This window comes from Meles meles, chromosome 9, assembly GCF_922984935.1.
Source record: "Meles meles chromosome 9, mMelMel3.1 paternal haplotype, whole genome shotgun sequence".
NCBI lineage: Eukaryota > Metazoa > Chordata > Mammalia > Carnivora > Mustelidae > Meles > Meles meles.
This window is the reverse complement of record NC_060074.1, coordinates 62,617,569-62,845,133: the sequence shown is the minus strand read 5'-3', so window position 1 is coordinate 62,845,133 and position 227,565 is coordinate 62,617,569. Positions and strand designations below refer to the sequence as shown.

The 227,565-nt window shown below is 36.2% G+C and overlaps 1 protein-coding gene across 4 annotated transcripts; it reads right to left on the bottom strand.

Moving 5' to 3' along the window:
• Positions 1 to 40,580: 40,580 nt before the first annotated feature.
• LOC123950930 (sodium channel protein type 2 subunit alpha) lies at positions 40,581 to 188,155 on the bottom strand. 4 transcript variants are annotated; one of them, XM_046019434.1, is made up of 27 exons: positions 187,939 to 188,155; positions 126,763 to 127,080; positions 125,785 to 125,903; positions 114,706 to 114,795; positions 113,630 to 113,758; positions 113,156 to 113,247; positions 111,821 to 112,093; positions 108,966 to 109,029; positions 107,291 to 107,432; positions 106,946 to 107,152; positions 105,325 to 105,612; positions 99,900 to 100,247; positions 95,630 to 95,762; positions 90,757 to 90,995; positions 88,249 to 88,422; positions 85,195 to 85,551; positions 80,286 to 80,765; positions 69,903 to 70,023; positions 65,438 to 65,592; positions 63,695 to 63,868; positions 58,549 to 58,671; positions 55,075 to 55,356; positions 53,746 to 53,799; positions 50,687 to 50,824; positions 50,219 to 50,323; positions 45,864 to 46,134; positions 40,581 to 44,272 (listed from the first exon to the last, which is right to left on the bottom strand). In XM_046019434.1, exons 2-27 carry the CDS (start codon positions 127,027 to 127,029, stop codon positions 43,077 to 43,079), a joined length of 6,021 nt encoding a protein of 2,006 aa, XP_045875390.1. In that variant the 5' UTR covers positions 127,030 to 127,080; positions 187,939 to 188,155; the 3' UTR covers positions 40,581 to 43,076. The 4 variants fall into 4 exon arrangements, with proteins under 4 accessions (XP_045875390.1, XP_045875387.1, XP_045875388.1 ...); XM_046019431.1 differs by lacking the exon at positions 113,156 to 113,247 and adding an exon at positions 112,970 to 113,061; XM_046019432.1 differs by lacking the exons at positions 113,156 to 113,247; positions 187,939 to 188,155 and adding exons at positions 112,970 to 113,061; positions 128,659 to 128,731.
• Positions 188,156 to 227,565: the final 39,410 nt, after the last annotated feature.

The following is a 227,565-nucleotide window of genomic DNA, read 5'->3' as shown; positions in this document are numbered from 1 at the left end:
ATAATACTATAGTCTGAACGAAAACTCTATCTTTCTGGAAATGACAGTAAACACAACAGGAAGAATTTAATAAAAGAATTGAACACTGAACAACACAGGTAGTAACTGGTGCCTATTAAGCATTCCATGAATACCCACCAAGAGAAGGCACAGGCTGTGTTTGACTTCTCTTTTAAATGTTTAGGTCTCAATGTTACAGCAGTAGTGAACAGTAAAACAGCTGGAGCAAGGACAACCCTAACTAGTAAAACAGCTGGGGCCCCATAATCTGCACATGATTCAAGGTCACAGCAGACATGTTTAGCACAGAAAGCATAGATAAAAGTCGCCATCTACCAACTTCTTCTGGAAACATTCAGACAAGCCCACCTTGGGAAGGAGGGAAGGAAGGAAGGAAAAAAGAGAAAATGGTATTAGAAGAACAAGGCTTGCAAATAGGGATTAACAAATTCCCACTTCGCTGGAGGTTTTTTCTCATTATTTTCATAAAGTGGAGAAATTTTGAGGAACAAAGAACTCGATTTTCTGTATGTAAAATCATGTACATGGACATACCTACACCAGACACACACATTTGTTTCTATGCCAAGCCAAGGCATTTAGGAATATGCCTGAGAAAGAAACCATTTCTGATAAAGGTAGTACAAGGGTCAATAGAGTATTCCTTGAACACAATATCCTTTTGGGGGGAAACTGTTTAAAAGAAATGTGGGTAGTAGGGAGAAAGGATAGAATCTTCCTTGCTTTATTTCTTCAGTTTCTTGGTAGGTGCAAACAAAGGTATGAAGCTTGATCAGGCTAGACAATATAAAGCTTTGTCAAATAAAAGCAACCTCTTTCCTATTGTTATTCAAGTTATTATGGAAAAGATGTGGAGGGTAGGTTGTCAAGAATATCACCTCATCATTTTCTCTCAAAATCCAAGCTTTGTCAAATAAAAGCAACCTCTTTCCTATTGTTATTCAAGTTATTATGGAAAAGATGTGGAGGGTAGGTTGTCAAGAATATCACCTCATCATTTTCTCTCAAAATCCAAGAAACTGGGCCATAGCAGGCTTCCTCAGAATGAATACGCACATCAAGCAAGCCATCATTTACTTTCTCAGAATTGAAAACTTGGGGGGGAGGGATTTAACCTTAAAAAAAACAAAAACAAAAACAAAAAAACCCCAGTCATTTTACCAGTGAAAATGGATTTATTTGGGAATAGCCGAGAACTGCAATATTGGACAACCAACCTACAGTAAACACCATAGACAAGTCTGCTGAACAAAGGAAAGGAGTACTCTTTTACAGAGGGAAGTGGGAAGTTGGGAGGATTGTTATAAGCAAAAATTCCATTGGAGTAAACTGGCTTTTGGAGTAAAGTGGCTTTTCATTGGCTGAGTTTTGACTGTCTTTCTCTGGCTGGGCTGTTGCAGGGTGGGGGGATTGGAGATGGAGGGGTGGGGGTGAGTTAAGGGAGTGGGGTAAGGGGGTGGACGGATGGTAGTAAAGTAGTATCCAAGCGCAACGTAAGGTCCGTCTCTTCCTGTCGGATTTGCCATTCGTGAGGAGTTGTAGGGCCTGAGAGCTTCCCTGCTGTACCTCCTGACTTCGTTCTAGTGAGGTTTCCCTTTATTATTTTTCACAGTGGTAACACAGATTTTTATATTGAGCACTTGGATAAAGGTGGCTTACTCTCTGATTTTTTAAAGTCTAAACAATTTCTTTGGAGACAGATCTTAAAATGGTTTAAGTAAGATTTGGTGATGTCATAAATATTAATATAAAACATTAGAAAAGTACATTGAGACTCACATCTTTTTTTTCAACATATTAGGTTGTCAAGCATATAGTGTCAATATTTAATTATATAGAACTGACCAATAAATAATAAAATGTTATTATGCCATTTAAGTAATATTGTATATTCACAGTAAAAAATGCACTTATTGACATGGAAAAAATTCATAATGTGTACTTTATGAAGCAACTATTTAGTGTGTGTGTGTATAGAAAGAATTCTAGAAGAATGTATCAAAATGTTTACAATTTTTTTTCTGGAGATGAGGTCATGTCATGTAGGCTTTTTTCTTTTGCTTATTTGCATTTTCAAATTACTATGTAATAAATATGCACCATATAAAATTACATAATAGGTTAGCATAGTAAATCCCTGTTCAAATGTCAAGACTTCATGGACATCAAAAACTCTTTGGTTAAAGCCAAAAATCACTCTTGTGACTTCAAATAATTTTCGACACAAAGATATTCCACCAAATTAGGTTAGGGAGAAACAAAGAGTTCTTTTGCAGGAAATAGAAGGCCCCTTTCCTGCTCGCGAGTTCTGTTAGGAAAACATTAATCCTGACTCAAGTGTGGGGTGACATCTAGTGAACCGTTTCTGTAGATGATTTCTGGGTTATCTCCTCTATGGCTCCCTCTCCTGCCTCTTTGCTTTAGTACATAGTCCTTCAGATCTGTCCTTTTCCAAAGCATGTGTGTGTCTCCAATATAGAGAAGGCAGTATCTGAGTCATGTGTAGGCATAAATGAGATTTCTCATTTTGTGCACCTTGGCAAGAGAGAGCTGTTCAGTTTGCCGTGTAAATAACACATGCTCTTTTCTCTGAAAAACAAAGACTTTGGATTTTAGGACTTGGATTATGATTCACCTAGCTTTTCATCTGTTCATAGTTAATAAGATGACTCCATATTTGCTAAAGTGTCGGAAAAGCAGAAAGTATCTATAGTCAGTCAACAAGTAACAGACCAACTCTTCCTTCACCAATAAGCTTGCATTTTGGGGAACAGACTCCCATCCCTAGGGGGTGCCACGGGAGGCAAGCGTAATCCTTGGGTTCAAGACAGATAAGTTCGTTATCAGTACTGAAGTTCATGACCAAGGCTGTACTAGCAGGACCTGTAACTTAATGCTAAATTATATATTACTGAGATGGAAAATACTTTCTAAAGTCAGGATTGATCCTGAAAAATAGGCTTGACAGTAGCCAAGTGGCCTTGGCAATAGGGAAAAATACTGTAGGCAGAGTTTGACACATGAAGTGGACAATCCTTTGTAATAATTTTATATAATAGAGTTTAGTCACTCTCCATATTATTTTAAAAGTGATCAGGATTCCATTTAAAGGTTGTCCATGAGTATAAATCATGGATATACGAGTATAAATCATTGATATAAGTTTGAGATCATGGCTCTTCTGAGTTTTAAGAGGAATTTTGACCTTACAAACACTTTTGGCCAACCATAAGCAGAGATTTAAGCGAACACTGGATATTTTATAGTATCATTCCTGTAGTAAAAAAATGTGGAGATCCATTAAGTTCAAGTTCAGAGGGTAGGGTGGGGGAAGGGGAGTGGTGGGAGAAGAAAGGATTGGAGTCACATTACAAAACTTGTTAGTCATCCTATGGAAGTACTTATTATATATTACCCATATTTTCCCTAAAACATGAGGCTGACTGGAGATCCTATATCCTGAAAATCAGATTTTAGTCAATAAACATCAAAGGAGTAGAATAAACAGCTTGCACACTTACACAAAAATAAAGATTGTAAAGTGGCATATTCAAAAATCCACCGCATTATGGATATTAAATAAAGTTGGGTTAAGGCAAAGTTAAGTTACCAGTATATACCCATTAAACTAGCAAAAGCACTAAAATTCCATTGGTGACAGGTTAAGGTATAAAGGTACACTTATATATTTTAAGTGACATTGTAAATTGGTTCAAATTTTCTGCGGAGCTATTTGTGACAAAAACTATATAATGGTTTCTTTCCTTTGACCTAGTAATTTCACTTTGGGGAATATACGTCTAGAAAATAATCTAAAAGCAAACAAGTAATTTGTTCCAAGCTTTTCATACAAAGCTGTTAGGAAAGGGGAAATTTAAAAATAACCCAAATGTCCAGCAATAAATGATTATCAAAGGAAACTAGTGTTTAATACCCTGAAATACAAGCTGGCCTGTTAAGTTGTGTGGACTAGTTAATACAGATCCGTGTTTATAGTAAATAACTGAGTGAAGTAAAAAAAAAAAAAAAAAGATCCATCTGTGAAATCTAATTAGTCATCTATAGGCCTATGGGTGAGCTGGCCATCGGGAAAGACGGAAGTGAAGAAAGGGAGTGAATTCAGGTTATTGAGATATTGAGGACTTCTGTGTCCTGGTATCTTTACATAACTTAACTCTTTTAATCTCAGAGCAGTATTGTGAGACAGATACTATTTATCCAATTTCTAGTCAAGAAACCCAATACTTGCCCATGGTCACGTGACTGGGCAAGGGACAGAGCTAGAATTTGAACCCTGTCTGGAATTCCAAATCCCTAACTTTTTCTAATTCATCATATTGGATGTTTTCTGAAGTTCTTTTTAAAAACCACTAGTCTCATTACAAGTGCCTGCAAAACAGATTGATTGGTTGAATAATTTTGAAAATGTATTAAACTACATCTTTCTAATGTTAACTGGCAAAAACTTTGGAAATCTTAAAATAAATAAGTCCATTTACATTTGTTTAAGCCAACACTTCCCAATCCAGTAAATCCTGTTGGGGGTTGTGTGTTTACAACTGTATGTAAGTATATATGGCAACTGTTAACAAGCCATAAAACTCAAGATCTCCAGAACATAGTTTGGGAAATACCAATTTAAAGTTTCGTGCTCACTAGGCATATTCTTTTGAGGTTAGGTATTAAAACCTCAAGTTTTTAAAATTAAAACTAAAAGGATTGAGCTTAAAGTGTTGAAATTTATAGAAATTATCTCTACTGCATAAACCTCTATCGGAAGGCACTCAGAGAATTAAACGTAAATTAGGGAATTGCTCAGAGCTTTAATGTAAATACATACGTATGGCCAAAATAAATATATATAAAATATATACATATATAAAATACATATATGAAATATGAATAAATATTTTTCCATATTTCCTTTCTTCCTTAAAATAAGTGGCAACTCTTTAAACCTTGGCACAAAAAATCACCATGGGATGCCTGAGGTTCATCTCCCCTGGAGGAACAATTATATGGCAGCTTGTCCTAGTTATTCTATAGATAAAGAATAATAAGAATTTTGATTTTCTTGGATCAAAAATTTAGCTACCAGAGTGCCACTGAAGAGGAGGTAGAAGACGAGGATTCTGAGTCCATGAAGGAACACATCCCGGTAATGACACGGACCCCAGCCCTCTGAGGGACAATTGACTGTGTTGGTGAGCTAAAATAAATGAACACTAGGAGCTGTGACCCTGTGGGGTCTTGGCTAGTGGGGAATGAAGGTGTGGTTTAGAGGACTAATGTTTTCCCCAAAGCATTTTCACTTCAAGAATGTGGCACTGGCCATACTAGAGAAGTTGGCCTCCCTTCTCTGACCTAACCTTTGGGTTCAAGAATTGCTTTGACAATCGGCCAGTTCTTAGACCATCATAAGCATTATAAATAGGTGGCTGGAATATGTAGCTTAGTTCATAACCTTCACCAACTTCTCGTAACTCTGTAACTCCTTGAATTTCAAATACAATAGGAGACCAACACAGATTTGTCACTCCTCTTTAGATACTGATGCTGGATTTCCTGGGATACATGACAGGGATTGGTGTAAGGATTTAGAGGAGAATTTATTGGACTCCTGGACCCATTACTGTTTCTACAATGTGCTAGTCCCAATACATGGAGATGAACTGGCATAGATATGTATGCCCAGCTTCCAGGTCAATGAAGTCAGAATCCATGGTTGGGCACTGGTATTTTTTAAGTTTCCTGGGTGATCTGAAGAATCTGGTCTGAGAACCACTGATGTAGAAAGCCATCTTTATTACAGATTTGTGGTGTACCTTATAATGTATTTTGTGATTTAAACTGTCCTTAATCTTTGCAGTCATATTGTCAGCTTCAGATTTCAGCCATTTCTGGTCTAGTTGATCTTGTATAGCTTGTGGAACAAAGAGCAATGCATACTGGGCCCCATTTGAATATAAAATCTCATCAGTACCTAAAATTTTATCTAAGGAAATAGAATAGGAGGTTTCTTGAGTATTTAGGAAAGAACACTTTAAGCAAAAAAAAAAAAAAAAAAAAAAAAGGCAATGTAATAATATAAATTCAGGGAAAGAGATCATTCTTGCAACTTTAGGAAATAATTTTCTCTTTTTCTAAATTACAAGTAATCCCTAAATAGAAATAATAATCTAGTAGAAGTAATATAGAATACACCAAGTTCCTTCCATTAGCAAACCTCTAACTGAAATTCAGAGATTATTAGGTTTTATTGAACAAAAAAGAGTTTGGAGTTACTAAAAAAATGCAATGAATACAAAGTAAACAATATTACCCTTTCTTCCTCTCAGATGTTGGACCACGTCACCTATTCAAACAAAGCCTTGTTTCTACTTTCTGATCCACAAGACAAATGCCTTCTTGTTTTCATGATCAAAGATATAAAATGGTTTCCAGACACTCAATTCCCACAGAGGATATGCTCACAAACTTCCTTCCTGACTTAAGGAAATATCTATTCAAATCACCAACATGTATAGTTGAGAAGCGCTGGAGATTTTTGTCTAAGATCCAGGATGGTCTTAGACAACTTTTTACATCAGTCTGAACTTAAGTTTCCTCATCTATGAAACACGTTTAAACTGGCAGCTCATGGCCTCATTTTCACCTGAAGATATGTTTTATTTGACAAACAGAACTTTTTTTTTTTTTTTGGCATGTATCAGCTGCCAATATTTAAAAATTGGGATGTTTACATACAAATCCATTATTTATTTATTTTTTTTTTAATTTGGTAGAGTTGGCCTATATTCTCACTTAGCAATAATTAGCTGTAGCTGTGTCTTCACTCCCCTCTTTAAATGGGACTTGTTCTCTGAGACATCACAGTCCAAAGCAGACCTGTTCCATACACTGTGGTACTGTCTGGCTCCAAGAGCATTAGAGATTGCAATCTGTGACCTAAGAATCTCTTAGATCCCTTCCAGGTCTGAAATCCTAGGATCCTCCTTTTCCTTAAACACAAAACACATAGAGTGGGACAGGATGAGAGGTGGATGGGAAGGGTTAGAACAGCATGGGGAGAGAGGGGAATTCTCAGCTTCCTTTGAGTGTAGATGTGTAATTTCTCTTAGATAGACAGAACTACTCCCTTCAAAAATTCAATTCACAATTTCAGAGGGGGTAAAGGGTGAGAGATACATACAAACACCACAGTCATATTTACCACGTGATATGGAGAGAATGTCAAGATAGAAAAGTACCTAGTGAATTTCCTTTCTGTTATTTCAAAACATAGTTTAGCTTTTTGTTTGTTTGTTTATTTGTTTAGAGCGGGAGCGGGGAGGAGCAGAGGCAGTAGGGGAGGAGCAGAGGCAGTAGGAGAGGAGGAGAGAGAATTCCATGCTCAGCACAGAGTCCAACACAGGGCTTGATCCCACAACCCTGAGCTCATGACCCTGGCCTAATCAAGAGCTAGATGCCCAACCAACTGAGCCACCCAGGTACCCTGAAAGTTAGATTAGTTGTTTTGTTTTGTTTTGTTTATTTTCAGATTATAAAATCAATTACATCCATCTCAGAACATTTGGAAAATTAAAAATGTATAAAGCAGTTCCAGATTAATATCCACTGAGGTCAAATTTACAGAGAGATAAAATATTTTATACCAATTGGTTATAACAAGGTGCTACTGAGCACCTTTATGTGTGTTAGGTACCATAAGGGATGCAAAAACAAAGACAAACTAAAGAAATAATATTGAACTTCAGGAAGCATTTAATCTATGAGGAGGAAATAATAAAAGTAACATATCCTTGATATAAGGAAAAAAGACCAAAAATACAATCCTTTCAAGGTCTGTAATTCAGAGAAACTTGCCAGTAAAAGAATATGAAGAATTTTATATCATCCAAAACAAAGAATACATCTTCAAATTTTGATTTACAACAAATAACACAATTCAAAAAATAAGGAATTGACTAAAACGAAAAACTTGCTTATCAATGTGATGCATATACTTGATTATACTTAATCAAAATTATTCCAAAACAAAAAAATTAAACTATGGGTTGGGCCGCTGCCTTCGGCTCGGGTCGTGATCTCAGGGTCCTGGGATCGAGTCCCGCATCGGGCTCTCTGCTCAGCATCGAGCCTGCTTCCTCTCTCTCTCTCTGCCTGCCTCTCTGTCTACTTGTGATCTCTGTCTGTCAAAAAAAAAAAAAAAAAAAAAAAAAAAATCTTAAAAAAAAAAAAATCAAAGTAGAATATGAAGCCTGTCCCCAGTCACTGTGGTAGTATAAGAAATAGAGTTCAATTTCACAGTTACTGGATGAACATTACACTTTGACCCAGACTTCATGGGACCTAGCACTGAAAGTAATTACCATAACTTAAAATACCTCTGTTTGAAAGATTTTCATTCTCATATAGGTCATAAACCAAGCAGAACATGATTTCAGTATGTTATGAATAATACTTGAGAGAAAAATTACCATGTCCAGACATATACTGGTAGAGAAGAAAAAAAAAACCTTTCTCTTGATTTCATTTGAAAATGATAATTGGTTCATTTTTCAAAAGGCCTTAATTCTGAAAATGTTTTGCCATAGCCTTTTTGTGTATGTAAAACCCAATGATACCCTAGATAACAAGCTCCCAGATGAAATTACAAACAATTAGATGCTACATATGTCATTTTCAAGTCTACAATGTTATTAAATTATCATTGTTTTGCAAATTAATACTTGCTCTCATTTTTATAGTAAGTGACCAAGGGCAAAATAGGCTCAAAAATGAATGTAAAACAGAAAACAGGAATCACTAAAATTTGTGGCTATTTCGTTATACAATCATTTCCTCCTACATGTAAAATATGGTTTATAATAATAACAAAACGTTTCCCCTAGCTTTTCATCGTCTCAGAAACTGGTATGCTTACCACAGGATCTTTATTAGTCTAGGAAATTTAGTGGAAACAGCATACTATCCACTGGATAAGCCATGTACAATAAATGTGATCCTTCAAATTTACTGCTGATTTATCAGATGTACAGTTGTCAACTAATCCATTTCTTTGATGGATCAACATTTCCATTACTAAGAGAAAACGTACACCTCTGAGCTGTATACTATTCTCTGCAGACCAAAAAATGTGGTTGTCATGGCAACTGCACACCGTGGCAAGTCTGTCATGACCCAGTAGATGTATAATGGAAAACATCTGCTGGGAAATCACAGCCTGGCACAAGGTCTTCGGGAGGAAGTATTTGTGAGAATTTAACCTTAAAAGATTTCCCCAACCCTGATCTCAGCCTTGCCCAGTGCAAATATATAAAATGGTGCTATTCTTGCCAGCGTCCCCAGAGCACAACATAAAGAGAAACACAGAGAGAAAACACAATGTTTCATTAGTTGCCAGTAATACAACTTTTAATTACGTTATTTCTGCACCATCAAATTGTTTCTTATAAAGCTCCCCCCGACATACACACACACACACACAAAGAAAAGGACAAATAATTTTCATTACTTGGCATCAACCACCAACCTCGAATTTAAATGTGTATTAGAATGGCACACATGGCTGAGCCCCCATACCCTAAGTTTCTGATTCAGTAGGATGGGGTAGAGTCCGAGAATTTGTATTTCTTTTCTTTTTTTTTTTTTAAGATTTTATTTATTTATTTGACAGACAGAGATCACAAGTAGGCAGAGAGGCAGGCAGAGAGAGGAAGGGAAGCAGGTTCCCTGCCAAGCAGAGAGCCCGATGCGGAGCTCGATCCCAGGACCCCGAGACCATGACCCAAGCCGAAGGCAGCGGCCTAACCCACTGTGCCACCCAGGCGCCCTGAGAATTTGTATTTCTAAAGTTCCCAGGTGATGCTGTTACTTCTGATCCTGGATCTGCGTTTTGAGAACCACAGAACCTCAGAGAACTCTAAAAGCTTGCTAGTAAGAGAATTTTGAGAGGAAAAAGAACAACGTCAGTTCTTACTGCAAATATAAACTGAATCTTCAACAATATAAACTGCAGTGGTTTCTACACCTGGCCCTGCATGAGAAATGATTGAAAAAATATAAAATTCCGGGTCTTACCCCTCGAGATTTGGTTTTAGTTTGTCTTGGATAGAAGCCAGCATCTAGATATATTTAACAAGCCTCCCAAGTTGATTCTGATATAAGCTTGTTTCTCTACTCTGCTTGGTTTACTAATTGGAGGCAAGTTGTCACTTTGTGGTACATCCCAATCACCTGGAAGCTTGTTTTGAAACTTTAATCATTGCCCCCAGCTCCTCAGGCTCAGTAGTTCTGGAGGGAACTCAGGAACTGAAATTCTGTCAACCATCACTAGGACTTGGTGAAGTGACCACAAAAGTCATTCTTCAAAATGGCTTATTCAAGACATCTATTGAAGATGGGGGGGGGGGGGGATACTAGAACTCTTTTTTTTTTTTTTTTTAAGATATTTTTATCTGGGGCACCTGGGTGGCTCAGATGGTTAAGTGTCTGCCTTTGGCTCAGGTCATGATCTCAGGGTCCTGCAATGGAGCCCCTCTTCGTCCTCACTGCTCAGCTGGGAATCTGCTTCTTTCTCCCCATTCCTGCTCTCTTTCTCTCTCATTCTTTCTCAAATAAATAAATATAAATAAAATCTTTAAAAGATTTTTATCTGAAAATTAAGAAAGACATTAAGCTTTATTCAGAAGTCTGGCTCTCACAGTGAGTCCTGGACAGTCATGAGTCACCTACTATAGGAGGCAAGATGGACCTTTATCATGGAGTTGGGGGAGAGGGGAGCACAGGGCGTTGATAGCAATACTCTGGTACCTGTATTATTACAACAGAGAGCAGTTCCTTGGGACTTATTTAGGTAGAACTTATGGATTTATTTTCCCTAGTTTTCACTGACCTAAGCCTTCAGAAAATGGGCTAGTGGCTTAAAAAGAATTGCCATTGATTGCAAACATTACAACTAATGCAACCACAAGTAAGCCACCTGAAATGGCACAACTCACACCATTTCCTGCTCTTAGTGCAAGCTGTTTCCCAACCTAATTAAGAAGAATAATCTAAGATCCAAGAAGTTGATCAATGAAAAGAAAGTAACTCTTTTCTGCAAGAAATGCAGGCTGTGGACAGAGCATATTTAAAATAAATATTTCCATTATTACATAAACTCGTTGTTAAAATTTGCACACTTAAAAACATGGAATTCAAATGTTTTACTTTGATTAAAAATCTTCAGAGAGGAAGAGCTACTGGCTGGCTCAGTTAGTAGAACATGTAATTCTAGATCTTGGGGTTATAAATTCAAGTCCCACATAAGGTGTAGAGATTACTTAAAAAAATATTTAAAAAAAAAAAGAGCTTACTTTTAAAAAAATCTTCAAACGGATTTCAGTAGGATTTGAACCACTGTTTAAAGATATAATAAACAAAAATATTAAGATACGATTTACACTCGATTAGTTTAAAAAACTGATAGAATGTTGGGAAGATAAAAATTTGCTTGAATTTCAATAAAAAATCTTTATGGACAACATGGAGAAATGAACAGAATGATTTGGTAAGCAAAAATCAAAAAAATAGACATGATTCTTCCATTTGGATCTCCATTTTTTTTTTTTTTTGTCAGCTAAGATGGACTTCTAAACCCAAATATCCAAATAAACGGAGGTTAAACCCAGACCTACAAATTTCTGTATTATAAAGTGTGAGGCCAGGATGTTTTTGTAAATAAATGAGGCAGGAAAAATATTTTGTTCTTTTTTAAATTAAAATGGTTGTTAAAATGCTTGTTATCCTCAGTTTGTTTTTTAAAAAATTCTATTGTATTCTCTTCCAAAAGATTTATTTATTTAATTTAGAGAGAGAGAGAGAGAATAAGAGAGAAGGTAAGTGGTGGAAGGTAACAAAGGGAGAGAGACAAGCAGACTCCCCACTGAGCGGGGAGCCAGATGCAGGGCTCCAAGCCCGGACTGTGAGATCATGACCGGAGCCAAAATCAAGAGCTGGACATTTAACCAACTGAGTCACCCAGGAGCTCCTAAAAAATTCTACTGTATTCTTCGTAATGTAAGGATTATGGGAATGCATTTCTTTATAACATATAAATAAATAAATATACATGTATTGGGGATATGTACTGAAAATATCTTAGTGATTTGTGCATACAAATTCAAAAGTTCGGAAATCCAGCTTTTTAAAAACTGGATTAGAGAAAATAGTTTTCCTTAGAGACCTAGTCAATAAGTTAGAAATCCTTTTCTTATCTATGAATTAGAGATATGCACCAACTGAGGATAATGATGTAGATATTAATTATGTGTGTATTAAAAGCATTGTGTTAATGCTACCTGCTGTAGATGTTAAAACTTGTGTAATTACTAAATAATTATTGAGCTAAAAGTAACTGAGACTTATCATTCCTTTTGTGAGTAAATTGTGTCAGAAAAGGCTATGGCATTATAGTTGACTACATGTTAAACAGCATCTTGAAATTGAAAGTCACAAAATAAATATTTTAGCTTAATTACATTAACCATCTTCGGGAAATCAGTGAACGATTCCCCCATTTAAAAAATATAATTTGCTTTGCTATCACACCCTGTATAGACTTTGAGCAACATACAGTATAAGTGCATTTTTTAAAAGATTTTATTTATTTATTTATTTATTTATTTGAGAGAAAGCATGAGAGAGAGAGAGTGTGAGATAGAGAGAGCATGCATGAGCTAGTGGGAGAGGTAGATGTAGAATCCCCGCTGAGCAGGGAGGCTGATGTGGGGTGTGGGGCTCGATCCCAGGACCCGGAAATCATGACCTGAGCTGAAGGCAGACGCTTAGCCCACTGAGCCACTCAGTGCCCCAGTACTTTTTAAATGGTCACAAAAGATATAAAACACATGCTCCCCTTGCATGGAATGAACAATCTAGTTGGAGAGGTAACACCTATATATCTTTTTATGTGACGGGGAGGAATGCCACACCACTCGGTTACTCAGTTTTTGACCTTTTCCCCTCCAGATGATGGTGCTTACTATGTGTAGTGAGGGAATTTCTCACCACTACAAACATACCACTAGCACTGGCGGTAACAAAACGTTTTGTTGAGAGTCGATATAACAATTAGCAGAATGGAACTTCAGCACCTCCGTCATATGGACTTATTGGTTTTTCATTGCCATCTAACAAATTACCACAGATTAGCAGCTTAAATCAATAACTGTTTATTATCTCAGTTTTTGTAGGTCTCAAGCTCATGACTGTACTCTCTGGTCAAGGCCTGCAAAGCTGCATTCAAGGTGTCAGCCAGGGCTGGAGTCTTATCTCAGCCTCATGAATCCAATCTCCTCTTCCAAACTTCTGTGGGTTTTGGTGGAAGATATTTCCTTGCTCTTGTAGAACTCAGGGTGGCTCATCCTTTATGTCCAGTAGGAAAACGGTTTTCTTAGATGCTACCTACTTTTTCTTTTTTCTTTTAGAGATTTATTTATTGGAGAGAAAGAGAAAGAACACGAGCAGGAGGGGCAGAGGGAGAAGAAGAGAGAGAATCTCAAGCAGACTCCACACTGAGCGCAGAGCCCAATGCGGGGCTCGAAATCAGGATCCTGAGATCATGACCTGAGCCGAGACCAAGAGTCTGGTGTTTAACAGACTGCGCCACCCAGGCGCCCCAGACTTCATCTCATTTGAAAGGCCTCTCCTTGCTTAGATCAGATCCAGACATGATCACCTTATTTTTATAACTCAGTGTCAGCTGAAGAGGGCCCTAAAGGTTAGAGTGATATCCCATCAGATTCATTGGTCTTGTGCTTAAAACACTGCAGTGTATTATCAGTTTTGCATTAAACAGTTGAGTATCTTTTAAAAAACTTAAAAATGAGAAAGTACATTTTTATATTTTCCCAGGTATTTAGCATTTCTGGTGCTCCTCATTTTTTTGTGAGAATTTATATTTCTCTCAGATGTAATTTTCCTCCTGCTTAGTGAACTTTCCCTCAACATTCCTTGTAGTGAAGGTTGACTGGGGATGAATTCTCTAAGCATTTTTGTGTCTAAGAAAGTTTTTATTTCACTTTTATTTTTGAAAAAGACAGTTTTCTGGATAAACATTCTGGAACAAAGGGTTTTCTTCCTTTTTTAAAAGTATTTAAAGATACTGCTCTATTGTGCTTCTGACCAGTCTGACATTTTTTTTTTCTTTCTTTCCTTTTCATTTTTTCCTGGCTGTTTTCATGATTGTCTTTCTATGATTTGATTTTCAACAACTTGATTGTGATATGCCTTGACATAGATGTCTTTAACTCTGCTTGGGGTTAGTAAGCTTTTTTGAGCTATTAATTTATAAATTTTATTAAACTTGGAAATTTTCAGCCATTATCTCCTCAAATACTTTCTCTGTTCCTCCCACCTTCCTTCCAGGACACCAATTACACATAAATGTGGCCAGTTCATGTGGTCCTACAGGTCACTGATTCTCTTCTTTTTTTTCCCCCCAGTCTCTACACTCTCTTTATCTGTGATCAGAGCTCCAGTCAGCCAGTTGTTGGCACCGTGTAAACAATGGTAGCTTCGAATGGGCTGCTTCTCCCAACCATGTTGACAGAGGAGCAGGTAAAACTTCTCTGCAGAAAAAATAATAATAAAATCTGTCCACAGAGAGAAATAGGATTGAGAGACAGAGAAAGCAATGTGCACTGAACTCTTTTTTTATTGTTGTTGTTGTTTTGTTTTTTTTTCCACATCCTGGATTCAGTTCTGTCTGAGGCTTTACAAATTCTTGTCTTTGGAGTAACAGGCTCAATTCTTCCCCACATTTTTGTTCTTGGTTTCTGAGAAATGCCCTGTTTCTTTATAATCGTCTTTATTTTCTTTCAGCTAGCTTAAGTTCATTTTCAACATCAATTCTAAGACATTTTTCGCCATTTGTTTCTGTGTGGAAAACTTTGTTCAAAGTGACTATCAATGGAACCCCAGCATGTAAAGAAACAAACATGGAAGTGCTCCAGGTCTGCAAGTGTTAAAGGGGTCTGTGGGGGTCCAAGTACTTGCATCCCTTCGCATCTACCATGGCACCTACTTCATTCCGCACAACTCTAGGGCTTCCTGGAACACAGTTTGACAACCACTGTCCTACAGGATTAGTCTAGCTACTCACATTTTGTGTGCCTAATTTTTGTCTTCTCATATCTATGTTTTAGCCCATGCTGTTCCTTGGCTCTGGAATGTTCTTTTCCTTAACCTTTTCTTTATCTATGTTTTGCCTATTCCTTGGGGTCTATGTCGTTTAAATGGCCAATTATTCTGAAAGCTTTCCTTAATTGTTCTTCTAAAGAGAGAAGTGAGGACAAGCCAAGATTTGGTGCCACTTAAGTATATAGTCCCTTCTTTTGTTTCTTTTTTTCCCCCTCCTTTTATTTCTTTAAAAAAAATGTTTGGGGGCACCTGGGTGGCTCAGTGGGTTAAAGCCTCTGCCTTCGGCTCAGGTCATGATCCCAGAGTCCTGCGATCGAGCCCCACATCGGGCTCTCTGCCCTGCAGGAAGCCTGCTTCCTCCTCTCTCTCTGCCTGTCTCTCTGCCTAGTTGTGATTTCTGTCTGTTAAATAAATAAAATATTTAAAAAAAAAATGTTTGAAAAACACTTACCTAGTTCCTCAGACAGAAAAGAACCAAAATTAGCCAACATAGATGAAACCTAATCTTTGTCATACTTTGTGAACAAAAGGAAACAATCACATGTTTATTTAAATATTTGGAGGAAAAACTTAACAGAGAGCAATGTTATTTTGTATATTTACAAACAACCTATTGTTCTAAGACACTGTTTGACTTTAATGCTCTGAAAATTTTGCCTGAAGTCCTTATGCCATCACATCGATAAGGGAAGAAGGATGGAACCAATACTGAGTAAACGCTGTATACCAGCCAATTCATTAGGTTTAATTTTCCAAACTCTTTATGATGGTCAACTTTTCAAATAGTTTCAGTTGGGACATTGCGAAGTCAGGATTCAATTGATAGTACTTATTAAATGAGACAAACAATGAGTAAGAATAATCAGTATTTTAGAATGTTTATGTTAATTTTTTCTTAGAATTCAAGGATTTTTTTATATGTACCAAATCTGTTATTTTTTTTTTTAAGAACAAAGATGCCTCGTGCTAGTGTTTATAGTAAGAAGGAATGAAAGAAAGTCTTGATTTATGGTAAGAACTTCTTCCTAAAGGATGTTTAATAAATCACACACATCTAGTATAAATCATTTCATATCAACACAGCTCTTTAGGTAAGAATATCTTGATGTGAGGACAACTTTGTGGCTGTTAGGTCATATGCACGTAACTTTCTATTGTAGCCATTTGCTTACTTGTGTCAATCAGCTCTCAGACATACTAACATTTATAGCCCAGTTTCCTGCACGACAATGGTTAGAGAGGTGGTCTTTTGCAGTCATGTACAAATGTACATGATAAGATAAAATACAATATCTATAGACTTAGCATAATACAGCATAACCATGTATTCAAATAGTCATAATACATTAATATAACTGTCTCATCTTTTGTAAAAAATATATTTAATAATAACCTTCATATTTTGCTACCACCAACAACAAACTCTAAAGCATTCCAAATCCCATCACACACCAACTTTCCAACATAGATGCAACTTTCAGATGCACTTGTCAAATCTTAAAGATTAAGAATGCAGGAGTAGTAGTAAGAGTACCAGGTACAGAATTGTGCTTTGCACTGGGAGAGAACTATAATGGATATAATCCTTTCTCCAAGAATTTATAACATAAAGCATTTGATTTGAGAAGACAAAAAAGTGAGAGAAGTGCTGAGAATCCAAGATAATTACACCATCACTCTAACACAGACTTAAGATACTAGTTTATTCAAAAGCTCAGTTTTTAAATGTGAATTGTTTAGTTTTTACCATATTAAGTACTTAGGAAAAAGAAATGTAAAAATGGGCTTTCGGAAACCTAAAATAACTTGTGATTCCTTGCAAAATATTTTGGGGGAGGGAGAAGTGTGTACATTTTGCTGGAGAGAAAGCATATGGCTTTCATCAGACCCTTCACTAGTCTAAAATCCCCAAAAGTTTTAGAGCTATTAGTCTAAAAGTTCAACTGGATTATTATTTTATTGTTAATGGGAATTATTGCTGTTTTTATATAATGTTGACACAACAATAGTCTGCCGAAATCAAATTGGATTTAGATGTAGGTCTCTGTTTAGGATAATATTATTCAGAATTTAGCAGGTATCTCACAGTTAGCTTCACCAATCTGATTAAAATCAGGAGACACTTGCCCAATGGTCTGACTTAGGAGGCCAGAAAGATGTAAAAAATATGTCGAATGACATAAACATGTAGGACACTACAGAGTAGTAGGAATGATGTAAAACCAGAGTATTAGGCTCTCCTAAAGGTATTCAAATTCAGTGTGTTTCTTTTAATATGGGGCTGAAGAAAACAACAGTTGTGACCCCTGTATAGTTGAAGAATCACTACTGATGATAAATGGAATCGCACCGTTGGTGCCCTTGACACCACTACCGGCTTCACATGGTTTTGCTGAGTAGGCAGAGTGAATTCATCTCACATTTGCCAAACTTTTATTGGGTAAATAAGCATACAATGGTCAAATCATTCTAATTCTGGTCTGGGTGTGTCCTCCATTTTAAACTAATTTAGACTGCTTCAAATTTGATAGAAGTCAATTGTCAGCAAGCCAAAACACTTTATCCTGTTATGTTTAGTGGTTAAAAGCTTATTACACTGACAAATGACAGATTAGCAAGAAAAAATACATATTAAATTATATATGTACTTGGGAGTACACAAAGGTGAGTCAGGGAGGTGGCTGAATTTGGGGCTTATAGCCCATCTTCATTGGGAATGGGGAAGGGCACAATGATATTTTTGGTGGAGCAAATGACTTGTTAGAGGGGGATGAAGGGGCATTTATGGAAAAACAAATAACTTTTGGAATGGGGCTTTAGGAAAATAGATGAAAAATATAATAGTTTTGTGGCAATGTCTGCTTGGGTGATAGATTTCTGGTCTCCAAGAAGAGTTGATTAGAGTTACCCCTGGATGGGGATGGGGAGGGGACTTAGGACAGTTGGGTTCTCTTGGGAGGCTTTGCTTTTAGGCAGATAAGGGATTTCAGGAATTCAAATGTCTTTGGCTCAAACTAATTTTTATGCACACTGGTTTATTCTGGACCCCTTCAATATGAAACAACATGTTATGAGTACATGAAAAAAAAAAAAAGAAAAAAAAGACTGCTTCCATTGTGAAAAGTCAATATCTGAGGTATCTTAGGTCATTTGTACTAGACTCATTGAAGTTCATATTTTTGCTAAGTGTAGTGAGTTAAATCCACAAAGTTCACCAGCCTAAGAAGCTTTGGGAAATAAACAAACAGAAAAAAACCATTAAAAAAAAAACATACCTGACTTGCTAAGTGACAGACCACAAACAAGTGAGCTGAAACAAAACAATTTTGGTAAAACCAATGATTTATCCTTTTATTCTTTAAAGATCAGAGACTTTATTTATTTATTTTATTAAAGATTTTATTTATTTATTTGGCAGACAGAGATCACAAGTAGGCAGAGAGGCAGGCAGAAAGAGAGGAGGAAGCAGACTCCCCGCAGAGCAGAGAGCCAGATGCGGGGCTTGATCCCAGAACACTGGGATCATGACCTGAGCCGAAGGCAGAGGCTTTAACCCACTTAGCCACCCAGGTGCCCCAAGATCAGAGACTTTAAAATATTTTTCTGAACTCACATGACTTTCTTACCACCAACAACTTACTAGTTTCATTTTAATTAATATTACCACTAAAAAGCTGAATCTGAGCAAAGTAATCTGGATGCCTAATAGGTTAGGTAATTTTCTTTAAGAGTATACACTTAAAAAAATGAAATCTGTTCTACTTCACAATACAACAAAGTTCCCGAAGTTCTAGAGCAACCCCTCACACCTTCTAGTTGCATCTTCCCGCTGGGACTTTCATTCTTCCACATCCTTCCCAGGACCCCATCCTCTTAACTGCCCTTCCTTTGTTTTCTCTCCCAGGGATTGTTTTCCTTTTCAGAAATATCTGTGACCCAGTGGCAGAAGCTCAGAGTTACAAAGCACTCCCAGGTCAGGGATCCAGGGGCAGCAGCTCTGAAGAGTCCCAAGATGAGAGAAGTGAATGGATGTGATTTTTAAGACATGAGAGCACTGCTTCTCAATCTTAATGAACAGGTTTACAAACCTCCTGGAGACTTTGTAAAATGTCTATTTTGGGGATGAGACCTGAGACTTTTGAATTTCTGACAGCTTTCAGTGATGCTAATGTTGCTGGCCCATGGGTGACAAGGAGTCAGACTGTTCTCTATGAAAGCACTCCTTCCTCAAATGTTCTGAAAAACACTCTAGAATTAAACTGCTTTTTGTTATTGTTGCTACTTTATTATTCTTTGCATTTACTCAAGGTCACCAGCATTGATGATTGATTGACTGATTCATTGATTTTTAAGTAGGCTTCTTGCCGAGTGTGGAGCCTAGCATGGGGCTTGAACTCATGACCCTGAGATCAAGACCTGAGCCAAGATTAAGAGTCATATGCTTAACTGACTGAGCCACCCAGGCAGCCCAAGGTTGCCAGGATTTACACAGCATTTGTGAAATCTACCGTGTCTCTTACGTGACAATGTTGTACTAGGGCATGCCTCATGATGTATCTGTATGATAATCAAAGATAAAACAGCTTTGCCTAATTCTTGAAACAGTATAACAACATTGCATTTTTAAAAACAACAACAATCCCAAAGACTATTTGTTAAATATCTACTCTGTTCCAGGCATTCTATCAGATCCTGGGGATTCAAAGTTACATCATCCCTACTGGTAAAGATCTAAAATTAATCGTGCTAAGTGCTATAGTTGGGTATACATTAATGACAGGGAAACAGATGGGGAAATAACCTGCATATGGGGGAGAGTGAAAGGCCATTGAAAGGAGGCAAAACTTGAGTTAAGGACTGAATGATAGGTAAAGCTTACCTGTCAGGAAAGGGGCAGAGGACGTTCTCTGCCGAGAAAATGGCAGACTCAAAGGTGTAGAGGCACTTGTCCTCCCAGGAGACTTATGATGGTGGGTGTTAAGCTCTTTATCTGACAAGTTCATGACCCAACAAATAAAATTAGCATTGCAGTGAGAAATAGTATTATGTTAGTTACAGTGACAAATAATTGAAATGAGAGGCAGGTATTTGTTTTTCAAAAAGTACTTGCATAAGAAGTGGATATGGAATTTTCTGTAATTACTCTCTGCACTGCCTTTTAAATGAAGCTTTGTAAAAGAAAAGGACGTGTTTTGCATCTGTGCACAGCTGCCTGATGAGGAAGCTACTAGAGCACAGGTCAGAAACAGCTTCTGGCTTTCAGCACAAGACTAGTTTCCCTATGGAATTAAAGACAGTCATTTTGACTAGGATTTTAGGATATCTCCACATGCAGGGTATGCCTTTTAAGAAACTAGTTTAGGAAGGACTAGCTAGTCCTTCTTTTTGCTTTGGTTTTTCCTATCAGCCAAAGTAACTGATAGACGCTTATAAGGGGAACACTGTAAGCAAAACAGTGTAGTGCAAGGTTCAATTATAGCTAACATTAAATTCCTTTGTTTTTTTATGCCCATATTTATTTTGCAGTATTTTATGCTGAGCACTTCTCTAGGTTTTGAAAGTAAAATGACAAAGCAGGCAGAGGTTATCCCTAATCCCAAGAAGCCTACATTCTATTGGAAACACCACCAAGCAACGGGGAACTCTATTTCAGCGGTTCTCAAAGTGCGGTCCATTGAAATTTGGGGTTCCCCAAGACCCTTGCAGCAGGCTTATGCAGTCAAAAAGCTTTTCATAGTAACACCAAACCATTTGTTTCCCCTTCTCCCCCACCTTGTTGACATTTGCATAGATGGTACAGAAGCGACAAAGGGTGAAACTGTGGGCACCTTGGCACAAATACCACAGTGGTACCAATTGTCCTGCATTTCTAGTCATCGTATTCTTAGGGCCACACATATGCAGGAGAAAAATGGAAAAAAACCAGTTGCATTTAAGAACATACTTAATGAAGTAGTAAAAATTAATTTTATTAAATCTTGACCCTCGAGTAAACGTCTTCTGACTATTGGATTGTACCATTTCAGCAAGATGGCAAAGCTTTCTTTTACCTTCCCATTGAAAAAAAGAAAAGAAAAAGAAAATACAATGAGCTATCCACGAATGAAAATAGCCCTAGCAGGATTGATTCAAGATTTAAATTCACCTTACAGAAACACAGAGGGGAAAAAAAAGAAAAAAAAAATGGAGAGTAACCACACCGAAAAGATAGCTGGGGGATGATGGCAGAGTCAAGACGTCTGAGCAGGCTGGAAAGAAGGCTATCAGTGCCGGGGTCAGTATCCCAATCGCCCCATGGCTGGTTTTGTCCAGGTCCCCAGGGGCATCATTATCGCTGAGGACCCCGGGGAGGGAGACGCTGCTGTGCGCCTCCCAGGGAAAGAGCTACTGTTGTGTGGCCCTGGGACCACGGAGGTCTTGGACCCCAAACCTCCAGCCACGGAGCATATACCTGCCCTCTAAGGATGTTCCACACGCACCCACAAGCCAGATCCTAACCCCTCAGCCGCTAGGTGTGCACACGCAAGCATCCCAAGTAGCCAAGCCACGGCCACGGAGGCCTAGCCAGCCCCTGACCGCCAGAGCTGCACTTTCCTGTGCACCAGCGCTCCACGCCGGCTCTCTGGCCGCTCCCTGGTTTCCAGCACATCAGACACCAGCGCTAAGGTGACCGCAGGGACCTGCAAACCACACTTGGGGCTAAGGAGGGATCTTGTGAGCCACAATACCCTCCATGGGATAAAGGACTGGGGAGGTCTCCAGCAGCCTTTGCCACCAGAGAATCTGAGAACTTTCACCACTGCTGCAGACACAGACATCCTGGGCCCTTGAGAATCGGTGAAATCTTCCCCAACACTGGCTGGGGGAGCCACAGGGAAACTGCATGGCTGAGCCTTTCCTGCAGCGGGAACCACCAGATTCCCTACAGCTGGGACTCTCTACTCACCCGTGGGCCAGTCTCTTTCCCAAACAAAACCAGCCGGTAAAGTCTGGAACAGGTGAGTGCTGCATGAAATGTGCAGATTGTTAGTGGGAAATTACAAGAAATACGTCAAGAAACAAAGCATTGTTAGCCATTGTATCAGTAATCAAAAATCTCTCAACAAAGAAAAGCCCAGGACCAGGAGACTTCACTGATGAATTCTACTAAATAAAGACTCAGTAGCAATCCTTCTCAAACTCTTCCAAAAAACTGAAGAGAGGAAATACTCTCCAACCCATTTTAGGAGACCAGGGTTATGCTGACACCCGATATGGACACTACAAGAAGACAAAACTATAGGTCAATATCCCTGATGAACAAAGATGCAAAAATCCTCCACAAAATGTGAGCAAGACAAATTCAACAGCTTATTGAGACGATTACATACCAGGGGCGCCTGGGTGACTCAGTGGGCTAAGCCTCTGTCTTCAGCTCAGGTCATGATCTCAGCGTCCTTGGATGGAGCCCAGCATTGGGCTCTCTGCTCATCGTGGAGCCTGCTCCCTGCCCCCCGCCCCCACGCCTGCCTCTCTGCCTACTTCTGATCTCTGTCAAATAAATAAATAAAATCTTAAAAAAAAGAAGACTACATACCAGTATCAAGTGGGGGCCAGCCCTGGGATTCAAGGATGTCTCAACATGCACAAAGCAATAAAGATGATAAACCACATTAACATGCAAATGGTAAGTATCATACGATCATCTCAATAGATGCAGAAAAAACATTTGACTCAATTTCAACATTCGTGGTAGAAACTCTCAACAAATGAAGAAATGAACCTGAAATGAAATGAAATGAATGCAGTAACTGGGTGAGGGGCATTAAGGAGGGCTACCTGTAGTAGGCAGGCACAGTCAAGGGCACAGTCTTCCACCTGGCTGCCCTCACTTCAGATCCAGCTGTAAGGTAGAAAGTCTCCAGGCCATCTGCATTTCTGACCAGCTGGCTACAATTCTGGGAAGTTCTCACTACCATTTCAAGTTTAACTATTCATTAGAATAACTTAGAACCCAGGAAAGTTCTATATTTATGCTTATAATTTTCTCATAGCAAAAGGATGCAGATAGAACTAGCCAAAGAGACACATAAGTAAGGTCTGGGAGGGTCCCAAATTCAAAGTTTCCACCCCCTTCACAATCCTCGGAATCAGGCTGTCCCTTTCTCAGCATATTGATGTGTGACAGTATGCAGAGTATGACTAACCAGGCAGCTTTCTTTCTTTTTTTATTTTTTTATTTTTTATAAACATATAATGTATTTTTATCCCCAGGGGTAAAGGTCTGTGAATTGCCAGGTTTACACACTTCACAGCACTCACCATAGCACATACCTTCCCCAATGTCCATAACCCCCCCCAACCCCCCTCCCCCTAGCAACCCTCAGTTTGTTTTGTGAGATTAAGAGTCACTTATGGTTTGTCTCTCCCAATCCCATCTTGTTTCATTTATTCTTCTCCTACCCCCTTAACCCCACCATGTTGCATCTCTACTTCCTCATATCAGGGAGATCATATGATAGTTGTCTTTCTCCAATTGACTTATTTCGCTAACCAGGCAGCTTTCTTAAGCTTCAGTGCCTGGAACTTTCATTGGGGTTTCATTACATAGGTATGGTTGAGTAAATCACTGGCCACACAGTTGAACTAAGCCTCCAGTTCCCCTCTCCCTGGATACTGGGCTGCTATTACATGGCTTAAACCCCAACCCTCTAATCATATGGTTGGTCCTGAGTCATCTCAGCAGAAAGATCTAGAGCCCCACCATGAGTCGCCTCCTTAGTATAAACATCCGTCAGAGACCACTGTGAATGACAAAAACATTGCTATCACTTGGGACATTCCAAGGATTTAGAGGCTGGTTCCCAGAGACCGAGGACGAAGCCCACCTAAATTTTTTAGCTTACCGACAGAGACCATAGAGACTGAAATGTGGAGACCTGAATACACATGTCTTCCATGACTAAAGACTAAACACTAGATTGATTTTGCTTTAAGATATTTTGAAGTATAAAATGAATGACAAACCAGAGAAAAGGAGTTTAGGGACATTTTATGAGGAATCTTTGACAGTAGCCCAAGGATCTTATCTTTTGAATAATAGAAAATCTCTTCCTATTTCTGTATGTGTTTGTTTCATCTGTGATCCTGACCTGAATGACTTCTGTTTGGTGAGATGATGGAATTTCAAAAGATTTTAACAAAGAGAATTGGCCTCAGGCCCCTGGGTAGCTCAGTCATTAAACAAGTGCCTTCTGCTTAGGTCATGACTCCAGGATCCTGGGATCATGCTCTAAATAGGGCTCCCTGGTCAGTGGGAGCCCGCTTCTCCATCTCACACTCCCCCTGCTTGGGTTCCCTCTCTCGCTCTCATTCTCTCTGTCAAATAAATAAATACATCTTTAAAAAAGAGAGAGAGAAAGAGAGAGAATGAGCCTCGATCATGTTTCTAAAAAATCTACTTCATACTTACAAATTGTTTCCAGTGAGGCCAAGAAAAATGTACTGAGACCCCAGCAGTTTAGCAAAAATAAGAGCTGTCCTGATGCTTTCCTACAAGTCACTATTTGGCTTGCCAGATCCGATTGCTTATTTAGCTTCCTCCCTTGACACTAGATCTGCTGTTGGTCTCCCCCGGTTCCCATTTTGTTTCCTGATTCAGTACGTTTTTCCTCTAGGATTCCAGATGTCTGGCTCCTACCTGAAATATTTTTTTGTGTCCTAACTTACCAATGTCCGTGTTAACCCTTAGCTTGTCTACATGTTACCTCCCACAATGCCATCATAGCCAGACGCCTAATTCTGTGTCGCTGTTATCCATGTGGCCATGCCCGGGCCAGAGACTGCCAGCTCTTTAGCTTGTGTCTTTCCTGTGATGCTTGCACTCTTTTTGTATGAGTGCCCTTTCCATTCCACTCCAGCTCTCGGCTCTCAGTCCCACGGTGGGATTTCTGGCCTTGCACACTCCTCCGCCATGGCACAGAGCACTGTACAACACGGGCACCTGATTCTGCACAGTATCTCCACTACTTCTGCTGAAATAATTGACTATTATAAATGATTTATCCCCTTCCAAAAACCATGGATCTTTGAGATGGTGGCACACAATAAAAAAAAATTGTATCTTGTCTGACTTACAAAAGATTCTCAACACGATGAAATGTTCTGTGCTAAGCGAGAGATGTGAACAAATGAAAGGACCTCTAATCTCATAAAGCTAATAGTCAAGTGGGTAGGTTTTAACTTTTTGGAATATAAACACTATTAGTTAATTTTTAAACGTGTCCTTCATTATATATATATATATTTATACATATATATATCCTAAATATAATAAATAAGTAAATATATATATCCTTAATAATTATAAATTTATTAATGTAATAAGTATATTGTACATGTTATAAAATATAGATAAATCAGAAAATCAGAAGGATATATTACATAATATTTTTGCAGACTTCTTGATAATGTTTAATATCTTTGGCCAGCTTCTTATTAGATACAATTTTCTTAACAGCTACATTTTTCATTGCTTTTGCCTGATTACATGGCTGAAGGAGAGGTCTAACTACTAATAGTGGAAATGCCATTTTCTGTTTTTATGTCCATTTCATAGTTCCTGACCGGGATCTTTTTAAGCTACTTAGGCATAGAATCCAGAATATTTCTCTCATTTTAACTTAAAATGCCTTTAAGTTATTTAAACTTAAGGCCCCCACCTATGGTTAGTAAGTCCTATATTCCTCATTCCTTTATGTACACAGGTGGGTACCTATCTCCAGACAGCCAGCTGAAGTGGGCTGCCATGATTCCTTCCAAGCACAGGTATGCAGCCAGGCCATCCAGATTCCCTCCTGGAATTTAAGGTAGGAAACAGAGAGAATCTGCAGGAGCCAAATATGTGGAAACAGAAGCTGAGAAGCTAGCCAGGATGCCATATTGTGGCAAAGGCCATGAGAGCCGCGAGTGAGGTGAAGGGAAGCTACAAATGAGATAAAGGAGCTGGTTGGCTGCTGGCAGGAACAGAGATAAGCGTCTGTGTTGCCCTCAAATAATGTTCTCAGTAAATGAACCCTAATACAGTGTAGATAACGCTACCTGTGTTCCATTCCACGAAGCCTCAACCATTCAGCTGTTCGCGAGTCCCTATGGGGTTCTCGCTTCCCTTATCGCCACAAGCATCCTTCTACTAAACTCCTGCAGTGTGAGGCAGTCTAAGTGAGTTTCGGTTCCTGACCAGCCACCATCGCTACTCCTACGGGCAGTGTGTCTCCTCCGCATTACCCCTGCAGGACCCACCAGCTCTGTCACTGCTCCCCCGGGTATGCTCCACAACGGGGCACCAGAGATGTTCTCCTCGAACCAAAGTCAGGCGAGAGTGAAGCGACGGAATGTCTGGGAAGGCATCTGTGCAGTGCAGACGTGGTAAATTAGAGGAGTCCTAAAGCGCTATTTCTTGTACTGGTATTTCACAGAAGTTAGAGAATTTCCATTTTAATTTACAATCTGCTCCTCCCTAGAACACAAATGGATTCACAGGCTTCCACCCAACATACACTTGAGGAGAGCCACTATGATGCAGACAAAATCACTATCTCCTTTGAGGCTTTATTGTTGGGTCTGAGGCTTATTTCTGGGTCCAGTTAATCCTACCAGCCCTCTTATTCCATTGCTGCCTTTAAGGAGCTGTCTCACACTCCTTGCATGGGACTAGATTACATGGGACTAGATCAGTTCACGTGCAGTCAGGGACAGGAACACCCAGCCTCCTGCAGAGAAATGGCTTCAATTCCATCACTTACACAAATAGACTTCGCTTGGACGGCTGGCATCATGACATGTTGATGCCATTTTGTACCCTTTCCACTGGCTGCCTATACGCATCAGATATTCTTTTCCTCTTGGTGTTCTGTACTACTTAAATATTTTCAATCCCATAGCTTGTAAAACATTTCTTGTGTTTAGGTTCTTATGTGGCTTGTATGTCTTGGACTTAACACAAAAATCATTTTTAAGAATCAGTCTACAGGAAGCATGCTGGATTTAGGGCAGACAGACCCAAATAAAGAGGCAGCTCCTTCACTGGTGATCCTCAGTCCCTAGGATACAAAACAAAGTGCTCATTCAAACATTTGTTAAACGAATCAATGAATTCAAAAGCCAACCTCTGTTGTTTCATTACTTCAACCCTTCTTATTCCCAACTACTCAAAAGTTCAAACAGTTAAAAAGACACTTGATACAACAATTTCCCCCCACCCCGGGATAGTTAATCCTGAAGGAGGATGTTGGTTATTAATATTGCTGGACATGGGAGAGCTTTACAAGTACTTTGACCTGTCTGGTTGAATGGTGCCACTGAGTGAGTTAAGCTGTTTGGATGTAGAGGAGGGTTGAGTCAAGCTCATATATGCACCATATCTCAGTGAGTAAGAGCTTAGGTCACACTGCATAGGTTCAAATGCTGGCTTTACGACTCAGCTCTGTGATATTAGGCAAGTTACCCAATCTCACTGGGTCTCAGTTTCTCCATTGATAATGGGGAGAACATTATACACACACACACTTGATGGGAGAAGTCAATGAGAAAATTCATATAAATTACTTGGAAGAATGCTACATAGTGAGGTTCAATTAAGATGAATAATCATAGTAAATATAACAAAAGTATTACTATTATTATTGTAGATAATAATTATATTATTATCACTATAATTCTTGGTAGGTAAGGAGCAAATAGATTATGAAAGAAAAATCTCAAGGAATATGGTAGAGATGACTCACGGGAAAATTTTCTGGGGCAGTTAACTGTAGTGACTCGAAATTATCCTCAGGAAGATAAAAGATGATAAACCAATATTCAAGCTTCTTCGCCTTTGATGATAAAGTCACTTTATATTTCTCTCTTTCTTCTAATATTTTGTCTCTCACCAGCTTTGAGCCACTGCCCATCACAAGCCTCAGTCTCTTTCTCTTTTACTGTTTTTAAGCTACAGATGTGTGGGGTCTACGGAATCTCCCCTGCTCCTCTCAGTGGAAGGCATATGCATAGGGAGATCATGGGGGCTCAAAATCCTGGACATCAGGAGGACTGACTCGTGGAGAAGCATAACGCGAGATGGTCAAGAAGTGGACGCCTGATGGGTGTTTTAGGAAATCAGACACCAGGAAGAACTCCAGAGGACATGACATCAGACCTGGAGTGTTTGGAGAGTGGTTTATTTCCCATCATGTTTTGCATTACCTGATCGGAAGAGCTGCCCTCACCTATTCACAGCAGGAAGTCAAGCTTCCCCCATGGAACTCCGCCTATTCAGCCTTCGGCTGCCCAGTGAGCATGGCTGGTATGGGTATATCCTGACGGTTCCCCAGTGGTGGTAAGATCTGACTCTGAAGTTTGGGCTCTTGCTCACTGATATGTGTAAATGTCCATCCTGCCACCCTTTCACTACTGAGTGTGGTCTGAGAGACGATGACAACAGGAGGTTTGAATCAAGCCTCCGTGGTGAGCTAAAGTGTGGTCAGAGAAAGAGCTGTAAAGTGAGACTGGGCCAGAGCCACAGGGAGTGCTGGTACCAGTGAGAGTGGAGCAGGGGCTGAGGTGGACCGATCCATGTAGCCCAGGGCAATGTGGCAGGCTGGGGAGCCATGCATTTCTGTGATGTTAGTAACTGCTATTCCAGGGACTACCAACTACAGTAATACCTTCAAAATACATGCATATATATATATATATATATATATATATATACACATATATATATAATTTTTAGTTTTTAATCATTCTCTGTAACCTATTTGAACTTACATTCCTTATCAAGGAAGAGTAAGAACCAGCAGTATATTATTAATCAAGTTGTATATACTCTAAAGCAGATGAGTTTAATCAGAGGGTGTATTTTAAATATATGAATCCTATAAAATATCTTAAGCATATTGAAAACTGTAGTAAAAATAACCAAGAGAAAAGAAGTAAAGCAGCCTCAGATTTTAAAAAAAGTTTAATAATTTATTTAAAAATAATACTATTCATTAAGAAGTTTTATACATAATATTTTGTCATTTGGTCTTCATGGTTCTCAGGAAAATCCACATAAGACATGAACTTACTTATATATTATTAAACTATGTATATATTCATGTAATACTATATGTATTTTGAAACAAACTAGAGTCAGGCAATTTATAAACTTCAGCTCATAAATAGAAAACCTCTACCAAATGCTCAACAAACATGTTCAACGCTACTGAATCTCTTCATTTTCTTTAAAATGCATCTGTCACTTTCTTTATGTTAAACTATTTCTACTGAGAATTATAAATTTATATTCCTCTCTCTCTCCCTCCTCCCTGTTAAGCTGGGGAGCTGTTGTTGATACAAAAACATTTTCCAGAAAAGAAATTTAACAGAGTTTAAAGTTGCTACATCCCTACGAGTTTGTAATGTGAGAATGGAGAGAAAAGCTATTACATACTCCCAAGAGTTTTAAGTTTAGTAAGTTTCATGCTTGAAGTGAGAAAAAATGAGGAAATAAAGTAATTCACCCACAGATGCCTTGTGTTCTTTCTTTGGCCTCTGGCACATTTCAAAACCCACAGATAATCTTACCTAAAACATCATAGGTCGAAAGTAATATAATCTTCAAAATAAACAAAAATAAATGAATAAAAAGGGGATTTATTGAAAAGACATTTCACAGCATCCAAAGAAATGATAAAAAAAAAAAAATCCTTAGAAAGACAGAATCTTCCTAGCTGCACCATTAAATAGTTCAACTTTCAAATACCAGTTGCCATGTCTTCAGTTCAGATTTGTAAAAGAGAATCTGATTGGTCCAGCTGGATCTTCATCCTTCATCCCCTGTGACCAGAAAGGTAAGGCAGCAGAGCTGGAAAAATGCTTGACAAAATGCCTGGTGTGTGGGGACACGGGGTATGATTTGGGGACAGTTCTCATGGGAAAGACTGCTGCAAGATCCAAGTTGTCCCGAACCCTTCAGAAAGGCTATATAATAGATTGTCATTCATTCAATTTCACAACAATATTTAATAAACACCTGCTATTTTCCTGTCTACATGGGGGTGGTAGCACCCTGGCACTTTCCCCCATTTTGACACAAATGACTGATTAATCTTGAGCAACTGACATCAAAGCCTTTCAAAGGCACCCAGATGCGTTGATGTCTTTATGGGTGGTAACTATCCTGAAAGTAGCCACCTGGATTCTTAGACATTTGCTCACTTGTAGAAAGACAAAAACACAAGTATTCATCTGCAACAGGCCATTCTGTGACAAGTCATTATATCATGGGGATACCTAAATGATAGCCAGCTTTGTTTGGTGACAAGACTTCCTCAATATCCTGATTCATATCAAACTCAAGTCTGGCACAAAGCCTAGTCCTGCACTGGGCATGTGACAGGCCTTAAGCACACACTTACTTATTGATTGACTTGATTGTCTTAATATTTCTAGTGATTAATTTAATCAGGACTTGCAAATGGTCCTTGGGTAAGAATTAGATTTTTGGTTTCAGATAATTATTCCAAATGTTATAGATCTCACTCCCAGCACTAACAAATTATTCATGATCATGCAGACAGGACTGCGAGGATTGTTACCCCTACAAACTCTCTCCAAACTCTCTCCGATGTCTATTTCTCCAAGGTCTTTACGGCCTTCACAGAAGACTCTTTAAGCGTAGCATTTTTTACTTAGTGTTCTTTTACTTGTTGCTTTTCCCCTGTTTCTTTGTAGCTGCGATTTAAGAGACCTCTTTTGTTTTTTCTACCTGAGATTCTGATTTTTCAGGCAAGAAGTTGGGTAGACTAACCACTTCTTTTGATTAGTGCAGTAACCAGTATCTGGATGCCAGATCATTTCAGTACCATCTGGAAACAGTTAAGTAAATAGTTAAGTAAAGTTAAGTGATGTGAGAATAAATCATTGTGCTTTTAAAAAAATAGGACAAAAGTCACTAAATGCCCCAGGGATTCTTTACATACGAAGTTAAAAATTATGACTGGATAAATTCTAGCAGATAAAGCCTATTCGATTTTCCTTCTGAGGGATTGCTAGAGATTTAATTACAATTAAAAAAATTCAGACCTCATGCTTCTAAAGGAAATTTCCTCTGGACAAGGGAAAACAAATGCCAGTGCTTAAGTCACTTTCTGATAGAGAAAGATAGTTTATTTTTGGAGTGCAAATAAATGAATATACTGGTGTGGAGGATGAAGAGTGATGTCTGGTTGTAACTATTGCTTGTGTGATATAGGTAGCCACCCAGAGAGAAATTAGCCTCGTTATTCTCCAGTGATAAGAGGCTTGCAGAAGAGGGTGTTTTCTTACTGGCTTGTCTTCTCTGAGCAATATAATTTTGGTTAGGATAGTCAGGTTTCATTTAGTTCCACTATCTTTATATGTGGCAGACACACCTAGGGTGACCCCCTTCCCTTAGCTATGCCACCTGATGTAATTCCGTTTACCTGAATTCCAGCAGAACCTGTCACTTGTTTTTAACCATTGACACATGGCAAAGATGAAGGAATTTTGCATATGTAATAAAGATACCTAACTGATTTAATTGCATTTAAAAATTTTGTTCGTTTGTTTTTATTTTATTTTTTTTTTAGAGATTTTATTTATTTATTTGACAGAGAGATCACAAGTAGGCAGAGACGCAGGCAGAGAGAGGGGGGAAGCAGGCTCCCTGCTGAGCAGAGAGCCCAATGCAGGACTCGATCCCAGGACCCTGAGATCATGACCTGAGCCAAAGGCAGCAGCTTAACCCACTGAGCCACCCAGGCGCCCCTGTTCGTTTGTTTTTAAAGCAGTTCTAAGTTCACAGCAAAACTGAGAGGAAGGTACAGGGATTTTCCATACGCCCCTGGCCCCTACACATGCGTCACCTCTCCCATCATCAACATCCCCTACCAGAGTGGTACATGGTACATTTGCTACAACTGATGAACCTATACTGACACATCATAATCACATTACAGTTCACTCTTGGTGTTTGGCATTCCATGGGTTTGGACCAATATATAATGATGTGTATCTGCCATTAAAGTGAATCTGGAGACTCAAAGCAACAAAGACTCCTGCTGGCCTTGAAGAAGCAAGCAACCATGGGTTCTATAGCTGTAAGGAACTGAAATCTACAAACAACCACATGAGTGTTGAAGGGGCCCCCAAGCATCAGATGAGACCCCAGGATGGGCCAATAGCTTGACCAGAGTCTCATGAGACCCTGAGCAGAGGACCCAGGTAAACCATGCCCAGATTCCCTACCCACGGAAACTGTGGGATAACAAGCATACGTTGTTTGAGTTACCACATTTGCGGTTATTTGTTACTCGGCAGCTGGAAACCAGTGCCCTATAACAATATCTAAAAGTTATTCCATGGAAAGGACAAAAAGATATTTCATTTGTTGGACTTTAGAATGACTGAATTGAAGCACCTTAAGAAAATCTATGCATGCCTTATATGTTGACTATAGAGTAGGTTCTGACATATTTCCATTATTTCTAAGTAAATGTCTGTGATTAAGCTCATGTTTCTGAATTTTTAGATGCTCTTGCCAAGCCCCACACTGAGTTTTTTCCCAAACCGTCTGTCCTGGAATGCCTGTTTCTCGTTTCACATAGGACTTAGTAGAAAGACCATTCTGGTTTTGCTCAGAGTGTGGTCTTTATAGTTTTTATCAGGTGATTCTGAGGAAGGCTTTGCTTCCTGTTAGTATGCCTTGGAAAATGCTGACTGCTGACTTTATAAATTAACCCAAGAATGGTGGTACAATGCTATAATTATATGGTACTAATTAGAATGCTTTGAATCAGATTTGCTTTGGGGACTATGTTTTCTTGGGCTAATTTTTCTCTGCTGCAATTGGGATCTGTTATTTACAATAGCAGGAGGACATTCTTTTTGTAGGAAGGGTAACTTATTTTGTGGGTTGAAGCTAAAAATAAATATTCCACACATGTGAAAGCATGACCCTTCCTCTGTGACTTTGTTAGAACTCCTGGCCACAGTAGCTCAGGGAGATTATGGTCTAATTATTTTATTCCCAATACTACAACAAATATAGCTTTATTAATGAATAAATGATGAGTCATCTTATGAATTAGGGAAGGAATTTAATACATGAGCTGAGTTGGGCAGCCAGATTTTATTGTGCTCATGAAAATATGGATAAACACTTCAAGAACATCTCAAGTACTTACAGTAATAATGAAAAGTTATTTGAAACTATGTACTTGGACATTTTGTTCATCCAGTTTTATGTGACTCTCTGAAATGTTTTCCATTCACTTCTTTGGCTTCATAATTTATTTGTGTTGGTTTGGATTTTCAACTATGAGGTCTTCAGCATTCAAGGAAAGAAATCTTTTCTTAATAAAGATGCTTCACAAACTGTTTTTCCCAAAAGAGATACATTCAAATGTAAAACATTGTTTTCCGATGTTTCCAAATGGTACAGTTGCTTCTATTTTTTCACATCTAAAATAGATGCAAAATAAGCACAAAATATATTTGCAAAGGTAACTCTCCTACACCACCAAAAAAAAAGCTTGTCATGTTTTGTAATGGAAGTAGCGCCCCCTAGTGGGGTAGCGTTGCGATAATATTAACGAATTTTTTCATATACATTTTTATTGAAATGAAATTCACGTAATTATATTAAAATGTACAATGCAGTGGCATTTAGTGTACCCAATGTGTTGTGTAACCATAATCTATCTTTAGTTTCAAAACTTTTAAATCGCCTCAGAAAACATCCCATGACTAGTAAGCAATCACTCCCTATTCTGCCCTCAGCATCCTCTAGTAAGTTCTAACCTGCTTTCTGTCTGTATGGATTTGCTTATTCTGAATATGTCACATAAAAGAAATCATGCAGTATCTTTTATTCTGGACTCTTTCATTTAGCATGATGCTATTGAGGTCAATTCAAGTAGTATCAGTACCTCATTCCTTTTTATTGTTGAATATTATTTCATTGTATGTATACTCTACAGTTTATCTCTTCATCCAATGACGGGCATTTAGGGTGTCTCAACCTTTTTGCTGAGTAATGTTATAAACATTTGTGTACAAATTTCTGTGTGTGTATGTTTTGTCATTTCTCTTGGGTGTATACCTATGAGTGGAATTGCTGCGTTGTATGGTAATTCTGTGTTTAGCTTTTTGAGGAACCATTAAAAAAGGCCAACCAAGACACATAAGAATATGGTTTCCTAAAATATTGGTTGGTATTACAAGAGAATGCTTTTTAGTTTTGGAAAATAATGGCAATAGTTATAATCCCACTCATAGTTCCTTTTAATAATGCAATCTTTTATAGGAAGCCTTTCTAGAATTGAGTATGGGGTGATAATTCCTTTTGCCCCCTGAAGATTGACTTCAATAATATACAATAAGATTTGTCAGTTAAAAATATGTGATGTATTTATGTAGAGAAAACAGACAAAAAAATCAATAAAGATGAATTTTGAATGACATAATCAATAAACTTGATCTATTAAGCATACATAAAACATTGCAATAACAACTGAATAATACACTTTATTTTCAACTACATGTGAAACTTACATTTGCTAGCTGCAGAACTACAAAGTAGCCCCCTCCCAAAGTTAAATTATTAAAATTATGCAGAGAATATTATCCGAACAAAGTGAAAATAAATTAGAAGTCAAAACAAACCTATCTAGAAAATTCCTCGAATATTTGGAAATTAAGCAGTACTCTTCTGAATTTCTTATAAAATAAAAAGAAATCACAATAGAAATGCAAAAACATTTTTAACTGAATGGTAACAAAATAAAATGTAACAGAATTTGTGGAATGTTACTAATGTCATGCTTAGAGAGAAATTTAGAGCCTAGCCTAAGGCATTTACTAAGAAAGGAATAAAGGCTGAAATTTTTTGTTAATAATTTACAAAACAACAGCAAATTAGAAGCAATGGAATAGAAGTAGGAAAAGATAAATATAAAAGCAACCAAAATTAATAATGAAATAGAAAAGGAAAAAGAAGATTAAAAAAGCCAAAAGTTGGTTCTTAATATATAATAATTAATATAATACAATGTAATATAATATTAATATAATCAATATTGGGGAAAGGGTTTTTACTATGGATCCTACAGAGTTTCAAAAGATAATATTAAGTTACAAGTAACTTTATAAAGTGAATAAAATTGAAATCTTACTTGAAAAGTTAAATCATTAGAAAAAAATAGTTTTGTGGCAACTGAAACCAGAAGAAGCAGGAAAGTTAAATGGTCCTCTATCTATTAAAGAAAATAAATACATGATTAACAAATTGCAAATCAGGCTTGAAAGACTTCATACGTCATCCAAATATTAAGACAAATTAACACCTATTTAAGATTTTTTATTTATTTAGTTGACAGAGAGATCACAAGTAGGCAGAGAGGCCAGAGAGGCCAGCAGAGGGAGGGGGAAGCAGGCTCCCTGCTGAGCAGAGAGCCCGATGCGGGGCTCAATCCCAGGACCCTGAGACCATGATCTGAGATGAAGGCAGGACCTTAACCCACTGCGCCACCCAGGAGCCCCAATTAACACCTATTTTATTTAATCTGTAGCAGAGGACCAAAAGGAGAAACCTTTCCCAACTTGTTTTAAGAGCATACCATAACCTTATGACCTAAATTTAACAGGCACATTAAAAGAAGGAAATATTGGGAGCCAAGATGTTTCACAGATGTAGATGTGAGAATCTGAAACAAAATATTAAAGAATTAAATATTGCAATATATGAAATTGATAATGTAAATGACAAAATTGGAATCAATTCCAAGAGAATAATTAGGATTAACATTCTAAAAGCAATCAATACCATTTACCATAACACCAAAGTAAAGAATAACAGTAATATGATTATCTAAATAAGGTACAATAAAAATTTAATAAAGTTCAGTGTGCACTCATGATTTTGAAAACTCTTAGAAGATTAGGTATCACAGTGATTCTCTTCAAGTTGATAATGTTTATCTATTTTAAAAACTTATACCAAACAACATACTTAATAGGATTGAAAAGAGCAGAAATCAATGAATAGAAAACTGAAAAAATGTAGAGAAAATCAATAAACCAAAAGTTGGCATTTTGAATACATTAATAAAATTGAAGAACCCTTAGATAAGCTAATCAAGAAAAAGATAAATTACAGATTTTCAGTACCAGGAAGCAAAAGAGGGACGTAACTAGTGATGCCACAGATATTGAAAGCATAATAATGGAATGACATGAACCATTTATGCAGTAAATTGGATGAACAAATTTCTTAGAAAAATGCAATTTACCAAAACAAAGAAAAGGGGAGGGGAATCATAAAAGCCCTATATCCATTAAAGGAAAAAATATCTTTAATTAAAAAGTTCCCCACAAAGAAGACTCAAGTCCCGGGGCACCTGGGTGGCTCAGTGGGTTAAAGCCTCTGCCTTCGGCTCAGGTCATGATCCCAGAGTCCTGGGATCGAGCCCCGCATCGGGCTCTCTGCTCAGCAGGGAGCCTGCTTCCTCCTCTCTCTCTCTGCCTGCCTCTCCGCCTACTTGTAATTTCTGTCTTTCAAATAAATAAATAAAGTCCTTAAAAGAAAACAACAAAAAAAAAAGACTCAAGTCCCATGTGACTTTACTAATGAATTCTATCAATATATAAGGGAGAAATAATTCCACTCTTACAGAAATTCTTTCAGGAATGGACAATTTCTAACTTGTTTTATGAATCCAGCATTATCCTGATACCAAAAGCTGACAAATTACCCAGAAAAAAACACTAAAAATAAAAAAGGGACAGTAAAAAACATGGGAGAAAGATTTAGAAATTTCAATATATAACCCTCAGGAGTTCCAGTTGGAGAAAACAGAAGAATATAGGATGAGGAAATATTTGTTTCCTGAAAGCTAAGAATTTTTGTGAAATTTTCTGAATTATAGATATGAATGTGTCAATCCTCAAATTACATTAGCATAAATTCTGTAGCATAGTAATAAAAACAATTTCACAATTAGACTAAAAAATTTTTAAAACACGAGAATAATTATAATCTAAACTATCCCATTAAAAATATGACTGGGCTCCTTGGTGGCTGAAATCGTTAAGGGTCTGACTCACGATTTTGGCTCAGGTCATGATCTCATGGGTTGTGAATTTAAGCCCCACATTGGGCTCTGCACTCAGTGAGGACTCTGCTTGGGAGTCCCCCCTAATTCCCTCCCCCAACTCATGTTCTCTCTCTCTTTCTGTATAATAAATAAACTTAAAAAAAAACACCAAAACTGCTGAAATAAAGCCATTTTCAGAAAAAAAGAAAAAAAGAGTCAGTTTACTACCCACAGATATTACTAAAAGAATTCCTTATGTATTTCAAGAAGGAAATTGGAGGGGTGGGGGCGCCCAGGTGGCACAGTCAGTCAAGCTACCAACTCTTGATTTCAGGTCGGGTCATGATCTCAGGGTTATGAGATTAAGTCCCACATCCGGCTCCAAGCTCAGGTGCTCAGGGTGTGGAGTCTTTTGGATTCTGCCTCTCCCTGTGCCACACCCCTTAAACAAATAAATCTTAAAAATGAAAAAAAAAAAAAGAAGGAAATAGAACACAAAATGTAGTAGACTGAAGAAACATATTTTAGGAAAGACTAATTAACAAGTAAGTCTAACTGAGCACTGACTACACAAATTCACCATAATACTGTTCAATTTGTTCGGTGTCAGACCAAGTAGAATTAAAATAGTTGATAAAAATCACATCAAAAGTGGGCAATAATATGCACTGAGTCTAGAGAACTTCCTTGCTCCAGATAAGGGTACAAATGCTGGTTTTATTTCACTAGTTAAGTATGCATGTTCAAATTTAAGGGCAGGGGTGCCTGGTGGCTGTTAAGCATCTGCTTTTGGCTCATGTCATGGTCCCAGGTCCTGGGCTCCAGCCCCGTATCAGCCTCCCTGCTTAGCGGGAAGCCTGCTTCTCTCTCTCCCACTCCCCTTGCTTATATTCTCTGTCAAATAAATAAATAAAATCTTTTTAAAAAATTTAAGAGCAAGTCACTTATTCGAAAAAAAAAAAGAGAGAGAGAAAAGGGAGGAAGGGAAGAAGGGAGAGAGAGAGGAAGATGTGTAGCTTCCGGGCCAGTACGGATGTGGGAGAGAGCATAAACCTAACAAAATTAATCTAAAAGAGGACAAAACGGGAAGGAAGACAAAAAAGAAAACACTTGACAAATAAGCACAGAATAAGGTAATAAAAAATAAAACCAAATATACCTGTGTATAAAATAAATACAAGTAGATTAAGATAGGCTATTAACAGAAAATGTTAGGTTTCTTTAAATCTATGTATATTCTTTTAAAAATATATACCAAAAGATAAGAACACAGAGATCTTTAAAAATAAAGAGATGGGAAAATGAGATCTCTGTGAAATATTAGCAAAAACAATGGTCAGTGTAGTCCTCTTACTATCAAATTAAATAGGTACAGATACATCTAATTTCACTGCCAATGTACTGCTCAGGAGTAATCAATCATTCCTCATTGCCAACAGAGTAAATCTCAGGGTCTTTAGCTTGACATCCAAGGTTCTTCACCTCTGGCTATACCTTTCTTTTGGACAGTTAATTTCATCTTTGATCTCACAGCTCCTATCACAAAGTTAATATGTAGTAGACACTCAAATATTTATTTAGTTCAGATGACAGGAAAAAAAATTACCAATGCAATCATTCTAACATTTACTTGTGTAATGTCCTCTTCAACTTTTTCATAAGTATTTTTTCTTTAAAAAAAGAAGAGAGGAGAAACATGTTTGCATTGCACATCTAACATATTGACAACTAAGCAAAATTTCTTTTCCTATGCCTTTTCCTTCCCCCTTCCTTCACTATTGTTGTAGATATTAACAGCAAGACCTTTTCCCAGAGGATAATTTATAAAGCATCCCCTCCCATTTTTGTACTCTCCTCCCTCCCTCTACTTACCCCTCTTGTTCTTCCCTCTTTCCTTCTCCTCCGCCTTTCCATCCCTCCTCTTTTCTCTCCTCCTCTCATTGTAAACTGATCCGTGTTACACAGAATTCGGGAGAACATGTGCTTGTGAGAGATGCCCCAGAATAGAGAAGTAGAGACTGGAAGTCTTTCCTGTTTAGATTTGTGACTTGATAATGGCAAATTGAATGTATGTTTTATGTGGACTATTTCCTCTTGGTCCAGATTAACGGTTTTTACCCGACAGGGCAGGTAGGATTCACCTGAAAGAGTATTTTATGAATCCATAGTTTCCTAAACCACCCGTGTATTCATCTCACCCAATATGCACTAGGAATAATTGGGGAGCAGGTTGTGGGGTATATAATTTGAAAAAGCTCTCAAAAACAATACTGATAGAATTCCCTTTCACCAACTACAATGTTAGAATAGAATCCCTGATATATAAATAGGTCAATGTCAGTTCCTTGCACTATAAGATAAACACCTCAAAAGCCACTATATTGGAAGCCTCGCTTTATATGCAATGAATTATATAATGAAACTCCGAAATGGGAAAGGGGCATTTTCTGTAGAATATTTTTTTCCTATTGGGCATAGAGGCCCTCATTCACTGGCTTTCAACCCTTAGTATGAATGAACATCAATGGCAATCCTTAAAAAAAAATTAGATGTTTAAGTCTCAACCCCAGAAACATGAGTTCTGTTCGTCTGGTCTTGGTCCATACACTGGTATTTTTAAAAAAGCTTCTCAAGTATTTCTAATATGCAATCAAAATTGAGAAACATTTCCCAAACTGCTCATAATTAAGTAGAAAAATCAAATCACATTTGTGGTTTTAATTATGATGTATGAAGACTTGAGATCTAAGCTCACCTAGAATTTTTGCCAAGGAAATTATAGAAATGAATATAGTGATACACTATAGATTTTTTTTATGGTGACAACACATTATCAGGGGTTTAAGTTGTCTATAGAATGTAATTAATGAGAAATTGAGTGAAAAGAAAAGAAACAAGAAAAGAATCCTGAATGAAAAACAAGAGCCAAAGGAAGGAATGTAAAATACAGGGGAAAGTAGATCAAGAATACATAGGGAAGGGCTCCTGGGTGGCTCAGTCGGTTAAGGGTCTGTCTTTGGCTCAGGTCATAATCTCGGGGCCCTGGGATCAAGCTCTGCATTGAGCTCCCTGCTCAGCAGGAATCCTGCTTCCCCTCTCCCTGCCGCTCTCCTGCTCTCCCTCTGGCAAATAAATAAATAAAATCTTAAATTAAAAAAAAAAAAGGAATACACAGGGAAGAAACCGAAGTGAAAAGGAGAACAAAACAAAACAGTAGGTAGACGGGAAGGAGAAAGGACACACAGCTTAAAATATTAGTCAATTTTTTTATTAAGTTTTGTAACTTTCCAGTACTCTACCCAATACCATATCTAGATTTTTGGCCAATATTAAAACTAGATATCCAATACACTCTTCTTAATTGATTTCCATTCCATGAAAAAATTCAAAGATGAATTATTATATTTAATGTGTATTCTTTACATTTATATTTTTTCTGATAGATCATTTTTACATGATAGAAATTTACCTTTAAATGGCATTTCAAAGATAGAAACAAAGACAACAATAAAATACAAAACAAAAGCAAAACCTTTATTCTTTTGGCTTGATTGTAATGTGGCTTACCGTTCTGTATGGTAATAGCATTTTCCTGCATGCATTTCACCAACACACTACAAGTCAATAGCTTTAGTATAAAGAATCTACATTTAATGTTGCTTGTGAAAGAAAAACAAAATGTTTTGCTGTAACTGGTAATATGATTTCACTACCTGGCTTTGTGAGGGAAAAAACATAACCAAAACTTGGGTCCCATTATCATAACTGATACAGTTCTAGTGCCATACGGGTCAATAAGAGTAAGATCTATCTGGGCAAACGAACATTGGAAAAGACCAACGATTTACTGAATAAAAAGACTAGATGGAAACATCTGATCCAAGCAATGCCAAGAATATCAACTGATCTTTCCTTAAGCCTCTTTCGATGATAAGGCGTTACTCTTTGAAAGCAAATACACGCTGGACTCAGTCTGAGATTTGTTTCACATTGAAATGTGTGCAAAGTTTACAGTACTAATAAAAAAGCGGAAACCTACACTGCGTCTTAGTCTTTGTTTCTTATTTTGTGAAGTGCTGCAATTTAAAAGTGCTAGGAACAGAAACTAACAATAGGGACTGTGACATCAACCTGAAGATACTTTTAATTTCTCATTTTATGTACAAAAGGCTGAAAAATAAAATAAAATGAACTTTGTACAGTATTTATATTTTCTTAGAAAACTCTAACCATATAGTTTCAACAGATTTAAGCAGCTTGCAACATGTTCGTACAGTCGGGCTTTTTACCATAGAGTGTTCAATTAAGACCGGAAGAATAAAAAGCAAGAAGCTCTTCATTGTTTGCTGCAACCTATTGCTTAATGACATGAAGAATGAGGTCTTGGTCGAACAATTTGCTTCACTTTACCACTGACATATGGCTTCCCATATTAGACTTCGGGACAGTGGAAGGAATAAGATACAGCAGCATAGGCAAGATAAACATGCAGCAGTGACAGCTTCAAACTATAATGGAACCAATCACATCATATTACCTGTTGAAAGCTTGCAAACTATACTTACTGTGGTACATATTTGATGCAATAAATACTGTGCTTAAGTCGTCATTTTTGTTTGCTCAAACATGCACCACTGGGTAAAATGACTATTTACAAAGCGGACTTTTCTTGTTTAAATTGACATATACTCTGTCAACCTCACCAAGAGCAGAAGATGGCTAAACAATACTGCAGGAAAAAAGCAGAGTCAACTTTATAAAGTGGTGGGAGCTGCTTTTTGGTCAATTCAGGTTCTTAAAAGGATCGAAAGGATATTTTTAGTTTATGCCAAAGGACACTTATCAAAAACGGTATAGTCATGCTGCCGGGACTCGGAATGACTACGTAATGGTGTGTGGTGTTTCTCTGTGTGTATACATATATATGTATATACACGCACATATACATATATACATATATACATGTACATATAATGGATCATGTAAAAATAAAACAATTCTTCAACACTTGTGAATTCTATGGAACATTTACAGGCACATTAAAATTTTTCTGGATGAGAAACCTTAAAAACATGAATAGCTATTTAAGCACCTCAAAAATCTAAAAACATCCTGAAACAAGAAGTAAACTCTTTCCTTTTGTGATGTGGGTTTTTTTTTTTTTTCATGTGTGAATGAGAAGTGCAGCATGCCTTCATTTAAGATATATCCAGTTATACAACAGAGAAATGCAGAATTACCTATCTTTAATCACTCTCCCCAAACATAAACCCATTTACAAAAATAGTCACATATAATAGTAAACAACCTGGGAATTAAAAGAAAAAAGGTGATAAATTCACAGCATACATCTTGTAAAAATATGGCAGGTGTGGCAGTTAAATCATAAACAGTGGTGACGATTACTATCATCAAGTGTCACGTGTTGAATTTACATAAAAATTTAACTTCCCTCCCCCCTTCAAAGTGGTTCCTATAGTCCGAGTAGCCATTAACATCTCTGCTCTTCAGCAGTGTCAGCTGGTTGTGAAAACAGAGACCTCCCGTCAATGCTGTTTTTCTGGTTTATTGAGTCCCAGTTTGCTGACCAGAGGTCTCTGTCTTGTTATAGGCACTGACCTTAAGTATACATTTGTAAAAACAGTCAGTTTGGCATAGACTTCCTGTGGGAGTCTTGTTGACACCAATACATCACCATCACAGGCTGTAAACAATTGATCACAAAATGGAATTATTCTTTGTTTCTTTTTACTTTTTACTTTCCCTGATATCTTTCCCTTTGTCTTCCTTTTCTGATTTGTCTTTTTCAAATTTTTCTTTTTCCGGCTTGGTCACACTATCATAGGAAGGTGGAGAAGTGGTAGAAGGCGTCACATCGGTTTTCTCTGGAGTTGAATTCTCATTTAGTTTGTCAATAAGGATATCTTCTTTGATAGGGGTTCCCTCACCTTCTTTGCCTTTGTCTTTCTTGTAGATACACGAAACCTTTTTAACTTTTTGCTTCAAGAGGTAGCGTCTATAAGCCCTCTGGATAACGATAGCGGACACCTCCTCTTGTTTGCGTTTCAAAGTGGTTGTGATGGGCTCGTAGGAGACTTTGGAGGGGTTCGATGCCATGAATCGCTCCTCCATCTGTATTCGAAGGGCATCCATCTCTCCACTCTCACCCAAAACACGCTTTGTAAAGGCAAATAAAATGTCGAGGCAATGGATCCGGTCCCCACTGACCATGGGCAGGTCCATGGCGATGAGCTGGACTTTGTTTGGTTTGGCTATGAGAAGAGGAGGATCCAGGGCAGCTGCAAAATCAGAGAGCTTGGCGAACTCTATAAACTGGGTGGCATCAGGATCAAACTTCTCCCAGACCTCATAGAACATCTCGAAGTCATCCTCACTCAGGGGCTCTGCACTTTCTTCCGTAGCAACACTGAAGTTCTCCAGGATGACAGCGATGTACATGTTCACCACAACCAGAAATGATATGATGATGTAACTCACAAAAAAGAAAATCCCCACAGAGGGATTCCCACAGTCTCCCTTAACTGAGCTTCCAGGGTGATCTTTTTCAGGGTCACAGTCTGGAGGTCCGCTATTAAGAATAGGTGCCAGCAGTCCGTCCCAGCCAGCAGAGGTGGTAATTTGGAACAGGCAGATCATGCTGTTGCCAAAGGTCTCGAAGTTGAACATGTCATCAATTCCAACTTCCCTCTTAACATAGGCAAAGTTGGACATTCCAAAGATGGCGTAGATGAACATGACCAGGAAGAGCAGGAGGCCGATGTTAAACAAGGCAGGAAGGGACATCATCAGAGCAAAGAGCAGCGTGCGGATTCCCTTGGCCCCTTTGATCAGACGCAAGATCCGACCAATCCTGGCAAGCCGGATCACTCGGAACAGGGTAGGGGACACAAAGTATTTTTCTATCAGCTCAGCCAGAAACATGCCTGTGGAAAAATACAGAAATACAAACTAGTGTTATATTTAATATAAGATTTATTATGTTACATTAAATTAGTATTTAATATATTAAGTTAATATTATATTAATATTTAGCAGTGAATGAAAATTTACATGGATCAGATAATCATTAATTTTACAAAATGTGGACATAAGGATAATGTAAACACACACACGTACATGCACAATCTGTGGTATTTGTTTAGCAAAAGGAAACTGGTAAGTTTAGTGTTAAAACATTAACCCCTTTATGCTAACTGAGGTTTCAATGGTCATTTTTCCTAGTTCAAGAAAAGCATCTATTGAAAGATTCAACCACTGAAGGCCTAAAGACATCACAAAGTATGGGGAAGCCAAGCAAAGGAGTGGACTTGCTGTTCTAAAATACCGGTTCTAGTATTGGCGTAAGAACAAGACAAGGTTTGTGATTTTTCGATCGGAATACGGGAGTTCTTACCCCGACACCACTGTGATCCATTTTATTTGAAAGGTGGCAAGAATGATGGATAGGAGAGAATCCAGGCTTTGGAGACAGACATACCTGTGACTGAATTCTATCCCTTTTTTTGGCATCACTAAATGGTGATAGTATCTACTTTTGTTGCTTTTGTTAAATTTAGCATTACTGAGCCTTTTCTCTGTTCTAGACATGCTACTAAGTGCATCTACTTACATAATCTCATTTAATTCTCACAATAACACTTTACAGAAATATTCCCTGGAAAGCCAAGGTTTGGAGGTAACTTGCCGTAGGTTACAGAGCTGATTAAGTAGTGGAAATAGGAAAGCTCCAGGCCAGATCTGTATGATTCCCAAGTCTCATCTCTTAATCACTAATATGACCACCTCATAGCACTTTTGTGAAGATCAAACAGAATGGCATATTGTTTCAAGTGTTTTAGTCCACCAGAGAAAGCAATTTAAATAGTGGAATACTGTTTTTTCCCCTATGTGTATGTTTTCTTTTCTCACATAGGCAGAAGCTTGTCTTAAATCTCTTATATTTACTGCCAGCACCTCATTTAATGCTCTATACCTAATCACTTAATATGTATTAATGATAATGAGTCTGTTTTGTTTTGAACAAAATGTCTACTTCTGGAGAAAGAATATTACAAGCCATAGAAACTATTTGAATCCAAAGATAAGATGCGGCTTATGTGTATGAATATATGTGAGCAAGCATGCAAACTCTTCAAACTATCAATAGCTTATTTGTGGACTATTTGATTCCTTCTATTCATTTTTGGGTGCATGTGTGTGTGAATTATTTATTCAAAGCAGTACTTGTCTATAACACAGGAGTGTGAGTGACTATAGCAGTGTTATGACAAATTGCAGTTATTGTCTTCTGAAATGAGGCAAGATGATAAATGAAAGCTGAAAAATATAAAATCATTTTTTTTACACATCATTTCATGCACCGCATGCAACAAGAGAAATGACAAACTGAAGAAAGGACTATTAGACTTTTATCTGAAATTTTGGGATGAATGAGAAAGATTAGTAAGAAACACTTTCAAAGTTTTAAACAAATTTTCGTTGCTAACGTCCCTGAGTAAAATCATCTCTTCTTACCTACAATAGAGAGAATGACCACCACAAAATCAAAAATATTCCATCCGATGGTGAAATAGTAGTAACGAAGAGAGATTAGTTTCAGCACACACTCTCCAGTGAACAGAACAATAAACACCAGATTAATCCAGTACAGAATGTTTGTCATCTCCTGACTCTGGTCATCAGTTTCCACCATCATGGTGACCATGTTGAGGCAGATGAGGATCATGATGCTGATATCAAAGACTTGTTTGGTTACAAAATCAAAGACCATTCCTTGGAATTTGTTCTGGAACAAGGAATATGCAAAATTCAGTTAGAAACATAAAGAAAATCAAATTTGACTTATCTGCTTTTACCATAGCAATAAGAAAATGTAGCTTTTATAAGAACACACCATATTTATCTAATACTTGGAAGAATAGTTTGTATACAGGCATATGCAACTTTTTTCAAATGTATTTTATTTATACTGTTCATATCAGATTTTATAAACTGACCTTAAGAACCATTTATCATGTTCTCAGCACCCATAACATCATCAGGGGTATGGTAGACAGTCAGCCAATATTTGCCACTATAACAGATCTTTGTTATCCCATGTATTGGAGGTGGGTATCAAAGCAAACTTCAATGAACTAATAAATACTTTCCCAGCTTTTCCCGTCATATTTATTTTTTTCTAGTTTCTGTTTTTATTGTCTTTCCCCAAAGCCAGAGCACCTTAAATTTCACCTGTGAAGATGTTCTAAAAAATTGTAGCTCAAGAAAAAGGACATATGTGGAACATCTGGTGAACTCCAATTAAATTCTGTATTCTATTTAAATGGTATTGCACCACGGTTGATTTCTTAGGTTTGATTACTGATCTATAGCTATGCCAGACTTTACAATAACGAAAAGCTTGTTGAAATTATACGGGGATAACTCTTCTGTAAGAATATATAATAATCTTTTAAAAAGTTATAGCCCACAAGTTTTTCCTTACGCAGTTTGGACCTTATTTCCAAGGACTAATTGGCTTTTCGTCTTGTTTATGAAATTAAGTCCTCACCTTACCAGTTCTGCTCATTTGGACCTTGTTTTGTACCATTTTGCCTATACCTGCTTGGTATTTCAGCCTTGACTTAACTTGCACTAGGCTGTCCTCTACTCTCTTAACTAGAAACACTGATTATCTGTTCCTATACACTTCATAGGCTGCTTTCCCAGATCTTGACATGTTTATCCATCTGGATTCACTGTACTAGTGTTCTGACCTCTCCCTGTTGAGAGACATCTGTTACCCCCAATGGAAGTTCTTGGACTTCAAACACCACCTGTTTGTTGATTTTTCTCTTTTCTTCTTAGCAGATAACCTGGTTTGCTGGACTGGACTTCTATTGCTTCAGCTGAGCCTGTCCTTCAAGAGCCTTCTTCAACTTGATAAATGTGTCTAATTCCAGTTCCAAGCCCTTCCTTCTTAGTTCTTAATTAATGTAGCTTACCTTTCCAAGTCTTCTATGTTTCTTTTATTTCTACCCTTCTCATATTTCCTATCCCTCTTAATAAAGTTTTCAGATTATACTGTGTCATTTTCTCCTGTCTCCTTGTACTGAAACAGACTTCCCTCACTCCTTCTCTGGTGACTGTAAATTCAATTTGAAGTTTTAAGCACTCTGTGTCCTCAGAAGACTTTATGTTTACATTTGTCATAAAATTGATGCCACTGTATTGCAGATGGCTTGCTCTTGTTTATTTGATTTTAGTTTTTTTCTTCTAGTTGTTTGAAGGCTCTGCAAACACAGAGAAATGTCATTTTTCTCATAGATACAGCACGTACAGTGTAGTGTGTTCAAAACTCCTTAAAATCAGAAGCTTTTTTTTTTTTTAATCAAGGAAAAGCTCCTTAGATTTTCTGCTCATGTAATTTTCCGGTGGGTCACTTTGATGTATAACTCCAATCCCCAGTCACTAGTCACTATCTTCCATTTAAACCCCAAGGTGTAGTATATGCTGAAGGAAGCTACATAACCCTGGCAGCCTTGTTCACCAAAGATTTATGATCTCCCACTTCACCTTGGCCCTTGACGATGATGAAAAATCTTTTATCCCTCACTTGTTCCAGGATAGTTCCAAATTTCTCAAAAATACTCTACTCTTTGCCTTCTTTTCTTTTTGAGAGCATCAAAATCAGTGTAAAGAAATCTTCTACTTCTTTTTGCATTCATATTATCTTGACTTTTCACACATATCTTCATATATTACTCCATATTCATTAGAGGACTCAGTCCCTCTCACCTTTAAATCTAACCTAGACCATTCTATTCTTGACCCATATATTATGTGTGATTTTACTCTATATTCCCTCTCTTCACATTCTTCTTCTCCAGAACTCTTGCTTTGCTTAAAACCTAAAGCTCTCTCCAAACAAGTCTTAAGACTTGTTTCTTAAGAAATAAGTTCTTTTTTTTTTAAATATTTTATTTATTTATTTGACAGAGAGAGATCACAAGTAGATAGAGAGGCAGGCAGAGAGAGAGAGAGAGGGAAGCAGGCTCCCTGCTGAGCAGAGAGCCCGATGCGGGACTCGATCCCAGGACCCCGAGATCATGACCCGAGCCGAAGGCAGCGGCTTAACCCACTGAGCCACCCAGGCGCCCCCTTAAGAAATAAGTTCTTAAGAAACTTTATTTTAGGGGCGCCTGGGTGGCTCAGCTGAAGCCTCTGCCTTCAGCTCAGGTCATGATCCTGGGGTCCTGGGATCAAGCCCCGTATTGGGCTCTCTGCTCTGCAGGGAGCCTGCTTCCTCCTCTCTCTCTGCTTGCCTTTCTGCCTACTTGTGATCTCTGTCAAATAAATAAATAAAATCTTTAAAAAAAAAAGAAACTTTATTTTACTACTTCTAGATATTCATTCTTCCCCCATCTCCTTTTGATTGCCAGATTCAGCAAGCTAGCATCTCTAATTTTTTTCTCCATGCTGTCCCTTCTTCATATCCTGCATGACACTGGTCATCCAGCGTGTATGGCAGAAACTTTTAAGTTCTCTTTGTTGGGTCCTTCTTTGTCTCCCATATTCAATTAATAAAAAACCTTTTAATTTCACTCCAGTGACAGCTCACAAATCCATTCACTCTAATTCATCTCCACACTACTCTGGTTTGGGCTACCTCTCAGCTACCTCTGAAACACCTACAAATAAGGCTACAAAGCATACACATTGTCCCTATCAATACTGGTTGAGTAATCTTTACAAAACAGAGAATGACCAGGTCATCTTCATCTCTTAGAGCATCCCAATGCTCTAAGGATAGAGACAATTTTTAAACATGGCTTACAAAGTTCAAAAACATCTGGCCCATCCTAACCTCTTCATTCTCAGCACATCCCAGTGAACCCTCACTCTGTACTCCAGCATCTCTGGCCTTCCTACCGCAGGACTTTCACACAAGCTCTGCCCTTCTCCTAAAGGGCTCTTCTCCTGACAACAATTTCCTGTGGCAACCAAGCAACTATTGGCAAATATGCAATTGGAATAGCCATAAAAATTCATGAAGAGAATGATATTATCAGATTTAGAAGCAAGATGCTAGGGGAAAATATGAAATATTTTTAAAACCAGAAAAAAACAAAACCTGTGACTTGTTTCATTAATGATTCCATGTAATCACCAGAGTGGGATAGAAAATGGGGCATATCTGAGATGTACTGGTTATTTCAACTGGTCCCCACTGCACTCTGTGAACATTCACTATTTCCACACAATGTACGTATGCATATGTTTTCTTCTCTAAGTTACTAGAAGCTCCTCATTGACAGCAATCCTAGGTCATGCTATTGACATATAAGTGTGAATTTTTTATTTACATATATTTTATATGCATATATATTATATCTATATTATATATTTTGTGCATATGACATATATATCACATATACTTAGGCTAAGATAAAAATTTTGTTTTGCAAATTCATAAAAATACTAGTATCTGGCAATTTGGACTGTGTAAGTGATAAATAGATCTTTCTGGGAATTAAAGCATATTATTTTATTAACATATAAAGTATTATTTGTTTCAGGGGTACAGGTCTGTGATTCATCAGTCTTACACAATTCATAGCTCACCATAGCACACACCTTTATCCCAATGTCCATCACCCAACCACCCTATCCCTTTCCTGACCCTACTGCCCCGCAACCCTTAGTTTGTTTCGTGAAATTCAGAGTCTCTTACGGTTTGTCTCCCTCCCGGGTCCCATCTTGTTTCATTTTTTTCCCCTCCCTAGTCCCCACGACCCCCCACCCTGCCTCTCAAATTCCTCCTGTCAGAGAGATCATATGATAATTTTCTTTCTCTGATAGACTTATTTCAGAAAGCATGTTATTCTTACAGCCGGTCGAGGTATGGGTTTTTGTGGTTTCTTTGAACCCAGTTTCTTCATTGCATTGTAGTATTTCTTCTGTTCTTCTGTCATAAAAATGTCCTGACCTCCAAAGTAAAGAAATAAAAATAAAACTTGTTAAAATCATGTTCTTTGCTAGAAAATCCACTTCAGTCGTTGTGTGAAAATTGGCTTCCACATGCTGTTCTAGTGTTGCCAATCTTTGTATTTACAGAGACAGATGCATGTATTCTATCTATAAATTATTCTGTATTAATCAGTCATATTTCTATACTAAAAATATCAATACATGCTATCTGAATTAGCAATTACTTAAATACTGGAGTTGATAAAATAGTTCAAAAAAATTTCAGAATTTTATATTCCTTCTTTTAGCTGATTGCATTTTAGAGCCAAAAAGAACCAGTATGAGATGTTTAACATTTTAGAATAAAGATAAAGTTTTAGTATACTTATCTTCTTTTTCTGTTGGTTGAAGTTATCTATGATGACACCAATGAAAAGATTCAGGGTAAAGAATGAACCAAAAATAATAAAGATGACAAAATAAAGGTACATATACAGATTGTCTTCATATTTGGGTTGTAATTCTACCTACAAAATATTAAGGAATGATAACTATTAGGACTACTACTTGTTTTATAAAAAAGACATCAGCTAATTTTCAATTCTCAAAGCATGTCTCAATTGTTGGAAATGGAAAAAAAATCAAGCATTAAACAGATTTTATGAAACATCAATATTATTGTGCTTATTGAAGAGTCCTGCAAGACCATTCACTGACTTGACAAAGTGAAACTACTCACACAAAAGTCTAGATAATTAAAATTAATTTCACCCAATAAATTTCTAGATTATGACTGCACTTTCTCTTACAGGCAAAGACTTCCAACAGGGTATGCAAAGTCAGGTTTCCCCTTCCTGCAGAAGAGATGTTTGAGTCACACTATATTATGTTAAAACCTTTAAAATTTATTCTCTCTGATTTGGGTTTTTCATTTATAAAATGGAAATAACAGAACCTTAACCTCAGAGGGTAGTTTGGAAGATTAAGCATATTAATATATAAAAAGAGCTTAAAGAAACAGTGCCTGGCCTATAGCAAGTGTAAAGGTTTGCTTTCTATTACACTTTCTTTTCATAGGCTAGAATTCTTACTGTATGTGTGGAACTGGGTACATCTGTAGGATTATTCCCTTCCACAAATGAGTCTAAGATTCATCCTATTTAGTAGGCTTTAGGTCCAGTTTCTGTAACAATGATGCCTTGTCTTATCCAGCACACTTGTGGTCAAAAAAAGAGTGACAACTGGTGTGAGCTTTGGTTGTGATCTATATCTCAGGTCTCACAGAATATTGTTCTAACCAATTCAGTTAACCAGTCACAGGTGGTAATAGATACAGGTAATGACCCATTGTGTCAGGAAATCAGTTTAGAGGGTAATGGCCAATATGATATGTTTTTCTAATGGAATAGAGTAAAATGGAAAATATTAGAAATATTGTAAAAGTACCTATTCTTTGATGAGACTTTTATTTCATTTATATGTGTATACAGTGAACAGTGATAGAAAATGATATTTTTAAACATTTCAAAATTAAATACAATACATTCAGAAAAGTGCACAGCACATTAAGTGTAAAATATGGTAATAAATTTTTATAAAGTGAGTCTCATGGTACAGGACATTGTCAGGAACTCAGAAACCCTTGCTGTATCCTTCCCAAACATAAACGCTATAATCCCTGCTAGAGACAATCATTATCCTGAATTTTATGGTAATTCCTTCCTTGCTTTTTCTTTATTAGAGTTAACAGGTAAGTAAGCATTCTTAGGCAGTTAGATTAGTTTTGTCTATATTTTGTCTAGTGGATACATTTGTTGTAACTGTTATATTTCAGATTCATCTATATTGCTATGTATGATGTACTCACTGTATAACATTCAATTATTTGTCCATTTCTACTACTTTTGAGTTGTTTCCAGTTTTTTGCTAGTTCAGAAAGTTGTGTTCATTCTTGTGCATGGACTCTGCTATGCGTGTGAACAAGTTTCTGTAGGATATATTGCTAAAAATGAAATTGCAGGGTTAAAGAATATCTTGAATTTTATTGAATAATGTAATAATGCCCAACTTCTAAGAAGAAATATTTATCCATTTTGTCCTGTCAGTATTGCATAAGAGTTCTTATTGCCCTTTGTCCTTGACAATACTTGGTATTGCCATAATTTTTAATATTGACAATGAGGTAAATGTATAACTAATGTCACGTTGTGGTTTAAACTTGCATTTCTCAGATAACTACTGAGAGTGAGAGTGAACAACTTTTCACATTTTTGGCGTCCACTTGGATTTCATCTTTTGTAAGTGCTTGAGTTATGTAGCAGATACTGTCTGCTAAGTTACTAAGGAAGGAACAAAAGAAAGCTGCATATCAGGCTGCTGCTAAGGAAGGTAGAGAGAACTGTAAATGAATTAGTCAAAAGAGGTAGGAAACTACCATAGAACAAAGTGATTATGAGCCCATTGTTTGTGGTCAGAGTTAAAAAACATGTACTACCACTTACCACATTGAGCCCATTTGCTTCAATAGTAAATGAAGTTAATGTCAACCACAGTATAAACATTGTTATTTAAGATGAACTGGGATCGTGTAAGAAAGCCCTTGGTAGAGTGAGTAGTAATAAGTAGTAAATTATTAGTATTATTCAAGAAAAACCCATGACTGGGATTCCTGATAGCACTCACAAAGATACAATACAGGGCACTTAGTTCTCATGCTTGCTCTCTCTCTCTTTTTAAAAATAAGGTAAAAAATTAAAAAAATTTTTTTAAAAAGCCAACAACTCAGAAATTCTTTCTTAGCTACCACCTGGTTATTGGTGCTAGGAAAATAACATTTCGAATTTAACTAACTATGTTCTGGCAATATACCAGAAGCCAATCTCTTTTTTTTTTTCAAAATGTGATTTCCTTCCCCATTGTTGAATAGTGAAAAATTAATGAAAATTGTACAAAATATTCAAAAGTGCTGAGGTGTCTAAGGCAGACTGGGAAGGCCCCTTCCATCTATAACAAATCTCACTTCCCAGAAACACTGTAAAGCTTTTGTTGTTTGCTGTTTTTTTCCACCAGTAGCCAGATTCATCCTATTATAGGGAAGATAAAAAGATGGAAGAAATCTGTGACAGATGAAGAATGTTGAGGGTTTCTAATGCACAAATGGCCACAATTCAGAGCCAGAAATAAAATGTCTCATTTTGCAAAATCAACAAAATTTTAAGTACAGGGTACCATGCTAGATACTAGAAAAGGTGTGTTAGAAGATGTACAGTAAGTAGAGAAAAACATTCAAAACAAATTTTGGAAAAAATAATGTGAAGTTGAGTATTTTGTTTTTGTAATATAGACATTTTCTGTACATTGATCCATTGTTTTATTTATTAATAAATTACAACACTGTGGAAATATTCACTGGATCAAATTAGACAAGCTTCTCTCTAAACAGACTTACATTTCGTGAATCAACAGCTGCATACATGATATCCATCCATCCCTTAAATGTGGCCTGTAAAAAAGTCATACCATTTAATTTTTTCCCCACAAATTATAATTTTAGAAAAGAAGTTAAGTATCAGATTGATCAATTCAATCATTCAAAAACAGGTACATAAAAGTTTGAGGTTAGTATTTGAAATCTGGGCAAAGTTTTATAATAGATGTATGGAAAATACTTCAACTTTACATTCTTCCATAAATCTATAACTATATCATGGTAGATTATAACAATATGCTACCATAAAAGCAATTATCAACAATCTTTGACTCTGACATATCTATAAGAACATAACATGAAATTTGATAAAATCACATCAGACAAGTTGGAAAATATGCTGCATTGTTTGATTTTAATGCTTTCCATTCTTATTCTTTTCTAAATGGTATTACCACCAATCAATAATCATGATGATTTGTTCTTGAAAAATCTCCATATTGTTGATTATACTTTTTGAGGTTTTGATTATATATATTTTGAGGCAATTATTCCATAAGATGAAGTAGTTGTCTAATCTGAAACCAAACATATTCAACTGCAATTTACTCTTTTAAATATTTGTGGTTTTTGTGCAGACACGTGCACCTAAAAACAAGTTTTACACATTTTTTTTCAGTTCCTTAGAACCACGGGATCTGTCCTTCCCCCTAATATTCATATAGCACTGGGTATCATGGAGGTGGATCATCTCAGGGGGTGGTCGGTTGAGAAGCTGAATGGATTTTTATGAATTTCTAACAGACATCATAGACTTGATAGAAGATTTTTACTTGCAGGATAACAATCACCGTATCTGAAGGAGTGCAAGCAAGAGGCAGGAAAGGGGGGAATCAGAGTAGATGTCTGTGCGACGGATGTAAGGTGGGGAGTTTGGTTACAGCCGTCATCAAGATTGGGTGGACGAAGGCCTGATGAGGGTTTGGTACTGTCTGGTAGCTGAGGAGTACAGAAATCGATCACTCCCCCACCTCCACACTTCTCCAACCCCACACTAGGGCCGGTGCCTGTACTTTGCTCAGAGTAGGGGTAGGGTAAAAGCCTGGGGACCTTCATAGAAATCTCAGTAACAAAGGACTGGTGCTGGGGTAGCTAATGCCTAGTCTGAAAGACCATAAACTTTGCAGAGCAGTCCAGTTTCCTGCATGATGCAGAAAAGATAGTTCAGCAATGATTAGAAAGAATCTAGGCAGATGGGCTTGAGGAAGTATGCATTTGGAAATATTGAGAAAGGAGATTTCAGACTCACTTTAATAATACATCACAGAGAACAATAAAGTGGTTACTTACTACTTGAAGCAGAGAAAGATATCCAAGTCCTACATTATCAAAGTTTACTTTCACATTTTTCCACCTGGCGGTTTGATTGCTCTCTATGAGTGCTTTACATTCGCTGTAGTTGTTGACCACACTTACATCAAACATTTCTCCAGTGGTGTAGTTAATACAATGATAAAACTTGCCAGCAAAGAGATTTACTCCCATGATACTGAATATTAGCCAAAAGATCAGACAAACCAGAAGTACATTCATTATGGATGGAATGGCTCCTAAAAGAGCATTGACAACAACCTGGCACAGAAATGAGAAGGCAAAATAAGTGAAAACTCAGCAATCATGTTGGAACACTATTAAAAGAACAGCAGCCAAATGACAGAAAATATATCTGTTTCTAAAGTTAAATATTGAGCAGAAACTAGCAGCTTGTAGCTCCAAGAAAAGAATTTTACAATTACAGTTCAGAATGATATAAAATATATTTTATATCGTAGAATGTTTTCTCAAGAGGTACGAAGATACACAGAGCAAATTTTCATCAAAGAATGTAACTAATTATAAACACAAATAGTGACAGGACAATAGAAACAGTGTCAGCTCAGAATATCACAATTTCTAAAAATTTGTAAACCACAAAATTTACTATCCAAATTTCAAAGTAAAAGAGAACAACACTTCAGGGTCAATTTCCAGGGCAAAAGGGAACGCTAATGATAGTTATTCTGAGAAAGCAAGTATAAGCCAGTGTAGTCTAGGGTCAACCTACAGCTAAAACTTCAGAGTGAAGAATTTAGAGCATAGAAATCGAACATGTGACAAAGAGAAAAGGGTTTGGAAGTCAGGAGCTCTGTGGTCCAGTATACATCACAAATTAGCTGTGCGCCTTTGGGCGAGTTGTTTCATTTTTCTGATCCTCCTTTGGGAAATCCCTTTCAGAAGAAAATTCTCATAAAGCATTGCAATTTGAGCCTAGGGTTTTCACTTAATGGCTTTGTTACTTGTAGCTTTCTCAGTTAACCAGGGCTTTCAGGAAACATTTTTCAGCACTTTTTAAAATTATCCCTCAAGGAAATATTCAGCTAAGAATGTTGTTTGGTGCAAGTGCACCTAACCTACATCAGCAATAAACTTTATCAATGAGCAGGCATGTAAAATATAATAAATACATGTATTTATCTTCCTCAATTCCTTTATGGGATAAAAAGTACATACAAACACATACATACATACATACATACACACATAAATACACATGAGTAACAATATCTTACAACAACCATACCAAATGGGTATTTGGCAAAAGGCACAACTCATCTACAAATTAGCACCTGGAGCCTATTCAGTAACGGATAATATTTTGAAGTATTTTGAATGAAAGTAACCTCTAAAGAATGTATTATAGTGTTGTTTCTTTTTTTCTCCTGTAGAGTGTACTTTTATTAGGAAAAAATTTAAAAAGCTACATAATGCCATTTATGCCTTGTATCAGACACATTCTCTTAAGCATTCAGACTATGTCTTAGGACTTAAGGGGCTGAAGTTGTCCATTTATAAAAACCAGATTCTTATCCCTGACCACAGTGTTTCCAATAAAGCAATGGATCAGATTCCGTCTCCCTGGAATGTTTTGGCACTTGGAGCCACAAACTGGAAAATTATTCACATTGATTTGGCTCTGACACTGTTGGTGGGAATGCAAGTTGGTGCAGCCACTTTGGAGAACAGTGTGGAGATTCCTAAAGAAATTAAAAATAGAGCTTCCCTTGACCCTGCAATTGCACTACTGGGTATTTACCCCAAAGATACAGATGCAGTGAAAAGAAGGGCCATCTGTACCCCAATGTTTATAGCAGCAATGGCCACAGTCGCCAAACTGTGGAAAGAGCCAAGATGCCCTTCAGCAGACGTATGGATAAAGAATATATGGTCCATATACACTATGGAGTATTATGCCTCCTTCAGAAAGGATGAATACCCAACTTTTATATCAACATGGACAGGACTGGAGGAGATTATGCTGAGTGAAATAAGTCAAGCAGTCAACTATCATACGGTTTCACTTACTTGTGGAGCATAAGGAATAACAAAGAGGACACTGGGAGATGGAGAGGAGATGTGAGTTAGGGGAAATCGGAGGGGGAGACAAACCATGAGAGACTGTGGACTCTGAGGGTTTTGGAGGGGAGAGGGGTGGGACGATGGGTGAGCCAGGTGATGGGTATTAAGGAGGGCACATATTGCATGGAGCGCTGGGTGTGGTGCATAAACAATGAATCTTGGAACACTGAAAAAAGAATAAAACAAAATTACAAAAAAAAAAAAAAGAAGAAGAAGAAGAACCACGACTTGGGTTTGGTTCGGTTACAGTGTTGTTTCTACAAGAACTTCAACTCTCTGATAATTCAGAGGTACTTGTAGACCTAACAGTTCATTTTTAAATTCACTACAACGAATGCTCTGCAAATACGAGGAGACTCTGGTAGCAAGAGTTAAAAAAACAAAACAAAACTGGAGAACAAAGAAATAATACATGTGTTTTCCAAGATAGTCAGATGTATGGAACAACTGGGAATTTAGGTCCTTATCCATGCAAATTTGGTACTGAAAATATGAAAGTTATTCCAGTACTGAACGTTTGATTGCCATTTTAAAATTAAAACTACTACTGCAAAAACAGTGATTTTAAATTGGTAAAGTGAAAAGAATTTAACAGCTAACAATTTCTATGCAACCCTCAGCACAACACAAACACACACATCTACATACATCATTCACTTCTGTTTAGGTTTGCAACATTCAGAAAAAGCCCCAGTAACTACTTTCAAATTATAAAAAAAAATCATTTTCTAAAAGTTTCTTTTAGAATAGCGAAATCCAGAGACAGGATGTCATCATTTCCTCTGTGCTGAGGGTGTGTGGTCTCAGGTTTTGTGCCTCGGACGGGTGACAAATGGCAGTACAAATTCCTCCTTCTTCCTTTGTACCACCTTTCTAAATGAGTATTAGATTTCCACAGATGACCTACTTTTTAGCTACCTCAGCCTGTGTTTGAAAGCTAAAGGGCCAGATTCGGATTTTAAAAGGCTCAAACACATCATATGAAGCAATGAAGAAACGATGAGGAATTCTTTGGGGTTTTAAATTATAGTCGGTGGAATTTCCCGCACATTTACAAATGGAACGAACATAACTAATCTTGACTCATATCGGAAGTCTACACGACATGATAGAGATTTCCCACAGAGTGAAAAATCTACTCAGAAGCAATCTAATTGTTTCTAATTAGAAGCAATCACTTAGGCATTCTATTCTGCGAGTGTCTCCAGCAGTGTCAAGTTCACGGATGTCTGACACATATTGATTGGTAGGTTATGTCAGTATGGATGCATAAGATATAAATCTCCATGGATTTGTCATTTCTGAGGCACAAAATGTCAGTCTGTTCTCAGTTATAATTCCAGCAAATTCTAAGGCATGCAATCTTACCCTCATTCCTTCAAACCGGGATAAGGCTCTCAGTGGCCTCAGAGCTCTTAGTGTTCTGAGGGATTTGATGGCACCAAGTTCTGAGTAACCCAAGGCATTTGCAGTCAAGCTAACCAATGAGACCTATACAGAGAAAGCAACGCAGTTTTCTCATTTACAGGCAAAAATGCTTACCCGGTTCAAACGTGCTCTGCAATAAATCAGTAGTTCTCAACCTTTAGTGAGTGTCAAAATCAACTGGAAGTCTTGTTGAAAACACAGATTACTGGCAGGGTCTGATTCGGCAGTTTTGGGGTGGGGCCTGAGAATCTTCAAGTTTCCAAGTAAGATTAAAGATACTGGTCTGTGAGCCATACTTTGAGAACCACTGTCATTAACTTATGAGAAAGAAGCTATACATGTTCTCTTTTCAAGATTCTTGATAAGAACAGATTTTTTAAAATTAAATGTAAAACAAGAAAAAGAATGCCATTGAAATGCAATCTTCATCTACAGATCTGTAAATTCTTATCATCTCTCATATTATTTTGCTGACCTGAAAGGAAGATGACTAAAGCTTAGTGTAAGTACACAGGTGAACTAAGGAAACCACTGGCTAATCTGAACACAAACACAGTCAGAAAGATGTAGGCCTCTGAAATAGTGGTTTTGTCTTCCTGTCAACTTAGGTCTGAGGGCATCAAACCATGAAGTAGGTCAAATTAAAATAATTAACTCCCCCAAAAAAGAAAAATTGAGATTTTAGTATGACTAATTAGAAATTGCCAGACAATGGTTTTAGTCATTTATACAGACTGACTAATATAGGTTGATAGAAATTCTAAAAATGTCAACTAAAAAGGAAAAGAACAACTGTCATAGGTAGCACAGAAATGTCTGATTTCCTTTGAAAATACATAGAAAACTCATTAAAACTATATAATCAAAGAAAAGGTATTTTGTCCGAAAGGACACTTGAATTTCAAAAGCAAATAAATAAAAATAGATATGTAATAGAGCTTCTAAGAATATGGTGTTAATGGACATTTGAAAAAAATACTTTTTAAGAAGAATAAAGCACAAAAAATTTTTACAAAACTTATTCAAATGAATTTTGCACATATAATGTGAAAAAGAAAAAACCTCTAACTTTGGCAAAAAATGAGCTACAAAATTTATCTTAAGTGGTTTATATATTTTTTTAAAATCTAAATTTTTAAATAAAGATTTTAATTATTTATTTGAGAGAGAGTGAGAGATGGTGAGAGAGAGAGAGAGATCACAAGAAGGAGGGAAGGGTGGAGGGAGAAGCAGGCTCTCCTATGGAGCATGGAGCCCGGTGTGGGGCTCGATTCCAGGACCCTGGGAACATAACCTGAGCCAAAGGCAGATGCTTAACTGACTGAGTCACCCAGGCACCCCTGAAATCTAAACTTTTAATTTTAGGGCTTCTGAGCCCTCTCTTCTCTAATAATTGGAAAATAAAGTTACTGGATTATCATTTGTTGTGAAGATTTTCTGTATATAAAATATGAGGACACTTGTGGAGATGCAACATGGGGAGTTAGGGGGATAGGAGAAGAATAAATGAAACAAGATGGGAATGGGAGGGAGACAAACCATAAATGACTCTTAATCTCACAAAACAAACTGGGGGTTGCTGGGGGGAGGTGGGGTTTGGAGAGGGGGAGGGGGTTATGGACATTGGGGAGGGTATGTGCTATCGTGAGTGCTGTGAAGTGTGTGAACCTGGTGATTCACAGACCTGTACCCCTGGAGATAAAAATACATTATATGTTTATTAAAAAAAAAAAAGAAAGAAAGAAAGGATGAATACCCAATTTTTGTAGCAACATGGATGGTACTGGAAGTGATTATGCTGAGTGAAATAAGTCAAGCAGAGAGAGTCAAGTAGCATATGGTTTCACTTATTTGTGGAGCATCACAAATGACATGGAGGACATGGGGAGATGGAGAGGAGAAGGAAGTTGAGGGAAATTGGAAGGGGAGGCGAACCATAAGAGACTGTGGACTCTGAAAAACCACCTGAGGGTTTTGAAGGGGCAGGGCTGGGAGGTTGGGAGAACCAGGTGGTGGATAATAGGGAGGGCACGTATTGCATGGAGCACTGGGTGTTGTGCAAAAACAATGAATACTGTTACGCTGAAAAAAATAATTAATTAAAAAAAAGAGTATGTAAAAAAAAAAAATATGAGGACCTGGACTACTTCACCTTTCCTGAAGACAGAATCAATAAGAAGTAGGCATAAAATTAAAGGATGAAAGATAAATGTAGGACATAAGAAAAAAAATTCTGAACAGAGGCAGTATTTACTTGCTAACTAAAAGAAGTGGTAAAATACCCAATTTTATGTGACATGTGTAGCTAAATGTGAGGAGATACAATTATGCTTTCTCTTCTTCCTGGAATGATCTCCTAATTGGTCTTTTGGTCTCTAAAAAATCCTCTTTCTATTCCGTCATTCACAACTGCACCAAATTTCTCTCCCTAAAAGGGCAAGCTTTCATGTCACTTTCCAGAGATAATGCTTCAGTGGCTTCTTCTTGAACTAGATCTGAGGCCTACATCTCTTTGGATGGCATCACAGGTTCTTTAAACTCTTCTCCAACTTACCTTGCTTACCTTGTCATCCAATTCGAAAACACTTTCCCTCACCCCGTGGCACTGTTCTCACTCTCTAGGATTATTTGTTGCTTGAACAGGTCCTGATTGGCATGCACTGTCTTAACACTTTGGTGTCCTTCCCCTTATCTCTATCTGTTGATGTCTTCAGGCCTTAAACTCCAGCTCACAAGGGCACTACCTCACAAAGCCTTGCCTCCTTCCTTAGCGAAGTGAATGGCACTTCTAATACAGATGTCATCCTCTCATTATATAGGTAACTATCTTCACTAGTCCACTCGAAGTTCCCACAAGCTAGAAAAATGACTTTCATATTTGTATCTTCCTTAACAAAACAGATGATCAGAATGTATGTGACATAAAGCAGAGTATTGGTGCATTTAGCATATTGTCATAATTTTCTTAAATCTAAGAAGGTAAATATCAAGATAGGCTCAGTAATATGAGCATCAGCTGCAGGGAACTGGACTTCTCCTAAGAATTTTTTTATATTCAGGTCATATTGATTTAATGCCTTTAATGTTATAAGGATACATTACATATCAGATATTTTTATTATAAACTTTGCAATGTAACATAACCACACTGAGAAAATAAGGAAAAAGTATCATGCATAATCCAATTATACAAATAAAAAAAAGGGTTATAGTCTTGGTATATTTTTCCTTTGTATAATATTCAATCATATGTGGTTTTAAGTATTTATTTATTGTCTTCCTTTATGGCCAGGAAATTTTTCATGTAATTCTACATGTAGCCTTATATATTACATTTACTAGTACATTTGCTGTAGGGATGCCTGGATGGCTCAGTCGTTAAGCGCCTGCCTTTGGCTCAGGTCATGGTCCTGGGATTGAGCCCCACGTCGGTCTCCCTGATGGCAGGGAGCCTGCTTCTCCCTCTCTCACTCTCTCTGCTTATGTTTCCTCTCTCGCTGTCTCTCTGTCAAATAATAAATAAATAAAAATCTTAAAAAAAAGTACATTTGCTGTAGACGGATTAGGAAAAAACACAAAAAAGATACTCTTCTCTTTTAAATTCAAAGAACTCTTTTTTCCTATAATTTTTTTCTTCTGTTTGATGTTTAGAAAACTCAAATTGGATTAAAAGTTGATACTTTTTCATCTGAAACTGTAAAAAATACCTTTCTCCATGAAAGGGTCCTTTTTAAAATTTTGCTAGCATGATATGTAAATTTAATATATCAAAATATTTCAAATTAAATGTATGTCTTTTATTTCCAAGGAATTACAATCAACAGAATATTATCTTTAAATGCACTAGTTAGGGGTGCTTGGGTGGCTCAGTTGGTTAAGCGACTGCCTTTGGCTCAGGTCATGATCTGGAGTCCCGGGATTGAGTTGGGCTCCCTGCTTGGTGGGGAGCCTCCTTCTTCCTCTGACCCTTTCTCTTTTCATGCACTCTCTCTCTTTCTCAAATAAATAAGTAAAGTCTTTAAAAAAAATCACTAGTTAGCACTTGTGCTTTTTTTTGCAAATTCCGGTATCCTCCTCTTCCTTGATTGGCTGCGTACATCATCCTATCATGTCCTCTGTGTGCCAGTCCCCTGTCCCCCACTGGCTTGCCTAGTCTTTTCTAGACAAAGGCTTCTAAGATTCTTTTCAGCCATTATGAATGGACTACTAATTTAAAAGGTATTTAAGAAGTAAATCTCCAAGGTGCCTGGGAGGCTCAGTCGGTTAAGCATCTGCCTGGAGCTCAGGTCATGATCCCAGGGTCCTGCGATCAAGTTTTGCATAGCCTGTGCTTCTTTCTCTCCCTGTCTCTCATGAATAAATAAATAAAATCTTTTTTAAAAAAAAAAGGAAGTAAATCTCCAGAACTAAATGAATGATTTTTAATTCTTTTTTTCAATTAAGATTTTATATTTGTGAATAAAAGGTGAGATCTTTAAAATTCTCCCTCAGAAATCACAAAGTAACCTTGTATTCAATTTTTTAAAAGACTTTTATATTCTGGTACTCCATCTCACTTTAGGTTCAACACCAGTGCAGATTAATAAAACTTTTAAATAACTGACCCCCAGCTAATCTGTTTCAACCATCATACAAATCAAGTGTGTCTCCTGCTCTTTTGACTTTCAAGTTTCTCTGTAATTAGTAACCCATCTGTGGGACAAACGCTTCTCAACAGGCTCTGGTGATGACAAAAATACTAATGTCAAAGATAACTGTGAGGCATTTAAATATGGTTATTGTGTCAAACGTAAGAGTGAAAAAAGCAAAACTTCTACATTAATATATTATTCTGTATAATTTGGACTTTAAATATTAATTTGAAACGAAATCAGTAAGTACAGTAAGGCAGCATTTGACTGTTTCAACTGTCAAAGTATATGAATTTAAATTAAAAATTGGGGGCTATCTTCTCAGTGCGAAAATTGGAATTGTCATTTATATTTACATCAAGTATTTACTGAGTGCCCACTGTGTGCCAGGCACCATTGCTAGAACGATCATCACACGGCAATGGAATGAAACACGGGAAGTGCAGAACACTCACGTCAACAATCAGGAAATCCAGCCAGCACCATGCATTGGTGAAATACATCTGAAAACCGTATGCGACCCACTTGAGAAGCATTTCCAGGATGAATATGTAAGTGAAAACTTTGTCGGCATATTCTAACATGGTCTTAATGGTTTTTCGCTGCTCAATATATATATCTTCAAAGGCCTGTAAGTGAGAAAATTCCATGGAATTTCATTGTCATAAACTGTCTCTAATTGATGTCTTAATAGAGCAAACCTGCTTCAAGCCTCGTCTCAGGTGCCTGCGACCGGAAGGCTTCGTGTTCCCCATGGTGGCACTGGCTTTGGGGTCTACCTGCAGGCAACTTCAGTCAACCAATGAATTCAAATCATTTTTCAATGTGGGTATCGGAACATCCCAAAGAGCTTTAAAAACCCTGAGAGACTGTCAGGTGCTTCTCTCTACAGCAGGAGGCAGAAAGTGTTGTGTGAGTAGATCTGCGTTGTTCATTACATTAGAATGTTTTCTCTCAGTAATGCAAATGTAGGGCCAGGAGGCAAGGGCCCCTACTCCCATGGTAGCCCTGATAGCCGAGGAAAGAGGAATAGAAGATTATTCCTTCCTCCTCTCTATTTCTCTCGCTCAGCATGGGCACCTATGTGGGAACGTGGGGAAGCTCCCTCTGCTTTGCTCTGCTCTGTGACATTTTGCAGAGCTCTTGGGACACCACGGCGAATTCATTTTCAGGAGCCTCTGGGTGTTCTAGAATGAAAAGATCATTTATCCAACTCAATCCCCTTATAGGAAAAACTATCACAATACCTTGGCCTGGCTTAAGGACAAAAGATAATTTTCTTTTTTAGAGAAAAGGGGAATCTGGGCTTGTGATAAGGGCACAAAGGCCTAAAGTCCTTGCAGCTCAATTTATAGTTGAAGCTGGAAGCCCCTCAGAAGACAGCCATCGTGCCAGCACTTTGGTGAGATTTGACCGAATATAATTGAGAACCAAGAGCTAAGAGAGCAAAGGCACTAGTTACTGGTGAGACCTCAGAGTTCCTTCGCCACTGGCATTTAAATACAGAGCTGACCCTCTTTGCTTAAGTACACCGCAAGACGCAGGATTCGTATCAGAGACGGGCTTAGAGGCCTCAGATACAAGACTATAATCCTAACGAAATCAACTCACCAAACCCTGTAGTGACTAATTGGAAAAATAAAAGAAATGCAGCCATATATATATATCGCCAAATGGGAAAACGGGTGACACTATTTTCATACATTAATTAATATTTTGACTAAACTGACCCTTCCATTGAATGAAATCGAACGTAAATTAAGTTTTAATGCTTTCACTTTGCTACTACTAGTCAGTAATTAAGTCAATCTACTATTTGCTATTTACTGTGAATCAGCATGAACAAGACAAGTGAATTCCCTGCAAAATGGAGCTTATGTTAAGCAGTTTGATATTTAGGTGATAATCCCGTATCATGTCTGCATAATCACACTTAATAAGAACTGCCTCTGATGACACAAAGTCAGAAATATCTTTCTTTAACTATTGCAAGAAACCATAATCTGAGTTTGATTCAATCTGAGACCTACTCCACAAAAATAAAAATTGCTATTTAGTGAGCCTTGCACTGTGTTAAGAATATCACACAATGTCTCTTACTTCACAATCACCATATTTTAAAAAAATGTAACAAGAGTTTCCCTGAGGGGGAACCTGAAGAGCTTCAGTAAAGGAAAAGGAGCAGATATGTCACCTACCAGTGCCCCACTGCTGAGTAGAATCATGAAGACAATGAAGGTTTCAAACCAGTTGTGCTCCACTATCTTATAGCAAGTTTTTCTCAAGTTCCACCAGAGTTTCCCTTTGCCTTCTTCTATGCTTATCTGACAACACTTGAACTTCCGCACACAGTCTACAATAAGTCAAAGTAAATGAAGAAAAAATAGTTACTCTTTGATTGTGTACATTTGTATTGGCGGAAGACTCATCTACGTTATTACCTAATACATTGTAAATAAATAATTACTTTTTAAGATGGCTTCCACTTACACAAATGGAAATCATCTGTGCAGTTTTTAAATCATTCATTCAACAAATACTTTTATGTATATATTACTATGATGGATTATATTACAGATAAAACATTACTATGTTGGATTACTATGGAAACATTACTATGATGGATTATATTACAGATAAAAACATATAGAAAAACTGAAAGAAAAATAAAATCAACAAAAGTTGGTATTTTCATCTTATCCTTATCATTCCATTCATACATGGACATTTGAATTCTAAGTAGTTCACTTAATGGTGTAATATACACATTTCCCTTTTATTGTAAGTAAATAGAATGTGAAAGGTTTCACTTCTCTAAATAAAATTACCAGACTTAACCAGAATCTGTAGAATTTTTCCACTATTATTGAATATGTTGTTTTAATTCTGGCTATTATCAGCAACAATAGTATAAACATCTTTGTGTAATTTATGGATCACTAGATCAAAGGCTTATCAACAAATATTTATTGAATATCTGTTACGTTCAAGGAATTGTACTGGACAAAGCAGACTAGTAGAATGTGTAAACATAGACTTTCTCTTTAAACAGTGTGTATTTTAGGGCCACCTGGGTGGCTCAGTTTCTTAAGTGTCTTGCCTTCAACTCAGATCACGATTCTAGGGTCCTGGGTTCGAGCCCTGGGGTCAGCTCGTGGCTCAGTGGAAAGTCCCTCCCCCTCTGCCCCTTACCACTACCACCCCCACTCATGCTCTGGCTCTCTCAAATAAATAAATAAAATCTTTTTTTTAAGTGTGCATTTTAGATGTGGGACTTTTGCTCACAAATTCTATAGTTATAGATAGCAAAAAAAAAATCACAAATTAAATAAGATATTGTGAGATTTGATTGGTATAGACTAATTTCTGATATTGAGCTTTATAGAGGAGATGAATTTCAGCTTAGACTCTGAGGGATATGTAAGAACAGGTCTAGTACAGGAGTTATAAAAGAATAGAGAAACAATAATATCAATAAAACTTAACGATAGATCTAGAAGTTGCATGAAAGAATTAGGAGTCGAGATAGAAAAAATACTTGGAGCCAATCTGAGAAAAGGAACTGAGTGAGTCAGCTGGAGAATTTAGATTTTATATACTGCCCAATGAGTAAAACACTGAAGGATTTATTTGGGAGTTGTGAAGATTTACCTAATAAGAATACTGATTTAGAATGATCTCTGCCTATAAAAGGCATTGGATGGATAGAAGAAAGAAGATGAAAAAGGAGTTAAGAGTGCATGAGATTCAAACAAGGGTAACAGTGGTAATAGTGGTTAGAAATCAGAAGATACCATTGAGCTGACACACAGAATAGGGGGATGCTGGGGTGTGGGAGATGAGTCACAAGATAAGGCTTTAACCATGAAGAGGGCCCTTGTTCAATGAATAGAAAAATGGAAACCTCATCTTGAAAAGAGCATAATATTTTACTGTATAGATATTTATCAGATACTACTTTATAATGTCAGTCAGCCAGATCATATCCTTTGTTTCATGAAAATTTGGTGATATGCTATAAAAGGTTAATAGCTTCTCAACTAAGAAATAAATAGCATTGTAGTTGTTGTTTCTTTGAGGCAAGATATTTTTCATATTTTTGTTTCCCAAAAGATCAAGATTTACATGCCCTGAAAATATTCATTGTATTAAATTAAATGGAACTAAATTTAGGGGTTGTTTGTTTTTTCCCTAAAGAAGATATGAGATAAAAAAAACAGTTTAACAGAAAAAGACCAATTTTAGCAGGGATGACGAATGCCAAACTTGAAACACTGTTTATTTCTGAGAGGAAAGGCAGAAAGTGGGATAAGGAAGGGGAACAAAATGGGTCTAATCTGTATCTGTTTTATTTATAAATAAAAAGTCTGAAGTGAATATGACCAAAGTATTCAAATTGTTAAAGTGGACTGGTGGGCATCTATGTGTCACTCATTATTATTTTCTATAATGTTAAGTTATTCTATATTCTATACAGAATATATTCTAAAATATTTCATACTTAAGTGTTTTCTTAAACTTTACAAAAGACAAATGTTGATAGTACCATAATTATTATTGCATAATTACTTAATATTTCCTTATTATTGTGGTATAAATGAACATATTGTGACCTAAAAATAAGCTAATTGTCTGATAAAGAGTAAAAACTAACACCACAGAAATTATTTTTGTGATATACCACTTGAATGTTTTGGGAAGTCATATTTTTTTTATAATCAAGTAACTGCACTGGAACATACACAGACTTTTTGAAGAAAATAGCAAAGAGTGACTTCCCTCATAACTTATGCTGAATAAATAGTTCTCCCTCTGAAATTATTTAAAAATTGGTAATTAATATTTAAGTATTTATTTTCACCAATGCATTAAAGTGATCAATAAATATATGCAACATAATCTTCTGTAACAACCTTAAATCCATTGACATCAGTTGTGATTTCTACCATCTGCGTAATTAAATATTCTAAAATTTGCCTAAAGTTTAAATTAAAACAGCTTTAGTGTTCTTAATGTAAACTTGGATAACCCAAATGAAATACTTTTAAAATTAGTTGTAATAAAATTGTATTACTAGTAACAATTTGAGGCAGTAACTATTTTACTTTTTTATTTTTTTTTAGGATTTATTTATTCATGTTAGAGAGAGGGGCAGGGGCAGAGGGAGTTCGAAACAGAATCCCAAGCAGACTGTCCGCTGAGTTACAGAGCTTGATCTCACAACCCTGAGATCGTGACCTAAGCCAAAATTAAGAGTCAGATACTTAACCGACTGTGCCACTCAGACAGTAACTGTTTTTAAAATAAACTTTTGTTTAAGCAATGGTATTGATGATATGGTATTGATTTGAGATCGACATAATAAGCATTATTAAATAGCTGTTAACTAAAAGAATGAGTTGAAGCATCTGGGTGGCTCAGTCAGTTAAGTATCTGCCTATGGCTCAGGTCATGATCTCAGGTCCTTGGATCGAGCCCCACATCGGGCTCTCTGCTCAGCTGGGAGTCTGCTTCTCCCTCTGTGCACTCTTTCTCTCTCTCTTTCTAAAATAAATGAAAAATCTTTTTAAAAAAATTTTTTAAATGAGTTAAATGAGAAGTGATATCCAGGGTTTTAGAGAAATGTTCCTGTTCCTACAACAGGGATTTATGTAAGAAATTAAAAGAATTTCATATCTTGTGATATTGTACTAAATTTTCCTGCCTCTTTGATCATTAGTGGTGCATTCCCACACAGTCTGGACTGGCCGGGTGACTTTGCTTTGGTGAAAAGGTCATGAGAAAACCTGGCAGAAGCAGACGCTTGGCTGATAGGCTTCCTCTCTTGCTCCTGTGCCTTCACCCCAAGAATATGCCCAACCACTGTGCGGAGGATGAGATGAAAGCGGACTGCACTGAGTCAGTCCAACAGTCCATCCAAAACCTTAGGCTTGGAAGAGGGCCTTTCCAAGATCAGCAAAACCATCTAGCTGGCCTCGGACTTGTGAGCACAAACACAAGGTTATTTTGGCTACATGCTAAGAAATTCTGGGTTGTTGGACATATAGCATTATTGTTCAACAAATAACTGATCCATACCTCAAATTACATAATTTTAGCTTTCTTCAGAAAATCTTTTTGGTATTATTGGCCCGATGGCATGGTGCTCCATATTATAAAACTCATAGTTTATTTTGGCATTTCATTATCTACTATGGTTTAAAACCAGTAAAAAATTAATCTTGACAGATAGATATAGGTAACCATTACTCATGGACAGTTTTAAATGTACACTTATCATTTACTCCTCATTGTAAACTGATAAAACAGTAAACAATAAATTACCTCTCTGACCTTAATTTCTTTCTTTCTTTCTTTCTTTTTTTTTTTTTAAAGCTGAAGAGATATGTTTGATTTGGCATTCTCTCTGATTTGATATTCTAGAAGGCCACCAAAACACCAGTATAGTTAGAGGCGTTTCTTAGTTAAACAGTACACACAAAAATAGGAATGTCTGATTACATAAATCATAAATCTTACCTTTCAAAAAATTATCTTTGTTTGAATATAGAAAAAACAAAAACCAAACAAATAAATGAATAGTCACTAAAGACAGATATGATTAGATGGTAGGGAAAGAGGTAAGAGGGGTCCAGTGAGCTCATATGCCTTGTTCCCACTTACCTTCGGTGAAACAGGCTTCAGGTTCAAGGGATTCTTCAGGTTCTACCTCAGGTTGCTCTCCCTCAGCAGGAGCTCCTATATCAACTGTGCTGCCTTCAGATGAACTAGTTGCATTTAGCTTCTGAAAATCAATTTCACAGAAAAGCTTTTAAAATATTTTCTTTAATCTATAATATAAAAATTCAAAAGGCGTGCCCTCAAGTCTTCTGTATGCATTTCCTTGATCTGTAATTCAAGAGTATCTTAAACATAATGCCAGTCCGCTTTAGTAGAGGTGGGGGGTCACAAGATTAGATGCAGTGCCACAGCATTTTTTTTTTAAATATGGTACTAACAAATTAAATAATTTTTTATTAAGCTCATGTATAGAGATTCTGGAATAAAATCCTAAAGAGAGCTCATGTAAGCTGCCAGAGTCATATGGTCATCCGTGATCTTGCTTTTGTAAATTAGCTTGCGAATGGTACAGTTTGTTTTATTCTAAAATTGTGACCCAACCAACGAAAGCTGCACAAGTGTATTTTCATGTCAAATGCAGAAAAGATTGATCCAATGCACATAAACAGCAACAATCTAAATTTATCCACTTTTCATTGACATGAAAACATAGACCACTAGTTGTTATTAAATGTATCTATATTTTTCTAATTCAGAAAAGAGCAGCACATTGTTAGCTTTAGAGCAAGAGCTGGTATTTTGCATTCTCTTTGGCCAATGCACTCCTGTGTTTCATTGTGCATTTGGAAACTACTTGTTACTCTGGCACTCTTACCTGTCCTGTTAATACAGGGAGAAGTGACTCTTTGGCAGTTGTTTTGGTTTCCTTTAGGCTACATCAAAACCACCAAAAGAAAAATATAATAGAAAGAAGTTGTTTTAGACCGTGACATACAACAAACTTTAGCCAGGTCAAGGTGTTAAAGGGACAGGATAAATGAAGGGATACCAGTCTTTATTAGCCTGGTCTTAAAATGCTGCAGGAATGACACAGGGCCAGGTATGAGTGCCACGTGGAATCAGAGTAGTTTGGGCCACAGCATTCTCAGACCTGTTACAATGTTATTACCGTTAGTGCATAACATTAGGAAATGGCTGAGCTGATAAGAGCTACTTTATAAAGGGGATGAGGTAAGCACATGATAAAATGCACACTGAAGTATGTTGAACTACTACAAAGTGGATATTATAGTTGGTACTAGAAACACTCTGCTCATATTTGAGCTAAGGATTATATGGATCTGCTCTGGAAAGATGGTTCCTTTATTTTATGAAAATCATTTTCCTTATTTAAAATATTTTCTTGGCATAGTGATGCTGATGAAGTGAAACTATTTATATATGATAAAGATGAAATTGAAATGCTTTTATCTTGTTTAATTTAACAATACAGTGACAGAAGCATAAATATTAGATATGCCAATCTTCATAGAGCCAGTTTCAGGGCATTTTCTTTAATTTGGCTGAAACAGTTAAATCAAGGATTATATATTATAAAATGCTTGAAGTTCGTTGAATTCTTCTCCTGCTCACCAGGTGTATTTACAATACTAGGTAGATAATCATGGTGTCTTTGTCCTTATAATTTGAATATATTTTGTTTGAAGATGAAATGTCAAAGTGGGACAGTTTATTTCACATATTTTAATTTTTTAGACTTCTAATTTCCTATCCTTTGTCTTTTGGTTAGACTCTTTGATAATATACGGTGTTTACATACACATAATTGACTAAGATATGACCAAACTATCCTCTCATTCCAATCCATCTGACTCACATGAAATAGTTACATATTAGGGAGCTGATGATACTGATTTTTTCACTTGCAGGATGTTGAAACATGGTAATCAGAAGAATTGAAGCTTTGTCATACCTAATCTAGCTGCAAACAGCCCACAAAAAGAGACGGAAAACGTTCCTTTTAAGAAAAAAGGATAACACTGTAAATAGAGATTGAGGGAAGGCCTGGGCGTGAACCCAGGGTGAAAACAAGGATCCATATTTAGAGTACTCCATATGCTCAGGCTGGCATTAGTGAAGGACTGTATTCCAGCCAACGTCAGTGCTGGGCAGGTCACAGGTACTCAATAAATATTGTTTAAAAAATGAATAAATGAATAATAGACTTCTCTATAACAAAATGAAGGTTAGCTCTTGACAGTGATTGGGAGAAGTCATCAGATAACAAATTCCAGTGAATCTTGGTTTGAAATGATCCAGAGGAGCCCTGTAATGTTAACTATCACACCTTTCATTTAGTGCAGCTCCTTAATACTAATACAGAAGTAATGTCTTTTTACTGAAGCCAGGTATTTGTGTATTTAAAGGTCAGGTTACTACTTTTTTATAATAGCAATATGAAACTGTTGGGTCTCTAGAAGACATATAGCACAAGACTTAATCTTCTGAAACAAAGATACTACTTTTGCCATCTCTGTGTCCCTAGTACCTATCACCAATATTTGTGTTTAATAGGCATTTGTTGAATAAATGAATAAATGACCTGTGCATGGAGTCTTTTATTCTTCCAGTAACTACATCCAACACCTCCTTAGGTGCAGAATAATACAAATCCTTTAAGATTCTGAATTGTATAAATAATGGCCAAATAACTTTTAGAATAAGGAGTGCTGCCTGAACATCAAGCTCTCAATTATTCAGACCTAATACGAATCTACAAAGAAAACTGTAGTTGAACTCTGGAGTTCATAAACTTATACTGAATCATTCTGACAGTGTTTTCTTTCTTTTCACTCTTTATAGGTACATCTGCAGTCCCATTGGCGAATGCAATCTTTTTAAGGAGAGGCAATCTCCTCCTTCTCCATCTTCCCTCTGATATGGAACAGCAACCAATCTGGTATCTATTTAGAGAAGGAAATGTGGCTTTAAATATCTTGTCATAAGTTATAATGAGTCAGTAGCTGGACTCTAGATCTTCTATTTTACCAGAATTTCCTAGAAAAATTTCTCATGATTCAAGTAAGACCAATCTTTATCAGTACAAAATATTTAGTAGATGTGATGTGTGGTTAAATGTTGAAGTTTCAAGATAGTGCTCATGATATTATGGATTCCCATGTTTTGTAACAATGAACTTAGTATTAGTTCAATTTATATTCATATTTTTATATGTATTAATGTAGAATAGAACTAAATATTCATTGGAATATTAAATGAACAAAAAGTTTGAACAATAATACTGAGAGGTAGGCAAGAAACTGATTTATAAAATCTTGATAACATCAATCCAGTGACTTCCTTAAAATCACATAAGAGGCAAATATCATAATATAAAATATGTTGACTAAAAGTTAAAATGTGTAAAGAATCCATAAAAATCAAAGGAATCAAATTAAGACTATAAAACTCCAGCTTCAGATATGGTCATAATTATAATAAATCCTAACTATGGTACAAATTCACCAAATAGAACTGTCAAATATACATCATTATATGGAACTTTTAGAACTCAGGTACTTGAAGAATTTTCAAATAAAGGTTGCTTGCAAATGCTGCAAACTAGGCAACATCCACTGTAAAATGCCACGTGTAAGAGACCAAAATATAAATTGCCTAGAAATAGAACCAGTTTTATACTTTTAAGTTCTACACTTGGCAAGTTTTATATTTCCCTTTGGTAAAAGTTAGATGTTTATGTTCCCTTTTCATTTTTTGTGCTTATTTATTAGGAAATAAATGAACTACATGATATTGTTAGAGTGCTCTTGCCTAGTTAAATTTTAATAAAATATGATGTATTCTAATATCAGGATAGTAAAAAAGATCAAACAGGAATAGCCAATTGCTACTTGCTGTGAACAGCATTGGCAATAATTAACTTTCAGGTGGAAATATTACTTGAACATTTGTTTTAATGAAAGTCTCATAATACAGGGCTCTTCATATTGAAAATCTGCGGGATTATTAGAGGAGTTAAGCCAGACAGAATTGTATTTTGGTAAATGATCTAATAAATAAATACTAAGGCACATAATATTTCATTTTGTATTTTTAAACATTCTATCTCTTTTACTTTTCCTATTATTTATATATTATGATTAAACATCAACATGCCAAACTACAGTCTTTCTTTCAGAAAATAAAAGTATTTTTTAAAACAATCACAGCAGAAAAAAGGAGAGAAAATATAACTTGCCATTTTTTTCACAGGCACATTTGTTTCTCATTAAAAATTGAGATACATTTTTAAGGAAATATAATTATTTATAAAGATTGTACATAATATTATAAAGATTGCATATAATTTAGAAAAGAGGTGCATTTTACTCTGATTCAATAAAGGAATTGGGTTTAAAGAACAAAAACTTCAAATATAAAGTAAATCAAATAGTGCGTATCTGAAAAGTTTGACCCACAAAAATGGCAGTCCTTTGTTCCACATGGATCCTATTTCAGATTTACATTTGAAGAGCTCTGGGTTATTTTCCATGAAAAATCTTAACAATAGAACAATGAAAGTTATAATCTTGCTGGCTTTGGGATAAACTAAGGGCAAAGTGGCACATTAATACCAGAAAGGGACTGTTGGTGTTACGGTCTTGATAAGGAAGATGGCAAAACAAAGTATGTGACAAAAGTATCATTATCATTATACTACATTACCCAGAAACCATTTCTGTCTTTATAATGGATACATTACACAATTTTCAAACCATACAGTGTATTTGAAGTATCCTTCTTGGTCCAGCAAAAGTAACCCTTATATCATGTTGGTTTACCCCTCAGCAGAGAGTGCCCCAAAGACACACTTTTAGTTCATTTTGTTCCTACATGAAGGATATTGAGTCTTTTTCTTCCTTAATCACTATGATACTGGAAAACTGTCCCTTGAGGACTAAACATTTCTCAGGATAAAATCATAATGGGTTCTTATTGAATCCTTCTCAAAAAAACATTCGCTCACATCTTTTTCCCTCCTCTACCACTTGTGTTGGAATTTAGTATACACTTTTATATACAGACAGTGTTTCCTGAGGGAGGATAAGAGACATATTCAAAGAAATCGGAAACTGTAATAATGTAAGAGTTAAGAATAAATGAGGTCAATTTAAACCAGTTTGGGCTCAGTTTGTGTTTCACAATATATACTCCAACTAAATCTCCTAAATAAACTGGTATATAATACATCTGATAATCACTTTCTTGGTATACCTGTGTATACAAGAACTTGGAATATGGGATACTCAGAAAATAAGGAAACGAACCTTCCCTTTTTCCAAGAAACTGGGGGAAAAAAGCTATTATCCTAAGGAGTCAAATCCCACACTTTTCTGAAGAATTAATCCATTCTAGGAAAAAAAATTCTCTCTAGTCCCTCTGTATATGTATATCTGTGTTTCATTGTGAATAATTATGTATCTTAGGTCTCATTTGATGTCATTCTTCCAATATACAAGACATCATCATTCAAAGGTCTTAGAGTGCCAGAGACTGAATATTTTGTCCCAAAGTATAAAAGAATACTATGAAAATGACATAATCATTGCTACTTTCCAGAGAGCCAAATATGCTTATATTAGGGTTGTTCTATAGTTTTAATGGCAGAAGAGGAAACTGCACCTAAGAGAAAAGTATTTAATTAATATTTCCTTTTTTTTTTTTTTTACTAGTTTTATCCTGGAACTCTCCTTTGGATATACTGGTGATTCCTCAAACATAACATATACCCAAATAATCATATATTCAGATATTCAAAGAATATATTCTTCACATGCCTGTCTCTAGACCTTTTGTCATAAGTAGTCTGGGCTTACAATAAGCCATATCTATTTTTAAGATAAACTTTTAACTTGAGAACAGTTTTTGGCTTTTAGAATTATTCTAAAAGTAGTTCAAAGATTTCTTGAATGCCCTAAACTCAGTTTCTCCTGTTTTAATTAATATTTCTTAAGAAAATAATTAAATCACATTGAGTAATTTGGTTAACATATTTGAATACAAAACTATGATTTCAACATTAGGAAATGCAAAGGTTCAGCAAATGGACTCCAAACTGGGCTACCCTCATTGCCATGGTCATGACAAGGGAGGTCCTTTCATTTAAAAACACTAAAGGAGCGCACAAGGATTCTCTGTCTATATAGGAGTCTGTAGTGCACTATATATTTACATAACGTTCTTCGGGAGAAATTTCTCTGCAGGTCTGGATGAAATGAGGAAAAACAAAACCACAAAGGACAGAGGAACAATTGAGAAAAGAAGGTGGATTCCAGATCTATTTTCAGAATGAACATACTACCTATAAGACCATAATCTTATTTTTTTGGTGTACAAAAGGCATTTTTTCCCTTTTCTTTCAGTCTTAGGAGTTTTAGGGGTAAATATCAACAGAATTTCCAAGGGAATCATGTTCTAAATGTAAAATACTTTTGGTCAATTGCTAAAAAAGGCAATGCCATTTTCTCTGTAATGAAGCAGACAAAAACTGTACCCATGCTGCTAGCAGCCAAAATGTAAACATTCCAATTCATTTACATTATTACCACATTAAAATACCCTTTCAGCAGTTTGCACATGAATAAGGAATTGCTTTGGTTTGCATATTGCCCTTCAGAAAAACTTAGTATGACACTGAACAAAAATTACCTACAAAGTACACCCATTGGGGCTATATTAAAAAAGAAAAAGAAAAACAAAACAAAACAAAAAAACAGGGCAGAGAAAGCTTTTCTGCAAGTTTTTAAAGAGCACCTACATTTCTCCTCTAAGCCCTTAGCATGTTCAAATCTCTGTAGCATTAAATGGAAATTAAATAAACCATAAAGGCATGCACTTTTATTTTTCAGTGAATATAATTTCTATTAAAAATCTATGTAAGAAGATTAGCAACTAAATCACTGTTTTAAAAAGTTAGGGTTGCCAGACTTGCCTGACCATGCTTTATATGACTCAGCATAAGAGCAGCTGTGCATATTTTTATTTTACTGCCAATGGATGGGCAAGGAATGTAGCTGAGTAACATGCAGGCCAGTCAAAATTCATTTAGAAACTGATTATATTTATATATGTACCACTTGCTTGGGTAACCTGGGTAAAAGTGGTGGCCCGAGCCTTTGGCTGGTTAAAAAACACCAGAGCTGCACTCTTGATGGCTCCAGCTTGATTTTACCCCTGTGAGAAGTAAGAACGGTAAGTGGTGAAGCTTTCCATATTGTACTAGTAAATTTCACTTTGAAAAAAATCATTTAAGCATGGCTTCAACATTAAAACCCTAAAAGAGAAATCAATCATTCAAAATCACAAACTATGAAAGGAATTACATTAAATATAGTCAAATAATGTTGAGTTAAAGCATACATGAGTGCAAATGATAAACTCTAGAGAACTTACAGAAAGTATCAAAGAATCACACAACTTTGTCAAAGACATAGAGGATTTAGTTCAAACACCCAAACAACCTCTGAGTCCACCTGGTTAGTTTGTTCTATAAAAAGGAAATTTTAGGCATTCTAAAATGTTTTAAGTGCCCTATTTTTTCCTTTAATTAAAAAAAAATTAGAAAGGAATATAAATAAGCTTTATACCATTTCTTACTATTCTATATGTGACATTTTACAACACAACCCCATCCCACCAGTTAAAAAAATGAACAACCTGAGGGTTTTGAAGGGTCAGGGGTGGGAGGTTGGGGGAACAGGTGGTGGGTAATGGGGAGGGCACGTTTTGCATGGAGCACTGGGTGTTGTGCAAAAAGAATGACTACTGTTACGCTGAAAAAATAAATAAAATGGAAAAAAAAATGAACAGACAAAAATAACTAGAAGACAGAACACTATAAACAGATTTTCACGTAGGAATATTTGGAATTCTTGGATAATTCTCTCCAATCTCTTTTGTTTTCTAGTATAGAGCTACTAGGTAAGATACAGTATGATTAAAACCTGCACATTTCTCTTTCTAGACTAGTGCCCTAATCTCTTATTGGTTTATGAGTTTATATTTCGGAAGTTGATATAAAGACATACTTGAAAATTTCGGCAAATAATAAGTTTTAACAACCAGGTAACAATCTCTATGGTGGGAATGAATCAAAAGGACTCCACAACCAAAGCAATAAAATAATTCTATTTCCAACAGGCAGCTCAGTTCTCTGCCTCCAATTCCAAAGTATATTATCACATATATTATTTTGTCATACTTAACTGAAACAGAAAAAAATTTAAAAACTTAATGGTAACGGAGAGAGAGAGTCTGGACTTTCCTACCATAAGCCCCCCATGACTGGACATTCCTCCTGTGTCAAACATAATGGTTTGAGGTGAAGTAAATATATATGCAATTTTGGAGAAGCCTAAGGCTTTAAAGTTCCTGAAAATTAAAAAGACTGGATGTCATGTTAACTACACCTCGAAAGATACTCAAACTAAGTCAAAAGTTTAAACTAACTGAGGGCTTTAACATTTGATTCTTCATAATTTATTCTTAGTTTATAGGAAATACTCTAAAATTAAACATACAAAAATAGAAAAAATTGAAAAAAAAAGAAAACTGACTTCCCTTTCGGTAAAGGAAATATTTACTATTTGGTATAATGTCAAGATAATGAGAGGGGGAATATATAGTAAAATTTAATGACCCAGTTCTCTTTTCTAAGGCTGGCTTCAATTTCTTGTAATATATAGTAGGAACAATTAGGATCCACCCTCTTCTTCAGCAGATCCCAACAAACTTATGCTTATCCAAAATTCTGTTTAACCATATATTAAGATATTATTAAATTTAAAAATAATGGCCTTATTAGTAAAGATTTGAGTTCAACTAGTTACAGCAATTCGTTGCCTCAGGCTGTAATGTTTTATAATTTTCCCCATCATTTATTTTGTGAAACTAGTAACTATGGCCTTGTTACTTACCTGTTAATTTTAGCACCTAATGTTTTATAATTTTCCCCATCATTTATTTTGTGAAACTAGTAACTATGGCCTTGTTACTTACCTGTTAATTTTAGCACCTCTATTTAAACTTTCTTTGGGGTGCCTGAGTGGCTCAGTTGGTTAAGCGACTGCCTTTGGCTCAGGTCATGAGCGCAGGGTCCTGGGATAGGGTCCCATGTGGGCAGGCTCTCTGCTCAGCAGGGAGTCTGCTTCTCCCTCTCCCCCGGCTCATGTTCTCTCTCACTCACTCTCTTTCAAATAAATAAGTAAAATCTTAAAAAAATAAATAAATAAACTTTCTCTGGATTTCACATTTAACATCTACTTAATCACAGAATTAGCAATACTTATACTAAAATAAGAAAGAATGAAAAATAGCCTATTCTTCAGTAATTTTAGGTTATTAACATGGGAATACTGACAAACAGCTAAGGTTTCCTTCATAGAAATATATTTTAGTTCATAATTTTATTAACTAATGTCCAATTTTTGTGACTGTTACACTACTTAAATTTTATCCTTCATTGTCTCAAGCTCCCCAGTCATCTATCTTTCTTAGAATGAAAATAGTATTGGAGGACTTTCTCTTCCTGTCAATCAATTCAAATGACAAGAAAAGATGAATCTTTGTTTTTGGCTTTTATTTTTATTTGCTGATGCAAGCTTTAATCACTGGGAATTCTGTTTTCATTTCTGTAAAGTTAAACAATTAAACACTAAGGGTTTAAATTCTTTCTTCTCTTTATTCCCAGCTCTGTGCTTATTAACCTAGAAACAAACTAAAAGCATACTCTGGTACTCATACTTTTCTAGTAAATCAAAGAATACTTTAAACTGCCAAGACTGGTACTGTAGTTGATAAACTGAGAATTTTACATTCTCTAACATACCATGACTTCTTGTTAGTGTAGACAGCGTGCACTAGGCTCAGCAGAGTTAAACATTTTCAGCATGATTCATTACTACCTTCATTTCCTTAAAAAAATTACTTACTTCAGAAACATGAAACCATATGTAAATATCAATCCAAGATCCCAATCATTTTCTGTGAATAAAAATGCCTGTGCAAACTACGTAAGATCACATTTTAGGAAGTATTTCACTAAAGCCAAGTAGGAATTGGAACTGCCTTCTCACCAAGTATTTATCTAGTACATACAAAAAACTACCATTGTGGGAGAATTCCAAGAAAGTGAACAAACTGAAGCATTTTCACAAATCTCAAATGATTTTCAAATAATTAGAGAAATTCACATTAATCTGAATATTAATATTATCAATAATTCAAGATGGAAAATATTTTTAAAAAATGAGTCAGAATATCATTTGTCTGGCTTTATTTTAATCTATCATCAATTTAGGTATCACCAATTTGCCATAGAAAGTGTATCAATATCCTATTTTCTTACAGAGATAAAACATAACTTTAAAGTAGACTCCTAGTTTAAAGCATACATTATGCCAAAATATCTTATTTAGAAATTCCTACCTCTTTGCTTTCCTCCATATCTGACTCGCTGCTAAATTCTTCAGTATTTAAATTTTCAAAGTCAGATTCTCCGACAGCAATTGGTACAGTCACAGTGAGGCTGGGATTGTTTATGAATGACATGTAATCACTTTCATCCACAACATATTTTTCCACACTACTGCCTATGCCACTGGTTGTTCCATTTCCATCTTTGAGATAATTGAGATCTTTGCCTATTTCTATAGTGGTATGGTTGGAAATACAGCTGTCTTTTTTGTTATTTAGATCTTCGAGTGGTTTAATTTCATCTAGGGCTTTCTGCTTTCTTACAAAGGCTTTCTGAATAAATTCACGTAGTTTTCTTTTAACATAATCAATTCCTTTCTGCATCCTTCCCACAGCAATCTGAAGATTGTTCATTTCATTATCATCATCAGTGGCAGCAAGGTTGTCAGAACTGAACGAACTCAAGAGCAAGGCCAGGAAGAGGTTCAGAACCTAAGCACGATAGGAAAATAGGTGATGAAAACATTGTGTTATTTCAGTTGCTCTTAAGTGTAAGTTTTCCAAAATTGCTCCTACACCACATTTTTTACTAATAGGTATTCCTTTTAGTTTGTGATAAACTATCCTGAAAAAAAGGTGAATGAAATAAATACCTGTCCAATATCAAGTGATACTATTAAGAGTATTTCCTTTTTAGTCATTACGAAATTACCGAAACCACTATTATGTGAAACTTCTAAATTAAGTTCAGTTCCAAAAGAGAAATCTTAGTTATCAAGTTAACTGTAACAGTGAACAAAGAAAAAAAGTTTTATTTGGGATGCTAAGTATTTTCCCATGTAAACTGGATTTTCCAGGACACTGATAATTTATCATAACTTTATTCCTAAAATGATAATTCTAATACATTTAAACATGACTTTGTTTTCATGTATTTGTACCAATTTTTGCACTAGATAACTTGCCAAATTAGAAAAAAATATACCTATTGCTAGATCAAAAGTCACAGTTTTTGGTTCAGAAAATCATGGCCACTAGATCTATACAATAGCTGGACATACTATAAAAATGGTTTTTATACAATAACCATCATGTTAATATTGACTTAAAAGATTGTGGAATCAAGATATTGCCATGGACAAAAATCACTAATTAGTCTGTAACTTGAGTCTTCAAAAATAGGCCCCACTGGTAGGAGTGAGTGAAAAGATTAGTGACTATAAACCCACTCTATATGTACTCAAAAGATGTAATTTACTAATGAATCAGGTACTCATATGGGTACAAGATCAAGCTGTATAATTTTTTTCAGGATTGACTGATAATTTTATGAGTTTGTGATTATTGAAGCATATAGAATAACAGAAGGATTTAGTAGTAAAGTAAGTCAAAGACAAAATGTAAAAATAATACAGAAGAATCCTAGAAAATACTTTAAGTAAAACTCCAATGAAAAGGATGCTGCATTCTTGCTACATTCCTATCTTTCCAATAAGCTAAATAAAGCCTATAGCTCCTTTGTTTAACCAGTTACAAGTTAGTCTACCAATGGTAAAAGGAAATGTAAAAATGTGTAAGATCCAGTAAGGTATTCACATAATCTGTAAGTCTATTTTGACATTTCTCAATTACTATATCACGGTTGCTGGTATTCATATGAAGGCCTACTCCTTTACCAATAAAATTATATTTTATTGTTATTTGCCTTTGAATTTGTTATTTGGATGAAAAATAGGTGAAAGAAAAAAGTTAAATGTTACATTTTGGTATTTATCCATAATGAAAATGAATTTTGGTGGCATTATTTTCTAGATTTGATTTCTGAAGATTTATTAATGAACTATCTTTGTCTATTAGGAAATTTTTCTTGATATGTATCAATAGACCCTGCCAGAGTGAGATCCAACTTATATTTCCTCTTCAAAGCACGGAGGCAAGTACTCTATTTGTAACTCCAACTGTGTCATTTACTGTTCTAGCTGTATGGCCTGCTGCCCTTTCTTGTTAGAATGAGTGTGGGCCAGTCTTTGGCCCCACCTATGTCTTGTCTGTGGACCAGTCATGACAGTGACCACTGACACTTCTTGTGGTGGAGCACCATAAGAAGTTTATGTGAGTTCAAAGGGGTTATGTCAGCTTGCCTTTGGGGGACCTTTCTCTCTTTCAGTGAGTATGAAAAAGAAAAATTATAGGAGGCATTTCTTGAAGTTCATTCCATCTTGTTTAATCAAATGCAATATGAACACATTTCCTTACTGGTGGTAAAAATGACATATTATCACTACCTTAGCTTACTCTGAAATATATCCAGGATCTCATGAAAGGGGGAACTTTTTCAGCTGATAGTCAAAAAAGAAAGGAGAGCCTTTAATTTTCTCCTTAAAATACAGAGTTTCAGTGTATGCATGTAGATGGAAATGATTATTTTATAGACTATTTCTCTTTAATCATTTATAGTGACCTAAATTTTTAAAAAAGATTTTATCTATCTATATATCTATCTGAGAGAAAGAAAGTACACATGAGAAGGGGTATAGGCAGAAAGAGAGGGAGTAGCTGACTCCCCACTGAGCAGGGAGCCAGGCGTGGGGCCTGGGATCATGACTTGAGCTGAAGGCAGACACTTAACAGACTGAGCCACACAGATACCCCTACAGTAATCCAAATTTATATTAAATGTAATCCATAGGTATAGATGCTTCTGAAATTCTCCTTTCAATCTGAATCTTCTTTACAATTACGTGTCAGATTTGTCTTATTTCTATAAATTAATAGATTATATGGTATATGTTGAATTTCTTTCTCTTTAAATCCAGTGTCCATTTTCCAATTGCTCATTGTTAGATTCCTAATAAAAAGCCATCTGTAGCTTCAAACTGCCTACAAAAAATCCAATTTTTTTATGTATAATCAGTCTTTTCATAAATTAAACTCTACACAGTCTAACCCTGCAGTTAACTTTCTACTACTCCTACTATGGATTCCCTGCTACAGTTTGATCTGTTCATTCATTGTTGTCATAAAGGATTCTGTTCTTTGCCTTTTCTCTCTTCTTCCAATATATGCCAAATACATATATGAAATCAAACCAAATCTATAATATAAGCCTATGACTTTTTGTTTCTGTTCTGTGTAAGCCCAGGACTCTCTCTTCCTGTTCTATGCAATCCTGTACTTCTCTGAAAAAAAGCAAATTGCATTAGGAATTGTGGTGGCTATAAAATATATCTACAAATTATTTGTTACTCCTCCATTCAAAAGTTAAAGCCTAATTCCTTCTTAAGTGTGAGTTTTTCTTAATGACTAGCTCTGATGAATACAACATGGCAGAAGGGACAGTGTAGGACCTCAAGATTAGAACACAAAGTCTTCTCCTTGCCTTCTCTCGCATGTCATCTGCTCTGGGAGAAGCCAGCTGCATGTCCTGGAGACAGTCAACAGTCCCATGGAGAGGTCCACATGGAGAGGAACTGAGTCCTTGTGTCAAAAGCCAACAGATAATTGGGACTTTCTGTCAAAAGCTATGAGAGGGATGCTTCTTGGAATCTGATCTTCCAGCTTCAGTCAAGATAACTGGGGCTCTAGCCAACATCTTGACAATAACCTTATGACAGACCCCGAGCTGGAACCACCCAGCTAAGCTACTTCCAAATTTATGACCCACAGAAACTAGAGATAATAAATATTTGTTGTTTTAAGTCACCATTCATATTTCTGGATTGCACAATGTTCATGTTTCTTATTACTTCAAGAATAGGTCTGCATTATCTAAGCTAATATTGAGGAGGCGGAAATCTGCAAATGAATGGAAATAAATGATAACCTCTTACCTTTTTTCCTCTCCCTTTTTTCTTCCTTTGAGGGAAGTGGAGGTTACTTTTATGTGAAATGAAATTAAATCCATAAATTGTACATTTTAAAAATATGGTTATGTCAATCCTTGCTCTAGTCCACTGGATTGGAACTTAATCAAGCAACGCAGAATAATTCATATGTGAAGTATAGGAACCTGATCCCCATCACTGAGTTTATTGTCTTCTCTTCCCCATCCACTGGGTCTACTACTGCTTGGTTTGCGACAGTCTACTTTTCTTCCTACCACGCTAAATCTTGCATCTTAATTAAAGATAATTTGGGTTCAACCCCCTTGACAAAGCCTGTCTAAAGCAATGTCTCTACTTTGTGAACTTGACATACAGCACTTTGTTTTTACATTTTTGACATGTATTAAGATATTTCCATCTTTACTCCTGTTCGAGTATAAGTCATATCATGGTGTATATCTATCTTCTTATCACCTTTTCCATGCGTCCAGGACTCAGTAAAGATGTACTGGGAATGGTTCATTTGACACAGACATGATAATATGTGATTCTTGAGTCAGTGTTATTTGCTGATACTGTAGTTTCTAGGCACCAAATAATGCATGCCCTTTTAATGCATTTGAAGTGATCATCAATTTTTTTGAACTCCAATTTGCAGGACACCAAAATATGAAAACATCTTTAAGTGATACAATTGTTGATACTTAAAAAAAGTGAGCGATTATTCTTAGTACCACATCCATGCTTTAATATAAGAACTAAAAGATAAAAGCTAGAAATGGCCCTTTCCATGGAATAGTAAGAAGTGTAGGTATGAACCTCTGGTTCAAATAGTATTTTAACAGTTATGCTATATGGTATATGCTATATGTCAATCATGTAAAACTGGAAAAAATAAAAATAAACAATGAACAAATATTTTTTGAAAAGTTAATGTGGGTCTCAATAGTCCAAACTCTACCTGGCTCCTGCAATAATGAATAATTGAGTATTGCTTTTAAAAAGCCAAAAACATATAAAACATTCCTCAGTTGAACATACTTTTTAGTGGTTACATTTCTTTTACTAAAAATAAGGAAAATATTTTTACTACATACCACCAGGTTTCCAATCACCATGACCATCATGAAGACAGTAAGGCACATGGTTTGGCCAGCGACCTCCATACAGTCCCACATGGTTTCTATCCACTCTCCACACAGCACGCGGAACACAATCAGGAAGGAGTGGAAGAAGTCATGCATGTGCCAGCGTGGGAGTTCACAATCATTGGAAATCTTGCAGACACATTCTTTGTAGCTCTTACCAAAGAGCTGCATGCCGACCACGGCAAAAATGAAGACGATGATGGCCAACACCAAAGTGAGGTTACCCAGAGCCCCCACTGAGTTGCCAATGATCTTTATCAGCATATTCAGGGTGGGCCAGGATTTTGCCAATTTGAACACTCGGAGCTGGAAACAAAAGTGAGAAGGCTATTACTGCCCTGCCTTCTAAAGGATCTACAAATTTATTTACAAGGAAAATCTATGGCATAATTGTCTCAATTATAGGGTGATGACTTATTTGCATGTCAAATTTTACCTAGCAAAATGTATGTTATTTAATACCATGGGTATTTTTCATTCTCAAACAGTCCATTTTATGAGTAAAACAAATATATTATACAGTTTTGATTGGCATTTTAATGATAAGATACACCAAAACTTCCAGAATCTTACATAAGCATATGTAAGATTTTTTTGTTTTGTTTTCCGTAGGGACCCGACATAGCTAAGATTAATGATGATTAATTGGCAGAGACTGTTTCACAGAAGTAGAGGCTGTTATTACTTGGGTATGAAGAGGACGCGTATTGCATGGGGCACTGGCTGTGGCGCATAAACAATGAATGCTGGAACACTGAAAAGAAATAAAATAAAATGGAAAAAAAAATCCCAAAGTGAATACATTTTTTTAGTGTACTTGAGACACATAAGTACAGATAAAGTTAACATAAATTATGTAAGGTGCAAGAGAAAAAAAAACAACTAATTTCCTTAAATCTTTAGATTGCTTTAATCTTGCTATATCGTAAGTTTGCTGTAACAGCAAACTGTATTTTAAAAGAGATTTATTACTCCATGGTCCACCTGTCCTTGTTTGCATTTTCACTTTCTGTGAACCATGGTCAACTGCAGTCTGGAAGTAAATGATGCTCCTTCCTCCTTCTTAATAGTGGCCTAACGCTATGTCACAATGCCTACGTCATTTACATCACTTCATCTCAACACATACGCATTTTATCATCTCAAGTCATCACTAGAAGAAGGGTGAGTACAATACAATATTTTGAGAAAGAGACCACATTCAGATAACTTTTATTAAGAATATATTATTGTAATTATTCTATTTTATTATTACTTATTATTGTTAATCTCTTACCATGCCTAATTCATAAATTACATTTTATCACAGGTGTGTGTGTATAGGAAAAAACCAGTATATACAGGGTTTGGTACTATCCACGGTTTTAGGCATCCACTAGGGGTCTTAAAACATATTCCCGCGGATAAGGGGGAGGAGACTACTGGGACTTACTGTATTCAAATAAGAAATATTTGGACGTAAGTAAAAAGCTGTATTTTGTCAACTCTTATGTCTTCAGTGACTTAATCAATTCATTATAGTATATAAATGGCTTGCCACCACTACTTAACATGTCAGTTGTATGAGCTCATGGAGTTCTCTAAGGTACCATTTACAGTTCAGCAGCATTTTTATTTCTGATGCTTCAGTAAATGTCAGGCTAAGAGTAGTGCATTATTTAACGGCATCTAAGTTACTCAAAGGAGTGGATATAAGTACCAAAATGTTTAATTTATTCCCAGAGAATAACTAATGCAAAAGAGCTACACACTAAGCAAAACACTAATGATAATATGTTTCCCATTTCCCCAAACTGCATCACATTATCCAAAGATTTACTAAACATTTTTAAGTAGTTGCCCATATTATTTGTTATATAATCATTTCTAATTTTTGCTCTGTTTTCTGCATCCTTCTAGCTTCAAATTAGATTCACAGCTATCCATGACAACTAGGGAAGGACACCATAGCTCTAAGGATCTCAACTGAAATTTCATCTTTGAAGGTGGTACAGGAAATTCTAAATAGACTTCAGAGCAAAGTCTTGAATCTAATCACCACTAATACATTACTGATAGGAACCTGTCTTTAGTAACTATCTACATCCCTGTTAATTGAAAATAAATCATAAAAAAAGCCAACTCAAAGTAACAACATGATAAAACATATCACACTTTAAATGGAAATGTGTCAAGTGATATTTTGTCTCTTAATTTTAAAAGATTCATGAACTGATGAATATAAAGATCAAATAAAAGACTCTTTCTTTAAAATTAACAAAACATAATATAGCAAGTCTTGGGGCGCCTGGGTGGCTCAGTGGATTAAGCCGCTGCCTTCGGCTCAGGTCATGATCTCAGGGTCCTGGGATCGAGCCCCGCAGGGAGCCTGCTTTCTCCTCTCTCTCTGCCTGCCTCTCTGCCTACTTGTGATCTCTCTCTGTCAAATAAATAAATAAAAAAAAAATCTTTAAAAAAAAAATAGCAAGTCTTCTCAGGACTACATCTGGTGACTTCCTGCCTGGCAGAAGGGGCAAATGTGTGGGGCGCTCTACTTTCTTCCCTTGCACACTCTACCCACTCTCAAGTCTTGACTTCTGTGGGGGCAAGGTGGGCAAATCCATAATTCTGAGCCTCTGAGAGAAAGGTGAGCTCATCCTCTAAGTCTCAATCAAGCCTTATGCACAGTTAAGCAAACTTCACATAACTGAAAGATGAATAATATGTTGTTTAATTGTCTTTGGATTTATATATGAATCCTTTTTTCTCCCTCCCTATTAGCCCTGCCATTCAATTACTAAAACAGAACTGTTGGTTGTTCGTTTGAATAAACATCATTTACCTGTTAAAGCTATGATGAAGAACAAATTACCAGCTGGTTGTAAAGGAATCTGGTTTGTTTTTAAATATACTCAAACAATATTTTAACTACAGAAAAAATTATAATTCTTGTTCCTACTTGGTAAGAGAGAATTCTGATTAAATTATTTATAAAAACATTATGGATACTCTCAATTAACTTACCAGCCGAAATGATCGGAGAACTGACAATCCTTCCACGTTTGCCAAACCAAGTTCCATTAAACTAAGGCTCACAATTAAACCGTCAAAAATATTCCAGCCTTCTTGAAAGTAATAATATGGATCCATGGCTATTATCTTGAGAAACATTTCTGCTGTGAAGATCCCAGTGAAGACCTAAACAAGAAATGTTATTACACAAGTGAACACTCTTGAAATCATAAATAATTACTGAGCAATTTAACTTACTCCCAATAAACCTCAATTAAATTATAAATTTTAAAAATTGGCTTAGATCCAGTAATCTCAAATGGTGTGTACTCAAATCAATATCTAAACTGTTTATTATATTTAAGGTTTATTAAGTTGTGAGGAGTATATGAATTAGGACCATAAAATTAATATTGTCATTTTTATTTTCATGAAGGGTTCAGCTAAAACATTGTGGGCAACTGCACTTCATAAATTTCAATTTGATGATTTTTCATTTTCATTCATTTTGAAGTATTTCTAGTCACTCTTGTGATTTCTTCTTTAACCCACTGTCATTTAGGAGAAGTTTTTTTAATTTCCACATATTTGTAAATTTTCCTAATTTATTATTATTTCTAATTTCATTCCATTTTTGTCAGAAAAGTACTTTGTATGATTTCAATCTTCTTAAGTTTATTGAGGTGTGTTTTATAACCTCATATACAGCTTATCTTGGGGAATATTTCATATATACTTGAAAAGAATGTATATATCCTGTCCATACATTTTCTACCATTCCATGATTCACCTCAAATGCAAATCTTGTCTTCCTTAACATGTAAGACAAGTCCCACTTTGAATTGTTCATTTGTTGTTTTTGTCTTTCCAGCATCTACTCTCCCTTCCTCTAGAAATGGCAGACTTGATTTTTTTTCTTTATAATTCCACTCATTTACTTTGTCTCTAGTGGTAAGAAATGGTTCTGGTTTGGTCAAATAGGGCATTCTAATTCTAGAACCAGAGGAACTGACTGGCTTAGAAATGGTTCTGTAACTCCAGTCAGGCCAAGAATCATCAACTCTCAGACCTTTGTTAAGGAACTAGTTAGGAAGCACAATCCTTCTGCTTAGGAATCTATGCTGGTAAGATAAAAGTTGGTAGGCTGTTGCCACCAATACAATACTCAGCCAGAGACAAAGGAAACATACTGGGAAGAAGTAGGGTCAGAAAATGACTTCCAGTGACATTCCTTGAGAAACAGAATCTGTACAGGTTAAAACCTGGAGTTGTGCCCAAATGGGTGTTAGCTACTTGAGGTAATGAAATTCTCTTTATTTTTGCTTATGCCCATTTGGGTTGTTTCCTAATACCCACCTTCATTAAGCTTTCTTCCAACCCTTGCTCGATTTTTAGAGATAATATTGAAGTGGTTCCCATATAGGTTAAAATTTGGACTAGGTAATGTTATTATTACTTCCTACCCCATAGTTCTATGATTTCTGACTACAGTTTATGATATTCTCTGAAACAGCTTTCAGAGTTTCTGATACAGTGTTCAGACATCCCATTGCTCTGTCAATTTCTTCTGGGTACAGTTTCCCCAGTTGTAAAATACAAACATAGAATCTGCCTTAGGACTAAATTTATGGGAACCTAGAGAGAGGGAACTCATGTAAATTTCATTTCTCAAGTTGGGAGGTGCATGAGAACCTAAGCCTCTTTCATTGATATATATATATATATATATATATATAAAATTTAATTTTTTCAATGTTCCAAAGTTCATTGTTTATGCAACACATCCAGTGCTCCATGCAATACATACCCTCCATAATACCCACCACTAGGCTCACCCCCCCACCCCCTGTTCCAGTAAACCTTCAGTTTGTTTCTCATAGTCCAGTCTCCCAAGGTTTGTCTCCCACTCCAATTTCCCCAACTCACATTTGTATCAATATATTTTTGTTGCCTGAGTTAAGATCACTTTCCTTTCCTTTCTGTCACTCTACCATATATCCAGTGAATGTTAATACAAATTTTTAAGTGAAAATGTATGCAAAAATTTATCATTATAAATTCCTAAATGTACAGGAGAAATCCAAACAGAAATAATAATCTCTATATGATTATTTCCTCCTGAAAGATTCCATCTTCAGTGTTTATATATGATGTTTCAAATTTTTCTGATTTGGTATATTTTATAATTTAACAAATGTGGTCATGACATTAAGAATCTATTCTAACTACCTGATGAGAAACACATCACAATCTTGTTAACATAGACCAATATCCTCTATAATTAATATGCAACTTTCTAGTAAAATTTAATTCTAAATCAAATTGTACATAAAATCTTTCAATCTTCTGCATTATTTAACTGTAACAATCAATATATTTTTGTTATAAAAAAAGATGTTAAACTTTTGCTGTCCAGGTATACATGGCCAATTAATACACATTTAACTTGAAGGTGATATATGAAATTCATTAAGGCAGTCATGAACTCTTTCAAGGGGAAGAACCCTCAGTGACTCTTACCAGGTTCCCGACTGACAGCACACTGCTGAACTGCTCTGTCATAGGGTAGTGCTCCATGGCCATAAAGAGTGTATTTAAGACAATGCAGATGGTGATGGCCAGATCAACAAATGGGTCCATCACAACCAGGTTGACGAGATGTTTCACCTTTAACCAGGGTTTACAGCAGTCCCAAATCAAACACATGTTAGCAAATTTGTACCAGCAGGGTGGGCATTTCTGTCTGGATTCTTCAAGTTCTGGGAAAAAAAGTTAGAATACTTATGGAAACTGCTTGATTTCTATTAGGCAGCATTTGCTTTAAATTGAAAGTGATTTTTTAGAAATCTAAAGTTGTCAAAAGGCATTAATAGGTTAATCTGATGGTGGAATAGGAAAAGACCTATTATAGGTTAGTTGTCATAAAAACATGGGCACAGAAAGGCTAGTAAATTTTCCAAATCTATTTTGGCTAAACATAGTTTCACAGATTCTATCTGCAATATTAAACTGTCCAAAAATTATCTTCAAGGATATTTGAAACTAGTGGGGAGGACTTGGGTTAAGCTCATCCATGCTCCAGATAGAGCCAGATGCATATCTATCTATCTATCTATCTATGCATATGTATATTACACATATCAAAGAACCCCTTCTCAGAAGATGTCCTAAAATTTTTATCAGTCATGCTGAATCTCAGTTTCTTGGATTAGATGTATGTTTTGAGTCTTTTAATGAAACAGTTTGGTCAGTGTCATCAGTCTTAGTCAAAAAGTTTCCAGTTAAGCTTTTTAAAATATAGGCTTGCATATTAAACTCAACAGGATTCATTTTCTTTAAATTTCTTTATTTAACTAGAGGGCACAAAAGAAGAGAAAATATGCATGTTAAGAAACTGGGATACTGGGGCGCTTGGGTGGCTCAGTGGGTTAAAGCCTCCGCCTTTCGCTCAGGTCATGATCCCAGGGTCCTGGAATCGAGCCCCGCATCAGGCTCTCTGCTTGGCAGGGAGCCTGCTTCCTCCTCTCTCTCTGCCTGCCTCTCTCCCTAGTTGTGATCTCTATCTGTCAAATAAATAAATAAAATCTTTAAAAAAAAAAGAAACTGGGATACTCACTGTTAGCATAAACTATTGTTTCAATTGAGAATTATGTACTACTGATAAAATATAAGAGGATTTTAGGTGGAACGTATGTAGAATTCATAAATTATCATGTTGTGAATTTATTTTAAGGTATTAAAGTGTATAACCATCATACCAAGCCTATGATATAAGATTTCATAGCATAATACACTTATTTAAGAAAAAAGTACAGTGATTTCAAGAGGCATTTCAATTGAATAACAGGAGAAAGAAGACAAACTTGCATAGCTCTTTAAGGTGATACTCAAAATATTGAACCTTGGTAAATACTGGCAAAGAATTGTAGAAAATTAGGAAGTGGGAAATTACTATCTTCTTTGGTACGATGATCTTTTAATCAATTCTTGAGTGGGAAAATAATGCAGAACTTCTTTTCTGCCCATATCATTACTTCACACCTGATTATCTGCTCTGCCAAATATGAGACCACTTCTTAGCACTAAAATAAAGGAAAAAGATTCTTTTTTAATTCATGGTATATTTGACTCTGGTCAGTTATTACTACTGTTGCAACTGGAATATTTCTTCAAACCTGATATAATTCACTAGAAGCTAAACTTTGTGGGGGAGAAAACAACATATGGAATGGATAAACATAACCATAGCTGATTTTTTATTTCACTGATAAACATTCACTATTAACTAATACTGTAAGTTCACCACTTCTCTATAATAAATTAATTTCCTGATTATTTTTAGCAGAAATCCATTAGAGGTAGATTCTTCAGTTGTCTCTTTAGATACTAAAATTCTTCAGGTGCACAGTTCATTTCTCTTTTTCTTAATATGTAATCTTGTAAACAATAAAGAATAGTTGAGGTATAAATCAGAGGAAAAATATAATATCAATAACCAGTTATTGCTAGATGCTTTTAAGACTCCAAAACAATGTCATGTTTATATTGAAGATAAAAAGATATCATTTATAGTAATTAACAAAAGAGAAATTAAATAATAACTCTTGGCCTGTGTATAGTCGGGACAAGTATTTTAAATGCTACTTGTCATTTAGCAGGTAAAAAGAAGCAAGTGGGAATTGTGTAGAAAACAAACAAACAAACCAGAGAAAAGTTCAAAAGGGAAAATTCAGCCAGTGTTGCTCATCTTGACACCAGGAAAAAGTGAATCGAAGTTGTTTTAGTTCTAAAATAAAATCATTCCATTATTCATGCCAGAGAGAGAGAGAATGAGAGACAGACAAGACAGAGAGAGAGAGAGAGAGAGAGAGAATCTTACATTTTAAAACAAAACATAGCACTCAGGAAAGAACGACAGCCATCTCTCCATTATTCCTATGTGGATTATCTTCACTGAGATTCCCTTACATCCTAGTTTGCATATTTTGCTGGTTCTCCTCAATTCCTCGGGTGTTTGTAACTTACCCTCCCTCTATCCTTCCCAAGGATGTGACCAGGAAACATTTCTGTACAGTTTTTGCATTTAAAACTTGAAAAGCAAACAATTCGTTTTTGCTCACCTCCTACAGTTTCATTAAGTAGGAGGCTATTCATTACACGGGACAATGGAGACTTGACTGTAGTTCAAAAGAAGGAAAACAAAAGATGCCAGCCAGCCGGATCAACAAGCCTGGTTCAAAGAGAGAGAGAGAGAGAAAGAGAGAGATAGGGTGGTGGGGGGGGGGGGGAGTAAACTAAACCATGATTAGACTTAGAAGAAAGGACCCCAAATAAACGAATTATGTCAAGCTAAGAAACCTTCTACTGTTAGCAGGACCAAAAAAAGGAAGGACTATGCAAGAGAGCTCTAATATGCATGTGTATGTGAAGTATTGCTATCAACCAACCTAGATCAATGTCACATTCAAAAGTTTTAGATACCATTGAATAAAGAAAAGAAAGGTTTATATTCCATAAAACCAATGAAAAACAATGAAAATGTTGCCATGGTCCCTCACAAAAGTATAGTCAAGAAGCTCTTCAGGTATTAAACCAAACTCTGTCTTCTGTCTTCTGCTTCCTAAGTTATACATATTTCTAGGACATCCTAGGCAACTCCATTGAGATACATTTCAGTGGAGAGCCATGTGGATACACTCATTTTGAACTCTGTATCTTAATTCGTGGACAAGTTCAATCTTGTGGTGGATTGATGTTTTTCAAGTAATTGCTTACGTTAGCTCAAATTTAATGGTATCAGAAGTGCAAAGTAGGACTGTTGATTTAGACTTACCCTGTCTCCTTCTCTACTTCTTGCTTTAGGGAGCAGACATGCTGCTGACATCGGTAGCAGAACCACTGGCAGCTTCCTCTCAGTGGTTTTGCTATGGCAAGGAGCAGAAGACCAGAGAATCTTCAAAAGATTTACCTGGAGGGACAGGGAGGAGCAAGCTACTGGCAGCTGGGGGAGAAGAGGGAGTGCAAGCTAACGCAGGCGAGGTTGGGGAAGAACGTACTGAGTTTAATATTCCATAGAAATCAGTGAGAAGATTTCTGATACTGCATTAAGATATTATGAAAATTGGGTCTTGTAATACTGACGTGGCTGTGATATATATCCAGGCATCTACACTGTGGGTTTTTTCTGGCTGTGACTTTTAGGCTTTTGGTACTGGTATTAGTACCAAAAAATCTTTGCATTCAGACTGGAAAAAGAATTATTCCATGAATACATCCAATGCCAAGAGAAACTATAACTAACAATAAGAAATGCATGTGCCTGTGCATTCTCTCTCATTCGCCATCTTTCTTTTTCCTTTGACACGTCTACAGAAACACACACACACACGCATGCACACACACAAAACCTAGGAAGGGGCAGAAAGAGGGGGGCTATAAAAGAGAAAGGGAGAGAAGGGAGATGGAGGGTAAGGGAGAAGGATAGAATATATTTTATATGAAAGTATTTTCCAAGTAGTTGAAGTTGATAGTGCACATTTAAATTCACTTACAGTGTGGAAAGACACAAACATGAATTAATAAAAACAATGAAAGTAAAATGACAATGATTATATTTACTGACTGCCTTCTACAATCCAGATACATAGGTGTTTTATATATGACGTCTAAATTCTTACAACAACCTGATGCCTAGATCTCATTATCTGCATTTTACTGATGAAAAAACCCTGAAGTTTAGAGTCATATTAAAACATTTAACATGGAGGAGAACCAAGAATCGATCATAGATCAAGCTGTCCCCAAAGTCTTTATTTTGGCATTGTAAGATCCAGACTGCTAAACAATATGTTAACTACTCAGATATACAATCTGCAGCTAAAGAAAGAGCTGATATACTGTAAAATTCTGGTCAAAGAGAGGCAAAAGTAGGTCTACAAAATTTTGAAAAATTTGCTTCAAACTGATCAATATCAAACCTTAATCCACATTTTCATTTATATTTCTGGTTAAATCAAAGGACTTTATAACTTTTGTCTCAAGTAGTTAATACAATTCAAATGGGTTAGCATGATCATGAAAATAAACGTTTATCATTACACTCCTTTCATTGTCATGCACACAATAAGTTTCAACAGTTTAGAAGTGAATCTACAAAAGCAGTATTCCAAGTATATCTTGAATTTGCAGTAGCTTTCTGGAGGCTAAATGTAAAAATCTGTATGAGATAGTAGAATCTATGTGTTGTATGTGGATTTTATTTTATCTGGTAAAAGAAATAATGCTGATGTGATATAAAAGTGAGGAAGAATTTTCTTGGAATTTATGGAATTATTATTTTTTCATCATTACTAATGCACCACCAAGTAGCTCTGCTATAAGACTTCTGACATACCTTCCATGGTGTTGGTCAAAATACTGGCTAGACTCATTGCTCTTTGCCTTGCTGTAGGATCTTCCAGCAAATCCATGGAAACATGATAAGAACTGGACCTTCTCTTTCTTAGTTCTGTTTCAGTAGTTGTGCCCTGAAAATAAAACTTCAGGTAAAATAACTGTTATTCTTAAGCATAGCAACACCCAGAGTGTTGGGATGCCTGCATGGCTCAGTTGGTTAGGCAACTGCCTTCTGCTCAGGTCATGATCCTGAGTCCCAGGATTGGGCCCCGTGCTGGGCTCTCTGTTCAGCAGGGCATCTGCTTCTCCCTCTGACCCTCCCCACTTCTCATGTTCTCTACTTCTCTCTCTCTCTCAAATAAGTAAATAAAAAATCTTAAAAAAAAAAAAAACCAAAGTGTTCCTATAGTAGGTACTACTTAACTAAATGTCTACCAGTTGAGAACAGCTCATTGAGATTTTGCTGGAATCAGCATTCCCGGGAAGTGCTGGAAAGCCCATCAGATTCTCAGCCTTCAATGACACCTGGGTTTGCAATCAAGATGGACTATAATTCCTCCATGGTGGAGCTTTTGGCTGGAGAGATCATGCCTACCATTGCAAAGATAATCTTTTAGCATTTCAACCATTCCTACCTAGAACTTCAGACTGAAACTCAGTGTTCCTTGATTTACTTTCAGGTTGAGTTATTAGATCTTTATAAATACATATTCACAATTTAACATATGGGAAGAATTTTTAAGGTTTCCCTAATATGTGTTAGTAACAGTTCCCTTAAAAGATGAATTCAACTTATAAAATGCTTTTGTTCATTATAAATAGGTAACAACTCCTAACATCCTTAATAATAAAAGCAAATATTAGAACTAATTTTTAACATTTACATTTACAAAACAGCTCCACAAAGCATCCACAAAACAACACATCCTTGGTGCTAAAACTCTAATTTAAGTCAATAACATCAAGTTGGGGAAATTTGATTTTTCACTATGACAAAATGAATCGATACTTTCCTATTCTAAAATAAACTCACCAAGATTTCAACATGGGCAGAAATTTATTCCTACCTTAGGAGATCAAACAATGAAGTTAATTATCCAGGAAGAAAGGGCAAAACTCACGTATTTCATATGCTGATCTGAGTGCTAATAATAAATAAGAAGTCATAAGTTCATAATCCTCCCTATTTCTAAAAGAGCAACATGAGTCCTGTTCATCTACTTTGACTTTACTGTGGAATGAGTAATTAACATTATTTTATTAACCTGCATACTTCCAATGCAGACATATTCAAAAGCAAAGTTTCCACTCAGTTGAAATGATTGCCACTAGTGGTGATAAACATCCATCTAGGTCACCCTAAAATTAATTTTATGGTAGAAGAGAAGCAAGATTAATGAGAAAAAAAAATACCACCACCACCACCCCACCCCCACCACCACCACACCCCGTTTTAACGAAAGCCCCTCAAATCAAAAGGTTGCTTCTCAGAAATTAAAATATTTGGCCTGGTCAGAGAGGCAAGGTTTTAAGGAAAAAATAGGGTCACTTAAAGGTCACCTAATCTCTTCTGCTCTATACAGAACTATATGTGAAATCCTAGATCTGTCTAATTTTAAATGATAGATTTCTGATACTCTAGTGATATTACCGAGGAAATTCTTTCTTAAGTTAAATTGCTTCTATTGAATTTACAATTTGAGGATACTGTGTACTTTGGGGGATATCATTTGCCTTCAGTGGTTCATTTTCTATTCTCCTTTCCCCCTCTGCAGTCTCTCAAAGCCTACTCCTTTGCCTGCATTTTTGGCTCAGTGCCCTGTCTCTGAGTGCCTGGCTGCGTGATTGCAGAATGGACACGATGGAAAATAAAAGGACCTCACTAAGCTTGGCTTCAAACGGGCTCCCATTTGCCTTCAGAGAGGTGTCCTATCCTTTCTGAAGGGCAGGAGTTTTATGGTAATTACTGATAAATTCTATTTTCTGAGATACTCCTTGTATTTATGTAAAGAAACTGAGGATTTGTTTTATTTGTTACCATATATCAAGATCAGTGATGCTCATACTTTATCCTGTGTAAGAATCATCAAGGAAGGAGTTTCCCAGACTTTGTTCTTTTCAGTCTTGTGGTGTAAGTAAGTCTTGATTGGCCCAGGAATCTCTATCTTTTTTCTTTAAATCACTTTATTGAGGAATTACTGACATGCAAAAAGCTGTATATATTTAATATGCACAATTCAGTGAGTATACACTTGTGAACTATCACCACTATCAAGGTCACAAACATCTCCATCACCTTCCAAAGTTTCCTCTCATCCCCTTTTTTACTGTTGTTGTTGCTGTTATGGTTTGTGATGAGAACACTTACCACAAAATCTACCATCTTAGCAAATTTTAAGAATACAATGCAGTATCGTTAGCTGTGAGAATTATGTTATATAAATCTCCAGAACTTATTTATCTTGCTTAACAGAAATTTTTCATCCTTTGGCCATCAAACTCACAGAAGCAGAGAGCAGAATGGTGACTGCCAGGGTTTGGGGGAAGAGGGAAATGAGGAATTTCCATTTTTAAGAAGCATCCCAGGAAATTCTGATATAAGTAGTCTGAGGATGAAGTATATTTTAGAAACACTGGGTTAAAAACGAAAATGTTTGCTTCCTTAGCCATTTTCTTACTTTCCATTTAAGAAAATTAAAACAAAATTTAATGGAAGACAATATTGCAGTTTGGGTAGAATATAGGTATGGTAGCTAGCACATGGGGGGTAAAATCTTAGTTCCACCATGCGCAGACCTCAGCTTCCTCCTCTTTAAAATAGGGATAATATTAGTACCTATCATACTTAATGGACTAAATGGACTTAATGAACTAAAACACATATAAAGTGTTCTGGGCAGTGTCTGGTACATAGTCAGGCATGATTATTTTAACAGAGAAGTTGATATTCCTTCTGCATTCTTCCTGGTTCCTTCACTACAAAGTTCTGCTTTTTTCACTATTTATCTGACTCCAGGTACTTGAACATTTCTTTGAGAGAAAGTGGTGGGGAGAGACCATGGGAAAAAAGTAATCAATGGCTATTTCTATAACCTTTAAGGGGTAAGAAATTTCTCTCTTAGGTGATTGAAAGCTGACTATATATGATTTTAATGTGGCTGAAAGAGCTTCTCCAGCTATAATAAATGGGCTTGTTTTAGAAAAATCATACAAAGAAGATTACAATATGATTTGGAAAGCTATAAAATACAACCCAATGACATTGCTGGAATATTTTTATGTCGGGCAATAAAATCTTATTTAATACCAAAGTTAAAAAGCACCTCATGTTTTACAAAGGAAAATGTCAATAATATATCCCTATAGATGTCTGCTATTTAGTTGAAATTCTTTTTTTTTCCCTTTTTATTAATTTTTTCAGCGTAACAGTATTCATTCTTTTTGCACAACACCCAGTGCTCCATGCAAAACGTGCCCTCCCCATCACCCACCACCTGTTCCCCCAACCTCCCACCCCTGACCCTTCAAAACCCTCAGGTTGTTTTTCAGAGTCCATAGTCTCTTATGGTTCGCCTCCCCTCCCCAATGTCCATAGCCCGCTCCCCCTGAAATTCTTTTTTATATGCTTGATTTACAGCCTCTTTGTGTACAAAAAGAAATCATGATAGTAATATAAAAATTGAAATCTTCTCTAAAAATTGCAATACATGACCCTACCAGGTACTTTGAGTGACTTCTTTACCACACAAAGGTACAATGGCTGACTAAAAATGAGTGGGTGCTGAAAATGTTACAGTACTCCCACCTGCAAAGAAAAAGAACAGTGCATGGCAGGATTTAGATGTCTTCAGTAATAGTATCTACTTCAAGCGGAAGTATCAAATTCTCCTTTCAATGGAACAGCGGTAATAAGAATATTTTTTTATCATTTCTTGCATTTCATTCGATGATACTAATTAAATACTATGTTTGATAAATTGTTGCTGTGCTTTTTGGCAAGTTTCATGCCCCTAGGCCTTTAAGGATATCCTTTTCTTCTTCCCATATCATGATGAATATTTCTAATAAGATTCTGTGAGATCCAACCTATATTTTTAATTAATTTGTAGAAACATCTAAATAGAACAATTTGACAAACTGAGTTCACAGCTGGACTCAACTAACCCCAACAAAAAACCTCACAAAATTCCTGGATATGGAAATCAAAAAATACTGCCTGCAGCAGCCACAGGTCCCTTCCCAACAGTGGCAGTTTTCATTGGCCTCACCTCAGGAAGGAGCTGTCCAGCCGGAGACGTGAGGGCAGAAGGGCCCCCGACCAGCGAGACCACTCCATTGCAATCCACCGCACTGTGCATCTTTCCGTTCACCGGCAGAATGGGGAGTACCCTGGAGGCACGGCTGGCCTGGCTGACATTGCTGTGACGCCGCTCTCCATGTCTGTGTGGCACAAACAGAGAGTCTCTCCGGCTGTCATTGTCTTCAAAGGTGCTGTGCTCATCATCGGCAAAGTCATTCTCAGAGCCAATATCCTTTGTTCGGCCTCTGAAACTGAAAAGGCTCGCCCTACTGTTGCGTCTTGGAGAGAAAAGGGAGCCACGGATGCTCAATAAAGACTATGAATAATAAGAAAGCAAACAAAACATGGATGAACAGAATTAAGAGCAGTCATCCCCAAATACGTGAGACCTGACTCGTGTCAGATTTGTTGACTTATCTGAGAGTAAGTTGCAGGACAAGTTGGAACCATGGGCTCCTGTGGTAACTGTTGATGTTGTTCTGGCACACTCTACCAGGTTCACTCCATTGGTTTTGCTTTACCTTTTTCTCCCTTCATTTTTTATTTTCTATCAGATTCTCTATTTTACACATGCCTTAAGATAGTTGCAAGTACCCCTCAACATTATTTTATCCCATTACTGGCACATAGAACAGAATTTTTTGCTAGACTCTATTCTAGAAGTTAATCTCATTTAACACGCCAATGATAAGCAACTACACAAACACCTACATTCAGATCCTTTGAAGCCAAAAATACAGCCAGTAAGAGCCCACTAGTGACCACACCCTGATGCAGATCTCACCACAGAGGAAAATAAAATCAATCTTGCTAGTAGGTCTGTTTAATTATAGCACAAGGAGCAGCTTCTCCCCTTCCCTTTGCATATTTTACAATGTGTTCATGAATAAATTAAATAAATCAAGCTGAGAGAACTGTATGATTCATTCCCTGATTTTCACTCTTCTGTCTCTCAAGAAATTTGAAAAGACCATATTCACAAAAACCTGGTTTTCACCAAGTATTTGGTCACAATCATTACACAGATTACTAACCGGCTACATTGTCACTGCTATCGTGCAGTTTTCCTTGATTCTTAAGCATTGTAGCATTGAACACAATCACTTCCCGATTATTGCTAGTCTACTTCTATAACTTCACTATAGTAATAAACACTTTATTGCTTGTCCAATATCCATTCCTCCTCCTCCTTTCAACTTTACCCTGATTATCCTTGACAAATGATCCTCAGTCAAGACTGTCACCAGGCCCAGGCAATGAGTGCATTCCATACCTCAGGCCATTGAGAACAGTTGAAAGCTGGGCAGGGGACCCTGATTGGTCTATTGGCAGCCACTTTTTGCTTTCACAATTGTTGAGAAAGAGGTGCATTTTCAATTGGGGTTGCTAAGAATATTGAATATAAGTTTGAAGTTGCAGTAGTATCTTGCCACTGTATTGGAGGAACTAAGGCTTAAAATATGGAGAAATGTTTGGCCATAAAAACCTGTTTGAGCCTTTGAATCCAGCCATACCTAAAGCTACTGACAGATATTATTTATCCGATCTAATCAGTTCTCTTTATTTAAGCTGGCTAGAGTTGGATTTCTAGGATTATTAATGGAAAGAATACTAATTTAATCATTTAAATGTTGTTAGTTTGATCTTTTTCTCTCCAAAGTATTTAAAGCTAACTAAAATTATTTTGTACCTATATATTTTTTATATTTCCTGACCAAAAAGTATGCTTTTAATTTCCTTTTTGGCTAAAAAATAACTTTTCTCAAAAATGTCTATAAACATCTGTAAAACATTTATAAGCTTTAAACACTATCTTGTGTTATGGAATCTTATTCATTAATTACAGAAAGAAGGACATTTAAAGAGACTGATCTGCTCCCTCAAAAGACATCCTTTCTTCCTTTCCTATTTCCGTTTTTTTTTTCATCTTATTACCAACTTCACTAGTAAGATTCCTTCTTTTCCTTTACTGTTTTCCACATAAGTAATTTTTTTATGTCTCTCTTAGACTACTACCCAATTTCCTTCACCTCTTTTCTCTCTTTTCACAAGGGACTTTGAATAAGCTATAAAAACATGAGAGTTACAGGATTTGTGACATACTGGCTATCACCAGCTCAAAAAGTCAGGCAAGAAATGCTTGGCAATAAGAAATAAGGTAGAAACTATACATATCACTCTTAGTAGGAGTTTATATTTTAACTACAAGTACTGTACTTAATTAGAGCCAATATAAGGGTTTGGAGGGAAATAGGTTATAAAATTGCACACAAGGTTTCTCTCTGAGTTCAAAGGTGAATTATGCCATACAAGAGCACAGCTTACATGAGACAGCTGTATGAAAAACGATAGTGCCCCATCTGTTAACATTAGCTTCTGTTGTTTTCATTAATTATCTAATCCATAACAATCAAATGCTGCACCACAAATAAAGGATGGTCAATATGAAAAATCTGCCATAACGAATGAAACCCTAAAATAAAAGCGAAACTCCTGCTTTATTATAAACAGGAAGTGAAATAATAACCTAAAAATGTTGACTGTATCTAATGACTTAAGAAGGTTGACTATAACTTCAGAATAAAATACCCAGGGACACCTAGGTAGCTCAATAGATTGAATGTCCAATTCTTGGTTTTGGCTCAGGTCATGATCTCATGGTCCTGGGATTAAGCCCTGCATCAAGTTCTGCACCCAGCACAGAGTCTCCTTGTGATTCTCTCTTTCCTTCTCCCTCTGCCCCTCTCCCCACTTGCACATGCTCTCTCTCTAAAATAAATCTTAAAAATAAAATAAAATAAACATCCAGATTGTCTTGAGATTTGATTAGAGATTGTACTCTTGACTTCCTTCTTTCCCATCTCCCACATGAACAAGTCAAACTGAAGTCTAAGAAGTATTTCATACAATCCACCTCCTTTAATGAGAAAATTATAATCTTGCAGTTGAAGCCTACACTGTATATATATTTTTTCAATGTGTAAATAGAAATGGTTATCAACACAATTACCTTTCCATCATGTCACCACAAAATGATAGTCTTTAATACTTTGGGGTCTTAGACTCTCAAAAAAATCTATCATTGGGTCTTTTATCACCTAAGAACCTCTACCTTCCTCAATATTTTCTGTATTACTTCCAGGGACTTGGAAAGTGGGATTAGTGTAAATTCAGGATTCTCTCTTTCTCTCTCCCATCTCCCTCCCACTCTCCGTCTCTCCCCATACTCTTTCTTTCTTCCTCTCCATCTTCTTAGCTATTCATCTATTTATCAGATAAAAGGAAAGTTTTCACTCTTTTAAAATATGGATACCACTTAAGAAACAAATATCAATCAGAGCTAGATGTAGCATGTTGTGTATGTCAGTAATCATTTATCATGTCCAACTAGCTAGGAAATAGAGTTACAAAGAAGACGGTATTGGGAAAATGTTATTTGTCAGCAAAATTTGCAGAAAGAAGTAGGTCAGAACTTAACCTTTCCAGGCTTCACTATTTCACCTAGACTTAGTTCTGCTGGATTTGAATTTGAAGCAAATTGAAGACACCTGGTGATCTGCAGTTTCAAATTTAGGCCTTTTTATCTCTCTAGTAACTTACCTTCCTTCTCCGCTCCCTCCCTCCCTTCTTCTTTTCCTTCCTTTTCAACATGACCAGTGTTGTAAAAAGGGGATCTGATTTTTAAGAAACTCACATTTATTAAGATTGATGTCTCCACTAATTAAATCAAAATGATTATGACAATAACATGAATGAGAATGGGTATAAAATGTAGAATTAAAACCAAATTCTGTTCTGGGGCGCCTGGGTGGCTCAGTGGGTTAAGGCCTCTGCCTTCGGCTCAGGTCATGATCCCAGGGTCCTGGGATCGAGCCCCGCATTGGGCTCTCTGCTTGGCAGGGAGCCTGCTTCCTCCTCTCTCTCTCTCTGCCTGCCTCTCTCCCTACTTGTGATCTCTATCTGTCAAATAAATAAATAAAATCTTTAAAAAAAAAAAAACAAATTCTGTTCTAAATGTAAATCCAACACCACTAATCTTTTAATCTATTCTATCTCATAATGTTATTTGGACTTAGAATGAATTGAATTGACCACAAAAATTTTACACATGTTTAATATGAGATTGTGAGACTGTATATACTGCAAAGTTTATGAAGAGCAAGTATAACCCTAAATATATGTACATTTTTAGGGAATTCAAAACGTAAGTTTCTTTATCTTTTTTTTAAAATACTCTTTCTAGTCAGCCTGCTAAAGTGGAAAGTTTCAGTGTCACATCAAATTTGAATACCACCTCAGCCTTAATAACTATATGGCATTGGGCAATTATTCAACTTCACTGGGCCTAATAAATAATGAATACAATACTAATGTAAGCATTAATGATGATAGTGTAACAAGAATACCAAGGATAAAACAAGCACTTGACAAAGAATACAGCCCTCCTGTTCTCACATCCGTAGACTGGGAATGATAATTATAGTACCCACTCGGGGCTGTAGGCTGAGTTTATACTGGAAGATGCAAAGGACTACGTAAGTGTTAGCCATTATCATTGCTATCAGTGTTGTTCTCATTGTTATGATTACTGAATCATACTAAGGTTTCACTACTAGTGACACTGTCATCCGAGAAACTATTTCTGGTAATTCTCTTGGTAATTGCAAAATGTAAGCATCCTAAATTTCAAAGTCTCAACAGCTTGTGTTGGTACATAAGCCAACAGGCTTCCAGTGAACATTTACTATACCATATAATCAGGGTATCTTTTCAGCACAAATCCCACATTAAACATGAGAGAGAGAATCAAGTGCAATTAAACACCACTATTTATTTAGTGTCATAAATAATCCTTAGCGCATTTCCACCTAAGAATTTTGGCTACACTTCCAGAAAAATTTTGCGTCAGTCTCCTCTAAAACAAGCGTCTGAAGAATGATTCTTCCAATGAAGTTTGTACGTGAATGGGAACAACTACACAGATGGTCTGGAAGAATACATGGTTCACTTCTAGGAACCTGCCACTCAGAAAACCCATAGCCACTGGGTCCCGGCACAGTAATGTAGCTAAAAAGGGATGGGAACCATCTGCTGATAATTTCTCATGTGGAAAATTGCCCCGAGATGTTTGAGTCTTCCACAAAAACTCAAAACCATAAACTTTCCCAAGCTCAGTGGGGTCTAGGCTCTAAAAACACTTCCTTGGGATTTCAAAAAGTTGCAAAACTCACAAATTCTCTGAGGTGATAAACACAACATTTGATGATCATTACAGTTCTGAAAGTACTGTGCCATCCATGTATAAGGTTGTTTTATTTCTACCAAATTCTGGCATACCTTAAAAAATGGTCTGTTGTGAAAATGCAACTTATGTAAGCTAAGACTATCTTTACCTGATGTGGAGAAGAGAACCTCTTTTCATATGTCAACCTGCTTCCTTCTAGGGAAAAACGGAAACCTTTTCTTCTTATGCTGTCTTCGGATTCAGATTTGCGGACCCCATCTTCCTTCTCTTCTTCTCCAGACTGCTCTTTCTGCTTCTTTTTCTTCCTTCTGTTTTTCAGCTCTTTTTCACTCTTGGAGCTCAACTTTGATGCTACTGAAGAACTCTCTGAGAAAACTCCTATCCCGCCGGCACCACTGAACTCTCTTGATTCTGCAGATGCGGCTGCAGCCGCGGCCTGGAAGTGCACAGGGAAACCTTGAAAAACTCTCTCCCTGTTTACTAGTTAATCGTCTTCAGTATCTTGAGAAGCAATTCTTCATTCTGGTCCATATTTTGGAAAACCATGCATTGTCATTAAACCAATTAAAGAGTTACATTCAAAAGACATAGGGAAGATGATACATGTGACTTTGATGGAAACTTTAAAGCTCTGGCTTCTCACTATGCTCTCTAATTATTCAACAATATGAGCAAGACATTCAAATATCATAACAAATTTTTCTATGACTTAATCACTGTATGATGAAGGAAAGAATTTAAGAATTAAAGTTTCCTATTTTAACCTGATCCATCACACATCTACTCAATAATAATTTTTAGTGCCAGTCTAAATTATTGAATTTTATTCAATTAAGTATTTTAGTTTGATAAACTTCTGTCTATGACTTAAGTGGGGTAGTTCACTAAGAAATATACAACAAAAACATATTACAGATTATATATACATATATGGATCCCAGATCATGGCATCTGAATAAATTTCTAAATTATTAAAGTACAGTTTTGGGAAAGGTATTGTATTCTATCTTGTTGCTGTTACCCCAGTATATCTTATCTATCTGACCTTTATTAAATATTTAGGATACTCAGTATTAAAAGGGAACTGTAGTCAAGATCCAAGAGAAGCAAAAAATAGGCACTTGGATTAGTTAATGCCATTAAATCGAGCAAATACAATTAGAGCAATTCTTGTATTATTTTGAAGTCTTATCAAATCCAAATTTAATTATTTTGATAGGATAGGAAGCAGAGTAGTGATTTCCTACATTTACATACCAGGGTTTTTCTTAAGCAACCCGTAAACTTGTATTTAAATACCCTTCAAATAAAAAATAAATATTAAGTAGGTCCTCACTTTTCCAGGTTCCAGGAAATAATCTCAGTTTGAATCTGGTTTTCTGACCTTTCCCACCTCTACTGACACTAATGAAGAAGCAACTATAACAAATTCCTCTTTCTCAGAGCATTAAGAAAATACTTCAATTGAGGGCATATAGGTCTAAATACTTTGTGAGCCTGAATAAATGAGGAGTCACAAGGGAGGAAAAAAAAGTCAATAAAGCAATTCTAATTCTCGATGTTTTGATGCCATCAGCATTGACAGTAACCATCAACATAAAATAATAACCTAAAAATCTAACATGCTCTTAACACCAAACACATATGACATGTTTCAAATGTTACTTTTATCCACTGCTGATTTTGTGTGGTAAATGCCCTGACCTCACCAGTGTGGTCAGAGGATTGAGATAACAAACACAAGAGCTCTATGCTCTTGCTAACAATACCTGAGCTTCTTCTTGTTGCTTTTTTAACTGTTCAAGCATCTGTTGAAATTCAGCTTCTTTCTGTTCGGCTTCCTCAAGAGTTGCCTGATTCTGTTCCTCATAGGCCATGGCCACCACAGCCAGGATTAAATTTATAAGGTAGAAGGAGCCCAAGAAAATTACCAGTACAAAAAATATCATATATGTTTTCCCAGCAGCACGTAGTGTCTGTAAAAATACGAGATATTTTATTAAATTTTATATAGATGCTAAAAGCTCACACTCCAAATAATACAGTATTTTACAGCAATTCCCTTGATCTCAGTACTTCATGCTTCCCAGAAGAATCTTTTAATCTGTTCTCACCAGTTGGTAAAGGTTTTCCCAGAAGTCTTGAGTCATGAGACGAAATAAGGACAAGAAGGCCCAACTAAAGGTGTCAAAGCTTGTATAGCCATAGTTGGGGTTTCTACCAGCCTTAACACAGATGTATCCTTCTGGACATTGGCTGTAATTAGATTAAAAGAAAAAGTCAGTACTGCAAGTCTGCTGGGTGACTTCCCTGTTTCTACAGATTCCAATGTCTACTTTATATGACAGTAGGGAAAACAGGTTTCTCTCACCATACCCATCACTTAACCCAACACTATGTGGACTGATTAACATAATAACAGAATATATTAGGTCTATTTGTGGATTTCTCTGTGATTCATAATTGTCATTATATTTATCATGTTTTCATAGAAAAGTAATCTACCATGATTAATATCTTTGGAGACTTGTAAAATGAATAGAAGAATTAGTCAACAGGGAAAAACTTGATTTTCACTGAAGATATCTAGATGCAGAGTGTGTGTGTGTGTGGCAGTAGAGAAGAGGTGTGATGGAAGGATGGATGGGAGCACATGGAGAGGAGGGAATGTCTCTGCATAGTGAAGATTCCATAGCCATGACTTTAATGATCAAGTCAAACCTGGCCCCAATATTGTGCCTGACACTTCTGGGATGCATGATCTTGAGTTAAGTTTCCTGACTTCGCTAATCTTCAGGCATCTCATATGTAAGAAAGGGCTAATAACAGAACCTGCCTTACAAATATACAGGCGTTGAATAAGATATCCTATGTAAAGCATTTAGTATGATACAGACAAGGAATTAAAATTAGCCTGTTCAACTTAATCACTGGGATTTGGAGAAAAAGGTAGCACAATATTTATCAGATGAACTAAATGGAAAGTCTGTTACCACTGGAAATTCTGCTATAGGGATTAGTTATTAAAGTCCATAACACCATCTTCCACTGAAGAACATTAAACTTCTATGGTTCTAAATTCTTGCCAAACAGGGAAAGGTAATTAATTATTTCTCTGAATTTTCCTAGGCTTTAGCTCCTAGCGCCAATACTTCTTCATAACAAAGTTCACATGTCAATCATAATAATCAAAAGCATTATTGAATGCTGTTATAGCTACATATCTGCTAATCCATTTAATCCTCACAGCAACTCTATTATTATACCCATTTGTCACTGGAGAAAACTAAGGCAAGGGGAGGGAGTGTTATTTTGTAGAGTCAGGATTGAATCCATGCAAACTTTGCAGCCTGTGCTCTTAACCACTTTGCTAAAATATGCTCGACATACACTCACCATGACTCAGATACTGACATTATCTTCAGAGATCTTACATTTGAAGCCATGGAGACCACATTAGCATATATAAAATATCACACTTACAAAAGTACATGCTTATGAATTCCATTAACTTAATTTTCTAATACATATGTACTGCTTTTCTATTTTCCATTGAACTAATTTGGAAGATTAGCTGTGACCTAGTACGGAAAAACAATTGCCACATATGAGTGTGTGAAGGAGGTGAGAATCCACACTTATTTCAGCTATTTTGAGAATCAGAGTGAAGTGGAATTTATGGAGGGCTCTGAATGAGGAGTGAGGGAGGGGTTGGGTGGGTGGGATGTGGCAAGTTTTGGGGGCCAATGGAGCAGTGTGGCCTGAAACTCAATATGAAACATCACTTACCCTGCATCTGAGCTGTTGCCACAAAGCAGAGCATCATTTTGCCCTTCCAAAAAATAAAAGTGACCTATTTAAAGAGTGAAGAATAGAATCATTAAAAAGGTGCTCAAAACACTTCAGCCATTGTGTTCAAGTAATAAACCTCATAATTTTTTCAACCATAATGAAATGGATAAAATAATAAATATGCATATGGCTAAATGAAAATATGTTAATAACTGAACACTAAACAAATATCAAAATATAAAATTTTTATTTAAACAAATGCTTAGAAAATCTGTTTTAAAAAGAATATTTTGGGGGAAGGAATAACTGTTATAGCATTCTCTTATCCGCATTTATTGCAAATATAAACTCAAATTGCTTGGGATAGTTCAAAAAAAGAATTGCCAAATTAAGGCTGTTTGGCACAAAAAGTGAGAGAAAGGGAAGGCTTGTTGCTTCAAATTGCTTCCATGCAAGTAAAATTTTACTTTATAAGTACTTTTTTGCATGGACTCAAAATAGATTCAGACTTTTTTCCCTACCAATTTTACCTAATTTCCTGTAAAAAGTGGGGTTAAGTCTTTCTCTTCTATGATGCTCTAAATAAGTATTGTTTGGGATTTGGCTTGACTACTGTCTTTCAAAGGAACAGGCTAAACTTATTTCTTTGAAGATATATAATTTTCTAAGTATTTCTAATTTCTATTCTTAGGGAAATCTTATATATAACTTCAATAAGTTGCAAAGATGATCTCAAAAAACATACACATTCATAAACATACAATTCACATACAAAAACACAGAAACATTAAAACACATACATATACCACACAAAAAATTATTAAATTGGTTTTAAGACTGCTTAAAGACTATATTGAAGGAATTCCCTAATATATTATGCAGGGAAATCTGGGCTGGAGTTTTGCAAAAAGTTTTAGATCCTTACATAACAATATATGCCAAAAAAATATTTCTAGATTTTTAAAGAGTGAAAATTTAAACACAAGTCTATTAATATAATACAAAGAATATATAAGTGTTTTTATGTAGGATATATAGTGGTTCCTTTATACGTACACTATCTAAGGGACTATCTTTATGATCTCTAAATTAAGAAGCATTTTCTAAATTTAAATAGAGAAAAATGAAAATAAATTTGATGACTATATTGCCTAAATATGAAAATCACTTAAGCATTAAAAAAAGGCAGTAAGATGAAAAACAAGTTAAATATATTTGCCAGAAAAAGACAAAATGTTAACATGCTTGATAAATTAAAGTATTCATATGAATTCTCCAAAATTTAATATCACTTCTTGAAATAATGGGTAAAAAAATCAACAGGTAATTCACATTATATGAAATATGTAACTTGTTAATGATACTAATAAGCAGAAGTTTAAAAATTCTACTGCAATAATAATTAAGGAACAGTACACTTTACTTTCTACCAAAAGATTTTAAAATACAATAATAGTCAATATTAAGGAGAGTTCAGTAAGATGACCAGTTCTGGAGGGAGTATATAGTGGTATGATCTTTCTTGAGAGCAATCTGACACTCTTATCTCCATAGCTTTAACCTGGTTATACCCTTTGACACCCCCCTCCCCACCAAATTCTATTAATAGAAATTTATCTGAAGGAAATAATCAGAAATAGAGAAAAGATTTATGTGGAAATACTGTCACTGTGCTGTCATTATAATATTAATAAGTAGGAAACCCTATAAATAACAAATTAAAAAAAGCTATTCATTCAATGAATCTTAATCCCTGTTATAGAAATCTTCATAGGAATATTAACTCTTAAAACATGATATAATTTGAGAAGGGATAAAATTTCATATGGTTCCAAAAACCATGAAGGATACCTGAGAGTAAGTATTCCAGTAGAATACTGATAATCAAAAGACCAATGGGAGTTGGCTAGCTAAAGCACATGAAGAGGGAAAGACTTGGACATCCAAATGACAGTGAGGCTGGCTTCAGTGTTAAGAAATTATACTGAAGTATATGGCATCATAAATTTATTCTGATGTCCATTCCTAAATAAAATCAAACTATACTAATAAACAACTCTAAAACAATGACTGACACCAAAAGGATAAATAACAATAAAAGAGGTTGGGTTTGAGTTTACACTTTCTCATCATCAATAAGTGAATGGCTGGACTGTGGTTGCTTAACTTCCTGATGAGTACGCAAACGTAGATTTCTATCTTGGTGAGTGATTTCTCTATTTCCAGATATATCATATGCACTCAATACATATCATGAGTCAACAAATAAGGCCAATTTATTTTCCCAGTCTTCTTAAAAATGCATTTCAGCATAATACACTGAATAGTTCAAACTACTGATTTATTTACTACATGACTGAAAACTCCTTCCTGATCAATGCTTGCCAAATACCAAATAAAATGGTCTTGCTTCCAACACTGGTTTAGGAAAAGATAACACATTTTTAAATGATAATTTTTATTATACTGATTGACAGGCAAGGAAAAAGGAGTAAAATATCACTATCATATCATAAATATCATTTGATTTCTATATCACATGTGTTATCTTAAATTGGTTAAGTCATTTTGTTTACATTAAAATTGAGACAATCTCCACTATATGTATTTCTTTAACTAAAGGACTAAACAACTTAATGGTTAAAAGAGGAGGGGCACCTGGGTGGCTCAGTGGGTTAAACCTCTGCCTTCGGCTCAGGTCATGATCTCAGGGTCGAGCCCCGCATCAGGCTCTCTGCTCAGCAGGGAGCTTCTTGCCCCTCTCTCTCTCTGCCTGCCTCTGTGCCTACTTGTGATCTCTCTGTGTCAAATAAATAAATAAAATCTTTAAAAAAAAAAAGAGTATATCTTACTTTTATCCTCAATATAGTCATCCCAGTTAAACATGCTCACTGTCCTATTGAAAGTGGTACCGTTCCCATCCAATGAGTTATTAAAGAAGGAAGTGATGTTTATTTCAAAGGAAGAATTATCTGGGGGCCATTGCAAACATTTATTCCGCAGGTTGCCCATAAACAGCTGTAGTCCTATTAGTGCAAACACGCTCAGACAGAACACAGTCAGAATCATTACATCAGAGAGCTTCTTCACCGACTGGATCAGGGCCCCCACAATGGTCTTCAGGCCTACGAATAAAATCAGAGGGAGGGATGTCGATATACTATTCAACAGCTACGTTATCGACAAAAACATCATGAGCTTGTCCTGGAAAATAAAGATGTCATGCAGAATGCCAAAAATATTAGTTTAATGTTTGTGACTGAATAACATTTTCATGAAAAGCCTGTAGCTGGTGAAAATGAATGAAAGCAGAACTTGAATGTTTGTTAGAAAACTGTGAATAGCAATGAACCAACAGTGTATTTCCAAATACCCCTTAGAGCAAAAGAAATGATTCTGTTATTCATGCTTAAACATCAACCTTGTGTAAATATTTTGCTTTTATTTGCAGATGTCTTACTCCTTAACCTCTTATTGATTTTAGAAAAATCTATATGAATAGAATAGTAAGAAATCTTAAAGTCAATGGATTATGAAGTTATATATCTGTGATTTCTGCAAGCTTGAATATGGGTTAAAAAAGGAAGACATCTGAAAACTGAGCCCCATGCAGCACTCATGCTATCTCTTGCTCTTTCATTTATCTGCAGATAAGAACATCACCAGTTTTCGACCTAAACGGCCAAATTTGCATCAGTCTGAACGCCTCATTCTTTAGCTTCTATGCGGAAAGCTTGATGTTACAGGATGCAAACCATGTAGCCTGTTACTGCAAATGCCTCATGCAAAGACCTGTTAAACTCAAAGGCTGATTTAGAACAGTTTTAAAGAAAGCAAGAAGTAAAAGCAAAGAATCAAACCCATCCAAAATATGATGTCTTGATTCTTGCTTTTTTACATATTTCTCTGCGAAGTGTGACAAGCAAAAGGCTTATGCACAAAAGCTGTGATTGTAACACCAATGCAGTAAAGTCAGCCTCGGTGTTTAACCTAGCTCTCACCTGGAATGACTGAAATTGTTTTCAGTGCTCGGAGAACTCTGAATGTTCTCAACGCTGAGACATTGCCCAGGTCCACAAACTCTGTCACATATCTGTAATAGGGAGTTCACACACAACACAATAACAAAACACAAGAAACAGTTGGAGATATAAGGGGCCTACCACCTTATACCAGTTTCTTCTTACCTGGAATTACAGAAATAGTTTTCAAAGCTCTCAAGACTCTGAAAGTTCGAAGAGCTGAAACATTGCCTAGGTTTACAAATTCTGTTACATACCTGTAGAATTAAATCAGAGTTATTCAGAATTTAGGGAAATCTATGTTGGTCCTTCATCAAGACCTTTTCAAGTTCAATGAACATTGCCATCAGATTTCCCAATTAAGAGAAAAATGGCATTGTCTTCAATCTTAGTCTACATTACTTGGGAAACTTTATTTTACTACTTTACAGTGCTAATTGAATCCAAATTATACAATTTACTACTAGATCCTTAATCTCTCCAAACTGCATCATTTGATTAGAAGAAAAACATTCTACATTCACATGATAACTAAGAAAAATGCTTGATCTGTCAAGGGAGGCCACTGAGGAGAAATACAGCATAGGCTCCCACCAGTGACTTATTATTCCAGGATGGAAAATGTATGAAGATACTTACGCAAAAGTAATGACTGTGAAATCCAACCAATTCCATGGATCTCGCAGAAATGTGAAATCTTCTAAACAAAAGCCCCTTGCGAGTATTTTTATAAGTGATTCAAAAGTATAAATTCCTGTAAAGGTGTACCTGAGAGGAAATTGCCAAGTCCACATTAAAGAACTAGTAGGTAATTGACATGTACCTGTCTTAAAGGAAACTTAACAAACAAAAATCAGAATCTTCAATGTGGGTCTGTACTAGTCTCCCTATGATGTAAGCTTAGGAAGAGTTTAAGGCAAAAGAAATATTACATTCTGAAAGACATTCTCATTGACTCTAAGTAAGTAAGTATTGTATTTGCTACATTAACTAATTTGAAGGCCCAAATAATATGGTTCCATATGATGATATTACCTGAAATACACTGGCTTTCAGTCTGATTTAAGTAAATCGGTATTAACCTCCAACTTAATGTAGCATTGTGTTTAATAAAACATGTATCATTAAGAGCCATGAAATATAGACTAATAACACAGAAAGATGATAGCCAGGGCGCTTGGGTGGCTCAACTGGTTAACCTCTGGATTTCAGCTTAGGTCATGATCTCAGGGTTATGAAATCGATCCCCTTGTCAGGCTCACTGGGGAGTATGCTTAAGGATTCTCTCTCCCTCTGCCCCTCCCCCACTTCCACTCTCTAAAATATATAAGTAAATCTTAAACGAAAAAAAAAAAAGAAAAAAAAAGAAAAGAAAGGTTATAGCCATGAGAAAAAGAACATACAAATTAGGTATAACTTTTATCACTGGATATTAGTAATTACTGATAATATTCAAAAGTCTATGAGACTCACAAAGAAGATAAAGGGTTACAAACATTGGCAAACAGGTGCAGTAATTTCAGCTAATGAGTGAGCCACTGCAAGCTTCGCCCTATGGGAAATTAGTGGTTGAAATGATCCTGAATCACTGTTTAAACTTGTCTGGCTTAGAGTAGCTAGTATGATTTGCTAAAGAAAGTGACAGCGTCTCAAGATAGTAAATTTGAAATGTAAGGGATGACAATATTGAAAAACATTTTTCATTTTCTACTTACTCCACATTCTTTGTCCAGTCTGGAGGGTTACTCATGGTCATAAATACACAGTTGGTGAGAATAGTGCACATAATGAGCACATTGAATAAAGTAGAAGAGTATTGTCAAGGAAGACAAAATACAGTGGAAAAAATCTCACTTTTATGCCCCACCATGCCTTTTACACCATGAAGCTTAGAATTTTTATGCCCTTATGATTTTATTCTTGAGTCCACCTTTTCCATTTCTGTAATTCAACAGCCACATATTTAGGCCATGTCAGGCCAAGCCCTCAAATATTCTGAGGCCATTTAGGTATTTCTTAATAATTGAATACAAAGAGATAGGCTCACTGGTAAATAATTTATCAATTTAAGTTTTTTTTTCAAAGATTTTATTTATTTATTTGACAGAGAGAGAGATCACAAGTAGGCAGAGAGGCAGGCAGAGAGAGAGGAGGAAGCAGGCTCCCTGCGGAGCAGAGAACCCGATGCGGGGCTCGATCCCAGGACCCCGAGATCATGACCCAAGCCGAAGGCAGCGGCTTAATCCACTGAGCCACCCAGGTGCCCCTATCAATTTAAGTTTTTTAAAGGACAGATTTACCTCAACAACCGAACTGCGAGTTCAGCATGTCTGTAAACTATGACAAAAACTCTACAAAAGAATTTAAGTGATTACTTAAATGCATTATAATTCCATTCTAAGGATCATTCTGGCAAAATGTTTTTAATATGGTCCTTTCTATATGGAGTGTATAATATACAGTAATTGCTCATAAAATTTTGAATAGTATGAAAAGATGGCGGTATTAGTGATGGCATTTCTTGGGTTTATAACTGTGGCAAAATTATTTACTAATGTACTTAAAACTTGGTTCAATTCACTATAAAAGTGAGAAAAAAATAACCATTTCACAAGATTGCTGTGAAGATCGAATTAGTTAAAATAAACAAAAGCTCCTGCACTTCATGTGCCTGGCAAAGAAAAGATGCTCAATAAATTGCCTTCCTAATTTCCTGAATCATAGAGAACATTCCTTATAACAAACATCTGGTTGTGTCACTGTTTCTTACTTTGGCTTTATAGACACAGCCAATGCCCTTCACTTTCCTTTATACTGAAAAACAACAAAAACGGAGAAAATATTTGGTAGTCAGATAATGAAAAATGGCTTTCATAGTTAAGAAAAAGCACAAGAAAGATTCAGTTGCAATTATGTAAAATGACAATCTTTATCAATGTAAACTTAGACACAATGATAAAAATCCCAGAAATTGAGTAGGTGCTGTTCAAAGCCCTTCTTACTCTTAATTTTTGTTATAAATTTTCACATTACTTGCACAAAACAAAATAGTAACATGATTTTAAGTACCGTCAACTAGGACAGTGAGTAGCCAGTGTTGCATTAATCTATACTGGAAGTTTCTTTGCACCTGCAACTGCCGTTAGTCAAAGCCACAATTCATTTTTCATTTTTGCTAACAAATGGCATATTTGTTATTGATATAAGGTACATGCTTAATTCTCAACTTGTTCAAATGCATCCACATTAAAAATGGTCCTAAGTGAATGACATAGATCAGCCATGTGAGGGCACTAGAACCTAGAGAACACTTTAGAAAAACAGAATTTCAAAGAAGAAACACCTACTTTTCCTCAATTGTTAGAAATAAATAAAAAGATAAAATGTAAAATGGTTTGCTATTAGTATATAAAACTACATCTTCCATGTCTGCTAGCTTGCTAGGTCCCACTCGAGAAAACAACACCTTTCAGCAGACTGGCACGATTCTAAATTCATAGTTCTGAACTTGGCCAATCCTCTACACTGAAGAGTCCTGTAATCCTTAGCACCATCTCTGCCCTCTGTAAAGGCAATTCCATTCTCCAGTCTCCTCTGACCTCCAAACCTCTTCCTCTTTCCCTCCTCACCTGAAGCTGATGTCCTATTACCTACTTCACTCAGAGAACAGTATTGGATCTCTATTTCCAACTCCCAAGCTGATAAACTTCTCTCTTCTCTCTTTTTTCTTTTATCTTTATTATCTCCCACCCTAGTGGGAGTCAGATTATTAAAATGGCTTTCATAGTTAAGAAAAAGCACAAGAAAGATTCAGTTGCAATTATGTAAAATGACAATCTTTATCAATGTAAACTTAGACACAATGATAAAAATCCCAGAAATTGAGTAGGTGCTGTTCATAGCCCTTCTTACTCTTAATTTTTTGTTAAAATTAAGAGTTATATTGAAGTTCCCACCAGGAACTTCAATATAAACTGGCTTAAGCCTCTCTTGTCTTCGGGGAGGGCACACTTTCTTGTAATCCCGAATTCTCTTAAAGTATTTACAGTCCTAACTTTTCTCCATTTCACAGCCAAACTTCTTGAAAGAGCCATTTATCTCTTTTCTTCTTCATGTATCCAGCACATCCTCAGGTTACTAGATTTTTTTCCTAAAGATGGCATACACTTCATGTTTTGTCACTAAACGAAAGGGCAATTTTGTTCTTACTTGACTTGCTCTCTCAGCAGAATTCTGCAAGGAAAATTCTTCCCTCTTTCCTTAAGTTTTCTTCTCTTCCCTTTATTGAAATCACAATTCTCTGGTTTCCTCTTGCCTTATGGGCAACAATTTTTTGCATCCTTGGAAATGTTGCAATTGCCTTTTGAAAAGGAGATGGGTTTTTTCAGCCACTTCTCCCCTCTCTTGCTATATTCATCCTAGCAGAGTTCATCAACAAACATAGGTTCAAGTGTCATTTATGTACCCACCATCTCAACTACTTCTCTCTAGGTCAGATGCCTCTTCTGAACTCTACACAGTCAAGTGTTCAAATGGCATCTGTACTATGTGTCTCACTGATACTTCAAAATCATTTAAAAGATTCTGAGTTCTCTTTTTAAAGATTTTATTTACTTACTTAACAGAGAGAGAGAGACAGCAAGAGAGGGAACACAAGCAGGGGGAAGTGAGAGAGGTAGAAGTAGGCTTCCCACTGAGCAGGGAGCCTGATGTGGGCCTGATCCCAGGACCCTGGGATCATAACCTGAGCCAAAGGCAGCCAGCCGCTTAATGGCTGAGCCACCCAGGTGCCCCAAGACTGAGTTCTAAAACTGAAGTAAAATCTTTTCATCCCACCCTTCCCATCTCCCCCATTCCTTCTCTTCACGCTGCCCCCATACTGCTCCTTTGACATTATAGAATGTCCCAGGATCTAGCCAGGAACCTAGAAGCAATCCTGGGTTTTTCTCTCTCCCTAAACCTCTAAACCCAATTTAGCACCAAATACTGTTAATTCTATCTGCTGTCACTGGATTCGGTGTACTTTTGCATCCCCACATCACTACATAGTCCCTGCCACCAAGTATAACTGAGATTATTGCAGTTTCCTCCAAACTGGTCTTTCCGAATCCATGCTAAGTTCTTTACAATACATTCTGCATACTGTACTAAAATGACTTGCATAAATGTAATTCAGATGATTTCAATAATTGTCCACTATTCTTAAGATGATGATCAAATGTCTTAACACAGTCTAGATTCCAGAAAGTCTGAACCCTGTCTACTCCCCTAGTTTTGCACACTTTACTTTTTTTTTTGTATTGCTCACTCTTAATTGCACTCTCCCATGATGCCAAAATTGTTTTAGATCATCTAATGAAATATTCTCTTTCTCAGATAAGGGTCTTTGCAAATGCCACCTCTTCTCCCTGGAAATGCTCTATACCACACTATAGCCAACTCATACTTGTTCTTTAGTACTTATTTTGAAAAAGATTTCTGGTAGAAAGTTACTTGCCATAATACCTCACCTGCTTAGGTCTACCAGTTATATAACCCCATAGCATCTTATATTATTCTTCCAATGACTAATTTTAATGCTGATCTTTTCTTCTACTAGACTGTCAACTTCGTGGGGACAGACACCACGTCTATAATGTTCATCACTAAATCCTGGCCATTTTGCACAGTCAGTTGACAACTGAATGAAATAAATTTTGCAACCCATTTGTTACTAAATGGAATAAAATTTTTCCTTTTTAATGATTTCTGATGAGGTATTGATATGATATGGGATAAAAATACAGCATGAAATTTGTCTTCATGTATACTGAGTACACAAGTTTCTATACTTTGTTTTTCGTAAGGGAGTACCAAGGCAAACATAGGTGGAAATTAATAGCCTCATGGGATTTATGTCACATGATGATCTGAGTCATGGTTTTATGGCCCTTAAGAAGTATTTATTCTTTATAATGGTAGAATGTAATTATATATAATGAAGTAAAATAAAAATTTCAGTATTATTAAACAACAGAAAGAATGATTATTGTCCCATAAGTCACAATTAATAAAGCAATTGTGCTCATACAGGAGTTTTCCACATTGCATGACTATCCTTTCAATAATTTAAAAATACACATAAGGGCGCCTTGGTGCCTCAGTGGGTTAAACCCCTGCCTTCGGCTCAGGTCATGATCCCAGGGTCCTGGGATCAAGCCCCACATCGGACTCTCTGCTCATCAGGGAGCCTCCTCTCTCTGTGCCTGCCTCTCTGCCTACTTGTGATCTCTGTCAAATAAGTAAATAAAATCTTAAAAAAAATACACTTAAGTTAAAGATCCTGACAGGCACTCAGGAAAGGAAAGCAAAATTAGTTTGCTTTTAAAACAAAAAAGATAACTAGAGGTAGGTTTTCTGCTTTTGATTTAATAGGTATCTCCAAATAGGGTGTGTATTAGAATTCATCAACTTTTAGAGATCACTGTGGATTAATTTTATCAGTCACATACTTCTAAAATTCCTGGAATTTAGTGAGTAACTTTTTATAGGATTTCAGATAATCATGATAAATATACAGATATTAAAAAAAATGTAGGAATGAATTTTGTTTTGATGATAACACACGTTAAAAAAGTATAGAAACTCCACGTCAAGGCAGATTTCAAGGGGGCAAGAACCAGTAATAAAATGTGTAAATCCTACATTATTTTCTGAATATAAGGGCCAAGACATCAACAAAGTATATTTTTCAAAAGAATAATGTATCCCAGAACAATATTTCCTTAAGAGTCTTTGTATATAAAATATAATAGAGGCAGACTAACCTTAAATAATTTCAGGGGAAAAATGATCCTTTTAATCTATTAATTTGTTTATACCAGGTAAAATATGTTAACCTTTGATTGATACTGCTGGTTGGCAAACCTAAAATATTTTCGGTGTGTATATGGTGAAAAGAAATTCAAGTTTATACTGAATATGGTTCATGTACCCTTTGACATGAAATCTGAATATTTAAAATACTACCCCTAGGTCTGTGAAGATAAGATGGAGCAACAGGAGCTGTATCACACTGAAGGACAGACCAGATGAATCCTTTACCAACCACAGGGGTTTGAGCAAGTTGCTTAATTCTTGGATGTTCAATTTTCTTACGTAAATACAGTACTAATGCTTTCCTTAGAGAATACAGTGATTTTTATTACTATTAATCACATGCTTATTGAATATAAAATGTAGGGCATTTCTTTATTATTCTTAAAGAAGGGGAGGTCATTGTTTATGAATCTGTTCAGGGACTTTGTAATGTTATATAATATCCAGAGATGTTTCAGGGGAATTTTTAACTCTAAACTAGAGGGAGAAAACAGTTTAATGTTAGAGTTTTGTTTTGTTTTCTTAACATAAAAATAGAAAATTCAAAGCAGAGTAGGACAGGCCTCTTTCTACATATCAGTGCATATTTCTAAGCTAGCAGAAATATTAACTAAATGTCACATATATACTTTTAACTCTTGAGTTGTTTCATTCTATGATTAACCATCTTTCTTAACCATGTGATAATGCATGATAACTTTTGAGCATTAAAAGCAGGGGAGGGCGCCTGGGTGGCTCAGTTGGTTAAGCAACTGCCTTCGGCTCAGGTCATGATCCCAGAGTCCCAGGATCAAGTCCTGCATGGGGCTTGCAGCTCCATGGGGAGTCTGCTTCTCCCTCTGACCTTCTCTCCTCTCATGCTCTCTCTCAAATAAATAAATAAAATATTTTTAAACTAAAAGCAGGGGAAATGGAAATCGTAAGTTGTTCCCCTCCTCTCCTACAGGCCTATATAGTTCTTTGCAGGAAAAACTGTAACTTTTTTAAAATTATTATTTCTATGTGGATACTGGATAATTTTGGAATGAGCTAAAAAGCTTACTTCTTATTTAATGAATTAGTAAGTTGAAGCCACTGAAAATAACCTTTGGAATTCATATAGCCAGCAATATTGGCAATACACCTAGTACATTATATCTGAGAGTTTTCTTCTCTCGGGAGGAAAATGCAAAGAGCACTAGGCTGAGAATGAGAAGACCTGGTCTGAAGTTTTAACTCTGTCACTGATACAAAATGTAGCCTTAGAAAGGGAGTAAATACTTCTGGGACCTAAATAAATCATCTGCAAAATGAGAAGGTTGCACAATCACATTATGTTTTAGTCACTTAAAGCATCAAACTCTGGTGGCATATAAACATTTTCTTGGGATAGTGAAGCCAGGAGAAAATGGTGATTTATACAGAATTCTTTGTGGAATTCCTTAACAGTATGAGAGCTTTCCTTTACTAATTTTGTAGCAGTTGCTGCTAGAATTGTACCTACTACAACCAAAAACAGCTATCATAGCAACCATTTATCAAGTACCTACTAGGTGTTAGTCATGATGCCAGGTACTTCGCATACATTTTATTATTATTAATGTATAAATTTTGACTCCAGTTTCATAGGTGGAGAAACTGAGATTCAAAACAGTTTTAATAACCTGGCCCAATGTCATAGAGCAATAGGTAAATCTCAGAGGTGGGTCTGAATCCAGGTTTTCTGATACCAAAAGCTGTTTTTCATTTTTCTATTCTGTGTGAATGACAGGCAGTCTGAACTAGTTGTGTTACTTGGGGTGTCACAGATCTTTGTTATAAATACCATTTAAATACCATTTAATAAATACCATTTAAATACCATTTAATAAATACCATTTAAATACTGATGTCTTCTGAAATTTTATCCCCAGCCCTACCTACGCTTTCCTGAACTCCAGACTTCTATTTCCATCCAAGTACTCAGCTCCTCCCCTGAATGTCTAACAGCCATCTCAAAAACACATCCAAATCTAATAATTGCTCAGAAAATCCCGTTGGCTCTTCTGCAAAACACATATAAATTTGATGCTCTTTTGCCACCCTCACTGTTTCTACCATAGTCCAAGCCACCAGCATCTGTTGTCTTCAAAATGGAAGGAGGCTCCCAGTCAATCTTCTCCCAAACTCTCCCTCCATGCAGTCTATTCTCCACCCAGCACCCAGAGTGGTATTTATAAAATATGAGTCAGGTTATGATATTCTTCTGCAGGAAATCCTTCAATCATCACTCCGCATCTCATTCAGCCCGACTTTGGTGTCCTTATCGTGGCCTACAACTGCAGCCCTGCCTTCTGCTCTCACTGACCTCATATCCCACTACACCCTGCCTTCCCCACTCCACCCCATCTCTCTGGACTCCTTGCTGATTCTCCTTGCTGACCACACCAGTTGTACATCTATCTTTATACTTTGCCTTCACATTTGCTATTCTCCTTACACTTAACTTTTCCCTAGATTTCCATGTCTCACTCCCTTCCGATCTCTACTCAGATGGTATCTTTTTAGAGAGGACTTCTCTGATCGAAAATAGTACCTTGCCATTCTTCTCTTTTTACACAGTTTTATTTTTCTTAATAGCTCTTATCATGGGTTGGCATATGATTTTTCTCATCTTTCTCCTCTCAAACACACACATATACTGACCATAACTGCATGAAAGCAGGAACTCTGTTATGCTCAGTGTTGCTTCGCAATGTCTAGAACATCTGCCATATATTAGGAACTTCATAAATATTTGCAAACAAAAGCAAAATAAGGTAGAATATGCATATTAATCTAAAATAATAAAAACTGACATGAAACACATTTAAAACTCTGATAAGAAATTTTAGGAATATGGATCATTTTTAAGTTGTTTACAATCTAGAAAATATAACCATATTTTATTTAACTAGCAAAACAAGATATTAGGCATATCAAAAGCATTTTCAGCTTTCAAAATACATGCTGGCACAAATATAGTAAGCAGAAGTATAAGTTCTCATTCTGCCAAAGTCAAGAAACAAAGCTAATTTGATATTCAACAGCTCCTAATGAAGATAACAGCTCTTTAAGAGATGAGACAGGATTTTTTTTTAGAAATAGAGATATTAGTCTAGGCCTAAAATACAAATTTCTTTATTGTGAATGGGCATTTTCTGGTTTATAAATTAATGATAATAAATATACAATGACCTCTTAACTGTGTCCCAACCCACCATCATCATCTCCAAGCATTTTAACTTTAGAGCAAAAGGCATGTGCTTGAAGTCAGAAAACCAAGATTTGAGCATAGGGTTTATGCTGGGAAGAATAAAAGACAAAATCACTAGCAGAATCACTTACAAACCCTACAGTATTACACCCATCCAAGTTTACTATGCTCTTCCATCAAATATGCCACTATTCAAAAGACAAAGAATTTATTTATATCAGACTTTTGGTTCATTTGCTTTTTCTTTTATCTTTACTCCAAGACGAAATATCTGAAATATAATATTTTAATTAAGGAAATTAGAGATTTTTTTAAATCTACTTTTTTTCTGCACCGGAAGAAATTTGTGGCTTATCAGCCATTTGTAAGCATCTGTTCACTTTAGCAAATCTTAATAGATTTACCTGACTGCCTTCATATAACTCACATTACAGCAGGTCTCCAAACAATTCTGCCCCTTGAAGATTTTCTTTCTTCTGGGAAGCAAGTGAAAACTCTCAAATTCAAGTCGTCTAATTCCCAGAGAGCACCATAAACTATGTCTTTAATGCCTGGATGTTATGATCAAAACTTCTAAAACTGTCCTTGTCCTCTACCAGTAGGAGTCTCTTTTCACACAGGGTCTTAAATTAGGACTCATAGGTCCCCTAACTTCCTAGGATTTTCTGGAGTAAGATCATGGCTTTCATGACACTTTCGAAAAAATACATGATCTCCACACAAAAGGTTTAAAATAAAAGCTGTTTTTTTCTTTAATATTAGGCTTTCTTAATTCCATCCCATCACTCAGATTCAGGACAAAATAGTTTTTTTTCTGACCTATTCAGCCCTCCCACTTTGTTACTCGTTTCACATCTGATTTTCTAACCTCTGACTCAGTAGTCACTTATTTTTCAATGCATACTCTCCTAGTTATCTACTCTTAATAGAGCACTGGACATAAGTCTGAGTTTTTACAGAATTTCATATAAAAATAAAGTTTACATAAAGGGTGTATAGTTATCTGATAATAAAATAAATAATTTATGGAAAGATTTATTTAGTGCAAAGATTACAAATACCCAAAACACAGTAATAGACCAAATTTATAATCCAGGAGACCCAAATCTAAATCTCAACTTTATTATTCATTTCTAATGCCAACTTAAAAACCTTTATGCCCCAAACCATTGGGCTCTCTTTCTTGAAAAATAGAAATAATGAAATGTTATTCCTTTAGATAATTCAAAAAATTATTAAACTTAAAGCATAAAAGAAATAACAAATTAAAATACGCTGATGTCTATGCAAAGAACACAGGGAGGAAAAGAAACAAATTAGATGTTGAAGGGAGACTGAATTCTAAAATGTCATGTCTCTGAAAACATCATTTACACTGCCTGGCAAGTCTGGGGAAGTGATTTACAGCCCCTCCACCCAGAACTGAAATGAGTTCCCTATACCAAGCTTATCCCATATCCTGAATTCCTCACTTTATCTAATTCAAATATTTTCTTGGACTACTGCAGAAAGTAGGCTTTTACACCAAAAGTCTCACCATGTCATGGAATCCCTGGCCTGATCATGTCATGGAATCCCAGGCAATGACCCTTTCTAAAGAAGAAACAACATTAAAAGTTGCCTTGAGACTCTGCTTAGATTACAGTTCCCCCTTCAGGAACCTTACCTCTGGTTCCTGATGCATAACAATCTTCATCCCAAGATTTAAGTGTTCTTCCTGTAAATGCCCCTGCCTGGCAAGACCCCAGTCTTCCAAACCTTGGCTTCCTTGGTTTTCCCAGGGCTGGCTGTCAGTCAGACCACTGTCTTTTACCTAAAATAAAATCTCTCATTCACAACTACTCTATTTAACTTCTAGGAGTAAATCAGATTACCATCTCCCACCAAGGTGTCATCAATCTCACTTCCAGGATGTTGCTACTTCAATAAGGAGAATGAAGAATAAAATGAGGATGTATAAGGTTGACAGACAATAAGCCTTTGGAGAAAGCCAGTTGTAGCAGAATCTTTGACTTGAATAAAACACAGGAACAACTGAGAAAGAGAGAGAGAGAAAGAAAGAAAGGGAGGGCGAAGAAATGAAAAGAAAAGAAAAGAAAAAAGAAGAAGGAAGGAAGGCAGGAAAGAAGGAAAGAAGGAAGGGAAAGAGAAGAGAAAATAGAAAATCAGTGCGATGCTGGTGGGGAAAAAAATTAGAGAGATATCTGAAAGGCTAGAATGTATACAATCACAACTGTAAGCATTTACTAACTCAAAGCTTTCAAATAAAAAACAGAAGGTAGTACAACTCAGATCAAAAAGATATAAAATTGTGCAATTCAGATCATTTACATATTTTCCAAATGTGAAAGCAGTAAGGAAAATTAGCTCATGGAGTTCACCCATTGCAAAACATTGTAAAATATGAAGATGCGTAAAAGGAGGACTTGGCAACATAGTCAATATTAATGAAGTCTTAGATGTAGCAGCAATTTAGAAGGAAGCAGAAGAGGACAGAAGAAAGGAAGAAGCAGTGAGTCAGGAAGAGAGGAACAACTACAAGATGAGGAAAAGAGGTTCACTTACCTATGATCCCATTTGCAATATGCGAACAGTTGAGTAAGAGGAATGAAAAAAAGGAGCATGTAACATTGCCAAGCACATAATTTTTTTAAAAATTTCCAGATCAATGATTCAGTCAAAGAACAAAATCTTAACAAGCAACTATTTGAAAAAAGGATATGAATGTACCAAAATCTTAATAGCTAATTTTCTAATAGGGTTGAAGGGAGTTAAAATGTACAGGGCAGGGGTGGCACTGAATCGAGAGATTGCTTTCCCTTTATTCAATACTATAAATGTCTGAAAAAGAAAACACAACACATGAAACAGAATTTAGGATCTTAATATTAAAATTAAGAACATTTTAAGAGAAAGGTAAGATCATCATTTAAAATTTTGCCTTACAAAATACTATAGTAATACACTAATTACCAACACACAACATGATGATAGGTGTTTTTTCTTTCTGTGCACCATTAACTTTCCTAAATTTGGTTAAGTGACATGAGGATTTAAAGGAGAAAAAAAAAAAACTTGTAGTAATTGCTGTAGGAATTCTTAGCACCTTTTATCAAGCTTTGAAATCAGTATTTTAAAACTATATTTGTAATACACAAAAGCATAAAAATGAGGTTTTGATTACTTCTTCATTTTGACAAAAAATTTTCATGAGAACTTCAGAGTTTTCCACGTGTGTTTTTGGATGAGCTGCTTTTGGGAGGGAGTACTTAAGTCACCTATTATTATTTCTTCTGCAGAGAGCTGTGGAAAGGGCAAAGTGTATGGCAGGAAGGCATAATCCTGCGGCCAATTAAAGGAACTTATACAAAGGATTTTAAATATTACTTCTGGAAATATAACTCTTGTTTTCACTTTCTGCTTCATCACACTGTAAGGTGAATGGACTTTTGCCCTTCCCCAGTTACCCAACTGCATCATGCCTCCTCAGCTCTGTTCATTTTGGGAATGTAGGCTCAAATGAGTACTTCCAAGTACTTGTAGGATAATGGATCCATTATATGCTCAAGCCAACCCAGCATCCTAGTGATGCTTCAGACAAAGGGGAGGAGGCACACCATTCTTCACCAGACAACTGTGGGACTAGTCCAGAACCAATTAGGAAGTAGGGCAAGTAAAGACAACTTCACTAAAAACTCACTTTCTTATTGATATAGTATGGGTCCAGGTCCTCCAAAGGCTCTGACACCATCTCTGGAGGAATGTCTCCATAAATAAATGGAAGAGATTTCCCTGCTTCCAAGTCACTATTTGGCTTTGGGCCATTTTCATCATCCTCATCCTTACGCTCTTGTTTGGGTCTCTTAGCTTTCTCTTCTGCAATGCGTTGTTCAATAGCAGCAAGGGATTCCCTGGTAAAGAAGCGGAAGCTGTCAGGTCCTGGTGGTACCAGCACTGACTGTGCCATCTTTTCATCCTGCTCCTTTAATCACTGTTTAGCTCCTTGTATAAAAAAGTGCTATGGAAACAAGAGAGAGAGAGAAGGAGAGAGAGAGAGAAGCAATGGTCATTAGGATAAAAGGTAACTGTGGCAATTGCATGATACTGAGATAAAATATATAAACCAAGCTATCTGCAATATTTTATTAAGGAAGCTGTATTCAGGGGATTCTCGGGCATGCATTCATTTGCTTGCATGGAGATCTGTCTTTCACATTCAGTAGATGTCTATGAGGTAATCTAGTCTCCCACTCCCAAAATGTTTTAAGTGAAAATATCCAAATTCGGAGCACAGAAATGGAGGATACTGGTTTGTGCTTGCTGTTTCACTTGTGTGACTATTTTGGCAGCCATCTTTTTCAGCATCCTTTCTGAAAAAAATATCAGAGATCCAAAACAAGAGATGAACAATCACCCAAAATTATAGAACCTGGGCTATGCAAGGATCTTGCATGTACCTCTACATTTTGTTCCATGTTCCTTTTGGCCTACTTTTCCCCCTTTAATAGCTTATTCAAAATCAACGCACCTGGTAAAGAGCTCTGGAAATCCTGAAATGCCAGGCTATGGAAACATAGGTAGATACTGCTTGAAAGCAAGGGAGCAGGAAGGAGCGGGGGATGCCCGATTGCATTTGGAACTGCTCGGAAGCTGCACAGGAAGGGATCCAGCTCCTGCCAAACTGGGCAGGAAGTCATCCACGTCAGAGGTCTGGATCTTGGACCCCCCTGGCTTAGCAACCTGCTGCTACCTAGTATAATTGCTTCTTAAATTAACAAATTTGCAGTACTTAGTAAACACTGTAGAATTAGTTCATTTTCTCAAATAGTGTCCATTTCATAAACATCTAAATAGCAAATTTAGACTTGAAAAAATAACAAGTTTAAGATAGTTTATCTTTTAAACAAACTCCTATTTTGTTGGTCTTTGCCATGACATAGAGGCTTACTGTATTCTAATTATATTTCACCGGACTAACAAATATAACTTCACAGAGCACACCAATCATTCCAAATGTTACCTCTGAACCAGCTGCAAGAGTTTCTATGATTTTTGAAACCATACAACCAAAACATTAACTCCTGAATGCCATCTGTATATAATTCTTCTTTTTAAAATATCAATCCATTTTAACTCCCATCCTACAGGAATGAGAATTGCCATTTAATTATACAAAGTGCATTTTCAAAGAGTAAATGCATCATTTCTGTAGCATATGCTAGATCAAACAGGGAAATTTAAAATAACATAAGCTACTCTACCGTTTCTACATTTTTTCTGAAGTAGACTAGGACCTTTCAGCCACTAGCTAGCAGGCTGCCCTCTCAGTATCACACTGCCTCCAAAACATCCCTCATTTACCTCACCCATCCCGAGAGACCCTCATGCCTCGACAGAAATAGGCATGAAGAAGGTCCATGCATACTCCATGGAGGAAACTGCCATGCCTGGATGCTCTAATAAAAGAGACATGCTAAAACATGCAGCCAGCAGCTTCAAAATGAAAGTGGTCCTCTGCAGATTCCCCCAAGGATTCTACTGTATAGGTAGAGAAGCATCACAGAGAATAAGCATAATAAGAATATTAAAACATTACCCCTGCGGAATCTTTTACACCCAGAGTTTGGGATTGATAAGCTGGCACCAAGAAGACTGCAGCTAAAATTCCATCATTCTTTTTTTCTTTTTTTCATTTTTTTTTTTTTTTTTTTAAATTCTCCTTCAAAGACCACACCTAACTTCCTGTAAAAGGATTCTGGTAACTGAAGTAAGAACAGGCATTTCCTGTTTGGGGACTACAAAATGGCGTTATTATAACTACCACTAGAGGGCGGGGGAACTGTGAAGAGAAGCCGCTCACAGTGTACGTACACAGAGCCCTGTGTTTGAAGCCGCCCAAAGCTTTCACTAATGGAGCTCTGATTTTTTCACAGGCTTTTCTTAGAACAAAACACTAAGACTTTGCTGATTTCAATCATTAATTCTGCTAACAGATTAAGCTTCTGATCACGCTTTTTATTTGCTAAGCCAGAAGTCAAATAATTCAAAGTGAAAAAGGAAAATAAATACTGACTGTTAAAAATAAAAACATAAAAAAGCAATTATACTAGTGAAAGTCTTACATACAGAGGAATTTAACATTAGCCTCAGCCCCAAAGTATCTGAAATCCAATAAAGTGCTCTGCTAATTCAACAGAGATGGTCTTTGTGCTACACAAATAAACTTTCTCTAGAAATAAAATAACCCTGATGAGACACCAATCTTATTTTAACTCTGATTTTAGTGGCTGAAAAGCAGCCAGAAGAAAACTGAAAATCCAGTGAAATCCTAAGTGCCAGTCTTTCAATTGATGATAAAGTGATGATTGGAGGACTTATGTGCCAGTCACTGAGTGGGCTAGCATGACTGTATGCGCCATATCATTTCATCCTCCCCACAATTTAATCAAATAAACACTTTCATGATCCTGATTTAAAAACTGAAGAAAGGACATACGTATTACGATCTTAGTCATCTAAAATCATACACGTAGGATTCAAACTGAAAGTCTGACACCAAAAATCTGTGAACTTTATTCAGTCATAAACACTTGCTCATGCAACTAAAGCCTGAAATAAAGATTAAATAAATACCAGGCAGTGGTACCAATTATGATCAATATATTTTGCATACTTTCTAGCTTCATCATTTTCATAGAAAATGTATTTGTTGGAACTGAGCATACAGAAGATCCAGTAAAAAAAAAATTTAATCACTCTAGCAGGCCTCTTTTGGTTATAAGAGACAAAAGAATGACTCACACTGGCTTGAGAAAGAAGAAAGAAAGAAAAAAGAGAGAGGGAAGGAGGGAGGAAAGGAGGGAAGAAATAAGAAAAGAAAAGAAGGAAGAAAAGAGGGAGAGAGGGAGGAAGGAAAGAAGGGAAGAAAGAGAAAGTGGGAGGGAGGGAGAGAAGGAAGAAAGGAGAGGAAGGAAGGATGGAAGGAAAAGGAAGTTCATTAGTTCAAGGTTTATTTTTTCTAGGGCTAGGTTTAGGCATGGGATGATTCTGGAACACAGATGACATTACCAGCATCTAGTTATGCTTTGACTTCAGTGGTGTTAACTTTTCTAGAGATTCATTCCTTATTGTAATAAGGTGCTGTATAGCAGCTCCCAACCTCCCAGACTTAAATCCAATAGGAATAAACACTCAGAAAAACTCTCATTGCATTTCACTGGCTCCAGCTGGGTTACATACCCATCCCTTAAGTAATCACTCAGTCCTAGGTAATGCCGTCCTTTGTGCTTTGATTGACCTCCCCGAAAGCAAATGCCTCACCCTTGAAACTAGAAGGAAACCTTCCTTGAAACCTATGAACAGTCAGGATTGTGGCAGTGGTCTAGGAATATCCCTCAAAAGCAAAGTTGGAATACTATCACTGGACAAGAGGTGGATAGATGCTTGTCAACAAAAATGGGGGGAGGGCACGTTTTGCATGGAGCACTGGGTGTTGTGCAAAAAGAATGAATACTGTTACGCTGAAAAAATAAATAAAATGGAAAAAAAAACAAAAAAAAAACAAAAACGGTAAAGTGTGTACTCTGGTCACATACTGGTCATATTTGTGGTGTCTCAATACTTGGTAATATTATTAATGTCAGAAGATCTATCTATACAATATATATACACACATATAAATACATATATATACACATATGTATAAATAGATTTCTGATGAAAATGATAAAGCTAGAAAATATGCTATATATGTATGCTAGAAAATATGCTGTATACATTTATATAGCGTATTTTCTGGTTTTACCATTTTCATTAGAAAAAAATATATCTTCTATGTATACCATCCTAAAGACTTAGAAACCAGACAAGATAGTTAGAAGATTCTTTCCCCAAAATAAGTTGTCCTACTGTAATCGTATATTCCACAAATCTCTATGATGAGCATTAGCTTCATTTATCAAATGAATACATGAATATTTTGGTCTCACTTTACAAATGTGCTTAATAATAGGCTTTTGTATAATAAGATTCTAATTCAAAAAAATAAATTAAGGAGTAAAACAATTACAAAGTGATTTGGCAAATGTATCTTTTGGGGGAGGTTAACCATAATAACACATACTGCACTATTTTTGTCAGGCACTATTTTGAGAACTATTTAAAAGCACATAACTCATAACAACCTGATGAAATAGATGTTGTGATTATCCCCATTTAAAACACGAGGAAACTGAGGCACCAAAAGATTAAATAGTTTGCAACATGCATCAAGTTTTCAAAGCTGGAAATAGTAGAGTCAGAATCTGAACCATGCTTTTTGGTCACAGAATCCATGTGCCTAACCATTATGCAATGTTTCTTCAGTCTTTTCCAGGAGCCACTTGCTCTCAGGAATGCCAAGGGAATGTGTAGTTTCTTTGACATCATATTAGTTGTAGGGTTGTAGGGTCACCCATTTTTGTCCCAGTGATCCTAGCTAGTGACTGTGTCCCAGGATATTTAAAAGGGTGAACAGAAAATGTTTTACCAAAACACCCAAGATATATGAAGCGCAACATGTGAATATTTTTTCCATTTCAAAAATACTTTTATGCAATATAGATTTGAAATAAGAATCATAGTCTCTTATCTCTGATTTCCCAGGATGAAGTTTTCAGAAGGCTTGCACATTAGCTTTTCTTCTATTTGTTCTTGTTAACACCAAACTGACATTTTAGGAGATTGCTAAACGGCACGTTACATGAAGCTTTTAAACTTCATTCAGTTGCATTACTTTACAGAAAGGTGATTTTATGTTACAACTTTTAAAGCCAGACATTATATTTGGAAGACTCATAAGTAATTGGAAAGGCACACAATATTATCTTAAGTAGTCAGAAAGGAATGAATATTATGAACTAATTTCTAAATTCTGATAACATTTTTTGCCTTTCAATCCCATCATTTAAAAATTTTTCTCACTTATAAAAGAGGAACATTAATTTTCTAAATTAAAATATAAAAGAAGCCATGTTATTATATATGATGACATCTACAAATATAAAAGTTATCATGAAAGATAGAGGAATTATAAAATAAAGATATATAGTAAAAATAGCATATGACTCTAATTTCTTTCCACAAAGATTCACTTTATAATAATTACTGTAAGGTTCAACTTATACTGAAAAAAAATTGGCTTACTTAATCTCACAGACAAGGAAATAATTATATAATAGTTTATGTTATAATTAATGATTGTGGATAAGTGCTCAAAAACTTGAGGATTTTTACTCAAGAAAGCTGAGAGAGACTAAGAAATGTCTTTCTGAAAGTTATCTTTTAATCCTATTTTATAACTAATTTTTAGTTTTCTTCATTACATTAGAATAATGCTGGAAACATAAATTAAGAAAAGACTTGCTAAATGTTATCTGAGGATTTATTTTTGGATTTTCTAGTTTACTTAATCCATAGATTTCAATTTATTTTTTCAGAAACTTTCTTATTGTCACTTACTGTGTTTTTACATCTTTCTCTCTTTAACTTGATCCACTCACTGATTTCTGTAACTAACAATTTCCATAAAAGGGAGAAAGTTCTGAACAAATAGATTTACATGTTTTCCCATTATAGATTGGGAACAGAACATAATGGAAAATGAAAGGCATAGGCTTAGTAGATACTATTTGGATAAATCATCATTTTTCTTTCAATTCTAGGGTTAGTTCCAATATATAGTTCCAAAAACTCATTTTCTGTATTTTCTGTTCATACTATAATTGTTGAACAATATCCTTCATTTCTTTAAAGACTGTTATATTTTTTAAATTTATTTATTTATTTGAGAGAGAGAGAGTGAGAGTGACAGAGCATGAGAAGTCAGCGGGAGAAGTAGACTACTTGCTCAGCAGGGAGCCTGATGTGGGACGCAGACCCAGGACTCCAGATCATGACCTGAGCTGAAGGCAGTCGCTTAACCAACTGAGCCACCCAGGCGCCCTGTTGTATTTTTAAACATTATTTTTTTCTTTAACAGATATGCACACCAATATTTTCATAATCATGATGATCCCTGGGAAATACTATTCAGTGTAGTAAATAATCATTTTACATCCAACTTTTCTGGGGAAAAATAAGTTATGTATAATGACATATGCCTATATCTTTATGCAGGTATTTTTATTCTACTGCAGATAGTCTGGCAACATTGCTGTACATCCTATTTTAATCTTAAGATATATTAAGTGCATGTTAGTAGACTATCCATGAACTACCTCAACCCTTCCTAAGTGATTTGTCAGTTGGAAGGCCACCTCTACTCTGATTACATATTCATTTATTTTGATGGCTAAATTATGTTAGAATCACAGAATTCCAATTCTGAATTTAATAGGCAAGGAAGAAAATTTCCCAAGTCATGGTCCTCTCCAAAAAGTGAAAAATTTTTCCAAATGCTAGAATATTTCCAGCTCAGTTTTCTTCATTCCTTCCATTTCATTGAGGACCTCTACCTGTAACTTGGGCCCTCAGCTCTAACCCTCTTCAGTGGGGGAGAAAAAAGGGCAGTCTCTAAACTCCTCAGTGGGGTAGTGGATCTAATGTCCAGGCATCATCCCAGGAGAGAACAAGTAGGCAAAGCCAGGAGCAGAAGGTCTTTGAAATGAAAAACAATGCTCAAAAAATAGCTACATTCCAAAATATCCTTGATACAAAATTTGTGCATGCGTGTATGTATGTATATGTGTGTTCCTCAGAGAGACAGAGAGAGAACTAGATATGAGAGAAGATGAGACCATAAGAGACCACAGATTTGTGTCTTCATTTCATGTTCACGTGATTTAAATTCTGACGCTCTACTTGATTCTTGATATTAGTTATCTCATTTAATCCTTGTGATATTTTGTAAGGGAAGTAATGCTGTTGACATTTTTCTAATGTGGTGGTGATCTGGGCATATGGAGGCTGTAATGAGGCACTGCCAACAGAGGCAGCATTTAAACTCACATGTGTCTGATTTCAAATTCTAAATATGCTTCATCATTCCATTTTTGGAGAAATGTACCATTGATACACCAACTGAGAAGGGTAACGTGAAATATGCCTGATTTTTTAAGTCACCGGATCCCTTTCTATACCTGAGATATTGTCACGATACCATAAGCTCGCTGCTATTAAACTGGTGACCTAAAATATAACTGGGTTCCCCTTATAATCATGTTATTGTGGGGTTATCTTGACTTCTGCTAGAATAAGACTAAAGTTCTCTGAACCTTAATATTCTCATCTGTAGGAATCAAGGCTCATTTTAAGTTTTATGAAATAAATTTATAAGAAAAAACTAAGCACTATGCCTAGGACATAGTAGATGCTAATTAAATGCTGATTTCTTTTTTCAGAGACACCTTAGTGATGTTTGTCAGTTCTACTTTTTATTAAAGTTATCCATGTAAAACTTATCTCCCCTATTATCTCATATTTCTTATCTTAACCCATCTCTTTTTGTGGTTTTTCCACAATGTCCAGCATACCTCATTATCTGAGATAAATCATCCAGTAAATCATTGGTGAATTAACAGTTGTACTCCTATATTATTCAGAAGCTTTCTTGTCTTTTCACTCAGTACACTCTCACCAGTATATATGTATGTGTCATGACACCTGCCTAATTCCAGGTCTCCAGTTTTGTTTCTTTCAGTTACACAGGGCCGTGTTAAGTGACTCTATAAATTTACGGCCACTCTACTGTTTGAGCTTACTTTACCTTTCTTAAAGTCAGACTACTTAACAAAAGTCAGACTACTCTCCCTGCCGCCTCTCCTCTCCTCTCCACTACACACACACACACACACACACACACACACACACACACTATATCCATACACCTGTGCACACAGGCACATATATACACACATATGCTTGTTTCTGCCTTGGTAGCTTATTTCACCAGGCCAGACAGTTCAACAATCATTTATTTGCCAGTCTTTCCGTTTTTCAGGTGAAATTGTTCGGAAAAATTCTCTTTAAGAGATCTCTCTTTTTTTTTTCTGAATTTCCTTTATATGTAAGTAGGGAGTGCCATTTTTTCTTAATGCATTCCTATACATACATTTTTCTTTGCTTTAGTTCACTCCCCAAACTACTACTAAGTCAATTTAATGAAAGTATAACCTTGTATTTGTCACCCTCATCCAAGAATCTTCAAATATTCTCCATTACCATTCATAGAAAGTACAAATTCCTCTCCCCGACGTTTAAAGAACGCACCAAATTTCCTTCCCAGTCTTATTACCTGTCAACCTCTACTAGCACTTTATGGTAAAGAAGAACTAATTTGCTCAAGTTTTCCTAAACTTGCACCCTGATCTCTGTGTTTTTACTTCCAAGTTGCTGCTTATGTTGTTTTCACTACCTAAAATTCACAATTCAACCTGACAAGACAATATCAGTTTTAAATCTCAAATGTTACATTTCCCATGAATATTTCTACATCCTTTCAGCTGGGTATGGCCTTTCACTTTTTCAAACTCAACAGCACTTGCTTCTCACACACTATTTGTCATATTTATGTAACTACCTTGAGGTAAGGCTATGATATACTCCCTTTGTGACCCTTTAAGTACATAAAGCAATACCGTGCACAAAGCAGATACTCAATAAAAGAACTAGATAACAGAAAATTTCAAAGAGACACAGTTTTAAACAAGCTGTCATGTTGCAGGGGGCCTAGATGTGCAAAAGGCTCTTCTGACTCTAGAGGACAGATTGAAGACAAATAGGAATGTTATAGGAGAAAAAAACTTATTTAATAAAAATAATAATGTTCAAATTCTTAGACTTGCCTTAAACAAAGTGACTATTTTTTAACAAGAAATAATTCTCAATTACCAGAAATAGTCAAGCAAATGCTATAGAAAGCATGCCTGTCTGGGCTAATAATTGAAATGTAGAATAGCAAAATACTTCCAACCTCCAGATTATATGATTACCTAAAAAAGAGAGAGAGACAGAGAGACAGAGAGAGCACATCAAATTATCTCTCACTAAGGGAAGAAAAATGAAGACAGAATTTAATTAATTATTAAGGGTTTTTTTTAAACCTAAATTCTGGATTAGAGATAATTCAACATCCAGATGTTCACGGAACATGTTATCTCCCTTAGCAGTGGCTGCTCCTGCTTGGCTCTGGGCCCCACGAGGGCAGGGAGCCTGTCTGGGCTTGCTAACCCTCCTCCAGTCTCCTGTGCCCATTGCATCATGTGGTTTCTCTATACATACATATATGGTACTAAATTAAAAATGAGACCTAACTTGCATTTGTTTTACTAGATCAAAAGAGGTCAAAGAGAGGACATAGTAAAAAAAGATCATACGGATAAAATCTGTTGTTTTAAAAATATGATTAATTACTGTTTCTTAGACCACAGTAAGAAGACACTGAAGAGCAGTTCTTCCTGCCTTTTCAGAATCAAGAAAGAATCTATTTGTCTTTGTTACTTTCACATTGCAAACAATATATTTTCAGCAGATATGTCAAAACATGTGTCCAGAAACATGTCTTCCTTTTTAAGTTAGTTACCTTGGACGTGCAGGCACTTAAGCCAAAGGTGCTATGGCTTTAAATAGTTTTGGATTTCCTTCTTTTGGCATTTGACACTATCTTTTTCAGAAGCTAATTTACAGTTCTTTTTTCTTAGCCAATCAGCTACACCTGATTTATGGTGTAGAAATTTTGAGGGGCTCTTGTTGACTTACTAGTATTTGGTGGGCACCGTGCTTTGAAGAAAAGGCAGTAACTTTGGAGCCAGATGAAACTAGTGTGCATACTTACTCTGCTACTTTCTCGCTGTGCTTCTTTAGGCAAAGGACTTGGGTTATAGTGAGGATTAAATAAATAAAAAACCCAGTACACAGACCTATGCCCTTTTTTTCTTCCGTGTTCCAAGATTCATTGTTTATGCACCACACCCAGTGCTCCATGCAATATGTGCCCTCCTTAATACCCACCACCAGGCTCACCCATCGTCCCACCCCTCTCCCCTCCAAAACCCTCAGTTTATTTCTCAGAGTCCACAGTCTCTCATGCTTCGCCTCCCCCTCCAATTTACCCAATTCACCTTTCCTTTCCTTCTCCCAGTGTCCTCCATGTTACTCCTTATACTCCACAAGTAAGTGAAACATACCCTTAAAGCTCTTACACATAGCACTGTACTAAGCTGAATAAGACCAAATATAAAGCTAGAAGCCCAGTACTTTAGAATTTGCAATGCAATGTATCATTTAACAATAAGAGACAACTTTTTTAAAGTGCTAAGAGCCAGTGTTCTTCCAGATGCTTAGAATACAGTAAGTAACCAAATGGATCTGCCCTCATAAAGCTTTTATTTTATATATCATAATGATACAGATCATGTACAAGTACATCAACATGGACTAGAGCCTGTGCTCTATTGCTATGGAAAAAGATACTGCACGGAAGGAAGAGAAAAAATATCAGGGTCGGGGAAAGTGGTGTGTTGAAAATTTAAATAGGGTGCTTAGGGAAAGTCTTGCTGAGGAAGTGACATTTAAGGGAAAGCTCCTGAAGGACCCAAGGAAGGCAGCCAAGTCATGAGCCCTCCTGGATAATGGGGTTCCAAGCAGAGAAAATGCATGAAAAGAGCTACAGAAAGGAATTCACATTTGGAAAGGCCTATAGAAGGGTAAATAGCATTGAACAAATGAAACTGCAACACAGGACAATAACATCAACAGGAAGAAGAAAGTAGAGCAGGTAGCAGGGACAATGAGTACAACAGCAGATGCTGCCAACCTCAGTTAGGCCTGCCATCTGGTTTCCCAGCAGTTTCACCGGTGACACCTGTGACATAAATGTCAAGATCAGAGCCCAAGCCAGACCCTGAGAAGCAACAATCATACCAGAAATAAAGGAAAGTTCACTGCCACTAAATGGCCTGAGCCTGAGCACAGAACAGAATGGGGGCGTTGAAAGCGGGATAGCCATGCCTGGCTGCTCAGAGAAGTCTAAGCCTGGACGGTTATTTGCAGGGTGGACCCAGGAACAGCCTTGCAGATATGAAAAGTGCAGTAGCCATATTTAGCATCCAGAAACAGCTCGATGTCAGAGAAGCAGACAAGGCAAAATGTTGCCTATCCTTAATGCCTAGAAATATTTGTTGAAATTTTAAAAGATTAGAAAAGAGATAGTCTTTCTGACAAGGATGCAGTTTTTTAAACAGACCAACATAACAGCATAACCAATTAAGACATACAATACAGGGGCGCCTGGGTGGCTCAGTGGATTAAGCCGCTGCCTTCGGCTCAGGTCATGATCTCGGGGTCCTGGGATCAAGCCCCGCATCGGGCTCTCTGCTCTGCAGGGAGCCTGCTTCCTCCTCTCTGCCTGCCTCTGCCTACTTGTGATCTCTCTCTGTCAAATAAATAAATAAAATCTTTTAAAAAAAAAAGACATACAATACAAAAAGTTTTGTTTGTTTGCTTTCACGTGGGAAAGTGTTTTGATAATGTATTTGTCTGTTCAATATGTTGGCAACACATCCCTTATTCCTAATCACTCCTACATTTTAGAGAGAAAACACAGAGAATTAGCCATTCTGTTCCTCAGTTCACTTAATCTCTTGACCTGTAGGACTTTTCTCTCTCTTTTTTTCTTTCTTGTTTCTTCTCTCTTCAGAATAAAGATAATTCCTGTTGTGATCAAATCAACAATGTTGCTGCTGGGATGAATTCAGATCATTTGAAGTAAAATGTTTTTTGAACAGCAAAGCATTATGCATTGCTCATTCATTTTCTTCTCTTTTTTAATATTATTAATATACCAATTTTTGCCTGTAAGAATGAATGAAGAAATGATCTCTTGCATTCTATATTTTTTAAAGTTGCTCTATATAACTTCATGCATGTGAATTATAAAAGTAAGGTTAAACTTGTAAGATGTTTAGATTTTGAATAGCCTTCTATCCATGCACATAGATGTGATTGCCATCCCACCACATTGCTGCACTGTTTTCACCTGTAAATGAAAACAGGAGAAACTATATGCTTGAGAAGAGAAAAGGGCAAAAGGCTTAGGAAAACATACTGCGTTCCTCAGATAAAGTAATAATCATTCGCCTTCCACGTATTCATTTGCAAGCTCATACTCATGAATGACATTTCCCATTTATTTTTCTCACTCCCAATGAAACAAAATAGACGGAAATCATTAAAAGTAGGGACTGATCTGTAAAAGCAGCTTCGTCACTTGGAAATTATCAAAGGGCAAGACATGACTCACACATTTTTTGAAAAGCTCAAGTCATGATCACAAATTTCAAACTGAATATTCCTTGATTTCTCATAAAAGATACACAGTGAGAGAGAGAGAGCGAGAAGGAGAGTGCAAAGAAGCAAAAGGAGGAGAAGGAGGAGGAGGAGGAGGGGGAGGAGGAATGTTTGTGGAGTTCTATAAATAAAATATTCTTCCAAATAAAAGAATTTATCAATTAGAAGATATAACTTAGATTTAGAATTAAACCCCTACCACTATTTATGGCAGTGAGCAAAATTTTCCCCTTGTGTTGGCACTATAACTAACGCTAATTAAAATCATAGGTTTTTTGTTTGGAAGGGGGCCTCCCAATAGATCATTTAGTCAGACTGGTTACACTCATTAAGGATTGAACCAAAATCAGAGACAGATGGTTTTGTCTCAGATCTCAGAACAAAGATTTCACAACTTTTCTTGGTTATCTATTCAACTTTTTAATCACTGATTAACTTATTCTTTAGTTATAATCTTTGTCAATATTTAAGTATCCAGACTATTTCTGCTACTGTTTCATTGGATGAAACGAAAGCTTCATACATACCCCTATATGGGTTTTATCAGGGAAAAATTGCCAAAATATTTATTTAGCATTGTTTATTGACACTGAAAGGATATTTGTCTATTAGGTTAACCAATATCCAGTGACTTCACTATAATTGTAACAGAATAAAAACATTGGCTGATAGTAGATATGATCTCTTTCAGTCGCTTTTTTGCCTATCCCCTTTCATGTTATTTTGATTATTAATGTTAATTTGATCAATCAGTCCTAAGACAACAGATTGATTAAAAGGCATGAACACACAGACTTTTAACATGTTGTATTCTAATTGTCATTCAATGTAGAACACTTTCTAATTTTCTTTATGATTTCTTCTTTGACCCATGTATTGATTATTTAGAAATGTGTTGCTATTTTCCAATTTTTATAGATACCTATTATTACTGGTTTCTAATTTAATTCTACTGTTGTCAAATATTCTTTTTTTTAAGATTTTATTTTATTTATTTGACAGATAGAGATCACAAGCAGGCAGAGAGGTAGGCAGAGAGAGGGTTGGGGGAAGCAGGCTCCCTGATGAGCAAAGAGCCCAACACAGGGCTCGATCCGAGGACCCTGAGATCATGACCTGAGCCGAAGGCAGAGGCTTTAACCCACTGAGCCACCCAGGCACCCCTGTTGTCAAAATATTCTCAGATAAATTAAGGCTTATATCATGGCCTAGCATATGGTCTTTGATGAATGTTTCATGTATGCTTGAAAAGAATGTATATTCTGCAGTTGGATGTGTTATCCTATAAATGTCAATTAGGTCTTCATGTTTGATAATTGATAGTATTATTCAAGTCTACTATTTTTTTTTCTATTTGTTCTATCAACTACTGAAAGAAGATTGTTAAAATCTCTAACAACAACTGTGTATATATTTCTCACTTATTTTTTCTCTTTTATTTTGGAACTCTATGATTTTGTCATTCACATTTAAAATTATGTCTTGTTACAATTCAGCCCTTTTATTCCTATGAAATGACATTTTTTTTTAAATAGGCTCCTTGTCCAGTATAGAGGTTGAACTCATAACCCTAAGATCAAGAGTGACATGCTCTACTGACTTAGCCAACCACGAGTCCCAGAAATGACCACTTTTTAAAAATCTTGTTAATATTCCTTGTCTTGAAGCCTACCTTCGATGATATTAATATAGTCATATCAGCTTTCTTTTGCTTAGTGTTTACACACTATACCTTTTGCTATTCTTTTATTTTCAACCTATCTGTATTAGTATACTTAAAATATGTCTCTTGAAAACAGCATATCTTAGGATCTTGCTTTTTATTCAGTCTGCTGACAATCTCAAGAGTAGTGAAAATATGTACCCACTAAAGATCTATGCCAGCTTGTTCATAGCAACATTTTTCACATCGCTAAAGCCCAGAAACAATCCAAATGGCCATTATTAGGTGAGTGAAAAATAAATTAAGATATATTTATCCAATGAAGTAATACTTAATAACAAACTGTTATAACTAGTTATATATGCAACAAAATGGTTGAATCCCAAAAAGGGTGCTGAGTGAAAGAACCTAAAAAAAAATAGTACGTATTTTATGGTCTATGTGACTTTTGTGAGCAAAACTAAGCTATGGTGATAGAAATCAGAAAAGTGGTTGTCTCTGGGAGCAGGAGGGATTGACTGAGAAAGGTCACTGGGGAGGTAGAGATGTTCTCCATCTTGATTGGGGTAGTGGTAACAGTAGACTACATTTTTCAAAACTCAAATGAATATGCATTTTATTTTATGCAAATTATCCTTCAAATAAAGAAAATGGCATGAGCCCAAGCCATACTGCCTTCTACTTCTTGTTTCCCAGGAAGTCTTGTGACTACACCAAGCCAAACCTGGACAAGCTGAGACAAACCAACTCTTTGTTCACTTCCTTGCTGATCCTCTTTCAGTTGGAGAGTATTCCTATCAGGTATCTTCAATTCACTGTCTCCGTGTGACTAGGATGAGAATATAAGTTTCTCTGGTATGCATTTATACTTTAGTAGGAGATACAAGCCCAGTTATGTCTCGAAGATAATTAGTTCTAAGATAATTGGGAGTTTGGCTCTTTGATCTTAATTCCATCAATATTCACTGCCCCCAGAGAATTAAAAAACCTAATTAGGTAGTCACATGTAGACATTTAAATAATAGTACCAAGCCCAATAACAGAATAAGAGAATATGCTGTTACTGGGCTGAGTAACAGCATATTTAGTACTGAGAATATGTACTAAAATGATACAAGGCAAATAACAAGGCCGTATATGATTTGTTTGTGATAACAATGATCAACTTGAATAGATATTTTAAAAATTTTACAAAATGCTTTTACACACGTTATTTTATTTTTATTAAATTTTTAAATAGAAGTATAGTTAATACAAAATATTATATTAGTTTCAGGTTTACAACATAGTGTCTTGACAATTCTGTATGTTATGCAATGCTCACTAGGATAAATGTATTACCATCTGTCATGATACAATATCATTATAATAGTATTGATTGTATTCCCTAGGCTATACTTTTGTCCATGCAACTTATTTTATTTAAATGAATAAGTTATAACAAGACAGATCAGAGAGGTGTAAATAATGTCATCTTAAAAGAAACTAAAGTTTAATCAGTCTATGTGTTTAATCAGCCTATGGTCATAGCAAATAAACAACAGATGCAAGGCTGCAACATGTTTTTCAGCTTTCCTCCAAAAAGATTTATTCTATATCTTTTGTTGGTTATAAAAAGCTAAAGGCACTGAGGGCTGACATGATGTACAAAGACTTCTTTGATGAGGTAAAACTTAGGCTGAGCTTTAAAGGCTGGGCCAGAAATGGAGGACATTCCAAGTGGAAGTGAAATCATGAGAAAATGCCCTACGCAGGATCTGACTCAGACCTACAAGAGACAATAAGGCAGGTCAGGGCAATAAGTAAATGAAAACATCAGTTGGACTGAACTAGATCATGTTGCAGATCTAATCAGGGAAAAATGATACAAGCCAAAGTGGAGATGTCAAAATAGAATATCAAAGGTCAATGGCAACATGCTGAAGCTTTTAATAAGAAAAGTGAAATGTCAAGAAAAAAAGTATGTATTATAAAATATCTTAAGCATTATAAAATGTGGATATGAAAATAATAATACATACTTAAGATTACAGTTTGAGTACACTAGTGCAAGTAGATAAGCAATAAGTGGGCTATAAAGAAATAAAAGAATTAGGTATATAAACTTGTTTAGGAAATATTAAGTATGGCAAAAAGTCAGAGTAATGGATGAAAAGACTTAAATTAAGGTTAACAGAAAGATCGGATTGACCTAATCACCTCAATCTTTTGAAGGAGAGCAGTGTGACAGATATTGCTTAAAAAAAATAGTATTATTAATAATAAAACCATTTGAATCATCAGTGATGAGAAACAGAGTTTGTTGTTATTTACTGAAGAAATAGGATATTATAATAATAAAAATACAGAAATTATGGAGATGATTTTTAAAAATATACGAGTTTATAGGTAATAATTCATACATACATAGGATCTCTTACTATTAATTAGAATTTTTTTCCCACTTGAATAAAAGAGACTATGATGTCCTCATGTAAAGTCAACTTTGGCTTAAAATTAGAAAAAATTTTCTGTCTGAATACTCCAGAAACAAAATGCCATAGAACATCAAAATAACCAATATTTTGGTGTTGTCAGTCAACAAAAACTAGTATTTGTTGAAATCTTACTAGGCCAAATATTGTTCTAAGTGTTTTACATGTACACTGTAGTATTTAATTCAATCTTCATGATATCTTCTGGAGTAGGAACAATTATTAACCTTATTTTACGCAGGGAGGCCCAAAGAGGTTTCTTTCTTGCCCAAGGACAGATTAGTAAATAGAGAAGCCGGAATGTGGACTTGGGCAACCTCATGTCTGAATCCAAATTCTTAACCACCACATTTATATGGTGACTAAAATCACCTATGTAAACTATAAAATGTTAGTCATGGCACTACTTCCTGTTCAGTGTTAAGATTTCAAAATTTTATTCTAAGCTCTTCTATTACCAGGTCGTAATGTGACTAATACCATCTTTCCAGGCTTTACATACAGTAGAACCTCATGTGGAGTATGAAGCCCATGGGGTAGAGTTGCCCCATGTGCAAACAAAACAATCTGGATTTAATACTAAGGACACAGGGAACATCATGGAACACTCTTCAGAAAAGCAATAAAATCAGATTTATTTCTTAGATGTTGCTCTGATAGTACAGAAGAGGTCTGGAATGTAAAATCATTTAGGGCAGGAGATAAGATGAAAAGCTATTGTAAGAGCCCAGACAGGAGGCAATGCATGGCAAAATAAGGCAGAAGCAATGGGATGAAGATATGATCCAAGCATTTCTGAAGTTGCTTTAGTAAAATTTGAAGTTTGACTGCACATGGGTGGAGAAGGAGCTGCCAAAGATGAAGAGGACTCCAAGGTTTTTGTCTCAGGGACATGATGCACAGGAGGCAGACAACTTCTGTCTTTCACAGATCTCACTGATATTCATGAATAAGTTTTCTTTAATACAATTCTCATTCTGCCCAGAGAGACTAGAGCAAGAGGAAGACTAAAATCAGGGATGGTAGTGAGGAATCTCGCACAGTAAGAAAACTAAGTCAGTTGGAAATTGAATTGTGTGTTGAGGAGCAAGGCAGTTAATGAATGCTTCTATTATTTCATAACAGAAAAGAAATTGAGAAGTTTGAATGGCTAATAAACATTCTCTTTTTAAATACAAAGATATACAGGTATATGTGTTTTAAGAGTAAATGAATATTTCTGCATTTCATTAGACTATCATAGACTTTTTTTCTAGAACAAGGAGAAAAATGATGATCTTTCAGAAAAGGGAGTTGAAAATTAGATTTTTAACTAAGATAAAATATTTAAAAATTGTTATAGTAAAAAGAAATGTAATGAAAAAGTAAAAAATAATCATTTTCCTTTATTTAAATTTTGTTAGTTAGGAAAATAGTATTAAGAAAAATATCTTGACATTTTAAACTGTCAATGAATATAAAAAGTGAATGGAATTTTTGTTCAAAGGGAGGTTGAATTATAGCTTCACGAAAGAGATCAATAATAGGGGTAAAAACTACCAATATCTAAAGATTTAACAAAAGGCAGTGTCTTTGGTACAGAATGGGGATGAAAGAGCATGTTAAAAATTCCCAGTCATGGGGGAGCCTGGGTGGCTCAGTGGGTTAAGCTGCTGCCTTCGGCTCAGGTCATGATCTCAGGGTCCTGGGATCGAGTCCCGCATCGGGCTCTCTGCTCAGCGGGGAGCCTGCTTCCCCCTCTCTCTCTCTACCTGCCTCTCTGTCTACTTGTGATCTCTCTCTGTCAAATAAATAAATAAAATCTTAAAAAAAAAAATTCCCAGTCATTAGCAGAGATGGGTGTGAAACATGCATACACAGAAGGTCAAAATGTCCAGACCTTGGTATTTTATGAATATGGTCTATATCCTTCTACCATTTCCAGCCAGGATAGACATTTGGATAAAACACTAATTGGGATTGACTCTGTATTGTAACATTTTTTTGTTTGCAACATTTTCCATTAATTACCAATTAAAAAGAGAGAGAGACCATTCCATTGGAGAGATAACCAAAGCATTCAAAAGATACTTTTCATTGTATGGATTAAGAAAATGCCTAGAGAAATAGTAACAGTAATGATTAATTACCATTTACTACAAATCAACACTTAAGTAAGACTGAAAGATAATCCCTTTTCTCTTTATCAAAAATCCAAAACACATTCCACATCCTGTGCAGTGATACATATCCAGGATTGTGGGCATAAGGAAGATCAGTTTAATTCATAAATAAATGAAAATGAAAATGAAAAATGTGCCCATCGAGCATTATGATCATAACTGGATTCTACCGCAAGGGTTAGAGCAAGAGTAAGTTTTGCAGAAGCAGTGGGACGTTGAGAATGTCAACAATATTTCTGAGATGTTTGCCAGATGGCAAAGTGTATGCACAGCTTACAACAGGTGCAGACAGCCATGCCAGACAAAGAACAGGAATACTGCTCCCCATGAAGGCAAATGAGTTCAGGAAATACTGCACCACTTCCCAAGAGTATTCCTGGCTGCCAAATCTACACAGTCCCTGCTGTGATTAGCTCCTATTTTCCTTAGGCCACTGGACCTTTGAACTGGCAAAGTTAAAACAACTGGGAATTGAAAGCTCTCTCTTTTACCTAAAAGATTTTTAGATGTTTATAGGAAACCAATACCTGATAGAACCGTCTCAAATCCCAATGTTTTACAGCATAGAAAATCATCTGTAAGGATGAGTAAGCAGAAAAAAAACAGACATATAAAAAGAGGTCGTTGTTCAAAATAGGCGGCATATTCTTTATAATGTTGCAGATAACTCCTTGTGAAACATAATTACTACAAAAAGGAGAAGAGGACATTTTAATATTGAAATATACTCTGATTAAGATTAAGAAGACATTTTATTTTTGTTTAATTTTTTTGGAGGGGAGATACAGAGGGAGAGGGAGAGAGAGAGAGAGAGAATCTCAAGCAGGCGCCACGCCCAGTGCATAAACTCAATGTGGGGCACCATCTCATGACCCTGAGATCCTGATCTGAACTGAAACCAAAAGTTGATGTTTAACTGATTGATCCTCCCAAGCACCCCAAGAGAACATTTTAAATATGCAAAAAAAGCTAGCAGCAAGAGAGTCCAATTGGACTGCATGGTAAATTCATAGTACAGTATAAACAGTAATCAGCAGATTTGAAAATGCAGAAAATTTAGTCTGTTAACTAGAGGACAAACTAAAGAAGTTTCTACAGATTTAAGAGAAAAAAGAAGAAAAAATATAAATGAATATCATATCATACACACACACACACATATATGAATGACAAAAACCAGAAGATGCTATAATTAAAGACAGTAATCTCAGAAGGAGAAACCAAAGCCAACATAGTTGTAATAATTTCTAATCTCAAGAAAGACTACGGTCTTTATATCAAGAGTCTATAAATCAAAAAGAGTCATTGAATACAGGTAAATTAATGAAAATAACTCTAAATATAGACATATCCTACTAAGACAGGGAAAGTAAAAAAATAAATAAAAATTCAAATCCTTCACGTTCCTGGTAAGGAAAAATTATTAGTTTCCAAGGAGGGGAAAACACAAACAAAACTCTGGTTGTGTATTATCTTCCACCTGCAATTGCCATTCCTATATAAGGGCACTTGAGAAACATTCTTACACAGCAAGAGGTTAAGAAATATATCATCAATGTATCCTTTATAAACAGATGATTTTAACGTATACTTCAACTCTACAGAAGATAATGGAAATAATGGGGAAATTGTAATATAAAACTCTTAGGACATGGAGTTAAACCATAGGCTATATTTAAATCACTGTTGCAAGCATGGTAACAAAATAATACACTTATAAAGAATATTTCTTTAAATTAGTATAAAATACCAAATAATTCCTTTTTTTAAAAAAGATTTTATTTATTTATTTGACAGAGAGAAACACGAGAGAGGGACTACAAGCAGGGGGAGTGGGAGAGGGAGAAGCAGGTTTCCCACTGAGCTGGGAGCCTGATATGGGGCTTAATGGGGCTCGATGCAGGGCTCAATATGGGGCTCAATCCCAGGACCCTGGGATCATGACCTGAGCTGAAGGCAGACGTTTAACGACTGAGCCACACAGGCACCCCCAAATAATTCTTTTAATGTAATTCTGTGAAAAACTAGGAAATAGTTGGACAAGGAAGGAAAAATATTTTATATAGATGGCAATAGTAAGTATCTTCATTTATGATGCTGACAATTTCTTTTAAAATAATGCAGTAAAAAACAAGGCCCTCTATGCATTCCAAATAACTAGGGGAAAAAATAAGAGAAAAAAGATAAAAAGGAAAAAAAAATATAGGTGATGTAGTCCATAAGCAAATAAGGAAAAAGAATAAAGGATAAAAATAGAAACCACAAAACAAGTTGTCAGAAAAGAGACCAAATATACCTAACATTTATGATAACAAATTGTGAATTGGTTTATTCACATTAAATAACAAAAAATACCAAATTAGATCACAAAGCAAAAGTTGAACAGATGCTGTTTATTTAAAAGAAGCATGAAACAAATAGCCAAAATTAAAAATAAAAAATGGGCAAAAAATATATCAGGCAAATACAAAGAAAAATGTAGAGCTTGCAATGTTATTAGAGACAAAATATTATTTCAAGGCAAAAAATGACTTAAATAGATAAATAAGATAATTTAATACTTAGAAATGTAAATACATCAATAAAATACAGTCATAAATTTATAAAGCTAATAATAGTATATTATTAGTATATCATTATGCAAAACTATTAGAAGTTCAACATAAGTGGAAAAGACAAATTCATTTGTCTCAGTTTTTGAAAGATGAAATATGAAAACAAAGGCATTAAATGCATTAAATTTTAAACAAATTATTATTACTGTTATTTTAATAATTATGTAACAAACTTTGTTCTATATAATTTATAAACTTAATCAATTACATAGTAACAAAGCAGCAAGAAAATAAACAAGTGATTAAAAAAATCCTACCTTGATGAATTCTAAAAGGTAGAATTTCTAGACCTAACCTATATGTTTTGACTATAATGCATTAAACCTATAAAACTTATTTTGAAATTTATAAATCTTAACAATTCTCTGTGAAATGGTTAACATATGAAAGTGAAAATGTCAAAATGGTATTTAAAAAACTGATCAGACAAATTATAAGAAAATAAATTGAAAAAATGTAAAACTACTTTATTTAGAAATTTTTAAAATTTAAATTTTATTTTATAAAACTACTTTAAAATAATAATAAGGTGTCATGTTATCGATGAATTATGGGTATCTTCTGGGAAATAAAAACTGACATTATCTAGAGACACTTCATTTCTGCATTTTAAAAACTGACTCAGCATATTGTATGGACTTGTCCAATTCCTATGCTGTACACCTGAAACTAATGCAAAAATGTGCATCAACTCCATTCCAACTATAATAAAAAACACCCAAAAAATGGCTCAAAAGTAGAAAAATAGAAAATCACCCAAAAGGTATTTCAGGAAAAATAAAAATTTGAGAGCAAAACTTTACCAAAAATTAAATCTACAGGGGTGCCTAGTGGAGCAAGGAGTCTGCTTCTCCCTCTCCCACTTCCTCTGTTTCTGGCCTGTCTTTCTCTGTCAAGTAAATAAATAAAATCTTTTTAAAAAGTTAAATCTACAAGCAATGCCATTAGTAAATACAGACATAAAAACCTGAAATAAAACTCATCTACTTAATAAAATAATACACCCCCCCAAAAAACCCAAGGTAGGAATTTTAAAATGATAAAATATTAGAAAATATATTGATGAAACTGATTATGTCAATGGATCAATAAAGAATATAACCAAATCCAGATGTGAAACAAGAATTTAATAAGTCTTATATTTACTTGCAAATTATTATAAATGCTATTTCTAAAGAGAAATAAAAGAAACCTCCTCACATGATAAAGTCTGTCTCAAATAAAATTTACTTTGATACAATTATATCACTATGGCTATTAATTTAAATATATTTTAGTGATGAAACATTATAAATATTTATATCAAAATTTTAAAAAGCTAGATATTTTCCACTATTGATTTTTCCAAGAAAATCTGCCAGTATAATTAGGAAAAAGCACTGATTGTAAATAGCTAGAGGAAACCTGATTAGTATAAGTCTTGAAAATCAGGGAGAAGAATATGGGGCAGAGTAGGAGGATCCTAGGCTCACCTTGTCCTATGAAAAAACCCAGATAAATATCAAAGCATCCTAAATACTCCAGAAATCAACCTCAAGACTGGCAGAACACACTCTACAACTAAATGTAGAAAAGAGGCCATATCGAAGAAGGTAGAAGTGTGGAGACTCAGCTTGGGAGAGAAAGGGATGGTGGCTATGACAGTGGGGAGGGGGCCCTGGTCACAAAGAAGGGCAAGAGACAGATTAACACATGGGGAAGCACATGGAGAAAACGAATCTCCATAGCAGTTGGCTTGGAAAGTGAGAGAGCTTGTATTTTGTGAGTTCTTGCAACCAGTGGGGCTTAAAACGTGGTTTTAAAGGTCAGCGTACTTGACTCTGGGAGAGTTTAGAGGACGTTGTGGCTGCTCTTGGAGAAAAGGAAGGACAAATCATGTGTAGACATACAAAGTGAAGATACCTGGAGCACACACTGGGGAGCATGCTCATCTTACTCATCTTGCTCGTCTTGAAGCATGTCCCAGAAAGACAGTGTTCGTGATGTCCTTCACTTTTTTCTCAAGTCCAATGAGTATCCTTATAATCATTGCTTTAAGTGCTCCATCAGGCATGCTTCTATCACTTTCACCTAGACCTCTGCCATGGCCTTGCCCTGTTCTTTCATTTGGGAAAAATTTCTCTGTCTTCTCATTTTTGTCCAAGTCTGTGCTTGTTTCAGTGTGTAAAGAAAGTCACCTATATCTCCTGTTTTTGAAGGTAATGGCTTTATGAAGAAGAGGCCCTGTAGTGCACTGCTGTGTAGTGTCCCCTGTTCCCCAGGGCCTGGTGCTTCTGGAAATGTTTCTAATGTGTACTGCATATGCTGTGCTATTGTGTCCTAACTGCTTTATCCTTTAGACCAGTCATCAGCAGAGGTTTTCTTTGTCTGTTGTGGGCAGTGTTTTATCCCTGGCCCGAATGTGGCATATTTTAACTAAGTGTGCTCTGGCCTGCTTGTGATATGAGACCTGTTGCCACTGCCACCAGAAGCAAGGCCCCACAAAACTCCCAGGTTGAAAGACATGCTGTTGGCAGGGGTTAGGCCTATTTTCTGAGGAAGAGGTCCACCATGCTGGGACTGAAGCAAAGTGACTAAGAAGCACAGTTCCTCCAGAGCATGGTAGGGGCAGAGCCTGATGTAAGCAAGTTAGGTAGCAAATTTTGGTGCTGTGCTGGTTCCCTCAGGTGGCTTTGTGCTTATGCTGAGGGGTGGAGGAGGGAAATGACACTGGCCAGTACCTTTGTTCCTGGAGAGGTCTTTCCAGGAAAGCTGTCTCTCTGGGACATGCTCCAAGATAAGATATCAGTGAGAACCTTAACATAGAGATAAAAATGAAACAATCAGAGATGAAGAGTGCAATAAAAAGGATTAGAAACATGTTTGATGTAATGAACAGCAGGCTGGAAGAAGCAGAGGAACAAATTAGTGACTTAGAAGCCAGAGTAATGGAAAATAATCAAGACGAACAAAAGAGAGAAAAAAGAATTATGCAAAATGAACATAGACTTAGGGAACTCAGTGATTCCATCCAACATAATAACATTCGTATTAGAGGGGTCCCAGAAAAGGCGAGAAGGGAGGCAGAAATTTATTTAAAGAGATAATAGTTGAAAACTTCCCTAATCTGGGGAGCGAAACAGATCCAGGAGGCACAGAGAACCTCCAAAAAATCACCAAAAGCAGATCTATGCCAAAACATATTTTATTAAAATAGCAAAATACAGTGATACAGAAAAAATTTTAAAAGCAACAAGACAAAAGAAGACAGTTACATACAAGGGGCAATCCCATAAGGCTATCAGGGGATTTTTCAGCAGAAAATTTCTAAGCCAGAAGGGAGTGGCATGATATAAAGTGTTGAATGGGAAAAAGCTGTAGCCAAGAATACTCTATCTAGCAAGGCTATCATTCAGAATAGAAAGAGAGATAAAGAGTTTCCCAGACAAACAAAAACCAAAGGAGTTCATGACCACTAAATCAGCCCTGAAAGAAATAGTAATGGGACTCTTTGAATGGAAAGGAAAGATCAAAAATGACAGTATGAAGGTAGGAAACACAAAAGTAATAAAAATGAATATTTTTATAAAATATCAGTCAAGGAATTAACAAAATAAAAGGACAAAATAATTCACAAAATAGAAGGGCAAAATAAAATACAACATCATATTCCTAAAACATGGGAAGATGAGGAGTAAAGGACAGGTTCAAACTTAAATGACCACCAACTTAATGTAGATTGCTAAATGCAGAAGGTGTTATATACAAACCTAATGATAATCACAAATCAAACCACTAATAAATATGTAAATTATAAAGAGAAAGAAGACCAAATATACCACTAAAAAAATCAGTAAACCATGAGAGAAAGACAAGAAAAGATCAGAGAAAATCTTCAGAAATAACCATAAAACATGCAGTAAAATGGCAATAAATACATATCTATCAATGATTACTTTGAATGCAAGTGAACTAAATGCTCCAATCAAAAGACAGAGTGGCAGAATGGATAAGAACAACACCCATCTATCTACTGCCTACAAGATACCCATTTGAGACTTTAAGACACCTGTAGATTGAAAGTGAGGGGATGGAGAAACATTTATCATGTTAATGGATGTCAAAAGAAAGCTGGAGTAGCAAAACTTATTTTGGACAAAATAGACTTTAAAACAAAGACTGGGGGCACCTGGGTGGCTCAGTGGATTAAGCCACTGCCTTCAGCCCAGGTCATGATCTCAGGGTCCTGGGATCGAGCCCCGCATCGGGCTCTCTGCTCTGCAGGGAGCCTGCTTCCTCCTCTCTCTCTGCCTGCCTCTCTGCCTACTTGTGATCTCTCTCTCTGTCAAATAAATAAATAAAATCTAAAAAAAAAAAAAAAAGCAAAGACTGTAACATGAGATAAAGGAGGACACGATGTAATAATAAAGGAGACAATTCAACAAGAAAATATAACAATTGTAAATATATACATATATAAAACATGGGAGCACCCAAATACATAGTTAATAACAAACATAAAGGAACTAATGAATAATAATACAATAATAGTAGGGAATGTAACACCCCACTTACATCAATACACAGATCATCTAAACAAAATCAACAAGGAAACAATAGCTTTGAATGACACACAAGATCAGATGGACTTAACAGATAAATTCAGAACATTCCATTGTAAACCACAGTATACACATTCTTTTCAAGTGCAAAAGGGGCACTTTTCAGAATAGATCACATATTGGGCCACAAAACAAGCCTCAACAAATTAAAAAAGATCTAGGTCATACCATGCATCTTTTCTGACCACAATGCTATGAAACTAGAAGTCAACCACAAGAAAAAATCTAGAAAGGCCACAAATACATGGAAGTTAAATAACATATTACTAAATAATGAATGGGTCAACAATGAAATAAAAGAAGAAATAAAAATTACATAGAAACAAATGAAAATGAAAACACAATGTTCAAAACTTTTGGGATGCAGCAAAGGCTATTCTAAGAGGGAAGTTTATAGCAACACAGGCCTACTTCAAGAAGCAAAAAAATCTCAAAAACATCCTAACTTTACACCCAAAGGAGATAGAAAAAGTACAACAAATGAAGCCTAAAGCCAGCAGAAGGAAGAAAACAATAAAATTAGAGCAGAAATAAATGATATAGAAACTTAAAAAAATAGGACAGCTCAATGAAATCAGGATCCAGTTCTTTGAAAACATTAATAAAATTAATAAAACTAGTGAGACTTCTGAAGAAAAAAGAGAACAAACTCAAATAAATAAAATGAGAGAGGAGAAATAACAACCAACACCACAGAAATACAAACAATTATGAAAGAATATTATGAAAAAACATATACCAATAAATTGAACAAGCTATAAGAAATGTATAAATTCTTAGAAACACTTAACCTACCAAAACTGAAACAAGAGGAAATAGAAAATTTAAACAAACCAATTATAAGCAAAGGCAGTCACTTAGTAATCAAAAAAATACAGGTCCAGGACCAGATGGCTTCATAGGCAAATACTACCAAACATTTAGAGCTAATACCTACGCCTCTCAAACTACTCCAAAAAATAGAAAAGGAAGGAAAACTTCCAAATTCATTCTATGATGCCAGCATTACCCAGATACCAAAACCAGATAAAGACACCACATAAAAAAAGAAATATAGGCCAATATCTCTGATGAACATAGATACAAAAATCCTCAAAAAAATACAGGCAAACCAAATCTAACAATACATAAAAAAAAAAAAATTCAGTCACCATGATCAAATGGGATTTATTCCTGGGTTGCAAGGGTAGTCCAATATTTGAAAATCAATCAGTGTGATACATCATATGAGTAAAAGAAAGGATAAGAATCATATGATCATTTCAAGAGATGCAGAAAAAGCATTTGACAAAGTACAACATCCACTCATGATAAAAACATTCAACAAAGTAGGTTTAGAGGGAATATACTTCAACATACTAAAGGCCATCTATGAAAAATCCACAGAAAATATCAACCTCAATGGGATAAAACTGAGAGCTTTTTCCCTAAGGTTAGGAACAAGACAAGAATGTCCATTCTCACTACTTTTATTCAGTATAGTACTAGAAGTCCTAGCACAGAAATCAGACAACAAAAAAAAAAAAAAAAAAAAAGTCATCCAAATCAGTGAGGAAGTAGTAAAACTCTCACTATTTACAGATGACATGATAGTATATACAGAAAACCCTGGGTGCCTGGGTCGATCAGTCACTTAGGTGTCTGCCTTCAGCTCAGGTCATGATCCCAGGGTCCTAGGATGAGTCCTACATCAGGCTTCCTGCTCTGTTTCTCCCTCTGGCCCCCCCTCCCCTGCTTGTGTGCTCCATCTGTCTCTCAAAAATAAATTAATTTTTAAAAATACTTAAAAAAAGAAAACCCTAAAAACTCCACCAAAAAAAAATCTGCTAGAACCGAAAAAACAATTAGTAAAGTCACAAGACACAAAAAGTCAATGTACAGAAATCTGTTGCATTTCTATATACCAATAATGAAGGAGGAGAAAGAGAAATTAGTGAATCAATACCATTTATAATTGCACTAAAAATCACAAGATACCTAGAGATAAACCTAACCAAGGAATTGAAAGACTTAAACTCTGAAAACTATAAAAGACTGGTAAAAGAAATTGAAAACAACACAAAGCACTGGAAAGACATTCTATGCTCACAGACTAGAAGAACAAATATTGTTAAAATGTCTATACTACCCAAAGAAACCTATATATTTAATGAAATCTTATCAAAATACCAACAGTGTTTTTCACAGAACTAGAAAAACAATCCTACAGTTTGTATGGAACCACAAAGACTGAATAGCCAAAGAAATCTTGAAAAAGAAAATCAAAGCTGGAGGCATCAGAATTCTGGACTTCAGGTTATATTTCAAAGCTGTAGTAATCAAAACAGTATGGAACTATCACATAGACACATAGATCTATGTGTCAAATAAACACATAGATCAATGGAACAGAATAGAAAACCCAGAAATAAACCCAAAGTTATGTGACCAATTAAGCTTTGACAAAGCAGGAAAGAATATCCAGTGAGAAAAAAAGACAACCTCTTCAACAAATGGTGATGGGAAAACTAGACAGCAACATGCAAAAGAATGAAACTGGACTACTTTCTTACACCATCCACAAAAATAAATTAAAAATGGTGTGAGACCAGAACCATAAAAATCCTAGAAGAGAGCACAGGCAATAACTTCTCTGATATTGGCCATAGCAACTTTTCCTAGATAGGTCACCTGAGGCAAGGGGAACAAAAATAAAAATAAACTATTGGGACTACATCAAAATAAAAAGCTTTTGTATAGTGAAGGAAAAAATCAACAAGACTAAAAGACATCCTATAGAATAGAAGAAGATATTTCAAATGCCACATCCAATAAAATGTTAGTATCCTATACATAAAAAGAATATATAAAGCTCAACACACCAAAACCAAATAATCCAATTTTAAAATGTACAGAAAACATGAACAGATGTTTCTCCAAAGACATACATTTGGCCATCAGATATATGGAAAGATGCTCATCATCACTTAGCATCAAGGAAATACAAATCAAAACCACAATAAACAAATAAAATTCACATGTATCAGAATGGCTAAAATCAACAACACAGGAAACAACAAGTATTAGCAAGAATGTGGAGAAAAAGAAACCCTCTTGCACTGTTAGTGGGAATGCAAACTGGGGCAGCTACTCTGGAAAACAGCATGGAGGCTCCTCAAAGAGTTAAAAATAGAACTATCCTACGATCCATCAATTGCACTACCAGGTACTTACCCAAAGAATATAAAACCAGTAATTCAAAGGGATACGTGTATTCCTATGTTTACAGGAACATTATTTACAATAGCCAAGATATGGAAGCAGCCCAAGTATCCATCAATTGATGAATGCATAAAGGAGAATGAAGTTGCAATAACACAAATGAGCTAGACACTATAATGCTAAGTGAAATAAATCAGTCAGAGAAAGACAAGTACCACATGATTTCACTCATATGTGGAATTTAAGAAACAAAACAAAGAAAAGAAAGGCAAACCAAAAAAACAGACTCTTACCTATACAGAACAAACAGATAGTTACCAGAGGGGAGGGGGGGATGGGTTAAATAGGTGATGGGGATTAAGGAGTGATAAGCACCAAGTGACTATGAAATTGTTGAATCATTATATTGTACACCTGAAACTAATATAACACTGTAAGTTAACTGACTGGAATTAAATAGAAACTTTTAAAAAAGGAGTATTGGAAAATAGTAGGTATAATTAACATAATTATCTACAAACAAAATTATATACATAGAAAAGCTGAAAGAATCAACTGAAAAGGGGCGCCTGGGTGGCTGAGTGGGTTAAGCCGCTGCCTTCGGCTCAGGTCATGATCTCGGGGTCCTGGGATGGAGTCCCGCATCGGGCTCTCTGCTCGGCAGGGGCCTGCTTCCCTCTCTCTCTCTCTGCCTGCCTCTCTATCTACTTGTGATCTCTCTCTGTCAAATAAATAAATTTTAAAAAATCTAAAAAAAGAATCAACTGAAAAAATAGAAAAAGTAATAGGCTATACCTGTAATGTAGATAGACCTATACATTTTACTGCATAACTTCATTCATCCAGATGTTTAAATACTGTCAAATACCTATACTTCACAATTAGTACAATGAAAGTATATGGGCCAGAGGTCTGCTGCTCAATTTCTAAAAGAGCCATTTAGTAAATGTTTTAGGCTCATGGGCTATAGGGTCTCTGCTGCAGTTACGCATCTCTGTCCTAGTAGCATGAAAACAGCCATCGACAACACATGAACAAATAAACATGGGTGCTTCAATAAAACTTTGTTTCTGGGCGCCAAGCTTCAAATTTCCTGCTATATTTACATTTCAAAAAATAGTCTTCCCTTTTTCCCAACTATTTTAAACAAAAGAGGTTTTAAAAGTCCATAGTGTGTTGACCCTTGTTATATGCTACAAGTGACCTATTAGTGATGTTATCACAAATCCATCTGCAAGGTATATTATGCAGATCAAAATGGCAGTATCTAAACCACGTCATGTCAGAAAGAATTTCATAAACTTCAGGGAAGAAAGATTATTTACACTCTGATGTCGTTTCGGTCATACTCCTATGTGAGATAAGCAAAATTTTCTCTGTAAATATTTTTTCATCTTTTCGCCTTAAATGCATTTTTTAAATTAGTAAGTGAAACACATTATTAATTTTATTAACAAATCTTTAGAATTTTTTTTCATTTTAATCTAATTTATCTGTTTCTGGTCACTGAAAAATGATCACAGACAGCAAGTAGATTATCTATTTCAATTAATTTGTATGACATATTTGTATTAATAAAAGGCTTTCTTTGTATATGGAAGAAAATACTGTACCTCTCATTTCCATTTTCATAAGAATTATGATATTAAATAGCATCTGGAAACATTCAGATATGAACAGTGCATGTAACAGACTATTTCCAAATCCAGATCTCTGTGTTGTCTGTGTTAGTTTTATTACTTATAAATTAAATTTTTCTGACATGTTTCTATTTATTCTATTTTTTTTCTGTACTTAAGTCTTGTCAATGAGATTTATATAGATACCAAACATATGAGATTATCTTTAAAATCATATTAACTCTTGTACTACTACATCTAAGATCAGCTCTGGAGTCAAATTCACTGGAATCTATTTTGGCTCAGACAGTTCTTAGCTAGGTGACCATCAAGTTATTTAAATTTTATGTTTTTCAGTATTCCAATATTTTAAGTTTGGTTAAAATCATACCTAGCCCACAGGGTCACTGTAAAAATCAAATAATCTGAGTCATATCAATTGTTTCACTAGTGCCTGTATTATGGTGAATTTTTTTTTTTTTGGTGGAAAAAATAGATAACACAAAAGAATTTAATTGGAGGGATGAAAACACACAAACAAGAAGACTATTCATAATGCCTGTTAGGTTTAAGGGAAACCAACAAAGTGCTATACTACCCCAGGGTTAGCAGCAGTAAAAAGCAAGAGGAATAAATGATTATTGTAATCAGGAAGGAGTAGAGTTCCTTGGCAGGAACTATGGCCTTCACATTATACCATAGCAATCTGGAAGGGAGGACTTTGAGGAATAAATACCCTAACTTCATTCTCTTCTAACCTTCCAATGCTCCAGTCCCTGCTGGTGACTATCTTTGGTCGTTTCAGCCAGAAACCACAGGTTAAGTGTACCTCTTGATAGGGGCCAGCAAGGAACATCCCAGGTCTCAGAATATGGTGTAACAGAACAGAGGAACAAATTATATATATCCAGTACAGCTATTAGGCCACCATCATTTTTCAAACCATCTTTTTTGTTTAAAAGTATGACTATAATCTTTCATTATATGCTATTAGTTGCTATTATTTGGAGTCTATCTGCTAATCCACCACAAATGCCCCAAATATATTTCTTGGTAATGATTGGAAATATGAGTTTAATGTGATAATTCAACCTATGCTTCAGTTCACCAGGTAGCCATCAATAAAGCTGAAAATTAGTCTTCTTCCTTTGCTATAAAGTTGACAACATGCTCCTCAAATTAGCTTTTAAAGAACAAATGACAGATGCTCACTGGTAATATTTGATGTAGTATCTTCCCCTAAATCATCAAAAATTGAGTTACATAGAAAAAATACAAGTTATTGGCATTAGGGATTTTTTTTATTTTTTATTTCTTATTTTTTTATAAACATATAATGTATTTTTATCCCCAGGGGTACAGGTCTGTGAATCACCAGGTTTACACACTTCACAGCACTCTCCATAGCACATACCCTCCCCAATGTCCATAAACCCCCTCCCCCTCTCCCAACCCCCCCTCCCCCCAGCAACCCTCAGTTTGCTTTGTGAGATTAAGAGTCACTTATGGTTTGTCTCCCTCCCAATCCCATCTTGTTTCATTTATTCTTCTCCTATCCCCCTAACCCCCCAAGTTGCATCTCTATGTCCTCATATCAGGGAGATCATATGATAGTTGTCTTTCTCCGATTGACTTATTTCACTCAGCATGATACCCTCTAGTTCCATCCACGTCGTCGCAAATGGCAAGATTTCACTTATTTTGATAGCTGCATAGTATTCCATTGTGTATATATACCACATCTTCTTTATCCATTCATCTGTTGATGGACATCTAGGTTCTTTCCATAGTTTGGCTATTGTGGACATTGCTGCTATAAACATTCGGAAGCATGTGCCCTTTCGGATGGCATTAGGGATTCTAATTTGCTCAATGCCCTTGTCATTTCATACTTAATAACAAAGTGTGTTAGTTTCCTATGGCTGCTATAACAAATCAGCACAAACTTGGTGGCTTAAATAACACAAATTATTCCTTTACAGTTCTGGAGATCAGAAGTCAGAAATGAGTTTTACTGGGCTGACACCAAAGTGTCCTAACACTTTGTTATATATGTTTCCCAGTTTTCTAGCTCCTGAGGTCATGTACATTCTTTGGTCTGTGAATCCTCCCTTGCATTATTACAACCTCTTGTTTCTATCATCATGTCTCCAACTTCTTCTATACTTAAATATCCCTCTGCCTTCCTCTTGTAAGAATTCTTGTAATTATATTTAGTGCTCATCCAGATAATTCAGGATAATCTCCCTATCTCAAGATCCTTATCTTAATCACATCTGCAATCTCTTTTGCCATACAGAGTAACATTCACAGGATTCAGGGAATACTAGGGCATGGACATCTTTGGGGCCACCATACAGCCTACTACAAAAGGCTATGAAAGTTCTTAGTTTACAAACTGAAAATCACACGCAAAAATCTGTATCTTTAAGTTTCCTCTTTTCCTCCCTTCTTTCCTCCCTCCTTCCTTCTCTCTTTCTCTTTCTGTCTTTCTCTCTTTCCCTATGTCTCTCTCTTCCCCCACTTTTAACCTATGCTTTTACTCCCAGGAACCACTAAGTGTAAAGCTAACACATATTAAATTATATTGTAATTCAAAAGAAATGCAGTAGAGAAGTTAGTTTTTCTATTCAATTTGACTGACTTATCAGTGGCTAGTCCAAAGGAATTAAGGATTCTCTAATCAATTCTCATTTGCCAAACTACCATGAAGAATTTTATGCCATGCAAGGTTAACAGAATCAACAGACTAGAAGATACCCAACATATCAACATACACAAAACATTGCATTAAATCCCTGAAACAAAAGTTTTGTTATGTTTTCATTGAAAGTCTAAATGTAAAAATATACCCTCCATTGACTTTTTCTTTTATTATTATTGATATAGCTTGTAGTGTTTGTTTTCTGACACTTCCTTTTAGAATCACTAATGTTCCACTGGTTCTTACCATCTATATATTGGAAAATCTGCATGCATGTCCTTTCCGATACCATGTCTATGAGCTACTCTATACCCAGATTATTTTTTTTAGTAACATTTTCCTTAGTCTGTTTCTGTTACTTGCTATAAAGAACATTAGCTCATGAAATATCACTTCCCTTAATTTGCTAGAAACATTGTCACAAAAACTAAAATATTATATACTAAAATATAGCCCAAATCCATTCACATTTTAGAATGTTTTGAATTGTAAAATGTATTATATTGACTTTTAAATTATACCTTGCTTCATTTATAACTCTTTCTGGTCTTTAATAAAGAGCAGAATTTTTTTGAAGAGTGAGCCAAGGTTAGGAATCTAAGAAACCAGAAGCTCAGGAGAAAATGATATTCTACATGGGATCAGAACTTAAATATATTGGCTGAGTAAGGCGTTATCTGAACAATTCTGCAATTAAGGATTTGAAATAGCCTACAAAATACACATTCCCTATAATCATGATGTCAAAAGAGTACTATAATCTATATTTCACTAATTTCTATAGAAGCTAGGCCATTTTATTTGCTATGTTGCATTTTTGAGGATAGATAATGATGACTGGAAGAGATAGAATGGATATTTTTGTGTTTGTGTGCACATGTGTGTGTGACTATTGTTGATTAATTGTTATTGATTATAAAAGTTAACTACTTGTGGAGTAATGGAATTCATTATGAATGAGAATTGGAAATTGAAATTGTGTATGGGAGACAGAGAGACCTTCCCACAATTATATTTATTATTTATGTTTTCTCTGGAAATTTAGTATATGCTTGATCTATATCTTTTTACAAAGAACTATGTAGTCTACTCAAACAGTAATTTTAAAAGATATTTAAAGCAGTTATCATAAAGCAAACTGCAGAGAGCTATTTTAAGAAGTCACTTGAAAAATAGAAAATAGTTATGCTGTGAAAGTAAGACATTTCAAATAGTATCCCAATTGAAGTTTTAAATGACTAAGGCTCAGCAGATATATTGATCACCTCCTATGGAAGGCTGTATGTGTAGATACTGGGTAGCTCAGTAGAACTATAAGACACAATGTCTATCTTTATACAGTGCACAATTTCATATGAGAGATGATCCAGGTATGCATATATTCGACTAGTCCACATTATGACAAGTGAGAGACAGCTGCAGGATGCAATGGAAGTACAGAGGAAAATATGACTTTCCATATGAAAACATCAGAGAAAGCATTACAAAAGAAGTGATATTTGAGTTAGATCTAATTAGGACAAAAGTTCACATACATTTCAAAAATTTTTCACTGAAACTTTGGAATGTATTGAAGACAGAAAAATAGTGGAAGCTATTTTCAGTATAAGATCAATTGGAAAGTGATCCATTTTCTAGCCAGTTGGCATATTTATTTAGAGGAAACTTTCTATAAATATAGTAATGAAGACATTAGGTCTTTAACAAAAACAAGTATCTAAGCTGACACTTAGAAGAAGACATGCATGGACACTCTTTAGGAGAAATAAATTGAGTAATTTCAATTATATCCTAATGATGTCAACATCATAAGGCATCCTTCATATTTCCTTCTCAAACTTGCACAACAAAATTTTGGTATCCATCCCTGAACAAAAGTGCCTCCATGGGAGCTGTGGTTTTAAGGTTTTAAGACTTAAGGTTTCACAGGTTTTAAGACTTGAGTGCCTTGGGATATGGTACTGGGATCTCAGTACCATATCCCAAGGCACTCAAGTCTTAAAACGTGTGCATCAAATAATAGGAAGAGAGACCTCATTACCACTTGTGGTTCCTGCAGAAGCCCATGAACTGGTTCAGGTCCCTCTCAGCCATAGTCCAGGAGTACCTGAAGAACACTGACATAGGCAGTCACCATGGACAAGAAAGCCCATTTCCGGGAGAGAATTTCTAGCACTCCAGTGGAGAAAAAAAATTTTGGAATGTACTGGAGTGAATAAGAGGAACAGCTTGAATTTGCCTATACCATCCTTCCCAGAAGGTAGCACTGCTTAAGACTGTGACATTCTCAGCTATTTCTCCCATGGGAAAAGGGGAGAGCAGATGAGTGTTTGCTTGACTACCTCAACTGTGTAGGACATTGCCAAAGAGAATCCTTTCTCCCTTGAAGAATCTAGATTACTAAACTGAAAGTTCCATGACAAGGGGGAGGGATGAGTTTAGGAGGAGTGTAGCTGATAACATTATCAGAGATCTTTAAGGAACATGGTCCCTGATGGTTACACTATAGACTCTGCTGCTGGGAAAGCATCACCCATGGATCTCTGCAACTAGCCTGAATGATTCAGGCATATCCCCCACACCCCCAGACTTCAATTGTTTCCCTGTGTGAACTTCCAAGGCACCAGTAAGAGAGAGTCTTGAGTAGATGACAAAAAAAGAGTGGTAGACACAAAAAGTAATCAAATGAAATGAAAAATGCAATAAAGTACATCAACATCTGACCAGGACAAACAGAAGAATGAATCTGTGAATTAGAAGATAAGAAACTTAAAATTATCGGGTTAGAGGAGAATAAAGAAAAGAGAATGATGGGCTATGGTGAGTGCTGTGAATTGTGTAAAACTGATGATTCACAGAAACTGTACCCCTGAAGTAAATAATAAATTATATGTTAATCAAAAAAAAAAAAAAAAAGAAAAGAAAAGAAAGAAAGAAAGAAAGAAAAGAGAATGAAAGAGTAAAGAAAGTCTACATGACACAGACCTGTACCCCAAGGCTATTTCAAGCAGGGGCGAATAATACATTATATGGTTATAAAAAAATTTTTTTTAATTATATATATATAAAAAAAGAAAACCTACATGATCTCTGAGACACCATGAAAAGAAACAATGTGTGAATTATTGGAGTCCAAAAGAAGAGATGTTCTCTAAGGAACAGAATAATGGTTGAGAATTTCCCAATCTGGGGAGAGATTTGGATATTTCAATCTAAAATTATCTCCAAGAAACATTATAATAAAACTGTCAAAATCAGAGACAAGGACGAAATCCTAAAGAAAAAGAAAAAAAAAATGTAACCTACAAAGGAACCCCCATTAGTCAACCACCAGATTTCTCACCAAAACTTTATAGGCCAAAGAAAGTGGGATGGATATGGCACTTCCCTTATGCTTTCACACGTACATTTGAAAACGGTTCTATCTTTATGAAAGAAGATGTTAGTTGAAAGATGGTTTCTAAAAAAGATGACAGAAGAATAGAGGACCCACATTTCATCTGGTCCCTTGAATTCAGCTACTTATCTATCAAACCATTCTGAACACCTTTGAATCCAACCTGAGATGTAAGAAAAGAATTCCTGCATTCTACAAATAGAAAAGTGACCACTTTTTGCAAGACAGGAGATGTGGATACATGAATCTGAGGGGATATACAGAAAGATAAACTATGGGAGGAGGGAGCCTCCCTAAGCCTACTACTGGAAAGTGATATAGCAGCAAAGTGCAAAATGGGAACTTTTAGAAGTCTGCTCCTGTGAGGAATATCCCTGCCTGAAATGTGCTCAGATAAGCGAAGTGGGGCAGAATCCTAGGTGGGACAACATGGTCTCAGGATACCCAGGGTCCCAGAAAGAACAGGGATGCCTGAGCTGGCATAGTTCCCAAGCACTGGAACAGGGAAGCTGGCTACGATTAATGAGCCTTGGCACGGTGTCTCAGCTAGGTGTTGCCATAAATTGCGAACATCTGCATGATCTGGACACTACTCTCCAAGCAGGGACCCAGCAAGCAACAACTGCTGGGAGACCCTGTTCCTTCCCCTTGGAGGAATGCCCAGATGCATATATGATCAGGAAATTACTACAGAAGCAGGGGTCCAACAAGCTGCAGGACCTCCCTGAGACCCCAGTCCTCCATACACACACACACACACACACACACACACGGAAGGATTGGTGTGGGTGTGTACCGCAGCAGTCTTTAGAGTTTGAAGTAAACAAAAGGGATTGACTGCTTTTTCCTGACAGTGCACTGAAGAGTGGGGGCAGCAATCATTCAGCTCTGGAGCTAGAGACTGGGGTACAACCATTTTTCCTTTTTTTTTTTTTTTCTCATTTTCTAAAGGAGCAAAAGCCTTCAGAGAATAAAAGCTACATAGAGCAACCTGACAGTTTACACTGAGCTCTGTCCCCTGATTAGGGGCGGTGTGATTCTACCAGGCAAAAACACCTGAGAATCAGTGCAACAGCCAGCCCCCACCAGCCCAGAAGACCAGCAGGAACATCAGTTGAATACCAAGTTTATGAATCACTCAGAAATGAAAAACTCCTGTACTGGGGAAAATACTATATAGAATTCAAGGTGTTTAGTCTTTAGTCTCTTCATTTAAAAAAAATTTTTTTTTCCTCTTCAAGGCTCTCATTTTCCTTTTTAGATTCTCATTTTATCAACTGTTTGTTTTTCAGTCTTTTTTTTTAATTTTCACTTTTACATTTACAGTTTATAGACATATTCTTCATTTTTGGCTTCCTTTCACTTTATTCAATTTTACATACATATATATTCCTTCACAATTTTGGGATTTAGTGTCTTCAGAAAAATAGACCAAAATACACCCCAGATCAAATAGATCACCCTGTGTTTGTCCACTTGGGAGATTTTATTCTTTTTTCCTTTTTATTTTCTTTTCTTTGTTTGGTTTCTGACCTCTTCGGATTCGTCCAGTGTGCATTTTGCTGGGGTTGTAGTTGATAGTTTTGATTTTGTTCTGTCATTCATCTATTCTTCTCTGTACAAAATGACTAGAAGGAGATATTCACAGCAAAAGAAAGAACCAGAGGTAATACTCTGCCATAGATCTTGTCAATATGGATATAAGGAAAACATCAGAAATTGAATTCAGAGTAATGATTATAAAGTTACTAGCTGAGTTTGAAAAAAACCATAGAATACACTAGAGAATCTCTTAATGCAGGAATAAAATCTAATCTGGCTAGAATTTAAAAAAGGTTTTAACTGATATGCAGTCTAAAAAAAATGGATGCTCTAACCACTAAGGTAAATGAGGCAGAAGAGAGAGTGACATAGAAGACAAAATGATGGAAAGGAAGGAACCTGAGGAAAAGAGAGAAAAACAACTAAAGGACCATGAAGGGAGGCCTCAAGAAATGAGTGATACTATAAAGCAAAACAATATTAGGATTATTGGGGTCCCAGAGGAAGAAGAAAGAGAAAGGGTGACAGAGGGTATATTTGAGCAAATCATAGCTGAGAACCTCCCTAATGTGGGGAAGGAAACAGGCATTCAAGTCCAGGAGGTAAGAGAAGTCCCCTTAGAATCAATAAAAATAGATGAACACCCTGACATTTAAGAGTGAAGCCTACAAATTTCAGCAATATGAAGACAAATCCTGAAAGCAGCTACATAAAGGATGTCCTTAAAATACAAGGGTAGAACATTAGATTGGCAGCAGACCTATCCACAGAGACCCGGCAAGCCAGAAAGTGCTGGCATTATACATTCAGAGTACTAAATGAGAAAAGCATGCAGCCAAGAATGTCCAGCAAGGCTTTCATTCAGAATGGAAGGAGAGGTAAAGAGCTTCCAAGACAAACAGAAATTAAAAGAATCTGTAATCACTAAACCAGCTCTGCTGGAAATATTAAAGGGGATTCTATAAACAAAGAGAAGGCCCCAAAGTAACATAGACCAGAAAGAAACAGAAACAACATACAGAAACAGGGACTTTACTGGTAATACAATGGCACTAAATTCATATCTTTCAATAGTTATTCAAAAGAGAATGGAATGATATATTCCAAGTGCTGAAAGAAAATAAAATGTCATCCAAGAATATTCAGCAGCATTATACTTCAGTAATGAAGAAGAAATAAAGATTTTTCCAGACAAACAAAAGTTGATAGTTCATTACGAGAAATACTAAATACTGAAAGGAGTTATTTAATTTCAAATGAAAGAATGCTTAATAGTAACATAAAAAATGTGAAAATACATATAACATTGTAAAAGTAAATGTATAATCAAATTTGGAATACTCTAACACTGTAATGTGGTGATGTGTTAACTAATAACTATAATATAAAATTTTAAAGGACAGGAGTATTAAAAATAACTATAGCTACCATAATTTGTTAATGAATACACATTATAAAAAGAGATTTTGACATTAAAATCATAAAAAAAGGGGAGTAAGAGGGTAGAGTTGTTGTACGCATTTAAAGTTAAGTTGTTATCAGCTCACAATAGACTATTACAAAGATTAAGCTTCATGGTAACCAAAAAGAAAAACCTATAGTAGATTCACAAAACTTAAATGGAAGCATAGCATATCAACACAATGAAAAAAATCACCAATTACAAAGGAAGGCAGCAAAAGAAGAAAATAAGAAGGGAACTACAAAAGATCCAGGAGACAACTAATAAAATGGCACTGGTAAGTCCTACATAACCATAATTATCTGAATGTCAATGGATTAAATTCTCCAATCAAAAAGCATACAGTGGCTGCAGTAAAAACAAACAAACAAACAAACAGGACCCAGTTATATGCTGTCTATAAGAGAATCGCTTATCTTTAAGGACACACACAGACTCAAAGTGAAGGGATGGAAAAAGTTATGCCATGCAAGTAGAAATCAAAAACAGGTGTAGCACTGAGCTTATATCAGACAAAACAGACTTTAAGCCAAAAAAAGTTACAGGAATCAAAGAAGGTCATTATATAATGATAAAGGGGTCAATTCATCATGGAGATATAGTAATTGTAATATATACACATCCAACATCAGAGCACCTGAATATATTAAACAAATAGAACAGATCCAAAGGGAGAACTAGGCAATACAATAATAGTAGAAGATTTGAATACCTCACTTCAATGACAGATAGAACATCCAGACGAAAATCAACAAGAAAACAATGGATTTGAACGATACTTTAGACCTAATGGGTCTAATAGACATATATAACACATTCTATCAAACAGCAACAGAATACACATTCTTCTTAAGTCTGCACAAAACATTCTCTAGCATAGATTTTGTTAGGTCACAAAACATGTCTTAGCAAACTTAAGGATTTGAAGTCATACCAAATATCTTCTTCAACTACAATGATATGACATTAGAAACGGGATGAAAGCTGGAAATTTTTCAATATGTGGAAATTAAACAACAGACTTTTGAACAAAATACATCAAAAAAATATTGAAATAAATTAAAAGGGAAACACAACATACCAAAACTTACAGAATGCAGCAAAAGTAGTTCTAAGAAGGAAATTTTAGTGATAAATACCTACATTAAAAAAAAAAAAACTCAGAGGAGTCAAGATGGAGGAGAAGTAGCAGGCTGAGACTACATCAGATAGCAGGAGATCAGCTCGATAGCTTATCTAAACATTGCAAACACCTACAAATCCAACGGGAGATCGAAGAGAAGAACAGCAATTCTAGAAACAGAAAATCAACCACTTTCTGAAAGGTAGGACCAGCAGAGAAGTGAATCCAAAACGACGGGAAGATAGACCACGGGGGGAGGGGCCGGCTCCCAGCAAGCGGTGGAGCAATGGAGCACAAAATCAGGACTTTTAAAAGTCTGTTCCACTGAGGGACATTGCTCCAGAGGCTAAACCGGGGTGAAGCCCACGGAGGGTCAGCGTGGCCCCAGGTCCCGCAGGGTCACAGAAGGATCGGGGGTGTTGGAGTGTCGCAGAGCTCGCAGGTATTAGATCGGAGAAGCCGGCTACAGCGACAGAGCCGAGGACTGAACTCTCAGCTCGGGGTTACCTTGAACCAGTCGCAGGCTGGGTGAGCTCGGAGCGTGGCTGGAGGCTGGGGATACGGGAGTGATTGGGTGCTGTTCTCTTGGGGCACACTGAGGAGTAGGGCGGCGGGCTCTCGGCTCCTCTGGGCTGGAGACTAGGAGGCCACCATTTTCATTCCCGGCCTCCGGAACTCTACGGAAAGCATTCAGGGAACAAAAGCTCTCAAAAGCGAACCCGAGCCAATTACTTAGTCCGGCCCCTGGTAAGGGCGGTGCAATTCCGCCTCGGGCAAAGACACTTGAGAGTCACTAAAACAGGCCCCTCCCCCAGAAGATCAACAAAATATCCAGCCAGGATGAAGTTCATCTATCAAGGAAAGCAGGTTCAATACCTAGGACAGCAGCAGAATTCCAGAGAAGGAGAAAGCAAAGCACAGAACTCATGGCTTTCTCCCCATGATTCTTTAGTCTTGCGGTAAATTCAATTTTTTTTCTTTCTTTTTTCTTCTTCTGCTAAATTTTTTAAAACTTTTACCCTTTTCTTTTTTAACGTTTTTTTGACTAGTTTATCTAAAATATATATTTTTTTCTTTCTTTTTTATATTTTTTCTTTATTTCTTTTATTTTTTAAATTTTTTTTCTGAACCCCCCCCCCCCCCCACAATTTGGGGTCTCTTCTGATTTGGTTACAGCACATTTTTCTGGGGTCTTTGCCACCCTTTTATTATTTTATTTCATCCTTCATATCCTCTTATCTGGACAAAATGACAAGGCAGAAAAAATCACCACAAACAAAAGCATAAGAGGCAGTACCGAAGGCTAGGGACCTAATCAACACAGACATTGGTACTATGTCAGATCAAGAGTTCAGAATGACGATTCTGAACATTCTAGCCGGGCTCGAAAAAGGCATGGAAGATATTAGAGAAACCCTCTCTGGAGATATAAAAGCCCTTTCTGGAGAAATTAAAGAACTAAAATCTAACCAAGTGGAAATCAAAAAAGCTATTAATGAGGTGCAATCAAAAATGGAGGCTCTCACTGCTAGGATAAATGAGGCAGAAGAAAGAATTAGTGATATAGAAGACCAAATGACAGAGAATAAAGAAGCTGAGCAAAAGAGGGACAAACAGCAACTGGACCATGAGGGGAGAATTCGAGAGATAAGTGACACCATAAGACGAAACAACATTAGAATAATTGGTATTCCAGAAGAAGAAGAAAGAGAGAGGGGAGCAGAAGGTCTATTGGAGAGAATTATTGGAGAGAATTTCCCTAACATGGCAAAGGGAACAAGCATCAAAATCCAGGAGGTGCAGAGAATCCCCCTCAAAATTAACAAGAATAGGCCCACACCCTGTCACCTAATAGTAAAATTTACAAGTCTTAGTGACAAAGAGAAAATCCTGCAAGCAGCCAGGGAAAAGAAGTCTGTAACATACAAAGGTAAAAATATTAGATTGGCAGCAGACTTATCCACAGAGACCTGGCAGGCCAGAAAGAGCTGGCATGATATATTCAGAGCACTAAATGAGAAAAACATGCAGCCAAGAATATTCTATCCAGCTAGGCTATCATTGAAAATAGAAGAAGAGATAAAAAGCTTCCAGGACAAACAAAAACTGAAAGAATTTGCAAACACCAAACCAGCTCTACAGGAAATATTGAAAGGGGTTCTCTAAGCAAAGAGAGAGCCTAAAAGTAGTAGATCAGAAAGGTACAGAGACAATACACAGTAACAGTCACCTTACAGGCAATATAATGGCACTAAACTCATATCTCTCAATAGTTACCCTGAATGTAAATGGACTAAATGCCCCAATCAAAAGACACAGGGTATCAGAATGGATGAAAAAACAAAACCCATCTATATGTTGCCTACAAGAAACTCATTTTAGATGCGAAGACACCTCCAGATTTAAAGTGAGCGGGTGGAAAACAATGTACCATGCTAATGGGCATAAGAAGAAAGCTGGGGTGGCAATCCTTATATCAGATCAATTAGTTTTTAAGCCAAAGACTACAATAAGAGATGAGGAAGGACACTATATCATACTCAAAGGGTCTGTCCAACAAGAAAATCGAACAATTTTAAATATCTATGCCCCTAACATGGGAGCAGCCAACTATATAAACCAATTAATAACAAAATCAAAGAAACACATCAATAATAATACAATAGTAGGGGACTTTAACACTCCTGTCACTGAAATGGACAGATCATCCAAGCAAAAGATCAACAAGGAAATAAAGGACACACTGGACCAGATGGACATCACAGATATATTCAAAATATTTCATCCCAAAGCAACAGAATACACATTCTTCTCTAGTGCACATGGAACACTCTCAAGAATAGATCACATCCTGGGTCACAAATCAGGTCTCAACCGGTATCAAAAGATTAGGATCATTCCCTGCATATTTTCAGACCACAATGCTCTGAAGCTAGAACTCAATCACAAGAGGAAAGCTGGAAAGAACCCAAATACATGGAGACCAAACAGCATCCTTCTAAAGAATAAATGGGTCAACCAGGAAATTAAAGAAGAATTGAAAAAATTCATGGAAACAAATGATAATGAAAACACAACGGTTCAAAATCTGTGGGACACAGCAAAGGCAGTCCTGAGAGGAAAATATATAGCGGTACAAGCCTTTCTCAAGAAACAAGAGAGGTCTCAAGTACACAATCTAACCCTACACCTAAAGGAGCTGGAGAAAGAATGAGAAAGAAACCCTAAACCCAGCAGGAGAAGAGAAATCATAAAGATCAGAGCAGAAATCAATGAAATAGAAACCAAAAAAACAATAGAAAAAAATCAATGAAACTTGGAGCTGGTTCTTTGAAAGAATCAATAAGATTGATAAACCCCTGGCCAGACTTATCAAAAAGAAAAGAGAAAGGACCCAAATAAATAAAATCATGAATGAAAGAGGAGAGATCACAACTAACACCAAAGAAATACAGTCAATTATAAAAACATACTATGAGCAACTCTACACCACAAATTTGACAATCTGGAAGAAATGGATGCATTCCTAGAGACATATAAACTACCACAACTGAACCAGGAAGAAATAGAAAACCTGAACAGGCCCATAACCAGTAAGGAGATTGAAACAGTCATCAAAAATCTCCAAACAAACAAAAGCCCAGGGCCAGACGGCTTCCCAGGGGAATTCTACCAAACATTTCAAGAAGAACTAATTCCTATTCTCCTGAAGCTGTTCCAAAAAATAGAAATGGAAGGAAAACTTCCAAACTCATTTTATGAGGCCAGCATCACCTTGATCCCAAAACCAGACAAGGATCCCATCAAAAAAGAGAACTACAGACCAATATCCTTGATGAACACAGATGCAAAAATTCTCACCAAAATACTAGCCAATAGGATTCAATAGTACATTAAAAGGATTATTCACCACGACCAAGTGGGATTTATTCCAGGGCTGCAAGGTTGGTTCAACATCCGCAAATCAATCAATGTGATAGAACACATTAATAAAAGAAAGAACAAGAACCATATGATACTCTCAATAGATGCTGAAAAAGCATTTGACAAAGTACAGCATCCCTTCCTGATCAAAACTCTTCAAAGTGTAGGGATAGAGGGCACGTACCTCAATATCATCAAAGCCATCTATGAAAAACCCACTGCAAATATCATTCTCAATGGAGAAAAACTGAAAGCTTTTCCGTTAAGGTCAGGAACATGGCAGGGATGTCCATTATCACCACTGCTATTCAACATAATACTAGAAGTCCTAGCCTCAGCAATCAGACAACAAAAAGAAATTAAATGCATCCAAATTGGCATATCATCTGCACTCTTTGCAGATGATATGATACTATATGTGGAAAACCCAAAAGACTCCACTCCAAAACTGCTAGAACTTGTACAGGAATTCAGTAAAGTGTCAGGATATAAAATCAATGCACAGAAATCAGTTGCATTTCTCTACACCAACAACAAGACAGCAGAAAGAGAAATTAAGGAGTCAATCCCATTTACAATTGCACCCAAAACTATAAGATACCTAGGAATAAACCTAACCAAAGAGGCTAAGAATCTATATGCGAAAACTAAAAAGTACTCATGAAAGAAATTGAGGAAGACACAAAGAAATGGAAAAATGTTCCATGCTCCTGGATTGGAAGAATAAATATTGTGAAAATGTCTATGCTACCTAAAGCAATCTACACATTTAATGCAATCCCTATCAAAATACCACCCATTTTTTTCAAAGAAATGGAACAAATAATCCTAAAATTTATATGGAACCAGAAAAGACCTCGAATAGCCAAAGGAATATTGAAAAAGAAAGCCAAAGTTCATGGCATCACAATTCCGGACTTCAAGCTCTATTACAAAGCTGTCATCATCAAGACAGCATGTTACTGGCACAAAAACAGACACATAGATCAATGGAACAGAATAGAGAGCCCAGAAATCGACCCTCAGCTCTATGGTCAACTAATCTTCAACAAAGCAGGAAAGAATGTCCAATGGAAAAAAGACAGCCTCTTCAATAAATGGTGCTGGGAAAATTGGACAGCCACATGCAGAAAAATGAAACTGGACCACTTCCTTACACCACACACGAAAATAGACTCAAAATGGATGAAGGACCTCAATGTGAGAAAGGAATCCATCAAAATCCTTGAGGAGAACACAGGCAGCAACCTCTTTGACCTCAGCTGCAGCAATATCTTCCTAGGAACAACAGCAAAGGCAAGGGAAGCAAGGGCAAAAATGAACTATTGGGATTTCATCAAGATCAAAAGCTTTTACACAGCAAAGGAAATAGTTAACAAAACCAAAAGACAACTGACAGAATGGGAGAAGATATTTGCAAACGACATAGCAGATAAAGGGCTAGTATCCAAAATCTATAAGGAATTTAGCAGACTCAACACCCAAAGAACAAACAATCCAATCAAGAAATGGGCAGAGGACATGAACAGACATTTCTGCAAAGAAGATATCCAGATGGCCAACAGACACATGAAAAAGTGCTCCACATCACTCGGCATCAAGGAAATACAAATTAAAACCACAATGAGATATCACCTCACATCAGTCAGAATGGCTAAAATTAACAAGTCAGGGAATGGCAGATGCTGGCGAGGATGCGGAGAAAGGGGAACCCTCCTACACTGTTGGTGGGAATGCAAGCTGGTGCAACCACTCTGGAAAACAGCATGGAGGTTCCTCAAAATGTTGAAAATAGAAGTACCCTATGACCCAGCAATTGCACTACTGGGTATTTACCCTAAAGATACAAACGTAGTGATCCGAAGGGGCACGTGCACCCGAATGTTTATAGCAGCAATGTCCACAATAGCCAAACTATGGAAAGAACCTAGATGTCCATCAACAGATGAATGGATAAGGAAGATGTGGTATATATACACAATGGAATACTATGCAGCTATCAAAATAAATGAAATCTTGCCATTTGCGACGACGTGGATGGAACTAGAGGGTATCATGCTGAGTGAAATAAGTCAATCGGAGAAAGACAACTATCATATGATCTCCCTGATAAGAGGACGTGGAGATGCAACATGGGGGGTTAGGGGGATAGGAGAAGAATAAATGAAACAAGATGGGATTGGGAGGGAGACAAACCATAAGTGACTCTTTTTTTTTTTTTCCATAAGTGACTCTTAATCTCACAAAACAAACTGGGGGTTGCTGGGGGGAGGTGGGGTTGGGAGAGGTGAAGGGGGTTATGGACATTGGGGAGGGTATGTGCTATGGTGAGTGCTGTGAAGTGTGTAAACCTGGCGATTCACAGACCTGTACCCCTGGGGATAAAAATACATTATATGTTTATAAAAAAAATAAGAAATAAATTTGTACTTTTCAAGAAAAAAAAACTCAAATAAACAACCTAACCTCATAATAACCTAAAAACCATAAAAATAAACAACCTAATCTCAAGTAAACAATCCAGAATTGATGGATTGATATTAAATTTTGTGTATTTTCATTCAGTGATTAATCTAGAAACATATAAACTAGCAAAACTGAAATAGGAAGAAATAGAAAACTTGAACAGACCTATTATAAGCAAAGAAATTGAATCAATAATCAAAAAACTCTCACAAACAAAAAAGTCCAGGGCCAGATGGCTTCACAGGCAAATTCTCCCAAACATGTAAAGAAGAGTTAATACCTATTCTCAACTATTCCAAAACATAGAAAAGGAAGGAAAACATCCAAACTCATCCTATGTGTCCAGCATTACATGATATCAAAACCAGATAAAGACTCCACTATAAAAGAGAACTATAGGTAAACTAGTATTTTGAAAACAACAACAACAACAAAAACTTCTTATGTACCAGCACCGGGGTAGGTCCTTGAAAGACACGTTTGAAGATCAAATTCCTGTCTTTGAGGAGCTCCCAATCCAGAACAATGACAAATAAGCAAATGAAGCCCCAAGAGAAACACACTAAATTTTATATAAATTAGAAATAGGCCATTAGCCAGTATTAATAATATGCTTACCTGGAAGGCCAGATTTTATAATATTAATATACATTTCACTGTTATTGACAGAAATACCAAGTGAAAAATTAGGCAGACTGTTCTGGGCACTTTTAAATGTGAATCAGCTCAATAAAAGTTAGAGAAAACATGGTACTTCTTAGCATACTTAAAGGAATATACTTTAAGTTTCTAAAATTCATTCATTTATAAAACAAATATTATTTTAGTTCTTCTATTCTAAGTTTTTGTGATACATCAATGCACCAAAGAAATAATAATGTCTGATCATTTGGAGGTTACATTACTGACAGAGGAGACAGAAATTTTATACAATATGCTAGAAGGTGATAAGAGTTGTAAGATGGGAGGGAAGGAAGGATAGAAAATGAAAAGAAAGAAGAGTAAAGCAAGAAACAAAAAAGAAATGAAAATACTGCAGAGTGTGGAGGATCAGAAGAGTGAGCTGGGAAAGGGGGATGAGATTTTAAATAGGATAGAGTGGCATCATTTAGAAGTGACATTTGAGCACAGACTTGAAGCAGGTGAGGGAGTTAGTCATGCAAATATTTGAGGCAAAAGCCTTCCAGGAAGATGAGCCATCGCTAAAGATGTGAGCATTCCTGGAATATTCAAGAAACAGTCAAAGTGAGTAAGGGAAAGAGAAACTGGAGATGAGTTCAGAGAACTAATGAAATGGAGACCAGATTCAACAAGGAAATTATAAGATATGTTTTAGTCCAAGAAAATTTACTCTTAGAGAATTTTGAGCAAAGATGTGGTGTAATCTTACTTCTGTGTTGAAAATAGATTGTGAGGAGGAATAGAAAAATAAAGTCCACTTGTGATATTAAGGCAGAAATCCAGGAGACTTGATGGCTTAGATCAGGCTAGTAGCAGCGGAGGTGGCAGGATACAGTTGGAGTCTGGATATGTTCTGACAAAATAAGCAGAAATCCCTAAGGAATAGGATATGGGATATGAGAGAAAGAGAACACTCAAAAGTGACCCTAAAAGTTTTCAGTCTAAGGAACAGGAAGACTAGTTACCTCCCTAACAAGTTAGATGGGGAAAGGCTGGGGGTGGAGCAGGTTGTCCAGGGAAAGGGAAAGTCAGAAATTTAGTTTAGGGCTTGTTAAATTTGAGACGTCTATCAAATATGCAAACCAGTAAGTCAAATAAGCTGTTGGACACATTGATCTTTAGTGCAGAAGAAAATTGGAGATAAACATATTTGGAAGTCATCATTATTTTTATGAGATTTAATGGGATTACAAGAAAGTGATGAAGATACAGAAGTAAAGAGAATCAGAGACTAAAGCAGGGACACACCCAAATATTGACATTTGGTAAGGCAGAGTAAAAAGTAAAATGACTGTGAAGAAGTGAGACAAAAGAAGTGAGGCAAAAGAAGAACCAGGATTATAGGCTGTCCAGGAATCCAAGGGAAAGAAGGATATCAAGGGAATTCAGTTATGCACTATGTCCTATACTGCTGAATGATCGAGTCAGGCAAAGAGTGAGAATGGACCACTGGATTTTATAGTGTGGTGTTCACTGGATTCCTATCAAGAATTGTTTTGATAAAATGATGGAATTGAAAACCTGACTAAAGTGGATTTAAAAGGGAATGGGGGAGTGGAGAGAAAAAGGGAGAGAGAGAATACAGTGAACTTTTATGGCAGGTATTTTTGAAAAGAGAAGGAAAGAAACTGAGAACTACTTGATGAAGGAAAACATTATTTTAATATAGAAGCAATAATAAAATGCTTGCATGATGATACACTAAAGAACTAAAATTACTGGAGCAGGAGAGAGAAAAGGACTGCTGAAGCAATGCCCTTGTGTAGGTAAGAAGAAATAGAGAAATAAGATCTGGTGCACAGACACAGAGATTATTTTCGGTAGAAGCAGGGATAGTTGACTTAAGGTTAACAGGTGGGAAGTCAGATTATGTAGGTGTGGAACTTGGTAGGGAGGTACATGTAGTTATGATAAAAGTCTGAAGGGAAAAAAAATCTCTTCTTATTGTTTCAATTTTCTTAGTGATGTGGGAACCAAAGTTGTCAAATGAGAATGAAGATGAAGTAAGAAGTAATGGGGAGAAGAGAAAAGAGAGGATGTGGAATCCAAGGCCCAGAAACTGGGTCAGTGAGAGGTCTGGGGCACTGTGGTGATTGTTGGGCAGTATCAAGGGCCCACTTGAGGTTGTGCTTGTGTCTAGCTGCATGGAAGCAAGTATGGAGTAGGGGAGAGTTAGAAATGACTAGGATGGGTATTTTTCCAGATAATTAAAAAGGGTGGTAGTTAAGTGTGTATGTGTATGTAAGAGGTGATTATTATGGATGGCCATGGAGTTTAATCTATTTAATAAAAGTAAAGAGGACAGTGAAAGTGTGGTAAGATCAATTCACTGGAGCCCTGATTGGGTTAAAGTATCGTTTGAGTTGGGGTTCAAGGTACAAAGCTAGGTGGTGCAGATCGCATGAAGTAACGATCATGGTCAGGTCACCATATTGACAAAGAAGATGTCTAAGATATAACCATGCAAGTGAGTGCCTGAGAAAGGATAAAGAATACCACCAGTGGAGGAAAAGATTTTAAGAGAGCTAAGTTGGTAATTTAGGTTTTAATATAGACAGTATGTTGAAATCATCTATATAGAAACTGACATTACCAAGATTTTGGGTAAGGGAGTCAGGCTAGAGATAGTGCCAGTGAGCTTAAAGCCAATTATCACATATTTGTGCAAATTCCTAAGAAGATGCATATTCAAATGTACAAATATTCTGAATCGATATTTTATCATGGGTTTGCTTTTAAGGTTTGAATAATTTTTGATGCTAAAAAGAGAAAGAGAGAGAAAGAATAAAGTACACACAAAACCCCTACAGAAAAATCTCACTTAGGATAAATACTATTAAACTATGTCCAAGCAGCATGGATCTACATTAAAAAATACTTTGGTGCAAGTTATAACATTTAAACATAAAAGGAAAACTATTATCAGATGGTAAGTAATGGATAATATTTTATGTGTATTTTTAGTGTACAAAAGAAATTCATGATTACTATTAAAAATGCAAACTGAATAAAGGAACATAAAATAAAAATAAGTTAAATATCCTACATACTAATCTCCCCATACAAATCCAGAGATCCAAAATAGCCAGTTAAAGACTCTGTATATTCATCCAAAATGTTTCCAAACATATGTAAATACATATCAATAAGTGTAATTATAACAGCTTTTCCTTTTTTTCCCCACAAATGAGATAATACCATTCATAGTGTTATGAAACCTGCTTTCTTCACTTCACCTTATTTCTTGATCATTTTTCCATATCAGTATATACAGACCTAAAATTATTTTTAACATCTATATGATATTTGTTATAAAGATGCATCACAACTGATTAAGCCTGTCCCCATTAATGGATATTTAGGTCATTCCCAGGTTTTTACATTAATAAACAATGCTGTAATGAATGCCATGTGTGAGCATATTTATAAGACCAATTCCTAGAAGTGAAAATATTCCATCAAAAGATAAGCATCTTGGGGCACCTGGGTGGCTCAGTGGGTTAAGCCTCTGCCTTCGGCTCGGGTCATGATCTCAGGGTCCTGAGATCGAGCCCTGCATCGGGCTCTCTGATCAGCAGGGAGCCTGCTTTCCCCTCTCTCTCTGCCTGCCTCTCTGCTACTTGTGATCTCTCTCTCTATCAAATAAATAAACAAAATCTTAAAAAAAAAAAAAGATAAGCATCTTTTAAATGTAGACAGATACTGTTGTCTTCCCAAAAAATTCATCACATGAACACTAAGAATTTTCCATTTACTTCAAAATTTTATAATGGGTTTACCCTATGTAAAAAAAGTAGATTAAAACTATTATAATGTTGGTGGTGGAAATTTGGACTATTGACTAATTATTTGAACTACAATCAAAAGAGTAAAACTGTTGAAGCACTGGGTGGCTCAGTCAATTAAATGTCTGACTCTTCAGGGTTGTGAGTTCAAGCTCTGCATTGGAGCTGCAAACCTAGTATGGAGCCTTCTTAAAAAAAAAAAAGAGTAAAACTGTCAAGCAGGATGTTTGATCTATGACACAAACTCACATGTAGATTCATGGCAGCATTGTTTATAATAGTAAAAAATCTATCCATCATTATAGAATTATAAATAACTTGTGATATAGTCCTATAATTGGAAGTTATACATCAGTAGAAATTACTGAAACTTATGTCCATATATCAAACAGATCAATTCTCAAAAACATGATGTTGAGGTTAAAAAGAAAATACGAAAATATATTTTCAGTATAATACCACTTATAAAATTTTTTTAAAAACATGTAAAACAGTACTTCATATTATATATGTGTGCAAGTCATGTGGACTATAATTTTACCATATGAATGTAAAGACTGTGCATCAAATTCAAAATAGCTGTTACCTGAGAAGGGAATGATAGGAATGGGATCAATACTGAGTACAAAGGATTCTTCCACAATATCATGTTTTATCTCTTCTGAGAATCTGAACTAATATGACAAAAGAAGTCAATATGAATTTTTAAAAGAAACAAACGAAAACATAAAAGCAAGTAAGAAATATATTTCCCAAATAATGACCAGTCTCATTTTTTTGCCTTGAGTGCTTCAGGTAGGCTTGGTCAGCAATGAAACTATATAAGCAGTTTTAAGTAATCTGTTCCAGAATCATCCCATTTGGTTCATGTCTGCTCCCTTCTATTTCTGACCCGTCTGTGGTTGCTCTTCAATTGCTCTCTCTTCTCTAGTGTGTTCAACTATTTATACATTCTTGTCTTGTACTAATGGCTTCCTTTACTGGATCCCAAGTAACTTTTCCTAACTTAACGCATTTTAAGTAATACATATGCATATAAGTTATATATATATATATATATATATATATATATATATATTTTAATTCTTTCTAAAAGCCTTTTTTTTTTCTGAAAGACAGGACAGAGACAAGTTTCTCTGAAGTCCTGATTTAACAGATTACATTTTCTAATTCTCATTTCAGTGACTATAGAACTTTTTGAGGCTCTACTCAGGGATTCTCAATTTCAACTCCCTATGTTACAAGACGTCAGCCTTATACTTGCACAGACTTTAAAACTAAACCCTCTGGGAAATTGGGCTTTTTTCTATGTATCTCCTTCTACTCCCAAGATCCCTGGGTCAACTTCTACTACATTTATTACTCAGGTTTTTGGTTATCACTTTATTTCTGATTACTGAAGTCTTTTTTATTTATTTGGAGCTTAACCGTGTATTTTTAAGGCATTTTAAAATTGTGTTTTATTTACAGTTTCTAGATGTTGGCAAATGAGTTCTATGTTCACTCAACCCACCAAACTGACAGAATTGAAGATTCTCATAGGTTTTGTGCAAATTATTACTTTTATTTAGTAGCTCTCATTTCACCTTGAAATTCCTAGGGATATAGGAAGCTCTGATTCTGAGGATACAGGACTCATGCTGAACCCATCAATGAAGATCTTCTCCTGAAAGCTTATTCAAGCAAAAGGATTTCCTATACTCTGTTTCTTTCAGCTGAGTCTAGGTTGGTAATATCAGCATGTATCAGGTTCAAAATTCACAAAATCATGTCATTCCTGATGATACAACTAGGGATTCAATGAAGAGTCATTAGAGATTTCAGTTGGTAGGTTTAGCAAGGCCAATAACTGAATAGCTCATCTTCATGTTCTTTATCTAACTTGATGGGCCATTTTACATATTAACTTTCTGACACTGAAGCACCTAAACAATGGACCATTAATTTAGGTAGACTGATGAAATATAAAACATGGCATAGTACCTTTTTTGACTTTCTTCTCTTCCAACTGTTAGAAATGTGATGATCATAATATCGCACTTCACTTGAGACAGGCCTGATATACACATGTTGTTCTGGAGAAATTATTAACAAATCACATCTTAATTTAGATGACACACTATGGTCACCCTGTCTAAATAACCAGGCTCCGCAGATTTCTAGGACTGTTGATGTAGGAAATAGCAAGTGTAAATTTGGGTATTTCTCTGGCATTATCCTATATCTGGCCATTTCTGGGCCATCAGAGATGCTCCATCCAGCTGAGACACGAAAGGAGAAAAACATCCTAGTTCACAATGCTGGGTTGATAGAGATACCCAATTGGCCTCTAGCTGCTTGCTTCATGTCTTACATATTTCACCTTTTGACATCGGTTATTCCAAAAAGGGAGAGAGTGTCAGTATTCTCTTACCATAATCTTATCATAAACTCATTTTTCATGATATTCCAACCAATTCACTATTCTTTATACAAAGCCTAATAGGAACTTTCTTGTTTCATTGTCACTCTCCCAAACAAATCAACAAACACAAGATGTAACAGGGCATAATTATACAATCACATAATTGCACACTTATCTGCTAATACCACCAAGACATGCTCTTGCTGAAAGTGTATTATAATCCCAACTGATCCTAGATAACAATACAAGATTTAATCATTCCAAACTTTAATAATAATTCAAGCAATTCAATGTGCTTCTTGAGGATTACTGCTTCTTAAGATCATTTTATTCCAGTGAAATTTATATTTTAGCAAGCACAAACATAAAGTTAACTAAAATTATGATATTCTTACCCTCAAAAATCTTCTAGCACATTCTGATAAATAAAATATATTTAAATACCCTTGATTCTTAAACCAGTTCTCCAGAATTTTCACAAATAACTAAAGCCCCTTTATATGAAAGAGAAGTTTTTCCATTACTAGTGTGATTAGTAATGATATTTTCTTCCAAATAAAGGTCTTGACTTAGAAGTTTAATGGAATATTACCAGGAAAAATCTACACTTTTTTTTTTAAATCTACAACTTTGATTTGCAAAGTCCACCTTGCCCTCTGCTTCAACCCACCTTCAATTTCTCTAAACCCAAATGTAATAAGGAAGAGATGACACTACTGTATGTATATTACAGGGAGACAAGTGAGTAACTTTTGAGATTCGGTATGATTTCATTTTACGTTCTTAATGCTGGTCATCTTTTCCAACATAGGCACTACTATGTTGCTAATGGTATTCATCACTATAATCAAAATGTACATAAAATTTGAATGCTTCTTAAAATCAATATAATATGAAATTACATTTTGATAATTAAAGATCTTATTTGCCTTCATTGGTATTACGACTTTTCTATTTTGAGTCCTAAAGCAAGATCATTCACCAATATAAGCAAACCATATTTTTCATAAATCTTAATATTATTATAAACAAAATTAAAGAAGATCATATTAAACTTGTATTCTACAGGTAACAGACATGTGAAGTAACTGTTGGAAAAATCCAAATCCACAATATTTTAAAATGTAAAACCTGTATTAAATCTCTTGACTTTTTCCCAAGTGGGTTTCCCTTTGATATAAACTTGTTTATAACTATCATCAGTATTTAAATAACATTGAATTAGATGCACTAAAAATTTATAAAGCAAAAAGTGATCAAATCAAGGAAAGTAGTGGGGTTTTTTTTCCGTAATGACAGCATCTGAAAGTGGTTTGGAGTTGATATTAAAGTATTTGCAACATTTATTAGAGAAGTTCTTCAATAAAAATTTTAGAAGATCTTGTTGTTTACCTTCTAGGATATTTGTTTTGAGCAGAAATCTGAATGATATTATTCCAAGACCTGCTTTGTATTTTGTATGACCTACTATAAAATTATAACACTATAAAATAAATAATTGTCATTGGAACTTAACAAATCCAAATACAGAATCTGTGAAAGTAATCTGAGCTGAGAAGTAATAACCTATGTTTGCTATATGATAGTATTGCCTATGACCATCCTGTGGGGTGCACAACAGTTATTAATGGAATTAAACTTGACTTGGGGTTTCTATTTCAAATCATCAGCTATCCCATCTATACCCTCAAAAGTGTCTGCACTGCTAGTCAAAAAAAGATGAAGAAAAATAAACATTAAGTTTCTAAATGGATAAGGATTAAAAGTTCCACAGTTGTTAGTAGTAACTCCAATTTCTTAATAACAACGGAATAAAAATGAACACAAATAAAAGCTAAATTCTGTCTTAATATTTCAATGCCTGGAAATTGATGATAGATAAAGATATAATTATTTATTAAGCTTAGAATCTGAGTGAGGTAGTTATGAGGATATCCACATAGTTATGAGTAGGTAGTTATGAGGATATCCACCTTTTGTGGAGGTAACCTCCACAAAAGAAGACTGGAGGAAGAGGACTCTGGGTTGGCGCGGGGGTGGGGGGGGCGGGGACTGCATTTACAAAGTTGCCCAAGCTCAGTCCTGCGGGAAGAGAAGTCATCTGTGTCCATACTGCCACCTAAACACATACTTCTGCTCTTCTCACTGACCTGCCAGGCTCACCACACAGTGGGATAGTTAGGTCTAGAAAAAGAAGGTGGATTTCTGTCCCACCAATTCTAAAGTGAATTACATTAATCTGAACTGAGAAAGTAGCAATTTCAAAGGCTCCTTTTTGTGTGAAGGATGGGATTTTTCATCATACCTGTGCCTTTTTCCAAGCTTCACATTGCTATCCCCTGGCCTGCAAGTGCAAGGGATTGCCTAGAGGAGATCTGGAAAAGACAAGATTCTGAGCTGTCAATAGAGAGGGAGAAAGAACTTATGGTAGGAAGCTTCATAAAGGAGGTTAGTTTGCCTAAGGGAAGGGACTTTGTAATTAAACTGACTCTCTTTTATTTCTCTTCACACATGTCCTTGTAAAATACTAATGAAACAGGGAGGAAAAGGCACAAGCTTGAGTAATTAATTCAGATGCTAGCAAACCAGCCCAAAATAATCAAATTAGAGAAAAGAAGATGTAAAGATGGAATCAGAGGCCAGAGTGTTTGGCCAAGAGCTGAAGAAAGTGGGCCACTTCTGCAAGCTGGCAAAGGCATAAAGAAGTACGGCATAGAGAATATAGTCAATAATATTGTAATAACATTGAATAGTGACAGATGGTCACTATACTTATCCTAATGAGCAATGAGTAATATACAGAATTTTTAATCAATATGTTATATACATGAAATGAATATAACGTTGTATGTTAATTATACCTAAAAAATAAATTAGATACATATAATAGATAATGTATTGGTCTAATTCTACAAAAGTTTAAAATAGGATCTGTTTTTAAACAGGTCATTCTGTAAGAAATGGGTAAATGAAGTATGTTCAATAAGCCTAATGTAAAACAGTGTTATTAGTTTCCAATTCATGGATTAATGAAACTAAAAAATGCTCTATTGGAAAGTGTTTTGCTACTGAGAATTAATTATTTCTTCCAGAGAGTCCACAAACCGCAAATAGCCTTTTCTGAAGAACCAACTGATTTAAATAGAAGAGATATTTTATCTTACAGACAAGGTTTTAATTTCCAAGTACAGAGCACCAAAAGCAAGTTACATCAGCTTTCTTTTATATCACCTCCTACCCCTTCTTCATATCTCGAAGAAAATACATTCTTGAACCTTCCCTCTCTCATCTGCTGTAGGACCTCATTTTATTTTTTGTTTCTTCTCCAGTTTCTCTCTACTGACTTCATATCCTTATTTTATGAAGGGGCTGAGTTTTTCCTAATCCTGACTAAAATCAAATTTCACTCAACAGTATCTTCTCCCTCAAGATAAAAAATATTATATATCTTTCCCTTCACTTGTAAATATCTTAAAATTTAAAATTACTGTTCAGGTGTCCAATTTCCCATTTAGTCCTCAGTCCAAGCCCCTGTCTCTGCAAACCTACTAAACCTCTCCTCTTAAAACCTATCCATGACCTGGGATGCCTGGGTGGCTCAGTGGGTTAAAGCCTCTGCCTTCAGCTCAGGTCGTGATCCCAGGGTTCTGGGATCGAGCCCCGCATCAGGCTCTCTGCCCAGGCAGGGAGCCTGCTTCCTCCTCTCTCTCTGTCTGCCTCTCTGCCTACTTGTGATCTCTGTCTGTCAAACAAATAAATAAAATGTTTAAAAAAACAAAACAAAAACTATCCATGACCTAATAATAATAACAATGTTTATCAGCTCTGACCCCATTCTCTTATTAATCAAACACTTTATGGATTTGCTATTGTTTCTGATCCCTATCGTGGTAGTCCATTTACTTGCTTTGCTTCCTAGGAAACTGTTATTCCTCCAATCTCTTCCATTACTTTCCCACAATTAATATTCTTTCTAGACACTTTTCACTCTACCTAATCTTAAAGTTATACTGAAGTCACCTTAACCTCACTTTTATTCCCTGCTGATGTTCATTTATGTGTGATCTAACTCTTGCCACAGCTTCATGCACAACCATATATTTAGCTTTTCTTTCTAATCTGATATCTGGACATAAAATTTTCACTGTTAACAAAATTGTTTTTACCTTCTTACAGAACATCTTTATGTGAGAGTATGTGTTAGTGTGTCAAATACTTTACATCAAAGGCCAAATTCATTATCTTAACTTAGGCTGCTCCAGGAAAAAAAAAAAAAAAGCCACAACATTCTCAGGCTTCGCTCAGATTGGATTATTTACCATTCTCTATAATTGCCCTATATGGTGTCCCCTAGAGGTCTCCATTGCCTTATATCTGCCTGCCTTACCCCTTTGTTCCTGGAATGAGCAACTTTCTACATTTATTTGTTTATAACCAACTCACCCATAAAGACCTAATTTAACTATCATATCCTCTTAAAATTTTTTTCTCTAGGTTCTGAGATCCTCATGGACAGAAATTGTGACTGTTGGCTTTATATGAATCTCAGGATGTAACACAGTGAACCTGACACAAGATGGGTGTTCATCATATACCTGTTCCATTCACCTTCTCACCTTTCTTCATTCTTATTTTGATGTTTATAAGATTTTGAGGTATACTACTATCTGTACATGCACATTTCCATGAAGAAAACTCCATGCCTTTGTTTATGTCTCAATCTCTACCATGGACAGCTCTTGGTAGATGCATGGTACTCTGTAAATATTGTTTGTGTAAGTGACACATTTTATTTAATTCCTTTCCTTTCTCAAGATATTGCAGAAATAGGACACAGTCTGTGCCTAGTAAGTGAAAACAAAAAACAAAACAAAAAATAAAAAAGAAGGGGAAGGGCAGAGCATAGGATGATGGTTTTGTAAGGGTCAATAGACTAATCTGTATGTACAGTCTACTCTTATTAAGTAAGAAGAATAGAAATGTGGGCTAAATGTGACCATCCATATCACTTATGAGTAGAGAATAGAGTAATATACCTCATCAAATGGGAAAGGAGAATACTAAGAAACAGAGAGTCTCCATAGTTATTTTAGTTCTCGGGGATGCTTTGTCAAGAGCCTTGAGAAAATTCAGCACTATATACAATATGCCATGAAGTAACGCAATGTGTGCCTTGAAAGAAACTCTACTTCATATAACTAACAGACACACACACACACACACACACACACACACACACACACACACACACAGTCAATATCAGCACACCTGGTATATGCCATTTGGAAATGTCCACACTAGGAGTAAATTGTGTTACTGCTATGAAAGACATTGAAAACTGTCAAACAGTGTTCTAGCCTTGCTTCTGATTCAACTTAGCATGTGGCTGTGGGAAACCAAATCTCTCAGCCACAGTTTTTTTTTTTTTTATAATGGTGAAATAAATAAATGCTAAAAATCTGTGACTCTAAAAATTGTCATATATATAGAACTATGTGGAACTTCAAACTCCTTACAGGCCTCACATGTCAGAAGAATGGATTTTTTTCTTTGGTGGTTCAAACCATTCTATAAAATCATGACCCATAGCTTTCACAACCTCTGACACAGCACAACTACCTCTTTATAGCAAAATGATGAGTAAGATAGAAACATACTGATGCACACCCATACCTGCCACCTCTACCACCAACATCACGCAGACACAGACACACACTGCTCTTCTCAAAGAGACAGAAGAGATATTTAAAAACAATCTTACAAAAATATTTTTTTAATATTTTAAAATGTTACTTTAAATTGATACAAGTGACAGTTATGATTCTTAAATGCAGGATTTCTAAACTGCTTTTTTCCTATTGAGTTGATAACAATAAAAAGAGGATTTAGGGGGTAATCATAAGAAGCAGCAGAGAAAAGCAAGGCTGCTGCATGCAATTTCCAGCTCCTGAGTCATTCCACCTTTTAGCACAGCTAATGTTAGTTACATCACCAAAAATAATTTAAAATGTGAGTATCTTATACAACATTGACCAGTTTAAACAACCACAGTCCTATCATCATAAATACACCAAAATCTAAGAAAAATCCATTTTCTCAGCAATTAATCTGTTTTTAGTTTGCTCATTACATCCATACTGGGAGAGGGAGAAGGTTTGTACTATCATTCCAAGTCTATTAAACACATTACATAAATCTTTCATGGGAGAAATGGCTTATGTATTTTTTTCTAAAATTGAAAAAACAAAATGTAAATAATCCATACCATCATTGCTAGCAGGAATTGTTCAGAAGGCCTTTGGGCTCAGAATGTTGGTATGCTTCTGAGGCATCTATCACAAGGCTCAGCCCTGGGCTTTGGCAAAGCCACTGCCATGTTAATCTGCTTCATTACATCTCTACAATTTGTTCACCACATTAAGGAGTGGTATTTTCCTTGTGAGTGGAAGACCCATCCTTCACTTTGAAAGCTTTACCTTCAAAAGGTACACAAATGTAGTCACAGATGGGCACTAAAGGCCAGAAAGCCAAATAAATATTAAAATACAGCATGTCAGAGTTGAATCTCATTTCAGTGCAGGAAGATTTAAAGATCTAGGGCAGCCAGAATTAGAGGTATTCAATCTTTTAGATCTAAATCCAAGCTTACAAAGCACACACCTTATTTTAATTATCATTAATACAAATGACAATTCAGGGAGAAATCAAAGATAGAATCATGTTGCCTTACCTGAAATAAAGGGAATTGTAAATCATAGCACAGAATCCATATATGTGGTGAATATAATAGTCTCCACAGCAGTTCTTCAGAATTTTGACTAAAGCAGACAGTAAAATTTCACATGTGCTCCATCCTCACTGAAGAAGAAAAAACAAGAAAGGGCGACTACGGCATCCTCTCTGCTTCTGCTTTAGCTTTCTGTTCTGACGCTCACTCGATGGTACCCACTGTCTGTTAGAAAGCAGCATGCTAAATTGAAAAATAAATAAATAAATAAATGTAAGCCTGCATCTTACATGACAGCTCCATCTCCTGGCCAAAGTTGGAACCATTTTCATTCAAGATCCTTTAATAACACTGTATTTAGTAAGTTTGATTAAATGGTGTATAGTACATAATTCCACTGTATTTGAAATCAACTACCTTAATTACTTGTAAATTAAACATTTAAGAAGCATGAGAGCATAAATTTTTAAAATTTGTAATTCTGCTATGGTGAGTGCTGTGAAGTGTGTAAACCTGGCAATTCACAGACCTGTACCCCTGGGGATAAAAATATATTATATGTTTATAAAAAAATAAAAATAAATAAATAAATTTTAAAAATTTATAATCCTACTTTTGGGGTTTATTTAAAATTATTTATGTTATATTTAAACTAAATCGAAGCTTTTCATAGCATTACAAACTTAATGTTTACCTTAAGACTTAATTTTATTTACCACCTTTGAGAGTAACATCTATCTCCTATAAAATAATTTTAGATGCCAAGTTTAACTTTACTGGTACCTTTTCGTGGAGAATGTGTTTAAATTTTTTGTTATTAGAGAAATTCTTTGTTATGTTGTTATTTTTGCTATTTGGAGGTAATTTTGGAGGATTATTAAAGTTAATGTGGGACAATGAAATTACTAAAAGGCAAATGAAAATCTTTAGTCAACCCGTTTTTAAAATAGTTCAAAATATACAGATATCAAATTACATTGCTATATGAAATTTGGTAAGTGCAGTAAACGTCTATTACACCTTCTTAGCAGGATAAGAGAAAAGTTATTATGAGAATGCATTTGGCAAATAATGCCAGCTACACTGAGCATGTTATGTGTTCAATATAGATCTGTTTAATTAATTTTTCTGTTAGTAATTGTGAAGATCTGGTTCATTATTAAATTTCTAAATAAAAAGATAGACAGCTTTCTTTCCACTTTTTCACAATACCATTCAAATCTGGGGACAGGTATATGAACTAAAATTCTCCCTGCCAAGGTGTTTGATCCTAAAGTCTTAATTATTTGTAGCTTTTGCATTAACGCTATCCGTGGTGCTGAAAACCAATTCCAAAACTCACAGGATTCCAGGTTTTAAACTGGTCTGAAATGTTGTCTTTGTAATACTTGATAAAAATTTTATTTTTAAAAGTCTTATATCATCTAGAATAAGCATATCATCCAGAATAGTATCTGAGGTTCAAATATCTAAGTCCTATTTTGTCCACAGAATACATAGTATACATGTTAACTGGAAGTCATAATGCTGATGAACTTATTTAATAAAAACCTGAGTATTAGTCACACGTTTTTGATCCTTTATATAATATTTCACTTTATCCTTGCTGAGGTCATATTATGTAGCTTGTTCCCGCATTTAGTGTCCCACTGAAAAGATGGAATAGATGAGGAGACCCAAGCCCACTTTTTAGATTTTCTCCAGAGTTAACTAATAAGCAAGTCAGAAGAACAAATCTGGTTCTCTAAATTTTCTCCTATTTCTACAATATCATTAAGATACACTTGTATTGTTTTTAAAATGTTTTTTAAAATTTATTAACATTTAACAAAAAAATAAAGTGACTTAGTAGGCCACATTATTTAAATATGTGTACTCAACTATTTCATTTCACAAGTTTTGTGCAAAAACATAGGATACTGTTATAAATTCTCAGGGCACATAAATCATGATCATTTTTCTCAAATTTTCCAGCAAAGCACTCCTAATGGCCAAGAAGCTAGAACTCATCAAATTAGAGCTAGAGATGCTACAAGCATGAAATACCATTGAAGCTTCACTTTATCTTTAAAATCATAGGAATTTTATAATAATTTATATAACATTTAAGTATTTTTCTTGAAATATGAATCATTTTTCCCATTGTTTTGAAGGTAAATTTTACCCTTTAGGAAGATGTGTCTAACTTATCCTGAGACTTTGTGTACTTCCAGGTACACCACTGCATACTCTTAGGGAGACAATATCCCAGTTTGAGGACCATGAAATGATGTGATGTAAAATCAACTTATCTCAGCAAATAGATAATTACCTAAAATACTTTATGTGTATTCCTTTCCAGCACATAACTGGAAAGGAATTTTTGATGAATCAAAAAAACATAGAATTCAATATTCATAGGTTATACCTTTCAGAAATTTATAGAATATATTTGCATTCTTCATTTTTAGTATGCTCTTGTCAGTATTACTGTGGTAAATTGTAAATGGTGTCACAATCCTTTTCTTATCGCCTATTCATGTCATTTTCAGTGTGACTACTATTAGGAGATGGAGATTATCTTTCCATCTTTTATCTGGGCTAACCTCATGATTTAGCAAAAGAATATAGAGTGGAAGTGATATCATTCCAGTTTTAAGTCTAGGCCTCAAAATTTCTTAAACATCTTTTTTAATAGATTTTATTTATTTATTCGAGAAAGAGAGAGAGCAGGGGAAGGAGCAGAGGGAAAGGGACAAGCACACTACACTAAGCCTGACATGGGGCTTGATCCCACAACCCTGAGATCATGAGCTGAGCTAAAATCAGGAGTCAGATGCTTAACCAACTGAGGCATCCAGGCACCCCAAGGCCTCAAATTTTCTTGTATGCTTCTCCTTATTTTCTTGGAATCCTCTCTGACCACCATATGAAAAAGTCTGGGCTGTCTGTGGAAGACATGAAACCACTTAGAGTAGAGACAGCTTTCCTTGCCATAAACTTCCAAGAATTGCTCGCCCCAAGCTGATCTGGCAGCCAATACAGGTGAATGAACAAATCCAGATAAGATCAGGTAAGTCTAACCAGGATCAGCAGAACCAAAAAACCATGAACTAACTAAATGTTCATTTGGGAATGCTTTGTAGTGTGCCAGAATCAATTTCTTCATGCTCAATTCAGTGTTACACATTTTTCAATCATAATATTTGAAAGCATTTGAAAAGTTTGCTCACTTTCTCTTTCTTTTTTTTTTTTAAAGATTTTATTTATTTATTTGACACAGAGAGAGAGACAGCAAGAGAGGGAATACAAGTAAGGAGAGTGGGAGAGGGAGAAGCAGGCTTCCTGCTGAACAGGGAGCCCAATGTGGGGCTCAATCCTAGAACCCTGGGATCATGACCTGAGCTGATGGCAGATGCTTAATGGCTGAGCCACCCAGGAGCCCCTACTTCCTCTTTCTTGAAATACTTTCCTCACTTGCCTTTACCTGACACCATTCTATAGTCTACTTCTTCTATTCATGGCTGCTTCTTCTCAGTGCCTTATGCTGGTATTTCCCTCCATTACTCCGCCTTTGAACATTGACATATACCAGAAAACAGTCTTTGACAACTTCCAAATTATTGCTCTAGCCCAGTCCTCTCTCCTCAACTCTAGATTTATAATCAAATGCCATTTAACATATTCACTCTCTACAAACTTAACATGTCTAAGATGAGCTTCTGCATCTCTTATAATATTCACCATCTTGGGTAATAGCAATTCCATCTTTTAATGATGTTAATCCTAAACTTTAATGTCAACTTTGACTCTTCTCTTCCTTTCACACTCTACATCTAATCGATTTATGAATACTTAGCTTCTCTTTTGAAATGTATTCAGAATCAAACTCACTACTTTACTATTTTACCTTGGCATAAACTAGCTTGTATTTTGTATCTTTGCAATATCTTAACTAGTTTCTTTCACTACTTCTTCCCTTGATATGCTACAAGTTATTCTTAGGAAACTAAAGTCATCCTATTAAACTGTATATCATATAAGGTACTTCTCTTTCCAAAACCTTCCAGTGGCTCTCCAAATCCCACAGAATAAAGCCAAAGCCTGACCAAATGCTCATCATGTGCTGAGCAATCTGGGCCTCTTTACCTCTCTGATTTATTCTCTAGTTACTCTTGACCTCACTCACTCTACTCCAATCATTCTAGTGTGTTTGCTAGTTACTCTAACATGGCAGCAATGTTCCTTCTTCAAGAAGTTCCATCTTTTGATCTCTTTGCCTAGAATGTTCTTCTATGGGTTTTTCATGGCTTACTTTCTCTGCCATTCTAGTCATGGATAAGAATGACCTCCTCAGTACAGCTAACCCTGATCCCTACCACTACACCCTACTTCCTCTGCTTTTATTTTTTTCTGTATTACTTAGCTGACATACTATACATTTTGTGTGTCTTTGCTAAGAAAAATATAAGTTCCATTAAGGCAGAGATGTTTGTTTTGTTCATTGCTATAAACCTGGTTCATAAACAGTACCTGGAACATCAAAACAGTCCAAATAATGAGTGAGTTAGACACAGAATATGCATATCATTTTTTATTACTATGTCACGGAAATTTTTTAAAATCTTTTGAAAGATTTTATGTATGGATTCCATGTTTTCATTATACAATGTGAAATCAAGTGGTAAATAGCATGCCTTTGATTAAACTACCATCCAAGATCTAAACAGAAAGCTGAACTTAAAGTGGGTATTCAATAAATATGTTGGGTTAATTAGATAAATATTGAGAGCAGACCACTATGCTCTACAATTGTTTTCAATGGAGTTCTTTTTTTTTTTTCAATGGAGTTCTAAAATAATTTTGGTGAAACATCATTGAACAACACTTATTTCATGTTAGCATTTTTGTCACTTTGAAAAAGACTTAGAACAAAATTTAAGGAGATTATTACAACTTTATTTTTATTAAAAATGTTTACTGTAATCTAGAATATATATATATGAGACAGAATTTATATATTCATATATATGTATTCTGAAATTGATTTGATATTCTTTTAGCTAGCAACAATAAACCAATAAAACATAATTTTTAAAATGATATCTCTTTCTGGCACTATTTTAATCATAAAAACTACAGTTTTATTTTGGCAGCTTGATTTGCAAAATTACTTTAACTTTTAGGGATAAAAGCAAGTGTTGTCATTAATTTTATGTGTAAACTCAACTGGCTAAGGGAGCCCAGAGTAAACATTACCTATGGATCTGTGAGAGTGTTTCTGGATGAGATGAGCATTTGAACTAATGGACTCAGTAAAACAGATTGCCCTCTCCAGTGTGGGTGGGCATCATCCAATCTGTTGAGGGCCTAAATGGAACAAAAGGTAAAAGAAGAAAGAATTCATCCCTTTTTCTTTTGCCTCTCTGCTTGAGCTGAAACTTCTCATCTTCCCTCAGGATGTGATTTACACTGTTGTCTCCATTAGTTCTTAGGTTTTTGGACTCAGACTGAATTACTCCACTGGCTTTCCTGGGTCTCCAGCTTTGTGTGTGTATGTATTATATATAATATATTTATATATTTATACACACATATTTTGTATAAAATATATATCATATGTCATTTATATACATTTAATATATTTTATGTTTACTTTATATATAGCTGCATGTATTATATATTATTCTATATTTTATGCATTATATATAATATTATAATTATTATTAAGTAATACATTTTTTACACATTTATATGTATGTTTGATCAAAACTTGACTTTGTCACTTTTTACCACATCTCACCCAATTTTTTAACACCTGTAGAACTCAAGAAATGGAGAAAGACAGTCTAGTTTGGGCCTAATATTTGTTTATGTTTTTCTTGCATCAATTCTTCCCATATAAAATGTCTACGTTGAAGAAATACAACCAAGGAAACCCCTGAAAAGAACAATTTAATTTATGCAGTTTTAGTCACCTTGAAATATGCCAATATCTTTTAAATTATTGGTTGCCAACTTCAAGACAGTTTTAAAAAGTTGAACTCTATATCTTATGTTTTTCTGTAGCATTACCATTAGGGCATCACAGCCCTTAAGCTAGAAAAGTCAAAATTTTTTAGACCATGTTCAAGGACTTCTAATACTGATGAAAAAGAAGGGTAGCTTATCATACTAATTCCAATTAGTATGAATTGACATTTACTAGTATGTTTTCAAATGATGGATGAAGAACTAAAGGGGTAGTACAAATTAGGCATATAGTGTCCATAAACAAAATATCATGAACAGAATATGTGCTATAATCTTTTGAAAGAGGAGGCATTACAAATAATTTTGGCAATAGCTAATGTTTGTTGAGTACTTATGTGCCAACCAGTGTGCTAGGCACTTTGCAAAGATTAACTCATTAAATTCCCACAAAAGGTCTGTGAACTAGTTTTTTTTTCTTCCCTCATAAAGATGAAGAAAATAAAGGTAAAAATCCTACAGCTTACTAGCTATGTCTTGTGTCCTGTGTCTGGAACTCCAACTCAGACCTCTACTCTCAATGGTCAGGTTCTATTTGAGTTCTACTACAGACTCAGGAGATAAAAACAGTGAAGAGAATATTTTAATAAGCTTTGGAATTTATGTGCTTATTGTTCTCAGCTCCAGGTCCTCGCCAATTATATGGACAGGAGGGAAATAAGGATGATCTTCAGGTTTGCTTCTCTTAACTGTGACATTTAAGAATGGATGATGGGTTTGCAACTGATATAAAGACTAATACAGGAAGACAAAAAGAGAAAGCAAAACAGAAGGAGCCAGAGTGGTAAAAGTAAATAAACTGTCAAGAGATTGATGATTGGGAGAAGAGGGCAGAGTGGTGAAGAAGAGAAGCTTAGCACCCCTGGAATTCTGCCAGAGACTCTTCTCTTCCCAGAACATAGTTCTTTGAAAGAAAATGCTGCTTTCCATGATCCACTGAATGAGAAGTTCTCATACACGGTAAAAGTCTCCTGTGATCCTGCGATTGACACCAGAAACACATGAATGCTGGCTGGTGGCTCCCTGCTGAAGACAACAAAAGTACAATCAGGTTATCCTGACATCACTAATCAGGAGGGGTTCTTTTGTCCTGAGCTATCAACCAATATGATGTACCACTTAAACACACTGACACGCTCCGAATCTTATGACAAAGTATGGTCACTTGGTGTCTGCAGAAATCCCCCTGATAGGCAGAAGACTGATCATAAACTCCAAATCCTTTTTTTATGGTTCTTATGGCAGCCATTTCATAGAGCCTCATTTTTCCAAGCTTACCATTGTTATTACTACTAATAATGGTAATTCTCAGCTAAAAAATTTAGACTAAGAACTGCATTTGGTAAATTCCTAATTTTATTTCCTGACAAATTCACCTCTGTGGGGTAAATAACAGAAGGTAAAAAAAACTACAACAAGGGGCAGGGTGGAGGGGGGCAAGGAGCAAGATGGTGGAGGAGCTAGAGACCTAAATATCGTCAGGTCCTGGGAGTTCAGCTAGGTAGTTATCAAGTGATTCTGAACACCTACAAACTCAACAGGAGATAGAAGAGAAGAAGAGTAGCAATTATAGGAACAGAAAATTGAAAAATACTTTCCTGAATGTAGGATGGGAAGAGAAGTGAATCTGAGGCAACATACAGGAAGAGAGACTGCGGGGGGGTGGGGCCAGTTCCTGGCAAGTAGTAAAGCAGTAGAGCACAAAATCAGAACTTTTAGAAGTCTGCTTCACTGAGGGACATCGCTCCAGAGTCTAAGTGGGGGTGGGGCCCTTGTTGGGACAGTGTGGTCTCAGGACCTATGGGGTCACAGAAAGACCAGGAGTGTCTGAGTGTGGCAGAGCCCCCCAGGTATTGGGGCAGGGAAGCCAGCTGCAGAGACAGAGCCGAGGAGTAGGCTCTCAGCTCGGGGTTACCTTAGACCGTGATCTGAGGCACAGTTAGGCCACTGTTCTTCAAGCAGAGACCCCACAAGTGGGAGATCTTGAGAGACCCCCCCACCTACCTCTTCCAGGAGGAGCGGCACAGGAACGTGCTTCAGGAATCTGCTGGGTTTGGAGACTCCAAATGGGGCCATGCACCAGAGGCAGAAATGCTAGGTCACAGGATAGGTAAGCTCGGAGTGCAGACCAGGGAGATGAGAGGGATTGACAACTTTTCTCTGAGGGTGCACTGAGGAGTGGGGCCCTGAGCTCTCAGCTCCTACAGGCTGCCATCTTCATTCCCATCCTCCAAAGCTCTACGGAAAGCATTCAGGGAACAAAAGCTCCCAGAGCAAACCCAAGCAGATTACTTAGCCTGGCCCCTGGAAAGGGTGGTGCAATTCCACCTTGGGCAAAGACATTTGAGAATCACTGCAACAGGTCCCTCCCACAGAAGATCTGTAAGAACATCCAGCCAAGACCAAGTTCACTGATCAATGAGAACTGTGAACTTCAGAGCTAGGGGAAAGCAACACATAGAATTCATGGCTTTTTTTCCCCATGATTCTTTAGTCTTTCGAAGTTAAATTTAAAAATTTTTCTTATTCTATTTTTTAATTTTTCCTCTTTATTATTTTAATGTTTTTAACTATTTTATCTTATCAATACCTTTTAAAAAATCTTCTTAAATTTTCATTGTTATAGTCACATTTTATTCCTTCATTGTATTTAGCCTTATTTTTTGTATACATATGGGGTTTTTTTGTTGTTGTTGTTTTGTTTTTTTGTTTTAAAATTTTGGGATACAATTTCTTCTAGATCAAAATATACCGTAAATCTAGCACATGGTTGTTCTAGTCTCCAGCCTGATTACATTCTTTCCTCTTTTTTTTCTTTTTCAACCAACTTCTTATCAATTCCTTTTTTTAGAATTGTTTTTAATTTTCATCTTTACAATCATATTCCATCTCTTCATCGTGTTTACCCTTATATTTCTGTGAATATATATATATATACACACACACACACTAAATTTAGTGTATATATATATTTCTGTATATATGTATATACACACATATATCTATATATAGTGTATATATATATACACTAAATTTAGTGTATATATTTGTTTATAAATTTAGTGTATACATAGTGTATAAATTTAGTGTATATATTACCCTTATATTTCTGTATATATATATACTAAATTTTAATGACAGAAAAACATATATATATAAGTTTTGGGGACGTAGTTTCTTCTATCAGACCAAAATACACCCAAAATCAAGTGTGTGGCTCTGTTCCATTCACCGGTCTTATATATATATATTTTTTTTTTTTCTTTTATCCTCCCCTTTCTTCTCCTCCTGGTTTCAGGTCTCTCCTCATTTGATTAGTGTATTTTTTCTGGGGTCATTGCTACCATTTTAGTATTTTATTCTCTCATTCATCTATTCTTATCTAGATAAAATTACAAGACAGGAAAACTCACCACAAAAAAAAAAAGAACGAGAGACAGTACCGATGGCTAGGGATCTAATCAATACAGACATTAGTAAGATGTCAGAACTAGAGTTCAGAATGACAATTATCAAGTTCCTCTAGTTATAAGAGTGGGAACCTATTTACCTCACCTGCCACTGAAAGGATAAAAGAGTGGTCACCGGAGGAGACCACTACTCCAATTCCCCAGTTTCACTTCTTGAGTTCTACTGGAATAAACTAATGATGTTGAACCAAATATAACGCTTTCTATCCATAGACTCCAAAAAGGAAACAACAAAAATAAAAATAATGGTAGAGAACTTATCTTGTTGTTCCCAAATTTGTATATGTGCTTGGAAATAAACATAAAAGGCTTTCTTCAATTGAACTTTTTGAAGGAGAAAAACACTTTACCCACACATTAAAATATTATCCGCAGACTACAGTCAGTATTTTTAACACTTGTTAGATAGGAGTCATACAGCCTTATAAGTTTAGAACAGAGTACCAGCACAGAAGGCTTAAAATGTAAGAGTGGGAGTTTTGCTGTTGGGACAAATTTAATGGCAGTTGTGGTTACAGCAACAAAACTCAGGTTTTCTGCCATATGCCAATAATTCTAGGTTTCTCTCCTGGCTCTCTATCTCACTCTGATTGCTCTTTTGTCTTTCTCCTTCTACTATCATTTCTATCTGTTCAGATGCAGTACTTTAATGATAAATTTATTATATTTAATTTGTTAATAATGGTAATAGGCCCATAGATGCAAATGATTATTATTTTTTTTTTTTGGAATGGAATTTTTTTTCCATTTTATTTATTTTTTCAGCATAACAGTATTCATTCTTTTTGCACAACACCCAGTGCTCCATGCAAAACGTGCCCTCCCCATTACCCACCACCTGTTCCCCCAACCTCCCACCCCTGACCCTTCAAAACCCTCAGGTTGTTTTTCAGAGTCCATAGTCTCTTATGGTTCGCCTCCCCTCCCCAAAGTCCATAGCCCGCTCCCCCTCTCCCAATCCCACCTCCCCCCAGCAACCCCCAGTTTGTTTTGTGAGATTAAGAGTCATTTATGGTTTGTCTCCCTCCCAATCCCATCTTGTTTCATTTTTTAATTGAAGTATAGTTGAAAACATAATGTTACATTAGTTTCAGATGTACAACATAGTGATTTCACAAGTCTATATGTTATGTTATGCTCACCACAAGTGGTACCTATCAGCCAGCCCTCTACAATGCTATTACATGATTGACTATATTCCTTATGCTGTACCTTTTAAAATTACTAATTTTTACTATAATTTAAACTGTACCTGAGATTATCCCTATAATACCATGAGTCCCACTCACTGTCATTCAGAGTTACTTTCTTTAGAGGGGAAGAAAGTTAGATTTACAGTTGGCAGGTTGGTGATAGCCATTTACTTTGGGTAGAATGATGAAACTGGACCGCAAGTGTAAGGTACATATATTTTGAAGAAGAAAAATATTACATGTCTCTGTTCCAGTTATTAGCAATTGTGCTTTCTACATAATTTATACTAAGCACAGAACTAATTATGATTACCTGCTAGAAAGCATTCAATGGCTCACTACTGTTGAGGGAGGAAGTCCCAGCCCCTTAGGATGGCAAGCAAAATCTTTATGATGAGATTTCTGCCTGCTTTCTCTTTTCAGGTTTATCTCCACCCCTCTACCCTGTGCCATTAGCTTTCATATTCTCAATCACAGCATACATTTTCATGTCTCTGTTCCCCCTTTCATATTGTTATCTCCACTGTGAACCTTTTTTTTTTTCTATCATCTGCCTGGAAATCTACTAATCTGGTAAGTCTCAGGAACTATATAGACCCTGCCAACCATCTAAAGCAGATTCATCACTCCCTTCTCCCTTATCTTGGATATAGTATTATAGTTCCCTCTATCACCCAAATTCACAAGGTTGTTACAAGGATCAATCAAATAAAGTTGTGAAGTTATTCCTGAAAGAACAAACTGCTACAAAATCATTTTGAAATTATAAGTAGGCAGTGCTGGATAACAATCCCAAGAGAACCTTTGAGCTTCTTTGTTTTTCTCCCTTGGTATTGATGTAAGATGCTGTCACACTGCAATATCATATTTATTTAATTTTTTGTCATTGTGGCCCCTCCTTCTTTTAGCTGTCTCTGGGAACACAAAGAGCAGACTGCTAATCAGAAGAGTCCCAGCTGGAATGAAATTGACAGTGTGGGTGCTGAACAAAGTGTTATTAACACTGTGGGCAGAAGCAAAGGATCAGAGAAATGCTTTCTTCCTAGAAATAGCTCCTGGGCTCTCCTCCACCTCATTTGCACCTCTAGGTGTTAGTCATGTGGATTTAAAAAGATAGGACAAAAAAATTCAAACCTGTCCTGTCTCTTTAAATAAAGGCAATCCCAAATGTCTGAGCATATCCATACCATTGTGTAGATACAGTTCATGAGGTAAATGTTTAATGGTAGACCCTGTATTAGGTGTTAAGGACCCAAAGATAAACAAAGCAAAAATCTCTGCATCAAGTAGTTTACCTTCTAATAGGTAAGAAGGAAAAATGAAACCAAGACTAGCACAGAGTGGATACATTTCATAATGCAGACAAGTATAGCAGATGACAGAGCTAACAAATTGAAGTTGGAAGCAAAGAGAAAATCAAGACTGGTTTCTCAGGTGAAAAAAAACAAATGTATATCTACCTGCATACTGATACAACATTCCACCTAAACTTATTTTGTTTTTTGGCCCAGCCCTTCAGAGCATATGTTCTATGAATTTATCACTTGGTCAAATTCTTCTAAATTGGGGAAAATATTGTAATCTACATTTGGAATTACCAGTTAAAATACTTTCCTTTCTCACCTTCTATCCAGTCTGAATTTTAAACAAATTTGATGTTTATTTAAACATAACCTGAAGTTATATTTAAGCTATTACTCTGCATATTTCTTTTCTTACCAAGGAATTTCTAGAGTCAAATACTATAAATTATATGGCATTAAATGTTGCAGATAATTATTTACAAGTTAAATTTCATTTTAAGCTGATTTCACTTTGAAGAAACTTTCTATGCCCTATTACTTTCATTTCTGCATTTCTGAAATTATTAATACATTCTGGTTTCTTAACAGGTTAGAGACCCAGTTACAAACACAAAGGATCATAATAAGTCCCACTAACATATTCAATAAGGTCATTCCAGACAAATATTTCAAGGTCAAAACCAGAACTAAATCAGATTGTTTGAGTAAAAGGCCAATGAGTAGAAAGCAATTTTGACTACGTTTTTAAAGTTCTTATATATTTCAAGGAATCTTCAGAACAGTCAATAAAAACAATTTATCTCCACTGAAACATTGTAATAAATGCAATGGAAATAAACCTGCTGCTTATAACAATTTTTAGAAAAAGTGATTGTATAGAAAGAATACAAGTGGGAAATAAACCTCCCTGTAAAAATCTTCAAAAAGGTATAAGATGACTCTTATATTGTTGATTCCATTCAGGTAGTTGCCTTGTTGTGCACATAACCTTATCTGATGACAAATTTCTTCATTAATTTCAACATCAAAAACACTGCTTTTGCTTGCAGCTTTCCCGTTGAGATCAGGAACACGACAAGGATGCCCACTCTCACCACTCTTGTTCAACATAGTATTAGAAGTCCTAGCAACAGCAATCAGACAACAAAGAGAAATAAAAGGTATCCAAATTGGCAATGAAGAAGTCAAACTCTCTCTCTTCTCAGATGACATGATTCTTTATGTGGAAAACACCAAAGACTCCACCCCCAAACTACTAGAACTTGTACAGCAATTCAGTAACGTGGCAGGATACAAAGTCAATGTACAGAAAGCAGTGGCTTTCTTATACACTAACAATGAAAATACAGAAAGGGAAAATAGAGAATCAATTCCATTTACTATAGCACCAAGAACCATAAGATACCTGGGAATAAACCTAACCAAAGAGGTAAAGGATCTGTACCCAAGGAACTACAGAAAACTCATGAAAGAAACTGAAGAAGACACAAAAAGATGGAAGACCATTCCATGCTCTTGGATCGGAATAATAAACATTGTTAAAATGTCTATACTGCCTAGAGCAATCTATACTTTTAATGCCATTCCGATCAAAATTCCACCAGTATTTTTCAAAGAGCTGGAGCAAATAATCCTAAAATTTGTATGGAATCAGAAGAGACCCCGAATTGCTAAGGAAATGTTGAAAAACAAAAACAAAACTGGCGGCATCACATTACCTAATTTCAAGCTTTGCTACAAAGCTGTGATCACCAAGACAGCGTGGTACTGGCATAAAAACAGACACATAGCCCTTTTAAACCATAAGAGACTATGGACTCTGAAAAACAACCTGAGGGTTTTGAAAGGTCAGGGGTGGGAGGTTGGGGGAACAGGTGGTGGGTGATGGGGAGGGCACGTTTTGCATGGAGCACTGGGTGTTGTGCAAAAAGAATGAATACTGTTATGCTGAAAAAAAAATAAATATTATTAGTATATTAAAAAAAAAAAAAAAAAAAAAAACAGACACATAGACCACTGGAACAGAATAGAGAGCCCAGATATGGACCCTCAACTCTATGGTCAAATAATCTTCAACAAAACAGGAAAAAAATATACAGTGGAAAAAAGACAGTCTCTTCAATAAATGGTGCTTGGAAAACTGGACAGCTATATGTAGAAGAATGAAACTCGACCATTCTCTTACACCATACACAAAGATAAACTAGAAATGGATAAAATACCTCAACGTGAGACAGGAATCCATCAGAATCCTAGAAGAGAACATAGGCAGTAACCTCTTCGATATCAGCCACAGCAACTTCTTTCAAGATATGTCTCCAAAGGCAGGTGGGAGTCAAGATGGCGGAGAAGTAGCAGCCTGAGACTACATCAGGTAACAGGAGATCAGCTCGATAGCTTATCTAAACATTGCAAACACCTACAAATCCAACGGGAGAGCGAAGAGAAGAAGAACAGCAACTCTAGAAACAGAAAATCAACCACTTTCTGAAAGGTAGGACTGGCGGAGAAGTGAAACTAAAACGACGGGAAGATAGACCGCGGGGGGAGGGGCCGGCTCCCGGCAAGCGGCGGAGGAACGGAGCACAAAATCAGGACTTTTAAAAGTCTGTTCCACTGAGGGACATTGCTCCAGGGGCTAAACCGGGGTGAAGCCCACGCGGGGCCAGCGTGGCCCCAGGCCCCGCAAGGTCACAGAAGGATCGGGGGTGTCAGAGTGTCGGAGAGCTTGCAGGTATTAGAACGGAGAAACCGGCTGCAAAGACAGAGCCGAGGACTGAACTCTCAGCTCGGGGTTACCTTGAACTGGTCGCGGGCTGGGTGAGCTCGGAGCGCGGCTAGAGGCTGGGGATACGGGAGTGATTGGGTGCTGTCCTCTGGGGGCGCACTGAGGAGTGGGGCCCCAGGCTCTCGGCTCCTCCGGGCCGGAGACTGGGAGGCCGCCATTTTCATTCCCGTCCTCCGGAACTCTACGGAAAGCGTTCAGGGAACAGAAGCTCCCAAAAGCGAACCCGAGCCGATTACTTAGTCCGGCCGCCGGTAAGGGCGGTGCAATCCCGCCTCGGGCAAAGACACTTGAGAATCACTACAACAGGCCCCTCCCCCAGAAGATCAACAAAATATCCAGCCAGGACGAAGTTCATCTATCAAGGAGAAAGCAGATTCAATTCCTAAGACAGCAGAGCAATTCCAGAGGAGGAGAAAGCAAAGCACGGAACTCATGGCTTTCTCCCCATGATTCTTTAGTCTTGCGGCTACTTCAATTTTTTTTTTCTTTTTTCAATTTTTTTTTCTTTTTTCAATTTTTTTTTCCTTTTTCTTTTTTCTTCTTCTGCTAAATTTTTTTAAAACTTTTACCCTTTTCTTTTTTAACGTTTTTTGACTAGTTCATCTAAATATATATATTTTTTCTTTCTTTTTTATATTTTTTTATTTGTTTTATTTTTTAATTTTTTTCTTTTTTTTTTTTTTTTTCTTTTTTTTTCAGAACCTGTTTTTTATCCCCTTTCTCCCCCCCACAATTTGGGGTCTCTTCTGATTTGGTTACAGCGCATTTTTCCGGGGTCTTTGCCACCCTATTAGTAGTTTATTTGCTCCTTCATATCCTCTTATCTGGACAAAATGACAAGGCGGAAAAAATCACCACAAACAAAAGAACAAGAGACAGTATCGAAGGCTAGGGACCTAATCAACACAGACATTGGTACTATGTCAGATCAAGAGTTCAGAATGACGATTCTGAACATTCTAGCCGGGCTCGAAAAAGGCATGGAAGATATTAGAGAAACCCTCTCTGGAGATATTAAAGCCCTTTCTGGAGAAATTAAAGAACTAAAATCTAACCAAGTTGAAATCAAAAAAGCTATTAATGAGGTGCAATCAAAAATGGAGGCTCTCACTGCTAGGATAAATGAGGCAGAAGAAAGAATTAGTGATATAGAAGACCAAATGACAGAGAATAAGGAAGCCAAGCAAAAGAGGGACAAACAGCTACTGGACCATGAGGGGAGAATTCGAGAGATAAGTGACACCATAAGATGAAACAACATTAGAATAATTGGGATTCCAGAAGAAGAAGAAACAGAGAGGGGAGCAGAAGGTCTATTGGAGAGAATCATTGGAGAGAATTTCCCTAATATGGCAAAGGGAACAAGCATCAAAATCCAGGAGATGCAGAGAACCCCCCTCAAAGTCAACAAGAATAGGTCCACACCCCGTCACCTAATAGTAAAATTGACAAGTCTTAGTGACAAAGAGAAAATCCTGAAAGCAGCCCGAGAAAAGAAGTCTGTAACATACAATGGTAAAAATATTAGATTGGCGGCAGACTTATCCACAGAGACCTGGCAGGCCAGGAAGAGCTGGCATGATATATTCAGAGCACTCAACGAGAAAAACATGCAGCCAAGAATACTCTATCCAGCTAGGCTATCATTGAAAATAGAAGGAGAGATCAAAATCTTCCAGGACAAACAAAAACTGAAAGAATTTGCAAACACCAAACCAGGTCTCCAGGAAATATTGAAAGGGGTCCTCTAAGCAAAGAGAGAGCCTAAAAGTAGTAGATCAGAAAGGTACAGAGACAATATACAGTAACAGTCACCTTACAGGCTACTAATGGCACTAAATTCATATCTCTCAATAGTTACCCTGAATGTTAATGGGCTAAATGCCCCAATCAAAAGACACAGGGTATCAGAATGGATAAAAAAACAAAACCCATCAGTATGTTGCCTACAAGAAACTCATTTTAGAGGCGAAGACACCTCCAGATTGAAAGTGAGGGGGTGGAAAACAATTTACCATGCTAATGGGCATCAGAAGAAAGCTGGGGTGGCAATCCTTATATCAGATCAATTAGATTTTAAGCCAAAGACTATAATAAGAGATGAGGAAGGACACTATATCCTACTCAAAGGGTCTGTCCAACAAGAAGATCTAACAATTTTAAATATCTATGCCCCTAACGTGGGAGCAGCCAACTATATCAACCAATTAATAACAAAATCAAAGAAACACATCAATAATAATACAATAATAGTAGGGGACTTTAACACTCCCCTCACTGAAATGGACAGATCATCCAAGCAAAAGATCAACAAGGAAATAAAGGCCTTAAATGACACACTGGACCAGATGGACATCACAGATATATTCAGAACATTTCATCCCAAAGCAACAGAATACACATTCTTCTCTAGTGCACATGGAACCTTCTCCAGAATAGATCACATCCTGGGTCACAAATCAGGTCTCAACCGGTATCAAAAGATTAGGATTATTCCCTGCATATTTTCAGACCACAATGCTCTGATGCTAGAACTCAATCACAAGACGAAAGCTGGAAAGAACCCAAATACATGGAGGCTAAAGAGCATCCAACTAAAAAATGAACGGTCAACCAGGAAATTAAAGAAGAATTGAAAAAATTCATGGAAACAAATGATAATGAAAACACAACAGTTCAAAATCTGTGGGACACAGCAAAGGCAGTCCTGAGAGGAAAATATATAGCGGTACAAGCCTTTCTCAAGAAACAAGAAAGGTCTCAAGTACACAACCTAACCCTACGCGTAAAGGAGCTGGAGAAAGAACAAGAAAGAAACCCTAAACCCAGCAGGAGAAGAGAAATCATAAAGATCAGAGCAGAAATCAATGAAATAGAAACCAAAAAAACAATAGAAAAAATCAATGAAACTAGGAGCTGGTTCTTTGAAAGAATCAATAGGATTGATAAACCCCTGGCCAGACTCATCAAAAAGAAAAGAGAAAGGACCCAAATCAATAAAATCATGAATGAAAGAGGAGAGATCACAACTAACACCAACGAAATACAGACAATTATAAGAACATACTATGAGCAACTCTACGCCAACAAATTGGACAATCTGGAAGAAATGGATGCATTCCTAGAGACGTATAAACTACCACAACTGAACCAGGAAGAAATAGAAAACCTGAACAGGCCCATAACCAGTAAGGAGATTGAAACAGTCATCAAAAATCTCCAAACAAACAAAAGCCCAGGGCCAGATGGCTTCCCAGGGGAATTCTACCAAACATTTAAAGAAGAACTCATTCCTATTCTCCTGAAACTGTTCCAAAAAATAGAAATGGAAGGAAAACTTCCAAACTCATTCTATGAGGCCAGCATCACCTTGATCCCAAAACCAGACAAGGATCCCACCAAAAAAGAGAACTACAGACCAATATCCTTGATGAACACAGACGCAAAAATTCTCGCCAAAATACTAGCCAATAGGATTCAACAGTACATTAAAAGGATTATTCACCACGATCAAGTGGGATTTATTCCAGGGCTGCAGGGTTGGTTCAACATCCGCAAATCAATCAATGTGATAGAACACATTAATAAAAGAAAGAACAAGAACCATATGATACTCTCAATAGATGCTGAAAAAGCATTTGACAAAGTACAGCATCCCTTCCTGATCAAAACTCTTCAAAGTGTAGGGATAGAGGGCACATACCTCAATATTATCAAAGCCATCTATGAAAAACCCACCGCAAATATCATTCTCAATGGAGAAAAACTGAAAGCTTTTCCATTAAGGTCAGGAACACGGCAGGGATGTCCATTATCACCACTGCTATTCAACATAGTATTAGAAGTCCTAGCCTCAGCAATCAGACAACAAAAAGAAATTAAAGGCATCCAAATCGGTAAAGAAGAAGTCAAACTATCACTCTTCGCAGATGATATGATACTATATGTGGAAAACCCAAAAGACTCCACTCCAAAACTGCTAGAACTTGTACAGGAATTCAGTAAAGTGTCAGGATATAAAATCAATGCACAGAAATCAGTTGCATTTCTGTACACCAACAACAAGACTGAAGAAAGAGAAATTAAGGAGTCAATCCCATTCACAATTGTACCCAAAACTATAAGATACCTAGGAATAAACCTAACCAAAGAGACTAAGAATCTATACACAGAAAATTATAAAGTACTCATGAAAGAAATTGAGGAAGACACAAAAAAATGGAAAAATGTTCCATGCTCCTGGATTGGAAGAATAAATATTGTGAAAATGTCTATGCTACCTAAAGCAATCTACACATTTAATGCAATCCCTATCAAAATACCATCCATTTTTTTCAAAGAAATGGAACAAATAATCCTAAAATTTATATGGAACCAGAAAAGACCTCGAATAGCCAAAGGAATATTGAAGAACAAAGCCAAAGTTGGTGGCATCACAATTCCGGACTTCAAGCTCTATTACAAAGCTGTCATCATCAAGACAGCATGGTACTGGCACAAAAACAGACACATAGATCAGTGGAACAGAATAGAGAGCCCAGAAATCGACCCTCAACTCTATGGCCAACTCATCTTCGACAAAGCAGGAAAGAATGTCCAATGGAAAAAAGACACCCTCTTCAATAAATGGTGCTGGGAAAATTGGACAGCCACATGCAGAAAAATGAAATTGGACCACTTCCTTACACCACACACGAAAATAGACTCAAAATGGATGAAGGACCTCAATGTGAGAAAGGAATCCATCAAAATCCTTGAGGAGAATGCAGGCAGCAACCTCTTCGACCTCAGCCGCAGCAACATCTTCCTAGGAACAACGGCAAAGGCAAGGGAAGCAAGGGCAAAAATGAACTATTGGGATTTCATCAAGATCAAAAGCTTTTGCACAGCAAAGGAAACAGTTAACAAAACCAAAAGACAGCTGACAGAATGGGAGAAGATATTTGCAAACGACATATCAGATAAAGGGCTAGTATCCAAAATCTATAAGGAACTTAGCAAACTCAACACCCAAAGAACAAACAATCCAATCAAGAAATGGGCAGAGGACATGAACAGACATTTCTGCAAAGAAGACATCCAGATGGCCAACAGACACATGAAAAAGTGCTCCACGTCACTCGGCATCAGGGAAATACAAATCAAAACCACAATGAGATATCACCTCACACCAGTCAGAATGGCTAAAATTAACAAGTCAGGAAATGACAGATGCTGGAGAGGATGTGGAGAAAGGGGAACCCTCCTCCACTGTTGGTGGGAATGCAAGCTGGTGCAACCACTCTGGAAAACAGCATGGAGGTTCCTCAAAATGTTGAAAATAGAACTACCCTATGACCCAGCAATTGCACTACTGGGTATTTACCCTAAAGATACAAACATAGTGATCCGAAGGGGCACGTGTACCCGAATGTTTATAGCAGCAATGTCTACAATAGCCAGACTATGGAAAGAACCTAGATGTCCATCAACAGATGAATGGATAAAGAAGAGGTGGTATATATACACAATGGAATACTATGCAGCCATCAAAAGAAATGAATTCTTGCCATTTGCGACGACGTGGATGGAACTAGAGCGTATCATGCTTAGTGAAATAAGTCAATCGGAGAAAGACAACTATCATATGATCTCCCTGATATGAGGACATGGAGAAGCAACATGGGGGGGTAGGGGGATAGGAGAAGAATAAATGAAACAAGATGGGATTGGGAGGGAGACAAACCATAAATGACTCTTAATCTCACAAAACAAACTGGGGGTTGCTGGGGGGAGGTGGGATTGGGAGAGGGGGAGCGGGCTATGGACATTGGGGAGGGGAGGGGAACCATAAGAGACAATGGACTCTGAAAAACAACCTGAGGGTTTTGAAGGGTCAGGGGTGGGAGGTTGGGGGAACAGGTGGTGGGTAATGGGGAGGGCACGTTTTGCATGGAGCATTGGGTGTTGTGCAAAAAGAATGAATACTGTTACGCTGAAAAAATAAATGAAATGGAAAAAAAAAAAAAAAGATATGTCTCCAAAGGCAAAGGAAACAAAAGCTAAAATGAACTTTTGGGACTTCATCAAGATCAAAAGCTTCTGCACAGCAAAGGAAACAGTCAACAAAAAAAAGGCAACCCATGGAATGGGAGAAGATATTTGCAAATGACAGTACAGACAAAAGGTTGATATCCAGGATCTATAAAGAACTCCTCAAACTCAACACACACAAAACAGATAATCATATCAAAAAAATGGGCAGAAGATATGAACAGACACTTCTCCAATGAAGACATACAAATGGCTATCAGACACATGAAAAAATGCTCATCATCACTAGCCATCAGGGAGATTCAAATTAAAACCACATTGAGATATCACCTTACACCAGTTAGAATGGCCAAAATTAGCAAGACAGGAAACAACGTGTGTTGGAGAGGATGTGGGGAAAGGAGAACCCTCTTACACTGTTGGTGGGAATGCAAGTTGGTGCAGCCACTTTGGAGAACAGTGTGGAGATTCCTTAAGAAATTAAAAATAGAGGGGCACCTGGGTGGCTCAGTGGGTTAAAGCCTCTGCCTTCAGCTCAGGTCATGATCCCAGGGTCCTGGGATCGAGTCCCACATCGGGCTCTCTGCTCAGCAGGGAGCCTGCTTCCTCCTCTCTCTCTCTGCCTGCCTCTCCGCCTACTTGTAATTTCTGTCTTTCAAATAAATAAATAAAATCCTTAAAAAAAAAAGAAATTAAAAATAGAGCTTCCCTATGACCCTGCAATTGCACTACTGGGTATTTACCCCAAAGACACAGACGTAGTGAAAAGAAGAGCCATCTGTACCTCAATGTTTATAGCAGCAATGGCCACAGTTGCCAAACTGTGAAAAGAACCAAGATGCCCTTCAATGGACGAATGGATAAAAAAGATGTGGTCCATATACACGATGGAGTATTATGCTTCCATCAGAAAGGATGAATACCCAACTTTTGTAGCAACATGGACGGGACTGGAAGAGATTATGCTGAGTGAAATAAGTCAAACAGAGAAAGTCAAGTATCATAAGGTTTCACTTATTTGTGGAGCATAACAAATAGCATGGAGGACATGGGGAGATGGAGAGGAGAAGGGAACTGAGGGAAATTGGAAGGGGAGATGAACCATGAGAGACTATGGACTCTGAAAAACAACCTGAGGGTTTTGAAGGGGCGGGGGGTGGGAGGTTGGGGAACCCAGTGGTGGGTAATAGGGAGGGCATGTATTGCATGGAGCACTGGGTGTGGTGCAAAAACAATGAATACTATTACGCTGAAAAGAAATTTTAAAAAAGTGGAAAAAAACAAAACAAAACCCTGCTTTTGTCTGAGTCTGGTCATCATTGAAACAAAGAAAACCCCTTCTCTGGCAATGCACTGGCCCAGCTTCAACTAGCAGGAAATATGAGAAAATGTAGTATAAGTCACTGCTTTTAAAACAAGAAAGCGATGAGGCTAAAAACAGAATGAGAGCCAACAATCACAGTGTGTCTCCTAGGATGAAGAGCTAATTTAATGCTGCTCTTTCATAAGTAAATAGTTTTCATTCAAGCTTTAATTAATCAGATTAATGTAAGCACTATTTGGATGGAATAAATGTTTGTCTTTTCCATTCTTGTGTATTATGATTTGCTTATTGGTATCTCAGCTCCATTTCAGATAGCTTAGAGGAATAATTCTGCTTATTCAAGCATGCTGACAGAGCTGGTTCCAAGAAGAAATATCTCTGCATTCAGAGTATGGCTCAAAGGTATCTGCAGAAAAAAAAATACCATTTCTATTCAATCAGGCAAGAACATTTGTCCCAAAGTGATGAATCAAAAAAGTAATCTTTTATAAGGCTCAGACTGCATGTTCTAAGAGACTTTTTTCTTATACTATGATATTCTTTATGGTAGAACACCTCCATCATCTCTATTTCCTCATTAAGTCTGCTTTAAGAATCACCTCTTTCTGAACTTGTCCTGACTACCTTGGCCCATTTTGACTTCCTACTTAAACAATGCATTTTTTTTCTTGCATTGATTCTAACAACAATAGCATGAGTATATGGTCAATATGTTGATGTGTGCTAAGGCTAAAAAAGAATGTGGGCTTTGGAGCAAGATAGTGCTTGAATGAAATCTTGGTTCAAGTATTTACTAGTGACCCTAGCCTGTGACCCTGGACACATTACTTAACCTTCCTACTGCCAGTTAACTCCTCTGTCATATTCGTCTGTAACTAACTCATAAGGTTGCAAGTTAAAAAAAGTATGTAGCATACTTAGAACACAACAGATATTCCATAATGTCATCATAGTTTCTATACAAATAATGTCATAGACTATGATAGAGAAGGTTTATTCATATTAATTATATATATAAATTCTTTGAATTTCAGTGAGTTAATGTACAGTGTAATATTAGTTTCAGGTGTACAGTATGGTGATTCAACACTTTGTCCATACAACACCTCATCACAAGTGTACTCCTTAATCCCCACCACCTATTTAACCCATTCCCTTACCCTATGTTAATTACAGTCTTGATTAGAGAAAGAATATATTTTTAGGTATAATTCAAAAATCTATTCAATTCCCTGAGTCTTCTAGCAAGACTATATATTAAATATTCAAATGGCCCTTCTGAAATATTAACAGATTCACTTACTTGTTTCTTGTTTAAGAGACTACTATTTGAACCCTAAAACAAAATACAGGAAAAGCAAAGTTTGCTGTACCCTCACTCCTCTTTGATCTACACAAATTTCACTATCATGTCCCAGCCTCTCTCTTTCCCCTCAGTAGGACCACTTTCTTCATTGAGGCTCTCAATCCTTTCCACATCGTATACTTGCTTCCTGAAGAACCAATCAAAATGGTGGTTTCTTAGAACTCAGTCTCACAATTTTTGACAACTGAAGAACTGCTCTTCAGATTATTTCCTTTTAAACATTTAAATCTTTAGAGAACAGTCTGTTTCATGAATAAAGATTTTAGACATCACACAAAAAAACTTGGTGATATATGTAGATGAGATTAAACACACACGCGCGCACGCACACACACACACACACAATATCTAGATCTAATGTATACCTTATTAGTTCTCATTGTGCCTAAGTCCTAACTAAGGCAGAGGCAACAGAAAGGAAAGAAGAATGGAAAAGGAAATATTAAAAATACATATTGCACAGTATTTAAAAACAAGACAAGGGTACCAAGAAAATTCATTGATCTTTTCAACAAATGGTGCTGGGTCTACTGACTATCCACATACAAAAGAATGAAATTGGACCACTTCCTTACACCATGAAGAAAAAGCAACTCTAATATGAACCTAAATTTAAGAGCTAAAATTATAAAACCCTTAGAAGAAAAGACAGAAGTAAATTTTCATTACCTTGGGTTAGGCAAGGCACATGTAACAAAAGGAAAATTTAAAAATTCCATTTCATCAAAATTAAAAAACTTTGTCTTTCAAAGAATGCCATCAAGAAAATGAAAAGAAAACCTACAGAATGGAAGAAAATATTTGAAAATCATATATCTGATAAGGAACTTGTATCCCAAATATAAAAAGAACTTAAACAACTTGACAATGAAAACAAAAAACCAACCAAACAACAATAAAAAAAACCCTCCACTTCCAAAATGAGCAATGGGCAATGGACAAAGGACTTTTACAGATATTCTCCAATGAAAATACATAAATTGTCAATAAGTACAGGAAAAGATCTTCAACATCATTGATTATTAGGGAAATGCAAATCAAAACCACAACAAAATACCACTTCACACTCACTAGGATAGCTACAATAGCAATTTAAAAAGATAGACAATTGTTAGTGAAGACATGGAGAAATCAAAAACTTTCATGTGCTGATGGTAGTGTCAGATGGTTTTGGAAAACATTTTGACGATTCCTCAAAAAGTTCAACATTGACGTACCATGTGATCCAGCCATTCCATTCTAGTAAATATACTAGAGAAAATTTTGTATACCATATAAAATCTTTCACATGAATGCTACAGAATTATTCACAATAGCCAAAAAGTGGAAATAATTCAAAAGTCCATGAACTGAGCAGTGGATAGTCAAAACGTGGTAAATCTTTATAATGGACAATTACACGATAATTAAAATGAATGAAATACAAATACATGCTCTATGATGAATGAATCTTGAAATCATCATGCTAAGTGAAAGACACCAGTGACAAAATACCATTTAATGTGTGATTCCATTTATATGAAACATCCAGAATAGGTAAATTGATAAAGACTGAGAGTAGGTTAGCAGATGCATAGGGTTGGAGATACAGGGGTGGAGGACTGGGGAAAATGGAAAGTGACAGCTACTAAATATGGGGTTTCTTATTGGGGTGATAAAGATGTTCTAAAATTGATTGTGATATAATTGCACAATTCTTTGAATATACTAAAAACCATTACTTTGTACATTTTAAGTAAGTGAATTGTATAAAATGCAAATTATTTCTCAATAAAGTTGTTTAAAAATCAAATCAAATGTGTTGGGGAAGGAATATATATGAGGAATAAGTTTAGGCTGCCTCTGTTTCTGGCTTAGATGACTAGAGACCTGACACTAAAACCACCAAGGTTGGAGAAAAGTCATTGAGATAAATATTTTCACCAAAGACAACAGGGAATAGAATTCTATGGAAAAAGAAGTCAAGAGTACAAATGATAGAAATATCAAGTAACATAAAAACAGGAATATGTCCATACATTTGGTAATCATAAGACAATGGTGACCACAAGGAAGCTGGTTTCTGAGGAATGGTAGGGGGAAATCAAATTGCAATAGTCAAGTATTAAACAAGGACTTGACCAGCCATTTCGCTATCCTTCCTAGACTGAGAGAACAGATAGGCCAAACATAATGTCTAGATGATACTTAATCTTCTTTCCTTCTCAACCTAATTTAATCAATATCTCTGTTCCTCCTCCTCTGCCACATTGCACACAGATGTCAAGTATTAGAGGCCTTTCTTTGTATACCCTTTCTATACTCTTTCTATACCCTTCACAATCTTCAACTTAGAACCTGGTCGTAAATCCTGGCTCCAAGAATTCTAGGGTGCATGCCACCAACCTCTGACTTTGGGGATGGGTAGAAACCCTGAGCATAGAGGACTGTGGCATAAGATGAACAAAACATTGAAGCTTCATTTTAATCCAAATCATAGAAGATGAGATGTTAGAGGGATAGGGACAGAATGGTTAATAGAGTTAAATAAACAATTTTGATCTTGGATATAATAAAGTCTAAATTTAATTTTAGGATGAGGTGGATTGGTTTTAATAAAATCATATCTGAGAAAGAAAAATGGAGCATCTGGTTTCTTAGAATAATTCTTCAAACTAAAACATTATAGTGATCGTTCTCTTTGGCTCTCTATATTATCACTTTGGTATTAATGCAAAGCAAGTTTAATTTAGCTAATAAAATGAAAAATTCCCAGGGGAATATTTCAGATGAAATGACAAATGGAGAAATACCCTAAGAATTGCAATTTCTACATACAAGTATGTTTTTATTGCTTTTAATCAGAGGTATATCAAGACACAGGAAGATATTGCCTAACTGAAATAGAGTTTGGTTTAAAATTTACCTGAATTTGGGATAGGGAGAGGGACTGTCACTTATTTGGGTGTTCAGCTGCCACATACATATACCCTACAAGATATAATCTTTCATAGAACTATTTCCAAGGAATGCAATTTTAGGGGCTTTTAGATGTCACCACAAGACTCCCTGTCTTTGCTTCACCATCCTCTTCTAGACTGACCACCAGGAGAAAACTCTACAAGGGATACTTGCTGTACTTGCCACTCTGCACATATCACCTCATCATACCACTCCAATTTTTCTTTAGAGATCTTTCCTGCCCAAATTTTTGGTACTTAGATTTTGTCAAGATCCTGTATTCTTCTGGACACTAAGCCTCATTCAAGAAGGGACATGAATCTCAACCAGAGCCAATGGATTGAAATATCAGTTTTAGAACTGTCTGAAAGAAGGACACTTCTTTTTTAACTGGAGTTAGCTTTAGAGTTGTGAGAATGTAAACCTGGAGCTCCTGGAAGCCATTTTAGCATAAAAGAAGAAACTATAATCTATGAATAAAACCAGTAATGGAGAAAGAAAAGGAGAGAGCTGGAATAGAGCTTGGGTCCAGCCAATTTCATTTGATCCCCTGGGCACAGGCTTGCCTCAAGTCATAGCATCTTCTGGACGTTCCAATTCTCTGAGCCATAAAGTCTTTTTGCTTAAGCCAATTATGAGGATTCTAGCACTTGAAGCCAGATAATCTTGACTGATTTTTACATCACTCCTTCTAAAATGCCTGCTTCTTGGCAGGAAAAAGAAAACTGAACAGTCTTTTTTATAGCCAGCTAAGGACCCTATGTAAAAATAAATTGTAAATTCAGTCTGGCTTACCAAACATCTTTTCTTTCCAAATGATATTGATTATTAATATGATTGACTTAACTTTGTATAAAACACATAAATGGAATAGCACAATATTAAAGAAACCTTTTTATTTGCAAGTGCTCTGGGAAAACATTATCAGATATGTGATAGGTCTCAGAAAGTAGTTTTAGTTCTAGCACTTAAAATTCGTGTACTCAATTACAAATTTGGTTTATTAAATGGCAGTCTCATTTTACTTGCTTTTACCATGCCTGGGCTTTGCATTTGCTGATGTTTAGGACACATCCTATGAATTAAGCTTTAAGGAAAATGTCCTCTATGCTTCCTTCGATTGACCTCCGTGTTCAAAATGGAATGAGGACTTTCCAATAGACAGAATGTGTTCCCTAAATGCAATGCCTTCAACTTGTGAAAGAGACGTGCCAGACAAACTTGCTTTGTCACCTCATTTATTTCCCCAATTTTATGACTTATAAAATGAAGTCTTTCAATGCTTTTTTTATTAGCAGCTAGCTTGCTCTTGTGTGGTAACGCAGAGAATTGTAGGACTCAGATTTCTAGAAGTTACTGAATATTTCTCTGTAGTTAAAATTGTGTGTATGTGTTTGTGTGTTTATAATTGTAGTTTGTCTACAACTTGAATCATTAGTCTTTCTCCATGTCACCGACACATCATAATCAGAATAGACATTTTTTTCTGGCAGATCTTTTCTGTCTAGCTTATTAAGTAATCAAGAACTTAATTGATTTAACTGACTGTGTGCTTTTAGTTCTGTCAGACTTTGGGGTTTGGAAGTGGGACTTTTGGAGATGAGAACTCTGGTTTATGAATATGGCTGTCTTTTGCTAGTTAGTTTGTCTACTTTTCATTTAATGCTCTTTATCACTCATTTACTAAAATTATCAAGTACTTTAAGAAGTAAAATATACTTCCTTAATCTTTATTTGTTCTTAAAGTATTGCTATAATTTCGGGAATTTGTAGGACATATTTCTAATTAATGAAGAAAATTGCTTATGCTACCCCATCTTAAAAAAAATGAACTTTATTCATTATTGGAAGTTATCCTTAACATCATGCTGCTTGTCAGTGATGACAATCAGTGATGACAAAAACAATGCTAGTACAAATAATTCACAAGAGAACTCTGCAAACAGAGGCACACAACAAGGACAGGATTATTGGAGTGTCTAATCAATTTTGCTAGTGAAAAGTTTGGCAGATTATGAAAATACTGGAAAATAAATGAAACACTGAGGCTTTATACAGATGCGACAGCTCACTACAAAGGATTTGGAGATGAAATAGGTATGGATTAAACAGAGTAGGTGAACCAAAATGTTTAAATTGGAAATTTCAACTGAAGAAATAAATGTAATGTTATATTCCAAAGAACATTCCAGACATCCATATCTGAATGAAGTTTCATGACTCTTACAACCTTATACCTCAGAGAAACAAAATTTGGTCTGTGGAAATTACAGGGGATTTTTGAAGAAAATTATCTTTGAAACTCCTACTGATTAGTTTCTAAAACACCTTCCAGCAAAAGAGAAAGATGGAGGTAACCCCTTCTTCACCTCAAGGACAGTTGTAGGCATTTCAACAGAGTCAACCAAGAAGCTTGATACAAGTCCCCAGGATTTAATCAGTGCACAGAAAAATCTAAAACGCTGCTTTGCAATTGTTACTCTTCCAAAGCATGAAAAGTGGTTTCTGCACTGGAATTGGAGACTATCCACAGAAATTGTTAGGGGAAAAAAAAGAAAGTAAGAGTTTCTACGTGGTAGAGACAGTTCATGTGGAATCAGTTTTAAATTTTTTCAATTGTTCACCTGAAAAGTCAATGAGATATGGACAAATAATCTGCATGAAGTGGGTCACCAAACAAACAAGAGCTGAGAAAGCAGTATTTTTCAGGGGAAAATATATGCTTTGTCCTTGTGAAGGGAAGGGCAGTCAAATATTCTCAAATATTCCCTTTAAAGAAGCACTCTTGAAAGAAAGAATTACCTCTAACCACTTGGAAAATTCTTCAGATGATGATACGCTGAAGCTGTCTTACAACATTATCAGCCAAGTAAGAACCTTCCTTCCACTTTCCATCTCTCCCATCTTTAATCCAAGAATGGCGTGCTGCAGAGAAGAGGTGGAATCATAAGGAGAGAAAAGGGGACTGCATTCCTGTTTCCACCAGATAAGGAGAAAGTTTTGTTTCAATCAAGTTCAAAGTTTTATTTTCTAAGTGGGTCTAGATATACATAGTGAATTGAGAATGTGTTCATTACAAAATGAGACTACAAGATTTTAAATAACTTAAAAGTGACCAGAAAAATTATTGAACATGTCCAAGATTTGAACCATGACCAGAGGAAGAAATTTTTCCACTCTATATCTTTTTAAAAAACATTGAAGATGGGTCTGCTGGGGGGTTCAGTTGGTTAAGCGTCTGCCTTCAGCTCGGGTCATGATCTCAGGGTCCTGAGATGCAGCCCCACACATCAAACTCCCTGCTCAGTGAGGAGTCTTCCTCTTCCTCTCCCTCTGCTGTTCCCCCTGCTTGTGCTCTCTTGCTTGCACACTCTCTCTCAAAATAAAAAAATAAAATCTTTATAAAAACTGAAGATAAAAATGCAGTTCTCTTTGATATCATATGTTGTGAACCCTGGCGATTCAATGTATATTGTGGCTATGAGTATTCTGTAAACATATTGATGGTCTAGCATTTACAGTGTCATTATGTATATAAACATCCTTATTCCTAAAACTCCTGAATGTAAGTTGTTGCATATAATTTGTTTAGGCCTTTCAGTAGCCACCTATCTCCAACAGAATGTTTATTGTATTTCAAAGGCTACCAAACAATGGAATAAGTATGACTAACTTTGGGGTAATTAACAAATAAACAATAAAAAGACACTGGAAGAGACTAGAGGAATCTAGTAGTATGAAAAATCCAAATGTTAGTTTTCGTGATAGTATAGGAAGCTAAATTTCACAATAGATGTTGATTTTTCTAATGTTTTCTATGCTTATATAAAAGGAAGACATAATACAGTAGAAAGAAATCTTTACGCAAAGTTGAGTAAAAACATATGTTTGCAAAATAAAGTCTGTGAAGAAATATAGTGGTTGACAATTTAAAAACAATTCTGTCCTTCTATTTATCTTGCCAACAATCCTGTGAAAGAGGTAAAAACCAGAAAAATTACTACACTTAAAAATGATATCAGGGCTGATCCTGAGATTTTCACTAGTGCTCCTGGTAATTCATTCTCACTATTCATAAATCTGCTTGGTTATAAGCTAGGACCTGCAGGAGTACACCATGTGCACACGGCCTGTCTAAGAAAGAAGGCAGCATAAAAGAAACTGAGTCAAAGATGGAGGGAAAGATTCCAGAGGCCATCATTTCAGGACATGCACCTACATGCACCCAGAGCCCCTCTAACTCCTACAATTTTTAATTCATGACCTTGTTATTGCCCCGACTGTCTTCTTTTAAATCCATAGTGCTCTAAAATGCATCTGGTGGCAATATAGCCACATGATTTCTTTAGACATAGTTTTCTAGAAGCACCCATTAATACACTTCACAGAGATTGTTCTGTGTAAGGTGACTGACTTCAGGACATTTACACATTTTAAAGCCTGCTATCCCATTTTTGAAGCCATTCCTACGTAACATAAAAAAGAAGGAATGATTTTTTTCTCTGAAGGGCAATTCCAGTCAGATGTCCCCTAACACCTGTGCAAACCTCCATCTACTAAAACTGCTGTGGGGGTGCCTGGGTGGCTCAGTCTCTTGGCCGTCTGCCTTCAGCTCAGGTCATGATCCTGGGGTCCTGGGATCGAGTCCTGTATCGGACTTCTTGCTCAGCGGGAGTCTGCTTCTCCCTCTGCCGGCTCTGTCTGCGGCACCCCTGCTTGTGCTCTCTCTCTCTCTCTAGCTGACAAATAAATAAATAAAAATCATAAAATAAAACTACTGTGTTGTCAGTCTCTCTCCCTGTCTACAAGCTCCTTGAGGTCAAGGCCAGGTTTTATATTTATTCATGTTCCACCATCAAGTAGAATGAGTGGCATATCTTAGGCTTTCAATAAATGCTTGTTAAGTAAGCTTCAGTATTTTTAAATTTTTTTAAATATTTTACTTATTTATTTGGCAGAGAGAGAGAGATCACAAGTAGGCAAAGAGGCAGGCAGAGAGAGGGGGGGAAGCAGGCTCCCTGCTGAGCAAAGAGCCCAATGCAGGTCTTGATCCTAAGACCCCGAGATCATGACCTGAGCCGAAGGCAGAGGTTTAACCCACTGAGCCAACAAGATGCCCCAACTTCACTATTTTTAAAACATCAAAAAAATCAAAATATCAATAATTATTGCAAATAATTACCTTTTTATATTTTTTATGTTACATTAGTCACCATACATCAATAGTTTTTGACTCAGTGTTCCATGATTCATTGTTTGCATATAACACCCAGTATTCCTTCCTTAACACCCATCACCAGCCTAACCCATCCCCCTCTCCCCTCCCCTCTAAAACCCTCAGTGTGTTTCCCAGAGTCCATAATCTCTCATGGTTCATCTCCCCATCTGATTTTCCCAACTTCATTTTTCCTTTCCTTCTCCTAATGTCCTCTATGCTATTCCTTATGTTCCACAAATAAGTGAAACCATATGATACTTGTCTTCCTCTGCTTGACTTATTTCACTCAGCATAGTATCCTCCAGTTCTACCCATGTTGATGCAAATGTTGGGTACTCATCCTTTCTGATGGCTGAGTAATATTCCATTGTGTATATGGACCACATCTTCTTTATCCATTTGTCTGTTAAAGGACATCCTGGCTCCTTCCACAGTTTGGCTATTGTGGACATTGCTACTATGAACACTGGGGTGAACAATTGGGTGAATGTGGCCCTTATTTTCACTACATCTGTATCTTTGGGGTAAATACCCAGTACTGCAATTGCTGGGTCATAGGGTAGTTCTTGTTTTGTTTTTTTTTTTTAATTAATTAATTTCTTTATCAGACAGAGATCACAAGTAGGCAGAGAGGCAGGCAGAGAGAGGAAGGGAAGCAGGCTCTTTGCTGAGAAGAGAGCCCAACGTGGGGCTTGATCCCAGGACCCTGGGATCATGACCTGAGCCAAAGGCAGAGGCTTTAACCCACTGAGCCACCCAGGCGCCCCGGATAATTCTATTTTTACCTTTTTGAGGAACCTCCTCTCTGTTTTCTAAAGTGCCTGTATAAATGATTCCTTAAGCTTCGAAGGCGAGGTTCCTTCTCTCAAGGTACTCTTTTTTTTTTTTAAATATTTTATTTATTTGACAGAGAGAAATCACAACTAGGCAGAGAGGCAGGCAGAGAGAGAGGAGGAAGCAGGCTCCCTGCGGAGCAGAGAGCCTGATGTGGGGCTCGATCCCAGGACCCTGGGATCATGACCTGAGCCGAAGGCAGAGGCTTTAACCCACTGAGCCACCCAGGTGCCCCCTCAAGGTACTCTTTTAACAGTGATATTATATATTATATTCTTCACACAAAACACCCTGAGCATGTCTCTGATCCATTATAATAATCAAATAACACAGATGAATGATGTGATTCTTATCTTGATGTTTGTATTCCTAAGAAATAGAGATAATCTGGCTCTACGCTATTATTTATGTTTACAAACCTACCCAGATCAAGTGACCCACAGCCTTGCTTTAACATGTTGCTACTTTCTCTGCTGTGTTCTTAAACCTGCACAAATAAATAAATAAACAGGCTAGATGGAGTAAATTAGTAGTATCTACCTGAAGGCTGGGAAACTGACACTCTTAAAACAGTGAGAATAAATCAACAACTAATATTTATCCAAGTGCTTACAATTGTCCAGCCTAGGCAGAGCACCTGCCTTGGTGTTAACCAGCATTTAACTACTGTTTAAGTGGCTGCCAAGCCCTACTTACTGCCAGGAATTATTTTAGAATCTAAAGTCTGTGTTTGCATTATCAGTCCTTCTATTTGGCTCCCTCCTGAGCCTCCCAGAGCCATGCCTGCCCACCCACTCAGCAAGGCTGCCTGGCACAGGAGCAAAGCACTGTGCTAAATCCATTTATGTCCCGCAGGACAGCCCACCCTCATCCCACCTGCTCTACTTAAGACTGAACAATTGGGTCCAGGTGTGCAGTGACCCATAGCAACAGGGACCAAAGCCAGCACCACCTGTCTTGCTGGTTAACAGAAGGAAAGATTTTTCTAGAAGACTACACATAGCCAATTTGGGTAAAATTAACGTCTTTACCTGGAGGAACACTTTGCAAGGGAAGTAAAGGCACTGCTACTATCCAGATAGAGATTTTTTTAAAAAGAAGAAGAATAATTAGTGTTGCTAGAGATAACCTATTGCAAGAAAAATAAGTATGCAGTTGTCCTCAAAAAAACTTTAAAAATACTTAGTCTTAGCTATCAAAAATAGCTAAATCATTTGGATCTATCCATACAGTTGAGTAGATCTATGGTAAATTACAGTTTCTCTCCACAGAACCAAACTTTGTGTGCTTCAAGTTACTTCTTTGTCTTTCTGTTCTCCAGGCTTAAACACTATTAATGTTGTTAACATTTCCTAATAGGATTTGTACTCTGTCAACAATTGTGTGTGCTACCCTTTTCATTTCGGTCAATCTTGAGAATCATTATCCATAAGCTCTGTATCTTCCATTTTTTAAATTATTTGTCTCCACATTTAGCAATTAAAAATTTCTGATATAAGCACTCCTGCTGTCTATGGTTTTTAATTTTACCACTTTTATTTTTCTCCAAGTTCCTTAATTAGGTCTCAGATGAAAAATGTTTCAGCATTACAAAATGCATTACCTATTTTGTCATCAAAGAAGTAATCATTGTTTCGGAGATATCTGATTGTAATTTATTTTATGATTTTGTCCCACTCATTTCCATAATTGTTTAAAACATAAACTGTTGTGTACAGGGGACCACATTAGAAAATTTAGAGATTATAAAGATAAGTAAGATATTTATGCTTCCATGAAACTTACAATCTACTAGGTGATTTAGATATTTAACAATTATAATATATGTTTATACATAATAAATGCAAAAAGTGAAGTTCTCCCAAATCCTTTACAGTAAAAAATCAAAGCTCAGTGGCACCTGGATAGCTCAGTTGGTTAAGCATCTGACTTTTGATTTTGCCTGAGGTCATGACGTCATGATTATGAGACTGAGCCCTACCTCGGGCTCCCTGCTGGGTGTGGAGCCTGCTCAGGATTCTCTCCCTCCTGCTCTGCATGTGTTCTCTCTCTCTCCCTGTCGCTCTCTCAAAAAAGAAAAAAAAAAAAAGTCAAAGCCGTAACTTTGACATTCCACTTCAAATTCACCACCTGTGTAATCTTGGTCCAGTTACTTGACCTCCTGGAATCTCAAATTCTACATCTTTAAAATTAAAATGAAGGCAACACCAACACTACAACATAGAGTTATGAGATTAAATGAAAATAATACATGTGAAGCACTTAACACAGTGCCAGTCACTGTGTCCACTAAAAATGAGCAATTTAATATTGTGGTCATATATTTTTATACCAAATTATCAGAGAGGTGAAAGTTCACATAGAAGAATCAATGAAAACCTAAGAAGGAAACTGATTAAATAGAAAACTATTGGCATTGGATAAGATCTTGGAGACTTCACTTCTGTGTGATAGGGGAGGGAGACAATAAATCCTAAAAATAACAGTTTGAATTACTATCACTGCAGTGGGATGGGGCACCAAAATCAAAATAAAATATGTACATAGAATGTAAGGAAATGTAGTATTTCTTGCATGCCCAGGTTGTAGACACTCAGTTGAACTTACTACTTTTGGTCAAGGTTGATGCTATGGAAGGCTAACTACCTGCATTTCTGGGTTGCATCATCTAGTCACTCAGCTGCCACTCAAAAAAGCAGATTCCCCCTAACTTGAATATCGTGATGTTTGTTTCAAGTCCAAAGGAGGGAAACCTGGTCTAGTTAGGTAAGAGAAAGGAGAGTTGCAAGGGACTCTGAGAAAGGACACAAGATTTTCATCAAATGCATCCCAAAACTTGTCACAATTGCTGAAGCTAGAAAACCAAATAGAAAATAGTAGTTTATAAAAGCACAGTGTGAAGGAACAAAGAGGAGGCTAGCGTTTGAAAGAATGAAGACAAATTTAGAGAAGCAATTGAAAATGAGAGGTTTCAACAGAGATCCCTTGAAATGATGTGTAGATTGAGAGCAGTAGGTATTTGAGAAACAGGAACTTGGGCCCTTTTCTCTAGTAACAGCCTGAAGAGGGACCACAACTTTAAAGAGGAATGGTTGATTTTTACCATCCAAAAGATGTAACCAGGCACCTAGATTCCCAGCTTCATAAAATATTTTGACAAAGTTTGCCAAAGACATGAGCCATTGCTTAAATGTTATCATCTTAATAAACCCTTTTGCATGATCATCCAACTTCAAATTACAACCTCCTACCCCATTGACTATTCTAATCCATTTCACTACATTTTAATTTTTATCTACTCAATACTAATCATCTTCTAACATATTATATAATTAATTTATTATAATTATCATTTATTGTCTGTATCTTCTCTACCCACAAAAACAAGCTTTAGGAAGGCAGGGATCTTTGTCTTTATCACTGACATATTCCAAGTACCAAAAGCAGTTCCTATCAAACAGCAGACACTCAATAATATTTATTGAATAACTGAATTATCACAACCTATGCAAATATATGACCAAAGATAGAACCCCTCACCTCCGTCTTCATGTCTCAGTCCCATACAAGACTCTGGAACTTTGATATGATGGGTAGAGGTGCCCTGGTAATCACTGAAGTTGAAATTACAATCAGTATTATTTTTCACATGCCTGAACATAGATTAAAATTCATATAAACAATATAAACTCTGTAATATCTTTCAAATCCAAATTCTTTTGTTAATCTCCACTTTCATCAGCTTAGGCATACCATTATCTTTCTCAGGACTACAACAGTAACATTTCATGTTTTCTCTGCCTTTCCTCTTGGCCTCTGTTTATTAGATGCAGTGGTCTGGTTTCTTTTCCAGATTTTTCTTCATTAGCATCTCCCAATTCCTCCTACCCATCGCCCATCTTTATATTTTTCTTAACAACTACTCTCCCTGCTCACAGCACATTGGAAAGTTGCATTAGCCTCTTTACTTTTGTAAGCTTAGAGCAATTTTCTGAAATATGAATATATAATTTCAATTATGATTAACCTGATTAAAAAATAATTCCTTTGATTTCTTTCCTCCACTAATAAAATGAACATACAAACTGTGAAGGATTTTTTTGGCCTAAATTCCTCCTTTAAAATTGATAATCTAAATAAAAGGTTTCATAAAATAAAGTTTTTGTAGGCTTCCATAAAATAAAGTTTTTCAAAGATTTACACTCTCTAAACTTAGAAGATATATTGTCCAAGCACAGTTTCCTATTTTTAGTTTCCTATCTTATGAGGTAACACTGAAAAATGTTAAACAGTAAAAACTTAACATAAGATCAAGTAAATATTTTAAAAAATGAAAGAAAGCCTTTCAAGTTAAAATTTTAATTCTTCCTATACTGACTTAATTGTGTATAGATTTGAACATAGTTACCTGTATGCACCAAATTTTAGAAGACAGAATGAGAGATGGTATAAGTGAATTTTCTAAGTGCTTGCTTATAATTAATACTAAATGCTAAGAGCTCATGGAAAAAACAACACTGCATTTTTCCTTTTAGCTTAGCTGATCTGGTAGTCTGACAGTGTCACACTAGCAAAGTTTGTGTAGGAAAAAAAAAAAAAAAACTGTTGCTTAGTCACAAAGCCCTAGAGTGGAGAGTGTATGTGCATATGGGTAATTGTCCAGTGATCTTTCCTGAGAGCAGCAGAAAGGTCTATCTCCAATACCCAGCCTTATCTGCGTCACATCTGTCTTTTCCTAATGAAACCACATGGTAAACAATGGGCATTTGCAAGCATCTAAGAGTATTTAGTCATCTGAATGGATGACACATTCTCACTTCCAATAATTTGTACAATAGTATGAGAGATAAAAGTTATAGTTAAGTTGATACTCTGCACTTAAGTGTAAGTACCACAGTTGTTACATTACTAGTGAGGTGGAACAAATTTGCCTACCTTTTAAAAACAGAGTAAAATCGTATTCTAACTCTGGTATTCAATGACAAGGCTTTCCTCACTACTGGCTTTCTGAATGGAAGAGGTAATTAGTACACAAAGGTATGCCGAGTCACACAGTACCATCCTATGTGTAACAGATATTTATTGAGCACATGTTATGCGCCAGGCATTATATTAATAAAGAAAAGGATATAAAAAGGTATAATGCTTGCTCTCAAAGACCTCATAGTCTCATATAAGAGTGTTGAAGAAAATGACTGGAAATAGATAAGCCAACATTTACAATACAGTATGAAAAATGCTACTATATAGTATGACAAAATATAATCAAGTAATAAATGCTACCCATATATTCTGAAGAATGCAGATAAGGATTTGTAAATCATTTATGGAGAGAGCAGGACAGGATATCAAGTTTATTATCTTAACTGAGTCTTTAAGAATAAATAGTAGTTGGCCACATGCTGGAATGAAATGTGAATGAGAAAGGCAATGACAGAAATTTCAAACCCAGGAAGCAGCTAAAAAGGCACAGTGGCCAACATACCTTCTGAAAATTGCAACTTCATAGTTGTATAGCAACGACATGGAGGGGAATCTATATTATTATATTATAATAAGGGTAAAAATATTTTACTATATTTTACTGAATCAAAGCACACCTTATAGGTAATATTTTGACAGTTAATGTATCTGAGATATTTGCATCCTTGATATAAAATCACTTTGCCTACTAAATTGACAATTTAAATTGACAATTATCTTGTTTTTTAGACTGATTTTTACCACAATGTAATTTTGTTTTTCTGTACTAATTTTTGCCACCTTAAAAATGTGAAAAGTAGCTATACTTCTCAACTTTTAGAGGTGTTATAAAGTGAAAAAAAAAGATGTAATGAATGTAAAAATAATGCATTATCTCTTATCAGAAGAAGACCATTATTCCTTTTTATAATTTATAACACCTTATATCTGAAACACTGACAAACATGAGTTAGTTTCAGTATTTATCAGCAGAAGATTAAGATCTAAAATGGACTATAGAGTTATAAAGGTACAGAGAACATAATGTGAATTGTTTACTTAAATTAATAATAAAAATAAATGCAAGCATAGTGGTAGGTAGCTTTGTTACGAAGGTGACTAAAGACAGAAGCACAGGAAGCTGAATATAAGTATAAATGAGCCCTTCTGGAAAAACGCAGGTTCCAGGATCTCTTCAAACAACAAAAAGGATCCATTCCAGACTCCAAAGGGAACAACTGAGGGACAAATAAATGTAAATGGCATGGGGGTATATATTTAATGTCTTTTTAGTGTCTTAAATGTTTTTAAATTACACTAATAATGCACACACATGTAATTGCACAAGGTTCAAACAGAACAGAAATATATACAGAGCAAATCCTGAAATTTCCATACATTTCATCCTTCATTCTCTTCCTCCCATGAGAAGTGACAACTGTTAAACCCTTAATGTGCCTTTTAAAAAAATTTAGTATTAACTCACATATAAAACAAATGCCCCTAACATAAATTAATGATCATTAATGATCAGGCTCTACACTCAGCACAGAGTCTGCTTGAGATTCTCTCTTCCTCTGCCTCTGCCCCAATTGCTTGTGTGCTCTCTTACCCCCACCCCAAAATAAATAAAGAAATCTTTAAAAAAAAAAAACAAAAACCAAAAATGAATTAATGCAATCCATAACATCAACAGTCAACGAAAAGGAAATAATCATCCCATTTGTGTTTGATACTTATCAGATTTCCTTTCTGGATATCCTTTGTTTACACCTGAAAATGTGGACTGACTTATTTTCAGCCTCCACAAAAATTTGATTCTGGGATAGGATGTCACTCCTCACTAGGCAGATTCACAGATGAATTTGAATATTTTCTGGATATTGTGTCTTTGTCTTCCTTGGTTTTCTTTTTCTTTCTTCCCTTTCCTTTTTTCTTTGCGGGGGGTAAGTTAGCTGGAGTATATGCTCAAATGACTTTTCAAAAAAGGGCATAGAGAAGCTAAAATTTTATTGGTTAGATTATCTGAAATATCTTTATTTGGTTCTCATATGAGATTTGATTTTCTAGCTTGGCTGGGAACAAAACTATAAAACAGCGTTCTCTACACCTTTTGATATACTTCCTTCCTTGTTTCCTACTATCACCGTTAATAAGTCTGAAGGTAATCTGATTTTTTTCTTATTTTT

Coding starts and splice junctions, on each gene's coding strand:
- LOC123950930 (XM_046019434.1), bottom strand. CDS start 127,029: ATGGCACAGTCAGTGCTGGTACCACCAGGACCTGACAGCTTCCGCTTC. Junction 113,759..114,705: donor GACTGGACAAAGAATGTGGA/GTAAGTAGAAAA, acceptor ATTTCCTCTCAG/GTACACCTTTACAGGAATTT. Junction 65,593..69,902: donor TGAAGCCTGTTTCACCGAAG/GTAAGTGGGAAC, acceptor GACTTATTGTAG/ACTGTGTGCGGAAGTTCAAG.